At 26.0% G+C, this 242,876-nt stretch overlaps 19 protein-coding genes and 1 long non-coding RNA gene across 35 annotated transcripts; 13 read left to right on the forward strand and 7 right to left on the reverse strand.

Moving 5' to 3' along the window:
• The first annotated feature begins 3,001 nt into the window (after positions 1 to 3,001).
• LOC132930593 (uncharacterized) lies at positions 3,002 to 19,074 on the forward strand. Its single transcript, XR_009662254.1, has 3 exons — positions 3,002 to 3,016; positions 13,504 to 13,840; positions 18,662 to 19,074. It is a non-coding gene; the product is annotated as an uncharacterized LOC132930593 (long non-coding RNA).
• Positions 19,075 to 26,289: 7,215 nt separating this feature from the next.
• On the forward strand, positions 26,290 to 50,428 carry LOC132930194 (putative phosphatidate phosphatase). Of its 2 annotated transcripts, none has more exons than XM_060995920.1 (6): positions 26,290 to 26,642; positions 46,664 to 46,821; positions 46,944 to 47,158; positions 47,347 to 47,467; positions 48,739 to 48,912; positions 49,450 to 50,428. In XM_060995920.1, exons 1-6 carry the CDS (start codon positions 26,588 to 26,590, stop codon positions 49,597 to 49,599), a joined length of 873 nt encoding a protein of 290 aa, XP_060851903.1. In that variant the 5' UTR covers positions 26,290 to 26,587; the 3' UTR covers positions 49,600 to 50,428. The 2 variants fall into 2 exon arrangements, with proteins under 2 accessions (XP_060851903.1, XP_060851902.1); XM_060995919.1 differs by lacking the exon at positions 26,290 to 26,642 and adding an exon at positions 39,228 to 39,456.
• Positions 50,429 to 53,176: 2,748 nt separating this feature from the next.
• Positions 53,177 to 55,388, reverse strand: LOC132928806 (large ribosomal subunit protein eL29). Its single transcript, XM_060993701.1, has 4 exons — positions 55,233 to 55,388; positions 53,624 to 53,686; positions 53,495 to 53,559; positions 53,177 to 53,411 (listed from the first exon to the last, which is right to left on the reverse strand). Exons 2-4 carry the CDS (start codon positions 53,658 to 53,660, stop codon positions 53,250 to 53,252), a joined length of 264 nt encoding a protein of 87 aa, XP_060849684.1. The 5' UTR covers positions 53,661 to 53,686; positions 55,233 to 55,388; the 3' UTR covers positions 53,177 to 53,249.
• A 282-nt stretch (positions 55,389 to 55,670) lies between these two features.
• LOC132928805 (epidermal growth factor receptor substrate 15-like 1) lies at positions 55,671 to 67,302 on the forward strand. Of its 3 annotated transcripts, none has more exons than XM_060993698.1 (20): positions 55,671 to 55,911; positions 56,219 to 56,263; positions 56,994 to 57,083; positions 57,177 to 57,320; positions 57,383 to 57,544; positions 57,612 to 57,722; positions 57,791 to 57,964; positions 59,124 to 59,314; positions 59,381 to 59,546; positions 62,601 to 62,756; positions 63,029 to 63,118; positions 63,370 to 63,432; positions 64,290 to 64,487; positions 64,548 to 64,718; positions 64,799 to 64,889; positions 64,957 to 65,000; positions 65,063 to 65,114; positions 65,194 to 65,246; positions 65,341 to 65,586; positions 66,620 to 67,302. In XM_060993698.1, exons 1-20 carry the CDS (start codon positions 55,885 to 55,887, stop codon positions 66,959 to 66,961), a joined length of 2,616 nt encoding a protein of 871 aa, XP_060849681.1. In that variant the 5' UTR covers positions 55,671 to 55,884; the 3' UTR covers positions 66,962 to 67,302. The 3 variants fall into 3 exon arrangements, with proteins under 3 accessions (XP_060849681.1, XP_060849683.1, XP_060849682.1); XM_060993700.1 differs by having other exon boundaries at positions 66,538 to 66,676; XM_060993699.1 differs by lacking the exon at positions 63,370 to 63,432 and having other exon boundaries at positions 55,672 to 55,911.
• Positions 67,303 to 74,312: 7,010 nt separating this feature from the next.
• Positions 74,313 to 99,483, forward strand: LOC132928917 (voltage-dependent calcium channel subunit alpha-2/delta-3). 3 transcript variants are annotated; one of them, XM_060993865.1, is made up of 30 exons: positions 74,313 to 74,825; positions 77,375 to 77,456; positions 81,701 to 81,808; positions 81,945 to 82,158; positions 82,335 to 82,466; positions 83,256 to 83,524; positions 84,570 to 84,683; positions 84,763 to 84,967; positions 85,086 to 85,222; positions 85,281 to 85,421; positions 85,473 to 85,565; positions 87,503 to 87,559; positions 88,296 to 88,376; positions 88,448 to 88,522; positions 89,566 to 89,670; positions 91,335 to 91,406; positions 91,902 to 92,043; positions 92,110 to 92,164; positions 92,456 to 92,607; positions 92,811 to 92,858; positions 94,430 to 94,523; positions 96,004 to 96,036; positions 96,104 to 96,235; positions 96,308 to 96,420; positions 96,822 to 96,967; positions 97,043 to 97,309; positions 97,997 to 98,111; positions 98,187 to 98,382; positions 98,811 to 99,021; positions 99,231 to 99,483. In XM_060993865.1, exons 1-30 carry the CDS (start codon positions 74,725 to 74,727, stop codon positions 99,339 to 99,341), a joined length of 3,801 nt encoding a protein of 1,266 aa, XP_060849848.1. In that variant the 5' UTR covers positions 74,313 to 74,724; the 3' UTR covers positions 99,342 to 99,483. The 3 variants fall into 3 exon arrangements, with proteins under 3 accessions (XP_060849848.1, XP_060849849.1, XP_060849850.1); XM_060993866.1 differs by lacking the exon at positions 87,503 to 87,559; XM_060993867.1 differs by lacking the exons at positions 87,503 to 87,559; positions 96,004 to 96,036.
• On the reverse strand, positions 89,494 to 91,220 carry LOC132928920 (uncharacterized). The gene is made up of 2 exons (XM_060993869.1): positions 91,021 to 91,220; positions 89,494 to 90,280 (listed from the first exon to the last, which is right to left on the reverse strand). The coding sequence occupies exons 1-2, from the start codon at positions 91,033 to 91,035 to the stop codon at positions 89,810 to 89,812; spliced, it is 486 nt and encodes a 161-aa protein (XP_060849852.1). The 5' UTR covers positions 91,036 to 91,220; the 3' UTR covers positions 89,494 to 89,809.
• Positions 99,484 to 100,458: 975 nt separating the features above from the next.
• Positions 100,459 to 102,876, reverse strand: LOC132928919 (peptide chain release factor 1-like, mitochondrial). Its single transcript, XM_060993868.1, has 7 exons — positions 102,389 to 102,876; positions 102,212 to 102,297; positions 101,945 to 102,128; positions 101,693 to 101,856; positions 101,085 to 101,202; positions 100,869 to 101,005; positions 100,459 to 100,773 (listed from the first exon to the last, which is right to left on the reverse strand). Exons 1-7 carry the CDS (start codon positions 102,690 to 102,692, stop codon positions 100,564 to 100,566), a joined length of 1,203 nt encoding a protein of 400 aa, XP_060849851.1. The 5' UTR covers positions 102,693 to 102,876; the 3' UTR covers positions 100,459 to 100,563.
• A 4,041-nt stretch (positions 102,877 to 106,917) lies between these two features.
• LOC132930710 (neuroglian-like) lies at positions 106,918 to 118,204 on the forward strand. Of its 3 annotated transcripts, XM_060996725.1 has the most exons (21): positions 106,918 to 107,185; positions 108,614 to 108,729; positions 111,123 to 111,252; positions 111,322 to 111,437; positions 112,746 to 112,939; positions 113,022 to 113,155; positions 113,223 to 113,384; positions 113,474 to 113,664; positions 113,783 to 114,058; positions 114,129 to 114,309; positions 114,379 to 114,470; positions 114,534 to 114,814; positions 114,894 to 115,140; positions 115,210 to 115,262; positions 115,329 to 115,563; positions 115,628 to 115,746; positions 115,857 to 116,043; positions 116,225 to 116,492; positions 116,564 to 116,734; positions 117,219 to 117,391; positions 117,812 to 118,204. In XM_060996725.1, the coding sequence occupies exons 2-21, from the start codon at positions 108,654 to 108,656 to the stop codon at positions 117,841 to 117,843; spliced, it is 3,318 nt and encodes a 1,105-aa protein (XP_060852708.1). In that variant the 5' UTR covers positions 106,918 to 107,185; positions 108,614 to 108,653; the 3' UTR covers positions 117,844 to 118,204. The 3 variants fall into 3 exon arrangements, with proteins under 3 accessions (XP_060852708.1, XP_060852707.1, XP_060852710.1); XM_060996724.1 differs by having other exon boundaries at positions 114,894 to 115,262; XM_060996727.1 differs by lacking the exons at positions 106,918 to 107,185; positions 108,614 to 108,729; positions 111,123 to 111,252; positions 111,322 to 111,437 and adding an exon at positions 111,979 to 112,060 and having other exon boundaries at positions 114,894 to 115,262; positions 117,812 to 118,203.
• A 4,325-nt stretch (positions 118,205 to 122,529) lies between these two features.
• Positions 122,530 to 125,289, reverse strand: LOC132930252 (protein FAM98A). The gene is made up of 2 exons (XM_060996017.1): positions 125,010 to 125,289; positions 122,530 to 124,170 (listed from the first exon to the last, which is right to left on the reverse strand). The coding sequence occupies exon 2, from the start codon at positions 124,158 to 124,160 to the stop codon at positions 122,670 to 122,672; it is 1,491 nt and encodes a 496-aa protein (XP_060852000.1). The 5' UTR covers positions 124,161 to 124,170; positions 125,010 to 125,289; the 3' UTR covers positions 122,530 to 122,669.
• A 382-nt stretch (positions 125,290 to 125,671) lies between these two features.
• On the forward strand, positions 125,672 to 129,173 carry LOC132930697 (uncharacterized). The gene has a single exon (XM_060996710.1). The coding sequence runs from the start codon at positions 125,953 to 125,955 to the stop codon at positions 128,830 to 128,832; it is 2,880 nt and encodes a 959-aa protein (XP_060852693.1). The 5' UTR covers positions 125,672 to 125,952; the 3' UTR covers positions 128,833 to 129,173.
• A 1,181-nt stretch (positions 129,174 to 130,354) lies between these two features.
• Positions 130,355 to 149,371, reverse strand: LOC132930698 (protein fem-1 homolog A). Its single transcript, XM_060996711.1, has 7 exons — positions 148,841 to 149,371; positions 137,896 to 138,055; positions 133,136 to 133,336; positions 132,069 to 132,287; positions 131,566 to 131,894; positions 131,049 to 131,455; positions 130,355 to 130,962 (listed from the first exon to the last, which is right to left on the reverse strand). The coding sequence occupies exons 1-7, from the start codon at positions 148,910 to 148,912 to the stop codon at positions 130,482 to 130,484; spliced, it is 1,869 nt and encodes a 622-aa protein (XP_060852694.1). The 5' UTR covers positions 148,913 to 149,371; the 3' UTR covers positions 130,355 to 130,481.
• Positions 149,372 to 149,606: 235 nt separating this feature from the next.
• On the forward strand, positions 149,607 to 158,057 carry LOC132930699 (DDB1- and CUL4-associated factor 6-like). The gene is made up of 11 exons (XM_060996712.1): positions 149,607 to 150,304; positions 152,169 to 152,438; positions 152,501 to 152,679; positions 152,761 to 152,890; positions 153,186 to 153,464; positions 153,721 to 153,828; positions 153,904 to 154,033; positions 154,295 to 154,453; positions 154,542 to 154,794; positions 156,858 to 156,963; positions 157,060 to 158,057. The coding sequence occupies exons 1-11, from the start codon at positions 150,217 to 150,219 to the stop codon at positions 157,101 to 157,103; spliced, it is 1,746 nt and encodes a 581-aa protein (XP_060852695.1). The 5' UTR covers positions 149,607 to 150,216; the 3' UTR covers positions 157,104 to 158,057.
• A 1,150-nt stretch (positions 158,058 to 159,207) lies between these two features.
• LOC132930555 (rRNA-processing protein UTP23 homolog) lies at positions 159,208 to 163,224 on the forward strand. The gene is made up of 6 exons (XM_060996489.1): positions 159,208 to 159,361; positions 159,462 to 159,632; positions 159,715 to 159,811; positions 159,876 to 160,002; positions 162,329 to 162,478; positions 162,538 to 163,224. The coding sequence occupies exons 2-6, from the start codon at positions 159,513 to 159,515 to the stop codon at positions 162,818 to 162,820; spliced, it is 777 nt and encodes a 258-aa protein (XP_060852472.1). The 5' UTR covers positions 159,208 to 159,361; positions 159,462 to 159,512; the 3' UTR covers positions 162,821 to 163,224.
• Positions 163,225 to 165,243: 2,019 nt separating this feature from the next.
• Positions 165,244 to 167,713, forward strand: LOC132930179 (large ribosomal subunit protein uL5). Its single transcript, XM_060995898.1, has 6 exons — positions 165,244 to 165,391; positions 165,746 to 165,865; positions 165,937 to 166,086; positions 166,151 to 166,298; positions 167,448 to 167,542; positions 167,614 to 167,713. Exons 1-6 carry the CDS (start codon positions 165,371 to 165,373, stop codon positions 167,647 to 167,649), a joined length of 570 nt encoding a protein of 189 aa, XP_060851881.1. The 5' UTR covers positions 165,244 to 165,370; the 3' UTR covers positions 167,650 to 167,713.
• A 2,341-nt stretch (positions 167,714 to 170,054) lies between these two features.
• On the forward strand, positions 170,055 to 172,862 carry LOC132930264 (glyoxylate reductase/hydroxypyruvate reductase-like). Of its 3 annotated transcripts, XR_009662204.1 has the most exons (9): positions 170,055 to 170,303; positions 170,689 to 170,807; positions 170,895 to 171,022; positions 171,099 to 171,288; positions 171,356 to 171,522; positions 171,597 to 171,761; positions 171,828 to 171,953; positions 172,044 to 172,227; positions 172,504 to 172,862. XR_009662204.1 is itself a non-coding variant. In XM_060996030.1 (8 exons), exons 2-8 carry the CDS (start codon positions 170,737 to 170,739, stop codon positions 172,163 to 172,165), a joined length of 969 nt encoding a protein of 322 aa, XP_060852013.1. In that variant the 5' UTR covers positions 170,055 to 170,303; positions 170,689 to 170,736; the 3' UTR covers positions 172,166 to 172,330. The 3 variants fall into 3 exon arrangements, 2 of the variants coding, with proteins under 2 accessions (XP_060852013.1, XP_060852014.1); XM_060996030.1 differs by lacking the exon at positions 172,504 to 172,862 and having other exon boundaries at positions 172,044 to 172,330; XM_060996031.1 differs by lacking the exons at positions 170,055 to 170,303; positions 172,504 to 172,862 and adding an exon at positions 170,323 to 170,547 and having other exon boundaries at positions 172,044 to 172,330.
• Positions 172,863 to 178,156: 5,294 nt separating this feature from the next.
• Positions 178,157 to 186,548, forward strand: LOC132928532 (glyoxylate reductase/hydroxypyruvate reductase-like). Of its 2 annotated transcripts, none has more exons than XM_060993282.1 (8): positions 178,157 to 178,459; positions 181,104 to 181,230; positions 181,945 to 182,087; positions 182,646 to 182,835; positions 184,409 to 184,575; positions 184,738 to 184,902; positions 185,507 to 185,632; positions 186,071 to 186,548. In XM_060993282.1, the coding sequence occupies exons 2-8, from the start codon at positions 181,157 to 181,159 to the stop codon at positions 186,190 to 186,192; spliced, it is 987 nt and encodes a 328-aa protein (XP_060849265.1). In that variant the 5' UTR covers positions 178,157 to 178,459; positions 181,104 to 181,156; the 3' UTR covers positions 186,193 to 186,548. The 2 variants fall into 2 exon arrangements, with proteins under 2 accessions (XP_060849265.1, XP_060849266.1); XM_060993283.1 differs by lacking the exon at positions 178,157 to 178,459 and adding an exon at positions 179,241 to 179,440.
• Positions 186,549 to 188,569: 2,021 nt separating this feature from the next.
• Positions 188,570 to 194,704, reverse strand: LOC132928533 (alpha-tubulin N-acetyltransferase 1-like). Its single transcript, XM_060993285.1, has 8 exons — positions 193,307 to 194,704; positions 191,777 to 191,923; positions 190,752 to 190,923; positions 189,352 to 189,496; positions 189,201 to 189,234; positions 189,034 to 189,112; positions 188,915 to 188,970; positions 188,570 to 188,840 (listed from the first exon to the last, which is right to left on the reverse strand). Exons 1-8 carry the CDS (start codon positions 193,387 to 193,389, stop codon positions 188,738 to 188,740), a joined length of 819 nt encoding a protein of 272 aa, XP_060849268.1. The 5' UTR covers positions 193,390 to 194,704; the 3' UTR covers positions 188,570 to 188,737.
• Positions 194,705 to 194,836: 132 nt separating this feature from the next.
• On the reverse strand, positions 194,837 to 203,264 carry LOC132928531 (uncharacterized protein DDB_G0287625-like). 4 transcript variants are annotated; one of them, XM_060993280.1, is made up of 3 exons: positions 203,078 to 203,264; positions 198,377 to 198,449; positions 194,837 to 198,312 (listed from the first exon to the last, which is right to left on the reverse strand). In XM_060993280.1, exon 3 carries the CDS (start codon positions 198,288 to 198,290, stop codon positions 195,819 to 195,821), a length of 2,472 nt encoding a protein of 823 aa, XP_060849263.1. In that variant the 5' UTR covers positions 198,291 to 198,312; positions 198,377 to 198,449; positions 203,078 to 203,264; the 3' UTR covers positions 194,837 to 195,818. The 4 variants fall into 4 exon arrangements, with proteins under 4 accessions (XP_060849263.1, XP_060849262.1, XP_060849260.1 ...); XM_060993279.1 differs by having other exon boundaries at positions 203,057 to 203,264; XM_060993277.1 differs by lacking the exon at positions 203,078 to 203,264 and adding an exon at positions 199,963 to 200,210.
• Positions 203,265 to 226,083: 22,819 nt separating this feature from the next.
• LOC132929212 (S-adenosylmethionine decarboxylase proenzyme 2) lies at positions 226,084 to 236,597 on the forward strand. 3 transcript variants are annotated; one of them, XM_060994394.1, is made up of 8 exons: positions 226,084 to 226,211; positions 226,723 to 226,837; positions 231,890 to 231,976; positions 233,066 to 233,298; positions 233,364 to 233,569; positions 233,645 to 233,737; positions 235,625 to 235,780; positions 235,870 to 236,597. In XM_060994394.1, exons 2-8 carry the CDS (start codon positions 226,734 to 226,736, stop codon positions 236,005 to 236,007), a joined length of 1,017 nt encoding a protein of 338 aa, XP_060850377.1. In that variant the 5' UTR covers positions 226,084 to 226,211; positions 226,723 to 226,733; the 3' UTR covers positions 236,008 to 236,597. The 3 variants fall into 3 exon arrangements, with proteins under 3 accessions (XP_060850377.1, XP_060850378.1, XP_060850380.1); XM_060994395.1 differs by lacking the exon at positions 226,084 to 226,211 and having other exon boundaries at positions 226,487 to 226,837; positions 233,373 to 233,569; XM_060994397.1 differs by lacking the exons at positions 226,084 to 226,211; positions 226,723 to 226,837 and having other exon boundaries at positions 233,050 to 233,298.
• A 978-nt stretch (positions 236,598 to 237,575) lies between these two features.
• LOC132929764 (pre-mRNA-processing factor 17) lies at positions 237,576 to 241,980 on the forward strand. The gene is made up of 10 exons (XM_060995323.1): positions 237,576 to 237,917; positions 239,502 to 239,718; positions 239,835 to 240,046; positions 240,169 to 240,265; positions 240,330 to 240,544; positions 240,614 to 240,722; positions 240,809 to 240,963; positions 241,078 to 241,211; positions 241,379 to 241,600; positions 241,667 to 241,980. The coding sequence occupies exons 1-10, from the start codon at positions 237,768 to 237,770 to the stop codon at positions 241,842 to 241,844; spliced, it is 1,689 nt and encodes a 562-aa protein (XP_060851306.1). The 5' UTR covers positions 237,576 to 237,767; the 3' UTR covers positions 241,845 to 241,980.
• The last annotated feature ends 896 nt before the right edge of the window (positions 241,981 to 242,876 follow it).

Genomic DNA, 242,876 nt, shown 5'->3' on the forward strand with positions numbered 1-242,876 from the left:
ATATTAGAAAAAAAAATTAGAAAAATTATAACTATTGAGTTTCAAAGGTAGATGGTACTAGAAAAGAAGATCCCGTATCGACATTGGTGCGAGACATTAACTGCTTAACGGTTTCGTTGCACAAGTAGTCGGTAGTGGAAAGAGAAATAGAAAATAGAACAGCTGTTCTAAATAAACGCCAAGGAACATTAAAAAAAAAAGACGAAAAGAGGAGGACGGATATATTTACTTTATAAATTAAAAAAAACTCATTCGAGAAGGATATTCCCGCGGGACGCTTATACTCCACCAAAGGTGTCAAATCACAAACACATTAGCAACCGAGGAACAGTCTCGAGGCTCATAAAGATTGCGTAACAGACGATTGGCAAACCGCAAGAACCGTCGCTGTATACCGCCCTTTCGAGCTTACAAGAATCACCCAGAGTGTGGGGATCCCAGACAACCACATCATGCTAAACTGCTCAAGGACTGTTATTATTATTATTGTTACTTGGTGTTTTTATTTCAACAATCGTTTTACTTACCTTTCACCTAAATCACTATAGGTGTCGGTGTACATTATTATTGCACAACCTATCAAATGATTCTATGGTTCAACTAATCGTATATTATTCAAAGTCAAACATGCGTTAATCAGTACCACAATTAAAGATTTATCTAAAGCCTAAAGGTATATCTTTAATCGTAATCAATACATCACTCGAACGTGTATAAATATTTATATGATTGTCTCTATCTTACAAACGTACATGATGTAAAGGTACAAGTGTACAACATACCAAATTAACGTTCGTCAAAACCGTTCTATGTTACTAGTTTTGACGTTAAATGTTAGAGTGAATTTACCTATATTTTAAAATTTTAATGCATGGATATTAGGTAGGACACCTTGTAAGCTATTATTTAATTTTAATTTTGAAACGAGTTATGAGAATTTTAAAGTTGTAAATGTTGTATATTATTTTACATAGTTAAAATTCGCTTTAAAGTAAATACATGCTCGCATTATATATATTATAATTTATAGTAATTCCTCGTGTAGTTGTGTTTTACTAGTATGATTTAATACAAAATCACTTTTAAAAGTCATTTGAACTAGGCAATATATAATAATAATATATCTGTATACATTTTTAATAAATATTGAGCGATTACAATTACAAATAAGACACTCACACTTAAATTTTTTACTTTGAACACACTGACAAGTCACTAATAACATTATGACATTAAGTTAAATTGCTTGTGGTATTTTCACAATCCATTATACTATTATAGTCCCTTTAAGCAGAAAATAAAGTGAGAATTGATTGAAATTATTTTAAGGCACTGTTTTACTACATTCACGTTTTATGTGTATACTTTGTTATCTATCTATTAAAAAACACGGGTGTCCGATAACATTGAAAAACTTTAATATATTGTACCTGTATACAATTTAGTATATCATCATTGATTATACTATTATTTTCATATTCTTCATATTTGTGAAATCAATGGGGTACAGAGGAATTTTAAGCACGGATATAGATACTAGTATCTATATCCGTGATTTTAAGGTACGATGTATTTATGTTGTATTAATATATATTAATACAGTGTGACCAGGATTTCAGACAGGTAACACTAAATATTTCAACTGGATTATCTTGTATTGAAATTAAGTTTTCGGGGAATAAAAGGGAGTACTAAAATACATATTTTCAGATAAATTTCAAATCATCATCCCTTTCGATATACGCTACGTAATACAATTTTTTTTTAAATAGCAACATCAATTTTTTCCTGCCAAAATTTATCAAGTTGAAGTAAGTCAAAATTCGAATTTATGTATATGTTTTTAATGAATTTATAAGTTATAATCACTATAAATAATATAATAAGTATCAAATAAGTGTTTAATTATGTGCTATTTGCTTGTGGTGAACCTAACGAAAACAGATACTTGTATTTTGAGTAAGTGATAATTTTTATTCAGTTAACAGTAATAATATGATTAAAATCAAGGACGTACCTAGAGAGTAAGGGTTCAACTCCGGTCCCAAATTGTTTTCAGAGTATGGCGTTGATTACAACTTGAACTATTTTTATAGTGGAATTTTATTTTAATCTATAATAGTTCTAATAACGACAAAATAATCAGATAATGTAATAATGAAAGTATTTAATTTGACGAAAAAGATTATTTTACTTAAAATCACTCAATCAGTTCACTAACTAAAACAAATCAATTTAAAAAAAAAAACATACAATTTATTTTAAAGAACCCAAATTTGGTTTGTATTATTTTTGTGGCATCCTCTTAATATAAAAATAGAAAAAAAACAAAATGTGTAATTTTAAACTATTACATTATTTATCTAAAATTAAAATAATGTGACAAAAATATAATAAATTAAATGAATTGACTTGAAATATTATAAAATTTAGTCATTTTAACAAACAACGATTTAATATCAATTCAAAATGTAAAAGACTAAAATTTTTATAAGAGTTTTTCTGAATTGTTAATTTTAAAACAATTAAACAAACATGAAACTTATCAACAACAATTAATATATAAATATATCGTCCCTTACATAATGATTACATAATTTAGTTTTATATAATTTGCCACTTTTTTACATAGTTTAGATTTAAAGTTGCATCATTTATATATAATTTTATTTTTTATTTTAATTTCATTGATTAAGTTATTTTTGTGATAAATTTTATATTTAATCTTTTTCTTTGTACTTACTTTTATTCGCCCAACAATTTAACAACGTAGATTATATCATAAGAAAAAAGAAGGCACAATTTAATATAACATATATGCCACATGGGTACATTATAGAATATAGTTTACATCCAAAGAATAGGCGAGAATAATTGCGATATATAGACTATACCTTCACTTTTGAATGTGAAGCATAAATAAAACAAGTTTTATTTTTATCCCTTATTTATTAAAAGTTGTTTGACTAATAAAGTAATAACTAATAATAGAAGAGTCTCATTTATTTTATTATCGGTAAGTATAATTTATTTAATTATATAAAATAAATTAATAATAGTTATATTATTACTATATTATATTAATATTTATATACAAACACAATGTTATGTACTATATATTAGATACTTGAAATCATTTTATAAAATGTAAAATACCTTTTAATTGTCAATATAATAATACATTTTATAATTTACAACTAGTGGGTGTTGCACGTGTACTTTATGCACAATGCACATTGCACATAATACATATGAGTAGAATATTATATATAGTTTCGTGCTATTAAAATTATGATTAACAGTAAACATTCTTTGTACTAAAACCTAATCTAAATTCAAAACTAGATTTTGTGAATAATATGTATAGTTATGTAGTACAACGAGACTAGTTTATTCATGCCAAGCTGATAAAAACACTATTTTGTACATCATAATAATATCATATTATGCATAATACAATACAAGTCATTGTCAAATAACATATTCAATATTGAAAATGCATAGTATACGAATATATACTATAGAATTACTTAATCACACCATATTTTAAAAATATATAATAGAAAGATGATTTACATATATCACTTTTTTAGACTTAAATTATTACATTTTTTTTTTAAATTTTATTACTTACTAATATTATAATAACTTTTGCCATACTCTACCAGTAGCATAGGTAATTGTAGAAGGGTGAGGGTCACTCGCATTTAGCGAAAAGGTAAATAAAGTATCTTTTCCCTTCCCTTTGATATTCCAACAATAGAAATCTTTAAATTTTCTAAAATAAAGAAAGAATACAATACATTTGAGCATATATTTATGCTGTTCATGCATCACTATTTTTTAAAAATAATTTTAAAAAATAATTAAAATAAATGGGAATTTTTCCAAATGTAAATGCTATAACCAAATCAATTACCGGAAATCCTTCTAAAATGAAAATGGTGTGGTAACCATCTCTATATGTCTAATGTAACTCTATAATAACATCCCAGGAGTTTTATCAGTAAGCGGCTTTTTACCTTTATAACATCAATAAACTTGTTTATTGAATCACATCATATATTGTCTCCCATAATCCCATCGATGGAGGTGGTTGAGCTATTGACATATATTAAAATTATTTATTACCTACTTGCATAAATAATGATAAATGTGTTCAAAATATGCATATTATTTTAATATAATATAATAGGGCGTTCTATAATATTATATTATAAAGTCATTTATGTAATAATTAACTATACGTCATAAAGATCTATATCGCATAAAAAATAGACCATTGAAAGTTAAATCAATAAGCATCAATGAATCAAAACATTCAAAACCCATTTATGCAGGGTATTACCACATTACATAATAAAAATACACTATAAAAATCAAATTTTTATACTCGTTTCTTGTAAAGCCATTATATTATTGTAATGAATAATGATTTAATTACACCTAACTACATATACTTAATAATTTGTACATATTTGGTAGCTTTATATAAGGTAAGACTACGACGACCTAATAGTTATCATTGACTTTTGTACAAATATCAGAGGTACATATATATTTTAAGGTTGCATCAGATATAAAAATATTCATAGGTAAGTTTGTGTATATTTTATAATTATATGATTACATGTCTACATATGTACATAAAACATATAAATATGTACGAGATTGACTATCTAGATATTATTAATAATACAAAAATTAGATTTTTACTAATATATTATACCATATCTCAAAAATACCCGATATTATAAACACATTGCATGGTGCACATTTCGACACTTGTAAGTGCATTTAAGGAGTTTTATTAGGGACACAAATGCTTGTTAGACACATACACGAAGAGAAATATTGTAAAGGAGATTAATGAATTTATGACTAGACTTAACATTAAACATGATGTAATTAAAGATGGGTATGTAGGAGATCTTATATAATATACTTTTAAACAACAGGTAAATATTAATTTTTAAAAGTACTTATCATAATTAGTTAAAAAATAATATCAATATATTTTCAAGTACCTATAATGTAACTACCTACAAATTTAAGATTTACTAACATTAATGCAATATATATTTTTATATTATTTGTAGTCTATTATAAGTAGTCTTGAAAATATACTATTTTTAAAATCTGTACCACATAGGTATAAAAAAAATTGACTTTTATAGATCCTCGATGATTTGATAATTTTTAATTATATTCTTTATATTTTTTTTGTAATTTAAACGTATTTTTCAATATTATTATAATTAGGTAGGTAGTATGAATTTAACAATTTCAATTAATAAATGTGTATATTGTTGTTTAATGTTGATTAGAAAATTAATCTGATGAAATGTAAAAGCTATTTAGAAATTAAATGTATACATTTATCGAATCAGTATATTTTTCATTCTCAAAAATGATTGCTTCACACATTATTGAACATGAATAATTTTTATTTGAGCAATATGAATGAGTACCTCTTACAGATACTGCAATATATTTTATTTGAACTACTATAGTAATTTTAGCAGTTTTAATTTAAACATAATATTATGTAATATAATATATAGGTAATCTACTGTAATCTATTCACTATTGTGTAACAATTTGGCATGATGTTTTTTTTTGTATTCATAAAAAATAACATCTTAATAATAATTAATGACATACACTATTTTTGGTGTTTGTTTCGTAACAAATGTAAAGTAATAGATGTGTACCTATCAATTGATCGTTTACTTTGTCGTCATTTTTTCACTAAAATTTTAAAAATGTTGTTTATACTAGGGACGTAACTTAGGGGCTATATACAGTGGCGTGCTCTGGAATTTTTAATGGGGGGGAGGAGAATATATGTTATAAGAGAAGACCGGATTTAATTGCATTAAAAGCACACAAAATTGTATAATTATACCAAAAAATGCATAAAAATTGCATAATAAACTGCACTGTAAAAATGTAAAAATAATAAAAAAAACTTTAAGCTCTTAATGATAATTAAATAAATTAAAAAATTATAAATAAATACATGAATGTATTACTTTTTTGAATTAAAATTGATAATTAAATATGTTTCCAAATTTTAAATTATGTTCATTAAAATTAAACCTCTTATCATTTAAAATATGTTTGTACAACGAAAAAATACGTCTACAAAAAATACTTCTACACTATAGTTATTGACGTATTTTTAAAAAAATTCAAAAATTTAGGCGTTAAATCTAAAGCCTATAACCACATTTGATTGCATTATTTTGTACAAGCTGTTTCTGCAGCTTTTTCACAATGATAGGGATTAAAATCGTCTTCTAAACTTTTAATCACATTTAAAACATTTTCAAAATTATTTACATGGAAAAATGCAGCTTTTAACCATGTTCCCCGCCTTGTAATAATAGGTTCGGAAGGTAAAGGTATAGCCGGCATTTCTTTTCTGTATTTATTTATTCTCAATGGTAATTTTAGGAAAGCTTATTTTCTTAAAATAAACGAAAAAATATTTAGATTTTATACATTAAATTAATTTCTATTATTAAATAATCTATTTAGGTAATAATAAAATAATACATTTAGTTTAGTTAAATATTTTGTTTATTAAAACATATAAACTTAAAAAAAAAATATTTAAAAACGTCGGAAATTGCAAAAAATTGCATTATAAAATTAAATAGGCATTTAGAGTGAAAGAACATTAAGTATACAAGGTGTAACTCGTCTATTTGACATTATTGCATTAGCACTATTATTGCATTTGTCAAATAGACGAGTTACACGACCCTATTTATAGACTATATATTTGATCAGATTTGGTTTATCTTAACTGCAAAAAAATGTTATGATTATGGTGATCTAAAGACACAAAGAAAGAACTTTATGGCTTATTTTTATATAATTTATAAAGAATAACTTATTACTATTAATCAAAAGTAATGACTTTATAACAACTCTAATATCTAATAATTTGTTTTCTGAAAGTCGGCAAAAAAAGTCTCTGAGCGGAAAGATTTAACCCTACCCCTAGGGTAGGTTATTATTTTAAATTAAATATTGGTGTATTTATTTGTTTATATATATTAACTAATACCAATGATGATATATTATGTTATTTTATGCTCCCTTAATACAATATTATTAGACAATGGCCTGCATGATGCTGTTATAGGTAGATACTCGTACTAGTCGTGCTACACTAATACGAGTATATATAAAATACTATCTGATCCTGCACAGCGTAGTCCGTGATAAATTAAATGCCCATGGACTTATTCCTTCTTAAACTCCGTAAAATAAAATATTAAAAAAATATTCGTTTGTCGTGAGCAAACAAATCACTGTGTAAAATTAAATATGTACTTAAAAAATTATTTTAAAATTATTTTTACCCTCGAGGGTACTTATGATTATAACCTATCAACGCAAGTACCAAATTTCAGAATCACGAGTGCAATAGACTTGACAGTTGACACACGCACATACATCTATACGACTATACCTACATATTGCCTTATTATATTAATATAGATAAATAATAATATGAGTTACGATATTATTGTCTTATTGATTGTCTTAATATTGATAATTAAATAAAAATAACTAAAAATTAGTTCTTAATGGGATTGGGAGCGGGTATCACAATCTGAAATGTAAGTTGTCAGATCACCAAGATTTTTTAATTGAATATGGTTGATTTGGTTGAGACAAAATTTGTTTTATTTAAGTGATTAAAAGACTTAATGGCCAATAAATCTTGAAAATTGTTATTGTTATTTTTATGAATGTATACCTAAGTGGCTAAGTATGTTAGATAAATGGAACATAATACCACTAGGCACTATTACCTATTAATTTATTAAAGTACCTATATTATTCAGTATATTGAATATTGATGATAATAAATTAGTTATTTTTTATTAGGATATTTTTAGTATACTTTTAAGTTTCAATGACCAACATCACATTCCAAATTTCTTGTAGTTTATTATTTTGGTTTCTGTTTTATTAATGTTTGGTTTAGTGTATACCTCAAATTTCATTCAAATTTGCTAAAATATCTTAAACTGTACATAGTTAAATATAACCATTTATAATAATAAGGATTAAGGAGTAAGGACAATTAAATTGTGTTTGATGTAACTTTTTAGGATACAGTTCAGCCACGTGTTTACGTTGTCACCATATCCATATAACATTATAACTTGAACTTGAATGACCGCGCGTATTCTGGTGTCAAGGACGTATGATTGAAAATATATTAACTATAATGGACAGTGGTACCTACCTTTATTTGTTCGAAATCATAAACAGTTTGATTAACCACTTTCACCGTCAATGTTCTTTATACTAATTATATTAACACGTCGGCGGTAAAAATTATCTTTACGCCAAATATAACACAATAGCGACTATAGACGTGGTTTTTATAATCATCAATACATCTATAACATTATATATATTTATTTTTTAATATTGAATACACAAATATCTGTTAATGTTTTTTACATTAAGCGTGTGAACGAAAAGTATACGTTTAGTATGTATGTATTGGCTGATAAAAATTAGTAAAAAGGTGACACTTTTTATGTTTGATGTTTATTTTTATACATAATATAAAAAATGATTCGCTAAGCGCGCTCATTCCCATTATTTAATTTAATAATAAATTTATTCAAATTTATTCTAATTTTTAGAATTTTTAAATTCTTAAAGACCATATTTTAAAATTTTTGTAATACTACATAAGGGGTGTCCCGTAGGAATAAAAGCTGTTTTTCAGACAGCAATTTTTTTTTTATTGTAAATTATTATTTAATGGATAATCTTTATATTTCTTATTCAAAATTTGAACGAGTTGTTTTATAGTTACTAACATCTTTATACTAAGGATAAAAGTTCCTAAAAATAATTTTACAAAATAATAAAATAGATGTAATATTGGATCTAGTATTCAATATACTTAAACCATTTTTAAAATTATTTTCAGATTAATATTAATTACTATACCTCATGTTCTAATTACTATAATCACCATATATTCTGAATTCATTAACACGGGTCTATTATCTATAGTACACAAAGTTAAATTACTTAAAAACTGTCCAAATTTTTATTTTGATACATAAGATATAATTCACATTAGAAGAGAGACTTCTCATTTGAAAAATAGAAGTTTATATTTCCATTAAGTACCTAGTATAAAAAAAAATTCAAGAATTTGAAAATATGATCTTAAAATTTAAAAGTATCAAAAATCAGATTTTGAATAACTGCAATGAAGATAAAAAGGAGTGTGAGCATACTTTATGAATCATCCCTCATAGAGCATAATATTATAATATTAAACAGCTGTCAGTTAGCCGTTAGGTACCAACTATCGACTCCGCTGATACAATACATACCAATCTTCCCCATGAACAACTATTTTTATTTTTAAGTTTAAAGTTGTAACAAACGTTGATTTGTATATTATATAAGTATGTCAAGTACAACAAGTAAATTATAAATAAATGCAAACATTTTTATTTTTTACACAATTATTACATAACAACAACAAACTAAAGGAATAAAGATGTAACAATGTATTATATCGTAGATGTATATTTGAAAACCGAGAAAATCTCACTGTTGTATAATAGATTTTTAGTATTAGTAGTATAGTTATTCATTGAGTAGATCGCTGTAATGTATGCGCTAAATTTGAATTTCATGATACCCACTGCATATAAAAAAGATTCTGGACGGAAACGGCGTGTTTGCTCTAAATGAGTAAATTATATCTATCTGATATTTCTATTGATATTTTATAATTTATTTAATTTATATAACTATTATAAATTAATTTTTGCAAAAAAACCTCGCTAATATTATATCATATATTGTAATTTATTATACATGTACCTATTATTATTATTATTATTATTTACGTTTAGCCATTTAGGTCTATAAACAGTGTAAACCAACATGTCAATGAACCTTAGAAATGTATATTATGAAGTATGTACCTACATTATTAGAAAATAACAAATAACAAACATTTTCACGGTTTTATAATTTATAATTTTATAATTATAAAAAAAATGAGTAAAAATCTTTTCCATAATAATATCGACATTATAATCCAAGTTATTTTAATTCTAGTTTTATCGATATAAGTGATGAATGAACCAGTGGTTAGAAACTTAAGACAAATGAACGTATAACATTTTATGATTTAAATAATCAACAATGTTATTTCAATAATTTTTTTCCCTAAATATTTATTGATTTTTTTAATAAGGATATTAAGTAGTAAGCACTATTAGCAATACCTACCTTATAGTTATGTGCCTATATATTACTCCTTTCTACATTCCTCACTCTATTATCATACTCATATAGGTATGCATGTAACAATCAATCCTTATAAATTTAAATAGTCCATCGTGCAATATTTTTAAATCAGTTACAAACATTTTAAAGTTTTAATGTTTATTATTATAACTTACTTAAAATTTGAAATTTCAACAAAAGCCTACGAGATGCTCTAGATAATATCATTACCTTAAAGTTTGATAATAGGGAAATTGATTCTATTATTAAAGCTAACAGCATAAAATTGATTCCATTGAACGCAAATTTGTTATGTTTTACGTTCGTAAGATGAAGACAACACATGCGGGTATAACGTCATAGGCGAAATATGAGTTTTAAATTGGAGGAACTAATATAATTTGCATGTATGTACTGTGTGCATGCTCTCTGAGATATATTAAGATGGAAGGGTATAAAAAAACCATTTTGGAGGGCTATGATTGATTTTGAGGGGGATTAGCCCCCCAAGAACCCCTTAAATTACGCGTATGTATAAAGTCCTCTTAATGTTGAGCTGATCTGTAATTCTATTATTCTACATTTAAAAAATACTGTAAAGCAAATATTCATGTATTAAAAAAATCAATACTTAATTAATAACACTTATTCTATAAGCTAAAACTGCCTAATACAAAATATTAATATTAAATATTATTTGATAAAAATAAGTACCTATAGAACTTCCCTATTATATTAATATTTTCTACTATGAGGTTTACAGTTTTACAATAAAACAATAATTACAATTTAAAAAGGTACATGTACTTACAAACATCATTTTCAAAACTGATACTAGATGAAACTTACAGATCACAAAATATGAATGTACCTACCTACTAATTAATTTTTTGAAAGTTTGATATTAAATTTATTTATAATATTATAAATAATGTTGTTTTGATTTAAAAAACGGTTAATGTACTTGTATATTTATATGGAATTAAAATAATTAATAAAATTATAATTAAAATAAATACCTACTAAGTACTAACAGTACTAACCTAGTAAATATTAACAGATATATGAAGAATATTGATACAAATTTAAGTCTTTTAATTTAGAAGAGTAGTATTAAAACATTTTTTTTTTTTTTTTTTTTTATTAAAAGAAACTTTGTAAACAATTAGCTTCGACAATTATGATTATAAATATTACATAGAAAACAATATTAACAACAAAAATAATATTACAAATAAATTAAATTTTTAAACCAGTCTGGTTGATGAAGGATATAAGTGAGGTAATAATTGGTACATTTGGTGAAGAGAGAATGGATTGAGTGTCGAGTTTGACATTAAAGGAGTGGATTAGGGTGAAGAGGGTATTGCGTTGGGGAACCAGAGAGGGACAGTGAAAAAGTATATGTGAGATATCGCAAATCATGGGATCGTGAACGTGGAACATACATAAAGGAGAGTCATTGAGAGAAAGTTTATAAGAGTGAGAAGGTAGTAAGGTGTGTCCAAATCTTAGACGTGAAAAAGAGGTAATTATTTTACGATTTAATTTGAGGTTGTGAAACCAAGGGTGAGAGGGGATAATTAAAACATTTAAATTTAATATTTTTATAGTTCTAATATCCAGTGTCCAGATTAAAATAAATATCTAAGTGACTGATAATAATAATTTCAACAGTGTAGTGTTTTTAGACAGGTATTACTGATTTGTATACTATATATAATATATATAGATATTATATTTATGTTTAAACTTTTAAAGATAACGATATCATTTGATTGTTTTAAGACTAAGAACACTGTAATAATATAAAAATTTAATTCTCTTAACTTATCTGTAAATTATTAATTAACACTTTTGAAATTATAATTATTATTTATAGAAATGACTAATAAGATAAAAAAAAAAATATACCTAGTTAATTATTTTGTTTTTATTATGCATGGACAATTTGAAAGTTGTTTGAATTTTTTATTTAATTTTGGTATAGTTCCTAATTTAAAAGCTAAAATTCTGTGCTATTAGTCAAATATATAGTAGGCATGTTAATTTAAAATAAATAAGTCTATTATAGGTCTTGTTTTGTAATCATTATACTTAACTAAATAATGGGTTTGTCAAGTTCATAAAATTAGTTTGGTACCACTAATCTTATTAAAACCTCAATTTTTCAATATTTTGATTATTTATAAATGTATAATACATACAAAATAATCAATAATAAAATAATGATATTTCGCGGACGAGTATACTATAAGCAATCAAGTCTTAGATAGCACTCAGAAATAGATAATATTTGGATATGTTAAAATGTAAATATTACCTATAGTTAGTAGCTGCTATAATAATGTTTAACTCATAGCACCTGTTTTAAAAGTTAATAAGTCTAATAAAAAAATATTTAGATAAGCACTAGATTAATTTCTTGAATTTTAACCAGTTTCCATCATAATATAATAAAGAACTAAATATATCAAAAATCAACATTTCACAAACGTGTTTGGACTCAAAATCACTCTAATAGGCTTATGTATACGACAACCTCGAAACTCAAAGAAACCAACTGCGAAGAAAAATATGTATTTGATTTGTTAAAAAAAAATGTCGTTTCATCTCCCATCTGAAATTTCAAGTATTACACTGAACATACGAAACACGTGATCATTAGTGATTACGATAACGTGTTTAGAATAATATAATATTTAACAAATCATGGTGTCCACGACTTATGTACATTTTTTTCTCATCAAGTTTACATAACGCCGGATGCTTATTATCATTTATCAATATTTAAATTCTATAACTCATAGACGTTAGACCATACATTTAATTTAAAAAATAAATAAATTTTGTCTTATTTAATAACAGTGAGCTTATATTTTATTACTGTAATTTAGTTAGTTTGAGATTAAATTTACTACCTAGTTTACCTACTAATTTCAATTTTATTCCATTATTTTTCAACTATAAAAACATTCAAATTTGTTCTCAATACCTATATTACCAAATACATACTTAAACATATATATTTTATAAATACATATATATTATAAATGTAAATTTTTATTAGATTATTGACTAAATACTTATAGTATAAACTAATTTCATAAATATTATCTTTAATATATTACTACAGTATATTATCATAGACTTGAGGTTCTCTTAGAAAATTTACTGTGCTAATTAAATTTCTTTTACTTGCAGCTGATACTAATGAATTAACAAACTGCGGTGCAAACATGAAATGTGTAATAAAGAAAAAGGAGAGATGAAAGATCTTTAGAATTTACCAGATAGTTAAAAACAGCAAGGTCATCTTGTTGCTAGTGGTAATATATTTGTATATATAAGTAATGTATATGTTATATATATATATATCGCATATGAGTATGTTGAGAACCTATATAAGCAGTGGTAGTAATTTCATCGTAACTTCTTTCTTCACCAGACATCAAACTGAAGAGAGGTAAGAGGTAGAGAGTTTTATTTCTTCCAAAAAACGAATAATTGATCACTGTCCGCCATGTTATACAAAACAATAGTAAGTATGATGCATTATTTATCTATAGTCCATATTGAAAAAATTAAATTATTAAATACTTCAGTTTATATCTAGTATTCATATCTATTTAGTATTAAGTATTTGTTTATTTATTTTATTAATATCAAAAGTTATTAGTAAGTATTAAATCAAATTTCCGATATTTCAATATACTTGTATCTTGTATGGTATTCTTGTTTATTGATAATTAGATTCATTTTATTAAGCATTTTTATAATTAATATATAGATTAATATGCTATCGTTTTGAAATGAACAATATAATTATCTAAAAAAATATGACATCAAGCTCAATCCATTTGTTTTCATTTGGAAACTATTTTATTTATAAATTTAAATATATTTGTATTAGTATTATTATCATACTGTTTTCTGTTTAAGATGTATTTGGTATAAAATTTCCAAACGTTTTTATTAATAAGTAATAACTGAATACTATAAGGTGTACATGTGTTATGTGTATATAGGAAACCTAAACCGTATTAAATATAAATATTCATAACTTAATTATGTATTTTAGAATTTAGATAATCTTGTTCACGCCTAAAGTAGGTAGTTTATCTTAGACGTATAAATATTTAGATTATATTGATCTATATTTCAGATAGATTTTTATTTTGATTACTAACCTATAAACAGTATAAACGTTATAGCCGTTAGGTCTTAGGTATTGTATAAATTAATTATTTTTTTACAAACCGTGAAAAATAATAGAAATATTCAATTATATAGTAATAGTATAACGCTTATTTGAATTTTATTTTAAAAAAGGAGGAAGTCCGAAGTAGAAAACCACTCTGCTGTACAGTAGACATTCAAGTGTACCTCGACATTAATTAGTAACTGCAGTGGATGCTTAAAATTTTGAATTCAATGATAAAACATTGAATACGTTAAAAACAATTCTGCTCGAAGATAATATGGTTTAATTATTTGGTAGTACATTATTTGTATTTTTCGTCGGTTTTTCCTGATGATAATTTTAAAAAATACTAAGAATTTTCAATTTTACCAAATAGATCAAATTTTCTCCGAGAAACATTCCTAATCAGAGAATTTTTATGCCAGAAAAAGTGTTTTCAAGCCAAAAACTAAAAAATAAAAGTGCATATCAATCATATCATTATAAAATAAATACATTCATCGCTACGCAAAAAATATAAAATACATATGTATGTTTAATTATTTAAATAAAATAAACTATAATATGAGTATAGAATATAGAACATTAATAAGTATGTAAAATTAACTAACATAACCATATGTACTGTATCTACTCTACATGTACTTTGTAGTGTTTATTATAGTTCCAAACTTACAATTCATTAGAGCCGTAAAAATAAATAATTTCTATTTCTTCTAAACATATTAATTATGATATGAATAATTAATACTATTTCACTATAACCAAATTTTACATTAAAATTATACAATATAAATGTATACATATTAGATGTAAAAAAATTAAATTACATAATATCTATATACATCTCTCCACTATATAAAATAAATAATATATAGGGTGTTCCACGAGGATTTACCAATTCTGATATATCCTAAAATTATAGAGATATCATAATTTTTTTTTTTTTTATGAGGTTCACAGGAACAAGGACTACAAGTATTTCATATTTTAATTTAATTAAATGTTTTATTAAAAAGTAAAAATAATAATTTTTCATTTAATTATTTATAAAAAAAATTGAAAATAAACTCTATAAAATGGCGGCTATCTTCGATTTTTTTGAAAATAATTGAATAAAAATTATTTTTTTAACTTTTTTACCAAAACATTAGATTAAATTAAGATGTGAAATACTTGTCCCTATGAGTATTTTAAAAAAACATAATTTTGATACCTCCATTATTTCAGGAGATATCAAAATGGCAAATCCTCACGGGTGTACCTACCTAATAAGATATTATTAAATTAATAATAATGCACATTAGACATTAGATAAAATATAAATAGATTTTTCTTTTGTTCTTATTTATTTATGAAATGAGTGTTTATTATATTAATATTTGTTTAGCCAGAAATAAGATAAAATAAAAAACAAATGTAGGTTTTCAAAATAAATAATAAAGTATGGACTTATTTCACTTGATATTGATTTACCCATATTTGATTAATCTTTTTACTACCTAAATAATACTTGTACTGATTATTTTTTTTTGCGTAAGTGATGTATATAGGTACTACAATAAGTACTTTTGACTCGCCAATTTATTATTATTCGAATATGTACTCAATTTTAATCAAACAATAAACTATTAAACTCGTAACTGAATTATTATGAAACATATATTTATCATCCAAGACGTATATATAACTAAAACGTTTACAGTACATTACATTAGGTATCATAAAACTTAAACCAACACATACATAATATGTATTATTATTTATTGATGGCAAAATGTGTCATAAAATTTCCAATCATTGCAAAGTTACAATATTTCATTATTGTTTATTTTGAACGTTATATACTATTGAAAATTGTAGGTATTGAAAAAGCGTTAATATTTTAACACTATAGTAAACATTTTACGCATGTTTAATTAATGAATAATATATTGGAATATTAACAAATAGCATTATTATTTGGAAATAATAAAATTGATAGGGGCCTTCAAAATATATTCAATATCACTAAGATTATTCATTAAACAATACTTGTAGAGTTATAGCTAATTGAATACAATATAATAATATCATAAATCTATACCTAAGTGTCGTAGTCCAGAAAAATCGTAGGTATTACGCAGCATTATAATACAATTATTGTTTATTTGATTTATTAATAGTTACTTTACAAATTATTTATGATCATTAATCATGTATTTAATATAATATATAGGTCATCCCATGTCAATAAAATTACTTCTGAAGAAATTCAAAAATCGTTAAAACGGTTGTATGGCAACTGAAAGTATTGTAATATTAATGTTTTATTGCTTTTGTGCATGAATGTATTATTTGTATCTAAGTATTGCATTACATGTCATTGTCAACAACTTTTGAAATAGTTGAAAAGCTTGTTCACTTAACAGATCACGAAAAATATCAATAAGACAGTTGCAGAGAGAGTAGTTATCGCGAAAACGAGTTAATTCAGTAATATTTACGTTGCTTAATTTTTACTCATTGGCCCTGGGTAAATAGTTCAAGATAATGAACGAACAAAACTAGATTTAAAAAAATGTACATTATTTATAACTGCATTGTAAGCTAATAGTGAATCAAATATTTTTCATTTTCAATCAAAAATGTAGACGGTTTATGAAAAACAACTAAACATTTCTACAGCGACGTATACAGTAATAAAAAACGAGTAGGTATATATAGGTTTCTGAATGTTAATTGTATTATTATCAATTATTAGTTTTTTAGTTTTATTAATATATTAGGTAACTACTATAGTTTAACTATAATATAGCAGCTAATAAAATAATAATTTTTTAAAATAAATAGTCATAAGCGAATTATCTGGAAAATATTTTGAACAAATAAAACCTATCTATTAAATGGATACCACTCGTTGTATAATATAATATCTATAGATTTTTTTTAAACTATATTATACAATTGAAGATAAAATTGAAGATTATACAATATTTTATGTATATATAGGTACAGATTATGACATATGAGCACGCGTGTTATAGTTTAAAACTATAAACGATCAAATCATAAGTACAAGGTACAAGTGGACATAAAAATTATTTTACCATTTAAACATGTATTATAGTTTACAAGTACATAGTATAAGTACCTTATACCGTTGTGCATAATAGATTAAGTCCTCTCATGACGGATAACTTTTAACCATTAAACCAGTAACATAAACTATCTTATACACAATTCCAATGTTACCTATATGGAGAGATATAGAAATGAATTGTTAAATTTGACATTTCACAACGCTATTTATAAATTATATTTAAACGTCTTTACTTTTACTTAAATCTACTTCAATATAATGGCATTTTTTTCAAATAACTAAATCAGCCTTGAGCCTAGGCACCTTCTCAAAACAACTTTGTTGTTTAGTTATAGGGGTGATTTCTTTCTATATTAATTTACTAATTATTTATTTCGCTCAATTTATTGTAAGATTTATATTTTATACATCACTACTCGCTAAGTAAATATAATTTGACTTACGAGTGATGAGAAGTGACTGTGGCAATAGTGGCATAATCAAGGGTTGAAGATGGTTTGAGTGTTGAAAAACCCCCTCCTCCCATAAATCGTATTTATCCAAAAAATATACTTGTTAAATGATTCAAATATGTACAAAATATGTTGTCATATGATTTTATCTCAAACTTCATATTTTATATGACTAGGCACAAATGTACAATAGATTTAGTAAAGCTCCCCACAAGTTATATTAAGGGCACTAAAATTACATTTTTAATTACCAAATTAGTATACTATATGGACATTTTTATTTATTTATTTAAACAAGAAGCAATAAAGTTTGTAGAAAACCCGAATCTGCACTGACTGCACTTCACTACACTATATCAACTTCTTCCTATTTTAGAAATTGCAGCTATATATAATATATATTATAATATAAGTACAGGATATTTAAAAACACTATTTAAAAAATAAATGTATTATTATTATTTATGTATTTAAATTTTTTATTTTATATTTTACATCTATAAAGATTTAAACATTTTGTAAAAGTTTAAATATTATTGTTTAAATTTTGTATCACAAGTTTAAATTATGCATGCGATGTAACGATCGTAATATTATTAAATGTAATAAATTGCTTTTCTTTAGTTGCAGATTTTGTGTTGTTTGTTACTTGCGATGGTATTTGTTGCATCGGTACCAATTGATTCGGATCCAACAGACACAAGAAAGAGAGAAGACATTCCATCCATTGGTGATCCAGATAACTTGTTGATGTTAAAACTGTTAAAAATTAAACTTCTCAAAGCAGCACTTTTAGGTTAAAAAATGTATAATGTTTTAATTTAAACATAGACTGAGATAATCTTTAGTTATTTTAATTTTAATTTTTAATAATTCATTAAAACATTTTTTATCATCACATCTATATTATATTATTATCATGTTCTTTTAATATTTTATTTTTGTAACTGATTTTTTTTTCTGCACTTTTATTTAATAATAAATAATAATGATTAATGAAATTGAAATTACCTATGATTAAATTCATATAAAAATCACGAGTATTTCTTTTTTTTTATCACTTATTTCGTAGTAAAACTATAGTACTTACTTAAATAATGTACTATTTTGGTTGTAGACTATTTGATTAAAAATAAAATATTGAATTGATAACCCATTGAACTAAAATACTAAATATTGACCTCGTATGACAAACACAAACATAAACGGATAGGTATACAAAAGTACTGCGATATTGATTTTTGATTAACCCTTTTAACCCATCATATGCCATCATTAACCATTTTATTTATAATTATTAAAATGTCACATAATTTTTTTCCTATTATTTATATCAAATATAATAAATTGAACAATGAATTATTAATTGTAGCTTCTTATAGTGAAGCGATTACCTTGTTTTTTTTGTGTAACTGTCATCACGTTTTGAAGCAGAAAATTCGCTCCAATCTTCTGAGTTGTAAATGGTTTTTGAAAGAAAATTTTATCTAGTTGGAAAATCAAAGTAGAAAATGTATAATATTTTCAATTTTGATAATTAAGGTTTTAACATTTAATTCAAGATTCCTTGTACCTCGTAAATTCTTTATCTCAATAAACCAGGACCCATAACATCCATATGTTTCTTAAAAAACTAAAATTAACTAAAACTTGCATGTGTAGTTTTTTACAATACAACCGCTTGTGTAAAAATTTTTGTATGTTCTTTTGTATTTAATTAAATTTTGTAGGTACTAAGAACAGTTGATTATGATAAGAATAGAGGACGTTGTATATTTTTACTTTTTATTGAAATACAATAACTGTTTTTTATTTATTTAAAAATACTATTTAAATGGACATTTCATAAGTTGTGATAATTGTAGAGTTTAGTCTTATAGATTTATCATATCCAGTGCTGAGCAAAATGTTATCGTGATAGTTATTCAAATAAATGTGTAATCGAATAAAATTTTATCTAAATACCTAATAATTTAAATACAATTTTATTCAAATAACGCCCTACCTAGGTGGCTATAGGTATGATTTATATTTAGTATAATAAGTGATAACAATAATAATTAGGTACATTATTGCACTTTATTAACACAAATACATTTGTAATCATTTTAATATTATTATCGATTATTTGAGTATAAATGGGTACTTAAGTAGTTAAGTGACTATATATACTAGCTGCGCACCAGTAGTACTCTACTAGATATACTGATAACCCTGCTTCGCCTAGCTCAGAGCTCTGATCATCAGGATATCCTATAAAAAAAATATAAGCCATTATATATATCTCAAAAGTTCGAACTCAACTAAAGTTATCAGTTAAGACTAGCATTAAAATATAAAAATAAATCTATTAGGTTTTAATTTATAAATAACCACATAAATGTATCGTTTCCTCTTATCATCTCTACGAGTTACGACTATACAACCTTACATCAATTTGCTACGCTCCATTACACATTATAAACACATTCTATTCGATTGTTCATCAATATTTTAACCAATGCAAACGATATTATTCGTCACTTAAATTCCCCTATTGTTCCTTTCAAATTTCAATTCTATCTTCCAATTACACCCTGTCGTACTCGCAATATTATCTATATTTGAGCATACGGGCCTTATAATTAAACCATGTTATAGACTTATAGTACACATTTTATAATCTCTAATATAGTAAATTATAGCTTATATAATTTATAAAATAAATATTATTGATTAATTAACTTACTATCTAAAAAAAAATGTAATTGTTATTTGTTAGGTATAGGTATTATTTTGACAAATGAAAATGAACACATAATTCATTTTTGAGGAAGTTTATAATTTATTTTTAAGTTTCCTGTCCCATAGTATAATATATTATCATATCTTTGGAAAAATTCTAGTGCCGGTATTCATATTTATGATACTTACTGTGTGCAAACAATATTGTCGTTTTACTAATTCGATAACGTGATTTATTCATAGTAAATTGCGAATACCAAATATCAAATATAATACTTGGACTCGAATATTTACGGGATTTGCGGGAAAAAATAAACAAAAAAAATAGATTACAATAATGAGTACGAACACGAATAAATAAATTAAAATCTTTGGTGATCTTACGATCGTAAGATTTTGATCCGTTGAGTATAAAAAATGAATAATTATATTAATCATTTTTAATTTTTTGCACAGACACAAGCATAAATGTTACATACAAAGGCTTATATTTTTTAGCCATAGGTATGTAATATTTTCAAGGTTAAGTTAGAGGGTGCCAAGTGAAAATATTTTGAAATAATAATAATTATCTCTATAGACTATACTTATATAATATCTATGATATTAAAAGATAATCAGGAGATCAAAGATTAGGTCTCAAAAGATAATCATCAATCAAAATACGTATATACGGTTTTTGATTTATGAGATTGGACGGGTTAGCTACAACATATACTATGATATAAATATATTGTATAATATATATATTTAAAAAATCGATTTTATTGTTTGCATTCATTCGATATTATTACAAAAATAAAAAATTCAATTAAAATTAAAAATGTGTGATTTTTAGTTAAATGTGCTAGTCAAATCTTTTGCCCCCCTTCAAAAACTAAAATGACTACTGTGACACCTCCTAAGAATAACCAAAGAAATAAAAATAATAAAATATTTTATAGACCCCACCCTCCAATGAATATTCCTGAATCTTGAACACACTTCTGCTCCAACTCATAATCATAACTTAGAAATTAGAATACCTGTAATCTGCAATATATATTAGTTAATTTTTTTATAGAATATTATTATACTATAATATAGTAATTATTGCATACTAATATGTTTGGTTATACATATTAATATAAATATAAATTATCGTTATACTTCAACTATAGAGTGACTCCAGATTTTTAAAAAATAAACTTAGGCCTTAACCCGTAGTAAATACCTATTTGCATTTTAATTTTTTGTTCTCAAAATACTATTATAAAAATATATCTTGTGCAAAACTCATGAACTTTTAACTCCGTAGTTATGTTATAGATGTCGCGGTCCATTTTAAAATGTTTTCCGTTAAAAAGTAAGTCCTAGAGTACAGAAAGTTAAATTTAAAAAATCGGACAATTAGCTCTTTCAGTATATAGTATATGGGTATCAAATTAGCCTTTTCATTGAGTAAGTTTGTGTATAATAATAATTTAGATTATTTTATTACGAGGCATATATTAAATTAAATGCTTAAGCTATTTGACCATGAAAAATTATTTATCGACGTTAATTATAGAAAAACAAAACTATGCAAATCTTAAAACATCAAATAACATTTAATGGCTAAAAGAAACTTCAAATTTGTCTTAATATTTCATAATAATTCATGACTGTGTATAGAAAACCATAGAAGATAAACCATCCTAATTTTAGTAATATAGGTAGTATAGAATTATTAAAATGTATCAAATTTCTACAATTTATATTTTTTTAATTATAACATAATAATAAGTAATGACTAAAGTTTTAGAGGAATATAGGTATTAAATTCTGTGTGAATAAATATATATAACGTATACAATTTTTAATAACGGTTTTTATTATTTTAATATTATTCAAAAATAGAGTTTTTGAATATCTCACTAATCACTATTAGATGATTAACATTTTATTATGCTACACAATTTAAAAAATATTTAGACTAATTTTAAGATATTTTTACCACGATCCAATTCACGCCATCATTCTAAGATGCGTTGATATATTGATTTGTACCTTTACAAATTATTAATACTCGTAATACCTATAATGTATAATATAAATGATATAATATAGTACATTTTTTTATATAACATCATAATAACTTATGATGTTTTATTAAAAATAAATTAGTCATAGTAATATAAATAAATTATAATTTATCCTTAGAAATATATAGAAAATCATACGTTTCCGATAAAAACCGTTTTACGTAGAAAATTCATCATTGAATACAAAATAAATATTTCCATTAGAATGATTTTCTCAATGACCTACACTTGAAACACACTATAAAGTAGATCGACTTCCCCAGTTTTTATCATAATTTTTACAATACAAAATAAAATGTTAAGTTGATATAAATGGATACAACGAACATCAATAACATTAATAGTTACCTAGATATATTTACCTATTGTATACATATCTATCTGTCATGGATTTTTTTTTTTTGATTGAAGACTTTGGAATAGTAAATATTTTCTATTGAAGAAATAAAATATAACACTTATATTAATTTATACCAGGCATCGATATGTACATGTAATAAATAGTTTTTGCGGTTAATAAACTTATAAGACGAAATTAATCAAATTACATGTTCTTTGACCTTTTATATTTCAAATTCTGTAATATTTTAAATACCTATAGTAATTTTAAATACTTGGTTTTTTTTCATTATTGAGCTTTATTATAATGTACCTATTCATTAAATTTGTTTTAATAATAATTAATTATTTTTGTAAAAATGTATTTATTTAGAACCTTATAGTTATAAGTTTTAAAGTACATTAATGTACAATAATTGTGAAATTATTTGAATTATTTGAACAATAATTGAATTACAGGTCGTGACTCTTACCTTATTATTATTCAAATAATACCATTATAATATTATATAATTCATGTATTTTGATTATCATATTTTTTTAATTCTTCGCAGCTTTAAATGGAAAATGTTCAATCCTTTATATACATATATATATATTATTTTAACCCATTTCATCATTAATCATTGTAGTATACCAACTAGTATACCAATATAAAGTGTATTACTAAACAAGAAATTACAATTGTGAAAAATTAATAATGCACATAATGTATGATGTGTATGCTATATATAATATGTACATTATTATATGTGTTATCATACTATCATAATTGTACAAATATTTACTCTACAGTTCATTGTAGTTTTAAAATAATTTAATATAGGAAATAATTTCCAGATTTATTCTACAAAGTGATTCATCGACCATATATGCACATAGTAAACTATATTCTAGTAAATAATAAAAATATAAAATAAACTGTAAACAGGAATACAGGATACAGGATGTAATAAGCCATACATTTCGCTTCGTTTACACAAGACGGTAAGTGTATTCTTATTAAATATTTCAAAACAATAATAATTCATCATGTATTCAATAAACGCTTTTAAATCTGAATGATGGAGATGCTTGAAAACATCTTACTATTCCGTTCAATTTTAAGATATTTGAAATTTTGAACAATTTTGAACTACCATTATTAGTGTACTACGAATGCTACGATGATACGATTGATTTCTATTTTGATTTAGAAATAAGAACATTTTTATATTACAGTATAATACATGTTATAGGTAATTTATATATTTTATGAATATCAATATAACATATATTGTAATTTTCAGGAAATGTATAAATATAAAGTGTTATCTTTATACTAAAATAATAATAAGACGAATTATAATTTTTTCATGATTAATTAGTAGGAACTACTCCCTGCTCACTTCGTTAATACGTATGTAATTTGCATCAAAAACACCCCCTTCCCCCCTAAAAAAATTAATGTAATTTGCGCCACATCTAAAAATTAATTTTGGTAATTTGTGCCACATAAAACTAAATAAAATGGCATTATGTAGTTTGTACCATCTTATACCTTTAAAAATTGTAATTTACGTCATTATTCACCTTTTATTCAAATTGTAATTTGCGTAACTTTAAAATAACTAAACAGTTTTTTTTACAGATAACATATTGTATTTTTAATCATTAATCAATCAAGTTCATTTTAATAGTTGTTTCTAGAAAATTATTAAAAATTATTAAAAAAGTGCTAAAAAAGTATTAAATAAATACAATTTGGGTTATTAAAAAAATATATAAAATAAGTCATATATGATGTATGTTATAATTTTATAAATACATTTATATTAGTATTCCAACAATTTATGAGTTAAAAGTGTAGCACAAATTACATATTCCGTTTCTTTTATGACGAAAAATTACCAAAATTCATTTTTATATATGACGGAAGATCTTATACTTTTATATTTTGCACAAAATAACATTTCCCCTTCGCTCACCACCCCTCTGGGGAGAAGAGGTCAAGACCCATCTTCGGTCAACACCGACCTACTTGTGATCTTCGCCTACGAATCTTAAAATTTAAGGTTGCGTCCGAATTGGTTCCTATACCTGAAAATTGACATCCGAAATGATTTCTGATATTTAAAAAAATTGGAAATTGTAAAATATGTGACGTATAGCTATAATTTAGAAAATTCAAAAACAATTAGTTGATATTTGAAAAAAGGTTTATGCTGAAACATACATTTAACTACTTTGACCAAAATAAAAGTCAAAAAAATAAAATTATAGAAGAAATGGTAAATTTCTAGATTATATAGTAATCATGACAAATATTTGTTTTACATTTTTACCTTGTTGTTATTATTATTATTAATTATTGTACTATAATATAAATACTAACAGGTGATTTATAATGACTTAATATAATATAATATTGTATATCCTGTATTTTAAATAGTAATTAATAATAATTATAGGTAATATTAAAATGGCAACGGCGTTTAAAATTGAAAATTAAACTAGTATGATGGGAATCAATTCAGATATTCTCTTCATAAAACTCGGGAACCAATTTGGATTTATGGAAATTTAATGACCGATATTTAAAATATAATAAATAAATGAAAGATAAAATATATAAAACTTTTTTTAAATAATAGTAAGTTTTAAGTATATTTAATCATTAACAATTATTATTTATTTATTTTTCGGTTGCCATGACACTTATATTATATATGAAAGATGTAAATATTCAACACAATTTTTTTTATTAACAATAATAGTGATACCTACCTGAAAAGATTTTTCTTTTTTGATAAAATTATTTTGTCATAACAGTTAGGTATATTACAAAATATGTAATTAAATATTATAATGTTAATGTTTACTATAAAGATAAATAGTTATTAATTATTAGAGTCTTCAATCTTAATAACAACATAGTTATATATTAATTAATTGTTATTATTTTTTATTGCTAGCTGTTATTCGTAATTAACAGTTAGACATGTTCATAATAATAATTGTCGTACTTGATCGAAACACATGTTTGCTGAAAAAAAAAGTGCTACAATAAATACAAACCATGATAACGCAACGCACAATACGTTTAGTCAAATACTCAAATATCATAATATTCTATAATGACGTGTACTCGCGTCGCGGTCGGTTGTTAGTATGGTATTACTCCAGTATAGTAAGTAGTAACGTAACATCATCGCGTGTGCCATTCTCTGGGGAACCATTGAATCGAACTGTCGTCAGACCAGCGGTTTCGTACCTTTTGAATTCACGCTATCACGTGGTGCTAAAATTTAAATTGTAAAATACAATAATCAGACGGTGAATTATTTTATATTTAAAATACTTCTTGAGTGTTTGTTTAATACGTTTTCACAGTAATAATTTTCACTAAATTTGAAGTTTTCAATTACTTCAATAAATTATCAAAATGTTCAGTCAAAAGCATTGGATATTGTTTCTCGATTTCGTACTACTGGTTCTAGGTAAGTAAAACGTATTAGTTGTGTATTGTCATATTTTATTACAAAAGAGATACCTATATTGTATTCTCTGCAGCCTTTAAATGTAACAATAATAGTGTTTTTTATATATTATAGATTTAGATCATAGATATATTTTTTATTTTTATATACAGTTTAAATGTGTATTTATCTTGAATATAAGTCAATAGAAAGATAATTTGTTAAAAAGTACATAAGTAAACGTTATAAGAATTGACAAAAAATTTTTAATTTTTAAAATATGCTTTTTAGAATATTCTACGCTGGCATATTCATTTTAAAAACTACAAAAAAAACTTTTAAGCCAAAATAATTTAAAAATTTTCTCTATAAATTTTATACAAAACTAGGCTTTAATTAAGTCTATTAGGAAGTTTAAAAGTAAATTCTAATCATATTGATTATTCATATTATTTTTGGCACTTAAGTCAATTTAAATTGTTATGTTTTATGTTAAAAGTATAAACAATTGATTAGATTTTATTTTTCAAGGTTGTTATGGCCGTGAAAAACATGCTAAGCTTTACGACCTTTCAAATTTAAACTTTTATATTGTGCACTTTATATTCATATTTACATAAATGTTCAATATTCAGTAATTATTATGAACTATGTTTATATTATACTATGTTTGATATAACACTTGGACGAAGGATTTATTTTTATGTTTTACTATGATATTTAATAAATTAAATAGGAATACCTAATACTTATTAGTAATTAGTATTTACCAATTAGAGGTGTATAATATACAGCCGTACGAGTGTTGTTAAGAAGATCGGCTTATATTTTAGCCATACTTAAATCTAAGTTGATAAGTTTAAAAAATAAAAACTTATACAAAAGTTTTGTAGAACACGCGTGTCTAGATAATTTTACCTGAATAGAGCGTGACTATTAACAATATATCCTCCTCTCCCCCAGAAAATAAAATTATGGTAATACCTATACCTATCATAATTATTAGTGTTTTTAAAGGGCTAAAACGGGCATGACTTGAGTAGTTGAATGTTACACATTTAAAATTAATTGTTTTGAAATAATTAAATTTATTTAGAACAAAAGCCGTTGTTTACAGTTTAATCATTTAATAAAAGTATTGAAATAAATATGATAAATATGACAAATATCCACACCAATAAACAATATATTCCAAAGTAAACTAAAATATAAGCTACAAGAATACAATAAATACCTACTTACTAAATGTTCCTAATTATCCCTCTAATTGTGCGTAATACATTAATACTCTGAAGTCTAGAGTGTAGAAAAGTATAATAGATACGGACTAGGTAGATAATTTAAAATGTAATTATGTATCTACATTCGACACTATCAATCATAGTTCATAAATTAAACTCATTTTCCATATCAAAAAATTTAATATCTATTACATGTATTATTTTTATTAGCTTAAATTTTAAAAATAAAACAAAAATGTATAAATCATTTTGCACTGTTCAAATATTATTAAATAAATAATTGCTTCACTATGATTTATCCAACTAATATCCACAAAATTCTTTGTTTCAAACATAATATAAAATATATAATATTTATTGAATAATAAAATAATTTTCATTATTAAATGTACCTATAAGCTTTTTGTTTCGAATTCGTTCATAAGTTTATAGGCCAAAGACAAAAGGGCAACAACCCTTGAAGTGTTGGAAGACGATGTGCGATTGTATTGATTTCGTTTGCAAAATAAAAAAAAGAAGAAAAAGAAAAGATGTAATTTATTTATTTATTTCTATTGGCAATGTTCCAACAATAAAATTATTTTTGGTAATATTATTCAGGTTCAGTTAACTTGTTTTTTTTTCATTCATGTTACAATTTCAATTGGTAAGGTATTAGCTTACAAAAATAAATATTTATTTATGTTTCATAAGATAATACGTAAACATTGGAGTAACATCTAAATTGTGTTGTCCCTGCATATTGACTGTTTTTACTAAGGAAAGAATTTTTATACTTGTTTTTTTTTTTTTATCTTAATATATTGCAATCATTTTTTATTTTTTCTATTTATTGAGAGATTTATTTTTAAAAAGTTCAATAAAGATTAATTGATTTTAATCAAGAAATCATTTCTATTAACGATTTTCTACACCAATTCAAATAGTGCAACATTCTAACAGTGACGTTGATAATGCATTACGTCAACAATAAACTTCCTGCATTTTAAATGATTTTAATAGGTATGGATATTCATGACGTATTGCATATGACGTAGAGAGATAGCTTATGCATATGAGAAGGAAGTAAGGTAAAACCCATCCAGGAAGAGTAAAGGGTCATGCGAGTAAACCAACATAATATGTGTAATTGGTAGTAACGGATTGAAATAATAATTACTGTTATAGCGCTTTATTATTATTTATGTATTTATTGGCCGGATATCATTGTCTATTGTACAGGAAAAACAATATATTTGTACAGTATTTACATTGATATGATTTCGAGGGCTGAAATTAATATAACTAATCATCAATAATTTCAGTGTATAATATGTAATAACCAATAGAATAGTTAATTGTATTTGTTACAATAATATATGTACATAATAAAATACAAATGAATTTGATTGTTATTTAATAACATATATTATATAGGTATAGGTACTAGTATACATACATAACTTTATGGATATAAGTGTGAATTAAATTTACGTAGATGAATGATGACAACAATTCCTGATTAAAAACAAAATGTAGGTATTACTGTAATCAAGTATAATTTAATAAGTAAATAAATTATAATTACTAATATTAGTTGGTAGGTATACCTATTGCCTGACAGTTTCAATTCGTACTTCACAGTGATTAAACAAAAGATCAATGTATTTATAAGTAGGTGCATTTACTAATTATATGTTGGGAGTATTTTTTTCATTATAATATTTCAACTTTCAAATAGTTATTAAGTATAAGTAAATTATCAAATTAATGTACAACTATTTAATATCAAAGTCATTGTTGTAGTTGTTCTACGTATTTAAGCCTAACCTGTTACCATTCGATGCCTCTATGGACCAGTTATTCGGCTTGCCTACATATATGATAATATTACATATAGGTATTATCATGATATGCGTATAATAAATATCTAAAAACGACAACAAGGTCCATGCAAGAAATGAAATCATTAACACACCTGCACGTCAATTGAGACTTAATTAACTGGCTTTTAACAATATTATATAGGTATACGTATAAGTAATTATCACACAAAAAAATAAGCTTGATGTATGTTTATTTTTATATATATTACAGGTGAGTACCTATATTGTTGGTTAATTATTAATGAGCATCGAATAGTGAATACATGTCGTGGGGACGAGGAGTAAAATATACATGGACTATAGAATGGACATTTCGATGTATTATAATACATTATTGTCTGTGCGTGTATTGTTAAACTGAAGATCTAATTCGATGATAAACTGTTTTTTAAGTCCCTTACAATAATAGTAAAAAATGAAAATTATTTTATTTTCATTCACATACAAATATTATATACGATTATATAATATTTATTTTGTATTCTATTGTAATATTTTTTTAATACGTATAAACAGCTCTCAAAATAACCATAACAATAGAAATGAGATTTTCGTCTAGTTTAGCTTCATTTTTCTCGTTATGTCGCACACAAGTTATAAACATATATAATATAGATGTATGTAGAGTGTAGACGTCGTTTGACAATACGATTACAATACAATATATAATGACAACAATGGTGACTAAAAAACTGGAATACGGCTATGGCCATAAATATCAAAATTCAGCCACAATAGGAGTAATATTGTCCATGGACCATAATATTATGTAAATTTGAATTATCTACCCTACCTGCCCGTAGGTCATACAACTGCACAAATCTAGAGGAGAATAATTACGTTTAGATAGACGTATACCATGATAAAAATATCTTTGTTAGAATATATATTATTTGACTATAATGCAACGATTTCTTAAATTGTATTGCATTTGAAAAATAATTAGAAGCAATAAATATACTAGCTAGTGTTATTTTCTGATCCATTACAGAATTTATAGATTCAAAATAAATAAAAGTTTATAAAACTTAAATAAAAATATTAAAAGTAAAATAATAAAAATAATAATACTGATTAACGGAATACAGTGCACTTATATTTAAATTGATGAGTATTTTTTTTACAATAATTATTATAATATATTAAAAATCAAATAATGCTGTTAAAAATTTGAAATCCGGTTATTCTCTACAATTCACTTTACTGTAATATCCTCAGTGGAAATATTAGTTAATTAATAATTAAAAGTCCTTCGCATAAATTACATAACTATACATATAGTGTATAGCTAATAGCTATATATAGCTAGATAGTGTCGTACCGCCGCTCCGTTGTGTTTGCAAAGTGGTAAATAATTATTATTTTAATTATTCATTAAATTTAAACATTTGAGATCTATATTTTCCAAATAATTTGTTTGTAATGGTCAATAAAAGTTTTTTTTTATACAAACTAGTTTGATTTATAGTGATATGATTTATTTATAACAAAAATATATATGACCTTTTTATAGCTCCTGGTCTCTTCCATTGTATTTAAGGTTGGTGATGGTAACTGCCAAGTTTTTTTAACAAACAGTTCAATTTTAGTTTCCTAAAATGTTGAAAAAACTGCCAATAATATACGAAAAATAGATTTCTAAGACATCGCAGTAATCATAGATTTATTTTCGAAACTTCTAAAAATTATTTTTCGAATTCGATGTTTTATCATTGTATCCACTTTGTTTATTCAGTTTCTAATTTTATCTTAATGCTTTCTATACACATGATGGCGTTTAAAAATGAGTCTTAAATAATACTGTTAATGATTCAATACATTTAAATGGAATCTTAGTATAAATAAACAAAAGGATTAATAAGTAAAGTATTTTAAGAATAGACTTGTAAATATTACCGTTAATTTGACAGATCGTGAAATATACGTAGGCATTAATTCCATAGTAATCTTTTATTTACATTGGCATTTAGCCAAAGTTTTAAAGATTGCTGTTTTTAGCTTCTTTTCAAATCTATTATGCAGATGAGGAACAGTGTAAAAAAAAAAATAATTGCCATACCATTTAAATAATAATAATAAGTAATAACCAATTGTATACTCGAAACAATTAATTAGAAACATTTGCGAATTTTCAGATGTTTATAGAACAACTGAACATCATTCCCATGCATAAATATAATATCAAAAACAATTGTTACTATAACTATTTCATATTTACATAAAAAATAAAACTAGGTACCCATACTACCACAACAGCTATTGAAACCTGCCGTCTTTTGCTTCATTAGTGATCCGTTATAAAAAATTATTTTACTTTTTATAGAATTATTAGATACATCGATACATCATATTTAAGTATAATTTGTTAAAAATTAACAAGATTGTTCATATACCAGTAATAAGGTGTGCCAAGTCATTATAGTTGTAGGTATGATATAATTATAATCATAGCATTATTCATATGCTATTAAAGAATAAAAATCAATAGACTAAACTATAGATATTAGATACTAATATAGTAATATACTATAATATATCTAATGATTCTATTCTAGATAGGTACTAAAAAATGTTGGTAGCCAGTAGATAATATTATGTATTAGTCAAGAAAAAACTTGGATTTTGATGCCATTTTTTCACACCTGGATTGGAAATTTAGTATTTACGATGAATTACTAATGATTATATTTTTAATATTTATATAATTATTAAAGTAGTAGAAAGGTGTATACGAAACTAGATGTAACAATGTTAATACAAATTAAATCTACACGTGGTTTATATTTTGTTATTTTGCAGTTTTACATTATGTTCATGTAGTGGTAACCTATCTTCGTATACCTAGTATTTGAAATATCTACTTAAATACAAATAAAAATATATTTTTTATCTTGGTATTTTAAGTATTGACAATTTTTATTATTATATTTTATAGTTTGTTTGTATGATTATTAAATTTAGTATTCATAAACTTCGTTTTCTAATTTCTTTAATGATATACCTATTATCATTATGATTTTTAACTATGAATAATTTACTATAAAATGCTTATTGTTTACAGCAGTAATAAAATCTAATTTGTAATTACTTTCAATTTAATCTAATTTTTGAACATTTGCTTTTTGTATTGAAATATGTAATATTATACATAATTTTTAAATTACATTTTCAATTCAAAATAGTGTATTCAATACTTTTTGAATAGGTATTTAAGTATGTTTAAAGTCGTTTTATTATAGTAATCAAACTTTTATCATTTTTTCAACATTCACTTTAGTGGCGGTGGGTGTTGCTCGTTTGTGGTTATTCGATTTGGGAATATTGAAATAATAATAAAATTAAAATACCCTCTTGTCATTGGCGGAATTTATCACTTTAACACATATAGCGGCTATAGTAGCAGTTTACCACTATACGTATAGTTGAGTTAAAATAATACGCGAACATCGTATATATATAACATGTGACATTACTCGCGGGTGTTGAACTTGGAGGACACGAGGCGTCATGGCATTGACATTGACTCGAGGTAAAGTCAATGTTGGTCCATGAACATGATCGAGTTCATAAATCCCTGCGTGTAGGATGATCATTGCACATATTAATAAATAAAAAAAATTGTGGATAATCGTATATAATGTATATACGTAATATTTCATATACAGTGATTTTTTTAAACACATTTCATTCATTATTTTATTCATTTACTTTTATTCTAAAAAAACGATTATTATATATTCTTTATTATTATTATAATTTCTAATACTTTATTTTTTTCATAACACCTAATAAGCAAAATAATTTTGATGATTTTCATAATTAAGATAGGTACCATTTTTTCGATTTTTTATTTAATTATGAAACATTCCGTTATTATAAACAAAGCAATACAAACCAAAAAGGTATACATTATTAGGTATATTAAAAATATGTTAAATATAAATAAATATTAAAAATATTCACGACTTACATACATACAGATAATTTGGAAAAAATTTAAATATTTTATGTATAGCTCCTATACATAGATAATATTATGATATTCATTAGTGGATATTCCGTTTTGATCAATTTCTTATTTTATCGTATATAATAATTAATAACAAACGTAATGTGGTGGCGCAATCGATATAATATTATACATATCTCATAATATAATTCGGCGCAATTGATGTAAATTGACCTTTTTGAATCTTTATTTTATTTTATTTTAATCTCTAATTTTTTTTTATTCGCAATTTTTGGTGCCTGTCTAAACTAATGATTATACAATACTACTACTACAACTATTAAAATATGTATTTATAAGTACACATTTTCATATTTAAATATTTTTGATAACATTAGATTATCATTTACAACTATATATTTATTATACATTGTCTCCCGATAAATGTATAGCGAATAAAATTGTATGTGTTTGACCCAGAACATGTACGAATGCAATTACGTGAAATACGTATATGTTTTATAAACCAACCGAAACTGTTTTTATAATCTATAAATTTGCAAATTATATTTTTATGAAAGCTATATACGCACTGATCAAAACCATAAAGAAATTATTTTAAAAAGATTATAAAATCATTTATTATTTATTATGTAGTTTATTAAACTACTTGTAATTGATTTCCAAGATGGATATATATTCACCTTGTTGATGTCTTATTAAGTATACAGTATACGCAAATTTAAACCAATATAATATTATTCCAATTAAAAATTAAAAATCAATTATTTACCTCACCAAAAATTAAATTTCAAAATTAATATTATGGATTATATTTGTAAAATATTAGTTTTAATAATGTGTATATTTATACATATACCTATATTTGAGTAGATAACAGATAAATATTATACATGAAAAAAGTTGAAAACTGTATCTTAATTATTAAGATACGAATAACAATTATTAAGAAAGTAATTTAAATTTTAAAAAATCAAATTATTTACCTATCATTTTATTATAGTTATAAGAATATGTATATCATACAAATATACAATATTATAATTTCGTGATTTGTATAAACATTTTTAATAAACTACTAATACTTATTGTCAATAATAATAAATGATTTATGTTATTGACTCGCTTTTTTTTCAATTCGTATTATATTATACGATTTGATTAAAATTATTCAGTATTTTTGTAATACGCAACCTACTGTGTTCTGTGTCAAAATGAATTCTATTATTTAATTTAGTTTAATAATAAAAAAAAATGTTACTGAAACAATGACTTGTTATTTTGGTAGTAGTAATAACGATGATTTCATTGTATTTAAATATAATTTAATTTAATAATATTTAGTTTTGGACGCATTACTTAAATTTTAAAACATTAAAAAGCCAAAATTAAACACATTTAAAATCAGTTTTTAATTTTCTACGTATATTTTGTTATTGTAGTATTAAATTTATTATTATTTATATCATTGATTTTATAATTTTCTTTCGGTAATGTTAAGTTCTTTAAAGAAATTATTTATACCTTAATTATAGTCAGTGGCGTACGCAGGAGGGCTAACAGGCAGAAGTTCCCCCCCCACCCCATAGACGGTATTTTAATTTTTGTTTTTAAATCTACCCACGGTTTAATATAGTATATCTTAAAATGTGTATTTCCCCAATTATTAAAACCACGGACTAAGATTATATACCTATAAATGTCTTAGTCTATGATTACAACCATAGTCCATTAGTCCATAGATAGGTTTATATAGTCTATGATTACAACTGAATTGATGTTACCAACAATCCAAACATTGTTAAGCCAGTCAACATTCCGATAGTTTTATTTTTAGCCTTATACAAATATATTTTTTTTTCATATAATATTTTTTGGTTTATTGTATGCTTAATTTAAATAAGAAATAAAAAAAACAACTATTTTATTTTTCAAGCCAAAAAGTCCGTGACAACTGAGTAATTATTTACTTTCAAGTTCCCCCTACCCATTGTAAAATCCTACGTACGCCATTGATTATAGTCAAAAAACAAAAAAAAATATGCTAAAAAATTTAACTAATTTTTCAACGTATATCTTTATAGTTTATGAGCTTTATCATATGATATTAAACATTTATTATAGTAAATATTCCCTAATACCTATTTAATGAAGTACATAATTATACCTTTGAACAATAATAATAATAATAAGAAAAATAATATTTCTTATGTTCACATAACACATAATGAACTTACCTTATTATTTAGTTTATTTGAATATTATAGTTTTATTGAAAGTATCTATTTTCAATTGCTAATTGCTATAAGAACATTTTCTATATTTATTCGTTTAATTAATTTTAATCGTATGTTGAACGTTGAACTAGAATTTTGTGTTATTGAATTTCGTACTTGACGTATAAAGCATAACAAATATTTACTCTTATTGCTGTTTTATGAATTTATGATTTGACTAATCTAAAATGTTCATTACACCATTTTTTTTTAAATTTTTCATAAGAAAGTTGTAAATATAATAAAATTATGTATTGAGTATATAATATTATATGCTATATTATACATTATAAAATTCGTAAATAATATATAAATTAACAAAACAGGCTGTGATAAATAACTAATAAGTATAAAGAATAAAGGAAAGAAAATAAGAACTATGTTAATTTATATCAATTTTTACATTGATTGTCTTATTTAAAAAAAAATGTAAATAATATTAATACATAACTTATTATTAAGTCATAATGAAAATCATTTGTTTACTGGTCGAAAGAAAAATAAACATGCATTATAATATAGATATATAAGTTATGTACCAAAGGGCAAAGGCATATTGGTCGACACTACATTATCGATTTCTTTCGCTGTTTTCGAACTTCTGTATACATATTTAATAGTGTATGAATAGAAATAAAATATTTGTTTTGTTTATAATAGTAAGATAATTAAAGAAGCCCTTTTTAAAAAAAATTGGTTATAACCTTAAATAATAGAAAGCAGATATATATATATATATATTATGAGCAATATATTTAAATGTTAAATATTTTTTTCGCACTGCATTTAACAATTACCAGCGAAAATAAGTTACAAAATCAACACACAATTTTTATGTAAGCCGATGTTTATATAGTATTGACATTTTACGGTCGTGTACTCGTGTGAGTACGTACTATGCAGTGTATGCGTATTATAATATATTATTATGGTGTTAAAGACGTTAAGTTATATCTATTGACTATTTATATCTATATAGCTGAAAACTTATAATTAATTTTCTATGTATTTAAATATTATTTCTTCACTTAAAGAAGTTTTTATTGCATATTTTTGGATACTTATGGATTCTTTTTAATTAAAAGGCTTATTTGTCGATTTTGAATTACTTCAATACATATTTGATGACAAAATAAAACTTCATTGGTTATTAGTAGAGCGCGGATTTTTATGCACTTAAAACTATCGAAATATGCCATATAATATGCAGTAAAAATCATGAAAATATGCAAACAATATGCAGTCTAAATCATGAAAATATGTAAAAAAATATGCAGTCAAAATTATGGAAATATGTAAGAATTTTTTATTTATTTAAATTTTACAATAAAACTTATAATAATTAATTATTTAAATAATTAATAAAAAAAAATTTAGGGAATTTTCTGAACTTAATTTATTTTTAAAATGAATAATCATATGCATTTCAAGTTTTTCTTTTGTGAAGCTGTGTCGTTTATCGGTTTACGTATTTTTAAAGACTGAGAACGAACGATTGACGTCAACCGAAGTTATTGGGGCATATTTGAAGCAACTTAGTATTGTCGGGTCTTGACAAAGATCTTCGAGCTGAATGTTTTCGAAATTTACTTTTAATTTTTCTACTTGAAAAAATAATATTTTATATATTTTTTTTAATTTTCGCTTCAATATGCAATAAATTTTGAATTTTGCCAAAATATGCAAAAATATGCAATAACATTTAAATATGTAGAAATATGCAAAAAAAAACTTCACCATTAGCTTAAAATTATGATGATTCGTGAAGATAACTGACAAAAAACCAAAAATATTAAAAGGAAAAAAATATGCAATTGCATAGAAATCCGCGCACTAGTTATTACTTATTAAAAACGTTGAAAACATTTTAATCTTGTGATGGTCGTATCACGTGTATCATGAACAATTAATGAACGTTGACCGATTGACCGACAATAGTCAAAATAAAATAAATAGTTAGAATAATAATAGATTTATTTTATAATAGGTAGGTAGTAGATATATCTATTACTTAGTACTTATTAAACGACAAATGTACCTTAAGTACTTATCTTCATTGTAAATTTATGATAGATTTGAAGCGGAGTTTAAGATTGAAAACATTTTAAAATTAATATTTTTATACTTTAATTTTAAAATATTGAGTTACATTTTAAACTTTCTGTGATTTTTAATATAAAATCATTCAAACCTAAGATTTAAAATATCTATAATTAGTACATATTCCTTTGTTTATTAAACACATATTGTTGTTACCTCAAGTGCATATTTAATTGCGTCTTAGTACATTTTTCGAGCATTAAATTAGAGCCATATATGTATAACAATTGGAAAATCACAGATTGGCAGATATCATGCGATGAGAATACATTTAATTCAATTTTCTACTACCTAGCAGATTTTATATCCATAAACACAAAATGTAATTTATCATCCGTATACATATTATATTATATATTAAGATTAGATTATAGTCAGTGCGGTTTCGCGGGGTTTTATATTCAATAATATATGCAAGCAAAATAATTTATAACGATATAACAGCTATATTTTGATGTAACTATGTTAATGAGTAATGACTAATGACATTTTAGTGAAATAGTTTGAACGTTATTATTTGGTTCATAAACCGCTATACCGGGATTTAATAAAATAATAAAATCACATCGCATTGTGATTTGCGATAAGTGCGGACGTATACCGGTAGCGTATTATGTACCTTCATTTTAATATACAATATACATCCACACGTAAACTGTCTAATGACCTTGATTAAGCTGTTGTACAATACCTAGATAATACATTATACACACATCATACATATATATCTTATATTGTTTTCAATTTTAGACACGAATACGTTAATTTATGTCTCCCTGTCTCTCCCGACCAGATAAACGTATACATATATATAATATACGTTTGTGCAGTGTCTACCTCTACTTGTATAATATTATGACGTTCCGTTCACAACGTAATGTGCATACCTAGCGTAAATTATTTTTTTTTTTTTAGTCACGTTATATTCCGTGTTAGTCGGAGAGATCAACGACGGCTGCATTCGACATGTATTAACAGTTAGTCTCGGGTGTGTGACTATATACTGTGACTTGTTTGAAACTGTGCCGGCATTATAATAATATAGGTTGTATCGATATCTACCTACTTATTACTCTAAATAACTAACCTGGACAATCGCGATCAGGTTATCGATCCTTCGTACTTCGTTTTATCTATCCTTTTTCCATTTATACGTTTGTTTTCAATCATAATTACTAAAACAAAACAAAAACCCGTGTATTTTTAAGCGAGTGTATTTTAAATTAAACCATATATTTGTTGTTTTCGTTTTCGTTTTTTTCTCATATTATTATATTAATCAACTTTGTACTTACCACATGGAACGTAAAAGCCAATTAGTGTGGCTGCAGTGCAAAGAACTCTTTCAATATTTGATTTCCGTAAAAATCAAAACGTATGTATGTAAGTAATCATGACAATCTTATTAAGTATAATAAAAGTAGGTATTTATTAGAAGTCGAAAATAATTCATACATTTTATTGACTGTATAAATTTAACTATTATAATTTATAATATTATACAATTTACATAATAATATTATTAATACAATAATATATATTATAATAATGTCTTAATTTTTTTATAATTAAATGTAGTAACAGTAAGATAGATAGTGAGCCAAGTGAGATACCTATGGTAAATTGGTAAATATTTCATAATATCTACTTAATACTTTCGCATTACTTTCTATCTTAGAACACCGGAACCTATAACTAAATATAGTGCTACCAACTAACCGATCGTCTACATACAGTGTCGTAGTGATACGTCTGATACACACATTTATTATCTCTTGGTTACAATGTAGATATTAAAATATAGTATAATAGGTAGATTACTGAGTACTGACTCATTAAATTGATTTCTGGAAGTAATAGATTTAACGTAACTTTTAAATAAACGGGGATCATTAAATATCCACTTAGACGTCTTAATTAACTATTTTCTAATATTTTTCAATTAACTTTAAACTTTTAAAAAATATAAAAGATGATATACGTTATTGTTATGTAATATATATTTTACATTATGAAATTCAATCCAAATAGTATTTGAACCCCGCAATGATAACAATTATTTCACATAGGTTAATACTTAATAGTCCTACCAGCCACTTAATTATAAATTATAAGGTTAAAATAAATGAAATTGATGTTTTAAACTTAATAGAAGATATAAACATACAACATTTATGGACAGTGGTGAACATTGAAAATAGCTTGGGAGACTATCCAAATCTTAATAAGTTCTTCGAATAATATACTACTTCACAAGTGATATCTATTTATTTATGCCTTATGATTAATACAATGTCATAGGAAACTGTTTAATACATTTCTCCTGACTTTCTCCTAAAAGGCTGTACTAAAATTTTAACAAATTACAAATATCAGGGAGCTAAAAATTCTCCACTAATAAATGTTTAATAAAAATACAGAAATACTATACTTTTTATCATTAGTTTTCATAAAAAGCTATAATATACTCGATATACCTATACTCTAGTATCATTAGTTTTCATACAAATTAAGTAACTATGCGCCGAGTCATATATAAACAATCGCTATAAACACTAAATAAATCAATAGGTAGCTAATGGCTCCCTTAAACATGATTTAGTGGCCTATGATTGGTCCATTAAATTTAAGTGAACCATTAAATTAATCAATTTTTATGCGACTCGATAATAATCCATATAATGTAATCAATCAAATTAGGTAGGTACCTAACTATAATATTAAGAAATAGGTAAGCAATTGATTTGATATGCAGACACGTGAATACGTGATTTACAATATTATGTATTTACTTATTCTATGAGTCATATTCTATGATATAATATAAAATAAATAAGTGTTCATTTTATTATTGAGAATTAAATTATGACATTATTATAATCATAATAATTTGTATTAGTTGTTAAAATTAAAAATTTAAGTATACTTCAATGATAAACTATTAAAACCTCACTATATATTTTTTTGTATATGTTTATTGTTTATGTAAATGTTATTAATTATTAATCAACTAATATAATTCGTATAAAATATATAAGTAGGTACTTCTACAGTTCTATAAATTCAAAACATATAACGTGTATATTTTGTCGAAATTTAGATTAGTGTATAGGTACTGTATATTGCTGTATAATTACTACATTAAATAAACCGTAAATATTAAACTATGATATACAAACACATGAAAATGCGTAATTTTATTACTATAATAATTATTATTTTTAATTTTATAAAAGTTTCAAGATTAACTAGACTTTTTTACATGCTTTGAATTCATATTCATATTTTTTTGTAGGTAGTATATATCAGCATTTAGCATAATTAATTAGGATTTACATACAAATTTCTATACATTTTATTCAATTATGAAAACATCACAAATTTCCATGAAAAAAATTTCATAAAGCTCCTTCTATATTAGTGTGAATTTAAACATCACTGGTTAAAATTTAGCATTTAGTTTCATAATGTATTCACTGGTAATTTGATCAACTTGAAGAGTAGATAGACATTTTTATATTTATTATTTATTTCAAGTTAAATCAGTTTCTTCAGTATGTAATATTTGTATTATAATACATAGGCTAGGGAGTAGGAGGGATATATTATATACAAATTATTAATACAATCCCCGTGGTGAGCATTAAAAGGAGAGAAGGCGTTTACGGACATTTTTTCGGAAAACCACATTTTTAGAGGCTTTAAGTAGTATATTAAAATTAAATTAAAATTTTTTTTCACATAAATAGTTATAGAAAGTATAACAAATAGCAATAAGACACAATTCATATAGTATATTATATTGATTATACAAAATTATATTGTCTTACAATATATTTATATCATCATAGAAATAAATAATAACAATGTACCTTATCGAAAGACTGTTGGGGGATTGAAATATTGTATTGCAATATACATATACGGGCACCGGTTTAAGGAAAAAATAGGCTTTATTTGTAATAAGTTATGACGCATTGGCTATACGTTTCGTTAATTATTAATTATGATTTATGACTAAACTAGTTATTGAGTTGGTGATTCAGTGAGTGGTATTTTGTATTGCTGTGTTCAGTGCTGTCATGGTGAATTACAGGATAAGCGAATCATTTAAAGTTAAAAAGTTAAAATTTCAAAGAAATTCAAATACCTCCATGTTAAAAATGGACAATGTTAAAAAAAAAATAAAAATAGTGTACTCTGGCTTGTAAATAAACACCATTGTGAATGCTTGTATTATATTTTAATTATAAATTAAAAAGGTCAAAGTATTGATATTATATATTATATTTGTATTGTATATCAATCTATATAATATTTCTATATAAAGAAACTTTAAAAATAGGTTCATATTTTCTTTTATATAAAAAAATAGTTAACAATTAATATAACAATATTATAAAACCTATATGTAGGTTAAGTGTATATATATAAGGTTATATATTTATAAATGTATAATAGGTATTCGTAGTTACTTCACTATATATTCATATTATAGATAAATTTCCTAATACGCATCTACTAGGTAGTTACTACCTACATAATATTATTATGAGTGTGATAATTCATAGATGTATTTTTTTATTAATTTCAAACACTTTTATTTTTAATTAAAAACTTAATATAAAGATGATAATTGATAATCCATACTTAATAATATAAATATTTCATTATAACATGTTAATTATAATAGTATAATAATGAATCACCATTTATTTGTTAAAACAGTAAAATTATTTTCCCCCATCCTCCGACTGTTTTGGGTGTAGTAGGACATTTTCCTCTCAATATATTTTTAATGCAGACATCTTCCCCCCATTTTTTTAAAAAGTTAACTATTTAATAATATTGTTAATACATATATTTTTTTTTTTTTTTAATAAAATATAAATATGTTCATTTTTTTCAAAAATATAATAAATTATAATTATAAATACAATTTTTAATTTTTAATAAATATAATAGGTAGCTAAAAGATTGACTACATAAAATATGATTAATAATTAATAACAAATGGCTAAAAAATAAAAATTACGACATAAAATGATCCATTTTGTAAAAAACATTTGATCTTGGATTAAAATTAATAATTAATAAATAAATGATACCTATATTTTTAGTAGTTAGTTTGATAGTCAAGATGGGTTTTAATAATATACTAGGTACATATCAAAAACTTGGTATTAATATTTATTTTTATTAAATAATAAGTGACAGTTTTAAATACTGATTAAATACAGTTATTTTTAAATGGATTTGAGTAGTCCATGTAAATTGTTTATCTATCCTTGATTATGAAGTTAAGAAATTTTGTTTTGAGATCTTTATTGGAATTTCAGAATTGTTTATTTTGACTTGAAAATGATTTTTTATAACCCAATAAGGGACTAATGTGAAGATAACGTAGATAGATTTACTCTCATTTCTTCTAACTTGCCATTTTGCATACTATACTATATAATCTACATATACATTTTGTGTATGTGAGTTTGCATATTTTTTGATGCGATATCTGAATGTTAGGGAATGAATAAACGATTGCTTTGTAGTCCGTATAATCAGCTACTTTAGTATTGGTAATAAATTGTTGAACTAAAATAAATATATTGAAGAACAGCGAGAAGGAAATATAGTTGTTTGAAGGATAACATATATTGTGTTTTACATAAATGAATTATGAACAATATTGTTGCCTAATCTGATTGTAAAATTACGATCATAGAAATTTAAACAATAAAATATAAGAAGAGGCTGTAGTAAAGTTTGGGTAATAGACCCGTGGACTGGGACAATAATAATTTGTATAATTATTGTAGTCTGCAAATAAGAATATATAATATAGTACGACTAGTGTGACGATCTCAGAAATTAAAGTTATCTATAATATTTTTGTTTTATAATAGATTTAAAAGTTAATTTGTGTAAAATAGATGGGTTAGTTGCAAATAACTGTTTTATTTCTAATACCATAATAACATCAACAGAGTATAATATACCTATCTATAGTAAATATAATATAATATATATTATAGTTATATCGTTATATCTATTATTATTTTGTGGTTTAATTTTGAGTTAATTTGCATTTCGCTTGGTTTATAGTGTTTATTCTTATAATTTGATTATTTATATTCTTGATTGGTGATAAACATAAATTGATAAGTTTTTGTCAGCTTATGGCAAATTAATCATCGATGACGACATGGTGTTATCTTATTTATGACCTAAAGATCACTGTATACTAATGGTTTGGTAAATGTTTAACGATATTATTTTGAGAAAATATAACATTTACTAATATGTATCGAAAACCAGAATAATTTTACATGAATATTTTAAAATGCTTGAAATATTTTTTATATATTATTTTACCATCTCAATCCATAAAAAAATTATTTGTATAGTATAATACTATTTAAACAAAACAAAATTGCATAATAAATAAGAATTCATTATACTCGTGTGCACCATCACTGTGTATGATAATATAAACTGCAAATTATTGTTTTACCAAGTAAAAATGATAAGACGTATAAAGTTCATTAATTTATTGCAATACTATTAATATACAAACTAACAATATTTTAGACGTATTTACTATACATACGTCATATATTATAAACGTATAGAACGTGTCATTCACTTATTCTACAAATGTGTCCAAAATCCAAAAAAAAACTACCAGTTAAAACTGTAAAAATTGGATAATTAGTTCAGAAAGTAAACCTTTTATTCAGTTCCGTAACCAATGAGGAAGATAAAGTGGCTTAAAGATAAAATGAGACTTAAGTCTCCTCTCTCATAAAAATAAAGTCAGATGATTATATTTTGAAAGTGAATTTAACTTTATATAATATTTTTTTTTGTCATTAAATATTCTAGCGCCTCCCAAAAAAACCCTACTTACAGCACTGGATTTATTGAATACTACAACAAATAAATAAGAGTTATGACTTACTTAAGTGCTTCTTATTGTTATGTTATTTATATTATATAACCGTTATTTCATTAACCCACAGTAAAAAATTATAAAAACCAAGTAAGTCAATTTACTACATATTATGTGTCGAGTGTACCTCGTCATTGAGAAGGTCAGTGCAATGGGGATATATTAAACAATTTAACTGAATTTCAATTATAAATAATTGTATTCAAAAACAATTAAGAATAGCCAATATTTCATAACTTTATTTTATTTTTCGATTATTTTGAAAATAATGGATAATTTTTTACTATTGACTTCCCCATCTTTTAGTACTACGGAGTAAAATATAATATTTCTATTCTTTGATTTATCATTTTTGTAAACGTTTCTTAAACAATAATAGTACCTACATAACATAACAGTGATAACAGTATTCATGTACTTTAATAGGTAGGTACATTACATAATATTCTAATATGTACCCGTTATAGAATAATAATATATTATATCTTATGCTGATAAAAAACATCATATCGTAAACATTGCGTAAATACTTCGCGTTTATTAATAGTATTATTAATTACTGAAATTCAAGCCACCTAACCTGTGACTCGTGAGTGCTATTGATAAAGGTATATGAGTAAAGTCATAAACTCATAACATACAAGTGCTTTTTATAGGTCTTCCTTAGAGCTTATGTTTCATAAAACATCCTAAATAAAATGTACAATTATACATAATTAGTAGGTTGTGTGTGTACAATATTGTCAATATTCATCATTACATTTCATTCAATGACACCTTTAACAAATGTATTGCGGACTCCACAAATCATCGAGTCTTTACAAGCCAATAAGTGCATTCAAATTATATACGTTATAGTACTTATACGTGTAGTATACCAAAATTCTTTCGTCAACATTTAAATATACGTTACGAGTATATACGCATTACATATCATGATACGTTAACCCTCCTTTATATAAGATATTTTGAGCTAAAATCTAAATTTTTCCACTTTCACATCTCTTTAGATCGACATACCGACAATATATTACTATCAAATGGAATAAAATCTAAGTCGTGTTAATTTTATACTGATATTTTATTTATATTATTTGTAGCTAGTATACCTACTTACAGATAAACTATAATTTATAAAAGATAAAATACAATTTGAAAAACAATAAAGGCTTAATAATGAAAAATTTCTAAATGTTTAGAAATATTTATTTTTACTATGTATAACATAGCAATTATTTATACACTAATTAATATCTATATATATATATATATATATATATATATAACAGTAAACATAGCCTGTAAGGTGTCGGGTGTACACGTTAATGAGTTATCATCGCACATGTTAAATAGAAACCTTTTATACGTAATTGGAACTATGGAACTCACCAAATTTAGTCTATCATCGTGATTCGTTATAGACTATAAAGAAGCAATTATTAAATCAAAAGTCAGTTTAGATTTTAAAATCATTTAATGTATTATAAATTGTAATATTCGCTTTTTTCTTAAAATAAAAATATAGACAGGTTAATCTAAATTGATAAGTCTATTTTTTTAATTATAGATATAATTTCATACTGATACACTGTACCTACGTTGTTGACAACACATCTAATACGGTATTTTATTTGTTTTCAGTTTTGATCGCAATGGGTTTAGTAGAATTCGGAACTATTCCACACTTGCAAAGCATCGGCTTTTCTTGTGGCGATCCTAAAATAAGCTACAAATACAAGGGCGATACGGTGGAGTCTCATGTGCTTATACTGGTTACACTCATAGTTCCATACTTGGCCGTAAGTCAAAATAACTTAACATTTATGTGTGGTATCACAAAATATTAAAACATACATAAAGTCATATAGGTAATAATATATATATTATAGAGATTAATAAATACGATAAAATATGCACACAGGCAATGACGACCGAATACTTTGCTAAAGAAAAAAACAAATTTAATTCCGGACGGTATGAATGGTTTAAGGAATCATTGCGGTGGTATCGGCAATATATCTTAGGACTGATATTCGTATTTTTTATAACAGACGTCGGTAAACTCCTGATTGGTGAACCTAGGCCACATTTTTTAGACACTTGTCATCCTAAAGAAGCCGATAACTGCACTAATAAGTAATTATCTATATATTATTATAATACACTACTGTCACTATTAATGTATTAACCGAATTAATATATTATATACATAAATACCAAACATTTTATCGATCCAAACAAACCTAAAATCAATAATACTTTTCCATTGTTTAATATCGATGTTATATTTAACATTTTAAAACAAAATTTACATATTAATTTAGGTATATTGATCGTTATACATGTATGAATCCAAATGAAAGCACTTATATCATAAGAGATGCTAGCAAGTCATTTCCATCGGGCCACGCTTCAATTTCAGTGTACGGATCAATATCTTTGGCCGTAAGTATAAAACTTGATATGAATAGATTTTCATTATGTTTCTACTCATAAAATGTTAATTAATTAAAATTTCATGATCTCAAATTGTAATTATATATAAGTGCAGGGCAAATTAATACTACTTTTCTGTACAGAATGACATAAGTGTCAAAAGTCATCTGTAATGGATGTATTATTAAATTTGAATTCAATGATAAATCATTATATACGAAAAACGATACTGAACGAAAACGGTCTAGGATATTAGTAATTATATTTATTGCATTCATCACGCTACAAATTTACTTTTACAAATTTACCACTGAAAACATCGATTATTTTATAAAATTAATTAATTAATATCATATATAATATATATATTTATATTATTAACTATGATATAGTCTCGTTAAATTCGATTTTGTGTGCAATGATTTAATGAATTTAAATTTATTGTATACGTAATGACAAGTGCACTTGATAGTTGATACATACAACTGTGCAGATTACAGTATGTATAACATAACAGAGCTGCAGTTACCTATACTTTCTCCCTTTTTTCATTTGGTTATGATTCATTTTTTTTTAAGTTGGTTAACGCATTTTGTTTGTTTATTCAGTATCTTGTATTTATGTACATTATTGTACTAAATAATATTTTTGAATAGATATATCATTCTTTATTGCATAATAGGTATAATAAAATAATATGTGTTTCCTTCATATTATAAACGTACAAGGTATATAATACAGCAAATTTGCGTTCAACAGAATCGTTAGGTAGGTGTTATTAACCTATATTAACCTATATTAGAATCAATTGATCTTTTCAATTGAAATTTATCAAACTTAAAGGTAAAATATTGTTTGTTTGTACGTCAGTTTTCTATGTTATTTAAAATTTTAAGCAAGTAACGAGTAAGTAAAATTACAATTTAAAAATGCTCATAACTCACTCAAGAATTTAAGTATATCATAAAAACCCGACGTATAAATAGCACGCAGATAATTTTCTTGCCTTTAATTTTGATAATAAGTCAAATATTCAAATCACTTTAATATAATGCTCACAGCACAAAATTGGTTCTGCTGAACGTAAATTTACTATGTTGTACGTTTGTAAGATGGAGACAATACATGCATGAGTGTGACCTACGATTTACCTTGAGCCCACGCCTTGCCCTCAGCTTATTCGTATTTATTTAATAATATTTTAATTGTTGTATTGTTCCAAGTTTTTAACGATCTCTAGTCTCTACACAATATATTATATCATGTTGTTGCTTTTACAGTGGTATCTACACAACAAATGCAAATCGCGTTCGATGCTGTTAATGCCAGTTTTACAGGCGTTGTGCATACTCTGGGCCATGTTCTGTTCTTTGACACGAATCACAGATCATAGACATCATTGGTGGGACGTATTGGCTGGTTCGATCATTGGAATCGTGATCACCACTTACATTGTGAGTATGAAAAACACTGCAATTATTATAGGGCCCTGCAGGGAAAGAGGCTTAGGAGATTTAACCCCCCAGATAGCCCAATAGCCCGCCAAAATTAAAATTGTATTAGATATTTTAATACTGTTTTTGTGTTTTGATTATTTATAACAATCCCCCTTAAAATTCAACCAATTGCCCGACTATGTAGGTATATAGAATAGGACCTAAAGTTAGGTAGCTTATTACTATTATTTTTATTTAGTTTTACATTTTAATTTTATTAATCATATTAGAATTGTTGATACCTACTCGGTAAAGGTAACAAAATAATAATGTTTGCATGAATGACATTTTACCACATGCCCATGTGTAGGAACCTATATTGACATTACCTGAAAATAATAGCAGTTAACCTTTAAACGCTCACCTTGAAAAAATAGACAATTAATATACACATTTTATATCTATATAATATGATCTTGCTAGAAATGTTTCCAAAAAAAAAAAAAATATTTAATTCATAATTTATCGATTTTTTTTTTTGTGTGTGTTCACCAGAACGGATTATTCGATAGACAAAAAAACGATAACAAATCACATTCAACAACAGAAACTTGGTCCAACGAGACTACGGACAACGGATATTTTACTGCAGGAAGACTCTTAAACGTCGTCCCCGATGGTAAAAATCCATCTCTGAATTTGTAATTTTCGCCAAACTGCAACTATGTACACATAAAATACTCACTTTATATATTTTTACACTGTACAGCATTATTGTTATTGAAACGAAAAATAATTTGTTAATGTTTAAACATCAGTATTCTTGCTATTTAACTGTATATATTTATATTAAAATACATATTATTACTATGTAAATTACATTAGATATAGAAATGCGTGACAAATTGAAATTTTTAGAAGATGCGTAGTTCGCGCGTTTGATCCCATTATTTTATACATTTATCTAAACCTATAATTTTTAACTATTTTTTAATGTTTGTTGACATGTACATATCACTATTATAATAATGTAGTTTTAATTTACTAATTTTTTTTTTTCATTAAACCATAAAGCGTAATATGCATATATTCATAGTACATATTATAATATATTAGACGTGTATAATATATATATATATTTTTAAATTTTAAAAATGTTTAATAAAACAAAACCTATTTGTATTATTATACAAATAAAAAAAATAATAATTGAATAATAATTAGGCGCACTTTTATTAATATCCGTCGTTTACTCGTGTAACATTTACCCAGTATATTTATTTACATTATGTTAATTTTTATATAATATCATTTGTTACTATTAAATAGTAGTCAATGGATTATTTTTATATTTTATCATTTCACCTACAAAATTAAATTACCTACTACATAGACATAGCCGCGTGTCACGTGGTTATATTTGAATAGGTATACTTCACACACGTAGTTATTCTATAGGTACGTGGAAATTTTATTAAACAATTTCTTAATTTAACGTCATGCTCAAATAATAAAAGTTCTTTAGTAAACTGTATCTATTGTATATTGCATACAAATCCTTTTTATACCTATACGGTTTAATAATGATTACAGATCACGAACAAAAAACTATAGAAAGACATTTAATTCTATTTTCACTCATTAAAAAACGGACAATTTGTTTTCAATAGCCTCAGTTCTGGTCTATACTCTGTAGCCATAAATGAATACTTAATGAAAGGAAAACTTAAAATAATTAAAATGATGAATTTTTAATTAAATAATAGGTTTTAAATGCATACAATCATAGCTAGTGGTATAATACTATAGAACAGAATACTTTTTAAAGTTAATAGGCCATTATTTAATATCATTAAATTGAAAATGGAGGTAGGTATAAAAACATTTTTATTTATTTATAATATTCAATGGCAATAGAGTATATTATGAAGATCTGACAGTTATTGTACCTATTAGTATTTAATATTTAAATTATATAAAAATGTCAGATCTTCGTGTTTCACTCTGTGGCATGTACGAATAAATACCTACCTACATACATAAATAGGTATTTGTATGAAAATATATCTGCACTTATTAGGTACCTACAAGATGTACCTATATGGTCTATATTATGTATTATTATTATTAATATTATTATACAGTAGGTAAATGGTAAATATAATTTTTACCTACTTATTTTCAGTCATCTTACATCCTTGGGTGATTTCCATAATTATTTGGCGATATAAGCTTACACAGATTGTGGGTTGTCTTGGGAGGTAAAGGAATTTAAAAATCATTCAAGACGAGTTCACTTTGTTGGGCTTAAGAGCTTAGTGCTACAGTAAGATATCCCAAGGGCCAAGACACTATATTGTATTATACCCGCATCATGAGTTGTCTCAGTCTTTAAAACGTATACGCTATAGCTCTGTAACATGGTAAATTTTCGATTCCTCCGTAATGACACAAAACGACAGACAACAGATGCCTATCTAGTAGCGGCGTATTTAAGGGAGGGGCCCATGGGGCTCATGCCTCCCCCCATTCTCCTATTTTATACTTTTTTTTATTATATGAGATATTTTACAACTCTATGCCCTATGTACGCAAATTTGAACTTTTTGTTTGTGCCACTCCCCCCATAAGACATTTCTGAATACGCCCCTTCTATCTAGATAGTATAATGTTATAACAGAGACAAACAAATCGATGTGTCGAGCATCCGCTTCTTAGTCTTATTGCGTAGGTAGTGTCGTATAGTGGCCATAGTGCGTAACAGCAATGATTAGGTATAAAACAATCGCACGTCATTCGCATACCCACTCACTAACATCACTACTCGACTACAAATATTGAAATATGCATTAAATATCCGTGACGCAAAAAGATTATGTATAATTGAGTGTCAAGTGTACTAGTGTCGACCAAAAATAAATATAATATAAATTTATCATAAGAGTGCTATCGATGAAATTACACTTTTTTTTATTTCGATACAGATGAATTATTATTATACCTATCAGCTATCATAAATGTTTAACTAACTTTTTGAATATGGAGGTTTTTTATTTTTATTAGATTTAAAGACACCAATCCAAACTTTTTGTAAAATAAATAATAAATAATAATTTATTATTTGAAAATTTAATTCTTGAAATATTTTAGTACTTATAAATTATATCATAATATATGCATATAATAATTAATAATATGTAGTTTATTTACATTATTTTTGATTTTAAAATTGATTATATTTTGTTAAATAGATTCTACTTCTAACATAAAATCAATAATTAATAAGAGAGAATTGATTAATGTAAATTATCTTTCAACGAAGATGGTATGTTGTATTGTTGCTGTTATTACAAAAATTATGCCAGTGTTAATGTACATCATGAATGACCTAAATAATTTCTTAGTTATTATGATGAGATATCTGGAAGAATCATCACTTTATAATATAAATTAAATGTTAAATTATATAAGATAATTAATTGAAAAATAATGATTTAAATTATAATGTACAATTGATATTACCTTTGATGACATAATGTTAAATTGAAACAGATAAGCCTATTTTTTTTAAATAATAAGCAATTGTTTATCTTTGACTAATATTGCCTCTTACTTTTAATGATAGTAAAACCAAATCATAAAATGCTTGACCAAATATGCTCATAGAAAGCTTACATGTATGTATAAAATCCTGTTGTGAAATTATTGTTGACAGGTTGCATTATTAACTCACTATTAATTTATTATGTTTAGTGGTTGTTTAGGTGACTTAACATAAGTGTTCTAAATAATATAGTAATTAATAATTCAACGTCTAGTAGTTAATTTTAGAAATACAAAATTTAAATTAATTCGCTTGGTTGAAATTTATAATTAAGTTAAGAATTATTTTTATAACATAATAAAATAGTATATATAAAGTACTTGCAATAGAATTTACCAAACGAGATTTACTCTAATATTTGCAATGCTTACTATTTAAATGTTAATTTCTGTTAAAATTTTGAATTTAAGAAATTTTATTACTCAACTCTTTAAATCTTAAAAGTTAATATATTTGTAAATGGAAATTTTCAAATTATTTTTATACCTTAAATACAATATATTAATTTATAAAAAATAATAATGATAGATAATTGATATATTTAATTGTTTTAATTATCCATTTTCTAAATTATAACGTCTCAATTAAGATCATACAATTTTGTATTCTTGTTTTATGTAGTTTATTGTATTAATGATTTTAATACAGGAAGAATTAAATAAAAAATAAGACACTAAATTGTATTAATGATCGTTTAAATTAAACGATAAGGAAATATATTGATGTCAAACAATTTTTTTAACAGTCAGAATTATGGTTTTTTTGTTGCAGCTTTCTTCTTTCTGAATTCAGCAAATTTGGTCCTCAAAGCTAACCTCTTTTCACTTCTTTCGTTAGCTCTGGCCACTTGATCTGCGGTAGACAAATTTCCTTTTAAAGCATGTTTCTGGTTCCTTAAAAACTTTTGACAAACCTATAAAAATATATATTATATAGAAGTAATAATATAATTATAAATATATAATGATGTTAAACAAATTTGAATTTGCCACTTACACCACGACGTGATTCATGTCTGTATTTCTTTGGCCTGTAGATACCATTACGATGGTCCTTGCGATCTAAATAAATAAACAGAAAAAGTTAATAAATAATTATAATAATAATTTATATTTAAAATTTTACTTTGATTGTGATTGGTATGATTCTTTGACTTGGCCATTTTGCAAGTTTATATGAATATAATTCCTGAAAGAAAATTATCAAGTATGGTTTTATTCTGTTTTAAAATTGAATAGATACTACTAATTACTAGTTATTACTTATTACATAGTAATTAAAAATATTTTAATTTATATTATAAGTAACTCTTACAAATTTGTTAAGTGTAGGAGCCCAGCTAACTTAAACATACATAAATAAAACATTTCAATCAATGCAATAAATTTCAATTTCAATGTCTGTTATGATATTATGAGTAAATGTTCATTAATTTATAATTTTTTATTATAGAAACAAAGATTTAAAAGTTTTAATAAAACTGATTAACTTATCCATCTCAACTTATTTCACAGATAATTGAATGTCTATTCGTAGTGGTTCATTAAGTTTATTTGACAGTTACAAAAATGTTTTCTTTTAGGTTAATATTTTTAGACTGGGAATTTATGTAAATACAACAATAATTAATATTAAGTTTTGTTCTTAAGATGTAAAATATCTAATGTATACTTTTTTCAGATAATTGATATTTAAGTTTGTTCGTTATTACTCCTTCAAATATATGATTATATCAACATGTAATTTTTAGTTTTTAATAAATATCTCAACTAAATCTATTATACGTTCATTTCAATGAATTAAAAAAAAAAAGAAGTTGAGTAGATAATAACTATTTTGTTAAAAAGTGTTAAGTAGTATATAGTTTTATGCTTTTTATATTTCCTATTTATATATATTTTATATAAACAATTAATATTTTTATAAGATATACCTAGAGATGTTAAGTTATTGAAAAATGTTAAAATGTTAGATTAATTTATATCAAAATAAACGAAAATTAATTTAAAACATTAGTTTTGAAATTAATGTGTATTTTCAAGGGTACTTATCAGTTATTGCGACTACTTAACCAAATAACTGTTGGGAAATGACTGAATGTTTTTTAGTTGTAGATAGGACTGCACCTACACTTATACAAGCAATAAAAGACAATATTAACCTAAGTACAACTATTTATTCTAACTGTTGGCGTTGTTATAAAATATATGAACTACAGAATGCTGGTTTTAATCAATTAACCGTTGGCCACATAATTTTGTCGATCCCCAAACTGGTGTTCACACACAGAATTTCGAAAGGTTATGGGGGATTCCTCAAAATGATGTTACAAAAAAATACTGGTCGTTTAACAGTTTTAAATTTATGTGGCGTCAAAAGCACAATAATCCATGTATAGGCATTTTAAATTGTAAGGCTGAATATTTTCCTCCTCTAGTTAATTATTTTTATGAATAGTTTTAATAACTTTCAATTCATTTCTTTAAATTACACCGTGTAAAGAAAGGTAGTCGCGATAACCGATGAGTACATTTTCAAGTTTTTAAGATACCTAACCTAATATAAGGACCATGTGACACGAGTAATTTGAAATGCGTAAGTATTATGTTTATGCTGATTATTTTCAATGTAATATTAATATTGTAACGGTTTACGGTCAAGCAAATACTAATAATTTATTAAAACAACAATATACACAATATAATTAGGAAATAAAATCATATTTTAAATTTACCTTAAACACGAAGACGAACGAGATTGCCGATTACACGACGACGACGACGACGACGAAAACTAGAGAATGTACATATATACTATGATACCAGTCACCAGTGTGTAATTCTGCGATCTGCACCTAAACAAAACACGACGCCATTCCTATATAAAATTTGATAAGAGATTCTAGAAATTGTAGATAATAATGTGTCAAGGAGGATAAACATAGTTTTTTCAATCCAACATGAAAATATAAAATTTCAAAAATAATTTGAATAAATGTATTTCTTTAAAAATTAGCGTTGACATTGAAAAACAAAATATAGAAATTAATGGTTTAGTTAGTGGAGAAACATGTACCCAATACCAGTGTAAAATTTAAAACCCTATTTTGAATTTCACACTATGGCCATTGCAACACTGCAATAAAACGTCATTTATTTTCTGATAAAGATTCTTAAAAAATCAATTTTATTTGTGTTTTGTTATTACGTCCAATTATTAATTCTCTCGACAGTTATAAATTATTATAATTTTTACGTGCACACACCGAGAATAGTGAACCAACGGGTTGGTCGTATACTGTTGCCGTCATTATTTTAGTAATATTCGAACCAATTGGTATAACATTGTTTTAAGTGTATTGCAGCGGTTACACAAAAGCGTTCAGGATGGCTACTTTGCCTTCCCCAAATGAAGTGAGAAAAATAATGAATTTTAAATTGAAACAGGATAATCTGTTTGAAAATAATAAAATAACTGTTTACTTAATCAATTTTAAAATAAGGATATATTGTTTTAGCTTAATTATCTTGAGATTCTATAATGCATTATAGTTATTAAATGGGGTGAATTGTTTACTACTTACTTGACTCCACCCTAAAATCAATTTATTAATAATATATATTTATAATTTATATCTTATGATTGTCAAACATCAAGGTTATTTTGAACCATTTTTATTAATGTTCAATGTTAAATATATTTAATGTATAATAATTGTAGGTAGCTGGAAGTCACTTCCCAATATATGAAGCACTTTATAATATGGTAAGTAACTATTTTAATTTAAAATTTTAAACTTTTTATCATTTGTTATTTTGAATATGAAGAGGCAAGCGTAACTACTATAGAATTTCATTTTTTAAAACTGTAGTACAAGCACAATATGACTTATTTTTAATTCTGTTTATATGTTATTAAATACCATTATTTGAATCAAAAATTAGTAGTGACATTCTTTATTTAAGTTTAAAGTTTATTAAAGTTTACTTAATTAAAAATATGTTGTATTCTTTTCCCGACTAGACTTAAAAGGAAAATTAACTGGTTGTTGCAATTAACTCTTCATGATTATATTGTATATATTTTTAAAATAATCAAAAGCATGTGAATTGTATAGGATTAAGTAACTATACCTATTTTGTATTTTTAAACCTTAATTTCTTAAACAAATTAAAATGTCCAATAATATAAAATAATACTAAATAAAAATTAATTAATTGTCTAACATATTTACAATATTAGTCTAACCTTAATCCAAATCATAGTTCATAAAATCGAGTTTTAAAATCAAAATTATTATTATTCATTCTATGTTTAAGAAATTAAAATAGAATACATTCATTTGATAATAGATCACAAATATATATGCAACATAAATATTTAATGCTATTCTCCTTCCTATTTATGTATTCATTAGTTAAATATTAGTATTATTTAGCTGTTTTTCATGATTATCTGAATTTTGAATTATTCTAATTATATTTTTGGTTTTTAGGTGGATCCTACAAATAAAGGAAATATTGGAGCGATGGATGCAGCAAATTTCCTTAAAAAGTCTGGTCTATCACAAGTTATACTTAGCCAAGTAAGTTTATTTGGTTTTATGTTCATTACTTATTAGTTAAAATTTACTAAAGTAAAAAGTATATTACAACCATTTTTTATTACTGTTTTGAAGATTTGGGATTTATCAGATCCAACTGCTAAAGGTTTCTTAACCAAACAAGGATTTTTTGTGGCCCTTAAATTGATAGCATTAGCACAAACTGGACGAGAAATATCAATGTTAAACATCACTCAACAAACCACACCACCTAACATGGTAAAAGTCAAATTATTAACTAATTGTATAAAAATAATATTGGATAATTATTTATATTATAGGGCGAAGCATCAAAACATATAGCAAGCAAAGTTACAACGGCAGGATTAGTTACTGCTGTTACTAATATGAATGACTGGTCAATGAAGCCTTCAGAGAGAATGAACTATGATAAAATGTTTGAATCATTGAGGCCAGTCAACGGAACAGTTGCTGGAGATAAAGTAAATAGCATAAAGTATTCTATTAATTACATATTTTTAAATATGTATATATATATTTTTTTTTTAGGTTAAAGGACTACTAATTGACTCTAAACTATCAGTCGATACTTTGGGAAAAATTTGGGATTTGGCTGATATGGATAAAGATGGAAAGTTAGATCAACATGAATTTGCTGTTGTATGTATATTTAATTATTCAATATTCATATGTTTTAAAAACTGAATAAAAACAAAATGTTTTTTTAGGCAATGCATTTAGTTTATAAAGCATTAGAAAAATATGCTATTCCTAGTGTTTTACCTACAGAGTTATTACCCCCCGCAAAGAGAAAAGGTACTAACATGGGTATTTCACCTGTACCTGTTTTACCAGTGCTTTCTTCTGGTGTTACTTCAAATCTAGTCAAACAACCACCCAAAGTAAGTTTTTGGATTAACTTCAACAATAAATAACTATTTGTCTGAAATATATTATACTTATAATTACTTACACAAATTAAGATATATTTTAATTAAATAGATATAAAAAAATATTTGTATATAATTTTGAATTGGGAGCTTGTTTGGTATCAATAAGAAAGTACAGATCAATTTTTATAAATTTCAAGAATTAATATTAAATTCAAAAATATTTAAAATATTAATTTAAAAAAGTATTTAAGATTGTTAATTTTTAGATTAATTAAATTAATTTTTTTATACTTATATTATCATGATGCTATTTTTTTTTAAATAGGTGATATGTTTTACTTCTATCATAACCATTCCTTTAATAAGAAAAAGTGACAATATTCTTTACTTAACTTAGCAAACATTAAATATTTCAATTAACTAGTGTTAGATCCTTTATTTTTTTACCTTTATTGTTTACTATTCTTGAATTAGACCTTCCACAAGTATTCACTTACATAAAGTTAGCAAAAAATTATTTAATTTAAATTATACATTTGAAATGTGCACACCTTTGGTGTGTGAACATAACCTAAAATACCAGATTTTAATTTGTCGTCGGAGTCACCAACCGCACATATGTTGGTTGCTATTATAGAATTAATTGCCAGTTATCTAACAGGAGTCTTGCGAATAAACAGCCAATAACTTACTGATATCAATATTGTGTTGTACTTTATGATCAAAGATACTTAACAATATTTTGGAATAGTTGATGGGGGATAAAAGAACGTGCAATAAACATGCTAAAAATGATCAGTGTTCATTGAATTGATAAGTGGATTGCAATAACTTTTTCAGTAATTCATAGTAAAATTAACCTTAGGTGAAATAGGTGGTAGGTATTTTCTATAAATTATCTAACATAAATGCTTAAAATTATAAATTAGCAACAAAATAAGAAAATATATAACATATGCAATTAAGTCTTATCATATTTTGAACTACATTTAATAATATTGATATATAATAAGGCTGGTAATACAGATTCTGTTATTAATGAAACAATAAACATCTTAACTTGAACTATCATATACTATACCAATAAATATTATTTTAAAATTTGAACTATTATCTGAGTTTTATATTATAATTGATAGATTTTAATTAGTGTTTTAACTAATTTTAGAGGCCAATTACTCCATCTATTGGTTTAGTGCCATTACCAGCTACATGGGTAGTTACTGTAGAAGAAAAATCTCGTTATGATTCTATGTTTTTGGAGTCTGATGTTGATATGGATGGTTTTGTCTCTGGACCAGAAATTAAAGATAGGTTTCTTAAAACTGGTATTCATCAATCTATATTAGCGCATATATGGTAAATTTTAGAAATTGAGTTATATATTATTATTGAAAATTATTTTCTTAATTATAAATATTCTAGGAGTCTCTGTGATATTAATCAACATGGCAAGTTGGATATGGAGCAGTTTAGTCTTGCAATGTGGTTAGTTGAACGTAAACTCAAAGGGGTTGATCCACCCAATACACTTTCCCCTGAAATGGTACCTCCAAGCAATAGAACTGTTACTCCGTCAAATGCTGTTCAAGTAAGAATTTTAATAATTATTAATTTTATAAAAATGTGTTATTTTATTATTACTTAGAATATGCTGCTTCTCTATCAAAAAACATTTTAAACCCAACCCATACAAAAATCCCTAAGACAACAAAAACCGCATAAAAATATATATCTTTTTGATTTGAAATATTAAATTCTTTAATAAATTTTATCTTTACTATTCCAGCTAGGTCATCAATTTGCCAACATCTAAAAATTGAAAGGTTTTATAATTCATAAATCACATGTGTATCATAATAATTAATGTTAGGAATATTATGTTTACGTAAATATTTTTTCATCTTCTTCAGTTATATTTTTTATAGTTAGTCTATTTAATATATCTACTGTTATTCGCTCATTAGATAATAAAATAATCTGGTCTTTTACTTTCCATTCATATGGGGCATCTGAATTTAAATTCCTATTTATACATTAAAAATTTAACAAACTAATACTGTTGTATTTTAAATATAACTAATAAGCTAATTTTATTCCTTACCCAGGGCATGTAATATTTAGTTGTTCGTTTAAAAAAGTAATTATCACTGAAGTTTCTACTTTAGGTGGCATTTCAGGTATTCTTTGCAGTGGTGAATATATACCAGCAGAGTTATTAACTTTTTCTTTAATTTTCCCCTGTATATCTTTTATCTCAAATAAATTATCTTTATTACATTTTACCTTAAATAAATAAATGAATACAAATTAAAAATAATTGTTATACCTATCACATTTTAAAATTATATAATTATATTACTTGGCAATGTTCAATCATTACTCTTATTGCTTTATTCATTATTGTAATACCATAATAACCGAATAAATCTAGTAGACTACTCTCACATGGTAAACCAGTATCAAAAGCAACCATTAATCTTTCTAAGACTTGTATTTCTTTCCTGTATTTTTTATGTTTAAAATTTATTTCATGAATGATATTGTCTACAATTTAAAAAAAATATTAGTTATTTATAATAATTGTTTTTGTATTATGTATAGGCAAATACAATGTATGTTTGTTTTTTAACTAGGAAGTCATATCTATCTTAAATTATTCTAACGCTTTTTAAGTAAAACAATAAAAATTTAGATTTTTATTTACCTTTTAATGATACTGTACATAGACCAAATTTATTTCTTTTGCCCATCACTTCACATTTGCTACATAAAGACCATTTAGTCCATTGACTCCAAATTTTTAAATTTATATCCTCTAAAATTATTTTTCCACTTGTTGTATAATTTAAAATATTAGTGTTGTTCGTCTAAATTCACTTTGTATATTAATATTTAGGTATATTATTCAATAATAAATTTATTTTTTATCTACATCAATGATCAGCTCTTTAGTATCATTAATAAGTTCAATAAAGTAAGGTCCTGCTTCACTATTAGACAATTTACATTGATAGAAACCACTTTTAGATTCATCCATATTTATTATAGTTAAAGACAGGTCCAACGATGAAACATGAAAATAATCATTTTCTTCTATTAAGCTTAAATTATTAGAGTTTCCTATCCATGAGTAGTACCATACATTTTTGTGATGTAAATCATTAGGAGAAATACACAGTTCGCATTCTAAGCTATTAGTTATAAAGAAATTTTTTATAGTTCTATACAAGTGTATGTTATAGGCATAAATCAAAATCAGACAAACCTCAGAATTTTCAGCCAAAACGCGAACTGCCTATGGTACTTGAGAATAACATATTCTAACTTTTTCCCAGACAAACTTAGTTGGGCAAATATAATTTAAGCAAAACTTTAGCAATTAAACATTTGAATATTTCACATTAAGGCAACATGTTTACTTTAAAAGTAATAATATAAATAAATAACATTATAAAAATAATGTAGAAGTAAAATTATTAATTATATTATGCTATCTATAGTGTCTTGGTAGTATTATAATATTAATTTTAAAAGAAATTCACTAACTAAAAATTATTATTGAATAAATTATTCATACATTAAATATTAAATAGTGCATAGCAGTATATTTAATAATATTTTTTTGAGGTGGTATTTATATCTTATATAGATATTTGATTTATTCGTTTTATACTAATTTAATTTAGTTTTAAAATTTTTTTAGTTTTGCTCAAGCATTTCTGAGGTTTACCTGATTTAGACCTTAACAATTAAATTATTATTATTATTATTATACTATGAATTATAAGAACAATTTAAATAACCTTAAGGATGAACTTCTAAATGTAGTTATTACTTTTGCTGGGAAAATATTATTTTTGTTAATACTTTTAAGAACCTCTTCTAAACATTTATAGTATAAACCCCATAGTTGTTTATTCTTATTTATTTTTTCAATATCTTTTCCAGGATAGTCAAAATAAGAACCTGGTTTCGGTCCTACTTGAGAAATTCCACGAGTTTTTTTCCAATTTTCTTCTAAAATATTTTTTGTTTTTTTTCGCAAATTCCTCCATTTTGATTTTATATCAATAGATGTTATATTTTCTGAAAATATTAAAAGAAGTATTGCTAAAGAAATAACCTGTATATTTATCATTTTAAGCTAACATTTTTCTAGATTTTTAGTTATATTAAAATCAAAGTAATTTAATCTGTTAAATTAAACAATTTGAAATTAGTTCTAGTAACCAAAGCTAGTAAATAACATTGTTTATTTAATAATTTTATTACTAATGGCTGTTATGAAAAAATTCAAAGTTTACAGTTTCAGCCACAGTACCACTGAACTATCTTTTTTATTCAAGGTAGACTAGTGGTCCTTAATCTTATTGACAGAGTTTTTTAATGGATCACATTGCATAATTCAAATATTATTTCAGTATGATTTTTTATAAATATTATAAATAATTGCAGATATACTTAATAATACTTAATTTTTTTATTATTATTAATTTAAGGGTTTCAAAAAATTTAATTTAAAACTAGTTATGCTTGTTAAAAGTTAAGAATCTCAGAGATAGAGAATAGTGGATCTTCAAAATATTATTATATTATATAAATAAAATTAGGTGTATTTAAATAATATTTCTGTTTTCTTAAGATTCAAGAAAAGCCTCCAATGTATACAAATCCTGAGTTGGATATGATTCAAAAAGATATTGATGAACTAGTCAAAGAAAGACTTATTCTGGAAACAGAAATTGCTCAAAAAGAAGCTGATTTGAAAATACGTTCTGGCGAAGTCAAAAGTTTACAAGTAAATGATTTATAAAATTTAACGTAATATTATTGATGAAGATTTTTAAAACCGAGTTATAAACAAGTAAAAAAAAAAATCATTCTAAATTCTATACAATATAAATAACATTATACTTTCATTAATGTTTATTCAGTTATATATAAAAGTTATGCATTAAACTATTTTGAGTATTCTTTCAAACAGAAATATTTCTGTTTATTATGTTATACAGTATCAAATTATGTTTTTCTTTGTTTTGATAATATTATTCAATACAAATTTATTTTTAGGGAGAACTAGACACCTTATCTGCTACTCTAAAACAGTTAGAAAATCAAAAAGGCGAAGCTCAAAAAAGACTGAATGATCTCAGAAATCAGGTAACTTAGATTTTAATCAAATAAAACAAAAATTTAACAAGTGTAAACTAGATTACCAATTAGTTTTTTTTATTATTTTTTATTATTTATTATTTAATTAACACAAAGAATAATTTTACTAATTCAATTTTAACATTTTGAATTTGTTTTGCATTCTAGTCATGTAACACTGAATTTATTGATTGTCTGCTTATTAATTTATTATTTTATTCCTCCTTTTAACTTGCATGTGCATATTTTCACAATTTTAGACTCTGTTGGTAGAAAATGAAATAATCAACATCAATCAGAAAATTAAGGCTGAACAAGTACAGGTATTTTATCCTAAACCTAAGCTTTATTGTCCAGCTTATTTGTTTACTTAACGGCATGTTTAATATATTTTTAACAATTAAACAAACAAATAGATTACTTTGAAATTATATTAAACAAGAAAAATGATGTATTATATTTTTGATGTCTGATTTTTGATTGTGGTTTCCTGTTTTTGTATGGTAACACTGAAAAATAAAAATCATGCTGGCTGATATTGTGTTTTCGTTTTTAATTATTATATTATTATAGTTATGACTTACATGGTATGAATTTTATCTATATTAATTATTATAAATAGAAATACAAAATTATGTTGCAACTATTGACCTATTTCAGTATTGTCTAATTTGACCAATTTTTTTAATTATTAGTTTTTTTTTTCATAGTTCTTGTATTTTAAGACGTAAGATCAGTATGTGCAAATTGGCTGTTCATTATTATTATTTTTTTTTTTTTTTATTATTAAATATTGGATAAAACAAGCAAAATTATTTAAAAATATATTTTTAGATTTTTAAACACTTATTTGTATGTTAAAAAAGCATCTACAATATCATTTTATGGGGATTTCTTCCATTATAATATCTGTACAACAATTAATTTGTTTAGTGAATCTACACTAAATTATGCGCTAAGAGGATTTCAAAATATCTCATCTTGGTTGTAACACATACCAATTGTAACAGACCTATTCTGAATTTTTTGATCTATAGCCCATTTAAATAAGTTCAACATAATTATTACAAATTGTATTATTATTACCTAATTTCATTTTTATGTACACACTTTCTACTTTTATTAATCATTTTATAGAGTAAATTAATAAAATATTATGTTATTTAATGTTATTCAATAGGTAGATAATCTTCGCAAGCAAGCTGATGAACAAGAACTTACATTAAAAGTGCAAGAAGCCGATCTTTCTACTAAAAAGCAAGAGCTCGAAGAACTAAAAACTTTGGAACATAAACTTGAAAAAGATCAGGCTGAAATGGGCAAAAGATTAGATGAGCTGAATAACGTGTTGCAAAATTCACAATTACAAATAAGTCAGGTAATATTAATTATAGAAAATATTTTAAATACTTTTTTTTAATGCCATAAGTTTCATTAGTTTAAGAATAAAGTAAATCAACTGGAGGAGAACAAGCGCCAGATGGAAGATACAATTGAGTCAACAGAAAAAGCGTTAGCCGAAGGAAATGTTTATGCTATCCCAGATTCTTTATTAACATTTAATTTAGAATTCCGTGATCTTGAATGTAGTAGACTTCTAGGCAAAATTGTAAGCTAAAATTTATAAACAACATTGTCAAATTGTTAGTATTTTTTTAAATATAAGTTTATTCCTTACATTTTTTTTAGGTTGATAATAAAAATTCTTTTGAAAATGTAAATGGTTTTACTCCAACAAGTGGAGCCAGTGGATCACGTGATGAAAACTCATTTAAGACGGGTAATTAATACAATTTTGTTTTGCTTTTTGGATCAAAGTTATTTAATTGCTTAACATTTTTTCATAGATTTCTTCGGAAATAATGATGCGTTTTCCACAAACAATAAAACGGTACATACAGTTATATAATTATAATAGAATACAATTATTGATCTATTTTTATTATATTATAGGAAACTTTTTCAAATGATCCATTCACTTCATTTGATGATTCCAGAACTAGAAGTAAGTTGTAGATTTTTACAAAATACCACTTTGAAACTAGAATATTGTAAAATATAATACATAACACATTTATTTTTAGGTCAAAGTACAGATCCATTTGGTGGTGAGACAAATGTATCTAAATTGTCTGATGTAAGTAATTTACTTCTTGTAATATAATTTAACAAATTAATTCATGTAATAAATATATATTGATGAAATTAATACTAGTTTTAAATTTTTAAAGAGACACGAAGATAAAGATGAGTTTGGTTGTGATCCTTTTGCCATACTACATGCCCCAACAAGACCAAGTTCAGCACCTCCTCCACAACGACCTGAAAGCCCCACCCCAGCCCTTCCACCTAAAAAAGGAAAACAACCACCACCAAGACCTGCTCCACCAAGGCCTGCACCATATCATGCTCCAACATCTCATAACAGTTCTTCAACAAGTTCAGAGTTTGCTGATTTTGCTAATTTTAGCAACAAGGTAATTTATCATAAAAATGTATACAAGGTATACATATTTTATATTCCTTTCTTAATTTTTCAGTCACTAGTTTATTATTGCTCCAATGGTATACATGAAAATGTTAAAAATATTATATAAATCATCTATTAATTTGATGATTCTCAGGAAAAACATCATATTATTATAGTTAATACATACTATATAGATATTTATCATATAAGTTGTTTAAAATTTCTTAATTAAATTGAAACATTAAATTATTACAGTAGGCATAACAATAACTAACTTGGATTTTAGAACATTTATGTGTATCGTTATTCAAATTTTGGCATTCTTAATGTTAATTTTGTTTCTTTAATTATTATACTATACATCAGTATTTCCCAACCGGTATATGACTCTTCCTTCTACTAAAAAAAAATTGCCTAGGTTTATATTATTATCGAGATAGTTGCCTAATTATTTTTACGAACACTGTGATTTACGACCCATCAAAAATATTTTGCAACCGATAGGTCACACTGCTATACATTTTAATTGAAAATAACATAAAATTTCATATTTGGAGGTCCCTGGTGCTTAAAACAAATGTATAGCTCACTCTGCTATTTTTATCTATATCCTATAATAATTAGCAAATGCTATAAAATCAGAGCCCTGTTATTATGCTCTACTTTTTTAATAATTCCCAAATTAATATATTTTAACTTACATTTTTATATTATTCTATGCTGAAATTTTTCTTCTTATTTTAAAAATTCGATACAACAATTGCTATAGTACTAACTATATAGAAAATTGAAAAACTTAATAGTTTAATGTTATATTATATCACTTATATGTGACAATTCTTTTAAATATTTAATGAATTTACCCCGTCCCAATTTATATTAAAACTATTTATAACTATCAGTTACTAATAATATATATTTTTATTTTTTTTTTTATTTTTTTTTTTTATTTTTTTAGAAATAGATATGATTTTATTTATTTTTATTTTTATTTTTTTTTTTATTATTATTTTTTTTTTTTTTTTTCGTTCCATTATTAGTTTTCACAGAATATCAGGACAGAGCCTAAAGCAGTTTCTCAATCACACAGTTTTGAATTTACTGAAGACCCATTCAAAGACTATAGATATGAAGATCCATTTAAAATAGATCCTTTCTCGGATACAGGATTTGAAACAGATCCTTTTGGCGATGGTGCATTTTCTTCAGACGAATCCCAAAAAGTTAATTTTAGTGATGAACAACTTGCATGGGAAGCCCAAAAAAAATTTAGAATGGAAGAAGAGAAAGCTCGTTTAGAGCAAGAAAAAGCAGATTTTGAATTGGCCCTTAGGCTGAGTAAAGCCACTTCTTCCGATAATAGGTCAAAAATTTTACTATAACAATAGAAGTGTGTATAATGCAACTACCAAAAATTAAATTTTGTATTAAAATAATATATTAATTTATTAGTTATTTGAAATTGTAATAGGTACTTTATGCATAATATGTACCAATTTTATTTTTATTTATTATTTAACATTGAAAACCTAACATCATTCTACTCAGTAAATTGTAGTATTATATTTTGTTACATATATTTTTATCAAATTGTAATTATTTTACCCTCATAAAAGCCATGTGCTTTTTCATGGTGATGTACAAATGATCATTGGATAGATAAATCTACAGTTCTGTACTACTTTCCAATATAGAAACAAGCATATTGTTACATTTAATTTCATATGGGTTTTTCCTATTTTTTCAAATGAAAGTGAAATTAATAACCTGAAGTTAACTAATGTCTAAAGTTAAAAAATTAAATAATTATAATAATATTTATATACTAGCACAATATGGAAGTTAAGTTGTTAACATTTAGTCCAATTAGATTGACTATGAGTCCACATATAATGTACTTAATGTTGAGCACACTGCATATAAATACATAATTTAGAGTATTTCTTATATTTATAAAATTATTGAATTATATTGTTACCACTAACAAATATTAATTTATTTGTGATTCTAGATGGAATGACATTAAATTAAATTAAAAAAAAAATCTTTTAAAATACTAAGTGAAAAGCTATATATGATATTATTAAAAATCATAATAAATATTTACAGAATTGTAGTTTAAAAACCACTGCCCAAATCCTTATTAACACATATTATGATGTTACTATAATAAGTATCAGTATAATATTATGATTATTACTGTTTACTATTAACTTATTAATTATCATTATCCTATTATTTATTTGTATCTATAATAATATTACCTATGTGGAAATTGTAGCCCATATTGTTACCATGTTAATTGATATTTTATCTCTCTTAATTTGTTATGTATACTGTAATAATATTATTACATCATAAAATTCTTAACATTTTTCTTAAAATCTATAATCGTAATAAATAATGTATTTGTCACAAAAAAAACGAGTTTTAATCACAAGTATATTTACTTGCATATTTTAAATCAATGGCCATAAATTTTATGTTTTGTTATATTTTATACACTGTTGTTATTTTTAATTGTTGTTATGGAACATTTTTAGGGGCAAATTATGTAAAAGAATAATTTATTTATTCTAAATACGAGCTTTTGAATGTATTTGTACATTTTTTTTTTTATATATAGTAGGGAATAGTAATAACAAATTATATATATCAAACGTCTTCTATATTCTTCCAATAATTCTTTATTTAAAACATAAGTAAATAATATATGATATAACTAATAACAAATGAATTTAAAACGGCCAAGCTTACCTCACATTTTCACGTTGATATTAAATCCTAAATAAAATTAATTAATTTTATTTTTTTCTGTTGTCCTTTAGTTTATATAGAATCGTACTATGTGACAATTATACAATAACGTTTAGCTGCTGTTTCTATACATTCTGTTATTATCCTTGTCCTATATAATATTAACTTTTATTTTTAAGATTTAGCTGATAATTAATTATTATTGGCTATAGTAGAAATTTTTTTAGCATCATGACAATACGTTAATTGTTGGAAACTAATACTACTTTTCTGCATTCCATTTGTTGATAAATGTGTATAAAATCTAACAATAAAAATTATTGATATTATTAATAATTGTTTTTTGTTATTGTGATAATAGCCTTTTTCTAGAACTATTTATTTTTATTTATTAAAAAGTAATATTAAAAAATATAATCTGTTATGAGTTTAAATTAATGTATGAAAATTATTTCTCAATCTCATATTGCAGCAAAATGTAATCCGAGTTATGTATAATTTAATTTAAGTTTTTAGAGAAAAAACAATAGGTACCTACTTGTAGTCATTAGATTATATTGTTTGTTATTTCTTTATGTTAGTAGTTCATATTATAATATAATTGGTACTCATGTTTAATATCAAATTAAAATCATTGTGTCTACTGACTACTGTATGCGCTCATTGCGTACTGCAGTGCGTAAGCTAAAAAATAAACACTCCAGGAATGTCATCACATCGTTTTCAACCCCCACAGGGTGACTTATTCTAATATTTCGTTTCTGCTCACGAAAATCGAATATTTATTTATTTATATTTTAGGTTGCCACTGATTATAGAAATAAAGAAACATTTATATGATACATATCAATCATACTTGATACCTAGGTATGCATATAAATTAATTTGTGTATGTCTGTAGCGACTGTAGCTTATACAGGTACTTAAATACTACTCGATCGAATTAAAAAAAAAAATGAACTATAGACAATCAACTTCTTTCTAATAATAAATTAAGTCAAAAAGTTATACAAAATTGAGAGTTTTTTCTGAAAGGTGTGTTTTGAACAAAAAATCTCACATTTTATTTTTGGTTAGCGGTGCCGTTGACTTATGCGGCTGTGCACGATTATGTATAACTTGATACCCAGAAAGCCTTCATATAAAGGCCCATCAAAACTTTCTACCGATATCCATATAAAACCACTCTTAGAGGCGTAGCCAGGATTTTTTTTATGGAGGAGGGGCTAAGTACTTTTAACTTGAGTTATTGAAAATCAAAAACAACAAAATAAAAATACTGATAATATATTTACGTTGATTTTCTGTTAACGGTTAACGGTTAACGTACCTATATACTATTTTAAATACCTATTTCAAAACCATAAAAATTATGGCCAATGGGCGGGGGAGCTATAGCCCCACTCCCCTTGGCTTCGCCACTGACCACTCTCACACTAATTATCACATGTATACCTACAACTAATGCAAAAGCCACAGATTAAGAGATTACATATTATACTATTGCCTAAATAACACAAATTAAGTATCTTAATTCGTACTAAATAATAAATATTATATGTACAAGCAGGCCCATTAAAAATAAGAATCGTATATAAAATTGCCATATAGTGTTTGAATTAAATGTTAGACACCACCGGTGTTGCTCTTGTTTATAGCCTTATAAGTCTGACAATATTTCGCGACCACGTTGAAAATATCAAAATGACATAGTACAGCGGTTCTCAACCTTTTTAGTAGTGCAGACCACCAATTTTGTGAAAAAATCTTTGAGGCCCACCCGCGACCCGCCCACCTATATACATAAGCACACACACATTTATATGTATATAGTTATTAGAAACAAAAGAATTAAATTTTAAAATATTATTAGGTGTATCATATTATATAATAAAAATATTTAATATTATATGATTCACGGCCCAGTACCACGCTGGCTCGCGGTCCATGGGTTGGGAACCGCTGACATAGGTAGTAGTATAGATAGCGTTGCAATTATTATCTATAGACACGTAAACCAAGTACACGCAAAGTCACACATCGCTATTAACAGACAGCAATATATTATAGGGTTTACTAATAAGTTACTATTAGTATTCACACTATTCAGTATACAAGACGCATATCAACGACTACGTGCGAGAGTACCAAAAGTACAAGATGAAGTTCAAAGTTGTGTAAAGATCTGTTAAGCACCGAGAATTCCAAAATAGTATAGGTACCTTATACCTATTACCTATGATAATATTATCTTAAATAATTTGGTTTGTTTTCGTATATTTTTAGATCATGTCAGAAAGTATTAATTTGCAGTTTGTAGTTTTGCACCTTTATAACATTATACACGAGATAATTGATAATATGACAAGAACACTAACCTTTTCAAAAATTTTAATTTACTTACCTTAATTCTAATCAGTGGCGTACAAATTAATTTCGAGAGCACAAGCAATTGCCAAAAGTATTACTATTATCCATTCCTTTTTTTTATATATAAAATAATGTTCTCGCTAGGTACTCTCGACAACATTTATTTTATTCACTTAAAAATTAATTATTTTATTACTTTAGGTATACACAAGAAGATTTCATGTGAAATCAGTTGCTTAGACTCATCCCTCGAGGGGATTCCCCTCACATGAGCAAGCGCGTAATTTAGGGGGGTCGGTATAGTCATTGATACATCTTAAAAAACTCATAACTCGCTTTAAAATAAAAATATAATAAAACGCTTATGAGATTCCCTAGATAATGTTCTTAACTTAAAATTCTATAATAGGTATTTTCACTCTAATTTGAGAAATTAATATGGTTATACTGTTATAGTCATTTTCGTGAACGTAAAATTTGCTATGTTGCGCGTGGGTTAGAGAGAGATAACAAATACTACGCTGGCATTTTCTTAATAAAAAAAAAAAAATTAAGTAATTAAATATACAGGTATACTCATATTTTGTTGAAAACAGATATATGTATTTAAATCTTAAAGTATATGATCTTTTATAATAGAACTATTTTATAAACCAGTTAATTATTTCATTAATAAACGTCGACTTCTTACTGTCGCTTCTGAGCCAAATATATCAATAATGTTTTGGAAGTCAATTGGATATTCTTTATGTATGTACAGCATTGCTAAATTGCTTAAGCGTTCTTGATCCATAGTTAGTAGTTACTCTTAAGTCTTCACAATGGATATCTACTTAATATATTATATTATACGATTTACATCTATCCTACGCGGTAACAGCGTAGGTATTTACCGGAATATTACCCCCTCCTCCCATCGGTGCTGGGGTTTCCCCCGGAGATTGATGATTTAACAAATAAGAACAGAAAGCTTGATTTAATTTTATAATTTGACTATATTCACCTATACATACAATAACAAATATATAATTTAATAAATTTTTCACTCCCCCCCCCCAAAAAAAAAAAAGTTGTAAATACGCCACTGCTACGCGGTATATTTTATTTGAATAAACAATATAATTTTTAAGTTAAAGATGTTTGCACACATTTGCACGAGTAGGTTGTATTCGGTTTTTAATTAAGACTTAGGCTACCTACATGCTATATGCATTGATTATTATTTATTATAGATAGTTTTTTGTTAATACTAGTTCACTTATACCTACTATCATTTATCTTTCTTTAATTTTAATGCTATTAGTTTTCATTTAAATTTTAAGCCATCATTATAATGAAATTTGTAAGATTTTTGTAAAATTGGCGAAGAAAGTTTATGAATAAGTAATTAGTATAGGTGTAATTTTGATGGCTTGGGGGTGGGGGGGGTGGAGTGATTAACATCTACAGTTTTGAAACAAACATATTCATGATTTATACCATCTGTGGATCTCGGTGTACTGTCATTTGGTCGCGGTCATTTGGACGCATACTACATTTTGTCGCACGTCAATTTGTCGCTCATCGATGTTGGTGATATATAATTATTTGGCTATATAGTTGTATAAGGTTAGTTAATATATTAACAATTTCATATAAAATTCATTATTTAATAATTAGATATAATTGGTTTTTTTTAATTGAATAATGAATATACATGAGTTCATTATATGTATTACAACTAAAATATTAATTATTTATAAAATTTAAAGTAAAATTAAAATTAAATATAGAAAAAAACGAAACTTATTATTTACAAAAATTAAAATTATGGTATTTATTGTATTATCAATACAATTTAATTTATTGGATGATTATCAACATTTGAACATACTTCCAAGAGTCTACTTGATAAATCCTTATACTTTTTTGGGGAGACATATCTCCAGCAGCAAGTAGGTAATTTTTCTGATAAAATTGTATTCAAACTCTTCTTTTTTTCAGACAATCTATAAATTTCCAGATGATTGGTCTAGTAGAACTTAACATTGCTGGAAATCCATTGTACCAGCCCTCTATTTTCAATTTTGTAATTTGTTCTAGGAAGATTTTCTTTAATATGATCAAAACAGTTTTAGATTTCAATTGGAAACAATGTAGGTACTCATAAATGATGTATATTCAATTATAATAATTTCAATTTAAAAAAAAACCCAATTATTACTAATTATTAAATATTAAATTTTGTATTAAATTATTAATACATTACCTAAACCTAATCTTATACAACTAAATATAGCCAAATAATCATTGCTAAAATCGATAAGCGACGAATTGACGTGCGACCAAATGTAGTATGCGTCAAAATGACGTGTGGCGAAATGTCGTACGCGTCCAACTGTCGTGCGACCAAAAGACCGCAACGAATTGACGCACGACTAAATTACCGCGACCAAATGACGTATATCCGTATTAGGATTTATAATTTATAGAATTTAACAAACAATATTCTATGAATGTATATTAAAATTATACGTAAGTATGTATTTTCCATACTGTCTAATAACAGTTTTTAAATGTTCTATAATATAGTCATGAATGAAATATAAAATATTAAAAAATAATTTTTGATAAATACATCTGGTAAATTTATGTGATTACGTTCACGTCCTGTATTATTACATAAACATTATATACAGCATTTGTTGATGTGTTACCGGAAGTAGAGCATAATTAAAATACATAATATTCCATAAACAGAAATTCTGGTGTTAATATATAGCTTTAGGTTACCTACATATATATGGCTACATCGATACATATTAACATTAACTTAATTTCAACAAATATATAAATATCATCACATTATTTTTAATTCAAAGTTTCTCCAACGGGAAGAATTTTCATTCTGTGAATAGTCGTTTTTTACATTTTTTTTAATATTTATATTTAAGCATACTTAATATAAAATTTAAATTTAAAAGTAAAAAGAAAATATTATTTTTAATACATTTTATCGTATGACTTTTTGAGATTATAATAGTTTTATAAAATTATAAATAGACCGAAATAAATTATTTATATACGAGTAGTGAGTACCTAACTATATTATACATAGCCACATAGATAACTATAAATAACTTACTGACTACTGTTGTCTGTTAGCGTGTCTAATGTCCATGTTAAAGGTGGGTAAACATTTAACATTTCTCTTAACTTTTTTATCGTAGTGGCCAATACATTTGTTTTTGTTTTAGTAAACTTGGATTTTGATTATAACGTATAGATATTAAAAATTAAGTATATATACTACACATGGTGAGATTCCGAGAACGACTCAATGATGTGTTAAAAAATGAAACATTTTTATACCTATCGTTTTGAATTATTATATTATTAATTAATAATTACCTATTAGAAATTCGTCACTACCATCATAAAATAATAACATAATAAACGTATAGGTACACGACGATAAAAAAAAAGCCAAACACAATCGATCATCATTCATCGTACCCGGACAGACGTCGCGGCGGTGGACGCAGTAGCGTAAGCGACGTTGTCCGAATTCGAGTCGTATGCGACGCGGCAGCCGTGCGTTGTACCCATGCGCCACGCATTTCAGTCACCTCGGGGTCTCTGTATCGATCGGTCCGCGGCTGGTCGTCCAACAGTGCGATGCACAGTGTCATTAGTGTTCCAGTGGCAGCGGCCGGAGACGGATATCACGGTTTAATAAAAACAAACCCGATAACATATAATAATAATAATAATATACAATATCATATTATATAATTATTGCCATTTATATTATATGTATGTAACGCTCGCGATCGTCCGGTACAACAATATCATCGTTACTTTAATATCTACTTAAAATCTTCGTTCCTCTCAACAACTGGCAGTATAATTTAACATTTTTATCACTAATACTATTGTGATTTTATAAAGTAAAATTATATTATATACAACGTTGTACAGATTTCCGTGTTGTATATATCATTGTACCTATATCGTCATTATAAAGAGAGACGATAACATGAAATCCGCCAAAGTCTTGGTCGCCCTATTCCTATACGGGTGTTTCATGGTTCGAGAATGCGCTCAACACGACAATAACGAACCCGTCAAAACGGCTCTGTAAGTACCTTTATACCTAGGTAACGTATATATATATATATATATACATATCACAGGGAAATAAATAGATGATATATTTACATTATATTATGATACATTGTGATCGTTCGAAATCGGAAATAGATAATATATTAACTTACCCATCGTACACAGGCACAGAAATAAAAATATAAATATAAATAGAACCCTTATAATTTGAATATGTGATAGTATTTAATCGGAGGGGGTGACATTTTTCTCATCGTGGTGTAATCCAAATAATCATAATTCATAAGACTATCCGATAAAAAGGGGGCGATGTGTTGATTATAATATAAACTGTTCCTAGTAACTATACTTACATATTGTGCAATATATACTTATGGTGTTGACAAAATTGTTAGATGAGGGTAAATAATTGTGCCATAGCACAAATAAATATTTTAAAAAAAGTGTTCGTACTTTTACCTCTGTCCATGAGTATTAACGTTTTATTATTTTTATATTTTAAAACTTATAATATTTACTGTTCAAAATGTCAATACATTTTTTTAAATTTACGTTTGAAAAGGAATTAGTCAAGTCCCGAAGAGGAGAAGAAGACCATTGCCCCCTTCAATATTATTACCATCATTATTATTTCCATAGAGAAAAATGTTTGAAATAAGAATATTTTATTGTATATTTAATTTTATTTACGTGATGTTTGATCCAAGTATATAAAATCCCAATCAGAATTCTTTTAATACACAGTTATACTTATAAATAACATAATAATATATACTTCGCAAAATAATAAAATCAACAATAAGTACTTATAACCAATGTACTTATAAAACAATTTTAAGAATAAAGCGCTGTTAAAAATGTTGAGTTCTATTATTACTACAGTGCACGAATTGAAAAAAAATAAAGACGGGCGTTGGTTTTAATTTGTAAAACACCATTTCGTAACAGATAAATTTTAAGGTAAACAGCTAAGACAGCAGAAGATTTCGTCCACCATACCACCTACACACATAGTAAATTAACTAATTAATACAAAAACAGCAACGTTATAATATTTGAAACTAATTTTATTATTTATGAGTGGTATTACTGGAATTTACTTAACAGATATAAAATTATTAAAAAATAAATAAATATTGTTCTTTAATTTAAATTACACGAAGTCTTGTTTACATAATCTTCTTTAATCTACATCTTTTTAGGGCAATTTTCTTTCTCTGCTGTTCGTTTGGCTTCTTAACCCACGATTTAATCCATTTTGATATGTTTATTTTGTCAATTGGTAAACACTAGCAATGAAATATGTACGGATCCCGAAGAATTTCATTTAGGGGATATAATTTCATTTATTAAGCTAAAAGGACGTTAGCATTCCAAGGATGAAATTGCTATACACTTAATCGTAGTGGTTAATTATTTAAGATCTTCAACGTTTTCTTCTTTTGTGTCTTTGAATTAACGGAAACACCTTATAGAATTGGACTCATTAATTTTAAATTGTTAAAACAAGCGACGTATATAATATCATCCCCGTATTGTATATTGAAGTTTTTGGGTAAATTTTTAGGAACAAAATGTATTATCTTAATCAAACAACTTTGGTCATACTCTTCTTTAAACTTAGATGAAACATTAGAAGAATTTTACGACTGTGTAAAAAGATATAAATAATAAATATTCTGGTTTTAAGATTATTTAAAATACATCTAAAAAAATTGGCCAAATTTTTTTTTTGAATACTTAATGAACTGTTTTATTCTTTCAAAATACATTTCCTGAGAGGCTGAGACTAAAGTTATTTTCTTAAGTTTTAGTCTCTAAATTACAATCATACTATCAATAGCACGAATGATTTATTACATTATAGTATGAATTGAAGACAATACCTGTGGGAGGGGGGGGTTTGAACACCCCCCCATCATACGAATTTTTTTCATATTATATTATGTGATTGTAAAATAACATATAATATAATAAAATTAGAACACACTTTTTTAGCTTAAAACCCCTCCTGAATTTAATTTCCAGTTACGGCCTTGATTGATGACAAATTTAAATCTCTATGTTATAGCTGCAATAATAAATCAGACAACACATGTAACGCGTATCATGTAATATTCCTCGATTTAATATAAACTCATTGGACGCTAAAATTTTATATTAACCTGAATAATTTGATCTTCTTCTGTGTTTCTAGTATTATCCAAAAAAGATTCTAGCTTCTATCTTCTAAAGAATGTTTATGTAATAATAATTATTACTTTGTTAAAAATAAACTGAAACAAAATCAAATTACACTCTTCAAAAGTAAACATAACCAGGGGGGCGCTTACTTAATTAAATGACGGTAAACGCTGAAATCTACGAAAAAACAAAAGCGGACACCATCCACTTGACCCCCTCCAAAATCGAGCACTATTTTTTAGCTAAAGTTAAAATTATGATGACAATATATATATATACATATTTTATAAAGATAATGTATGTTAATTGTATAATGTATTTGTACCTCTTATTGTGTTCAAAACTCATTATTTTGTTTAAAAATAATTTATCCTCAGGCTGCAAACGTGGGCTGAAAAATTATATTTTGAATTGTGGAACTGCGGGGAATATATAACTAATCGAAAATCACTGCAAAGCGTAAGTATATTTATAATTACGAAACACATTATTATACACATTCCACATAAAATGCCAACTTTTATTTAATTGTTTTGATTGAATAGTGATCGTTTTAATGAGAAATAAATCTTATATAAATCTCTTTTTGGACCAAAAAATGGATCGAATTCGACGAAGTAATGAATACTTGACCTACGTATAAAAATAAATACCTAAAATACCTATCTAACTCAAATTATATTTAATCAAGGTTTATTTGACATTAATATGATCATTTCTTAATCAATATATTTTGATATTCATTGAACTTCATATATTTTTTTAAATATAATGTTAATTAAACCTTAATACTTATTAAATTTTAGCTTTACATCACAAATTCACAACTATGATAGATATATAGGTATTTATAATAATTGTCTGGTACAGCCAAAATATAAAAATTATAATGTGTAATATTATAATATTTTATAATATTTATGTTTGATAGTTTGATGTACCTATACATAAATCGTAATTTAACTAGAATAAAAATTTTAAATGTTTGTAATTAAATGTGAAATATATATGCCGAATGTGTAGTATTTGGAATTAGGTAAATAATTCGATTTTTGTTAGGTAAATTATAATCACTGTATTTATAATCATATATAATCCATATTATTTTATATTATACAAATGGTTTTGTAATTAAATAAATAAAAAAAAGGATTAAGGATTATGATTAGTAGTTAACTATATCTACATAAATTAGATTTTTGATAAATTATTTATTTCCTTTATTATCATCATTTTACAATAAAAAATATTTAAATATATTTTTACAATCTATTATAAAATTACTCAGAATATGTTGTTTCAGTAAACTTACTAAATTTAAAACTGCAGGTTTATTATTACCATATTTTAAAAATTCTAAAACTCTTGAATCCATGATATGAATATATTACAAGATTTCGTAATTAACTAAATTAAAAATTAGTAATTAAAAATATATCATTATATAGATAAAAACACATATTGTGCCTATACTTAATTCATATCACGCATTTCACATAACATTTTTAATATTATAAAATGGTTATATGAATAATTTAACTAAACTCATAATAAATTAAACTCAATAATGTATAAACATAAAATATTTTAATGTACAACATGCTTTAAATAGTTTAAACATCAGTCATCTTCACATACAAGGATTATTATTGAAAAAAATATAATTGTACACCACTTATATTATACTCAGACTAAATATTCCGGAAAGTATTTACATTAATCTGTAGCTGTGATTAAATTAATCACTAGATACGTATCATTGGTGGACATTTGGTTGAATATATAGGGGGCTTGACGCTTGATATTTTCACCCATTATCGAAATTAAGCAACCTTCAACCTTAAACTTACTGGCTATAAATGTTAACTTCGGACATGTATAGGTAATAATGGTAATATAATGATATTATAATGTAAATGTAAATAAATAAATTCAATAATATGTGAAATGGACAATAAATCATAATATTGATAATTGTCAAATATCAAATCCATATCAATATTCGTCTACAACAGTGGCGTATTTACGGGGGAGGGGGGATTTGGGGGATAAATCCCCCCATTTTTCTTTTTTTTACTTGATAGGTTTAATAATATCGTACATATATTACAGAAATACAGAATAAAATTCTTGAAAGCTACATTTTATTATAATATTAAAATTTTAAGAATTTGGAAATATTATGGTTGATACTTGATGGCCGTAGTCAATACACGACTTACTGCAAAATATGTATATGACTGAAAACAATTCATATTGTAAATTGTAAAATTTCGTCAATCGTCATTATTGTCAATAACGAGCCGGCTATTATTATGCTTTTAAGCGTTTGGTTGCTATTACAAAACATATTGCAAGGCAAAGGTATATATATATATATAAATAGACATTCTAAACAATAAGTTCTAATAATTAAATGATATATACAAATAATAAATAAACTTTAAACACTAAATACGAGTTATTATTTATTTTTATAATATTTAGCATTAGTTCATTTTTAATCCAGCATAATAATTCACTATTCATTATAATCACTGGCGTTAGTGCCAGTGCCGAAATTCTACTTAGGCAAACTAAGCAACTGCCTAGCGGTCTTTAGTCTTTACCTTCCTAGGGTCTAGGCCCCCGGCCAAGTAGCAAAAAAAGGGCCCTTTCTTAGTAGCTGTATTGAGACCCTGAGACCCTTAAGTTCGGAGCACTTGCTGGTGCATTATTTTTTACTGTTTTAATTTTTCGTCCTATACATATATGTATATTTGTATATTTATCAATAAGCACTAGATAATATTATTGTATTCTTATGACTTTCTCCATTTTATTAAAAAAATGACAATGAATAATAAATCTTCAAAACAAAAAAATACAATCTTATATATTTATGTGTAGGTACTTATTGATAATAAGTATATAAATTTTCAACATTTTTGAGAAACTGTAGTAATGGTAAGTGTACCCCCCCCCCGGTAGAGGAAATTATATGTTTGCTAACGTATATCCCCCCTTAGACAAAATCCTAAATACGCCACTGGTCTACAGCATTATTATATATTGATAATGCTGTAGATGAATTAAGTATTCTGAAGGGAAAGATAGAGGAAGCTTGAAGCTTTGACTTAAATTTTCCAATTATACCAATTTCCAATTATGTAACGAACATAAGTCACTTAAACTGACATATCGCTAAAATAAATAAATGACAACTTTAAATTATGTTAATTTTTTTATATTTTGGCAATGAAAGCTCCCCATAAAACACTTTTATAATAGATATGTAAAATTAATATCTACAAGAGAAATCATAAATGTTTTATAGACGGATATTATACAGTAGTACTTTGCAATAAAAATTATTATTAGTAGTTCATAAAAAACTTAATTTGAAAACATGTACCTGCCTAGCTTAGGTATTTAATTTATAGGATATTTCTTAAAATAGTATTTCTAGCCATAAAATATTATTTATTTATTTGATTAAACTTTATAACATTGCCACAATACATGTATTTTATGTTTTGGATACACGTTAATACCTACTTCCCGTAAAAAAAATCTTGTGGTAGGAGTAGGGAGTTTATCACAATTTATTCATTATATTTAAATCAAATATTTTTACACAAGTAGGTACACTTATAATTATACAGGTAATAATAATAATAATAAAACCACAGAAAAAATAAACCCAATGATACAATTACAATCATGATTATTTTTAATAGGTATCGGAATTTAGATAGCTAGACAAAAACCGTGTTTTTAATTTAAAAGTTAAAACGTATTCTCAACCTGTTAACAATGTTAATAATTATTAAAAAAAATTAACATATTACAAAATCGAATTCCCCACAAAAAAATATCTACAAAAATACATATCATATATATATTTTTAATATAATTAATTTTATTCCGGTGTTCTGGATAAATATCATTTGATTCATGAATCTACTTAATTCAAGTGCAAAGCTCTATAATTTAACAAACACCAGACAGATACAGTTTTTATATTACAAATTAAAATAATTATTTTTTAAATGATTTAAATACCTATTTAATATATTTTAAAATTATTAATATTACTCAAAAAATCCAACGTGTGTGCACATATGTGTATTCAAAGTATAAACAACATCTCACTAAACTTAATCAATAGACCCATAAAAAACTGGCCCACAGGTGGACAAGAGCAGCAGTGTTTCTTTTTTATTCCTAATCTATTAAGAAACTATCAGTATAATTGGTTAAAACTGTTAAACTATACATTACTTAATAATAAATAATAGGTAGGTACATAATTAAAACTAGTTGCGGAACTAAAGTTACATGCTTTAAAATAATAAGAAGGTACCTAGAGTACCTACGCCATTTTATTTAAATGGTACTGTTTCATAAATATAGATTAAATCAAATATATAATTCAACCAATATAGGTACCTAATATATGTAACTAATATATTATGTATAAATAAACTATAACCTATACATTATAGATACTCATTAGATTATGTTGGATAATAAAAAAGCATTATAACATATTTTAAAAATTAACCTTTTTGCCTAGAATTATTAGAACAATTTAATTTCTCAGCCAATTTGGTATTTTTTAAGAAAAATTATTTATTTATTTAAATAGTATATATACTATTTTATAATAAATTATTATTTAAATATCTTGTTGATTCATTTGTGATTATTTTTGTTTATAGAAATATAACAAAGAATCAAAGTTAGAAGCAAGGAATGGACAAATTTTGGTAGCAAACATTTCGAGTGTTATTAAATCAATGATGGATAAAAAACAACAATCCTTAAAAGTTAGTAAAAATTTATATTTTTTTGGTAACCAAGTTTTGTACATTAATTTTGTATGTATATACAATATACATTATACATACATAATATTATTAGCTATTTCGTATAAATAAATATGTATATAATATCATTTTATAGAGAATTTTAGAAAGCGTTGAACAAGTTGCAGTTTCAGCACACGACGATGAACCTCCTGGCAATGATTATAAGATTCGAAATGCAAAACCACAAAAAGCTACACCAAATACAAATATATTATTAGATGATCTAAAGGAAAATTCTCATTTTTACCATACGCCTGTAAATACTACATATAGTTCTGTACACATACCAACTTATGTTTATGACCGGGGTAAGACCATTAGACCAATGTGTATAAATACTAAACTATACTTTTAAATTATTTCTATACCTATACAATACATATTATGCATAACCGTGTTTGTGATTTACTATCCTATTATTTAAATATATTTTCGAGTAATTGATAATTAATAATTTGTAAATATTTAATACATTACAATTTAGCAACTGATGTAATTAAGGCTATCAAATGGTCAGAAAACCTGGATGCGACATTTAAAAAAAACTACGAAACTGATCCGAGATTATCATGGCAATATTTTGGTAGTACAACTGGGTTTATGCGACAATTTCCAGGTAAATATTCCAATATTGATAGTATTTACCAATATATTTGTATATTGGTATATCATTTTTTATTAAATATATATATCAATAATTTTAATTGTCAAAAATGTATACCGACTTTGCAAAAACTTTCGATCTGGCGAATTATGAAAGCATGGTGCTTTATTGAGTGTACTTGTTCGATCTGACTTTAGTGAGCTCTTTTCACCAATGTTTGGTTAATTAATTTCGAATAGAATAAAATGGGTAAACAAATCATAGTGTAGTATCTTTTCCTAGAAATTCGTTCGAAAATTGTATATGATCATCATAATCATGAATCATGATTCATGATAGTTCTTGTATTACACTATTTAAATTTTAGCTGTTAACCACTCACTAGTATGTAAAATAAAATTTGGATATACGAGATAATACAAAAAAATTAATACTATTTAGGCAACGTTAAATTTAGGAAATAGGCTGTTTGGAAGTTTTGATTCGTATTTCCAAAAATACTAGTACACATTTATTTGATTCAAACTATAGGTACATATCATAAAGTACCTAATGTGAAAATAAATACATTATCGAGGCGTCTTTAAATAAATTAAATGTATCAATAAAATTACATTATCTTTAAAAAATCTTAAAGCACCAATCAAGTATTTTGTATTTATTTTAATATTATCAAATCAGATACTTATAACAGTTTTAATAAATTTGTAACTAATAAATTAATCCTAGTTAAATAAATACTCAAATTTTTAAATTTCTTTTGTATTTATTACTAATGTATAGTTCGTTTATTATTTATAGCAATGGAATGGCCAGATAAACCAGATAAACCAGAAGATCTGTACGACTGTCGAATGCGACCTTGGTACGTAGAAGCAGCAGCCAGTCCAAAAGATATTCTTATATTAGTCGATAATTCTGGGTCAATGATGGGACAAAGTAAAATCATTGCCAGGCATGTGATAAATACATTATTGGATACATTATCAGTGAACGATTTCGTCAATGTTCTTGTATTTAGTAATGTAACGAATGAAGTGGTGCCGTGCTTCAAAGGTTTACTCGTACAAGTATGCATTAATTATTTAACTTTAAAAATAAAAAGAGTTTAAAGGATTTTATTTTCAACCAAAATTTTAAAGCTAAAATTAATTATTATTATTAAATATTGATTTTTTTAATAAATTATTAATTATTCTTATCCTATTTTTAATTTAAATTTTTTTTGAGAATACATTACTTTTTTTTCTTAAGAAGACGCCATACTCGCATGTGTTGTCTCTGTATTACTAACGTACATCATAACAAATTTGCATTCAGCTGAACACATTTTGTGATATTAACTTTAATATTAGAGTAAATTTACCTGTTATAAAATTTAAAGGTAAGAATATTATCTAAAAAATGACATAGGCTTTTATCAGTGGCGTATAAAGGAATTATTTTCACTATGGGCCAATTTATCACCAGCATGGCTGCAATGCTGCATATATAACTGGAACATTTTTTAGGTGGCCGGATGGTTTTAATTATGACATAAATAATACAAACAGAGGAATTTTAATTTATAAATACATATTTATTATTACATTATACATATAGTACATATAGTAAATTAAGCAAAATGAATAATAAAATATTTTGATTGAATCTGAAATTTCACTATGGGCCTAACCCTAGGGGGGCCCCCTCTATATACGCCACTGGCTTTTATTAATATTATAGTTTTAAAGTGATTTATGAGCATTTTAAAGTTGTAATATTTTACATAGCCATAATTCACTTAAAATAATAATATCAATAAAAGCTTATGCGGTGATCTAAATGATATTCTTACATTTAAATTTGATAATAGGTAAAGTTGCTCCAATATTAAAGTTAACTATGTAAAATGGATTCTGCTGAACGAAAATTTGTTGACGACAACACATGCGGGTGTAACGTTCTCTAAATGTTTAGTATTATAAAAAAAATTATTGCGAGATATTATAATATAAAGATAATTAGGCCTAATTAAATGTTGGCTAATTTATAATATAATTATTTAAAATTTGATTAAAAAAAAATTGTTAAATATTAAGAAATCTTAATTAGGATATTTTATTTCTTATTCAGGCCACACTTGCAAATATCAGAGAACTAAAATTGGGCGTTGAAAATATTGCCGATCCAAATAATATTTCAGATTTCAGCGAAGCATTAACCAAGGCGTTTGACACACTTGAAACGGTACTTAATATTCACAATAAATAAATACTTTAGTTTAGTTATTATTTTTATAAAATTAAAAATATAATTTAATTATCAGTACCGCGAACGAAATATGGGTGCTATGTGTAATCAAGCCATTATGTTGGTCACTGATGGTGTACCAGAAAACTTCTATGAATTATTTAAATCACATAATTGGAAGAATGGTACTATGGGTATGCCAGTAAGAGTATTTACATATCTAATTAGTCGAGAACTGCCTGAAATAAGAGATATGCAATGGATGGCTTGTGCAAATCATGGTAAATATTTTATAATCAAAAATATTGAATTTAATTAATACAAATTTGTGTTAGGTAGATATTACATTTAAAACCTTAAACAAATAGATAATAAGAACGACAAAATTTTTTAATTTAGGTTATTTTGTTCATTTAAGTACGGTAGAAGAAGTTCGAGAGCAAGTGGTACATTATTTACCGGTAATGGCTAGGCCCTTGGTGTTGCACCAATCCCATCATCCGGTTATTTGGACGCCGTTATACGCTGATGTTACTGTAATCATAGTTTATCATTAAGTAGTTCGAAAATAAATTAATTGATAATTTTTTTTAGGATCCAAAAATGACTGATTATTTGTGGGAACAAGAAGAATGTCAACAACAGTATGACGATACGATGAGTTATAAAAAAACAAAAGACCAATTTTTCTATCCAATAAATATAGCAAAACGAGAACAAGATCGAAAAAGAAAAGTACATACTTAAATACATTTTTAAACTAAATTATATTTAATATTTTTTTAGGAATTAGATCAAAATGTAAACGTGAATAGACAAAAAAAACACAATTTAATAACGTCCCTTGCGATGCCAGCATTCGACAAAAAAACTGAAATGGTAAGTTTATGAAAAATAATTTTTGAAGTCACATTAACATGCAACAATCATCAATTTATTTCATTTTGTTTATAAATTCATTTTAGAAGGATTAAAGCTGTACATTGTTTTGGAATACTTTCAAAATAATATTTTGTATTTCAATGCAACGTTGAATTATTGATCTTACACAATTTAAATTATTTGAATACATATCACATTAAAATATTAAATACATTATACATCATATACATAAATATATGCATATTCACCATGCCGTAGTCAGACGGAGACTGAAAGTGTGTGTTCCCTTCTCTTCTGAACTTTTTTCGTAGGTAATTGTAGACATATAATGTTCCATATCAATAAAATCAACTATAATTTTTTTAATAATTACCAATATATTATGAAAGAAATCTGGTTTACATCGTCAAATAAATTATTTAAAACAATTTTATTAAATCTTTGTTTTATTTTTAACTATCAATACATTCTAGAAATATAACAATTTTGGTCTCGTTTCAATGAATTGTTAGGAATAAGTGTGTTAATTTCGAATTGTTTTTTCCTAATAATTTATATAGAATTTTAATTTATTTTTACAAAGAAATCTTTAGGGTTTAAGTTTAAAATTGCAATTTTAAAAAATTAGTTATAATTAGCTCTTTATTATAATAACTTAGAAAGTAAGTATGGTAAGAAAAATATTATTTTTATGAAATGCAGTTTCTCTTAAAAAAAGTTCTGACTACGGCACATCATAAAGTGTCACATTGTCATAGTAAACTGCATTACTTAAGTAATTAACTAGATTAAAATTGCATAGTCTTTGGATACTATCTATAACACAATATTTTTAGATTCTATAGTTTATAAGCACCATAAACAGTAAGCACTGAGGTCTGAGAAAAATAATTTGTATAAATATTAAATTTTTTTTTAACATATAGATAAAATATTAATACCTAAAAAACAAAATATATATCTATTCTGTGCCTAAAATACTTAATTAGGGTGTATATTTTATGTTTTCTAAGAATTTATGGGACAAGCACTTTATGAGATCTTGACTATTTTTCACTGTTTAATATTATTTTTATCCACGAAATGTTAAATATTATTTATAGGTTGGTATATAATCCATGGCTTTTGAATGACGAGAGTATTATATTCCTCACCACTCATCACTATGGATATTATTATACCTATTTCTACGTTCTAACTCTATTTTTATATTTTATAAAAGTGTTTGTCGTTCTCTCTTTTTAATTATAAAAATCGACATTTTTATTAAATTATTAAATTATTAGGTATCATATTTAGAACGCTAATGTCTAATGATAATTGTCAATTATCGCCTATCGATAATTAATCAAATGACTTACCTGCAACGGCTGCAACGCTTTATCGATTGCCGGCTGTTGGTAGAACACGTCATACTGTATTGGTGTCGAGTCTTAATATAATTGTTGATTAACAAATGTGCCAGGCTTTTGATGTTAACATTACAAATAAATAAAAATATATAAGTACTTGTATTAAGTTAAATACAAATATTAGGTTTTTACTATTATAATTTTTTTATCTACCATTAATTTAATTATTATTCTCAATTTTTCAATTATTAAGTATAATAATTTTAATTTTAATACCTATATAATATTAAATGTAATATACCTATACATCATTTTTTATACAATATTAATTTAATAGAATATGACCTTGAATTTTAGTAAAATGTATGAGTTTCAAAGTCTACAAGTTATGTGACACTTACTCTCCCCCCTCCCCCCCCCCCCAAAAAAAATAAATAAATAAAAAACTATAAATATATTATTGTATGCAATATGCGTATTTTTGACAAATACTATAAAACCGATAGATTGTTAAACAAATATTTAATATATATTTTTTTAAATAGCTCATACTAAACATGTTTAATAATTATTTCCCAACAGAATATCACAATAAGAAGGCTAATAAATGATAACTACTGGGTTTGGGAAACAAAAGAGGTATTTAAAAATTCAGCAGGTAGTCTTCCATAATTTTTTTGGTCATCCTTAGAAAAATCTTAATATTTTTATAGTATTCATATTTTATTATAATAGTACTTTAATATCTTTTTATTGTGAAACTTATATTCTTCTACCAGTCAATTCTGTATACTATCAACTATATTATATATTGTATTATTAGTAATTAAAATTAAGTGTCAAACATTGGTGCCTAACGCATTGGATAGATTAAATGTAACAATTTAGAAAGCCTAGAAACCTAAGTTTAGAATTAATATTTTCTTAGATAGAATTTCTAAATAATGGTGATCGATAGGGACCTAATACGTTTTAATTATATTTATTTAGGTTCCTAGTTAGAAATAATAGTTAGAACTAATATTTGGTTTCAAATAGATACTTGGCCTGATTGAAACCCAATTCAATTTTGAAAGGGCGTTTTATATATTTTAGTCAAAGACTAGCGCGTAGAGAATCAATAGTAATTAGAATTTTAAGTACATTGTAGATATAAATAAGAACGTTAAATTGATTTAATTTAAACAAAATAGAGTAGACAAATCTAATTTTATGTCGTTACTTGTTAGTATTATTTAATTTGTTTTGTTGAAAACTATAACTAGCTGGTGTGCGGTTTTTAAAAGGGTTACTTTGAATGTCGCACATTTTTATTTAAAAAAATTATTTTTATTAACATGTTTACATGTCATAAGTAAAAAGTTTATGTTTGCAGACAAAAGTGGCCCATTTACTTGGTGTTGTTGGAACTGATGTTCCCGAAGCTGATTTACGAGAAGCAATGTCACCTCACATAGTTAGTAAAATATGTCTTATTGGTTTTATAATATTAATAATATCTATATTGTATTTAACCGTGGTTTTCAGTTGGGTGTCAATAACTATGCATTTATCGTTACTAACAACGGTTTTATTGTCACACATCCAGATCTCAGACCAGTTGTAAGTAAATCATAATCTCTTGAAGAAAATATAAAATGTTTCTCTTTATATGTATATATTATTAGATATATATTAAATTATTAAAGCACATAATATGTAGTTATTAAAAATAGGAATTTGTGTTAACAAAAAGAAAAAGAAAAAGATAGAGTAAAAGAAAAAATATAATGATTCCATTCAGATGTTAAATGAACGATGGCGATATAATATGACAATGGAAAAGCAGACTACTTCTCTAACAATTCTAAACACATCTTTATTTTAAAACACATGCATAATGAAATAATATATAAAAAAATATTTACCACTTGACACTTATTTTATTAATTATATTTCTCCGTAATCATTTTTCATTAGATTAATTGTTTAATTGTATAAATTTGTTACCGTTAAAAAAATGTCCTGACTGAGTTAATATTAAAGTTTACTGTTGAAATTTTACAGTGAAATTATATCAATTCTGTTGATTATTTATCGACTTCGTTGGTTATAGACATAAACTACGCATAGCACACTAATTAGCTATCGATTTCTAATATGATATATTCCCTGCGATAGCACCAAAAAAAGCAATACAATTTTTCGTTAAAAGTTGAATTTTGATTATCTTATTTAATTACGTAGTGGAAAATTATAATTACGTATTTTCAATTTTAATTTTAATACAAAAATCGCCAATAAGCCTTTAAATTATTCTAAATCCTTATTAACTTTTTGATGATGGGTTTTTCTTTACTTATAAATACGTGTTTTAATAAATAAAAACTAACACATCAAAAAACCTTACTGTCTAAAACTTTATATTATATAGATTGTGTAATATCTCTAAAAGATTCTTATGAAATCTCGATTATTTTTATAACACAATCTTTTATTCACTATATTTACCAAATATCTGATATGAGTTATTAATTTTGATATATAAATGTATAGTTTATTGTATAACTATTATAAAATATAAATACATTAAGTTAATTAAATAAAATATATTTATAAGATAAGATATAAACCAAATTCGTTTTTACAAAAATGAATATTTTTAGTTTGGTGATATTTTGAAGCCAAATTACAATAGCATCGATGTAACTGAAGTGGAACTTGTTGAATCTGACAATAACGCAAGGGATTTTGATCGAAGTATACTCACGGTTAGTACACAAATTGAAAAATAAACATTACATAATAATAAATTAATGATTAATAATTATACGATTTTATAACCATAATTTATTTATTTTTTTTTTTTTTAATGTATACCACTAATCACTATAATATAATTATTAATTACTATCCAAAGAAAGGATAGCCCTGGTATCCTGGGTATGTATACGGAAAGTATCTGGGGTAATATGTGTTCATCATTGGAAACGGATATACCATTAAGGGACTTTGGTAGTATGATTGGTCGGCATTCATGCTGTTCGTCACGTCGGAACTAGCCGTCATTAAAACATCTACAGGCACTTGACGAGTCTTGGGTTTCCGATCAGTTCTTAAATTATCTTGTTCGACCACAGTTTCATTTTGCTGGACGGCGGAGGAAGTGATGTTTTTTTCAAATTTCGTTGTTTTATTCTGTGGTGAAATAACTTTGCGTTCATCGGTAATCGCTGGATTGCCTGTCTCGAGAAGAGCTGTTGTTTCATTCTGTGGTAAAAGAATTTTTTCGATGATACTATCTGAACTCCCGGACTTATGGGTGACATTTATGATTTTGCAATCGAAAAGAGAAAAAGTAGCTACAGCTATAAAAACCACCTAAACATTTACAAAAAAAAAATAATAATAATAATTAGTATACCTAAGAATATAAAAGTTGTTATTAATAAATAATAATAGTCTTTATTTATAATTGATTAGGTTTTAACTCAAATTAGTTATTACAAATAACTGTTTTCAGTGTTTTCACCCAGTTTATAATATTGCTTTAGTAGTACCCTAAGATGTTTCAAATAAAATCATAATCATAAGCAATTAAATGTCACTAATTAATAAACAACATGAAATTTTAAAAATATATGGCTGTATATTAACATATTAAATATCTAAATTGTACTTGTAAGCCTTACTAATCGTTGAAATTTAATCTTTTAACCAATATTTTTTATAAACTAAAATTTAAGTATTATATAATTAAATTCCAAACAAGGCCAGGATACTTTAATTATTATACTAAACTCTTTTCTGTAATTGTTTGTCGAATTTTTCTGAAATATGTTGCGTATAATCGTTAGATTTTTATTATAACGAAATATAATTTGTAAATTTATATTTATTTTTTTTAAATAAAAGATTTATGTGGCTATTTTCAGTGCCACATGTACACCATGTACGACCCATGCAGTGTTAAACAATTTAAAAAAAGTGTTAATAATATATCGTATTAAAAAATTAAAATAGTTTAGATGATTTTTTTCAACATTTTGTTGTGTATAAAATATATTATATATATCTTCTATTATTTAAAAAAAATATATTTATCAATAATATTTACTTACAAAGCCCCGCATCATTGTTAAATTCTTAGTGGTTATTTCGAATAGGTGCGTAAAATAATATAAATGACGAATCAAACATAAATGGAGTCTTCTGAAATTATTACCGCCTTATATAATATTAGGATGTCGGAAATATTTCCAGTTCATCAAAATCACGGTCATTGGGATTATAAACGAATGCCCATTGAACTATAGCTTAACTAATCAATTTGATATTTTCCGCTAAGATAAATATTTTATTTAAAACCATATAAATCGCTTTGTGTTCTGCATGCACCCAAAACTAAATGTTTTGTCTTTTGTATATTTTACAGCTTCGTGATTATATCATCAATCAAACAACTGGCGATCGAGAAATTACTGTGAAATATCATTACGACAATATAGTAAATTATTTATATTTATTAAAAAAATAAATAATAAATCAAATTTTATATTAAAATTGCTTATTCATATAACTTTTTGTTAAGAAAATATAATTTATTTTTATGTTAACAATTTGGTTCTCTAATTTACATATTAAATGTATGTATCATATGAGTTTTATTTAAAGTTTAATTGAGATTAAATTTAAAATAACATAATAATATAAACATGGCATATTCATAACTAATAATACTTATAGATACTAATGGATAATTAAAAAATAATAATAATGAAAAATTATATATTTATTTTTATTATTATATTTTTTTCTTAACATGATAAACAATTGTTATCATAAAAACAAAAGTTTTTATAAAAGTTCATAACAAAGTTATGAAACAATTAATACATCTAATGCATATAAAAATAAGCAAATAAATAAACTAAATGTAATCTGTAGAATTAATAATTAACTGATTTAAACTAATAATACATGTATTATTTATGTTTAAAAGAGACGTGCAACAACAGCAGAGAGACATTATTATTATTCGATTGTTGAAGGAACTCCGTTTACAGTTGTGGTTGCTTTACAAGAAAAGCACTTCGGATACAGAGTAAAAATACCAGAAAGATTTCAAAATCTTAATACAACAAGTAATTTTAAATAAAAATAAACTAGTTTATGAAATTTAATTTAATAATGTATTACATACCATATAGGAACATCCCTTTTGGACTTTTTCAAAGATGACGAGTGGAGAATTCATCCAGATTGGTAAATACTAAATTGTATCAGTTTAAAAATGACTTTATACATTATTTTAATAAATTCTATTCAATAATTATTTGCTAAGAAAAATTAACAGCGTATTTAAGCTATTTTTTTTTTTATTAAATTATTTAAATTAATAATTTATTTTTTCTATTATTTTATTGTTAATTTTTTTTACTATACATATTAATTTAAAATTTTCTAATTAAAAATTATTAAACTAAAAATATTTATTTATTGATACAATGATACAATTAGTTCATACGCGAAATGCGTATTATTATTTGTTTTCAGGCTTTATTGTCGATATGCATACGATGATGGTGACAATACATCATTTAAAACCCCAGAAGATGAACTTAAGCATTTTTTAAAGAGAATCAGTAAAACTGATAATACTTGGAATAAATGGCCTCCTCCAAGATTTTACAGTGAATCATACGATTGTAAGTATATCAACATCTTGCTTCTAATAACCTGCTTCCTATAGCTACCTATAGCTACCTATAGCTACCTTATATCTTTAAAAAGTAACATAACATCTGTACACACTAATAAAAATACCTTTAAATATAATATGTATTAGCTTTATAAATAATGATATATATTCTTATCGAGCTGTAGGATTAGTAATTATTTGTTTTCACAGCAAACGGGTCAATATTGCCCGAAGAAAAATTCGATTGCAAATGTTATTGTGAGTTTAGTGTTAATATTTTTGCATGATCAAGCTTGATCGCAGTGTTTTGTGCAAGTTACAAATTGTGGAATATAACATTTATTTTATTTTTTCATCAGTTTATTTGATTGTGATAACTCTGAACACGCAAACCAAAAAAATGTTTCACCGCTGGTCCTATATATTCGTAAATTCAAAGATAAATTAAAAAAAAAACAAATATTTTAATATTTTCAATAAATATTTAGTAGGTATAATTTATTTTTTGAGTAATATTATGAAATACTGAAATGTTTTTACGAGATAGTTAGGCAATATTAAAAACAATGTTATATTTCTTAAATTCTGAGCGGAGCAATAAAAGTGTTTGTTTTATATTAACTCATGTTTTTTTATACTAATTTTTATTTTCTGTTTCTGTCTTTCATCACTTTGTTAAGCTGTTTCACTGCTTCAAATTTTAATAACGAATTGGATTTAATTGGTATTTTTGGGAATTAAAAGTTAATTTAAAGTACTTTTAGAAATAATAAAAAAAAAAAATTATAGATAGTTGTATTAGATAAGTATACCTAATAGCTAATAACTAATAGGCATCTAATATGTTTTACTTATGTCAATTATTAGTTGTAGTTAACAAAATATCCATAATCATTATAATTCTAGTAATCAAAAAATAATAATAAAAAACAATTCAGTTAATTACTTTATTTTCAAATATTTAGTAACTCATAGCAAAATATATGAACTATTATTTTTTTGTTATTATATCACTAGATTATAATATCTTCTGTTTTATTCCTTTTTTTTTATTTAGTATTGAATATATATTAATAAAAAATGTAAGTATTTTTAATGACTATATAGCGAATATATTTATGTATTATATTCTTAATTTCCATTTGGACATGAAGTCACAAGATTGATAATTTTAATAGTAGGTATAGCGTATATACTTTATAATACATATATATTTAGGTACCACTTAATTTACGAAAAAAATCAATTTTTACAATTAATAACAACCAGATAATAAAAAAAATATTTATAAATAATATAAAATATATCGTCTATATAAAGTAATTATTATCATACATACTTATTTTTTTTATTTACCGTGCTTAAATCATATTATTTCATGATTATATTTTGTTCATGAATAGTATAACTTCAATTTGTTTAGTTACTTTATTCTATAACTTTATCTATATCATGTTTGCATCCAATAAAATTGCACTCCGGCAACCTTTTTCCAAATGTTAATAAATTATAATTTTTTTCCTCGATTTTTTATGAATTATACAAACGTGTACATGTTGGTTATGATACATCGCACCTTGATTTGAAAAATTTACACGATTTTTTTATTGAGTTAGTATTTGTGCTCCACTATACTTTAGCTTTAAAATTGTTCGCTTGCAATATAATAACAAACATAAACCAAATATAAAGGTTTAAAACTCGTAAATGAAGTATAAAAATTAAAGAATTTAAAAATTAAAATTATCCAAGCATGGCTTACAATAAATAACAACAAATTATGATATATAAACTTGTAGTAACAATTACTTAAGGTTTATTGTTTTCAGGTGACAAAGAACTTATGCTTAGTTTGATATACGACGCTAACATGACTAAAGGTATTTTTACAGAAGCTAAAAATGACACAGAAAAGAAAAAAAAGTAAGTTGTTTTATAGGCTTGATTAGTTTTTTTTTGATTTTAAAATTCACTAATTAAACTGCACAATATATATAGTTAATACAATTCAAAATTATAAACAATTTTTCAATTTTTGTGCAATAACATTTTTTTTTTTAATTTCTTATTTTAGAATAGACAATTAATTAAAACTTGCTATTTAATGAATAATGTTTATTTATACGCATATTTTGATATTTATCCATATTATTATATGTCACATCCCCTTGATGAAATTATCCATTTCATGAAAATGTATCTAGTTCATAAAATGGAAACCTTTTTTTCCACTTGGTGAAATAATTAAAAATTTTATGAAGTGGATAACTTTTCATGAAATGGATACTAAAATATCATATTGTGTAATTTTTTTCATCAAATGGCCATCCACTTGAAAAAAAAAATAAAATAAAATAATTATACTGCTTTGATGAATAAATATGCAATTCCTAGATCAGATGTGGAAACTTACATAACAATATGCGACACCTAGCTGTAACTGTAAAAAATGTGCTCATCGTAAGTTGGGGTGGTTCAACATCAACCCATTGTAACAAAAGATTTTAATTGACTTGATTGATTTTCAGTCAGTTCGAGTCAGTTCGAGTTCCTGATGGGACATTTAAATTAATATTAAATTATCAGGACCATAATACTTAATTCGTTTGTTTACGCCAAAGTAAACACGCTACTGAATTAGCATATCTATTAGTTATTACTTTCAATTTTTCTAATATTTGGAGGTTAGAGCCCCTAAAATTAACCTACAATACAATTATAAATGTCTGGTCGTAAAGCAGTTTTAATATATCAGATTAAATAAGATAACGACTGTCGTAAAGTAGTAGTAAGAACAAATAAAATTACAATGAATAATGATTGTGTATTATATTTTGTCTCACCAAATCTTAAAATTTTTTTAAACAAATTCATATATTTAATATAATATAATTAAAATATGATATTAATAATAATAATATAATAACATAAATATTGTGATATATGGTATATATATTATTACAACCAATGGCACATGACAGTATAATATTATATTTTGTTTCACCTAGCGGATGACCATTTGTGAAAACAATTATACGATATTAAATTTTAGTATCCCTTTCGTGAAAAGATATCCACTTCATGAAATTTTTAATTTGTTTTTTTTTTTAAAAAAAAACTGTTTCCATTTCATGAACTAGATAACTTTTCTTGAAATTAACAATTCCATCAAGTAGATGCGATATATACATATAATATCTATATTTTTCATTGATTTGATTTTATCAAAACATATGAAACTAACCAAAGATTTAATATCTAAAAAAAATGTTATAATATTATGAGCTTATTTATTAGTTTGAGTAAAATTAAAATCACATTACATGCACTATCCACGCGCTTTTATATATATTCACTTTGATATTTTTCACGTTACACATCGCACTATTTTGTCTTAATGAAGTCCAGCAGCGGTCTTGATGAGTTTGTTACCGAGGTAAAGTACCTGTATAAGTCAGTTGAACTTATTTAACTAAAATCTATTGTTATTGATGTGTTTTTAGAACCGAATTTGAAAAGAGATTTGGAGTGACATTGGCTTTTGTTGCTACCCATAGTGGTCTCACCCGATGGATGGATTATGAAGATAAACCCAAGACTCCATACAATCCAGATAACCACGAAAACCAACAACCGTAAAATTAAAAAAGCTTACTTTCATACAATAAATTGTCATTTATTATAAATACGTTTTACATCATTTATAGGCATTTCATTGAAGAAAACGTTTACTCTATCGAAGAAGTTTGGTACAGAAGGGCGGTCGAGTATAACATGGTAAACGATGAAAGCTATGTATATTCTGTACCGTTTGAAAATGGTAAGCAATTCATTTTTATAGTTGCATATTAAACATTTTAATTAATAAATTGGTACCTAGTGTTCTTTAACAAACTTTATAGTAGAAGTAGAAATCTATGTTTGCGTCTTTACTCTTTAATACAAATATGCGTTTTCACATAACCGTAATAAACTACAAAAAGTATCCCATCAAAATATTTATGATTTGTTTAATAATTGTTTTCAAATATTTTGCTTACGATGAATTAAAATTACATATAGTTATGCCTTCTGTGTTTATTAACTACTAGAAATCAATTAAATTTACTTGTTTGAAATTTGAATAAACAAAAATAAAATACATTAAACAAATAATAAGTTAAATGTTTTAGTCGTTTTTACCAGTTATTTTTTTTTTTTAAATAATGTTGTATTTTTTAGAAAACATTAAATCAACATTGGTAACAGCAAGTCAAGCGGTTTTCGTTACGAGTAAAGAAAATAAAAAGAAAGGTGCTGCTGCAGTTGTCGGTTATCAATTCAGACACTCAGCTCTTCAAGAATTGTTTTTAAACATTACAAGACAGGTGGATTTTATATTTTATATATTTTAACTATTATAGATAATTTGAATAAAGACTATTTTTTTATAACAATTATAGTGTTACTCAGAAACTGGTTGTACATCGTCAAAGGATACTTGTCAGTCCTTAGAACGAGATTGTTACATACTTGATAACAATGGTTATATTATTGCATCAGAAAATCCAATGGATACTGGAAAATTTTTTGGAAAAGTCAAAGGTCCAATTATGAATATGATGGTAGAAGAAAAAATTTACAAAAAAATCACAATTTTTGACTATCAAGGAGTATGTTTTAAGCGAGAAAATGAAGATGATTCAAATAGTTCGTCATTCTTGTATACTGTAAGTATTAAGTATTTAATTAATTGTCAAATTTCGAAAATCATCCACTTTTCCAAGATTGCTTAATTATTTTTCTTTGCCTATTTGTTTTTGGCTAAACTTTCTGTCGATAAAAGAATTTCTTAGTTTTTTTTCACCTCTCCTTTGAAATGATAAGGATGTCTTGGACATCATGCATTTTAACATTAACATCGTGTCATCGTTAACGATAGTTTCTCTATCTAAATTTCTTCTAATATTTTTTGCTTAATTTAGTCATTTATATATTCTGTATATACTTGTGTAATTATTTAACTACAATACATAACGATAAATAACACATAAAAATCAAAATATTATTAATTAAATATTCATCAATATGTTTTTACATCGAGGCATTTCAGATAGACTATTTAGCTACACCGCTGTTGTGTGTCCATTTCCCGGTGTATCAGACTATGTGGACAATAAACGCATTTTTTAAAATATTTATTTATCTATTTGTGATTTAGTGATTTAGATTTTCAAATATACTCGTACTAAATTCTAATTTTCAACTCTCGAATGCTTCCCCGACTACTACTATATATTAATATTGTAAACCAACTACCAATTATTCTTAATACTACCACTTCTTTTTCTTGTATAATATATTATACTAATATTCGACTTATAATAAATTTAATGAATACATTTTTTTTCCAATAGCCGATACATCATTTAAAACAATTAATTGGATGGCTAATAGGGCGTGTATTATGGTTGGCTGCTCATTCAAATTTTCAATGGATGGTATCTCAGGCTCAAGCCATTTTCGAAGACAGTTAGTATAGTTATTTTTATGTATTAATAATTTTTATTTTCATTCACCTAATGATAATGTAATTATTGTATTTAGTCCCAGACTACCAAGAAGATGAAGAAAGTAACTACAGTACAGATACTTTCTCCAGTTTTAAGATTGAAGGCGAAAAAGCATTAAAATATGTTAAAATTAATCGAACTCGACCGAAATCTTGTGATCGTGTCGTCGATTTATTTACGTTAACTTCGAAAATTCCAGAAAAGATTGAACGTAAATCTATGTGTGCCAGGTAATATACCAAATACATTATTTATCTACAGTTGAAAATATCTTATATTTGCTTTGAAGTTTTTATCAACATTTTTCCTCATTTCCCCTCTCTTATTAGCACGCCACTGATTTATCTAATGCGTGTATTGCACGTATACATTAAACACGACGTATTAACTTCGCAACAAATGTATTATACCGTAGCCGTTCAGTTTAAAGGCACTAATATAATATGTAACATTTTTTACTGTATAAAAGATAATATTTTTAAATTGTTTTTTTTATACCTGTATACTATGAGAGAGTAACGTTACCATAATACCATTTATATAAAAACACTTATGTTTAAACACATGTCTTAACTCTTAAATATCTACTCCTGCATGATAGGGTACGCCTATATAATACCTACCTATATAGACGTATTATATAATATATTCTTAACAGGCCTTATGAATTGCGAAAAATAATGAACACCAACCTTATCTTACTGGTCGTCAATGGACGTTGTCCAGAAACATCTAAATCCGAAAATTTTGATACCTTGCCACAAGAAGTTATGTATGACGAGTTCAATAATTCGTTGGGCTGTCACAAAGCGTTTTATAGTTTACCACGGCGTAGACCTAAAACAGCTTGCATTAGGACACATCCAGACGTAAGTATATACCTACGGGCTACGACTGTCATCACAAGTCATATTAAACAAAAATATGTACTTATTTAAGATTCACCCTTTTATGTATTAGTAATATTAGTAAAAACTGAGTTTTTAAAATAAATAACACGAATAAAAGTTTTTATTTAACTGTTTAAAAAACTGTAATGAAACAGTTCAACTTAATTTTAAATGTATTTTTTTTTTAGGAGCATGAAATTTATGACAAAATGTGTGGCAGCAGTACAATGATTACAATTACACCAATAACTTTGTCAATAATTTTTTTTTCTACGTTTAATTTGATAAGGTTTTTATAATTTTTTAATTCTAAATCAAAAATTTAAATTCTCTTACTTATGTATTTATCAAAAATATTGTTCATGAAGTTATCTTCAATGTTAAATATTTTGTCTATTGCGTCTATTACAGTATAATATACGTTAAATCTTGATATTACAATTGCATGATATTATTACTTACATTAATTAATGCAATATTTTAATGATGTAAGTAGGTATTGAATGTTGTATTTTCTACTTATGATAATGATAAACATAATAATATTATCTACCCAATACTCCATTAGTCTCCGATTCTCCATGTTGATTGGTAAATGTAGATTTAATAAATTTTATATCTACGTAGGTAGCATAATAATATTGTGATCACAATTTGTCATAATAATATGCAAACAACCAAACCTATATATGAACTAATTCATGGAACAATCATTGATAAAAGTAATTATAAATATGTACTACTATTATTGACTATAGTAACGATACAATTTAGCACCTATCAAGAAGAAAAGCCTTTAAGATAATAGAAAAAAAATCTTATATCCTGTCTAGCTAGAGAACACGCGGTGGTCTGATGAAAATCTGTTCTACAAATTCCCATGTCTCGATGGTAGAATGTTATGTGAGGATGATCAGAATTGGTATGTTCTCTCACTGGACAGGATATAAATCCAGCCTTGGTAAAAAGTAAATAAAATTAATTATTACTTACTACTTTAATTTATACAAACATAAGTGAGAAGAAAAATAATAATACAACAAATAATTATATAGTTATTCTTCACTGACCTTGGATTGTATTAGCAAGATAATGGAAATTGTACTTATCATTTTACTAAAATTAAAATATTATTTTTATGTTAAAAAACACATCGTTGTAAAACCAATACATTTCTGAATCTGCGTAAAATCTATAGTATAAATTTTAATGAAAAAATAAGTATTAATTAATTTAATATACAGTTGATAATTATATCTATAAATCTTAATAAATATAGAATCATTGACATGTATAGCATATACATCTCGATGTATAAAATAAATAATTTATTAATGTTGTAACATGGTATATAGAATGGTTATCTTCTGTACCATTACAATAATATAAAGAGAAAAAATATAATAATACTAAGTATTATATAATAGGTTATTATTGTTTTTATTATACCAAAAATATTATTTACCATTATACTTCAAATGTAACAAAATAATTTTCAGCTCTACGTAAATTAAAGAACATTTAACTTTTTTCAGAAATACTTTCAATAAATTCATTAAAGAGTATTTGATTTGCTCTTTCTTGTAATTCAATGACTACTTTATCCAAATATTCTCTGCCTTCTAAAAACCCAACTAGGTTATGAAAACTTTTAGAAAGACGATGATCGGTGATTCGATCCTGATTAAAATTATATGTTCTAATTTTTTCTGATCTTGCACTAGAACCAACCTGATAACAATAATATAATATTAAATGGTTATAATAATTAAGAATAATTATTATTATTGGTCGTTTAATCTATAATGTTCTTTTTAAGAATTTACTTGTTGTTTTCTAGCAGATCTAGTTAATGATTGTTGTTGTTCGAGTTGTTTTTTATAAATTATCGCTCTTAATTTTTGTAATGCTATTTTTCTATTTTTAATTTGTGATCTGTCTGTTTGACACTCAACTGTAACACCTGATAATGAGAAATATAATTATAAGACAAAATTGTCATGTAACAAGAACTCCAAAATTAATTTGGAAATTTGTTTTACCTGTTGGCTTGTGGTGCATTCTAATAGCACTGTCAGTTTTGTTGACATGTTGGCCCCCTGCACCAGATGCTCGCTTAGTTTCTATAATTAAATCTTTATCATTAATCACCACATCTAACTAAAATAAAAAAAATTAAAGACATCAAATTAGTTGAATAACAAAAAACTAATTTCTCAGTTATATATTTATATATAAACTAGTATTTGTTCATTGTTCGCATTAAAAATTTGAACTCTCATTATTTTGTTTGAATTGTTTTAATTATTCCGTTGTTTTTTTATTTTAAATTTGTTTTATTTAATGTATTTAAATTTTTTACCAAAAACTAAAATAATGATTTCATAATATTTAAGTATTTTGTTAACTACAATTTTTGATATAAAAAAAAACAGTTATTTTTTTTTTCAATTATAATAAAAATGATTAAAACAAAAATTATCAATTTTTTTTAATAGTGTAAATTTATGAACATATTAAAGCATATTTTATAATTATTTGTTCATATTGGTGCATATATATAATGACCCATTTTCTTTTCATATTTGCATCATATTTACCACATTTTTAATGCATATAATCCCTTGTCTAATTATAAATAATTAATTACTTCAGTTGGTTGAGGTAATATGGCTACTGTCACAGTACTAGTATGAATTCGTCCTGACTTTTCTGTTTTTGGAACTCGTTGAACTCGGTGTACACCACCTTCATGTTGCAGCAAACTGAAACAATCACTGCCTGAGAGCATCAGACATGCATGACGTATTCCTCCTATCAAACCAGACATATATACAACATTGGATATACCATTAGTAAAATAATATACAATATATGTTTCTGCGTTTATCTAAATATTTACCCATCTCAGTATGACAATAATCAGCTATTTCGCTTTTCCATCCTTTATAGTATGCAAATGAATTGTACATTTCAAAAAGTTCTTGTGTGAATATCATTGCTTCTTGACCTCCAACTCCAGCCGTTATTTCTAACATGATGTCTTCACAATCAAATTTCTCATTTGGAACTAATGAATTAAGAAGCTGATACATATTTCATGATTATAAATATTGTATATTTTCAATGATTTAAGTATTGAATTTTATAAGTACTATATAACACATACTTCCAATTCTAGTTTTCTCAATTGATCTTCATGAGACTTTATTTCTTTTTGTAATTGTTCACCAAATTCTTTATCTTTTTCTTTTTCTTGATTAACAAATACAATACTATAAGTCATAAATATTTAATATTTAAATAAATGATACATTTTGTATAAAAAAATATACATGATACTGACCTATATCAAATTCATTAAGTGATTGTAAATCAACTTTTAATAAACGTATAGCAGATATTAATGCAAACACGTTAGGTTTGGACATTGTGTCCGAGTAATCTTCTGATATAAGTTTGTTTAAATATGACCGTACTCCTGAATTCCTTAACAGCTCACTAGAAATTCTATTTGTTGTCGTAGTGAAAGAAGAATATGAATGGCATACTAAGAACTGATGACTTGAAAGTGTTGACTGAACACTTTTAATAGGCCACAAAGTTTTATTATACAACCGGAATATATATCTGCTATTGAAGAACTTCATACTTGACAAAGATAACAAAATACAAATAACATGCACAATTTAAAACTAACTATTAAATGTCAAAGTATGTATTAAATTTACGGAATAAAATATCATTGCTGAAATTTAACTCAATTTTTTATTATTTATAGTCAATGAAAAAAATCAACAGTGAACTGAGTGAACAGACTATATTCGTTATCAAAATATATTTCAAATTGAAATAATTTTATGATAACATGATACTGACTGCTACTGTAGATAATAATAATTATTATCCACAAGACTACAATACTGACTAAGTAGTACTTAGTAATATAGTATATAGTCAGCACGAATTAAAATATACTATAATAATAATATAATATACATTTTAATTCGTGCAGACTATATAGGTACTGTAGTGGCGGCAACAAGATTTTTTTCTGGGTAGGGCCAATGGGAGGCCAACAATTATAAGGAAGAGCCACAAAAGATTAAAAATGAGTTTATATTTATTATAATTTATAATTATAACCGTCTAAAGTGGTAGGAACAGGCATTTTTAAGTAGGGCCATGACCCTACCTTGCCCGTTCCTGGCGCGATCACTGATATACTGCCGTGATCATGATACCGGAGCACCAACACTCGACAGTCAGCACAGAATAGTGTAACCTAATTGTAGTACTGTTCTGTTGTGCAGGATACAACTGTAATTATTGTTTAATTCTATATTGTGCAATGTACCTAGATTAATCCACATTGATTCTGTAGTGATATCCAAAGTGGATATATCTATCTCATTGATATCGGTTTAATAGTTTAATGGATATTATCACAGAATATAACAACATTAATGTGCTATTGCCTATTATTATGCACGCCTTTATTGAAAACGTAGGTATAGCAAAATAAATGTTAGGTACCTAAGGCTATATTAATATAATATTATAGTATTATACTTTGGAAAGTCTAAACAACATTTTCTTCGGTGTTTCCGAATTGCGGACAAAGTGACAAAAACCATGTGAGTTGCGGACGAAATCTAAAAAGGTAACATACGAATTGCGGTCACAAATATAAGATACGAATTGCGGACAAATGTCCAATTATTATATTTGATATTAACGATTGTGGACGTTGGGAACTGTTCGATATTAACGATTTATATATATATATATATATATATTATTTATCACCATTAAGATTGTGCAGGTGCTTTTGAAACGACTGTCAAAAAATATGTTTAATCAGTTTATCGACACCTTACTCGCTTGCTTAATATCTGTCGTAGTGTCGTCTTTCTGTTCGTTTATTTTCTATTTTTCTGTATAAAAATGTATAGTGAAAAACTTAAAGAGTTACGTGTGATTGACGGAAAACTCACGTGGTTTTTATTAAAAATAATCTCTGTACGCAATTAGTATTATGACAACGAAACGCGTGTCCGCAATTGTTATGTTATAATATTGACCTGAAATAATTTGTCCGCAACTAGTATGTGTCCATTTTCTTAGATCGTATTTTAAAATAAACATAATTTTTCACTTATAAAATAAAAGTAAGTAATAACATAAAACAATTAGGACATTAGGTATTTTACAAGTCAAATTAAAAGCAAATTATTGTTGGGCAAAGAATTTTAGTGGCTACAAAAAAGTTACTATATACCTAGACACCTAGTTAGTAGGTACTAAGTTAGTTTAGCCCAAGTTATTTCACATTTCACATGCTATATAATGACTAATATTAATCACTGGCCTCTGTTTAAAATTAAAAAATTATGTATTAATATTCAATAGATAATTTATTTAAAATTAATTAGGTATAATGCATAAAGACATTAAGTACCTATTAACAATAACATCTATGATAAAAAAAAAAAAAATAATAGCAATATAATATATAAGTGTTGATGTGATATACAATATACGATGTTTTATACTTTTATTTGTAATATGCTGTAAAAACAAGAAAATGCAAAATAACGATCCAAAAAGCGCACACGACTCACGACTCACGAGTCAAAATATTTAACCTACATTGTTGTTGCACATCAATACTATACTGTTTATTAAAATTCGACAATTAGTTCGTACAGTTGCCAGTCGGTGAATACAAGTATATAACCACCACTCTCCAGTCAAGTTACTCAATGACAATATGACAGTGTTACTTGTGTTATATTAAATATTTAAATTAAAGTAAGAACGTCATCAGGGACGTACACAGAGGGGTGTTTTGGGTGTTCAAACACTTCCAGAAATATACTTGGGTTTTTGCATGGTGATTTACTTATTTAATTTTAATGTTAATTTTGTTTTATTAATGTTTGTATTTTAAGTATACCTTATTTTCGTAAAGTTGTTTGTATATTTAAAAAAGTTCTATACTTTTTAATAACTAATTTTCAAAAACACCCCCCCCCCAAACATTTTTCGGCATACATCCCTGAACGTCATTTAAAGGTGGAGGCGTGGGGTATGAATATTCATAAGAATAAATGGTTTTTTTTAAGTTACCTATTTGGACACCGGACGAGTCAAAACTTTTGCCCCCTCCCCCTCAATTGAAAACTGAAATCATACCACTAGATTAAAGGATAACCTAATAACCTATATCAACCAAACAACAAGTATGGGTAACCACCGTAAAAAATACGAAATGTTCACTTTTATTATGTAAGGAATTGAAATTATTATGAAATTGAAGATTGAATTTTATTCATCTTGATCTTGATAGCAATGAGCTTTGTCAAAGTTAAATGATCAACGGTTTGGTCGTAACACAGATTTGTACCGATTAAAGAAACGCTCGACTTAAACAAAGGTAATGTGTACAAATTTTATATTTGCAATGTCCAAAGGAGTGAGCTCAGCTAATATTACCCAATTCGTTCCGCAATGTATACTTCTAATTAATTTTAGGCAGTTTAAACCAGGTTTTGTATTTAAAATATTGTAAATATAAAGGAAAAAAATGGAATTATTGATAAATAATATGTAAAAACATGTATTTATGGCAAAATATGTAAAAATATGTAAAATAAAATATAGTTCATTTCATTGGAAATCGCTTGAAACGAATTTATTATTTACTTAACTTAATTTATCAAGTCACAGTAAAAATATGCATTAATCTGAGCCCTACTCATAACATTTAATTATTTAAAAATGTATGTTTCAAATTTTAGAATTGCATAATACTGAATGTAGTAATATGTAGGTAGTAAGAAAATAATTGTTGCCGGCAAACATTATATGGTAATGGAAAAATATGATGGGACCAGAAAAAAAGAAATTAGAGAATTTATGTTACTTATTTACGTATTTACGTATATATACTACGTTATTTACTGTTTAGCAGTTTATTTTTGAATTATTTTTTGCTAATCTTTAGAATGGCAACCTAGAAGGTTAAAATTAAACATTTTAAATTTTACAATCTATTTTTTAGAAATTATTTCTTTGAAAGTTCAGACTCGTGATGGCGTTAAAAATTAATTTTTTGGTACCAGGGCCTCACAAAATAAGGAAACCAGTATCCAGAATAATATTTTCCATATGGTTGCCTATCTAAAACGCCTTGTGATCAATTTTTGTATTATAATTATTTAATTAAATTAATTTTTCCATATTAATTTTATTTAGTAAATATACCATTAGTATAAACACTATAAACACTCAAGATTAAACAATCATATTTTATTACTAAACACTAGATGTCCATAATCATGCAAAAAAGTGTTACCGCTCCCCTTCCATTTGAATAAAAAATTCTAATTACGCCACTGAAATAGCACATAATAGCGTTCTGGTTTCTATAGTAATACCTATAAGTTATAAAGATTTTTGTGCACTTACGCGCTCAAAAAAAAAAAAAAATAAATCACGTACTTAACAGTTAACATGACGTATACAAAATGCAATCATTTATTTAAAAGCAGTAATTTAATACAGTGGGTCATTTCAGATATTAGATTGTAGAAAATGACCCCTCCTTAAATGACATCACTGATTACCTACTTATAAGTTATTATTTAATGTGTAGACAGTAGGAGTGTATCACATTTTTAGTTTAATTCAAAATTTAAGTACAGAAAAAATAATGCTTTAATGCATAATATAATATTATGTAGACTGCAGTACGTAAAACTCTGTTACGCTGCAGTAAAGAATTCACATATTTATAAAACAATACTGATTATGAAAATAACGAAAACATTTACTTCCTATATTATATTATCAATTATATTATAATATGACAGTCTAAAGAAATTCTAAAAAATTTTTTTTTTTATAATATCTTATTTATTGTCGTTCGGTTGATATGTGTGCACACGATTTTCTTTCGCTCTTCGCTCCGTTATCTCGTGTAATAATAAAATCGCACTCTTGTACGTTATATCGTTTAATTGACGTTCACCAATTTATGATCGATTAATAACAATTTTCGATGTCATAACAATTAGGGGTTCGGGCCTTTGTGAAACGTCAGAGAAACCAAAACACATATAATATATCATATTGTTCGGTAAGAAAAAAAAATGTTATTACTTTTATTTTGTACTTTACATTATTGGATAAGTGGTGTACTTTCGGAGTGGAAGGGTCCACGGAGTCTGGACCTTCTTCATCTCAAATATATAATATCCAATAGGATTGTGTTAAATTTTATATTTTTACGCGATTGTCAAAATATATGTATATTTTTAAATTATACTATTATTATGCTTTATCGCATTGTTGCCACAGTCAATAAATTTATAATGTTTAAAAGCTGCTAGTTGCGTGCATTATATATACCAATTTTATTTATTATACCAATAATAAGATACCTGGTCAAGAAGCGAAAAAGGTGTAGTGATGAATGACTGCGGTAAGATTCCTATACCTGTCTTGGCGGCGCTCCGTAGTAATAGCAAATACCACAGTTATCACTTATCTATAAGTAGATAACCACTAGATGACTATGGTAATTAGTAATTTATTACAGATTTATATAAACTGCATTTGCGTCGGCGTGCGTGGGTCTAATAAAAATAATGAATGTAATGAATATCGTAATCCTTTTTCGGATCTCTCTTAAACCGTGGTTTATTCGCAGTCGACAAGACCACTGTTATTACGGACTAAGATCAAATATCATCTTTGTCCGTGACCGTTGTTATCGGAAGAAAAAAATTGTTATCTGAAATATAATAATATTACATTTATGGTATAAATGTTTAATAACTATTATTATTATAATAATAATATATATATATATATATAATTATTTATAGTTATAACATAATTTATTATTTTATATTATAATTCTGTTTAATCAAAAATGGTCAGTCCAAAAATTTAATTGAACAAAAAAGGATTGTCTTTGCTTGAATGAATATCTTCTTACAATTTTGTCAATTTTTGTATACCCACAACACTTTTGTGCTGTGTACGCCGTAGGTACAGTGCTTACACGACTGTCACGTTGCTCAGTTTTCTGCCGAATTAACAAAAATCCGCAGTTCATGCAAGAGTTTAAGAGTTCACAAGAGTTCACATAGGTTAAGTTAGGTTGGGACTATAACCTTAGCATATTTTCCTTATTAATCTGTTTAATTTCCCATAAACAGCTAACCTATAATTATATATGCTAAATGCTTACAATTTTAAGTGACTTATAATAAATATAAATTTACATTAATTAATATTTAAAAAAAAAACAAATTTAAATTGAACTGCATGTAATACATGTTCTATTTTTAAGTAACTACTATTTTATCGTTTTTATTTTTTAGTTTCAAATTTTTTACAATTTCTGTTATTATTTTACCAGTTAATGTTCAAAATGTAAAGTGTAAGTCTTTTGTAGGTATTCATTTTTAAATCATTGTATAACATTATTATATGATAAGTGATTAAGTATATTTAATTAATAATATATAAATCAAAACAATTTTTTTATAATTTTTAGCTTATTCAATATAATATTTTTGAAATTTAAATATATCAAAATGTTCAGAAATTCTCAATATTTGCTGTATTCGACTACATTACTGATCTCGTTTCTCGTAACTACTACATCTATAAGTAAGTACATTTTATCTTTACATTATTAGTATAATATTTAAAATCGGCACCATATTTGTGGTTTCCCATCGCGATCGCGGGGGGGGGGGGGTGTTTAATGACCTACAAATGAATAGTATGATATTTATAAACATTTTTTTAAACCCAAAAATAATTTTTCTCTACATAATATTACATTATTACACCAAGCTTTATCCAACATAAAGTTGTCAATTCTTCTAATTATATCACTTCCAGTGAAATATACCAAGGCTTTGCACAGGAATCATTTATTCTGGTTTTAGCCTTTTAGGTGTTAAAAGAAAATTTGGGTTATTGAATTCGGCATTATTCAGGTGTTTCAGATTAACAAACTTTTCTGGTTACGGTTAAATATAAATTTATTTGTGTTAATTAGGGTTAGTTCTGGTGTTAAAAGGACCTATGTTTTATATAAATTAACATGAAATTTTCTATGCGATTTTAAAGCAAATATAATAAAAAAAATATATACTTACCATTAATTAATCATTTTTCACTTTAATACGAGTTAAGGTTTTGCAATTTATTCGGGTTAATTCAGATTTCCGGTTTTGGGTGCAAAGTTAAAATAATATTACTATTCTGGCTTATTCATAAACTCCATCGAATAGTTAATAAAATAACAAACATTGTTTTACTTATAAGTATTATAGTGCTTATCTATATACCAAAATAGTGTATACCTGTATATCTTGTTAGTTGTTGGTGCTGTGAAACTAAGTCCGTACGAAAACTGAATCGTAGGTACATTATCAAAGATCAAATATAATATAATATGGCAATATGCTGATATTATGATCTATATTAATTATGCATTTTTTAAAATACAATCTTTTAATTATTATCATTATTAAAAATATAATAAATTAGGACCTAGAAATTTTTACACGTATAGAAAAAATACGCCTAATCACCGAAACCCTATTTAGGCCAATATTACGCAAATTTAAATTAAGTTACTATAAATATGGACCGAAAGTAATTTAAAAAATTAATTTTTTGGCCTTTCAAAATTCCTAGTGGTAATCACTAATCCATACCTATTACTAAGATCTTTACAATTTCAAGTTTTTGAAATTCAATAGGAAGTTGTCATAATAATATAATATTGTATATTTGTATGACGTATGTTCAAACAAATAATGCATTCTATAATTTTGATTAATTTTTTTTTTAATAATTTGTAATAATAAATCATATGTTAAGGTATTGTAATATTTTTATGTTTATTTTTACTTTTCAGAAATTTTTTTGACATTTCTTAATTATTTTATAATTAATATTTATTTACTTAATAATTTACTAAAATGTATAATTGCCAGTTTTAACTGAATTTTATAAACATTTTTAATGAGTTTTTATTTTTTTAAATTTAATACATATCATTATTCGTTATTATTTCACTATGCGGATTGTTGATGAACAGATTACGGAACAAGTTTCGTACTAGATACTAGATTTCCATATCTATTAAGTAAAAAGTTATCTATAATACATATAGGTAATTATTCAATTTGCGAACCCGTGAAGGGTGAAAAATTAAGTTTTGCATCGTGAAATGAATAGCATTTTCAGTGGCGAAGCTTAAGTTTTTAGTTGGGAAGACATTAAATAAAATGACACTAATACGCTTGGATTCCTGCCTTTTTATTTTACCTATTCGATAATACATTTTTTTTTTCGTATGAGTAATTAGTAATTCCATCGTTCAAAATGACATAAATTATATCATCAGCCATGAGGACAAACTACAATATAAAAACAACAATATTAAGAAACACGTAGGTACCTATCGGCTATCGCAGTAATAGCGATTTTCAGGGGACGATGGCGTGACAACGCGATGGTGATGTCGATAATTGAGGAAATCCGAATAGCGAGACATGTCTCATAGCGAAGATAGTAAACCCCACTTACATTAAAATCCCCCCTGTACCCGCGTGCCCATAATTGGGGGACATTGCGATGCAATGTCTCTTTGATATAATATAATATTTGGAGTGACCCGCATGGCCGTATCGCGCGCATCTAATCTATTATAATAATTCTTAAAGACTATAACTGTGCAACGAAAAACCAATTTTAACAAATATTAAAACATATATCATTTTTATAATATAAATGGCGTTAAAATTTGTAAATAAGTATTTTATAAAACAAAATTATTTTTCCTGTGTTCTAATTTCTTAGTGAGTACCTAGACGTTGTCTCATTGTCTCCTATGACGCTTTGTCACTGAGCATTTTTATAGGTACATTTTACGTTAAATTTATATGACATATTATTGTATACTATATGATATTATGATGTATAGGCATATAAATATAAATATCATATATAGTATATACTATTATTAAATAATATAATTCTAGTTCAATCGCCACCAAATATCGTTAAAGAACCATCTGTTGATGAATTACTATTTCAAGTAGCTACTGATCAATATGAAAATGATAAACCATTTATTATCGATTGCGAAGCAGAAGGAGAGCCTGCTCCAAAGTATTATAAATTATTAAGTTAAGTCTTGTAAAATAAGTTTTTGAAAAATAACCGATTTTTTTGTTAAAGATATCGTTGGATGAAAAATGGCAAGAACTTTGATTGGCAAGCATATGATGACAGAATAGCTCAACAGCCTGGTAGTGGTTCACTCATTGTTACCAGACCTAGAGATGAAGATCTTGGTAAGTCTTAGCTTATTTTTAAAATAATAAAAAGTTTAATATTTAAGTGGTATTTATTAAGTAATGTATGAAGTAGTTTTATTAATTAAAAATTTTTGGAATATAAATTTATATAATATTCTAAACTTCAATCTTCTTCCCAGACTAAGGAATTTCCCTAACATCAATTTTATACTAGTAGGTTAAAAATGTTGTTTTTTTTTAATTTAATAATATAGTAAAAACTAATGTGATAATTTTTTAGATTAAAAATATAGTAGTCTAATATAATCTGTCTGTTATGTCTATTATGGTCTGTCTGTTTAATGTTTCATTGCTATCTTTTTTGTGATTATGATTTATAACGTGTTCAATAATTATTAATTACATTATTTGTATTTAATTGAATACATGCTTTACAAGCCTTTTTAGTACAGCAATATTGATTATTTAATTAACATTATTTTTTAAACATTTATATGGAAACGAAATTTATATCTATCTATTACATATAAACTACGATTTTTCTCATTACAGAGTTTTCATTTCATTAGCCATTAAAAAAAAAGTAAAACACAAACAAAATTAGAATTGAAATCCGTTGGTGGTGAAGGGTTCTCAGCGGTAGAAAAGTGACGGCTAAGGTATATAACTGTATACTGGTATACTGTATTTGGTATTTTGGTATCTACTACTATCTACATTGTACTATTATTATTAAACAGTCAACAATTCATCAACTAAGATAGAAAATCATTTTGATATAATTTATATTGATATATTGTATATTATGACTGCTAAAGTTTTGAATAATATTAGGATGTGAAAAATATGAAAAATATTAAAAATTAATAGGGCTGCAACTCGAAAATTACGCAAAAAAACTAGGGCCACAATTTGGATAAAATGTTTTTTCTTAGATATCTTAGATAGTTAGATATCTTTGAGACGCAACTAATATGCAGCCGTATGGTTGCACGCACAATTCTGCGTAATGTAGATATTTCAGACGACGTTTGATCGGCAGTCGGCAGGCTGTTAAAAATTAAAATAGATCATCAATTGATTATAATCCAATGTTCTAAACAATTTTTAAAAAATTCTAAACGAAAATTCAATGAAAACGTCTCTAAATATTATTACTATTATTATATTTATGGGTATTATCATTGGTTATAAATATTATAGACTATAGTAGTATAGTTATAGTTATAGATTATAAATTATATAATTTATTATATTTAAGACTATAGATATATGTAGTTATATATTAAAATTTCTTAAGAGGATTTTGCACATCCATTTAGTAAAAACTATTTTTTTTTTCAGGACAATATCAGTGTTTTGCTGAAAATACATGGGGTATAGCTACTACTAAATCTGTGATGGTTGTGAAGGCTGAACTAAATTCGTTTAACAATGAACCGAACATCTATATTAATGCTCAAGAAGGTGAGCCATTTAAACTGACTTGTCATCCTCCGACTGGATGGCCTAAACCAATTGTAAATTGGTTAAAAAAGGTAGATGCTAACAGTAGTGTTATTTATTATAAAAGGGCATATTAAAACATATAGTTAATGACTATATTTCATATAAATTCAGGTAAAAGATGACAGTATAAAAATTGCTGATAACCATAGAATGACGACAGACCCAGAGGGTAATCTTTGGTTTTCAAATGTAACGCAAAATGACGCTAGCTTTACGTATTATTGTTCTGCCAAGTCGTTGATAATGTATAAACATTTGTAATTTTAATAAAAAAAAATATATTATAATAGTCTAACTTAATTGTATTATTAGGAATGAATATAAATTAAGTAATCCTGTAAATGTGAATGTTATTCAAAATGCTGAAATATTTTTACAAAATAAATATCCACCTATTCGACAATATGTATCCAGGAGGAATGAAGTAGCATTGTTGAATAAAAAAGTTGAATTGTTTTGTATTTATGGCGGAACGTATGTAATACGACTAATATCCCATACTCTTATTAATTAATACCTAGGTATATAAATTATAAATGTAATGTCTTATTTTTTACTTACAGCCCATTGCCTCAAACTATTTGGTTTAAAGATGGAATAGTTATACGATTCAATGAACGGATTATTTTAGAAAATTATGGCAAAAGTTTGACTATTTGGAAAGTAAATTTTGAAGATGGAGGAAATTATACGTGTGAAGTTAGCAATGGTGTGGGGTTACCCAAGTCGTATAATATTTTACTTGATGTCATGGGTAGATACTGCAATAATAATAATATGATATAGCAGTTATAATAATATGCTATTATAAGAACAATTATTGTTAATTGTTATAAATAAGTACAAATGTACTAAATAGTTTTAATTAACAGCTGTACCGATTCTCACTGTTATTCCACAAATTGTGGAAGGAGGCGAAGGAGAAACTGCAGTTATTAAATGTGAAGCAAGTGGAAGTCCACAACCATCAATCAAATGGATTCATAATGGTCGTCCACTGAGTGAAGCATCACCAAATCCAAGACGTTTTGTCACTTCTAATTCTATTACAATTACACCATTGACTAAGTATGATACTGGAAATTATGGTTGTAATGCTACTAACAGTATTGGATATGTTTACAAGGATGTTTATATTAATGTATTAGGTGTGTTCTAATGAATTATTATTATATATATGTACCTATTATGATATTAACAATTATTATATAATAATAGCTTTGGCTCCTGAAATCACTGAACTTCCACTTAATGTAAAAACTTTTGATGGTAGTACTACTACGATAATTAAATGTAAGCCATATGGAGTACCTAAACCACATGTAAAGTGGATAAAAAACGATATAGAATTAACTGGTGGACGATATTCAACATTAGATAATGGTGATTTACAATTAAGGTCAGTTAAAAAATATATAGGATTTAAATTTGAGAATATAAAACCTAATCTTTATTTTTTTATTTTCAGTAAAGTTAGTTTTATTGATGCTGGGATTTATACTTGCATTGCTACTAATAATTATGGAACTGCAAGTGCATCTGGAATACTTACTGTTAAAGGTGTACAATTTATAGTGTACATTTTAGTACTATAAAATTAAAATAACCACAATTTGTTTGTAGAACGTACAGAAATTATCACTGAACCTGAAGACAATGTGGTTATTGCTGGATCAGTGGCAACATTTCATTGTGTAGCAACTGCAGATCATTCTTTCAATCTTAACATTGACTGGTTAATTAACGGTGAACTTATAGATTATGACACCCAAACTCGTTTCGTCAAAACTAATGACTATTCTTTGATTATAACTAAAACTATTGAATTGGACTCTGGAATTTATACATGCTTAGCTAAAACTGAGTTGGACCAAGTTACAGCTAATGCCACCCTTATTGTTCAAGTAAAAAATCATTATTTACAGATAAGCTCATTATGATGTGTATTCATACATATACTTTATGTCATACATAATTTATTAGGACAAACCTAATCCGCCAACATTATTGGAAATTATTTGTAATAAAATAAATGCAGTTGTAAAATGGCGACCTAACGGAGATAATCGTGCACCTATATTACGTTATACTGTTGAGTACAATACCAGTTTTGAACCTGGCACTTGGTTAGTTGCATCAGATGATGTATCTGCAGCTGATCTCATGTTTATTGTACCAATGACGCCATGGGCAAATTTTACATTTCGAGTGATTGCAGTGAACAAAATTGGTAAGTCAAATCCATCTTTACATTCAAGTGTTTGTATCACTCAGCCAGATGTACCTTTTAAAAATCCAGAAAATATTGAAGTATATGGTACTGAAACGTCTAACCTTGTTGTTCATTGGACAGTAAGTAATTATTTAATTTAAAAAAATAATGATGAAATTTAATACAACTAATTTAATAATGTTAAGCCAATGCCAAAAATTGCTCATAACGCTCCTGACTTAAGATATAAAGTTTATTGGAAACAAGATATGCCTGGCAAAGTCTGGAATATAAATGAAACATCAAATTATACTATAAATGAATTAGTTATCCCAAATCAACCAACATACAGACGTTATAAAGTAAAAATAGTTGCATTTAATAAAAAAGGTGAATCTAATGGATTTCAAAAAGAAGTCATTGGATATTCAGGCGAAGATAGTAAATTTACTTATATTTGTTTACTGATGCTATTTTTATAGTAACTAACCAAGTTATTTTACAGTTCCAGATGATATACCTAAAAATCTAACTGTTTTAAATGTTACTGGAAGTAAAAGTGCTATATTAAGTTGGGAACCTGTGTCACCTGAATCTGTAAAAGGATATTTTAAAGGCTACAAAGTAAATTTGTATTATATTCTTTTTACATTAAAATATTTGTATTTATGTGTATTATGTTAATATATATTTGAATATTGAATCATCAAAATAATGTGATATTTATAATATAGATCCAATTTTGGGCTGATAGAGATGGAGAAGATAATAAGATTGAAGAGAAAGTTAGTTTTGATAAAACAACAATGGAAATTAAAAATTTTTTTCCAAATGCTAAAAATTATGTATGTATTTTTGCATACAATAGTCGTTTTAATGGACAACATAGTTCGTCAATATTTTTTAATACACCTGAAGGAGGTACTTAATTCATTTTGTAATATTTGTATATTTTATTTTAGTCATTATTGTAATGTTATGTAATGTTAATTTTATTGACTTATATGTAATAATTTGTTTACCTATATATATCAAGGTGGATTTATACATTATTTTGTTATATATAAAAATTACTAACTAGGGTAATATTGTATGTTTTAAGTCCCTGAGCCTGTTAATGGAGTAGAGGCTAAACAATGGGGTTCTTCTGCGATTCTTTTAAGTTGGCAACCACCAGACGAAGCTAATGGGGTATTGACCGGCTACGAGATTTCATATGAATCAATGACTCAACAAGGGGTTGGCGAAAGGGTACAACGTCCATCTATTACCAATCCTAAACAGACTATTGCCAAATTGACTTCATTAAAACCATCAACTAATTATCGAATTTACATCAAAGCAACTACAAAAGCTGGTGTTAGTGAACCGTACGTAAATAATTTATGTAGGTATTTTATATTATATTTGAAATACTTAAATCATTTTTTTCTCTCAATAGATTTTTTATTGAACAACAAACCAAATCTCCTTTACCAGTAGACTCTAAACTAGATAAGCCAGTGTTCAGTTATGTACATAAAGCATACAATAAAGTTTTTGATACAGTTTGTATTTTGTGGACACCAAACCTTGAAGGAAACCCGGGATCTCACTTCTTTGTGAAATACAAGTAAAAATATAAATATTAAATTTATAATTTATATTATATAAATTTCAGGCAGTTATATCAATAGTAAATGTGAAATAAAGGATTTAATTAGTATACTAAAAATATTGACACTTCTTGGAACATTCTTTTTGTAATTGACGTTTATACATTATACATGAACATTTTTATAAAAAATATTCTGCATCAGATTATTTAATTAAGTGTATTTTGGTGTTTGATAATGATATCGTCTTTCATAGATAAACAAGAGTAAAAAGAGTAAAACTAAGAGAGTAAAAATGGATAGTTTAAATTATTAAAGTTACGTGTACTATACATATTTTTCCTAATTCTTAAGTTTTCCAAAAGAATGTTAATATAATAGATATTTTTAGAAATAGTAGGTGTTCATTGTACCTATATATCTATACTATATAATATGAAACCAATTTGAACAAAGGTAAAAAAGTATTTAAATAATGTTAATTAATAAATTGTTTCATAGACTTAAATCTGACTATTTGTATGAAGAAACTAAACATGAATTCTACAAGAATTTTATTAATGTAAAAGGTTTGAAACCAGGAAAATTGTATGAATTAATTGTAGTTGTTGTTGATGGAGATATCACACAAGAATCTGATATTGTTGAAATTGAAGCTTCAAGCAATACAGCAGGTAAATTGTTATAAATTCATCGTAATAAGGCTTTTGAAGTATCTTACATATTATGTTTCTTTATACACCATGTGTTTTGCACACACACACACACACACACACACACACACAAACATACACATATATATATATATATATATTATAGTATTATTACTATTTTTTATAGTATATTCTTCCACTTATGTAAAAAATCATACTGAAATACTAAATCATACTTAGCTAAAATCTTCATTACATTTAGAGCACTTTCAGCAAGTCATATCCAATATTGCTTCTAAATTTTAAAATAACAAATATTAATATTACTATATACTATATACATTTTTAGTACTTTTTTTTTAAATTTGGTAAGGATTTTAGTAATATGTTGAAAAATAGCCAACTTTATTATTCATCTAATAGTTTCATTATTTTATCTAGGTATCATAGAAGCAGAAGAAACAACTGCATAGTTCTAAATCCATTCAAACAAGAAGAAATTAATTAAAAAACACATAAACATATCAATTATTGGGAAATCTAAATGATTTAATCACCATATTTTTACCTATAAGCTATCATTGATTAAGTATTTATTTTATTAATTATTCTACTTACCTAACTTACTTATTTACCTTTGTAATTAAATTAAATATATTCAAACATATCCAGGTGTAATTATTAAACATTCCAGCTTGAAAATTAACATTTTTTATTTTTTGTAGAGGTCTGAGGTTTTAATGCACTTTATTTGACATACTATTTGACACTTTATTTATTGTACCTTCCTATAAAATTCAATATCAAAATTGTAACTGAATATTTTTTTTTATTCAAAATATTTATATTGAAATAGAGCTTTTAGAAAACAATTGCAAATATTGAATGATGTATAAAAATAAATAAATACTACTTGACTGAAAAGCTTCTCTTTGCTTCTATTCTTATTGTAAAATATCCATAATTTGTAATATTTACAATAATAGACGATATATATAATATATATATATATATGTTCTATGGTCTATTAAAAATAAATTTAATTTGCGTTCATAGATAATCAATATTTACAGAGGAGTAGTCAAGATGGTTTGAAAAGTTTAAAAATTGAATACAAGGTTTTTCATAATTAATCCATATTGTAATATATAACACAATTTTTTTTAAACATTTTAAGTTCAAACTTGGACAAAATTAAATAGGTTTTTAGACCAGCGGTTTCCAACCTTTTTAAATGTGCGTACCACAAATTTTGTAAAAAAATCTTTGAGACCAATCAATGACTAAAGGCACACTTATACATTATAGGTATATTTATAACAATATTATTTTAAATATATACGTTAATAATGCGGCCCATGGATTGGGAACCGTTTATTTAGACGAAGAATAATGCATTTTGTTAATTTGTTGTAATTTCAAAGTATTCGTGGGTACTTGTAACTTTTAACTTCAGTATAATGGATATTAATCTATTATTAATTATTATTTATTATACCTATTAAATATTTATTTCATGCAGTGATATTTTAAAATGTAATGTTCTTACAAAAATTATTTCTACCAATTGTTACTGTCTATTACTAAATATTAAATAAATTTTATTACTTTAATATATATTTCAAAAAATAGGCTGACCAGACGTCTTCACTCAGAATTGTTTTTCTTATATCAATATGGAATGATTTATGTCATTGAATTCAAATTTAAGACAGACATTTATACATAGTAGTAAATTATTTCTCAATGATAAGGGTACCTACATACCAGTGTCATCAGTCCGGGCACAGTACACTCAATAATCCCTTTAATACATAATTTATATATATTTTTTATTTATTTCCCTTTAATAATAGTATCTATTTTTGAAAATGTTAACAATGTACAAAGTTTACGTTCACTAAGTTTACTTGATTAATTATTAATACATTACATAATATACTTATTTAATACGTTAAATAATAATGTGGTATTTTCAATTAAACGCAATACGACATACTTTAAGGCTATACGAGTTATACGACAGAATGAAGTTTATGAATACTAATTATCGTGTTTCTATCTGAACCTAAAATAAAATTCCTGAAACCCATATAACACAAATAATTTTTTCCCAAAACACCCAAACAAAAAATTCCAATTAATCCGAAAATTAAATAATTTTTTCATTTATCATATTATAATTATTTTTAAGAGGAATAATTTTATTAAATAGATATTAATCTTTAACGTTAATAACATAGGTACAATTATGATCAATATTTTATGGGGGGGTTCCTGGTTAGATTATTTTTATGATATATTTTTCTTGTTACGTCATGTATCCGATCACTCTAATTTTTTCTAAAGTTTCAACCCTACTATTTAATATCCGTATCAACCCATTTTGACCCAAATAATAACAATTTATAACAACAAAACGTTTATTCAAGTACATACAGCACTCGAAATCTGAATAAATAGTTTGGGTTCAAAGTATTGATTTTTAAAAATTAAACGTGCAATATTTTCTATTAAATGTTGAGACGAGTTGCCATGTTTTCATTATTTTTTTTTTTTTATTGAAATATATTTTCTTACATTATTTAAATTAATGAAATCCGATTTCTACCTATTATTTAAAAAAAGTAAATACTAAGAAGTTAGAACAAACTTACAAAACTGATGATAAAAAAAATTGTATTATTTGTGATAAAATTATATATATTTTTTTGAAAATAAAAGGAATATTTTACCTTTTTTTTTTTCATTATTTAAATCCTAAACCTAATTTTAATAATAAAATCATTTTTTTGTTTATAGCAGTATTTTTATCATATTACTAGCAGACCCGGCGAACTCCGTTTCGCCACCAGATTCGTTTTATGTAACATTTCGTTTGGTGATTAAAAGATAAAGAAAAAAAATTTTTTTTGTTATATATTTGAAAAGGAAAATATTTATTTCATTTCACAACAGTAATAAATTCATTTCAATTACCTACTAAAATGAAGTGTTATTTAATTGTTTCATTGTAGTGCTCTTTGGTAAACCACATTTTTTGTTTTTTGGTCTGACGTTAACACAAACAAAGCGGATGGTTTCCCAACTCGTGAACACGCAACGTATAACTGTCCATGTGAAAAACAATGATTTTCCAAATTTATCCCGCAAACACTAAGCGATTGGCCTTGCGACTTATTAATTGTCATTGCGAATTTTTTTTTTCATTATTTAAATCCTAAACCTAATTTTAATAATAAAATCATTTTTTTGTTTATAGCAGTATTTTTATCATATTATTATAATTTGTAATTTGTTCTAAATTATGTATACATGGATAGTGAGTAAGACATCATATATCATCCTCGATGCAGGATTCAATGAAATACAATTTGAAAAAAAATAATGAAATATTTCATAAATTTGTCACATGCCAATTATAGCACATTATTTTAAAAGGGTATAATATCTTATATTTATTGTTTAGTACCAATTATTTATTATGTATCTAGGGACAGGATCTTTGCTCACCAACTCCTTGAGAGTCAAGACTTGTAAAAGACTCACACTTACACTCCTAAGGGGTTATGCCTACGCAACCTAAAGGTTAGTTTTTGCATCTTAAAATTTGATATAATATGTTATTTAAATTATTAAAATAACATAAGTATGTAGAAAAAAAAAATATACAACAATTTTTAAATAATAGAGAGTTATGACTTTATGAGTATTCAATTAATAATAATTATTACATTTTTTTTTTTTTTTGTTTCTATAAAAATTATATTACGTGAAAGATAAAATATACTAAACTTTTTTTATAGAACAGAGGGATCAATCTCCTATATAGTCAAAAAAATATAACTGTCAAATACATTACTAAAAAAACATAACAAATATTAAGCATATATAAAAGTTTATTTAATTTTGGTAAAAATTAGTTATTTCATCATGAAATATTTGTATCCAATATTTATATTAATTGTTACTCCATTACCTATATATATATATAAACTAATTTAGAATAATACAATAAATAGCAACCATCATAGTAATTAATAAATTGAAATAACATTGACCAATAAATCGTAACTTTTTAAGATACATTTATAAATATAGTAATTAACACTTTCGACTTAAATATAGTCTTTACTTTAATAAATGTTATTCTAAAAGTTATTTTATATCCCATGGTTGCAGACGATACAAAAATATTTAGTGAAATTAGAAGCATAAAGTTGATGTTTTTTAACTACATTTTGGTTAATATGATATTTATAAATGTTGTCAAAGTAATGGTTTTTACTTAAACTTTAAAAAATGTTTCATGATTATCTTTTTTTTGAAAATAACACTTATTAAGTTTGATTATTCTTTAGAAAATAATAATTTATTGAGAGTAATCGAGTACATGGCCTAGGAGTAAGGTTAATATGACACTTTTTTATAATGGTCTTATTAAAAAAATTAGGTTTCCTGTTCATGTGCACATTTTAATGATAAATCTGCATTAAAATCATTATATCAGCCAACTGTCGTTCTTATTTTGATTATACACTCCATGCGTAATGAAATGAATATAAATGTTGTATTATCTAAATATTTTAGTTAATTTTTAATTTTTTTACTTTAATTTTAATAAGCTCATTACCATTTTTTTTTTAAATTTTTTATTCGTTTAAAAAATACATTTAAGTTAATGCTGTGGCATCTGCTGCCTCTTTAAACATCTGACATCAATATCAAAAATTACCAGTACCTACTTAAATAATAATTTTTTTTTATCTCTTTAAGATAATTAAAGCTGTATTCCTAATAACACTTCATAAAAAATAAATGTATCACAATGTCAAGATTTTTGAGCTTTCACTAATTTTATAATCAAATGATTAATTAAACGCATAATAATAATAATAATAAAAAATTAATCAGACAAAAAAAAGGTATAGCTACTTTAGATCTCGATAAAAATGTGTTTATTCAAATTCTACAATATGCATAATGTATGAATTTCAATTATTTATTATATTATTAGCTTTATGTTCAAATAACAATGTGTGATTTTTTTTTTTTTATATTATATTAAACATAATTGATACTCTAGAAATACACATTTATTTATTATATAATCATTATTTAGTTAGACTAAATAGAACAAATGTATCAAGAAAAAAAAATTCAAGGAAACTCATGTTTTGATTGTACAAATATACAAAATCTTATACAAACTTTGAATTAATAGTTTAGTTTTGTTAAAAACAATAGGGTAAGTTTGTAATAATATAAATTACTTAGTAATAAATGTTAATCAATCAATTCAATAATTTCTTTGTTGATTGTAATATGTTTGTCCATTATGACCTCTACCTCTTTTGGAGTAACCACGTTTATTCGTGTCGTTATACTGTCTATTATTGCCATCATACTGATCTTGACTATTTCCATAATGATTCTGAGGTTCTTGACTCCATTGTCTTTCATTCGATGTACCTTGATATCTATTATTATCATATCCGGTATTTTGATGGGCTCCTTGACTATAATTATCGTACGCCCTATTCTGCCCATCATGAAAATTCCCACTGTGGAAATCCCTAGACTGATTATTGTTCCAACCACCTTGCACTCGTCCTCGTCTATTATTTTGATGGAAATTTCTGTTTTCATTGCCAACACTGATTGACTGAAATCCATCAGTCATCTGGTAAACATTAGATCCACCTTGAAAACCACCAGTATTAGAGTTTCTATATGATGGATTATCTCTAGTTTGTGGACCTCCACCTCGACCTCCTCTATTGTTGAACTGTACACCTCTATTTGATTGACTACCTCTACCACCTTGTGACTGTGTTCTTTGCTGCCAACTAGGCATCTCAGGAGGTGGTGCTTGTTGCTCATTTGGTCTTCCACCTCTATCAGGCACCTGACCAATCATAACTTTGTTAACAGATGAATTTGTATTTTGAACAGCTAATGTACTAGAAGTTTTTTCAACAATTGCCAAATCATCTCTAGCCGACAGAAAATCAGATACACAAAAATTAGGTAATTTATTTATTATATTTAATCTAGTTTGGTAAATTTCATCCAATTTTTGTTTTTTATTTTTTAGTCTGTCGGGCCATTTAAATGATTGTACTGTTACATCAAGTCTTGTTAACAACATTGAACTTCGTATGTTAAACTCTTCATTAAGAAGTTCTATACTATTATTAATATATTTCCATTGTTCACTACTATATGAATTACTAACTAATGACTTTCCAATTAATGCAGATGGAACAGTTTTTAGAAGATCTTGCAATTTTGTATTAATTTTGTTAAATAAAGAAGACGTGCTAATATCTTGCGGTGGCTTAGGACATTTTAATGTCATTAAAATCTCTTTAACATATTTAGATGTACTGCTTTCAATTAATGTCACTTGCATATTACATTTTGTGGTGCTAGCATTTATTATTCGAGATGCTTTTAATTCACCAATTAAATAATCTAATAAAAGTAACTTGTTTTCATCTGAATTTAAACGATCTTCAAAGTTGCCTGCAATAAGAGTGTTATAAGAACAACCAGATTCTTTTAAGAAGCTACTAACTTCCAATAAAAATGAACTAGAATCTGCTTCAGAGCTTATAGAATTTACATGTTCTTCTAGTCCCAATAATATCTGAATTTCCTTGGTTATCCATTCAACTAATTGAGTATACTTAATGGATTTTGGTCCACCATTAATTACTTTTTTAAATTCTTTAGCTGAAATAGATTTTCCTAAATTTCTCAAATCTTCCAAAATGAATGTTTCCATTATTATTTACCTAAAAATAAGAAACATATTAATGTACAATCAATAGTTAGCTATATCTATTACATTTAATGGCAACTATAATTCCTACTTAAAATTACAGTTAATTATAAGCCTTGATAAACGTAAATAGATAAATCATGGTTATTTTTTTATGTATTTACTTCTAAATGATTATTGACTGAAACAAGTTATATACTATAGGAAAAAAAATTAAAAAAGTATGCTATATTATATGCTGCTAATAATTCATTAGTAGTCATATAAATAAACAAGAAATATTAAATTTTCATAAGTCACTCTATAGCAGCATAAAGAGGTGAATGAATAAGTTAAAAACAACCTATAAGTCTAAAGTAATCTATTGGGATAAAATAGTTTCTGAGATTAGGTATTAGTAACCTGCATTTGTTATAGTAACTCGTTTTTGTTTGTGTGGACAATATTACTAAGACCATATTTTTTTTGAGAGGGATGCATAAAGATTTTTTTCCTTTAAACAAATTATGTCTTATAAAATTCTACAGTTATGATTTCATATTTTGGAGTGTGGTTTTCTTAAATTTTTTTTTATATAATTTGAGTATTTTTTTTTATACTAACAGAAAAATATAAATTAATTGGATTGTTTTGAAACATTGACTATAATTGTATATTTTATATCAATAAAAATAAAAATTTGATTATGGTATCGAGTGTATTAGAAAATAACTGTGTATCTAATAAATAACAATTGAATAGGTTAGTTGGTTAGTAAAAAAAACAATTATCAAAAATCAACATTTCGAAAACAAAAATAAAACAAAATAATATTAGCTTAGAATAATATAATTGACAAGATTAATATCTTACAACTTTTGAACCGGAACACGTTTGTACTTGAAATATTGAAAAGTATTAAAAGTAATCACTTATCACCGGGGTTTGTGAGTGAAATAATAAACATGAGACTAATTATTAGTTATTATTTATTATTAGTAGAAAGTTCTAAGTTAATAATTTATCAAAAGCCGGTGAGTGGTGACTACTGAACTCGATAGTCGATTATAGAATATATACTAAATAATATGTATATAAATATATTATAACATTATATTATAGTTTAAAATATTTATTTATTTTAATATATTACTATATTTACTATCAAATTATCAAAAATCAGACGGTATAAAAAGTGTTAACATTGATGTCGTGGAATAGAAATATACGTAATCAATATCAAGATGTCAGTCTTAGATCATAATTATATTATACAACATAATAATAAACTATATTTATAAAAAATAAAATGTTTATTGTTTATATATATATACATATTATTATTATATATACTATGTTGTTTAATGTGTCCAAATCGTATAAATACTTAATATCTATCTCATCACAGTTTCATTCCATGATATTGTTTTTATTTATGATATTTACTTGATTGTAAAATTTGAATAGAATTGATTGTTGATTAATATTGTGGTCACGATAGTATATACCGTGATAACAGTTAATAGTTATTACTTATTAGTTATATACTTTGTCAGTTATGTGATAATTTTAAATTTATTATTTTTTATTGTCTGTCGAAGTGTATTTTTTTAAATAAGTTAATGCATATTAGTGAGTACCAACTACAGAGTAAAATAATAGAATATTTCTAGTTTTGATTAGGTATATATTTTATAAAACAATATTTAAATGTAAATATTCTGTTTTGTGTAATCGCATAAGTATAATGCTATAGTGTACATATTATATTGAACAGGTCAGTGCGTGCATAGTGTTAAATTTTGAAAATCAAAACATGACCATGAAGAAATCTATTGTTAAATTGTTTGAGAAGTCTGGCGAAGTTGGTCCACAACCAAATTTGCTGAAAATGCTTAAAGACAAATTTATCGAAATGAATTTTAAGGAATTTGTTAAATTGTTTATGGACTCAATTATGTCTATTATAATTTCACAAACAACCATCCATTGTGTAACTGTCAACAACATGATTAAGTTTGCTGCTAATGGTGTATCTATGTTATGTGAATACACTACCAAGGACGGTCGCAGTGGCTTGTATTTGATATCTGATATTTTCCAATTGTGTCGTAAGTATGGAAATGCCAATGATAAAGTTATCAGATGGAGGTTTTGTCTATTTCTTAACCACTTGTTGAATCACATGACTGAAGGAACAGTATTGTCTGTAGAACTGTGTGACGTTGCAACATTGTTGTTGTTAGACCGCTTGCAAGACAAAAAACCAGAAGTTCGAGCACAAGCTGCACATGCTCTACATCTGTTGCAAACTTCAGATAATCCCAAATGTAAAATTGTTAAACAATTCATGTTCCATATGACTTGTGATTCTAGCGCTGAAGTTAGAGCAGCTATTGTTAAAGAAATTGCAATGTTTAGCAATGTTGTTGAAGAAATGTTGAATAACACATTATTTGATGTTAATGATAATGTCAGAAAAGAAGCTTACAATCGTTTCTTGGAATATCCATTTTTAAGGTTATCATCGAAGCAAAGACAAACAATATTAGAAAATGGATTTGAAGATAAAAATGAATCTATTAAATTATTAGTGAAAAAACGATTTTTGGATAGCTGGCTAGATGAGTGTAATAATGATTTTATATTGTTTTTAAGTAATTTAGGAGTAGAAAATGAAGTTGTATGTGAAAAAGCTTTAAATATAATATTTGAGACCTATTATGATAGTCAAGTTTTGGATTTAATAAACAAATATCTAAATTCGGATACACGAATGATTGCTTTTGATAAATTAACCGTAGAAAAAATTTTTCTCTGGAAATGTGTAGCCAAATACTTAACTACTGAAAAGAAAATTGAATTAGCTCGCAACCAAGGACATGTTGATGACTATTACATTGATGTTTTATTACCAGATTTGGTAAAATTTTCTGATTATATACGTGAATATTATTTTAATTCTACAAATAGTAAAGAATTTATACTGACACAATTGTTAGATATGAGTAGTGCATTTGCTATAGATGATGTTGGGGCAGAAAGTTTAAATAAACTTTGCTTAGATTTAATATTACATGAACAAATATCTGTAAAACCAATAAAATCTGTGGCAGTATTGTTCGATTTGACTTTTAAAAACAGTCAAGATCTTTTAAATTATGTTAAAGAAATCTTAAATAAAATTCAAACACGAATAATTGATGTATACCCTTTAATTGATCAAGTAGGCAAAAAAGAATTATTTAAATGTGAATTAGAATCAAAAACTAATAAAGTTAATGAAATTATAAAAAATGAAACCTCAAATACAGATGAATTAGAGATGTTAGTATATAATATGAAGAAAATAAAAAAACAGTATAAAGAAATAAATGTATCGCCAGAAGAACAGATATTAGTAGATATAGCCGTGAAAAATTTACTTAAAGTTTTTGAACTGATTTTTCAAGTACAACAATTACCAAAAGTTGGTACTGAACTTTCTTTATTAACAGATATTACTCAGAACATTGTTGTTGGATACTTGGATTGTTATATGGTAAATGTACGAATGGAAGCTATTCGTTCTCTTTCACCATATTTGTTGGTAAATAATGTTCATGCAGCCAAAGAACACATGACTACTTTATGCGCTGAAATAGCAAAACCTATGACTGATAGGGACTTGTTATTCAAAATAATGTTTGAAGTGTTCATGCGTTATGATCTCAAAACGTTTGATATGAATGATGACTTGGATACAGATGAAGAATATGAAAGTGACTTTAGCGTTGACAATATTTTACCATTATTAGTTAACTGTATTGATTATGATCTAGATGATAGTAGCTTTAAGTCAGTACTTGTAAAAGGTTTTTGTGACTTATTGATATTTAAAAAAGTCAAGTCTATCAATTTACTATCTAAACTTTTGATATTATGGTTTAAACGTTTAACACGTAAAGCATTCAATACATACAATCATTTGGTAAAATTTTTTACATCTTATGTGTTTTACATTGATTCAAGTAGTATTGCATTGGCCATGTGCTATGTTCCAGTATTAAAAGAGATCGACGAATACAATTTAGCTGAAAAGTTGGATATTAAAATGGATGAAGTAAATTCAACTTTAATTAATCTAACCCGAGGACTCATGTACAAGAATGAAAAAAAAGCTATTAATGCTCATGGTGAACTGGCATGTTATATACTTGATTATTTATTAGACGAAAACCAACCCTATACAGCTATGTTAGTAGATACTCTGTATAAGTTAGAAATTGATTTTGACAACAATAATGAATTGGTAAACACAATTGGTCCAAAATTGACGCGTGTGATCAAATATTTAAAAACTTTGGATGACAAAAACAGTTCAAAGTACTTGAAAAAGATTAAGAATAAATTTGATCCAGTCCTACAGAAAAAACAATCTTGTACAATAAAAAACAATAAAAAGGAAGTTGATGCTACTGAAATGGATAAAGAGCAAAGTCAAGTACCATCGACCATCAACTCAGAATTAGACTTGACAGAAGCTCATGATGATTTGTTTGCACAAGAAAATATAGATATAGCCCAAAGTAGCGACGATGATGAAAGCATAGATGGGTTCACGACTACAAAATTGGATGCGATGAAACGTATGTCAGAAGTTTTCAAAAGAAGTTTCAACGCAAATGCATGCGAATTAACTTCAGATAGTGATTAAAATAATTTCATTTTAAATATTAATTGTAAAAATTGATCAAAATGTATTTTGCACTATTTGTAAAATAAATATAAAACTGTAGATTTACTTTTTGTATCAGTTATAACACAAGACTTCCAAATATTAATCATAATTTCGTTGGATTATATAATAATATCTATCTTGTAATTTGATTTTTAAATATTTTATTAATAAGATGATTTCTTTATGTACAACAAATATATAATCAAATAATTATTCACCATAGGACATAATTAATGTCTTGGTTTTTCATTAATTTTATGGTATAAGTTCTATGTTGAAGTAATGTGTTTGAATAAATAAAGTTCTTTTGTATATTATTCTTGGGTATTAACTATTTTTAATGAACGTTTGAATGTTTTTAAGTTTTAGAATTTTATATATATACATTAGGGCGGTGGTTTCTAAACTGTGCATCATTTGCCCGTTCATACAAAAATAAAAAATAATTAAGACATTCAGTAACCTATTGTTTTTGTTAACTTCAAATAGAATTTTATAAAAACTATTTCTCTATTAATTATCAATAATTTTTATGATATTATTAGAAATCATTTTATATGATATACTATTTTATTAATAAAATTATACATGCATTTCTTGCCCAACTATTTTTAGCATTTTACCTCTGTACATACATTCAAGTTTTAAGATCTTAGAACAAACCACATAAATGTTTATAGATAATATGTGCGTACAAATTTCTAGGATCAGGTTTGTCAACATCATATTTTTACCAATCTGAATTAGATCTAAATTGATTATCAATGAGAACTAGCTTTCAATTTTATTCATGTTCCTTAAAGAACTCGCAGTAGAGCACGGCGCCAAAATTTTAGTTCCAGCATAAAAAAAAATCTTTAGGAAAAGTAAAACGTATTAAATTTTATGTTATGAAAATAGAATATTTTTTATAACCAGTTTTTTCTATCTAAGAATGTGGCAGTAAGTATTAATTACAATTTATTTCAATTAAATTATAATTAACAGTAGTTAATTCACCAGATTACTCTTCAAGTTAAGTAATTTTTTTAATACAAATATTCATAGTTAATAGATCATTTATTGCATGTCACTTGTCCTAAGAGTAGGAGTTTAATCTGTATTTATGAAACAACACAAAGATAATTTTTTTTTTAAATATATTTATTATAAAATAGAATTATTAAACTTCATCTATGTAAACAAAGTTTATAGATACTATAATGTACATAAATAAAAATAGCATTAAAACGTCTATTCTCTCTATATAAAATAAAGAAGAAAATATAATATCTTGTACAGAAAATGTTATATTGTTATTTTGGTATTTGACAGCATAGTGACAGCTGGCAGGGTGGGTAAATGCTTGTTTACTTTATATTTATAATATATAATAACAGTAAATTGTAACACAGAGAACAAATAAAAAGGGTATACACACAACTGCACACATGAAAACCACACAGTTTCCAGTTGATGAGTTTTTTCTTATTAATGATTATATAGTAGTAGTCTGTACTATAAGTTTATAAACGATTTATTAGATAAAATAATAATTATTTTTTTTCTTTTTACGTGCATACAATAAATTACAGAAACATCAAACCATCATTATACATGTATGTCTTCTTCTAATGTCTATTTAACTAGTGTTTTTCCACAAATTCGTACAACGTGACTGGTATATTTCCCTCGAATGGTATACGGTTTTTGCGTATGGCGCGAGCAGCATGGCAAGCCAAAGATGTGTGGCACAGCGGATTATGTGGAGTGGCTTTGCGCATGTCACAGAACGTGCGACCGGCCTTGTTGACAGCATCGTAATGAGCCCCACCACCCAAAAGCAGTTTGATAGTTGTCATATCTTTGGGAGAGACTAAATGAAGTGGTGTATTGCCCTCATCATCGCGGGCATTGGGATCGGCGCCAATTTTGAGCAATGCTCTCAGTAACATAGACGCATCTTCAGGACTGATAGATTGGGGATGTCGTGATGTTGCCAGAGCAGTTTTACGCGCACTTGCCAAATGAAGAGCAGTCTGACTGAGATGTCCGACAACTTTGCACTTGTTCAAACGATACAGTAGGCGATGAGTCAGGTGAGAATGTTCATCATTCCTGATTAATCTAAATATCAACCATATGAAAGAATTTAAATACATTATGTTGTATACAAGCAAACTTGCTTTACTTTAGATAAAGCATAAACATACTTGAGTGCCATATTAAAGAGATCCAATGAAATGAGCAATAATCTAGGAGATAAATCTAATGACGATGGCAGCACTTTAGGTTCACATAATTCGTTAACAGCTTTGATCAGGACTTGAATGATGTCCTCGAAAGTCAATAGAGCTGGCACTTGTCTGTACCCGTTGTTTTCGTTGGTAGCGCATGCATCAGACATGAAAGAGAAGAGTTCAGCAAAGGAGAAGAATGAAGAGACAGTCATCTGGTGGCAAGACTCAAGAGAACCTCTTTGGATATCTAAGGCATGGTTCCACAGAGATATGCACCGAGTAAATTTGCCGGCATCAGCATACACAGCGCCTCGATAGCGCACATAGTAACTGGTATCCGGATGAGTAGGACCAAGAATCCGTTCTCTCACTAACAAAGCCTGGAAAAATAAAAACATTAAAAAATGTTTAAATTTAAATAAAGAGAAAAATTTTTAAAGCCCCAGATCAATGAAGGCGGTAGCCGGTGGGTTAAATAAAAACGACGAACCTGCATCCTCATCTCGTCAGGTTCAGACAATAGTTCATTAAGTTCCTCGTGGTTTTTCACTTCTTGCGCCCATTCATACGCTTCAATCGGCAGTGCGTTGTCCGGTTTCGGTATGTCTTGTTCGTCGTCCACATTGAACCTCAGATCCATGGCTTGTTTCCACAGGTCGAAACCACCGATCAAGTCTCTCCTTTTGTCAATGTATGTGGCGCCAAGCAATTCTAAGGCTTCGATCTTCTCTTTGCGCGATACCAAGTTGTTACTTTTAACTAGGTAGTCAACGATGTCAGCGTGACCGGTGACGCACGCGGCCAACAGAGGTGTCATCCCTATAAATTTTAACAGAAAACACAATATAAATTATTACCTACTGTCGAACGATGCGGCTGATTTTTTTTTGGCACTGTTATCGTCTACTAAATTGCGTAGTACTATTTTTACTGTTATAATAATATATTACAACTTTTGGTAATAACATAATAATTCAATCGAGGAGCACTAACCGTAAGAGTCTACTTCCATTTTGGCCCCGTTGAGAATGAGCATTTTGAATATGTCTAGGCTACCTGACTCAGCACAATCGTGCAACGCAGTGTTACCTTTGACGCTCTTTTTGTTGATATCAGCTTTTAGAGCCAACAGGAAGTTGGCGATTTTGTAGTGACCTTTATAGCAAGCGATCATCAGGCACGTGTGACCGTGGCGATTGGATACTTCGATATCTGTGGTTATGGAAAAATAAAATCTCAATTAAAAGTGGTGAAAATACCTTCGTCAAGAGAAAAATTTAACTATCTATAATTTGCGTGAAATACATAAATTGAACAACATACATCATAAAACTCATAGTGTTCAAGACGTTACTATTAGTTATTATTTAGCTACTATAATAATTAAAAAGAAATAATTTGTCCAGGTAATAGAATACGCTTTTTTCTCGACACACAGGCGATTATCTACTATTGAATGGGTGCCACCGAAGAAATAATAATTAGACGACGAAGAATAACAACAGTTTGTTATTCCCGTAGTTAATAAATTTCACCTTCACGATGACGATTAAACAGGAGTATGGCGAGCGTCGCACGTACGCGAGAAATTCCATAGCAACTTTTTTTTGTATATAATATTTGACCACTCGAAATTATAGGTATATAAATATATAATACGCATTATAACTGGTAAAAATTTCAGATTTGTTTTTATTTTTTACTAATTTGATAAGCGTACAGTTTAAACTATAACATTTAAAGTTTTAAACAGACATTTATTTGAATAAAAATCGAAGTGGGAATAATTTTCATTAATGACTACCACGGTTTCTGGCTCGAGTACAATTGCACCACATTTCGACTCTCGTTTCCCAGAGGTATGATGCGCAGTCACTTACACATACATCTAGTCACTAGTGTATAACCTAACGGTATTCGTGCCACCCCAAAAATAGGTCATTTTCCACCCACTAGCAGAATATTAAAAAAAACACTTGGAAGGTACTGTGAATAGGACATTTTTGAGGGAGGTCGACAAATTATTAATAATCATTTATAGAAATGAACAGCAAACACACCTGCACCATGTTCGACTAAATATTTGACGATTTCGTAGTGTCCGTCGAAACATGCAGCACGTAACGGCGTCGAATTCGTTTTGGTAGTTGAATTCACTACGGCGTCTTCTCGGATCAACAGTTTTACTATGTCCAGGTGTCCAGCAGCGGCCGCACACCATAGCGGTGGCGCTCCTTCTATTGTTTCACCGTCAAACATAACTGTGAACAAAAATTAGGGTTTTACAAAAAATTAAAAATAAATACTGCTTAAGCTGTGATAACTTATTATTAAGTGTTTTCCTTAAAAATGTAATTTATTGAATGATTTGTTCACTGATTTATAATAACATTATGAAAAAAATTAAATCATACTTAGGTTTGATATTTATTTGATAATAAAGTATAAATTATAATTAGGGCACATATAATATGGAAATATACAATATATGAAGAAAAATATATAACGCAAATCTGGGGTGACTGTACGTTAATTATTATAGCGTCTTGTGAAATAAAATTATCATGACTTTTCTTCACATTCTCCCTTAAACATTAAAACAATTTTATACGTGATCAATTTTTAAATTATTAATCCTCTATAAGCAACATAACAACTTAGGTAAAAGTTAATAGGGTGGACTCAAGGAATGTTTTGTAGCTTTGTAGGATCTGTTATTAAATTTTATTTGAAGATTTAAATTTATTATAAATTTTTTTGTGCTAAAGTTTATACAAGGCTACGGATTTAATGGTAGTCAGCATTAGGTAGACATACATCTAACGCCAAATAATAATAATAATAATAATAAAAATACAAAATAATTATATAATCGCCGGTTAATTATATAATATGACAACATGTTTGGGAAGTGCTTGAAGAATTGAACCATCTATTTGAGAAATGACATGTCAATATAAGAAAACAAAGAAAACAATAAAAAAATCTGTTTTTACGCTACCAGTTATATTATAATAGCTCAGTGAATAAGCCGAGAGGTCTAATGGAAAGAGATTGGCGATATACCATATCATAATTTAAAAATAAAATAAAATACATTTTAGCCTGGAGGAGGTGCATGTAGAATTTCTGGACTTACATATAGTTTCTACTATACACGATTCTCCGTGGTGTAATGCGTGGCTAAATAAATTACTAAAGGTTCATACTAGATTTATTTTTATTTTCAAATACGCGGAATCAGCTCTAATTACATCTATAAAATAATATTATTTTAATATTTGTTTAATGATAGGACAAAAAGAATTAGTAGATCACTGAAATAAACTAATTTTATTTATTTTTATTTCGTCCCATTATCTTAAAATTAAATATATTATTTTTAAATGTTCACATAATGAATGATGAATGTTAGATTCAAACCATAGAACCATCCCATAGATAACAAATTCATTATATCAACATTTTCAATATTTTGTGACTTACGTTGTTTCTCAGTAGTTTAATCAGAGAAAAGATATAATTCAAATATTATAGTGGCTGTTCAATGTTTTCGAAACTTTTTTTTTTTTTTTTTTAAACGAAAAATATACAATCTATATCATATTATGGACATAATGAGTATATGTGCTAAGAGAAAACAAAGAGCATGAAATACATAATTTGAGGAAAGGAGCCACCCAATGATGACACTTTCAATTTTGGTTTAGTTTTTCATTTTATTGTTAATGCAATAGATCTCTGCACCAATTACGTTTGTTTTCGTAACTTAGGATTATTTTATATTTGTAAAAAAAAAATTATTCATAATATTATTGGACACAAAACCAACGTCCAACACTGTGTCACAGTGATTGTGATCTGAGTGCCTCAGTAGTATAGTTATAGTAGATACAATATTATATTATTATTTATTATGATTGTAAATTGTAATGAATAATAATGACAAGACCAGTCCGAAACTCCGAATTCTATATAGACATAATAGTGGTACTACAACTACAGCATCTGACGTACACTAACACTAACATATTATATAAATACCACACGAAAAACGTTGCATGTCGAAACATGAACAGACCTGCATAAACATGTCGTAGTCTGAACTCTGTAAAACGCGCGCACAAATATACGACGACAATACGAATACGGCATAGCAGTCATAGCACTTGCCACTTACACTTACACATACCACAGAATAGAATGATACCTACTGTTACCTAATACCTACCACACATTTAAACGATTTTTGCTAAAGATTATTCGTTATCGATAATTTTCGTATGCGTTTTTTTAAGTGGTATTATTTTTTTAATCTCTTTTGTGTTTATTTCTGTTTAAATGAAACAACTAAATTGATACATAACTGACATAATATTATATTGTATTTATTTTGTTTTTTTATTTATAACTAACAATTATATTATTTATTTAACAAGGGAAAAAATTGTTACAATAATATTTATGTGTTATTATAGTAATTAAATGTATAATTGTGCACTATTTCTTCGTAAACCTACTGGCCACGAGCCGCTACTGATTAACAATAATATTATTTTAATATAATTTGTACAACTAGTCTACTACAAAACAAAAAAAAACTATTTTTTCAAGTCAATAAAATAAATTAAACAAATATAAAAATGACCAAAAATTCTGTAGAATTATTTGATTTTTTAATTCAATAAAGTATTGAATAATAAATAAAAATTTAAAAATATTTTAACGGTCAATCACTGCATAAAGGAACAGATAACCTTGTTATGACAGATAAATAATAATAACATAAAATCTATTTATGACCTTTTTTGATAGTGAAAAATAAGTAGAAATGTTTAATACAATTATAAATTATGACTAGAGGAACCTGAGGAACACGTTCAAAGTACGATGTTCCGAAATGCTGGCATTAAAATATTTTGTTAGTAAAACTACCAACATATATTTTCATTGATTATTACTTTTTAGTTTTATATTTTAAAATACTTTTTATCACTTGAAATTTTCAAAGTGATCAATACACAGAATACATTTATCTTATTTTCAGAAGTTAAAATAATAATAATTTTATAATTATCAATTTTTAAACAGTAAAAACAATATCTAAATAGCTTTAAATAATAATAACAATAATTATTCAAAACAATTATAGCGGCAAGTTAAGCAACCTACATTTATGTAATTATAACTTATAATAGTACATCATTCAACATTGAATAATAAAAAATATGAAAATCAAAAATATGACATACCAAATTCATTTGTTAAACATTTAGACATAAAAAAATGGTTATTTTATTGAATAATAAGTTGAATTGTTTTATATTTAAGATATAAACATTTGATATATTATATAATATATTTAATATTTTAATATCAATGAGTCAAAATACATACTATTTAAAATTATATATTTTTTGTATACGTTATACAATCTAAAAATATTAGTTTTAAATTTTAATAATTTTTTTTTTTTCTAACCCATGGGTAATATAGATAATTTGAGTTTGACAAAACCAACTTTGTGCATTAGAATAAATTGACTTATCATCATAAATTCATAACTTAGAAAAAAAACATTTAATAGGGTATTTATTATGTACAATATATTAAAATGTTAAAATTAAAATATAAATAAAAGCTTATAAAATGCTAAAAATCAGTGTTTCCCAACCTATGGGTCACAAAATATTTACTGCAACTCGTGGTGTTCATAAATTAATTAGACAACTATTTTTACAATAAATAATAATACATATATTATAAAAAACTTAGGAAATTTTTTTTTTTTTATTCAACAAGCAGTAAATTTGTGGGTGATTATTACAAAAAGGTTGGGAAACACTACTTTAGATAAAGATTGGCCAAATAGTTAATCAAAAAAAAATTTCAAATTTACTATGTTGTGATGAGTCAGAGACAGAAAACCAATAGAATACAATGATATCCTCCTAATAATTTAAGAAATATTGAGTGTTTTAATATGTTAAATTGATCATCCTGTAAAATATTAACAGTATGTAATAAGTAGGTACACAATATAACAAAAAAGGTTTGATAACTTTATAAGTATAGTTATTAGTTTATTCTTTAAACACAGACAAACATAGACCATAGTGTTATCAAAACGTATTTATTAAGGTATTTAATAATTTGCTTTCGCAATGTCAGATTAATGTTCATTTATTTATTTATTATTGTTATCAATCTGCAGCTTTTAGACAAGACAAATTTAAATAAAATTATAAATGAAACTATAAAGTTAAGAAACATAATGATTAATAAACCTGTATAACAATTGATAGAATGTTGACATATTAAACAAAGACATAATAATTATTTCAGTGGTATGAATAAATCCGACAACATAAGCACTAAGACTAAGTCAAAAATTTAAGCTCTATCAATCTACATGATTATTTAAAATAACATTATTTTATCATAGGATGGATTCAAATCACAATCAGCAAAAAATACAATTGTAAGTAAATAAATATAAATTACTAAAAATAAAAACATAAGTTGTAGATATATACAAATTTTTTTAAACTAAATATTATATTTTTAAAACATGGGTTTTATAAATATTAAAAAATATAGACTACATATGATTTTCAACAGATAAGATAATAAGCTAAATGCTAATACTTAAGATGAAATAGAATAATATAAATTATAATTTGACAGATTTAACGTATATTGTTGTTATTTATACTTTTATAATATATTTTTAAATTAGTTTAGAAAGGATAAAATTGGAATCAAAAGATATACCTAATATTGTAAAAGATTATGCATTAGGTAATGATTCATTTATTACCTGATCCTGTTTGTTCAATATCGACTTTGTGTCTTTTGATTAAGTACAAGGCTATATCGTAGTGGCCATGTCTACAGGCCATCAGCAATGGCGTAGCGCCAGTTGTTGTGGTTTTCAACAGTTTGGCATTTTCCATCGCTGATTTGCCTTCCAACAGCAACTGCAAATAAACATATTAAGGTCATTTATGGTGAAACTGAAATATACTCCAAGAACAATTAATAGCAATATTAGATAATCAAGACTTTAAACCCTAAAATTGGTAAACATTTGTCACTACCAGGAAGTAGAGTTCAGTCACGTTTTTAAGTTCCATAAGTATACTATAGTCTATAGCTTATATCTTTATAAGGAAGGGTCAAGGAAACGAGCTACCTGCAACTAGACTTCATCGATAAATAAATACTTCCATACATGGTACAACATTGTGGTAATTTAATACAGTTCAAGGCTGATCCAAATAAATTACTATGATAAATTCGATAAAAAAATCTTATTTATTTGAAAAGAAAAAATACGTTTATGAGGATAATTGATCATGTTTGATGAACCTGACGAGACAAAAGAAGAGAGGCAAGAAAGAAAGGAGACAAAGCAACATATTTATTTTTTCAAAGAAAAATGTAGTGGGATATTGATAACATAGGAACATATGCACTCAATACAGACATTGAACTCAGTTATCCTACTTATATTTATTATAGAAAGATAATTTTCATTCTAATATATTTTATGAAACACTCGCATAATATACTTATTTAATTATATAACATAGGTATGTTGCTAGTTGTAAATAATTATTTTTATACAAGCTAGAAATCACAAATATAAACTTTTTAACTTTTATGAATAATGATATATGCAATTATTTTATAGGTGCCTACTAAAACAATAATTAGATATAATTAAAATATTGATTTTAATTCAATTTGTTAATAATTATTATCTACTATGTGTAACTAGGTTTTAAAAGTATTATTCTATTTATTTTTCAATGTTAAAATCTTGATTTTTATTTGAAAAAGTCTTAGATTTTATGTAAATTTAAAAAATGTGACATTTTAAATCAACTTATATATTTTATTGATTAAATTTATAAATATGAGGGAATATATAAAAAGTAACTTTATGTAACACGTTTAACAAGAATATTATTTTACCTTGAAATAACTGATATTAAAAATTTACCATTAAAATATTAAATTAAAAATATCTAGAAGAAACAAGATAAATTATTTAATTATAGTAAGCTAACTATAAATGAGAACTATTAACATTATTTTAACTAGACAATTTTTAATATAATTAAATTTAGCAAATTGTTAATTAATAGTTATAAAATCCTAAAATGGTTTGATTACAAAATGTAATATTTTGTATACCTATTGGAATGAATAATACCATAGACGTAACTAGTCCTTAAAAGTTAAGGGGCCGGGGTAGATTCCTAAAAATGTTTTATAGCAAATTTTTTTGATTAAATTATTATTTATTGTTTCTATTAATGTTTACAACTAACTTATGATTATTCGTTTATATGAAACATTATATTTTTTTATATTGTAGGCAAAAAATAAGGTAATACTAATATGTTTATAAGCACATCTCACCTCTGGGGGGGGGGGGATGAAGCCCACCAAAGCATCCCCCCCCTAGTAATGCCTACAAATATTACATACAACTACCAGATATTAAACATTGGGTGATAAATTGATAAGCTAACTTGATTTAATTTTAATCAAAACTATTGCACTTAATAGATACCAAAATCTAATATAAAAATATTATACACACAAGTAATAAAATTAAAGTATAATTATAATAGACAAGTAACATTAAATAAATAATAATAATAAAAAAAAAACAATAATATTAATTTTGTTAGTTTTCATTGTTTTATTGCAATACAAAAATATACTAGATCACACATGATTAAACTCTATAAACTGTTGTCCGTATGAAAATTATTGACCTTGGTATTGAACTATTCGCAAACACATGTTGACTGTGAAGCGTGTTATATACCTGCAAAGTTGTGAATCATTTTGTTTAATGTCATTCTACCTTTCACTTCCTAGTCACAGTCATAGAAAGCTTTAATATTATTATTCTGCAAATAGCATTTTATAGAATTAGAATTACCTATTATAATTAATCATTGTAAATAACTTTAATTGTAATGATAATAATACTGAGGTTTTAATGGTTTTAACTAAAAATAATTAAAATATTATTATAATCCATATCCTGTAATCCATAATGACCTTTCTTATCTAATTAATCTATTTTAAGATATAAAATATATTGTGCTAGCTATAATATGAATATAATAATTAATAGTTATGTACTTATGTGAGCACCATAATCGCAAATAGCACAATTTATTTTTGGGGAACAAATTCAGTCAAAATTTGATAAAAATAAAAAATGTGGAATACAAACAAATTATTATTTACATAAATTACTCATCACACGATTTACTTTCAATATTTTATTTTTATATTTCAATGATTTGATTGCCACCAATAAAGAAATATTTTTGGGAATTTTAATCAAATTTATACAATTGTATTTACCTTATAAATCTTAATGTAAAATCTCTATAGAATACAATTTTTTTTTTTTGTTTTCAATGAGACTGTAAATAGAAGTTTCACTGTATTAATATTTATTTATATAAATACATATGGATATAAAGCAATGCAATCCATAAAATTATACATATTGATTAAAGAGAATAACAGGTGTAACTGAGATTACTTCATATAACATAATATATTAATTATTAATGAAATAAATAATTTATTTTGTATATTAATGTTGTAAGAACAGATTATTACATTTATTACGTTAAAATATACTTTATAATTTTAGTTTTATATATTGAAGGACCATTAATTTTTTTTTTGTTTCCTGGTTTGAAATGGTAAGTCAATCATTGAAAGATATTTTATGAATTGATAAATGATTAGTTATATTGTAAATAAAAAATAATTTAAAATGCTTTGTAGAAAAGAATTATAACCTATGAAACTTTAATATAATAATAATTTACAAGTATTTATAAAATATACCCAATTGTCATTTTATATATTTGAAAATACAAGTTTTAGTCAATAAGTGACTGAATTCATAGATACTATAGATAATTATATTTTAGTATGTAAAATTGTTTAACTAGAATGCTATTTTTACATACAGGAACACAATAATTTTTTCTATTATTCAATAAAATTTTTATAAACACAATTATTGTAGTTTTTATTAGATTAAAAACGTACAAGTAAACTTTTATGAAGCACTAAATAACTAGTTGAAACAAATATAGATTATGATTTATAATTATATTTAACATACAAAAGACTTACTGATAGGTTTGATGTAGCCTCTTAAAAGATATTTCATATTAGTATGATGATTATTAATTATTATTATTATTTTTCTAAGTTTGTTGATTATATGCATTCAATTATGCAATATCTACAATTTTTTTGTAGATTAAAAATCTTACACGTAGAGTTTAGTTATTATTAGCATTGAAGATTGATGAGTAGGTATTTCATGTTGAAAATTTAAGATTAACTATAATAAGATTCAAAAATATGAAATTTTTAATTGCGATGAAGAAAAATATGTTGTATCTTTTATCTAATGTTAAAAATTCTACTTTTCAAATTTGTATTACACACTAAGTTATTTAAAAGTAATTATACCAAGTAATTAGTTTAATTAATAAAATATAATTTTAAATATTTTAATTTGTATATAAATAGTAAATAATAATAAATAGAATAGGGACTTAAATTCCAGTGATTTTTTTCTTAGTAACTTTTATAACTATGGAGAGAGACCTCATATATGGAGTGGGCAGGTTAGACATGGAATACAGAAGCTCGTGACATCAGAATGAATTTATAATTTTTTTAATTTATTTATAATATACTATATTAATTTTTACAATATATATATATATATATATATTTAGTTATTTTTATATTTTAATCTTTGAGTAAATATATAAAATTTATCATGTAGTCAATTTGGAGTTTTGTACAAGGGCAAAGAGCCCACAAAAATATTTAGTATAAAGGCAACAGGCAACAATTGACATACTATATTAGTATAATATAGAGAATTGAGATATATTATTTACTTTTACTATATTATTATTATAATGCTGATTTAAAGTAAGCTCATAAAACTATAATTATGTAGATGATGCTTAAATAATAAAAATAATAATAATCTGTTCACAAGCAAATCGTAAAACAAATATATACTAAGGATTTTATACATTTATACAGTATAATATAAAACTAAGTATTTATATTTTAAATGATTGCTGAAATCGAAATAAGCTGTCAACAGTCAACATATTATAATCGGAAGTAGAAATAAGTATTTATAGAAAGACAGAAATTAGCATAGCAAAATTAAAATAAAAAAGGAATTCGAACCAAGACACAACAATATCTTGTTATATTATTTCTTACGGTTTGGTAAAATAGAACAAAATCATATTGCGGACGTTAACACTATTTAAAAAACGTGTCGCGTTCTAAACAGCAATGCATTTGTTTAATTGACGTTGCCGTAATAAAAATCAATCGTGTATAAAGTAGCAGGTATCACGCAACACAATATATTATTGTAATGTGTTTCAAATTGAAAACAAATTTAATTCGTTCAACTACGCACAATTTTTTATTTTCACACAGCGAACAGTCTATTCCTCTCATCCTATTCATGTCTACCTTCATCCGTCATTTACGTTTAATTTTATATCAACGATAGTTTAAATAATATATTTCAATCATGATTCAACAAGTAAAAACGAAACAAGGAAGCAAAACATAATATTACACAGGTATTGTCGTGTAATAACCTTGCCAACGACCAAGCGCAATAATTAACAGACGTATGTGTATAGCAGTGTTTATGCCAAGAAGCCCGGAACACGTGCGAATTCAATACACGTGTGTAGTAGATCTCACTGTAGTAAGTAGTAACACACCCAATACGTATACTAGGGAAATACATTTTTTTCTTTAAACTGAATAATCCCAAGTATTACCAAAAACGGTCAAGTTGTTATCTCTATAGCTTTTCGTTTTATTTATAATATGTGTATTTGGTTTAGGTAGTCAGGTAGATACCCATAAATAATATTAAAATAATATACTTATATTATTGTAACATTACTTATGTCTCAGTTAACCAGAACAAATAAAGGACGCACGTAAAAATATTTAAAATTCTCGAAATCATTAAAAACTCATTACATTTTAGTAAAAGCTACAAAGTAGTTAAAATATTAATTGTATTTAATATTGGAACATCGGTATATCCATATTATACAGATGTTGAATATTGTCATATTCAACTAAAATGCATGAACTAAAATATAATCAATACATTGTAATATATACAATTTGTCAATTTGTAATTAAGATAAACCAGTTGAACTGTTTTATACATAGTATTCATAGTAATTTTTTATCTAATGCTTTATACATTGTTTTGGTTAATTTATTGAATAAAGGCATGTAGGTCATAGACTCATAATGTTAAACTATAATTTATAATACTTTCGTGTTAATTTGTTAAAGAAATGAACCAATACATAACATAAAATTATTATTATTATATTTTTTAAATATTAATAATAATAGGTAAATAACTACTATAAGTTGAACCCATTTCAATTCATAACGAGCGGGAAAAACTTAAAAATATATTCAATTTAAAACTGAGTTTTTGGGTTTATTATGTTAGTTGACTAAAAACGCAAAGTAAAAACAACAATGAAAGTAAAATGGAAATATAGAGGATCAGGTCAATTTGGCAGAAAATTACGAAAGAAATCGTGTTTCAAGTATATTTTATATGTAAGAAACGTGCATTAAAAAAGTTGTCTTAAACTTGGTTTATATATACATAGCTTGCCAAATTGCAATTAATATAATATGGTATATTACACCTATTAAAAGTCATCAAATCATGTAATTGCTAAATCGATATTAGTGAATCAAATAGAAAACATTTGGGTATGTTTTTAGTGTACATAAAGAATTAGTCTTGTTTCAGAATACACACCAATTTAGTGGGAAAGGGCGATTTAAGTAGAAAATGGAACAGCTATCACGGAAACCGTTATAAAGAATTTTAAGAATTCGTAACGAAACGATCAACCTTAGTCGGTGCTTGGTTGTAGTCGTGATTGTGGAAAGCAAAGTAATGTATAATGATAATACGTAAATAACACTTAACTAGTGGGAATACAATTTTGGGGCCATTATTTTTTTACTAGATAGACATACAACAAACCGTAATTTTTAATTTAATAGTTAATTATACAATACAAAATATCATAATACTACTTATTGCTGAACAAATAGTATCTAATATTTGAATCTACAAGTTTTCAAACAAATAAGTTCATTATTTTATTAGGTGTGATTGGATTATTTCTTGATGACATATTCAACTTGTACCGTATATGAAAAATGGCACGAATAAACATTATCATTATAATATTATTTTTTAAAAAAAATGTCGAGCATTATGAAGAAATAAAGGTCAAGGGGCCCGATTACCCAAACCTTGTAAATACGACTTTGGCGACAACAATATTAAATATAATATTATTATTCGTCGAGATAGAAAGCGTCAGACGATGGTCGACAAGTGGGTAGGCTATTGCTATATATACATTATATACACACGTATGACGCGTATAATATTTGGGAGATTACGACGGCCAACGATTATTATTATTTACATATTATTATATTATTCCGTATCATTTACACCGACGGAGATCTCGTTGAAAAACGAGCGGTCGCCAACCAATTGCGTCGTTGACGACGGTCGACGGCATCCGGCACGATATGAATATGAAAATAACTCGCGACCACACAAAGAAACCCGTTTTTAGAGCTGGACACGACGACGAAGGCGCCGACGTTGCCTATTGGCAACCGCAACAAAACTCGTGGCGGAAAGAAGTAAGAACTGGACGACGGACAACAAACGAACAAACCGTTCATTGTTGCCGTGCAACAACATCAGAAATCAGAATAATAATAATAATTTACACTCGAAGCACAAAACATGCACACTTAGTTAATGATAAGAATTAAGAATAATAAACTATATCAGATAACTACAAATTATATTATTTTCATAATCTCATCCAACTCAGTGGATACATATTTCGGTAACAATGGTTAATAATGTTAATGGAACATCGAACACGTCTTATTTCATATTGGTATCCTCATATTTTTTTGTCTTTTAATCAGATATATTTCATGGCCAAGGTGTATCCTAGTTTTATTTTAAATTAAAAATATATATATATATCTTTTGTGTAATATTAATACCATAATCACCACATATAAAAAGTAAAACAAGGATAGATAATATTTACAAATATCAGACGAATGAGCATAATATATAATAATAATTAGATAATATTATAGCTGCCACTGACGTAGGTATTAATCCAACCTATATTGACGGATCAGAATAAAATATTAAAGCCGTAGCCGTTACAGGATATTGAACCTGAATAATATGTTCAATAATTATTAGTTTATTCAAGTATGCAGATAAGAGAAGTAGCGACGCGTGGAACTGTGGAAGTCGATAACTGGCAGCAGCTGTTAAACGTAATTAAACAACGTTGATAAGTGACTATTAACGTAAATACGAAATTGTACTGGTTCGATAGGCTTTTAATTTTTTATTTTATATAAAATATATATATTGTTATGAAAAATATCAAATCGGCTCCAGACACGGTGATAAAAATAATAGGAGATAGAACTTCTGCTGTGCGCTAAGTGTAGTGTTACGAATCGTTAAAAATTATACCAATAGACACCGACGGAGAAAACGGGCAAGTCTTAAAAAAATCACTTCAATTTAATGGGTCATCGTCATTGGGTTATCGGCCGATGTTTAAGTATTATTATAAAATATCGTTGTAGTAAAATATGGAACAACGCAATGTTGTATTGTTGTAATAAACAAACAAGAGCCAAACAGCGAGGAGCCAGGAGAACGCCAACGATAGAGGTTTTGTTTACGATGTAATTGCGTAAATGCACGCGCGGTCAACATTTGCCGTTTCGAGAGACTATAGTTACACACTGGCGTTTCTATTATTTTTTTTAAAAATAATATTATGATTGTTTTTGTTTTGAAAACTGGGCTACGATAGCCATTTAGCCATAGACCGTAGTTTTTTTGTTTTGTTTTGAATAATGATAAAAATACGATATAAATCGACGGCTGCTGTCTCAGTCACGTGGCGACCATGAGAAAAACGTCCGATTTATATTTTGACGGTGCGCAATAATATATACCATCAATGCGTCCGTTCGCGTATTTTTTCCTCATGTCGACGCGCAATATTTTTATTATTATTTGGACGCGGACGCGTGTGCGTACGAACTACGATAATAATATTATTAACAATTTTTCATCATATTTATAAAACGATGATGATAAATTGATAATCACCGTCACACCGTTAACCACTCAAAAAAAGTATATATATATATATTTCTTATTGCGAACGAGAAAAACAAAAAAAACACAGAATCACTCTTTTTGTTTTTTTCGCTGCGTAATTATGTTATTTGATTATATTATTACAAAGTTAACATTATAATTTATAATTATCGTTTCAAGCGATCCGACTGTTTTTGATTGTTTAATTAATAACCGAGGTGTTTGCATATTTTACCAATACTATATTAAAACCTAACCTACATATTATTGTATGATACACTGCTATAAGAGCGGGTTTGAATACGCATATTATAAAACTTAAACTTGTTCTTTTTCTTTTTCCATAAGGTATTTTTTGAGGGTTAATATTATGTTATTAATTTATTATCTTTGATATCGTTATTTAATATACACACCGCATACATAGGCATGTAGGTTTTATTTGCTTGAAAAAAAAAATGTAAGACAATGTTCGACAAATTGTTTTTGTTTGGACTCCAATCAATAATATATTATAACATAATATTATTTTTTATATATGTATTAATTATTTTGTATACATACAATAAGAAACCTACCTAAATTAATTATGAAATTATTTGAACTTTTATTTTATCAAATTTCTAATTGATCTATTAAAATAGCCCTTAACAAAGCTCTAAGACAGTATAAATAACAAATAACAAAATAACATTGGTTGAAAATTAAAATATTATTTTAACATAATTATTATATTAAAAATTAAACTGTCAATGGGCTAGTTTTTATAGTATACTAGTATATTTAAATTGTATAACTTTAATCTAGAAAACCAAATTCTAGTTGAAATATTAGTTTAATCCATTTGAATAACTAGATTTCTGAGAAAATAACATGTGTTTTCACTATATTATAACAGTAGGTATTATCATAATCCCTATCATAATTCATAACATTATTTAGATTCCTAAATTTAAGCATAAATACATAATTAATATTAATGATGTATTAATATTGATAATACAATTCATATGCGACTTTTAATATACTTAGTATACCTACTGTATACTGTATACATACTTGCATTATATAGGTAATATAAATATATTATGAAAGTATCAAGTTAAACAAAAGGTAGCTACTTAAATAAATCTGGAAATAAACATAAAAGTATTTCATTTTTATTAGTATACTTATAAAATAATTGTATGTACACAGTGTCATGTAAAAAGAAACATTAAGGACATAATATTACGTACAATATAATTATACTTGAACAGATGTTAAAGTTAACTTCAAATATCAATATTAACAAAAGGATTATGATAGAAAAATATGTTAAGTAAATATAATTAGGCACATATAACAAGGTAAAATATCTGGTGTGTATCTACCTAACTCATTTTGATATTATGTTATAAAACAATGTATGTATAATTAGGTACAGACAATAACACTTAGTTTTAAGTAATAAATTATACTATGCTATTTAATCAATCAATTTGAACATTTCAAAATAAGATAACTAATATACAAGAGGACATACATTTTGTCTTTAACAGAACTATAAAATATATTTTATTTCTATGATGAAAATAACTATTATTTAAAACTTAATAGAAAAATACCTTGATAAATGAGCATATTATATGGGTAATGGGCTACCTACTTATTTAATTAAAAATTTTAATAATTATAAAACTAACGTTGAAATTGCTATTTTGTTAGGTATTTGTAAAAAGTTTTTAAAATATTTTATTTTAAACTGATGATGGGTATATACTTAAAATCAGTGAAATAAATATATTAAACATTTTGTAGAACTGTTAAGTAAGGAATGTAGTTTGTAGATAACCTATGGCAAATATAGTGGTCTTATGTAATTAAAGAATGACATTTAAATGTCATAGCCAAAGATGAATTTAAATATCTAATCAAACTGCTTATTCAGTTAAAAAAAAACTTTCTAATCTGGTAGATATCTATATTTAAATAAAACAAATTAATAACTATTAACATATTAGTCAACAAAATGAGAGAACATTTTACATTAGGTTACTATTCTGACGTCTAAGAATTACAATTTTAAAATATACACTTCTATGACTAGATATTTTTACTAAAATTTGTATCAAGGGTAATATGATTTGGGAAAAGAAAAGCTATCTAAGTAAGAAGTGCAAGGATAGAATTCAGGGGTAGAGTACACTGTATCCTTTGACAATCGATACGATCGGTTGGCAAGTGCAGAGGCCCAGGCGACGAAATGTTCCAAAATAATTCCATCAGTGTGCGAACAGTGACAGCATCAATAGAACCGACAGTAGTTAGTCTTTGTCTACAGTGCCCATAATATGTATCTACTATAGCTAATACGGGTCACATAGCACCGAAAATTATCACCACCCCCCCGTAATATAAGTAACTATGCATCGGCTCCACTCACCTGCAATCGTTTTAACCGTCCGTCCCTAGCGGAGTAGAACACCGAGGCCGCGATCGTTTCAATGTCGTTCATGTTACATCCGCTGTCGTCGGGCCTAACACGATGGCATGTCGTCAACAGCCGCGAGGCGCGCGTTCGGAGAGCCGTGTTTGCAAGTGTTGGCGTACTACGAAATATGACACAACAGAGGGCCACGCACTGACCCTGACAACGGCGATCGACAGGGATGGCGGGATTCTATGACGAGAAACCCGATGGGATGTGACACCAAAGATATGTGTACCTAACAGTCGCTAAGTCACGGCAAACACGCAATAGACTTACTCGCAGTGAAACACACAGGGCGCGCGCGCACACTCACGGACAGAGTCTACCGCTTACAAATTTAGGTGATTTGCGGAAATACTCTCGGCAGTGCGCGGTAATATCGTGTGGATAACGCGACGTTGGCGACGACGGATGCCGCTCAACAGAACCGAAAACCAAACTGACGTGTAGCAGTGCGACGACCGACGACTAACACTGACGGCGGTCGAGTCGACGAACCGATGGACGTGTGTAGAACGCGAAAAACGTCGGTGGCGGTGGCAACGGGATAACTACGATAGCCGAGACCGTTCGCTTTTGTCAGTTGACCTTGAGCAGTGTCCGCAGTGTCCGCGGTGCAACAACGGCAGTGGCAGCGTCAGTCGCCACAGCTGATCGCACGAAGAACGCAACACACGGGCGCAAACGCACTATAGGAACCACCTCCACGTCCGGTTAATCACTATTTTATGGTCCAGTTACCTGGTTCGACCACGATCATAGTGTCTAATATCACCACATTATTATTATTATTTATTTTACTAATAATAATAATATTTTTGTTTTGGCCGTTCAAATACTTCAAATGATTGGATTTGGTTAATGGTTGTTATTACTTATTAGTTAGGTATTATGTATTTTTGTATGTCATTTCGTTATCCCGGCCAACCTTACGGACCTTAATAAATTTTAACCAAGAAACTAAAATATTGTTGTATTCGGTGGTAACGTTCGCACATCGCAATATAATTATTGCGGTATAGCGACAATTACGCGCTGAAAAGAGACGGCAAAAATAAAAAACAATTTTATCGTTATTTTTTTCCCCCTCGCCGTTTATATGACGTATATAAATATAATCTATTATTTGGTTGCACGAGAGTTATTTAAGGCGGCCGACGTCAGCGCAACTAGCTCTATGCAGAATATGCGTTCGACGTTGGCACCGGGCCACCGGCTTTCCGTCTGTTGTCGCAGGACGCTGCGACTAACGGTCGCCACAAGAACGGTTGAAAACTACGGCGCGGACTATTGTTCAGAGAACTGTTGTCCGACGTGAGCACGTGACCATGTTCCCGTCCAAGGGATTGTTCCGGAACGTCTTCTTCCAGCCTTATAACGACCAGGGTTCAGCGAGATTGAGGAACTCTTCCAAGAGTAAGTCGTACGCACCCGCCCTTTGGGCTTTGACCCAGTGAATCGTGGGGCTGTGTCCGTGTATAACATTTTATAACCCCATAGGCCATAGTTATCTTTCAATAGCTCACTTGGCATGTCTTATATGGTTGCATGTGTTGATAGGTATATTACTTTAATAAAATTGTATTGTTTGTTGTAAAGTGTAAATTCGCTGTATAGTATGTAGTGTATAGCATCGATCTAAAATAGTTTCCATAAGGTGTTTCTTCTATTAAATACTGATACCGATCAATTAATAATTTACCATCTATCAAGTATCTGTCACTAATATAAATAAAATACCTTTACAATTCAAAATCATTCCAATATTTTCATACATGAATATTATATTGTGTTCTGTAATATTATATACTTATGAATATTGTAACATAATGTTTTCTTTGGCTTTATTAGTTACCATTTTTAATGCATAGATAATAGTGATACAAGTAAATTGCCTTTGTTTTAGTGACTTATATCCCATATATTCCTATGGACAGGTTTATAGTTGTTAGTCGTCTTATTATTGTCGATACTTTTAAAACTATGTAAGACCTCTTTAAATAATTATTTTAATTATTTTTAACTTAATAAAGCAATACAGACTATTAATTGATATTTGGAATAAAAACCTAAGATTTTCAAACTTTTTTTTTAAAAATACTCTACGGCAATAACTAGATAAACATAATAATATTCATACAGAATTTCTAAAATATTCTTTATAGTTAATAGGTAACTCCTAGGTAGGTATTTCCTAATTGTTAAAAATGGATAAAAATCTTAATTTGTAATTTTTTTTTTTTAATTTTAACTAAAATAAATCTCTTTTGCCAGTTACATTGTATGCATTGTTGAACAATAACAGGAAGTGAAAAGGAAGACATTACAGTGGGTTTTTTTTAATTTAACTTGGATATTGTGTTTCTTTTTTGTTTTAACAAATTATTTACAAATATACAGGTACATTTAAAATCATATAATTATTTAAAATACATCAAAGTACAACCTTTTCTTTAGCACTCAATTATATTGCACTACTGTACCACAAAACTATCAGTTTATTGTTTTGATCATATATTTATTATTCATTTCAATTTTATCCTTTTTTGCCTATTTTATATTAATTTTTAAATGTATACAGTAGTATAATGCATAGGTATTGAAAACTTATTTTATTAACACCTATCAAATGTTCTTACGAAGAAACGTTTTCTTAAAGAATTTATAATTAATTATTATTACTCATAAAAAAAATAATATTTTATGTATATAACGTGCCTACTTTTATCTGTCCGAGTTGCGGATTTTAAGTAAATGTTAAGTCTATTTGTTATTAAAAATAGTTTGTTAAATTAATTAACTTCAGTATAACAAGAAAATGTATAAGCCGGAGACTTGAAGTTGCTGTGGACTCAATGGTTTTGGTATAGTTTAATGTACCTATGTTTGCTAAAGACTTTCTTATATATAGTATCCTCTTCTCTTAGACCTAAGTTCCATGACTTGACTGTTTCATCCTTATGAAAGTTATTTGTAATTTAATCAATTTTCTATGTTTGTGATTCATATTAACAAGTCTAAGGATTAGTTGTTATTGATAAACATATTTTCTGACAGTTCTTAGAATTGGTAGTAATTGGATATGTATTAAATGGTATCCTATTACATTTATATTAACATTAATTATAATTTATTTAAAACCAATGGTATTGTGTCGGTAAAACAGTAGAACAGCAATTAAATTATTATATTATTTAAAATTAACATTATTTTTAAATTGAGGTAGTTAAAAAAACTGCAGTTAATAGTATATTATTAAATACTCCATTTTTATTTATAGATAGTAAGCATTTTGTACAACGACTTGGCTTGGAAAAAATTTTGGAAAATCATCATGGATGTGTTAATTCTGTGAATTGGAACGATGCTGGATCATTATTACTTACAGCTGGTGATGATAAACATATAGTGATTACTAATCCATTTTCATACAAAGTTCTTGTTGATTATAAAACACAACATAAAACTAATATTTTCTGTGCAAAGTTCTTACCTACTTCAGACAACCGTATCATTTCATGTGGTGCAGATGGTTCTGTTCTTAATCTTGGTAAATATTCATGCATATTTACTATTTATTAATTTACATATTTTTAATTTTATTTGTTTTAGATTTGGAAAGACCAGAGGAGACAGAGTGGAATTTTTTTACTTGCCATTGTAGCCAATGCTATAAACTAGAAACAATACCCAATGAACCCAATATATTTCTAAGCTGTAGTGAAGATGGTACAGTTCGTGAATATGATCTCAGAACGAGTGTTAAATGTTCAAAACAACGTTGCGATGACGTAAATCAAATGATTTTTATTTGATTATATATAAAATATATATTATTATACTAACATTTTTTTTTTATCCAAATCAAATAGCATGAATTGATTGATTGCGGTAAACCTGTTTCCACTATTGCGATAAACCCTGTTAAACCTTATCAACTTGCTATTGCCACAATAGATAGTATAGTTAGAATAGTCGACAGGAGAAAAATTATAAAAAAAGGTAAGTGATATGTTAAATTTACTCAATTTATCATTAAATTATATTTTTATATCATTCAAAAATATTTATTTATTCCTTTTTATTAATCAACTTTAATATTGTATTATCCTATTATGTAAACTTTTTACTTACTTTTACTTCTTACTAATCAGTATAGTTTGCTCTGACAAATATTTATTAATTTACAAATAATTTTAGTAATAATCTTAGTTTGTAAAATGTAATGTAGGTAATTATCTATATCTAAAATTCTTTGTTTTACTTTCTATAATTGTTATTTTACATTTATTTTCAGGATTATTTCAAAAAATTGTTCCTGAATTTTCCTTTACTGTTCCTCATCTAAATCATCGTGCTTACCGTATAACATCTTTGTCATATTCACCTGATGGCAGAGACATGCTTGCCAGCTATTCCTATGAAGAAATATATTTGTTTAGCCTTAATAAAGATTCTTGTACGACAGCAGTTGCTAATGACTTTTTAGAAAATGCACCAATTCCACCACCATACAGACGAATAAGATTAAGAGGTGACTGGGGTGACACTGGACCTTTATCTCGACCATCTACTGGTATGAAATTATGAAATAATATATTTTACAAGACAAGTGGTAATTGAACTAATTTTAAAGAAATATGTAATAGCTTAATAAGATTTAAGTGATATAACAGATCAGTAGCGGATCCTGGGGGGAACACCCAATTGCCCATATTGTTGAGATAATAAATAATGATTATTTACTTTGATTCTACGTTAATGTTTTTTAGTTTAAGCTACACCCTAATGTATACTTTTGAATTAAATGTTTTATTATTTTTGTTGTTTAGATAATCTTACAAGATCAAGAATACAGTCTGAAGTTATGGCTCGAATGAGTGACATGTTAATTCATGTATTTAATACACCATCATTACGTTCTGTTGTTATGCAAAATTGTAAGTGAATATATTATATAATTTCTATAGTGTATATTGTTGTATAGAATTAAATATAAGTTGATAATATTTTAGGGAGACCAAACTATTCTCCTCCAGTTTCAGCATCCTTGAGACGTACTATAAGTACAATTGAACCACAAGGTGAATTAGATGAATTTGATGTTCCTATCAATGTAGAAATTGATACTATAGCTAGTGAAAAGTAAGTTTTAAATTTTTATTTTATTTTAGAGCTTATTGATAATTGTTTCACTAATTAAGAAATTGGTACAGAATTTAACAAAAATGGATTACAATTTAAAATTGTGTTTGATGAACAATATTAAAAAATATTTAATGCATCTGTAAATATAAATATATTGAATTTCAAATTTTTCAAATAATTAGTATCATATGGTTTTAATGATATATCTCATTTTTATTAAAAATTATATTTAACAGCAATTTTTGTTTATAATTATAGTGCCAACTCAAATGAAAATAATATTGTACAGTCTACTTCAAATAGCAATAACCAAAGAGTTGAAAATAAATTAAAAACTAATAAAAAAACTCCAGTGTTTGATGATTTTATTGCACTTCAACCAATCAAAGCACAATATAAAGGTCATAGAAATGCTAGGTGAAGTCAAGTATTATAATTTAAATTTAATTCACAACATTTTGATATAGCTAATAACAAAAAAAATGTATTTCTTATTTTTTTTTAGAACTTTAATCAAAGAAGCAACATTCTGGGGCAATGATTTTATTATGTCAGGTAGTGATTGTGGACATGTGTTTATATGGGATCGTTATACATGTGAAATAGTGATGTTGCTAATGGCAGATACACATGTGGTTAATTGTATTCAACCACACCCTAGTAGGCCTTTACTAGCAACTTCTGGTGTTGATCATAATGTTAAACTTTGGAGTCCAATATGTATTGATCGAATGTTCTATCAATCATTTGCAAAAGAGGTATGACTATAATATTAATATAAAATTTATAGTTGAATAATTAATACTAAATTAATAAGTTTTTATTATAATATTATTTGCTGAGTTATCACTAGTAGACTAAAACTAAACTTTATAGAGTTTAATACTAGTGTTTTTGATTACTTATTAGTAGTAACACATATGACCATACTTTATACTATAAAGTTTATAGTATTAAGTTCTTTATATTATGTCTAAGAATCCCGGGAAAAAAAATTAAATTAAACCACAAATATTCATATAATAAAATACAGTGAAACCAAGATAAGTTGAAAATTTTAATTAGTCAAATAAATGCCATTATTTTGTAAACACCTCAATTACTTGATAGAAAAACTATAATTAACTCGAACATTCTGAGTTCTGAATATAGACAGATAATGAGGAATAATTTAATCTAATCGAGTTTATTATGTTTATTGTTGAATTTTTCATTTGGTTTATTTTCACTTCATTTAGTATTGTCAGTTGCGATTAATCGGTTACACATGCATGGTGGTATCAAATGTAAAAATTATTGATTATTTAATCACATATTTTAGTAATAATTTTATATTTATAAATATATATATTTAATCAATGATACAATACAATACACACTGTAATTATATATACAGTGGAACCTCTATAAGTAGAATTTTTGATAACTCAAATTTTATTTTTGTCCCCAACTGATTCGATTTATCGAGGTTCCACTGTATATAGTATATACTACAACTCTATAATAATTAAAAACTAAAATATACGCACATACATTTTAAAAACCCTTTAAATCAAAATTTTTTCCTAAAACCTTGTTACGTCAAAAAAATTGCATTTCCTTTGAATTTTGACTTAACAAGGTTCCACTGTATTATTAAATTATTTATTTAATTTGTCCAATTTTTTATATATGTACTACATAGGTTTTATAGGTACTGTATAGTATACACATAATATAGAAATTATGGATCATCAGAAGTCAGTAGCTGTACAAAATAATATAAATAAATATATTATTAGTTTAATGTATATAATATATTATAATTAACTCCTAAGGCGTCTTGATTTAAACGATCAGAGCTTTTTATAAATACAATACATAATGGATATATACATATATATATTAATATTTTGAAAAATAAAACAAAATTTAAAAGCTTAAATACAATCAAACATTATATTATGTGTTGCCTATCAAAATTAAAGGTTGAAATTTCGAGATCTTGAAAAGGCTTAGATTAAGTAGGTCTACTACCGAGAAAATTTAAGCTGGCTGGTTATGAGTATGGTTGTAATTTAATATTTTGTATGATAATGATAAATTAGTATAAACAGACAGAAAATTTATTTGAATTGAATTATTTAAGGACACAATAGCTGTAGCTGTAACCAAACGTTACAAATCCTAAAACTTGGTTGGGTTATACCTTGCTTATCTGGTGCCGATTGTGATTTGTGAAGAACAGATAAAAATACAAGATCATATTATATTATTAATTATATTTATATTATAATTTTTTTCTTCTAAGGCAATAATATAATGTCATGGCAAACTATTTAAATTATGTAATTACTAATTAATGAATCATTTACTTAATATTATATAGTATGGTTTCAATGATTACTGAAAAATTTGATTTTTTATAATATATTTGTTACTAATTTTAATATTATTATAATATTATATTCAATTTATTATAAAGTACTATCTAAGCAGAATGGTAGTGGTGATAAGGTTTTTCTTAAAAAGTACCAGCCTCATAGTTATTTTCTCAATTAAATAATTTTACAATTAAACAATAAAAATATTGGAAAATATTATTTATTATTATAGGAATCATATTGATGATGTAAGGGAAAGTTATGTTTCCTGCATTTTTCTATAAATAATAAATATTTAAAACAATTGGCTTTTGTTTGGACAAGATACAATCTAGAGTTGAATTAAGTTTATATAATAGATTTTTTATTGAATTCTAAAACCATAGTTCTTGCAATGGCATCTAATTTTGGTTGTAAAGTTGATTTAAATATATATTATTTTAATTGTTTAATTTCAGCTAGTGGAAAGAAATAAATTAATGATGGAACAATCAAAAGATACAGTTACTGTGTCTCCATCATTAATAGTGCGAATGCTTTCTTATTTCAATCAACTTAGACGAGGTTAGTAAATCATGTATATATTTATATGTTTAATTTAAAATATATAATTAGTTAAAATTGGTAACCATGCTTGATAAACAAAAAATAATTTTTCAGGTGGATATTTAGACAGGGCAAATGCCATCCATAATGCAATTTAATTCATATAAATTGGATACCTTTTTTAGTATGTGCTGACATGAAAACCCAGATTTTTAAACATAATAAATTGTATCTAGTTAAGATCAATTGAATAAGGTATATGGTTAAATTGTCTTATCATAATAACTATATTCCATCTTTTAAATATGGGATACTTTAAGTACAGTAATAATTGATTCTATGAGTAAAATTACCAGTAGTATATTAGATTTAATGACATCTAAAAATTCCATACTACTACTATGTTAAATATATACTTATTTAATTAACTTAGCAATCCACTGATTAAAAATATATATCATCCCTTAACTTTCTCAATAACGTTTGATAATCAACCAATGTCACATAAAAGTTTTGGTTGAAATATTTACTTTGATCAAATACTTGCAAAAGATTGCAAGTAAAAATAAGTAGTTTGTGCAAGTCTTTTAAATATTATGTTACTATATTATATTATGTATATTAAATCTTAGTACATATACTATTCTACATATTTAAATGTTTAAATTATATATTTTAGAATTTTTATTTATGTTATGAACCAAGTATTTTTTTAAATGTTAAAAATCATTTTATTTATTTTAATAAGCATATTAAAAGTATGTTAGGATAAGTTAAGTGATAATTTTTAGCAGATGTGAAATATTTTGAAAGACTTATAAAAACCTATTATAACAGCACATCGAAGAGACTGGTAAAAAACACAGTTATCTTTTCTAATGTGCTTTTCTTATCAATATTCTTAGTACATATCTTAGGAAAAAATTGTATGTTTATAAAAATGTTAACTATTTATTAAGAATATTAAAATTGAATGAATGATAATTATATAAAATATGTTGTGATTAGTAAATTTTAATATTATTCTTTATTCTTACAAGAAAAAAATCTTATAATAAAAGATTGGATTGTTTTGATTTTTTTGTTTAAAATAAATGATTTTTTCAAGTTTACATATTGATTTCAATGCTTAATATTATATACTGTATTATATTGTCCAATCATTCCATATCAAAATTCATTGTGAGGTACCTATTGTAATACATACTCCCTGTATCAACCTATTGCATTCCAAGTTCCAACATTCCAAGCCTCCATAAGTTTTTGATACATTTTCTTTACATATTTATCTGTAAATACTATATAACAATTTTTTTTTTTTTTGAAAGGTATTAAATTTGACAAAAATTATTTTTGAGGATTCTTAATACTTTAGTAGTTTTATTTCAATATCTTACAAATATTTATTTTAATATTTAAAATTTTCATACATTTAAACATGTATAAACTATTAACATATACTTTCATATATTTTTGTTAAAATTATAGCTATGTTCAAAAAAAAAAAAAAGGAATTCAATACAATATGATAAGTACACAAAATGGATCTATACTTGCAGCTGAATTCTGTTTTAACACATCAAGTAGTACTAAGGAGTTAGTCAAATCACATATACAAATTTGGTTATGTTATATAGTAACTTACCTTAAATAAATTCAAATTCACTATGTTTAATGGTTAAGATAATTATTGTAACCCTTCTTGGTGCACTATTGTCTATTACATAAGTGACTGTCAAATATGAAGTTACCTATTTTATATGTTTTGTAGCATTCAATATCATTGATTATAAACTATAAACTATAATTTTAAATAAGACGTCAGAAATAAACGATGTCATTCACTGTTTCACTTTTATAAAAATATTTAAACTTGCTAGCGTTAACCAACAAATCTAAAGTAAATATTAAGACGGATGTTTTTTGTACAGTAATATATATATTATTATATATGTATATTATTCAACTGGAAAATTCCACACATAGGAGCTTACTCACAAAAAGTACTACAAAATGCTCACTTTTATCTACTACTATTTCTTTCATTTATATCATTCCAATATGTTGTCCATTAATATCCTTATTAAAATTTTTTTCAATATTTTAACTAAGTTCTTGAAATCATAGAAATCTCCTGTTGATAATTCTTTTACGTCATACTGTTTTTCGTCTGTTTTTTTTTTTTATTATTATTACTCTGAATTTTCGTCATATTTAAAATTGATAACAACGAGACACGTGAGAATGTGAGATAACTGATAACAAGTATAATGTGTTAATGTTTGTTTTTCTTAAATCATGTTCGTGTAACATGATGCTTATAGAACATAGGACTCTATTTTTAATGTTTTGTTATTTGTGTATCGTATTATAACTTATAGCATTATAGTCTGGTGCGAGTACAAGTTTTATCAAGGTAGGTATTAAATATTTTTGATGCAAGTCTTCGTGTGGGGGTATAGTTATGTGTATTTCGTAATAATATTAAAAATAAAAACCCACTATACATTTTTTAGAAAACTTTTAAACAATCAGTCTGTGTTCATAAGACAGAAGCTTAAAATAAAATGCGTCTTAAACGTCACCAAAAAGCCGAACGCAACATCAATTTCTACTGTGTCAGCTTTGGTTTTCGAAAACCGTTTCAAGTACTTGTTGATGGCACGTTTTGTATGGCTTCAGCACAAGTAATTATATTATCTATGTTATGGATAATTTCCTGGCTGTTTGTGGTTCTGCTAAAATGTTATTTGGTAAATAAATTTATAGAACAGAGTACAATTACGTGAAGACATTCCAAAATATTTGGGCGGTGATGTAAAATTTTTAACCACTCAGTGTGTCGTACTTGAGACTGAAGCATTGGGTAATAATATGATACAGTTCAGTATAAAATTTCCATTATAAAATAAAATAATTCTATCTTGTAGGTGTCGGTGTTCGACCGGCCATGCACATTGTGAAGAATTTTGGTATTCATAAATGTGGACATGAAAAGAAACCCATGTCCGGAGCAAGTTGTCTGGCATCAATGGTAAAAGATAATATGAAAACAAGGTAATAAATAGTCATTGACAGGACTTGAACTTTATTCCATTAAAATATAATTTGTATGCACCATTAAATAATGTGACAAGTATTTTAATCAGAGTGACTTTAACCATTAATTATTGGTTTGGATCCATAATTTGTTCTTGAATTTTATTAGTGAAACACGGTTATAGATATGACTATAAATTAAATGGTTCACCAAATATTTTACTAATATAATATTAAAATTTTTTTTTTTTAATTTCTCCAAAAAAAAGTTAAAAAAATTGTAAGTTCTTGAATGATATACCTAATTAATGTTATAAATAGGGCACGGATGTTGTTGCATTTACAACTTTTTTTCTAATTTTTCAATTTATTGCTAAGTACATCATAAATGAATGTCATGTATGTACAAACTAAAATCTAAAAGTTTTAGCACAAATGTTTGCAATTTTATTGAATTTACACATTTAATATACAACTATTTTATTTATAATCAATACTTAACTGTCATAACATCTATGTTATCTTATAAAATAATTATAATTTAAATTTGGTAAGTATTTAATACTACACTAAAAAACTTTGTGAAATGTGACTATTTGAAAATTATGCGTTACATTGCTATAATTTGTTCTTCAACCACTCTGAAAAGAATACTGAATTTTAAACCATTATTAAAATCAATGATATACTGACTGGACAAGGAAAACTGTTTGATGGTTTACCCTAAGACTTGACAATAAGCGATTTACCTTATTTTAAATATGTTCTGCTTACATCAACCAACGTGGGAACAAAGTTTTTCGAGATATAAAATCTTATTAGCTCCAAATCGAAGAGGGTTTGATTTCAAAAATTTTAAACAAACATTTTAGTGCAAAACAATCATATATGATGGTGATGTAATGATTATATGATCTATAATAAAGTTCTAAAATACATATATATATATTTTTGGTAGAATTTTATAGGCTGCATACAAGTTGATTCCCAGGTCATATTATATATATTTTTTAATATTTAGTTAAATACTCAGCCTATTAGGGTAACCTAAGAGTCACCACATCACCTCGAGGAAGTTGGCTGACAAGTTTTTCAAAAATGTACTTTTTAGTTCTTCATATTTTGAAAATCTTTCAATTTTTATTTATTAATTATTTATTGTATTATAATTTATTATTTATTAAAAAAAATGATGTGTGTAGCAATTGAAATCTTTACGGTCAAATAGTTTGATGATGTACAGTAATAAAGAATCAACTTTTACATAATATCTCTTAATGACCCGGGAATCAACTAATACATAAAATAGGTCTCGGGAATCAACTCACTTCCTGCCATTTTAGATTATAACAGTAAATTTAAAACATTTATAAGAAAACGCTTTTATTTTTTAGTGCCATTTTCAATATTTTAAGAGCAATTTTTGGTATCTTTTAGTGTAATACTGCAATCAGTTTTACTAGTTTTTTTAGTACTACAACATCCATGCCCTAGTTATAAATTTATTTGTTCTCATTGTTGAATTGCTATGTGAACGTTTGTAAGACAATGACTACACATGTAGATGTAGTGTCTTCTTAAGTTTTACGTTTTTTAGATATTTTAGATTTTATATTATTTATTGGCTTGTTGTGATCATAAAACAATTAGTATTTTTTAGGGCATTTCTTTTGTTTTTTAGAGTATTTAAATCCGTTCTCTAATTATTTCGTATCATTGACCTATAAACTTAATGAAATAATTGATTTTGTTCCATTACAATTTTGTTTATGAACATCAATAACGTTCTTTAATCGATTTCTTTTGGTAACCCTGATTTTATATATAGTATAATATTATTACCTTAAATTATAAGTAATAGCAAACACAAGAAATGTATTAATTTATTTCAAATAATTAATATTTATTAAGTTCTAGACAAAATAAAAATAACAACTGTCAAGCTGTTTAATAACAGAATAGTACTTCTAATTATGGTAAATTTGTAATTTATTAATTTTTTTTTCTTCCTAATATTAATAATTAATCTTCAAATAAAAAAAATATATATAATACATTTGGATTTTAATAAATGCAAAAAATGGGAATTAGCCTTAAAATCCCTCCTCCACCAATTTACATACAATTTAAATACACTCAAAACACATACATTTATTTAATTCTAGTATCTACAATCTACTTATCATAAATAAATAAAATTATAATTATTAGTTTATTAATAGAGTTTTCTGTTTTATAAATAAGTACTTATTTAACATTTTATTTATCCAAACTAAAAATTGTTTAAGATTGCGTAGATTATAAGTGTACCATAAATTAATTAGTTATATAATTAAATTTTCAGATATATTATTGCCACTCAGGACAAGTCACTTCAAAATGCCCTTTATGTACTTCCTGCTGTTCCTGTCATGTATTTTAATGGTTTAAGTGTCATTCTAAAAGCACCTTCACCGACCTCTATTGATCATGCCAAACAAAAGCAACTATCTAGGTATGATGTTGTACATCAAAATAATGTAACTTTATTTCTATGGTTTTTATTTTTTTTAGATTTAATTTAACTGAACATGAAACCAATGTTTTGACAAGTATGAAAAGTTCAATAACAACAGAATTAAGCAGTAGTGAAGAATTAAAAGATTACCCTGGGGTATTCAAAAGAGCTAAAGGACCTAATCCACTTTCATGCAAACCCAAAAAGAAGAAAATTGTTGAAGATAACAATATACCCAAAGTAGAAAATAAAACAAAACGTAAAAGAAATAGAGTAAAAATACCAAAACATGTTAAAGAAGAATTAAGCAAAATGAATAAGCCAATTTCAATCTCATAAAAGATTTAGGAACATCTCATAAAATGAACATTTCAACAACTAATTGTATAATTACATTACATTCTATAAATTTAAGTTTTTTAATATTAATTTGTATTAATCAATTAATTATTATACTTAACTAAATTGTATTATAAATATAATACTAAATAATAATGATTTATATTCAAAAGTTAAAAATTATAATTTTAAATTTAATATGAGGGATTATATTATGGTGGTAGTGGCTCCAATCATTTTGACACTATGTATACGTATCACAGTGCCTAATTTAGGTGTGGTATGATAGTAGCCAATGATTGTCCGTAAAATATAGGTTTACAAGTTATTGATATTGGATATAATTATATACAGCTTACCCCGTATTTAAGTGTGAAAAATAAATTCTGGATCTATGTACAATATTCATACGTTTTTGGTCATAATTTGCATAGTATTAATTTTACAACATTCCTAGAACATAAAATATAATCAAAATTGTAACTATTGCCTGTCTAGTGAGAGAACACGCCGATTCTGCGCAACCCCCCTTGTTACCATGCTATCAAAACTGGTTCGCTTATGGCTGGGTATCATTGGAGAATACACAGAAAAACTAATTTTGATCAGTATGAGGCGCGTTCTCTTGCTGGATAGAGTTGAGAGTATAGATATAAATAATATAATTATTAAAAATACACTATTAATAAATTAATACAAAAAAAAAGGTAAAAATATGTATTACAATTATATTTCTGATATGTGTGTGGACAGTGTGGTCATGATTTAATTTTTAGTGTGATATAATTATCTACTCAGGTAATAAATTGATTTCCGAAATAAATCAACCGAGGTTATGTACAGTGAATCTGATTACACACTATAATTCACTGGAGTACTGGACCTTAAAAATTAAAATATAGTAGGTACACCTAATAAATACATTTTTTAACAATTAATTAAAAGTAATTAATCTTGGACTTTCAATGAATTAATTGTAAAATGATAATGATTAATGTTATGGATTACAATTATAACTATAATATGACACATACAAAACTTCAAAACGTACAAAGAAATAAGAAGTTGAAGCCTAACAAATAATTTCTTGATGCATATTCATGTAACTATCACTGAGAGTAAACACTGTTCGTAGTACATTGTCGTTATATCTCATAAAATAAACTTTCAGTTAATAAATAAAAAAATATATACTTTATAGAAACACAAAACTTACTTCGGTTGTGTTTGTAGCAATAATTATAGCCACCTAAATAAATAAAATTAAACTTTATAGTGTACAAGACTGGATAACTGTAAACTAATACACAAATGAGAAGAGCTCTGGATTTGTAGTTCAGTATAAGTCATTAATTGTAGGCAGATATAAATCAGTCCAGCCAAAGAATCCACCCCCCCACCCACAAAAAAAAAAAAACTACATGATTCATGGTTAATGAAATTTCTATTTCTGATAAACATTAATTTCGAGTTAAGTTAGGCAATATGAAATGACCAAGCAAAACCCTATTTACTCCAAGTAACAGAATTAATGTTGACATATTGTAATTCAAGTCAAGTTAAAGATCAGCTATATCACTACTTACATGTGCACTTTTGATATATTTAGAAATAGAAGTAATTTTAAATATCATAAAGATATATATAAACTTTTAAAAGGATCATCCATTTTAATCTTTTACAGTGATAGCCGCATGTGTTGTCTCTGTCTTACTAACGCACATCATAGCAAATTTGCGTTCAGCAGAAAACATTTTGTAATGTTAGCTTTAATATTAAAGTAAATCTACCTATCATAAAATTTAATATTTAAAGGTAAGCATATTATCTAGACAATGTTGACATACGATCATATGCTTTAATTGATATTATCGTTTTAAAGTGAATTATAGCTATGTACAATTTTACAACTTTAAAATGTTCATAATTCACTTTAAAACAATAATAATATCAATAAAAGCATATGACATTGTCTAGATAATATTCTTACCTTTAAATTTGATAATAGGTAGATTTACTCTAATATTAAAGCTAACATCACAAAATGTGTTCTGCTGAACGCAAATTTGCTGTGATGTATGTTACTATGTTATTAAAACAGAGACAACACATGCGGGTATAACGTCCTCAAAATAGTAAATAGTGTTAGTTTGATTTAAAATCAACAAAAATGGCAAACTGACAACAACCTACTATGTTCAAATGTAAGCCGATCTATTTCCCATTGCTCCAGAGCCTTAGCATGGCTATTATCTAGCACACTGCTATGACAGTAAAATTCGAACACAAGGAACACTAATTGCCAATCCACTCGTCATAAGAGGTATGATAGAAAATTAAAAAACTTTCGAATTTACCGCGTGAATTTACCGATGATAACAGCGATTTCACAATCGTATTTTACGTTCCATGATATTTTTTAGGTTACATCGACCAAAACAAAAATACTACCACTACACCTCCACTTCATGACAGCGGTCCGTTCGGTAACGTTCCGTTCTTTCGCGTCGTGACTATCTTATAAACAACTTCAGCACAGCCGAATCCATCATGGTCCTCGTCGACTTAAAGGTGAGTGAATATTTTTCATCCGATCCAATCGTCCAAACGCCAGGCCGTTCGCGTTCCGACGACCGATCATCGTCGGCAACCTGACCTCCTCGTAAAATATTTATACTGATATATCCTAAAATTTTTATTATCGCACCGGATTAGTATTCGATTGAATACTCAGACTCGGCAGCCACAAATTGGTTCTGGGGCTCTAAAAAACCGGTGCCACATCATCTACGTTCTTATATTGCAATATACCCTCACGCGTTACTGAGGTGTAATACTCATTAAGAATACATAAGTCCCAAATCTAGAGAAAAATAGTCGATTTTAACCAACCCCCATTTACAATAATTTTGTTTCGTGTTACAGAAGGGAGGCAACAAGTCTTCAGAGAAGACCAAAAATCGTATGCGTGAATTAAGAATTCGCAAATTATGTTTGAACATTTGTGTCGGTGAATCTGGTGACAAGCTTACTCGTGCAGCCAAGGTGAATTATTATTATTGTATTTATCTCTATTATACTGGACGACTAATGTATAATATGTCCTTGTCTTCTAGGTATTGGAACAATTGACTGGCCAACAGCCAGTGTTCTCCAAGGCTCGTTATACAGTAAGATCTTTCAGTATCAGAAGGAATGAAAAAATTGCAGTTCACTGCACAGTTCGTGGTGCCAAGGCTGAAGAAATCTTGGAACGTGGATTAAAGGTGAGTTCAGTGATATTTATTTTTATCAATTAATTTATTAGTTAACTGAATTTAATGTTAAAAGGTTCGTGAATACGAATTGAGGCGAGAGAACTTCTCAGACACTGGTAACTTCGGTTTTGGTATTCAAGAACACATTGATTTGGGTATCAAATACGATCCCAGTATTGGTATCTATGGTTTAGATTTCTTCGTTGTCTTGGGACGTCAAGGTTAGATGATTTTATTAAATTCAATTAAATTACAAATGTTAGATGTGTATCCACTTATTTTTTTCATCAACTAAATTAAAGAATTATGAAAAGGTAATATAAATATAGTAGAATCGTGTGATAACTCAATGTTGTAGGATAATAGAAATTTCCTTCGAGATATTTTACTCGAATTTATGTATAATTTATATTTCTAGAAGAATAAAAAAAATTTGAGTTATCGCGACTACTGTATTTATATTTATCAAATATTTTATGTTAATATCTTCAAAGTAATTGTGCTTAAGTCTAGATGTAATGTTAATTACATAACTCTTAACCCTCACATCAGAAACACTTGGTAGTTTGGGTAATACTTGTCTTTCCTGGTCTATATACAGTAATATACTGTCTGATAATTGTATACTTTCATTCATTACTACAAATTTTTGAATTATCTTAAATTCTATTTATATATTGATTCAAAGAAGCCTAAACATCTGATGTATTTCTACTATAATTTATTCTGTACACCTGTTACGCTTGCCCTTAAATACTGATATAATGTAGATTGAACTGGCTAATTACTTTATTTGATAAAATTTAAAAAAACAACAATAGGCATATATGGTATATCTTAAATACTTTTATTTTTTAATTCGAGGATTGGTTATTAACAAATGCCTTCTCCGTGTTTCATATATGACTTAGACCATACAGGCCATATGCTTGAGTTTTATGTAATACTTCATTGATTTAAATCAAATTTTAATAATTATTTTTTCGCATTTACTTCTTTTTTTCTGGTTTGTATTGTTACAAGGTTGTTTAAAAAGGTAGATATTGAAATAAGTCTGATTTCAAAATCCTTGTTCTAATTTACTTCAAATCTTTGTAAGCTTGTTATAAAACAACTTAAAAAATAGTATACTCCTCTTTTTAAATACTTAACTAACACATTTTACTGTAGGTATGACTTAGTTAGAAATATAATAATCTTCAGTGGGTCCTGTAAATTCAGACTTTCTATATATTTTGTTGTACAAATGTCAATTTAATTTATTTAAAATTTAAAAAGGTTAACATACTAGGTGGATAAACAAATATACATATTTCTATGAAACTATGTAATATATTATAGTATCTTTTATTTTTTAATTATTTTATTAGGTTTCAACGTAGCTCACAGAAGAAGAAAGCAAGGCAAAGTTGGTTACCAACATAGACTAAACAAAGAAGACGCAATGAAGTGGTTCCAAACTAAAGTAAATGTCAAATTTATTGCTATTTATTTTACAATTAAAATTAAACTAATAATATTTTATTTTATTTTTAGTATGACGGAATCATTTTAGCAGGGAAGAAAAACTAATATTAATTGTGTTGTTTATCAATACAAATCCCAAAAATATACATACATGTTGTTTTTCCAAACAGACAGTCTTGTTTTATTTCACACCACAGCTAATTTTTACCTATAGTTATATTTCCTCTCATATAATAAAATATGATATTCCTTTTCTTGTAATGGAGATAAGTAATATCAACTTAGAAAGTTCTAATTTTATTGATTAACTGATTTTAAATGACAATTACTTGTATTGTGAATTATGAAGAAAAATAGACGACTATAAATTCTTCAAATGCATTGAAAGTGCCTGGTCAATTTAGTGATTTTAAATTCTTTTCGTATATTTTTATTATAAAATTATATTTTCCTCAGATTTGTGTGGAGCTATAGGCAACATATGTCACTCCTTAGATATTGAAATACAGGTCTCGATACAATTTGTTTTCATAAATTATATACATTGTGCATTATAGTCAAGACGATTTTAGTGTATTTTTCAAATAATTTGTAAAAACAATTCTACAGCTCCTGCCTCAACTAAATGTTGAACTTTTATGAGTTTTTTTTCTCCCAAAATTGTTAAAAAACTTAGTTTTGTATTTCCTCTTTGCCTCAATACAACTAGTATATATTTTTTGATTGATTTTAAAATAGGCCTGATAAATTTTCTACCATCCCTGGAATTTAAAGTATACTTATAAATATTTATGGTAGGCTGCTATTATATTGCTGACAAATTGAAATTAACATTTTTTACCAATTGTCTTAAGAACAATAATTTTTGCTTCCATTTATTATAAATTGTCCTCTTAAATATTTTCAATTTGTCGAATAAAATATGAAAACTGAACGCTGTCATGAATTGGATATTTTAAATTTTTGAAACCATACGGTCTATTGTAAATTTGGTATTTATTACATTATCAAAAAATGAAAAATCATATGTATAAATTCAATTTTAATTTTAGTTCATAAGTGTTTTTTGTTTTGGTCGAGTAGAGGGTTAATAGTAGTTAATTACCAATACTTTTTTTAAATAATTTTGAACAACAAAAACCACTGCAAGTTAAGGAAATGTATACGCATTGACTTCATAAGCAACACATTCATAATTACTGCAGAGCGCACTTTTTTTAGTATTCAAAATAAATTATCAATATACAATACTTAAATTGAACGTCCTAGTTGATTCATTTCTTAAATGTATTTATATTGACTTAACTTTTTTTATTAAATAAATCAAAAACGTTAAAAATAATGATAATTGAGAAGAATTCAAGCAATGGTATAGACCCGTGTTCCGTGGAATCTAAGGGTTCCATGAGAAATTCGGGATAATATTAATTAATAATATTTTTGATTTGAATTATGATTCTAACATAGAATAGCTCCAAAAATAATTTTGGGGGTTCCACAAAACGTTCAAGCTCCTGCAAAGATTCCACGAGTAAAAGAAGTTAGGAAATACTGATATAGACTATAGAAAATATATAAACAAATAGTATATTCCCTACATCGTGATTGTGAATCATGCTAATGTTTGAAAATATCATGACGGCTTTTATTTAACACGACCATGTTATCATACAATAATTTTTAAATTGGTAAGTTCATAAACTTAATAATTTAATAAATAAATTTTAACTTTCTAATGTCCAAATCCCAAATATAGTTATAACATAGCTAAGTCTATTTTATTAATTTTTATTAAATTAATATAACAAGTTTGTATTACATTTATTTTATTATAATATACCTATAATATTCGTAAATATTAAAACAGAGAATACAACATTTTTCAGGTGTTCCCCCCAAGAATTCTTACTCAGTTACTCTTAATTTTGTCAAATATTTTCATTGATTTAATTATTTACCAGTATGAAACTATGAAAAATAGAAATTTAGATTTTATATTATAAATTTATAAGTAATAACAATTAAGGTAAATTAAATGAGTTTATGATGACAATCAAAACTACAAAATTAATATTACAATTCTTAATAACTCTCCAAAAATATATGGTCAATTCATATTTTATAAAGGGTTATATATACCTATTTTTTATTTCATTAATATTAATATTTATTTATACGACTTTTTTTATTTATTATATAAATAGTAAATACACTGTTAATTTTTGTTATATTAAATAAACACTTTCAGACTAATTTTATTATAGTTTAAATATATACATACAAAAAATATTGCCCCCCACGCAAAAAACTAAAACTGCCCCTGACATTTACAAGGAAAAATTTCTACAAAAACACTGTTCAGGCGTACAGGACGTAAGGCACTAAGCATAAACCGGTAGCATCGATCTGTACATTACGTCATGTGATATCAGTAAGTGAAGAAACGAGATAACTCAACTTTCATTAATTATTATATCAAGGTGGATATATATATATCTTGTATTATACATTATAATAAAAAAGATAAATCATAGTTATCATATCTAAATATCTAATTAGTTATTACTATTTATAGTTATTTGTTACTGCTTAGACTTATGTAACTATATATATATATAGTATAAGTCATGAATAACACTAGTATGAGTAGTATGAAATAACCTATTTACTGTTTTCTATAATTTATATAAACCCGTCACTAATTGTTCCCAAGTTACTACGCGTCAATCAGTTCAACAGACAACAACGTTTTTAATACGGTTAGTCGACAACTAGTTTAGTAGCTTCTGTTTCTGTTTTAATATACTCAGTCCAGTGGCGGCACCAGGATTTTTTTCTAGGTAGGGCCAATGGGAGGCCAATAATTATATCGTAGGGCCAAAAAAATTTAAAACAGTATATTATTATGTCAAAGGTTAGGCCACTGGTAGGACCAGTCATTTTCAAGTAGGGCCATGGCCGTGGTGCTGCCACTGACTTAATCCATCCACTGGACTGCTTCTAGTAATTGATTTTAATTTATACTATAATAGATAAGAAAAATATAAGTAATGCATATGCATTAAACATAATTATTTTTTAAATACAATTTTCACAATAGATAAATTATAACAATGTTAATCTGTAAAAACATTTGTTTTTTAGTGTGAAGAGTTACTACTCCGGTTACTACATAGAATTTAAGTTATCGCCATGTCAAAACCCAAAGTGTTTGTTGCAATGAGACATGTTCCAGAACTTGCAATTGATTTACTTCGTAAAAGGTTTGAATCTATTATCTATACCTCAAAGTATAGTTACACACTACACTTAAACATTTTCCCCATATATTTACTGTTTTTATATTTCAGGTTTGATGTCGAAATATGTGATTCCTTGCTAGCCACTCGGGCAGAAATTATGCAAAAAATACCTGGAAAATTTGCAATATTTTGTAGTCCATCAAACAAAATTGACGAAGAATTAATTAAAACTGCAGGTTAAAATACTCATTATAACCAGATACAATAATAATAATACTGTGTAGATAATTGATGTATTTTTTTATATTATAGGCACGAGTCTAAAGGTTGTTGGAACCATATCTGTGGGATATGATCACGTTGACTTAACTGCACTGAAAAAATATGGCATACGTTTGGGATACACGCCAGATATTTTAACTGAAACAGTAGCAGAAACAACAATTGGATTGTTGATATCAACAACAAGACGATTTTTTGAAGCAAATCATGCATTAAAAACGTAATTTTTAATGAAAATATAAGTAGTTAGGTGTAATTAAAAGCATAAATAATTTTTTTTTTTTTAGAGGTGAATGGAAAAATTCAACACCTGTTTGGATGTGCGGTAGGGGCATTAGAAACTCAGTTGTTGGTATTGTTGGATGTGGCAACATTGGGACATCAATTGCAAAAAAGTTGAATACATTTGAAATTTCTCAATTACTGTATACCAGTAGAACTGAAAAACCTGCTGGTAAAATGTTATTTAATAAATTTTTAGGTACTGCATAAGAATAATAAAAACTTTGAATTCATAATAAATTATAGTTAAAGCTCTTGGTGGAAAATTGGTTACAATCGATGAACTTGTAGAACAGAGTGACTTTATAATTCTTTCTGTCGCACTGAATGAGGACACAAAATTTATCATTAACAAAGAACGCATTGCCAAAATGAAGTCACATGCTGTTTTGGTGAATATTGGTCGTGGAGGTAAGGCACATTTTAAACTTTCATTATTACTATAAAACAATCTTATTTTAATAATTGAGTTTATAGCACTTATTGATCAAGATGAACTCATCAAAGCATTACAAGAAAATAGAATTGGAGGTGCTGGCTTAGACGTTATGACACCAGAACCATTACCACTTGATAACCCTCTAATTAAGATGAATAATGTTGGTATGTACAAATAAATATGACTTGACCTCATGAATGTTTATAAACATTATTAAATTAAATTAATATCTTATAATATTATTTGATTTTAAGTGTTGTTGCCACACATTGGGAGTGCTTCTATTGAAACACGGACAGAAATGGCTATTACCACTGCCAAAAATATAATTGCTGCTTTGGACAATACTCCAATGCCAAACGAAGTGCAATTTTAGGTTAATGGTTATATCCTAATCAAAATTGCATAAAAATAATCTACATTGTTAAATGTTACAAGGTATACAATTTTAATCATTATAAAATGTATTCATTTAAAATTGGTGAATAATATAATATATTATTTTTTTAATATTTTAAATAAATGTCTTTTATTTCATTAACCAATAGTATTGTGAACTTCAAATGATCAATTTATGCATTTTATTTGTGTATAATTCTATTTGATGAAACTACTTAAATGACATAAAATATCTTCTACTACTGTTTGAATAAATTATCAGTATCATTGATAATGTCAATTTCTTATAAATAACTAAACTTGTATACATTTTAGATGTACAAACATACTCATAAGTGTATGCTGACATTATGGACAAAATAGGTAAAAAAAAACTATTCATATTCAAATCTCAGTTCTGTTTCAACTACTGTTCTGCTGTTACTGATGAGGTAACATTTATTAAGAGTAACTAATTTATGTACATTAATCATTTGACGGAAGTAGCCATCCAATGATGATACTACTTATTCTATTATTTAAGTTTGGATCAAACATTTTTATTTGTAAGAGGGGGAGCTTAGTCAATTATCTAATGACTAATATGTCACAATTGTTACAACATAATTTGCGTTTAATTCCTCAAATACCTGTGATCTGCCTAAATTAAAAAATACATAGATATAATTTGTTTATATGTATTTTAAATTTTTACAAAATCACAAAAATGTATAAGCCCAGTGCCGTAACTAGAGTTTCAAAGACCCAGGTTCAAACAAATGTATATAGGCCCCTCTTTGTTGAGATACATAAAAAAGTCGGACTGACTTCACACTGTGGGAATTATTTACTCCTTCAATAGGATAGTATTTGTGGATGTAAAATAATCGTTGCGATTACTTTTAATCTCTTAAATTTATTTTTATAATAATTAACAAATCTATTTATGTCACTCTAGACTTAATATTTTTCCCAATATTTAGATAAACAATTCCAAGTAAAACGGACCAGACTTTTACATTTTGTTATATGAACTTAAATACAAGATAATAATTAGGGCTAGGGACTTCATGCCCTAAAAAACCTTAAAATATGCATTTAAAAAAAGTATATTTGTAATAAATAATAATAATGTTTGTAGATATGATCCATAAATAGATAAATTTGATTAATTATCTGACATAATTATTTTCATTTTACATTGAGTTTTAGTCTAAAATAAAAACAACTTAAATTTAATACATTTGCATATTTTTAATATAGTACTAATTACCTTGAAAATTGAGCTATAAATATTTTATTAAGCTGGGAATTAAAAACTTATTCATTTAAATAATTGTGAAATATGCACTTATAAAATGAAAAATGGTCAAATATGTTCACTTACAAATGAAAAATGGTCGAATATGTAAAATATGCAACTTTAAATTTTAAATATAAACTCGTATTGTTATGTAACAAATTTCTATATGACTTAGCTAAGTTTTTAATGATTATTTAAAAACATGCAGACTCCTAGAAATCCAGACCCCTAATAATAATACAATAGTTATGAATAGAATTAAATCAAACTAAAAAAAAAAAATTGACGGCTATCTGCTAGGGCCCTTCGACCCTGCAGGCCCCAATGGCCAATGCCATGCACCGCCTGCTCCTATGATTTTTTTGGCACTGAATAAGGTACAAGTATTTTGTAGTAACAAACATATAAAGCTAAGATATAAAAATGGTATAGAATGTTCTTCATAAGTAATTCATATTTAAACTAAAAAAAATATACAAACAATCATTTTATTTATTTATTATATTATATAGACTATAGTTTATAGTACAAATTTGGACAAAATTATGTTTTTCGTTTAGAATGATAAATCATTGACTAATGACTTCAAATATTAAACACAAACACTTATATTAGTCTCATTACAGTGACCTACACCTACTCGACACCTAATTTTCAATACCTCACAGTACCTACCAGTGGCGTGTCATACATGTGTGCGATGTGTGCAAATGCCACGGGCCAACGGACCCTCAGCTTGGGGGGCCCATTATTGCTCAACGTTCCACAAAAAAATAAAAGTTTAAATAAATACAGTTATGTACGAAAAAGTAAAAAAATTATTTTTAATTTCAAATGGTTCTCATTTTCTCAATCTGATATTAGTATATCATTGTTAATTGTTATAAAATATAAATTTATGTATATTTATGTTATTTAAAATAAAAATATGTAGATGGGGCCTTTTTTAGTTTTGCACACAGGCCCATTTTTGAGATAAACTGCCACTGGTACCTACCCATTGGCTGCATACGAACTGAGTCCCAGTATAACCTTTTTTGACGAATTGAGTCCTGGGTTGTTTAAGGGTATATACCAATTGAGTCCAGTGAAATTTTAGGTATAATACTAATTGAGTCCATGTTTTAATACTAGCTGAGTCCCGTCAAACTAAAAAAAAAAACCATTTTCCTTCCCATTATTATAGACTTAGGACTATCTGTAGCAAAAAATTCTACAGGTATGGTTAAAAATGTTTTTTTTTTTTTTTAAATATTTTATAATATAAATATATAATAATGTAGGGGTATAATACAGTATGAATAATTAATTGTGTATAATTTAATAAATATAGATAATGATAATAATTTATAATTCTTTATATTGGTAAAAATTTATGGAATAAACATTGTACATATTCAAATCTATTTATTTTGTATGATTGCAATAGCTGTATTTGATGTTGAATTTCTTTTTCTTTATCTTTTATAGAATTTCTTGTACTCAAAATAATCCTCGGACTCAATTCGTATACTATTAGTTTCCTAACCCCGGACTCAATTAGTATATATCTCGTTAGTACCCAGGACTCAATTAGTATATAATTTTTTTTCCCTTCAGGTATAGGGACTCAATTGGTATACAGCGAACCCATTAGTCCGATTTATTTCATCCATGCAAATGGTAGAGAGATGGTTATAAATCATTTACAATGGTTACAGTATATTAATTTCCCCCTGTATTTATACCTACCTGATAACTACATTCTTGGTTTAGTGTTATAAAATGATTTAATCAAATTTTTACTTAAAATATTACGTCGACAATACTAATAATCCAGTACTTTTAAATTATTTATAGTTTTTTAGGTATAAAGTATAGGTTAGGTTACCTCATACCAGTCATACCTATTTAGGTTGCCGGTTGTCGTTTGCGCATCAATATTATTATTTAACAATAGAACTAAAACAGAGTATACATTTTCGTAGGTATTTAAAATCTAATATTGTAGGTAGTAATTTGGCCCACTATAAATTGATTGGCCTGAATAATTGATAGTGGCTTGCACTTAAGTGACCTGCTCTATAGGATATGCGTATTAAAAAAAAAATTGAAATGACGCCACTGGTGGTGTATACACAAAAGAGTTAGTTGTTTTCTAACTTTAATCTTAAAATTCCCAAATTTACTTTCGTAACATTCAATTTTCAATTATTGTGCAGATATTTCTGTTTTAAAATATATAATAATATTATGACAAATAATTATAGGCAATCGGTTAGCAATAACATGACTAAGGTGTACGTTTGACCATTGATTAAATCAATTTAAAATGAATTAATTTTAAAACTAATTCATCAATTTTTATCGCATAAATATATCAAACAAGATAATAGATTGCTGGATAGTAAAATGCGTGAGAGGACACTGTCGAAATGTACGGCCTTACGAGACGTGGACATTATGATATTATAATAATAATATTATTATTATACTGTAATTTTGACTTTTGAGTACATTTAAAAATGAGTCAATTCAAATTGTGGAAAAACTGGAATTATTTTTTATACAATTCTATTGTTCAGCATGCTGATGCGCATATTTTGATATAATATGATAATTCGGTGCAGGTAAAACGGACAATGCGCAAACGATATACGGCCATATTTGGTACCAACTACCAGCACGATTAAAGATATCCAGGTACCGGTAATCGGCAAAAAACGACTAAGGGAAAACGTTAATTTTGGTTAAAAGTTATTAAAATAATTGTCGTCATAAATAATATTATTTTTAAATTACATAGAAATTCGAAAGCACGCTTATTGAAATAAACTTTACATTTAGGTATATTAATTTTTTTAATATGTTATCATATATTTATTTATTTTTTTTTTATTAGAAGTAAGGCTTCAACGTAACAGGTCATTATCCTAAAGTTATATTTGTATATCTATACAATGATATACATGGGTTTCGATAAACCAAATTTTATCGTTAAAAATGTAATCGTATTTTATACCTAGGTATCTACGTAGTTTTGATGAAGGAAGTCGCAATGATAATAATAATAATATAGAGATGGATATAAACTATAGGTTCTAAATATATTTTGTAAAACATTAGGCGTCAGTTACGTCTTGATCGTTCGATGTGAATACGCGATACTTAACGGAAATTTAATAATTAACTAAAAATAATTGACTTTTTATAATATATTTATACTTAGTTAATATTTATTTGATATTTTAAAGTTAACTGCATTTAGCGTTTTTTATCGTGTCGTATAGGTACTATTCAATATAATATCTGTATGTTATTTTTATTATTATTTATTTATAAAATAAACTTTTCTAGATTCCCAGGTACCTATATTATTAACCATTGCTGTATAGATAATAGGTATGATTAATATAAAAAAGTTAAATAATTATTAATGACTGATAATATTATATTATTCGAAAACACGATTGGTTTTGACACGAATGTGAACACGTGGTACCGACCCGGACTCCCGGGACTTTCGCGTACCTACTTAGATTATGAAAGTAATTAAAAATAATCTATAGGAACAATAGGAATCTACGTGTTTAATAGTACCACAGACTATATGAAAATATATTTATATTATACTTCTATCAACTTACTGTAGTAATATACTAATATCTACACTGGTACAGTAGTACCAAATACTGTGTACGACGTATATGGTATTTGGTAGTACCCACTACCTCGTGAGCTAGTAGTCATGAATCATTATAATATACTATTAAAAAAAAAAAAAAAAACATAGTACTACAATAGTAGTTCATAGCTGTTTTGTAACTTAATTGCTTAAGAGTTAAGAGCAATGGTTATATAAGTATTAACTATTAAGTACCATAATAATTAACAACCTATATTTTTTTATTTTAATTATATAAGTGTATCTAGTCTACAAGTCTTGCATTTTATATTATACTATAATAATATACCCACAATCCATATGATATGAGCGTAAATAGGCTATAACCTAAAGGCTCAGACGGTTCAGTAGTATACTGTATTAATGTATTATAGGCTTTAGTAAGTGGTAAATTGAGTAATTTTTTTAACTGTATTTAAATGTATCATTCCTATCGATAGATCATAGATCATAGTCCATATAATATACAACCATTTTTGTTAGACTTTAAAATGCTTCAATCAGGGGTAGCTAACTATAATAATGAAATAGTGAATTGTGATCGACGGCTGAGTTTGTCAAAGTTATGACGATTGAATTATATAACAGTTAACTCCAATCCCACGGTCACCATTTTTTTTCTTTACCCTTGCAAATGTAAATTACACTGTATCCAAATTCTAAGATGAAATTTCAAATAAGTTGAGTCGTGTAATCGTAATATTTTTAGATTTTTTTGTATAAACAACAAATACAAATACTCAATGGAGGAACTTAGCATATAAATTTGATTTTGTGAAAAATGTTCAACTAAAGACTTAAGGTATTTCCAAACGACTCGACATTATTTTGCGATCAGTCATTTAATCTGAACTCACTTGCTCACTAAGTCACTAGATTACTAGAAACTAGAGCAGTTGAACTTAGACTTTACTACTTACTACTTTAGAATATCAAATTATAATGATAATACTTGAACTGATCACGTGATATTGTGATAGTAATATTACGATTAGAAGTGACAGAGGGGAAGTAGGTTTTTGATCCTTTATACATTTTATATTTTTGTCAGTGTCGGTAGTCGGTAGTACGTGAATACTGAATACTAGAATAGTGATTTAAATGGTATTGATTTGTTTATATTATATTACTATAAATAGTGTATTGTTTTTTAGGTGTTTAAAAATTAAAACTATTCAAAGAAGACTCTAGATGTTTTTTGCTTTACCAATTCTGCACCTACCAATAATTATCTAATCATTTTTACCAACGGTGTGATAACCTAAACACGGACAACAACCTGTACACGGTTTTATATTATTGCGTTACAAATAATAACTAATAAAGTAAGTAATAACTAGTAAAATAGGAGGTACGCACTATTCTTTTTAGAACTTTTTTCAGAATGAAAAATAGTTAATTGATAGGAGTGTATACTTAGTACCTACCTACTAATCAGTTATCATAACACTATAGTTTCTTAAGATACCTAAAGATTAGATTTGAAAGTATTTACATTAAAAAAAAAAATTAATTACAAAATGGTGTGATGAGTAATGTTTAAGTTTAAAAATGTTTTAAATGTTAGTAGTAAGTGCCTACTAACGTAGATACTAGTTACTTACAAAGAATACGGTATAACTTGAATTCATACTTAAATTTAGATTATAATAGTGATACATTAGTATCTATATTGTTATAAAATTTCACACAACAGTTGACATTTGAAAAATAATTTCGTTTATATGCAATACTTTACAATTTTTATTTTTATCAATATATCTTATATATCTTATATTATAATATGTTTTGTTTTTATAATTAAAAAAATCTTATCATTATAACTAAATACTGATATTAGTGATATTATCACTTTTAAGTCTACGCCCTAATCGAAAAATTAACAATAACTTATGAAACTTAATTATTTTTTACTAAATACTTCATAATTCCTATTGAATATAGAAATATAGAATATATAGATACACCGCTTAATTATTGTTATATTTTTTAAGTCATAAAGCTTATTCATGAATTAAGCTATAGTTAATTATGATAACATATTATTTTAATATATTATATTGTGCTTATAGTATGCGGCCTTTGATTAAACTTATTTAAACTGGTTAAAATGGTAACAAATTGATAACATAGTAATCGTGAGAACAAAAAGTAAGAATAAATCAATAAAATCGCTTTTCACGGAAGTCGGTATGTGTCGAGACTTCGGGATTAGTCCTGGTCGAGCTGATCCAATGTCCGTCTGCGTGACCGATATTTCGTTGCATACGTCGATTAGTGTATTGATTCATGAATATGAATACCAAGTATAAATAATTAATATTTACAAAATCATTTTTTATAATATAAAATACAAAATATCTATTTACTTATTAATATATAATTAAACCTATCACCTATGATAGATCTAAAATAGTTAAATGTTTACCTACCATTTTTTGATTTTTCATTACACTTAAGGGATCTTCTCTAAGTTTTAGTGGTGGACTTTCCAAAACATAAATTTATCAATCAATAAAACACTATACTACTATAATAAACTTCGTGTAAGCACAAATAACCTAGATTTTTGTTTTGAATGTGGATGGTAAGAGGAACAGTAGTTGTAAGTTACAACTTGTAACTTAAATTTTTATAAACTTTTTTAATACAATTAATCTTGGCAGATATTTGGAACAAATATAATCTACAAAGCCAATTTCTATTTATGAAACTGGTGAAGTCAATTTTTAACTTATAGCAAATTAAACTTTATTATGATTTATAATATAGGTAGCTAATATACCTACATTGCTCACCATGCTCGAAATTTAAAATGTAATATATATGCATAGGACTTAGAATAGAGATAGTAATAGTCTACTATACTGTTATTGTTTTATAAGTCATGAAAAAAAATGTAACGTACCATGTACCTTGTACCTACCTAACTAGTAACTACACATGTCCTATATTCTATATAGACTAAACGTCTAAACGTAATATGGTTTACAATGATAATCGGTCAAAAAGTCCGTTTTAAAAAAAGTTGGACTAAAAGTCCATATTCAGTTTTTATAGTCGGATAAAAAGTCCGAAAATACAATATATTTTATATAGTATTTATTTTAAAAATTTTAAAGTGTTTTTAGACATTATATATTATACACATTATATTATTATATTTTTTTTCTATTTTATTATTTTTATTTATAATTATATATTTTATTATTAATTAAATTAATTTTTATAAGTACAATCGATAATCAGAATAAAAATCCCCGAAATAAAATATCGCGTTTCTTAATATTTTAACAATATAGTTTAAAAGATAAAAATTTCAAATTAATAAATTTTAATTTTTAGAATATGTATTGTTACATTATGTTTATAAATGATATATTTAGTTATATTAAAATCTATATGTTTTTATAAATAATTATAAATAATTTTGTAATTAGCGTTTAAAAAATTGAATTTTTTTTCCTAGGGTCGGGCATTTTTTTCCCGGTTTTCCAATGATTCTATTTCTATACAATCACACGATATCTTAGGAACAACAATATTAAAATTTATTTGCAACTAAATATATTTCAACAAAAAATGAATTTTATTTTATTTATAAACACGTCAACTAAACTAAAACTAAAAAAAAAAAATAGTATATATAATAAAAAAATATAAATTTTTCATTACTATATAGAATATAAATACCTAACTATAATGGATTTCCATTATTTTTGTTAGTTATACGAAAATATAATAATATAATATGTATACAAACATTTTTAAATTTTCAAATATTTAAAATAAATATTAATTATATAAAATATTTTTTATTTTCGGACTTTTTTTGTTATGTATTCGTATATTGTTTTAACTTTTAAGTCTAATATCTAATCACAAGTTGTCCATCTTTAATGGCTAATACAGTAATACATACTTTTTTGTTTTATTTATTAACGTAAAAATGATAATGTTATTTTACAGTACCTAATTAAATCATTGGAAGTATAAAAACACGTTTTAGTACTTATGCAGAAATGTCATCAAAACCAACGGTGTTGTTATTACGTAATGATTATCCTCAAAAAGCTGTCGATTTATTACGTACAAGGTACCTACTATTTCGATTACCTAATTATTTATTTTAATTTTTGCTATAAAATCTAATTGTATTATTGTAATTACTTAATCTGTATTCATAACATATATTAATTACTAAGGTTGTGCACTTTTAGCACTTATACTAGTTATACTAGTATTATACTAAATACTAATTCAATAACAATTGAACTTCAAGCTTGTACAATATTCTGATTTTTGATAATTAGTCTTTTGGGTGAAATAACTAAATTGTATTAGTGTAATAGAAATTTAGATTATAGATATATAGTCAGTTTTTATTTGAAACGTATTACACAAAACTCAATTTTAACATAGGAAAATAAAGAACAATGTTTTGCTTCTATCTGGAAAAAGTACATTTTTTATTTTATGGTTTATAATGGTCATAATGGTCATATAATGTGCATTTTGATGTGATTTAAAAAAAAAAACAATAGTTCTTTTGACATGATTTCGTCAAGGAAATAATAAATTTTGTGTTATCAGTAATATCAGAACTAATATTATATACTCGATTTTGATGTTTTTGGAAAAAATAATTTTCAAATTGTGACCCTTAATTTTAACAATTACAATTTTTGTGACCTATCTCTACGTTGTACATTTGTATTAGTTTATAAATTAAATATGCAATTTCATAAAAATTAATAACCAGATGAAAACAGACATTTCAAACCATTATTAAAATATAAATTAATTACAGGTGTAATGTAGAAATGTGCAAATCTAGTAAAAAGGATGGAAGTATCATCGCAGAAGATGTTCTCGAATGTGTACAGGGCAAGTTTTCAATTTTCTGTCATAACAACAGAATTCTGATAAATGAACAGGTCCTGAAAGCAGCGGGTTAGTGTTGGTTGATGATATGCTATTAATGTTTCTTTAGGTATTTAAATATTTAATTAATTATATATATAACCCATGTATATCACAAATACGTAAAAAGATCGACATTTAAAAAATAAATAAAATATTGGTGGCCCAGGCTTTAACTGAAACAAATTCGGGGTTCAACATTTTTTTTTTAATATTTATATTAGATACTTATCAGTAATCCGAACCCATGGACCCTCCCCCTAGTTACTTCATATGATTGTACCTAAAAAATGTAATTTTTTTGCCGAGACCTTTTGCAAAAATTTAAGATCTAGCGCCTCTAAAATAAAAAATTAATCAATTAGCCATGGCTAAGACTCTTGCAAGAGTCACTAATGGGTAGCTATTTAATCATACCTTTCATTCTATATATTACTTTATTATATAAACTTATTGTCTCATCTGTATAGATTGTTTTTGTCCAATAAAAAAAAATATAAAATACATAAACTTTGTAGTATTTTATGTCTTCGTATACCTCAAGTCCACAACATAAATATTAAACAAAATAAATTATTATGTATATAGGACCCAGTCTTAAGGTGATCGGTACCATGTCTGTGGGATATGATCACGTTGACTTGACATCAATGAAAAAATACGGTGTACGTTTGGGAAATACGCCAGGCATTCTGACGGAATCGGTTGCGGAAATTGCTGTAGGTCTCATTATAGCCACTACCAGAAGGTTTTTCGAAGCGAACCGTGAATTGAAAACGTAAGTGACTGAATCGTGTTATAACTTATAATGAAGACACTATATGACCTATGTTAGTGGTATGATACATCGTGTACATTATTTCGATTAGTGTTCATACCCGCGAATCTGGACTTGGGACCCATCGCTTGTCTGCTTGTATAAAATGTATGTATATTATTATACTCATATGATAAAATTTCGAGGGGGGGGGTTGTCTAACATTTTTTTTAATATAGATACTACAATTTTCGGCGCATACTAGTTGGGTCCCACTGGTCCCAGGTTCCAATTGTTTACTATTTTATTTTCGTGATTTACAATCCTCGTCTAGTTATAATAGTTAATAACTAATAAGTAATAATTGGGTTGAAATTTATAAGATTCAGATTTAACATTCGTAGCAATTATTTTTTCCAAATATTTTTTCTGTCATTTTTTCCTTTACAAAATCTTTCTTAGATATTATACAGTTTCTAAACGTCGATTTGAATATTTTTTAAAAGTGTATAAATTGAAATATATTTGGGTGAGCAGAATAAAACATAGAACTGATTCGTGTGAATAAAAGGAGTCACATGCGTTTGTTGTTCTTATTATAGTATTGTACTAGGCTTAAATTCACTCATTACTACGATAAAATATTACTATTATTATACCTATAATCAGTGTATTTCAATTTTCAACGGGAAGTACGTGATCCATATTATATTTGTTCATTATGTTATTACTACGAATCGTAAATTTTTAATACAAAATATATACAAAATACAATGTGTATATAGTGTATACTGTAAGGATATTATTCTTTTTATATTATTATAATTTTTAATAAATATATGGGTACAAAAACTGCCGCTCTTATAAATTTGCCGTCGGGGGCAATTGCCCCCTTCCCCCCTAAATGTGCCCCTGACTACAATTCGAAAAATAATTATAAACGGACCAAATTCAAACACATCATTTTAAATGCCCGGACCCGATTCGTACAAAATGTAAAACTTATATTATTTTTGTACCCCACTTATTGGATGCACCCGAAATTTTATAGTCAATAAACTATATTTACCAGTGAAATGTGGCTACTTTTAAAAATTTCGGGGAGGGTGTCCGTACCCCTGGACCCTCCCCCAGTTACAACCTTGCTCAAATACTTACTAAATACTTTTTTGGCCTTTCATGTAGCTGCGCAGTAACATAATATTACTATATTAGTATATAAAACAAAAATCATAATATAGATATAATTATACAATTTAATATATTTAAATTTTTAAAAACAAATATTATTGTTTAAAAAAGAATAAGCACACTAAAAACTATTGTATAATTTATATATTTATGAATTTATGAGCAATTATAATACTATAATAGTATACAAAGATTGTCTATTTTTTTTAAAACAATAATTATGATCAATTATAATTTATAATGAATTGAATATCAATTTTTTATAGCGTTATGATACAATTCTATAGATAATAAATCAAATTTATAACATGATAAGAGAAATTTGGGATTTTAATTAAAATATTAGATGATAGATATGTTAAAAGCTATTGGTAATTTTATTTTTTTATATGCGTGTATATAGTGGTGGATGGAAGGAATGGATTCCCGGGTGGGTGTGTGGTAGAAGCATAAAAGGATCGGTCGTGGGCATCTTAGGTTGCGGCAGAATCGGCACGTCGATCGCTGAGAAATTGGTCAATTTCAAAGTGTCCCAACTTTTGTACACCAGTAGAAATGAAAAACCGGACGGTAAGTATTTACCTCTACCGTTTATACGGACGTTCTATGTGCGTGCCGCGTGGAGTAATAATCTATTATTGGTGGTGAAATAAAAGTATGCAAATAAACCAAAAATATAAAAATATTAAATTAAATTTAAAACTGTGATTAGTTATGGTGTCTTTTTTCTAGTAAAAGCCCTTGGTGGACAGTTGGTCACGGTGGACGAATTGATGGAGCGTAGCGATTTTGTCGTAGTCGCTGCGGCTTTGAACGATGAGACAAAATTCATCGTGAACAGAGAACGGATCGCCACTATGAAGTCCAATGCAATACTTGTAAACATTGGTCGCGGACGTTAGTATATAAGTAGTTGTATTTTAACTATATAAAATATATTATGTATTTAATCTATAGTTCTGTATAGATTTATGTTTCTCTTGATCATTTTTGATATAATAATAACTTGAAACCAACCTTAGTATTCTGAGTATTCAGCACAGTGACCCCAATTTTTTTTTATTCAAGTAATTATTGTTTTAAAAAAATATCATTAAAATTTCAGAAAAAAAGAATTATTTGTAATTTAATATAATGCTTATCTATTGAAAAAAATATATTCCGTTTAATTTTAATTTTTAAAACGGATTTGGTGAGCCAAATTTAAAATCATTGAGGAGAACTCTTTTAATTATTTAGATGGCAAATCATGTGTAAAAATATTATATAATATCTAGTTTATTTGTGCTCACGACATATAAAATAAAAATATAAACAATTAATAGAATAGATATTATATTATTTTAATTGAATCATAGTCGAGAACTTAAAATTATTCACCACAACCATGTTGAATACGTGTGATCACATCTAATCGGCAATCACAGTCAATTTATAAAATATAATATTTATTTATAGCCACCCCCATGACTTATATTTTATTGGTCTCTAAATTTCGTAGAGCTGATTGACCAAGACGCTTTGGTCGAAGCTCTCAAGGAGAAAAGAATCCGAGGCGCTGGACTGGACGTGATGACACCCGAACCACTGCCATTGGATCATCCACTTATGGGACTGGACAACGTTTGTACGTGTTTCTATCATAATAGTTTTGAATATTTTGTTTTAATCAAGGTGGATCGTGGATATATATCCACCTCGGTTTTAATATTAGTTGTAGATCAATATAATATATGATAAGTATAAAGTATTAAGAATAGTGTGTAAAACGTAAAACACACCACTGTTATATATTATATTGTTCTCCAGAAGTATCGAGTTAAAACTATATTATATAGTCTATATATAATGTACGTAATACATATCTATATGTCATCTTTATTATTAGTTTTTATTTGAAAATAATATCTATTTATTTTTCAGAGTAGGCATTTCGCATTTACTATTTTTCTCATTTCCCCTGTAATTTTTTTAATAAATACGCCGCGTATTATACGCGTGTCTATTAAAATAGAGGTTTCACTGATTTCAGTATAAATAATAATTTTTTTCACGTTATTTATAGTGCTCCTGCCACACATTGGTACGTCCACTTTGGAGTTGGAGGAAGAGATGGCTGTGATGACCGCACAGAACATATTGGCTGTATTGGACGGTTGTCCTATGCCAAACGAAGTGGTTTTTTAACGTTTCGGTAATCACTGCTGCAACTCCCCAGTCCCCACACAATCATAATAATTTTCAATCATTGCATTTTAAAACTTATAATAATATGTTTAATAATATATGTTACTATCTGTACATTACCAAAATACCGATTTTAAAGCACTACTTAAACGTAATGATATGGTTAATTTTGTTGTGTAATTAATAACTATACTAAACTACTTATACTTGTGTGTGTGACGAATAAGAAAAAATGACTACAGAGTAGTATATCTGTAGTACCTACAGATCACTAATATCTGTATTTTTTTATCTCGAGTATGTAGATTGATTTTTTTTTTTTAATTATTAATAAAAATACCCCCGGCAGCATGTCATTGGGAATTGATTGATTTTTCTCTCTAATAATTTTTAATATAAATATATAATATATCACATTAATATATATCTACTATCTAGTAAAATAACAGGTATCTATGAATATTTATATTATATTTGTACATAACACATATATAATATATCTATATACCTATCTATTTTTGGGAACCGGATATTTGAGTGCACATTATAATATATTGTTTAGGTATAATTAGTACAATGTGTAATAACTCATAAATAAATAATAAGTTAAATTCAAATAATTGGAAAGTTAAGTAGTCATTAACTTAAGTTACTGGCATTATTGGCATAAAGTAATCATATAATTCATATTAAGTACAACTTAAATAGTTAAATGAGTTACACAATATACTAAAAATTTTACCTAAAAATATAAACTTACCTATTATATGTGAATATATTTTTTATAATACACAAAAAAACTAAAAATTACAGTATTTATTATACTTATCAATTTATAAATCTAAAGGTTTTTGAATTTTGTTGAATGTTGTTACATATTACAAAACTATAGTTACATACTTATATAGTTATTACTATCTGAATTTTCATTGTGGTCGGGTATTAGTATAAAAAATGTGGTGTACAAATTGATGCCACTGATTTATACTAAGATAAAGCCCGTGCAACCGAGTCACAACAAATAAGAAATTGGTCAAATATCACTGCTATGTGATCAATCGACCGTATGGTTCTCAATGATTTATATACAGGGTTTAAAATGGAAAAAAATTCAAGGAGGGACTAATGTCTGCTTATAGTTTTAACCATTCCATATATAATTTTATGTATAATGTCTAATGCATATAGTATAATATGTAATATATAAAAATTAAACAGTGATTATGTAACATACTCATTCCACTTTTATTCTCGAATGATGTTCAAATTTGTAATTTATTTCATGAAAAATTTAAATCACAAATATTACTACCTTTTTAAAAATAATTAATGTTTTACACAAATTTAATATTTTTAAAGAGAATATTTTTTCTTATAATACTAAGTTGTTAGTATTGGTTGTCTTTTAAGAACACCCAGACAAAAAATATTTAAATTCTACGCATGATGGCGTGAGCATGCTTAAAAAATCACATTTTACTTATGTATGAATATATAAAGCTCAATTTTACATTATTTAATAAAGAGCTATATAAAATAAACAAACATTAATATTTAATAGGAAAATAATTTGTATTTTTGTTAATAAATATTTTCTTTAATATTAAATAACATTAATTCATAAAAAATGAAAACCAAGATTTAATCTCAACGGAATTCTGAGTTATATTGACTGTTTGGTTATAGTTGGAACGTTCTGATGTACCATACAAATAATTTGTTAAAGGGACACTTTTTAACTACTTTTAGAAGTAGGGCTTTAACCTAACCCCAGTGTATATACCAATATACCAAATAAATGCATACTTACATACAGAAAATTAAATATATCAAAGAATTTATAACTCTAAACTCTAGTAGCGACATAGTGCAGGAGAAATTTCCATACATATACGTATGATAACAACGTTTAAAAAAAACATAATTCCTAGCAGATTTTAAAAATTCAACAACATTTTTTTTTAAAGTTTAACCCCTTTAGAAACGAAATAATGGAAAATAATATAATAAATGTTTCATTATTTGTGCTACAATGTATGTATGCTGTTTCCAAAAAATAACGTTTTTAATTTTCACAAAACTCGTATCAGTAGTGAAAATCTCCTACCTTTATACCACCACTCTTTATATATATATATAGAGAGAGAGATAAATAAGAATAAATAAAATTATATTCAACATATAATCTATAACTACAAACTACAATGCTAAGTAATTCAATAGTTAAAATGTATAAACAAATAAATTAAAATGAAAGTCAGAGAACAATAATAATACATATGTATGTATTGTAACATTTATATTTTATTGTTTAATAACTTTATTATGAAAAAAAATGTATAATATTAAAAATAAATACATTAGGTGAATAATTTGCCGTTTGAAAAATTAGTATACCATGATTTATACTTTATATTTATTATTTATAAACATTAACATAAGATAGTAATAATTGTATAATGTTAAATTTTAATATTTTATTTTATTGAGGAAAAAAATATATACCTAGCAAATATTATTACGTTGAATTATCATTTAGCATATTCTATATTGGATAATTCTGGTGGAATATATGATCTTGTTTCGCAGAATTTCTATCTTGCTGTGCCTTTTGAAATGCATTTACTTCTTTAAACTGATTTTCAACACTAATATAATTGAAAAAAAAAATTAATGAATAAATAAATAACAATTTTAAATTCATACATCTCAATATACTAACAAATTGATCCCTGGGTTGTAATTTGACCCCAAAAATACAGCATTTTCTTGTACAGTCTATAAAATAATAATTATATAATACTTTTTTAGTAAATAGTTAAATCATTGAGTAGTATTTACTTCGCCCATTGTTTCATGATATGTTGGTGTTTCATGTTGTCCTAGCATCGATTGACACGTACAAGCGGATGTTGATATTCTATATAAAATCAAAAATATAATTTAAATTGTTTAAAAAATACACGTAAATATGTTATATAAAAATACATAATATTATAGTATTTTACCTATTTACACTATTGTTATAACTCCTTTCGTTGACTAAGAACACAATTTATTATTTTATTAATACTTTTTTCTATTTGGTAAATTCAAAATATTTGTAAGTGAAATGTATATTATTATATAATAGTAGGTATATATAAGTTGGATTCTCACATGCATCGTCAAAAAACTCTTCATAGATTATGAAATTGTTTCCCTGGTTTACAAGTTTAGATAATTGAAAATGTTTCCACATAAACTGCAATAGGTTTTTAGTCGGTTTTTCAATAGCCAAATTTTTGGCACATAAATGCATATCCTTTACAAATAAATATAAAACAACAATTATAGTTTTTTTTTTAAATAAAAACAATTTTATAATAATAGAAATATGATAATTGTTTCACCTCATTATCTCGTAATACATTTATTGCTCTAAGTTAGATCTATAATTTTATTTATAATTTTTAGATTGTAGAATAGTCAACAACGATTTACAACATGCTGGATCCCAACATTACATAATACAGTTAACAATACTTATTATTTTGTTGATCCGGACAAGTATTGCATTTAAAACATTCTAGAGCAGGGATAGCGAACCTATGTCACACACTCACACGTCTCACAGAGTGACATGCGCGCATTATTTCAGTGACACGCCAATTTAAATATAATTCATATTTTCATAATTTTTACTTCACTTTCCAAAAAAATTACTAATAATTAGAAATTATTTTAAACTTATTATTGTTATTTGTAATATATTGTAAGATATTATTAACGTAATGTCTTAAATTCGTAATCGACGTAATCTGTACTTTGCATTTTCTAATCTCGTAAAATTAAATACGTACAACAAATAAAATCATGTTTATATTATGTTTAATTAATTATTTTTTAAGCAAAAAAAGGTCTGAAAAGTTTCTGACACGCGAGGCAAATAAAATCAAACCAAACATTTTGATTTGACACGCAGTTATTAAAAAGTTCGCCATTCCTGGTCTAGAGGCTATGAAGTTCAACCTAACCTAACCGAAGCAATAGAAAGCGAAGTGTAATCGCAATGCAATTAATGTAGTGTAGTCGTATTAGGCAGAATCCACGTGATGAATTTCATTATGAAGGATAATAAGAAAACTCGATAGAAAAGATGTATTTGTAAGTTGTAACATTGTAACTATTCTAAGATATTCCGAGCTTTGACCTCCATCATAATTAAATACTTCTATATTTATTAAATTATTTCTATTATAATTATGATTTTTTTCATTTATATATTTTATCTAATTATTGTATATATCTTTACTATTATAATATAATATATAAATATCGAAACTATATTAACCTTAATAAATTAATGAATAATGTAATATAAACACACATTTATTATTAATTTTTGTTTTTAACTAAATAAGTAATACCATTGATTATATAAATATATAATATTTTATAAAATCAATAGTAATAGCGAGCGGCTATATCATCAGACTAGTCATTTCTTTAACAAACAAATACTAAAAATAATTAATATGAAATAATTTACTAAAATATGTCTACGTCATCATAGTTACCTTCAGCATGTAATCGATAAGGTATTTTCCATAACCTTTGAACTGTCTGGATTCGTGGATGTAGAAATCCATCAAACAGTAAACCATGGTTTCTTTACAGGATCCTACAGCTTTGTTGTAGAGACATAATTTTTTCCATCCCGTCATTAAAATTCCAACAACAACAAAATGCCTTGACAACAAATACAATTCTTATAATCAACTATATTCTATTCTGATTGTCAACTTTATTGTTTTATGTATATAAAAATCACTGATAATAAATAAATAAGTTCAAAAATATAAACTTGTGGTAGAAAATGAAAACAGAAAATTAATTAATACCTATATGAATTATTGCCACTATATAATATTTTAATGTACAATATTAACTCCTTTATTTAATTAATTTTCTTATTATACAAAATTGATTAAGTTCACAAAATATATACCTACGGGCTACGAGCTTAATGTACATAAAGGCCGACGGATAATCTACCCGACAATGTTTATAGAGCAAGAACGAGGACATTTATATTTTATAGGAGAACGGAATATAAGTGGTAATCAGAAAAAAAGCCCCATTATAGGAAAAAACCGCTCCGTATCAACTATATACATTATTCGTTATTTTATTATGATTTACATAATTAAATATAATCATTACTATGTAACATTTCTTTGACATATCTAAAAGTATAACTGCAATCTGCATTTAACATTGTAATTTGTACCTACATAATTTAAAAAATGTTTAGGGTAAAAATTTAAAATAATTAAAAAAAATTAATTAATATTGTCATTTGTATACAATTTAAATAATAAATTATAGTCTAATTTTAATAATCTATTATACTATTATGTACCTATAAGGCTATAATCAGTGTCACACTAACATTCTTATTGAGTGGATATAATTATATAAGTTCTAAAGGTTTAATATGCATAGGTTGCATCCTCTGCAAAAAAGGTGTCTAGACCTAATAGATGCTATGACTAAGATGTATTTAATTAGTTATAATATATTAATAGAGATTATATCTTACGCAGAAGTATTGTGTTCGATCATCATATAGAGGACGTGATCAGAATTGATGAGCATTTCTGCGCTGGTAATCGGCGACCTTAAGTCTTGTGCCATTGCTGATACTTTGCCCATCTCGTCAATCATCCATCCCATTTTGTTTCTTAAACTTGACAAAAACACAATAAATAATACAATATTGCTTATATTACACACCCACTGCAGTATAAGTAAAGTAATTTACTATAATACCATTAATATCTAGTAATTTAAATAAATTATTTCTTAGGAATAGGGGCTAACACAGTAACACATCGTCATAGTTTATCGAGTGTTGACTGTATCGTACGCAAAGATATATTATTGAATTGAAGTTTAACAAATCCATTGAAGTAACCTACTCAATTATGAGATAAATTAAAAACCTAATGTTCAAAATATCAACTTATTTTTTATATTGTCTAGCTTATGTAGCCAACATATGATACGTAAAAACCATCAGCTCATTCAGCTCTCTATAAGTTACCTACATAATTTTAGCGCTCCTTAGATTAGAATTTTAACTGCGCCAATACGTTACCTAATAATAGTAATATTAATTTAATTCCTACTTATGATAAATTAATACACAATAGTACAATACATAATGCCGTAAATAAATATGGATATTTTACGTATTGATGTGCCGCATAATACATATATTAATATCAGGGTCGGCCTGGGTACCCGAGGGTCCAGGCAGGAATTATTTTCTGGAGCCCAGCAATAATTTTAAACTGTATTTTGGGGTAACACAGTACAGGGGTCCAGGAACTATAATACGGCAAGGGCCCAGGCAGGAATCCCAGCCCTCCGCTCTGGCCAGGCCGATCCTGATTAATATATGTAATAATAAGGACTCAGAAGTTAGTTATAATAAAAAAAAAATGTAGCGCTATAATAATATGCACTTAAAAACACCAATACGTGCAATTAAATACCTTTTAAATATTGGTAAATAAGTAAAAATAGTAGTAACTAGTAGGATACTTGGAAACTGCACGGTTAGCTCTGGAATTTAAATACCTATAACAAATCTGATAATTGCAGTACAGCGCGTCTGACAAAAGATTTAAAAATAGGTAACCAAATTATTGAAAATAAAAAGATTGAATTATCCGATGTCATAACTCATAAGTTTAACAACTAATAATGTAGGTACCTTAAGTACCTACTTATTATTTCAAAATCAATACATATATATCTTTACATTCGCGTATTTGCATACCTACTTTATTGGAGTTGCATGTATATTGTTTATTTTATAAAAATATTCCTATAAATAGTACTTAAAATTCTAAAATTAATAAAATAGCATTAGAAACCGTAAACACTGGCTTTGATCACCCAACTTCACACCCGCGCTTTAATCACAAAAATACAATTTCTTACATCAGGAAAGTGTGAAACAAATTTGTATCTTACTTTCGATGTTTTATAATTTCCCCACAAAAAAAAAATGTATTTATTATATAGAATTTCGGAGTCCTGAATCAATATATATTGCACTTACTCAACGTTATTCTCATATCCCATAGCCGTCAGCGTATTGTCGATCTTCAGCACCTCAATATTGGTCAAGCTATTGAACTCCATGGTACCACACGTATCTAAATAAAATAAGGTACTTTTCCGTGTCCGCGAAAATTGTTTGGTTCAACAATATTATAGTACAGCTACTTAGTACTTACATCAGCCGCGTGTTTACTGTTGTATAATATAATAGTTGCTATGTTATAAGTGTTATAACGTTTCAACGAGTGTGTCAGGGCTCGTTATGTAATCATGTGTAGGGTAATGTGAAATGGCGTTTACGACGGGAACGACTAGTGACTATGGTAGTAAGATTTCAGGTCTACAGCACTGATTTGTAACAGGACATCGGGCTACAGCGTACAGCGTTCCTGCGGGAGATGCGCAACACGGCCGGACAGGCTGTTATAAAGCGAGAACAGAAAACAATTCGGTTGTAAACGAACGGGTTGCCTGAAAATTAGGAATTCACTTGCCTCTCTTTCTATAGAAAGATTTAAAAACCTATTAAAACAGAGTGTTGATGATGAAATGTCTGATGACTTTAGGAGTGATGGTTCGAAATGATCGAGTAGTCTAGAGGGTGATTACCCTGTGTCATCACATTTCGAATCTGGTCCGATCTTCAAAATATTTTTTAGTAGCAAATTTGAAGTTGTCAGTGGTTTTAAGAATGAGGAGTCAATAATAGGAAAATATTGTACTTTTAAGTTTTTTTAATAGTTGAGAAAATAAGAAAAGAAATTGGTATTAAGATAATACCACCAGTTTTCGGTAGAATCACATTAGGTACAAATATACAATTTTTTGTATTTTTAAAGGAATAATCGTCGAATACATTTTTAAATTACTATTTGATCACTATAATCATTCATTTGAAATTTTCAAAAATGTCTGACGTTTGACCCTTATGAGCTACCTAGGTATTTAAAGACAATTGATTTTTTCAATTTATATTGATAAAATTTTGTTTTTTTAGTCATAAAGCTTGAGAATGCATTACAATAATTTGTTCTTTTAGTAATTAAAAATATTTAAAACAGTCAAAATGTAATAAAATTAGAAATTAATAAAAAAAACTATTTTAGTTATTTTGCTGTAGGTACTTACCTAATTCAAAAAATATTTATTTTACACTTTTTGTATTACTACACAATATCATTTTTTACATACCTAGGTAATTATTATCTATACCAGCGGTTCTCAAACTGCGGTACGTGAAAGACTACATGGTAGTACACGGATGGTCATTTTTGGATAATAAACCCATTCAATTATTTAATTAATATCTTATTTTAAAAAACTAATACATAAAAAATAATTATACTGTAGTTGTAGTATTTTACTGCCTTATTATTTAAAAAAAATGTATCTAACTGTACAATTTGGATTTTGAATCATTCAATGTATAGTCATTAGTAGTACACGTCTGATTGATAATACACCTAAGTGGTACGTAAAAAAAGTTTGAGAACCGATGATCTATACATTTATAAATTATACAAGAAAAAAAATACTAATATTATTTAATAATGAAATAATATGCCAAAATATCAATGTAAACTCACTAACATAATAAATGTATCATATTAATTTAGAAACAAAAAATTAAGGAATGATAAATGAATTATACAATGATGGCCACTAATTTTTACTTTATAACTAATTAAAAAATAATACACATAAATGCAATAAGTTGTACACTTCAAGTAAACTAAGAGTATAGAGCTGGAGTGACGAACCAAAAAGGGTCAAGTGCCAAATTTTTCCAATCAAGAATTTTTGATGTTCCCAAAGGAAACTATATTGTCTAAGGATAAAAATAAAGTTACAGATTTATTATTTTACTTTATTAAGTAGGTACACATATTTTTGTAATTATAATTTTTTAAATTTGTTTCTTTCAATTTCTTATAACTAAAATTTTTAATAATTTCAAATTTTTTGCGTGACATTAAAATTTGACCAACGTCAACTTCATCTTTGGCACACATATCATAGGATCGCCACCCCTGAAATCTCTACTAACTTTATAATATATTTAATTAGTTTGTTATATTGATTATATAATATAGTTTTAATAAAAAAAAAAAATAATAAATAGATATATTAAATACATTTAATCATAAAAATTACAAATTATACAATTATAGCATTAACATATTACTAATAAAAATAACAAATCAACCTAATCAACACTTTTGATGAAAAGTGAAAACAAAAATTATAATTATGTCTTACCATTCTAATTGATTAAAAAGAAATATACTTATGTATGTTTAAAAATTATTTATCAATTTAAATAATGATCAATGAGTATATACAATATAACAAAATAACATTGATTATGTGTTCCTTTACAAATGTTTATAATTTATGTACATACAAATTTGATGGTTTGAACTCAATTGGAATCATAAAACAAAATAAAAATAATTTATTCTTTACCATGAGAGTAATATACAAATATCAATATGTATAAAAAATATTCATCACATTGAATTTAACTCTTTAATAAGATTGACAATTTCAGTTGCTGTTGTGTAACGTTTACTAAGTTTATGTTCCAATGATTGATTGATGTAGACTGAAGCTCTGAACATTCTGTCCAGTACAATACACTTGTTTGCATTGGGGACACCATATTTGCCAATAGACATTTGCGAAATTATATATCTTGATGGATTGGTGACAATGCTCAAGCTCCACGATGGCATAGTTTTTGAAAGTTCTAACATCAAGTCTTTTAAATTATTTTTTTCATAAGCCACACCCTCTCTAATAGGTTCTAATTTGTACTCTACATCTATATTTCCACTTACATAATTTAAGTTTAATCCTGACTTGGAATCAGCGTCTTTAACTATGGGCGATATAGTTACCATTGATGGTGTCACTGATTTGGAGTACTTTTTTTGGAATACAGAAAGGGGCTCATCTACAACTGTTCTCCTAAGAGTGTTGATAGGGATGTCAAAACGTTTAGAAAGGAGTTGAATTTCAAGTTCACTATGAGATTCTAATTCATTTTCAACGGATTGCAAACACAATCCTGGAGAGTACTTAAGTACTTTTTTTGACATGTTTTTAATAACTCTTTGAGGTGATACCATGGCACTAGGGACTTGCGGTCGTGGTGTACTGTTTGCTTTCTTAGGACAAGACTGTACCTCAATAGTCTCAGGTTCTGGTGTTTTTTTCTTTAAATTTTGGTTAGCTGATTCTCTACATTGTCGGCTGATAGCTTCAGATAGTATAGCCATGCCATAACTCATTTCAGTATTTTCAGGGCTTATCGTTGAAACTGATAAATAATCAGAATCGGATATTGGTTCTAGTGTACTTAAATGTGATTGTTGAACATTTTTATTGGAAAATGAACTCTCAATACCTGTTGTAGGTATTATAGAAATATTAGATAAAGTTCCACTAGATAGTGTATTATAAACAATGGGTTCAGACACAGCTTCATTACAAACAGCTGGTATTGAATCATTGAGAGGAATATTGAACGTAATTGATATACCATCATTTTGCACAACGGGAACATTTATTGATGACCTATCTATATTATCACAATCAGTACTTGAGGTATAAATCAAAGGTGAATTTGTAGGATCTAATTGTTCAAACACCTTAGTTTTAACTTTTTTACAGTTAGAATTTTTTGATTTTTGAGTTTTTGGTATTCTTTTAACTGTCTTACAGTTATTAACATCTAATGTTGAATCATTAGAAAATTCTTCATTGCTAGATTTTGGTAAAATTTTAAACAATTTGTCTCCACTCCACTCATCACTCCATATTTTTTTAATCTTAGGCGGTTTATTACCTCTAAGCATCATGGTATCATCATCAAAGTTTTGAGATAACTTTAATGCTTCATCAGTGTACAAAGTCTCACAAATGTTGCCCGAATTTTGAGATTGCTCTAAATTGACTTCATTATTACATATATTATCAAAATCAGATTTTTGACATTTTTCTTTTTTTATTGAAGTACGGCTACGTTTTCTAGGAATTTCAATTTTGTTGCTTGTTTCATGTTCATCAGTTGCACCATTTATATTTATGCTATTTACAGCAGGTTTTTTCCTATTGGAAACAATAAGTTTAGATGTTTTACTATTGGAAGCTTGTGGTTTAACACAATTATCATTTACTTGAAGTTCATCAAGTTGATCAACATTGTTTACATTATTTGTCATGGATTTTTTTTTATTAGAAGTATTAGATTTTGGTGTTTTAATCTTAGGAGCTTTTGTTGAATTATCATTGTTGCTTTCTTCAAGTTCATAAGATGTGTTATTTTTGCTAACATTGCTCAGTATAGGTTTTTTTTTGTTTGATGTAATAGATTTAAGTGTTTTAGTTTTTGGAGATTTAAATGTACCAACAGAGTTTTCAGTTTTTGCAACTTCATTAATTGGATTATCTTTATTTACATCATGTATTACAGGCTTTTTTTTAACAGCAATGATAGATTTAGATATTTTAAATTTAAGAGGTTTTGATGAACTCTGTATGGAAGTTGTTTCTTCATCATCTATAAAATTGTTTGAACAAGGTGTAGCATTAGATATTACACTAAGATCATCATTAATTAAATAGCTTTCATTAGACTTTACAGAAGAAGAATCTTGGATTTTGTTTTTATTTTGTTCTTTATGAGGAGTATCAGTTGTTTTTCCCGATTCAATCTTAATCATCAATTGGGGTTTTTTGGTCATGCATTTTTTTTTTTTTACATTTTCTGATTGATTACTATCTTCTATATTAGGTTTAGTACGTTTTCTAGATATCCTTACAGATCTTTTTACATCAGCACTAGATTGATTGCCTGTATCAGCATTGTTTGATAACACCGAAACAACAGCTTCATTATTAGATGTTGGCAGGTCATCATAACGCAGCAGCTTCACAGCACAATTTAAATTCATGTTGTCAATTAACTTGGTAGTCATTGAGAATATTTATCAATAATAACTAAATTAAAAATTATATAATTAATCATATTAATTATATTGATATAACAATATAATATACATACTTAAATTTCAAGATAAAATACATAACCATTGGTTAAATCTTGATTATTCTGCAATCGTCTTTAACTGAATCACCTAAAACAAATTTCAAATAAATATATTAAAATTATGTTTATCTAATGAAGTGTTTATATTTAATTTCCAAATGAATTGACTTAATAAACTTAACAATACACAAACATCTCTATTTTATCTATTGGAAATAATCATAGGAACAATAATATATTTTTTTTTTTTAAATTTTGTACAGCTTATAAAAATAAAGGCAAATATTTAATAGTTCATAAGTAGAGATGCCATTTGTCTCGATTTCACTGGGATACTGCCAGTTTCAAGCAATAAGTCTCGATTGGGACAAAAAATAATATCAGTTTCATGAAATTTCCTGTGTTTTAAAATGATAAGTGTGGTTATACGACGGTTATTTGGAACAAAAGTTTGATATACATATTATTATCAGTAATTAGGCCGAATTGTATACATCATCCAAACGTCATATGGCTGATTTTAGAAATTCTGTCGTTTACTTCAATTGACCTTTTATCCATCATAATGATGGTTGGAATAATTTTGTTCTATTCATAAATATGTTATCGATTAACTACTTTGTTTTGATCATAGAGTAATATTAAAAAAATAACTCAAATAAAAGAACTATAATCTTATTATTATCTTAATAATTATAAATCTTATTATATTATAATCTTTGTTATATTTAAAATGATGAGTAAACAAGGAGCTGGGGCGGTTTATTTTTCTCAGGTAAAGGTAATGTATACAAATAATAATGAATATCAAAGTAGCTAATGGGTACATACAAAGTTCAAATGTTTGGAGGTGTCAGAAACTTACACTCTTAAATTAAAAAACTCAAGATTACTATATAAAAACTAGGAGAAAATCTATATATAGTTTACTACTCAAACTGACAAGTTAGTGTTTGTGTATAGAAGAGTAAATACTAAATACTTTCACAACACTAAAAATGTTGTTGTCCGTAATGTTATATATATACATACATATATAAATCCTTATTGATAAATAAATAAAAATCAAATTTTTGTGATACCCAGACGCCCAGTGTAAATGAAAAATAGTTATTTTAAAACCAATTGATAACGAATACAAAATATATTTTGAATTTAGTAAATGTATAAAAAATATTTAAAACAAGTGTTTTATTGAAAAGCATAACAAAATCAAACGATCAAGTTTGTTAATTCACTTCATTAACAAAAAACATGTTCTTGATGCCAATGCCTAAATAATAATAGATACACAAAACAGAACTTAAGAATGCAAAATGAAGAAATGATATATGGGATTTTCATGAAGATATGGGTTGATGATTGAAACATTAGAGCACCTAACTGTTTTAGTCCTGAATGGTGTAACATTTTTCGAGATGCATAATTGTAGGTCCAAATCACTTACTACAGTAAACTAGGACTTTATATGCCTCTCAAGGCTGTGCATTATTTATACATCTGGAGCAGACAATTTATAGATAAGACGAGGTATGGATATAAGACAACAGACATAATAATATTACAATAGTATCGAGGGTAGCGCTAGAAGTCGTACTTACATTCAATTTAAAAAATTAAAATAGCGATCGTTGTCGGCTGGTTGAAACCTAGTCGGCAGGAGCCACAAGTCTCATCAACATGTATTGTGGATTATGATTCGCAAAAAGGTTCGTAGGTAGCTGCTGCATGGTCGTCGCGCGTGCCAAAATAGTATTTAGAGCGCTGTGTACAGTGGACCGAAATTTGTGTATTGTGTATAAATATATATTATTATTATTAAACATTTATACGTGAATGAAGATAAACAGTGATTTTGGATGGCTTGATAACAAGGCACGCATGCGCAGAACCAAGTACCCGGTAACGCGGGAAAAAAAAAAAGACTGGCCGTGCCCGAGACAAAATCTGACGAGACTAGACACACCACCGACAGAGCGCACCACCTAAGTCAATCGAACTAATGTTGATCAAAACAAATGTCTACGATTAAGACGGTTAAAACACGTTCAATATCAACGTTGGATCTTCTCCGATTGTAGATTCAAAATATGCACCAGGCCGATGTCGGCGGATATTTGAACGAATTTTATACATATTTTCAGTTCTCTGAAATACTCAGCCGATAGAAAATTACCGTAATATTTGGATTGATTACTCTGAATACATTTTTAAATAATTTGGTACAATTGGTTTTTAGTTTTCGACACTTGTGACTGGAAGTTTTTCAAATATTGCGGTGGCGTGTAGCCAGATAGTAAAATTAACGTCGGCATTAAACGTGTTTCTGATGATTAAAATATAAAAGAATTGTATCTACAACAAAAAAAAATTTAAACATAAATACTTATTTGAATTATTCATTGTATTGAGTATCATGATAATGTAATTAATGAAATACTAAAATTAAAATAAATAGCATATCGCCATTGAATTTTAACCAAAAATTATAGTAAATTTATAAAATTTTAAGTTTATTTTATACAATCATTATCTATAAATAATTTTAATAATTCACTGTTTTCAATAGGTACCAAATTTAAAATTTCATATATTTTTATATCAATATTATTATCGACTTAATTTTTAAAGAATACTATGTTTAATAATTCATGATTTTTGATTATTTATATTGAAATTAGTGTAATCTTTTTTTGTCCAACAATGAGTCAAATATAGAAATATTATCTTTTATTTAAGTAGAGTAGTCAATGTCGTACTAACGGATGGTGGGGATAAATCCCCCCCTTTCACCACAAATTTTTAAGAAGAATTAGTTCGTTAAGAAAATTTTAGACTAATAACCTACTAAAGTATATATGTATACACGATATTCTTATTTTTGTTCGGGACGTTCAGGTCAATCAATTGGTTAATGGTTTATTTATTATTTAAAAATAAAAACCCCCAAAATTTAGGTCAAATATGCCACTGAACAAAGTTAAATCATTTTATTAATATTAATCAATATGATAACAATATAATTTTAATTTTAAACAAATTAAGTTTTGGATAAACATTGTTGTTGGATGCGTTTAAGACAGTCGTCAAACAATTATATTTTTAGTAATAAAAGTCAAACGTCAAACGATTATAATATTATGTTCTAATAACATAAGTAATTTTAAAGACTAAATGGTTCACCTAGTCTTTAAGGTACAATAGTATTAAAAGCGTGCGTAATCTATCCATCTACGGAAATATTAGAATACAATGTATTGATGCAAAAATATCGATTTTCGTTTTTACTTGAAAATTCTACCAAAAAAACGTTTTATTATAAAATGTTAATCATAATTCATAGTATGATTCTAAGATGGCGCAAAATTAAAAACCGTTGATCTTAATTCTTATTGTACATAGTTGCAGAAGAGAAGAGTATAAATCGAGCATAAAAACATTATAAATTAATAACATCAAAATATTCAAACCTGGTGTTCAATATTTGTGTTTTAACTATAAAAATAGATATATTATATACCTGTACAAGTATATTTTGCGATTTACAATTACATTGTCGACAAATCTTTATTTAAAAATAATTAACGCGATAGAATTAGACAAGTATTGATGATATCAAGTATAATATTAAATAACTATAAATAAGTAGGTACAATAATTTATTTATAAACGAAATATTAATTATAACTTAATATATTTTAATTTTTTTTTTCTGCTTTAACGTTAAATAAGTACTTAATAATACCTTGATTAATTTTACTTACTACTTACAACACCTAATATACATAATACATATTTTTTGTGCCACAATTAAATCAATTGATTTTACAATATTGTGAATTGCAATTAGCAATAAAATAAACTTATTAATTAGTTATTATAGTTAAAATTAGTTTTTTTAAAGAACCTAATAAACGAATTAAAATTAATAAAATAATAATTTAATATTTATTAAAATAAATGAAAAATAGACAATAGTTGAAAAAAAACCGTATAACGCAGATAGATTACACTATAATATAAGTATAATAAGTTATGTATCCGTGAGTAAAATAATAATACATTATTTTATATATATTAATGAAATAAAATAAATATCAATATAATAAGTAAGCGTCCAATAAGATCAATAATAACAATATAATATAATATTATGACGTTACCTAAAGAGTAATGCACAACCATAATACCGATCCAAATGATTAGTTCTTGTTTATATGGTTTATTTTTAAACCGTTTCTAAACAATTATATAAATAATTTAATAACTAATGGTAAGTTTCAATTTTTCGACCGATTTAATATTTCAATTTTCAAATACGTTTTTATTAAAAGTAGGTGATATGATTACGTTTTAAGATCAGGTTTAATAAACGACGATAAAGAGCTAAATAAGTAATATCTCATACATTTTATCAAAATCGTAATAAAATATTTTCGAAACTTATTATATCTTATATACAAATAACAAGTATAATATATATATATATATATTATATTATGCAATATGTACCTATATTGTTGTTGTCGTTCGTAACGATCACTAAAAACCCGTTCATCGCGACAAAACACGCGCACGTGTATAAATCGCGTACGATATTAAAAACGGTATTTCAATTGAAATCCTTCAATAAAATACTTAAATAGCAGGGTATCGCGTACACAGTAATGTCATGTCTACTGTAGTTTTACTTACTTTAAAGTATTTAGTAGTCACCTGTCGCAATCCACGCCCGCGGTCCGAACTCCGAGCAGCCCGAGTGTCCGACGACCGGCAAAACAACAGAACCGTCAACCGCGTACGACAACAACGTGTGTAACGACTATGAATAGTATGAATATACACGACAATAACAATGAACAACGATAACGTGTGTACAAGACGCGAGAGAGCGTGGTCGCGACCGGGCCCGGCGCGTCGCGGTGTTTCTACGACGCGGTGTCGTCGTCGTCGCCGCGGTGCAAACGTTATGGTACCCTGTTATCGCGGTATCAAACTTAACCCTCGGCGCTCGGTTTAATCCGTGGTTTAATACTCGGAAAACTACTCCGTCGGCGGTCAGCCATAATCTGCGGGCCGGCAGGACGGGTCGGGATTATCACGGGCGGGCCCGATTGCCAGCTGGTGCAGCTCGCATTGCGCCGGGCCGACGGCGACGGACCAGGGTACGATGAACGCAACCGACCGACCGATAGTCGCCGCGCGCCACGATTATAATATTATAATGATAATAGTATTACATAGGTGATAAACGTAATATGTTTGTTGCTGTTTATTGGCCGGCATCCGGATTTCTACGCGAAGTGTATTATTATGATTTTAGGTTCTCTGTGACAGACAAAAAATTGCCAAGTACATAATTCGTTTCGTGTAACAGATACGATCAAAGGCGGAACTTTTAATTTGTATTTTTTAGCATTTTCAAGTGATGTTATTATTTTTTTTCCAATTTTTTAGTGCAATTATTAATTAACTCACTACACACGCTTTGAGCGTAAATTAGGAAATTAAAAAAATTGTATTAAAACATCTATGTTTTTAGGTATTTTTCATCAGTATTAAATGTCAATCATTTTGTACACGAATGCCATAACGTTTTTATCTATCTCCCATCTCTATCAATTATCGGGTATGGTAACAAATAACAACTTATTGGTCAGTTGAGATAATATGTCGCGATTCACGATTGCGCAATTGTCCGGTATCCTGTTTATTTATTATGCGTACCGATAAGTTTGGTATTTACTATTTTGTTTTTGTATTGTTATTAATTTAATTGAGATAAAAATTCCGAAAGTGAAGTGAAACTGTCGTTTATCTATTGTTTTTGTAGTCGGGTCGTTGAGTGTCTATAAAAAAAGTTTTGGTAATTTTCTAAGGGCATTTGAAACGTTTCGTTTTTAGCACGGTTACTTCTAGAAAATATGAATTACTGGTTGCATCCAAAAACCGCACAATTTTGATTTTGACCTTAAAAAGGTCGATAGACAAAAACCGCACAGCTTATCGGTCATTTTATAACAAATTACCGTACATTTAGAATTTTAGAATGGGTTAAAACCACACTCTATATTTAGTGAAAATAGTGAAATGATAAGACTATAAGATAAGTACTATACAATAATCAAGTCTTTAGGTGCCTAAGAGCATTTGTTTTAATTTTGGGAAGAATTTTAACGTGATGGAGATCGTATAAAATTTTTAAATGACGTCGGCAGTCGTTTTTAACCTACCAAAATTGTACGGTTTTTGAAGTCAACGGAACTACTGACGGAACCGTAACACAATCTGACCGGGTGATGAGCCGCCGATAGCTAACCTGTATATCTTAAACCGTGGTTTTTAGGGAGTTTTTTGGTTATTTTGTAAAGTATTTTCTCGATAGTAGGTTCCCAATTTTTATCAATTTATCATAAAGAAATGAAAATTGCGGATAAAATAAATTGAAAACAAAAAAAAACAAATGTGAACGCAGCTTGTCCAAAAATTATAACACTGATAACAAAAAAAATGTCATAACAAATACATTGGAAATTTATTGAAAAAGTCCGAAGTCTATATAGCTTACATTCTGTTTTTACTGCAACAGCTTAACGGAGCGTATTTTTAGAACTTATTATTTCGACGTTACTCGAACATAAAACAGTGAGTACCTGTTGGCTATTGAATTTGATGGAAAACGCTGCGCATAGCAAATAGCAATATAATATAATAATGTAAGATATAAACATAATAATATGATAACGCTACTGTCATTGCGGTAGGCAATCGACCGCGGCGACGAAAGACCGAGTGGCGACACGACGGATGGTGCCCTGGTATCGTCCGTCGAATTTAGCGGCGCACGAGCACCGTCACTGAACGGTTCCGTGTCCGTGTCCGTGTCCGATCCGGCGCATTTGGCAACGGCGGCCGCGTAAACGGCCCGTCAGTTATCGTTGTGTTGTCATATTTAATTATCCGAAATGACGCAGTCCCAATGCGGAACCCGACCTAAACTAAGAGTTAGGTTAGGTCCTCGTGTACCGGGATCGCATGTTAGTCGTCGCCGCCGAATCTCCGAGACCGAGTTCACTGACGGTGGCAATCTGCTCATCGTGCCCTGGTCGTTCAACTTGTCACTTTTGCACCATCGACATTCGTTCCGAGCTCCGACCGTATCCGCCCATTGATTATATATATATGTATATATATTTTTCAATGTACAAAAACTCCCGCCAACGTATAATATTTTTATTGTATATTGTTGGCAACAATTGATAATCGATATAGACGCTTTCTTTTACGACGATAGGCATAATAATATGACCGTAATATATATTAAGCAAATCTTAAGTGAAATAAGAAAATCCTCACGATTTAAAACCAAAATTTGGTTACGTTTTATTTCTATACATATAATGAAAACAAAGAGACGTACGTTGTTTTATCGGATTTCTTCTGAAAAAATTATTTTTTGATGTATCATGTATGATGTATGTATTGGTTGTCGATTTGTTAGAATATATTGGGAAAGAATGTGTCATACTGTCATACGTAAACTCTTAAACATTTTTTTCAACGATTTTAGACAATAATATGTAAGTATATTGAATGAATTTAAAATAATAACTCATTATTTTTGGGATCCCAAGTAGAAAGCTGAATTTTACAATGTATCATGTGTGTATGTTTTTTTGTGTATATCTGTAAATACTTATTAGTTATTAAAGCGATAAAAAATGCTTCAACTTCAATAATTTCAATATCTTTAATGGTAGAAAAGTGAACCTACTTGGTAATAGTAGTTATAAATACTTCATTAATTTATTATTAAATGGATGAAATTTGGTAACAGATGTGTGGTTCATTTTGTTGTCAAAAAAAAATTTAAAAATGTATTTAACACATAGTTGAAGCTGTTGTTCGCGATTCATCTCTTGAAACCTTGCTGATTGTCCAATTACAATAATAAAAGGAAACATCATTATGGTTGTCTTGTATTCGGTATTTTAAAAATAATTAAAAACAAAAATCATATATGACAGTGATATCTACCGACGAAAAAACGCGTTAACATTTAAAAAACGAGTGGTTTTAAATGGTGAGTCGTTATTGTATTATTTATTTAAATTTAAATTTTATATTTTCACTGTAGATTAAATAAAAACAAATTGTGCACTCAGTCTATGAACTAATATATCTAAGTTTATCTTTGAAGATATCTTCGAAGACCACGTTTTGGTTTATATTCGGGAAGTTGGGCCCTTAGCCCTTAGGGCCATTTTATTAATCTTCAGTTAAAATAATTTAATCTTCAGTAAACTAGAAAATAGAAACATGGTTTTATCATCACTCAATTAATATTTTAACCGGACTTAAACTGCAAATCAATTAATTTGAGATATTTGACCAGTTAAAGAGTAACTATAGAGATTAGGTACAATATTATCAGATTATTTTGATACATGATTACATTTATTTTTTGATTTTACTTTTAATTTCAAGAAAAAAAATTTATTTAAATCATATTAATATACTAACATATTGTTATATAATATTTTTTCTATTAGTCTTTTCAATAATGAATATTTCACGATAAAAAAATTACTCTTTAATAAAAATTAATACAAAATACAAATAAATCTTTAATAATTGGGTTTGTAGTTAATATTTTAATAATTTTTTGAGAAAATTTATTACAGTCACAGATATGTTAAAAATATTTGCTTCACCACTTGTCAGATTCACAAGTCATCACTGGGTAGTGGGTTAGACAGTAGACACTAGTCTATACACCACACACGTCATGTTCGTAATTATTTACTACAATAATAAATTGATAACAGAAGGGTATACTCACGACAGTGATGTATTCAAATTGCCTAACTAGAACGCCGAGCGGTCCAAATTTTTTTGTTGAAATATCTTAATAGTCTAATGTAACTTGTAAGACCATTGCAGTCAAAAAATTGGAGATAAAAATTGGACATAGAATTAAAATATATGTTTAATATCTGATTTTACTTAAAATGTTTGATTTGTAGTTATAATAAATTAATAATCACAGTATGACTGGTCTTGCAATAATTTTGAATTGAATTATTAAAAAATAATTAATAGATAATAATAAATTATTAAAAGAGAAACATTGCAATACTTTGAGTAATTATAGTTTTCTCGATTTCCCAACGACCCTATTGAATACACCAGTTCTTGTCCGATCACTGAAGTTAAGCAAAGTCGGTCACATACATACATTATTAATTATTATAAAATCAATATATTCATCATTTCGCTCAAAATCTAAAATATTTCAAATGTCTATGTGAATAGTATAAAAAAACCAAAACAATTTCTAAATTTTAAATTGTTTAGAAAATAAATTATTATATATTATGAAAATTTGGTGAACATTTTGACCAGATAATTAAAATCGATTTTAAGTAAATATTTCCATTTAATATTTATGGTTGTGTTTCACATTGAAAATCGTCTTTTGAAAAAGTATAATTTGTATTTTTATTGGCTTATAATACATTATTGCCTTACGAAGACATTTTTAATGAAGTAATATCATACACATGAGAATTTATATTATTTGAACCTTACTCAACAGTTAGTGAATTATTTATTTAGACGTAGGTATAGTTGCAAAATTTTATCCTTGTAAGTTGTAATAAAAACACATTATGTTATTATATAACAAAAAAAAGTGTGTAACTAGTGTGTATACTCATAGTTATTGTAAAATATTAAACAAAATTAGACAACTTTATAAATATAACGTAATACAATTGCTATTTTTTTAATTATTATATTATTTTATACTAACTGGAACTTTACACAAGTTTATTTCAATATTTTTTACGTATTTTTTTTTTTGTATAACTGTATACGCTGTAGTTTATATATATGATATTATGATAGTTGTTAAACCTCTAATACTATAATAATATAATGACATGGTTTTCTTGAATTTATTTTTTAAATATTCACTGATATTAAAATTAATTGTGATAGTTCATACAACTGGTATGTGAATTAGGCCCCAGAAATTAGAATGACTATGAATAAAAATAAATTATCTTAAATTCTGCAGTTTACGATAATATTTTATGTTAACACAAAAACAACAGCCAATTGTTCAATATTTATATATATACAATGCGTTTCACTTGTGACTTGTAATCTTAAACACCCGTCCGCGGCCAAATGTATAGATGTATTATTCTTTACTATATTATACACTGATCTATTTCCTGACCATAAACTTTAAAATTATTTGAATAATATTCAAATTCTATTATATACTATATATTATATACGGGGTGATTCTTTATCAAGAACCACTCATTATTTCAAAAAGTATTCATGTTTTTGAAAATATTTTTTTACATACTTTCAAGTTGTTAAAAAATCAACGTTTTTATTCAAAAATTATATTTTTGAATATTTTTTATCTTTATATTTTTTTAAGTTTTTTACTTTTTTGAATGACAACATGGAATTTTAATTTCATATTCCAAAGCAGAATAATTTTTTGAGTATTTTGATACATAAAAATCGAATTTAGGGTGAGTAGTTTATGAGTTATACGTATTTAAAGTTTAGACAAGCGGAGTAATAGTCAATAGACAAACATTTTGAGGGGTAACCCCGTACCACTCCACTCCACGCATCAAAATTTAAAATACTTATAACTCATAAACTACTCACCCTAAACTAGATTTTTATGTATCAAAATACTCAGAAAAAGGTTAGGTTAATCTTTGGAATATGAAATTAAAACTCTATGTTTTCATTTAAAAAATTAAAAAACTTAAAAAAAATTAAGAATAAAAAATATTTAAAAATATTTTTTTTAAAACGTTTATTTTTAACAATTTGAAACAGTGTAAAAAATATTTTCAAAAACATGAATACTTTTTGAAATAATGAGTGGTTCATGATAAAAGAATCACCCTGTATATAGTATATAAATATTACTATTAATGATTAATTACAATTTAAAAATAAATAGACATAATATTACCTAACTGCATAAATTACAGTCCGAATTTCTAATTATATTAATCGTAAGATATGCGAAAACTGCAATAGTTTTGATTTGTTTTTGTTTTGTTTTTGAGTTCGTGCACACTAAGAATATTTTCCATTTTAAATAATTGCGTATAACATATAATCTACTGTAGTACTGTAACTTACCAGCGATTTATATAACATACAATTTTTTTTGATTAGATATGATATCTACCCATAACTAATGCAATTTTAGGTGTCATGTCAAGTTCAGATTCCGATAATTCCTTCTATAGTACCTCAGATAAAGAAAATAATCTAGACTACGAAGACTGTGTGTAAAGGAACCTAGAATTGTTTTCAATTTTTTGTTGTTTAGGAAAGCGGGTTATTATAATGTTAGAAAAAATAGATAAAGTTATTTTAATTTTAATAATTTAAAATATTTTTTATTATTAAACTTTAGAAAACAAGAATTTTTTCATCCATTTTTCCAAATATTATGAGTTATGACAATGGATATTATTCCATAGTGAAATTATTGATTATCAATTTACTATTATATCTGGATCTATAATTATTAAAATGTATAATATTCCTCTGATTTAAAAAACATCATATAAGCTAGTTATTTCAAAATTAATTAACAGACAAAATGTATTAATATGAATTAACACGGAGTAAACCATCTTACATTATATGCAACGGCCAAACTACTGTTCTAATAAATTTAGCACGTTTGTCTTACTTTAAATAATTTCAAAACGTATATTCTCGGGAATGGCATGCGTACACGGACACGTCATCAACGTCGGGCACTATAGGTTATGTACCTATAGATATTTAAACACTAATAATTAATTACATATTATAATATAGGCTATTATAAATTTATAATATACACGTCCTCATGAACTATATATTACTGATAATAACAGTGATAAATGGGATAGATAAACAGAGATAATCAGTCTTACCAAAAACACGCTTTTAAATCTATATATGGTCTAATATGGTCAATATCAATGATAATTTGCGGATATTTGGATTGAATACGATATTATTTCTGATACGTTATATAGACAGTAAAAATAAAGCAAAAGTCGAAAAATCATTAAATACAACCTACCACAATGAGTAACTAAACTTGCTTTAGAAACATTACGTAAATATCGTTGTTGAAATTTGAAAGCAATGAAGGTATGGAAGATTTATTTGAGCCACTCAGTTGGTTTTAGGTAACAAATGTGTGAACTTTTTTCGATTGTCAAAAAAAAAGTATTTAAATAATTATTTAACATATTATTGAAGCCGAGTTATTCATTATACATCTTTAACTCTTAATGTGATTGGACTATCACAATAAAACAAAGAAACATCGTAATAAGTGTTGTAGTTGTTTTGGAGAATCAAAATTTTAAAAATAAATTAAAAGCAAGTATCGTACATGATGGCGTCTTCCATAACGACGAGAGGAAACTCGTTAAAATGTATAAAGGACCCAACTGTATATATTTTCACCACGGAATAAATAAAACCAGATTGTGACAGTACATGGATTAATAGTTATCTAAGTTTATCTTAGTTTATGTTCAGAAAATTGAATCTAAAACGTTAATTCGCGAAAAAGATGGTTTTTTATTGGTGGCACCTTAAAAATAGTGTGTTCTGATACAGTAACGTTGTTCAGTATTTTTGTGTTTGCCACAAAAATTAGAATTAATTTAAAATATTCTTGATACTAACATGGTTAAATGTGAAACACTCAAACACATTTACCTATACTTTACAGTAAGACAATAAGTAGAAATAATAAAACGAAATACATTGCGTTTTAATAAGACGTGAGGAGAAAAAAATTGTATGTAAAATAAATGAACAGAACTTAGCTGTCAGTCTGTAACTTTCTTGTTCGAGGACGCAATTAAAATTTAATAAATTATATTATAATATGTTATTTATTATATTATATATAAACAAAATTTTTATATAATAAAAATATTTAAAATTAGTTTTTAAAACTCCAATGTCTAACCAATTTGTCCTTCTACACGAATAAGTATCTATATTGCCTAAATGTAACGCCGTCTTCTAAGATCAAAATAAGTTTTGTATAATATACAATAAAGCGTCTATTATCCACATTAATTGGAATCAAGCGGAGTGCAGATAATCAAAATTTTTTTTTTATTTTTTTATTTTTAGAACATTTACTTAATAACTATTACAGTTCAACAATTACAGATAGTGAAAGATATAATAATAAAGCTTTACAGTTATATAACGATTTTCATACTATGAATAATAATACGAAAATGAAAATAATGTTTAGAGGATAATGAGAATCGCCTCCTCGTGGTGTCCTCTGGGTAGTGCTAAATGGTTCTTAAAAATATAATAAGAAAATTATATAAAAACATTTTTAACCGGGCCGAGTTTACACCTAAATAATTTTTACCTGAAAAAAACATGGGCCGAGTTTACAATGGACCTTTTAAACATTTTTTTTCCTCGGGCCGAATTTACAATCGCTCAGCATAATATAATAATATAATAATATGAATTGAAAACCTGTAAGGTACAATAGTTATATTATATATTCGGCGATTAAAATTATTTTAATTTAATTTAATTATGAGATAAGAATGGTAATCGGACTATGGAACAAACTGTTTGTTTAGAATAGCTGTAAGGAGCGTAATGAGGGGAGTAATTAATGAGGAAAATTCTGATATAAATTTAGTTAATGGCTTATCAATAGCGTGGATATTTGGTAGTGGGATGTTTTTGGAATCAGTAACGGAGGCATACGAAGCTTTGGGAAGGAAAGGGGGAGTTTGGGGATGAAGAGGAGTGAGTACTGGATTTGGATTCTGTAATTTTGAATGATTAGTTTTCCGACGTTTGAGAAGAGCTTTAAACATTTGATATCCCTTGTAGTTGAAAGTATGATTGCCCATGCAGAGGGCGCACTTGGCTGGACTGGATTTATTTTTGGTGCGAATTTCGGTGTGGTGGTCACCCCCACATTTAACAAACCGTGAAGGATGGTGACAATAGTTTGCGGAGTGACCGTAGTTCTGGCAGTTTCGGCACTGAAGCGGACAGTGCTTGGTCCTATATGGTAGTTCGACTTTGATATTGGTGTGAAAAATTGAAGACAAGTTTAGAATTTCTTAATTGTTAGTGTTGGGCTTTAGCTCCACGAGAAACAGTGGACATGGGTGACCATTTTTGATGACGTTTGTGACTCGTCTGGTGGAGTGACCTAATTCCGAGAGTGCGTCAGATATTTCGGAGATGAGTGTTGTGTTGTGCAAGTTTCTGATAATGACCTTGTAAGGTCGAAGTGTTGGTGGCATGAAGGTATGAAAAAAGCACTGATGGTGTTCATTAGATGAGATAATCATAATACAAGTATAAAAAATATACAATGAACATGCATTATTGTACTGTTTTACATTAATTATTACAAAATGCAAATAAAACTAATAAAGCAATAAATGTATAAGGTATAAGTATAATATGACAAAATAAAAAGGTATTATTAAAAGTAATAGTAACATATTATAGTATATGTATTTAAAATAAACTCAAATAGTCAAATTTCGTAATTCGAAAAATGAAACTGAGATTTATAAATACATTTCTACAAAAATTTTGTAGTGGGGGAGCAGATTTTATTGTAATAAAAAAATCAATATATGTACCATTTTTTTCTTAAAATATGAAATAAAAAATTCACAATATATAAATATTGAAAAAATGTATTAATATTGAAAGTTACAAAAAAATAAATATAAATATTAAATAAGAGTAATACAAATGATGTAGAAAGCTCTTTTAAATAATAATTCGCTTTCGATTTCGATTTCACAACTTTCAGCATTTAAAAAACTAGAAATTAGATGTACCTACATGTGACTACGTTGTAAATGTGACTACGAATACTACCAAAAACGATTGTTGAGTACCACTTTCTTATTTTATATTTTTATCGTCCGGTAATACCAATATCAACAATAGAATAGTGTATACAGTATGCCTACATACTATTGCGAATTGCGATAACTGAACTAGTCATATAGCGGCATGCTGGAAATAAGTACGCATATAGAACGTATATTAGAAACGTAGAATATTAAATATGGTGGTCGTCAAAAATTACTTATCTTGTTATTTTAGACGAAGCAAATGATGTTAAATGTCGTCGAAAATCAATGAAAAATCAAAAACCACTAAAATATGTACAAAATATATACTTATTTACCAATGTAAAAATGTATAAAATAAATTTGGGTTTATTTTACTTAAAATGATCTAAATCGTACACATTTTTATCAGATTTAAAATATCTCATTCCAATAAAATATGTATTTACAATAAAATCCGTCTATAATATATCACTAAGAGAATGCCATACCTACATTGTATCCGTCTTAAATACGTACGAGTATAATACAGTGTACAACAGAAAATGTACTTTACAACTCATTCATTTAATTTATTATTTTTAAAAATTGAACTTAAAAAAATGTAAAAGTAAGTTTATTATCATCATCATTTGTTAATTATTTAATCAAAATAACATGTAGAATGAACAATAACTTTTTTTTCATTATAAAAACACATTAATGGATAATTAATAAAATATTTTTTTGTTCAGTGAGGTAAATTAAAAAGATAATCATTGTTAAGCCATCTTATACAATGACTATAGGTAAAGCTTGTATAGTTGTATACTATATAGTTCATCGTAAATGTATTTGGTCTTGGCAGAAATTTTGCCTCCTCCCTTTATTGTTGATTTACTTTAATGTCACATATTTGATCACTACACTCTTATGAATTATAGCTATATTGTAACTACATTCTTTCTTGTAACATTGTAACAAGCACCTATGTTTATAATTGACAATTTTTACCGAAATCTTCCATCAAATCTATATATTGAATTATTACTATAAACATAATAAATAATAACATTATATTATTATGTAATCCAATGAACGACGATAATCAACTAGGTTGATAATTTTTTATGTAAACACAGTGAGAACAGCGTTATAAATACTTATTATAAACAAAGACAAGACCGAGTTGACAATAATGAGTAACTTTAGATTTTCTAAACGGCAGGTGTGACGGCAATCGTGTTGTTACGACAATAAATTGCAGTAATATATTATGTGTAATGAATAAATGTATTACCAAATAGCTAGGAATACCTACTATATACACTAACACTATACATTATATATTATTAAACTTTACAAGGTACCTAATTTTTTTGAAAATTAAAAAAATTTTATTTCCGTACGATAACAATACAATAGTTTATAGGTCAATACATAAAATCTTAGATTTATCTTAGATGCATATACTGTATGTTTTAAAGTAAAATGATTTGTTATATGAACATTTTCTTAATTGTTAAATAGCAAAATATTGTTAATTATACCAATATTTATTAATGCATAATAGCAATATTTATTTATCTTATTGTATCTATGTATGTATCTATAAAACTATAACTATAGCTATATTTTAATTTGACCGAAAAATGTTAAATAATAAATACTTAAATCGAATTTATAGTGTTTATTTTAAATAATAACTAATGCTAGTATTTGATTGAAAATCATAATGATGGGCATTTTAGATGCAAGTCTAGCTATTTGAATTTTTTATTATATCGTGGTAGATGCCAGATGGTATCATGATCGGCAATTCAGTATCGTTTTTATTTATCAATAATCTCTTCTTGTTTGTCATATATAATTCTATAGAATTTCGTACCTACTTCGGCGCAAGTACCTATCTATAATGATATCAATGAATAAATGATAATAATGATATAATTCCAGTATAATTTTGTCGAAAACACACGACCAGTAAGTACATTTTAAACTAACACTGTTTTAAAATCTCAATTGATGATGATGGAGTGGGGACGGGGCCACGGGGGATTAATGTATAAAATACATTCGGAAGTGTAACTGAATATAGGAACATGAAGCGGTGCTCACTACTAGTGCCACTTATACAACTATTATATACGTGACTACCTTGAAATAATAGACATAATAATAAATAATAACGATTATTATTCTATTGGGTATATAATATCACAGTGAATGTTGCATTATTATAACATCTAAAACAAATTTTAATTTTTAGAACAGAAATATTCATCGGTCGACAAATTATATTATATAAGGTAGGTAGTATATCTGTATATATAGATACAGTCGGCACAGACATAAGCGTAAACAGTCAGTTTGGAGAAGGGGGCAACTCAATATATAAATTAAACAAAGAATGCTCCCTCTCTTGATATTTCGTAATTAATAAGAAAAAAACTATCGAAAATGCATTTTAAATTTGTAGGAATTTTTCATTCAGAAAAGTTTAATATTTTAAGTGATTATATTTACAAAAATTAAGATTTTTTATATAATAAGAAAGTATACCTAAACTATTTAATTAATATTTTATGTTTATTAACTAAATTTTTTGAACAGACTCTGTCTTATCTATATTATTGAACATTTGAACATACTTTAAAAATATATAATATATCCAGAAATTCGAACGAGTAGTTAAGTTAATAAGTTATATAACAATATAACATTGTGTTCTATAAGGTTATAGGTCCATGATATTAAGTTTGGAAGATATAGAGGCTATGATGATTTGAAAATTAATTAATATCTAATTAATATTAATCTACTTATATATTATACAATTTGTAAAATTATCTAAATATGATAAGACATAGTACTGACATATTGTAGTAGACTAAATACGTACTACATATACATATTTACCTTTTTGTAAATCCACTTTTAAGGATTATATTTTCTTTAGACCTTATTAAATAAATTTTATACCTCAGAAACTAATTATTCTAATTTTGATTTAGGGTTGATATATGCACATTTTAAAAACATTACTCGTTTAGTTTTATTATTTTATTCAATGTTATAATACTTATACTAATATTTTATTATTATTATATAACTATATGTAATATGTATGAATATGTTATTGAGATATTGAATATATTTATTGTTATATTATAATATTATTAATAATCTTAAGTTTTAATTTTTAATAATTATCACTAACTATTGTTGTTGTTTCTCTGTTATGCATACTATAAATATGTAATTTTAAATTAGCCATCACGTGCATGTCTCACAGGATTTTAATAATCTGAGTTTAAACTGTTTAAAGACACAACAATTATTGTAAGCGATAAAAATATAAATCTTTAGCAGTTTGTATTTTTTAGAAGATAATTTTAAATGATATACATTTAATACGCATGAGTTACGAACTTCCCAAATGGCAAATTCACACAATTTATACGTAGCATTTTTAAATACTTATGAATAAATGTTGAAAATATTAAGTTTATATTATATTTTTCATTTTTGCAATAGTAGATGGCTTGTAATGAGAATATTATTAAATGTTTTTTATTTTATCATAATTTAAAAACCTTTGCTATATAATAAAAGTTGAGTATAGGTCAGTGTAATGGATGTGTTAAATTTGAATTCAGTTATTAATCATTGACTTAATTTTATTCATACGATGAAAAACAATTCTAAGTGGAAACCGCCGAGGCGCCGACAGCCTGCATATTATGCCAACAAAATAACTCGTAATTTCAAAGTTTAAAATTGAAATGTAAAAATATTATGCATATGGCTTTATATTTTCAAAAATTAACTTGTGACTAATTTTGTATTAAATGTTCAAGCTTATTTACTTGTTAGCAAAATATATTTATACAGCATTTTAACAATAACTAAAAACAGTTGACAAACAGATCTATGTTTGTTTACTATGTAAATATATCCATTTTCGTTTTTTTTTTGTTTTTGTTTTTTCGTATTATTTAGGGGGATACTATACGGATACTAGGATATGAAAAATATACATTTTTTTTTATTTCTTAATATACAAACTAGATCCTATTTTCTACTGGAAAAATGTTCTCCCTTAGAGTTGGAAGAAAATAACTTTTTCCAATTGTAAAAATTATACAGATTTCAGATTTTTATCTTTCAACATAAAAAAGATTCATCATTGTAAAACCATTAAAACCAATAGGTAACAATTATCACTCTGCTCTGAATTTAATATCCAATTATATTTATTCCAAGTGTTTTCAATTGAACAATAAAATAAACAACATTGTTCTTTATGATAGACACTTATCATTTATTATAATTAAGTGAACTTATATGCCTTAATGCCTATTTAATACCTTATTGATATTAAAATTAAATATAATGATTTAATTATTAATAATGGTCACATGTTACTATATTGCCGTCCAATCATTTAATAATTTATATAATTTTAAATTTTAATGATAATAAATAAGGTATTACATTAAACAAATACCTATATTTATATATATCAATTAGTTAGAGATTTGAGTTGACAATTTAAAACACAGAATGTTTTATAGAAATAGATTGGGGATATCATTTTTATTCTTCAATGACTTTTTATTCGAAACAATAAATTATTGATCATTATTCATTATACATTTATTTATTATTGTTATTTCAACTATTACTGGTAAATATCTAAAATATCCAATAAAGGGTAAGCTATAGCTTATAATTACTTATTGAACTTTAAACCATTAATTGTATATCCAACCATAAAATTAATCAATGAATTGAACCATATTTTTTTGTAAAGTTTTTCTGTTGTTATATCATATTAAAATTATTTTAATACAGTGGTATAACAAATTAATGAAATTTTCTGTTTGACAAAATATTTTTAAGACTTTTTACTAGACTAAAGTCAATTCTTTGAAATTATATTTAAAAATGATTCTGTTACGAGATTTTTGTTTTTTGACTATAAGACTTCGAATTTTTAAATTTAAATGTACCACCTATATCTTGTATAAAACTATCTTGATGGCAAGGTCATCGAAATTATGTTTATCTAATTTTTAAAACACAAAAACCATTAAAAATTATATCTAACCATTTTAACCAAAATGAACCTGAATAATTGGATTAAAAACCTATAAATAGTTTAAACTAATTATATACTATGGTAAATAATACATAGGTAGTAAATATTATATTTATTATTTATTATAACTGCAATGACAGCAATTGTTTTTTAAATGTATACCTACATAACTACGTGTTTTACTGTTTTATTCAAGTATTCCGTCTAACTCCTAATAAAACTTATAGTATATAGGTAATATATTTATTTTGATAACCTTGATTATATTTCTATATACTACAAACACGATTCTATATTTTGTGTTTCTGTATAATCGTATATGGTTTGTTTTGTTTGGAAAGTAAAGTAATCTTTAATATTCTAACAAACAAGTTTGTATTTTACTTATTTTAATGCACGTGTGTTAGCTCTGGATAATAGTAAAAAAATATATGTGTCAGCGAACTCGGCGATGTTAACATAGGTAGATAATACTCTAAATTATCAGTCATAAATGTTAATAATAGTTAATACATTCAGCTCACTTAAACGTATTAAATCAAGATTTGTGATATAAATGCAATAATAGCTGACCTAACTTTTAATTAACGAACAAGGTATATATAAATTATAATTTATAATACATCGTATTTTTTATAAAAATTAAACCAACTACTATGCAATCCAAAACGTATACAATTTTATACATATATAGAATAAATGACATTTTGTTTTTTCAATTTACGTTAGTACATTTTTATCAGCTTCAATCGTATCTTAATATTATATAAATCCTAAATTTAAAACTTATAGAGCTTAATAAATATTGATACGTTGGCTTTTACCAAATTAATTTTTAGTGAATAGAATATAATGATTAGAAATATATATTTTGAAATGTAGCCATGTAGGTATCATTCGAATAATCGAATAGGTAACCAAGGTAGGTATGTCATACGTCATAACTATATGTAGGCACAGTGAATCTACATTATTTAATGAGATACTTAATGAGATACTATCAGTTTTTGATTCTTTAGATAGACGATAATAATTTTACTTTATATAGGTACTAAGGTACTAAGGTACTAAGGTACCTACTAATAACTAATAAGTGCTTATAAGTTTAAATATTTAAATTTAAACATTTTTCGTATAAATTAAGTTATAATGAAATTATTCTATATTATATAAATTTTTAATTTTACTACATTATACCTGCGGTTATTTTATTACTAAGATTTTTTTAGATTTATTATCTAAATATAGTCGTTGAAATAAAAATGTTGTTATGTTCTTCAACTCTTCAATCTTCTATGATGGATTGTTTAAATATACATAATACTTCTAATAGTGTTAATAGTAGATAAGTATTAACATCAATGACACTGCGTAATTATATAAAAGATATTTTATACGCTGTTGAAGACATATTTGGATAAGCCACTTTGGATGGAGTAATAGAGTAGTTATCATGTTTTTTCTTAAAAAAATCAATTTTATGTGTATACATAAACATATTTGACATTTTCTAAAACTATTACGTCACTTAATCGTTATAGTACGAGTATGATTTTCGAAAATTAATATTTTAATCATAGCTCACAACAGTCATATTGAATATTCGAATGTATATGTTTGATTATATTTAATTAATCGTGGTTATGAATACCTACACAAATCCAGTGCGTGATTTTTCATCTTATTAGTCGCCATTGTAAGTTTATATCTAACATTCTAAAATTAACACAGAATTTTAATTTTCGAATCATTTAGAATAATACCGTCATAGTATACTATATACCTGCATTATATACACATTTATAACTAACGTTTTGTTTTAAAAAAATTATTAATTTACCTATTATATGCCAATTGATTTTCGATAACTATAAAAAACTCAAATAAATTGTTTTTATAACGTGTTTTAAATTTATTTTCAATCCTTAGAAGATATTAGTAATTTTTAAGCATATATATTTTCAGTTGTTTGTTGTACACACTACACATGTCCAATTACACTAGCAATGCATTTTATACATTAAATACATTCCTATAATCTTATTTAAACCAAAATATTCATGAATTTGAAAACAAAAATAATGAGCTTATTCAATTCTTTAACATAGGTACAAACGCAATCGTAATCCACTACTAGATCAATGTATAATTTATTGTTGAGTTTTATCAAACAGTAAAACTTCACAATAAATCGCTGAAATGTGCATCAGAATATTCAATAGGAACTGAGATAGCGTTATAATATCGACGGAATAGAACAACAAAATTGTAGATAATTACAGCTAATCTTAACATACTGTTTGTTGAGTAGTCCAATATTATAAGTACCTACTTGAAGGTACTTTGCTTTACGTATTAAATTTATGCAATTGTATAATATCCTAAAGGATTATTAAAAGAAACTGTAAAATTCAAATAAAATCGATTTGTGAAAAAAAAATTAAATAGTTATTAATTAAAAATAATTTGACATATTATCTATATATTATTGTTATGTATGTATATGGTATATGTCTATACATTCTAAACATTAAAATTGTTTGTTTATGATTCTTATTAGTTATTACTATTAATTATAAATTTATAATCAATGGTACCTGCTGGCTGCAGCTATTACAAACAAACACATAAATATTATCATTATTCTAAAAAATTGTATTTAATATAATAATATGTTTGTAATTAAAGAATTATAATTTAAAGAACACCGTAATTTATTATATTATATAAGTAATAAGTAGGTTAGTAAACTTAAATACATATATTATAATTAAAATGAAATATTTTGAACTTTTTTAAATATCCATTTTTGAATAAGTTATAAGATACGTAATAAAATTATGGAGGTAATATATTATATATTTATAAAAAAAAAAATGATTTTGGCCGTTTATAATGGAATATCTACCGCGTCAATTTACGCGTATATGACTTGCAGCTTTAAAATTGTCGAATATTAAAAAAATTTTCATAGGTTTAGTTTTATAAAACTCGAGTAAGGTCAAATTAATTATATTATTGGGGCCCCCTCTTGAAATGTTAACATCGGTCCCAATTAGATTATTTATTGCCACAACATTGAACAAACTAAACTTTGGCTACAGTTTTATTTATTTAATATATTTTTAGGTTTATACTTTTGTATATAATTTAAAATACTAATTATTAACATTATTTTACAGATATAATAAACTACCTACGTACTTTTTACTTCTTTGACTAGGCTAACTTAAAAATATATTAAAATTAATCTATTAAAGTAAGTATATTAAATATAACCCCATATAACCTCACCCACTATATATGGTTTCCGTGTACTGAAGTATGTAAATATAGAGTTGTAAATTGTAATCATGCATTCAATTATCTGTTCGTTTATCAACTATGTATACTATTACCTATATATATAATGTAAAATAAAAATTACTATTTTGAAAGGCTTTAATTAATTTGTTCGCGTTAGTTATTACCATAAACATTAACAGTGATTAGTAAGTGAGAAAAAGTAATAATATAGGTAATAAAATATGCATATTATATAAACTTGATATAATGTGTACACTAATTTAAAGTGCCACTAAGACATAAGATCAGGGCATTTATCGTAGGTAACTATAAATAATAAAATAACTGTACCTACATGGCTACATAATTATATAGTTATAAATTATATTTTGGTACTATTATTTATTAATATAATATGTTATGAAATAGTGATATTTATATAATTAATACAAAGATACATTATCAAAGATTTTAAATAGTTTATTGAAAAATAAAATTATATCATTTCATTTTGTTTCGCAAATAAATAAAAAAATAATATTGAAAACATAAAAAAAAATTATTTAATTACAGTAACTACTTACCTGATTAATAATAATAATAAAAAAAATTAAACCTTGTATTTTGATACAAACAAAATTAAAATTTGAATGCTGCAAATGTATATCTTGGTGGTAATATTGCAGCATGAAAAGAAATCATAATTGTGAATTGCGATTGATTATAGGTACACATACATTCACAGCGTTATTTAATGATGTAATAAATTGCAGTTATTGAGTATACCAAAAATAATTTCTTGTTCTGAATAAAATCTTGTAATTTATTTTACTAGAGTTAAATTAAAAAAATATAAGTAGGTTTATAATATAATAGTAATATTTCAAACGAACATATTTAAAATAATAACTAATATATTTATGTGTATACATGTGTCTTTAATATTATATATTATGTACAATATGTACCTACCAAAATTAATGTTTTCACTATTCAATATTGTAAATGTATTGCATAGTATTATTAAATAGCATATATAATTAGTCTATAAAAATATAGGTATCTAATACCTAGCTATGTAGATCATTTTTTTTACCACGATACATACTGGGATTAGGTAGTTATTATCACAATATTTAATATTCATATAAATGATTTTAATAGATATGAATATATTCATTGAAACATGCACATTGCACATATTACATATTTATTATATAATAAATAGTTTAAGCATAGACAAATAAACATGTGATACCGAATTTAATATGACGTACACAATATATTTCCTATTATGGGCTACCTATAGCGAATTATGTTAGTATTATAATTTATAAATCATAATAATAATGCAAGTTACAGTAAAAATGATAAAAATACAATTCGTATCTACCACAATTATTATTACAGTAAGTTGGTACTATAGATATACTATAATAATATTATATTATATTACCTATATAATTAAATAAATACTGTTTCTTATGTATTCTTATGATTTTGTAGACTATTTTTACATAAAATCTCAATACAATATACAAAAATAATCTTTGAAATTAATTTACTAAACGCATAATAATTTATCATTCAATTTGTCAGACTTTGTTGATGCTAATTACTTTTCGTTTAAATCATTTTTAACAGTTATCAGTAGTCAGTAGGTATCTTGGCTATCGCTATAGAGTTATTGAGAACATCTAAAAACGGCCGAAACTTTTCGTTGTTGTAAAAGCTCTGATAAAATAAATTTATTATTATTACATATTTTTTGCTACAACTTGTAAATTATACATGAATATTGTAAATACATAATAAAGTACCTATACGAGACAATAATACAATAGAATCAAGTTGTGTGTGAGTTAAATATATTTTATTTGAAAAATAAATACCTTAACCATATGGTATGATTTATTATTGAAATACCTGGTTTTATCGAAAGTTAAGATACCTATATTTATTTTAACGTAGGCAGTTAAATAGTTATATTATATATCGTAATTAATAGGACGCATAAAAAATAACACAAAAATAAATAAATAACAATTTAAGTTTTGCTCGTAATATTGTACTAATTGTAAATATTTTAAATGAAACACAACAAAATTAAAACCAAATCAATAATTTAATATATAACTTTGTATAACCTAGGTGTGCGAGAATTTATAAATTTATTAAATTTTTTGACTTACTGATAATTTACGTGGTAATTGTGTGGCATAATAATTTATTTTCTCCATTACTTTCGCTTAATGACAATCCTAATACCTACTATACTATAATTATATATTTCTGATTATATACCTATATCTACTTATCTGATACATAGCGGTACCTATAATACTTGTACGTAGAACTATAGAAGGTGTATTTAAAATATTTGTCCTATTTTATTTTATAGCTTTCATATTTTATACTTGTTAACGTCATATAAAAACCAAAATATATAGTACCTATCTAAGTCATGACGTGTGATATTCGTCAGATAAAATCCGCTATTTCTGCGAAGGTATACTTATGTATTAAGTTTAAAATGTTTAAATTGTTATGTTTTAAATCTCACATATAGCTATAAAACCAAACATTTAGTTATTAGGATATTTTCTATAATGTAGGTATAACTTCAGGTTCTAGATACAACATTAATACAAAACTTTTTTTTATTTTTTTTATTTTTACAAGTAATATACAATCTGTATCATTAATACAATAAGAATATATGCTAAGAGTATAATATGACAGGAAAATAATTTGATGAAAGGAGCCACCCATTGATGACACTTTCTGTAATACAAAACTGCATACATTATAATAAATGTTCAATGAGAGCTTTAATATATTTCCCCAATTATAACCTTCTTTGAGCAAGCTTTCATATTACTATATTAGTCTATACTAACAAAATTGACATTAACTAGATTACCTATATTATTTGCTAATAAAATGTCAATGTATGATTTGATTAAATAGTTTCAAAATGTAATACAATGTTTCTTATATTGTTATAAATTTGAAACATAGCCACAATATTATAAAAATATAAAAAATACATACACAATTTTGTATAAACTTTTAAAGTTTGTACCCCCTCCCCATTTCGTCTATGAGGTATTTCAATAATCGGCCGAACTAAAAATATAAATAAAACAAAAATATGTATGCATAATATGAATATAAGATGATAGATATGCCTTATTCCTGCAGAATGAATATGTGTGCTTTTGTTGGTTTAAATATATGATAATTAGCTAAGGAGGTACTAGGTACTACGGATCTAGATAAATGGATTATGGATATTAAGTATGGTAGATACTTACAACTTGAGATGTTTAAAATATTAAAACAGGGAATTATACTATTTCAAATTTTACATTTTAAATTCTGTGTGAAGTGATGAAAATACATTTTACAATGACGTGTGTTTTTTTTATTTTGTCTATCATAATTTTTTAAAGATGTAAAAATGTTTCGATTATCAACTTTGTGATGATGGTATCGAACAGAAAAAATCCATTTGATACTTTATAGGGCAAAAGTAAAAAATTTTCTGAACTTTTCTCAATAATTGGAAATAACTGAAATTTTTACACAAAACAAATTTTTAACAAAGATTTTGTTTTTTTGGTACCTATACTGGCTATACTTAATTCAAAATCAAATAACCGTAGCTCGTATGAATCTTAAATGTTCACCAAATGCTTTTATTACTTTATTAGTATAATTATATGAATATAATATAATTTTCAAAATGTTTTGAGTATCCTATAAGTTATTTATAGATATTTGAAATTTTTACATTTTTTCTATAAATATCGATAAAAAAATATTTTATGAAGATAACAGCTTAGAAATCTAATAAAAGGGTTCTCATTACCCTTTCCACACCTTTTGGATTATTTTTAGTAAATATACAAATGTGAACAATTATCAATAATATTTTATTATTATTTAATTTGAAAGCTGTATTATATCCTTACATTTGAGTATTTGATAATAAAAATGACATATGCAATGGTAGTATTTAAATTTTTATCACGAATTGTGATCTGTGAAAATGTGTCCTCTCTTTCAAAAAAAATTTAACATGCCACTACTTACTAAATAGAAGAATGATCATCTATTTTACAGCTTTTTAATTTTAAGATGTATAAAATTAATAGCCGAACGGGCCGAATGAGTTTACGGCTTATAAAATGGTAACTTAAGGTCACTTTAGTCTTTAAAGATTATTAATTGTGAGTAATGTGACTAAATGTGACAAAAATTTACAAAATCAAATCAAATCTAAGTCAAACGATTTATAAAACAGTAATAACACGAATTTGTTATCAGTATATTGTTATCACACGTCGGTGTGAGGTTATGTTGTTACGTCCGTTGTCCGTGTAAGAGGTATTACTGTATTACCTTTTCTTTTTTCACAATTTTCCTCGAAAATCGATAATAATATTGCATTACCGTCTGCGGTTTGCTGAATGCCGATAACTAGTACAGGCCACTACGTGTGAGAGTAAGTCGTGGACGTACGTGCATACTGTCTGTCGTGTCGGTAAATAACAATGTAGTAATAATTATTATTAATTAATGTGATAGGTACGAAGATCTTTTTATCGGAGACTGTTTGGCGTTCACCGTTGTATTGCGGAACGCACCAAAATTTATCATTTTATCATCGAAACAGCACTCGAAAATAATTATATTTTAAAAGGCCCGTTTTTGTTCGCACAGTAGATAGCTACCATAATACATACTCACACACTATATATTAATTATTATACTTCTTGCAGTCAAGAGGTGAGTTTATCTTTTCCCCCTCTGTGTTCGCATGCGCGCATCCAGGGTCACAAGGTGCCTGCAAGTCTTGTTTTCGACGTTATAATGGAGAACCGGAGAGGTTGCAGATTTCATTTGCTCGGCGGTTATCCGCTGATTAACAACAGGCTAAATGTAGCCGGTTGTTTTTTATTTATTTATTTATTTATTAATTTTTTCAAAATTTTAAAATAGTCAAACAGTATTCGAATTTTGAAAATTCGTTAATTTATTTTTATCTCTCAAAGGGTAAGAGAATATGGCAACAGAAGATTTCTTTGAAGGGGCCGAAAAGCTGTTGGAAATATGGTTTGGACGTCAAGATGGTAAAGTTGAAAATGGAGACTTGAGAAAAATACCAAGGTAAAATTTTTAAGTTTCTCAATTCATCTAATTTTTTTAGTTGATTAAAAAAAAATAATTTTTCAGTAAAGAGCTTAATGATTGCAGTCCTTGGCTATAGGTTTTGTTCTGTTTTAGAATATTTAATTTATAATTACACATTAACCTTGAATCAAACCTTTTATTTTTTGGTCAAATCATTTAGATCATTTATATCTAAAGGAAAATTATATTAATGAAACAAAATTATAAATCTGGACAATCTGGTTATAATTAAGTGTATTACATATATTGTCATAAAATAATGCATTATATTCTTAGATGAATTATTATTATTTTTTTTTTAATTTTTAAATTAGATAGTGAGTACCTGCCTACTTAATATTTTAAATACCTATTAATTTATTAAAGACAGTAATTTGATTTATTTTAGTACTTAGTAGTTAGTACCTACCTGTATTATTTTGGTCAACATTTTAATTTCACAAATCAAATTAAGGATAGTAATTTTTGACTGAATTTTCTGTATAAACTGGTTTATTTTAATAATGAACAAAACACCCTTATTTGACCAAAACTACAATTTATATAATATAGAACATTAATAATTGTTCAAGTTACAAATATTATCATAGATCAGATCAGTTTCCATAAATGCATTTAAAAGAAATATATATTATTAAAAATGTTCGTTTCTTTTAATTTTGATTATGTTGTTTATGCTTAATAATAAGTAACATATTTGAATTTAAATCTCTATAAATTGTTAAATCATATTTAAATAACCCAGAACAAATTAAATGATTAGACAATGGTTTAACAATTTTTAGATATAAATAATTGTTTTTGAGAAATTTGTTTGTTAATACAGAGTTCTGTGGTGATATGTTTTACAACATGATGCTTTTTTACTTTTGAATTTATTTTATTTTATTTATACATATTGTATTTACATGGCCCTATTTATTATCTATTATAATAAGTATAAATTAAAATTCATTTCATAATAATAGCATAGAACAAATAAATATTTTATGAGTTTATTATAATATTTTTAATTTCAAGTGTAAGTGTATAACTGTTTATACTTCAGAATGGTTTTTTTAATGTACTTATACATTTAATTTTTAGTCCTTCATTGCCTTTTAAACTTGGCAATTCCAATTATACTAATAATATTTAATATTAAACTTAAAAGTTAAATAAACTATGAAGATACTAAATTACTAAAGAACTAAGATACTAAATTATTATTTGTAATATGTCACTTAGTATATAAAATAGTATTTAATTTATTTAAAAATAATGTTCACTTTTTAGAGGGAGGAAGGGTTAATACAAATATTTTACACTCTCAAACTGCAGTTATAATTTGTATAGAGTATAAATCGAAATATTTTAAATTAGGCTAATAATCGTAATTATTATCAAGATTAAGTTAGGTATACAGTGAAAAGAACTAAGAAATCTAACGTACATTTCAACCGAGTTAGGTTCTATTCAAAATCATTTATAAAATTTAAAAACCACTGAGAATTTGCTCAATTTTAAGTATAACTTATTTATACTATAATATTGTATTTTCTATACCTAATTATAATTAATTTAATTTTTGTTATTAAGACTTCTGAAAAAAACTATTTTTATTAATGTTTTCTTTTATTTGTGAACTTTGAATTCAAAAATGTTACTTAAAAACAACAATATTACTTTATAGCTTATTTTAGTGCACTTCTTGGAAACAGTCCATTTATTTTCGGCGCCAAAAATATGAAAAAAAAAACCATAATAATATGTATGTGAAGGTTAATAATAATATAAATTAATATATAGTTTAGTCCATGTCTTTATGTTTAACTTATTATATAATTTTTTTTATTTCATGATAAAATTTTACAATATTTTAAGAACCATAATTTATCTTATCCTCGTCTAGGTTTGATAAGTTGGTTCTAAAGTGCCTCATGTGTATATAATTAATAAAACGATAAGCCTATTTTATGGATTCAACCATTGAAATTGATTTATCAATATAATTTTTTATATATATAATATTAGCTACTAGTAACTCGCTACCTATTACTACTATATTGAATATGATACTTGAATTTAAGTGATAAAAAAAAATATGCAAAAAAAACTAATAAAACGTGTCTATAATAAGTAGTATCTATAAATTGTGTCTCGGTAAACAAAAAAAAAAGAATGCAATTTTAAATTTTAATCTTAACTTCTCACAATGTATGTGTATATAAATTTAAATCGTAAATAGCTATGATATTGTACTAATTTTAAGTATTCAAAATAAAATTCTTGATAAGTATAAATATTAACATATTGCAAGAATTTAATTTAATTTACAATTACTATCGTGACAATTTTGACTCTGATCATAGTCATTTCAATTTATTTTAAAACTTTATTAGGGCAGTAAGAAAATATATAAAATTATATTCATAATTAAATTTAATTGTATTAAACAAACTAAAATAATATTTACAGTTAGTATATTATGTACAAGTAGCATTATCATAAGTTATAGTTTCTGTTACTAAATTAAATTAAATTAAGACAACTATTTATCTATACAAATTAATCTCGATATTAAGAACATCAAAAAAAAAAAAAAAAAAAACTAAGAAATGCATGTTTTAAAATAAAATATAAAAAGTGAGTATAGCTAATAACCATTATAATTAAAATTCTAAGATAAAATAATAATAATAATAATAAAATACATCTATTATTATTTTTTATTACATATCAAGTTTTTAAATAAATGATAATATATTATACAAATGAACAAGAATGTTGTTAATATGTATTAACAAACTATTATGAAAGCAACCATTCATTTTTGATACAAGTATATTGTATAATAGTTATTTTTAGTTTTAAAATTAAAAAACTAATTACAATTAAAATTTAACTTAAATTTAACTTCTTATAATTACTTTATATTTCTTAGTGTTTACAATATAATAATATTGCTGACATATATCTAATCAATGAAATTATAATCTGAATATTTTTATCTTTAGATTTATTTTTATAATTATATTTTGATATGATTAAAAATAATTAAACCATATTATGTCCATATTTATTTGATATTAAGCTTTAATTTAAATTGAATAGTAATTAGTAATTACTAATTAGGATTTATTTAAAGCTCTTATTAGATTAAACTTAACTTAACACAATTGTATTGTAAATTATCAAATTATAATACTTTAATCTGAAGTATTTTACATATTCTAATATTCAAACATATAAGCTAAACTACTCATTCAAAATTAAATTTTTATACATCGAAATATTTCAAAAAATATTCTGATGCAGAACATAATATAAAACATTTATAAATTTATACAGTTAAAAGAAAAATAGTAAACCATAAATTTAATATTAACTTATATTAAATAAACTACAATAAGTGTAATGTAAGCTTAAACGTATTAGTAATTTAAATTTATAATATAATGATTTTTTAAAGTAATGAGTTTTTTATGTTAAAAGAATTATTTTTTATTTAAACTAATAATCACATATTATAAGTAGTTAACATAGTTAATTAAAAACTAGCTATAATTTTATTTTGAGCAATTTAAGTGTGTGTAGTGATATACCTTTAGGATGGTAATCAACAAGCATATGTGTGAATACAGGAGGAGCTATATACAATTTAAATTATAAATAAAATTGTTAATGCTGTTATTACATTTTACTTATAGTCTGTTATGTACTAAAATTTTAATTATATTTTTTCTTAAAATGATTTAGTCTTGCAAGACCTTTTTATGCTATACTTAATTATACCTTCAAAAATTAGTTATCTATTATATATTTTTAGATTCTAACTGGTAAATTAATTTTATTTATAGATTTTACATTGATGTGTGTTTTTTTTTTGTATTTCATCAAATGTTACTGAAAAATAATTCAATTTTTAATTTTGAGGGTGGTTTTTTTAGGGAATTAAATTTATATTTTAGTTTTTAAAACTAAAGCTATTATGAAAATGCTTTTATCACTTAAATAAATTAAATTATTATTTTAGTATTATTATGAATGTATATATAGTATAAATACAAAAAAACCATTGATGTATGATTAATTAATATATAAAAACTAACAAATAATGTACTATATAGTATCTTTTTCTTGTTTATAATATTATATTTAATATTTATCCCAGTAAATATTTACCAGTTACTGTGTAGTAGTACAAATCTGTATTTAGAAATATGTATAAGAAAAATGTAAGCTTTTAATTTGATTTTAATAATATTGCTTATATAATTTTCTTTTATCAGTGTAATTTTATACTTGCTTTTGATCTATTTTTAATGGAATTTCATAACTAATCTTTCTAATCAGTAATCACATCAAATGGCAATTGTATCCCTTTGGTTTACAATGTTTCCTATGATAAAATATTTTATTTAATACAGAACTGATAATTTTGTTTGAGTAAGCAATATGCATGTAACCTGATTTACCTTTAGTACTCTTTTATGTTGTATAATATAATATATTATAATATACAATGTATATCATTATCGAAACTATAATAAAATTTAATGACAATGTATGTATTATTCTTGTTGCATATCATATTACACATTGAAAAAGATTTTAATAAAACAATCAATAATCTATATAATGCATAATAGTTGTAAATTAATTATTAAATAATTGAATGATTTTTCAAATTTATACTGTTAGAACAATTTAAATGATCCATTTGTTTTCTTAAATTTTGTTTTTTATATGATAATAATTTATTTTCAGTTCTCATAGTAGCAGGTATTTCTTAATAGTATGTATATATACATGCTATATGGGTATTTAAGCCCAAGAGAATTATATGAACCCAGATAAATTATTAGAGGAATAAAATATGACTGGGACTGACATATTATGCATAATACTGTAAATATCTAAATGTAATGACCTCTTCAAAAACATAGATAAATATATTTAGATAAAGTTTTTTATGAGCTATAATACCACTAAATAATCTTGTGTTAAACTTAATCACTTTAATTAATGCATTATTGTTTGCTTTAGAGAAAAGTACGAAGACCTCTTAAAAGCTGCTTGTTGTGAAGTAATTAGTTATACCAGCAATGACGAGATTGATGCTTATGTTCTAAGGTAAGATACTAAAAAAAAAAGCATTTTGATTAAATCTAAAATTTAAACTAGAAACATCTATTGTTTAGTTTTTGAATTATTTTAATGGATAGTTTATGTATTAAATAAAATTAAAATAAAAAAGATTAGGCGCTTAAAATTTAACTTGCTTAGCTTACCCCTAAAGGCTGGTCTACATGTTGTGTTATCATTGCTTTCAAATTAGTTTTATCATAATTTGATTTATGTACTTTGAGTTTATCTACAATCTTTTATTGAATATCCTATATATAGTCCAAATATTATCAAAATGTATTGGAAATTGTATCATTATACCTATCATATCTATAAAATACTAATAATAATTAATTGGTCAGAATTCTTAACTATAATTTCCCAAGTACTATATAACACGCTTACTAAAATAATTTTTGTTCAAACCATCTTACCGTGGATGATTACATAATTTCACAATGTTGCCCTTCTTCAAAGATTAATCCCCTTTATGTGACTGTAGGCAAATACAAATTGTCAGGCACATAGTAAATGAATACCTAATAACAAAATACGCGGGAGGTTTTGAGGAAATCCACTTAGCCAATGATGATGCCATTAAGTGGATGAAAAATTTAGATATGCGTTTGTGACTCAGTTCAAGCCTAATCGGAGAGAGAAAGAGAATGAGCCATACGTTACCAATTCTGTTACCAAATTTATTATTTTTTATTCTGCTGTAATCTTTTAATTTTAATTTTAATCTTTTACATTAATATTAGCCTCAGCTAATTCACTAGTTTTATTAGTCCTTATTACCTATTGTTAAATTGTGTCTTTATTATTTATGCCCTGGAGCACCCGGAGCCATATGCTAATATAAATAATATTCAAAGATTCAGATCAGTTAATTTCTTGAGGTGAACATCTTGATCTTACTGTAAATGTTAGTAAATATGTTAGTTATATTGTATTAATTATGTTACATCAAACTCAATACCTCAATGCTACTGGCATAATTTCTTTTATATATATAATGATTGTTTTTATAATTAAAATCATTTTATATTTAATAATAAATAAAATAATTAAATCTATAGAATTTGATATTTACAGTGAAAGTAGCATGTTTGTTACAAAACGCCGGTTCATATTGAAGACTTGTGGCACAACAACTCCAATAGAATGCATTAAACCATTACTGCTCAACGTGCACGAATTCACTGGATTTGATGAAGTAGAAGATGTGTTTTATTCTCGTAAAAACTTTGAACGTCCTGAACTTCAAAAAGATACATATCGCAACTTTAAATTAGAAATTGAATCTTTAAACATCATATTTAAAGGAAGTATGTAAATATTACTCTTTAGAAGCTAATACAATACAATCAATACAATTTGTTATTAAAAACATGTTCTACAGCTGGAGTGGCTAGGTGTATGCGTTCATCAAAAACAGATGACTCTTGGTATTTATATGCTTTACATCCAGTTGAATGTTTTGGAAAAGAAAAACAAAATCCTGATCAAACATTGGAGATACTCATGACCAACTTGGATCCGCACGTCATGCAAATATTCACAAAAGAACAGTCAGCTAATGCAAGTCAAGCTACTCAGGTACTATAAGTATAATAGTTTAAAAAAAAATTAATTTACTCAAATAACCATTTTTGTTTTTGAACACAATTTTAGGATTCTGGAATATCGGAATTGTTGCCTAATATGAAAATTGATGATTTCTTGTTTGAACCCTGTGGTTATTCTATGAATGGTATTGCAAAAGAGGTAAGAATTAGCTGTAATTATTCATTTGATTTAAAATTATTTCTTTTTCTTGTTCTAAGGCTTATAACTGTCAATTTATTTCTATCAGCATTTCTATTACGCTCTTCCACCTCTCTCTATTGAACGCCACTCTTTTATCTATAGCACATTGGATTCTTCAGATCTTTTTTCACTGTATCTTATCATCTCTGCAGAACTTGCCTCTTAGTCTTTTTCCTACTAACTTGTTTTAATGCCATATACTGTCTTGTCTTATCATAAAGCTGACATAGGTTTTCATTAGGTCTTTTTTTAAAACAGTAATATGTTACTGTTACAGTACTAGTTACACTAATGTATTAGGTTTGCCAAAGTTTTTTAGAGTTATCTACAATTCAACAATTGTATGAGATTTAATGCTGTCATATTATGCTTGTTTGAAGTCTACAAACACATAATATGAAAGTCTATTGTACTCAGTGGCGGACTGGACGACCGGGATACCGGAAAATTTCCCGGAGGGCCGCCGCTAAAATATATATTTTTTAATATTATTATTCTGAAATTATAAATTGAAATATTACCTAATAAGTATGTAATATTATTAAATATAAAACCCCAGATTTCTGATTATTTTAAAATGAGGGACCAGCTTGTGTTATCTAGAATCTCAAATAGTTATTTATTTTATTTTGTTTTATATCAATTAATTAAAATATTTAAAAATTTAAAATTTAAAAGCTAAATTGTGTTTACAAAAGTATATAATAATTATATATATATATATAATCATTGAGTATAGTTAATATCTATACTCAATGATATAATATATAAAGGGCCGATAGTGTACTGAGAGCTGCAAAAATTATGATTTTCCCGGGCTGTGTTTTTCTCCCAGTCCGCCATTGATTTGTACTCATAATATTTCTACATTAGTTGTCTTAATGTGTGAACACTGTGAACTGTGAGTGTGATATGTCATTTAAAGCCACCTTGGTACTATCCAACTATATCCCTAGAACATTTTCAGTTAGTCATGCCACTGAGTTCATTATTTCACACTTCTTTTACTAGGAGTTAAATTTCTGTTAGATCTTTCCTCACCTATTTGAGCAGTTCTGGATTCATTTCATCTTCTCCTGGGACTTAAGAGGACGTCTCACCCGCATGTGCTGTCTCCTTCTTACACACATACGACATAGTAAATTTTCGTTCACCAGTTTCAATAGTGTACTTTTAGTTTTAATATTAGAGTGCATTGACCTATTATCAAACTTTTAGGTAAGAACATTATCTGTATTCTTTTGTTGGCTTTTTACGATATTTCAATTTTTAAGTGAATTATGATCATTTTCAAATATTTAATAATTGCATACTCATAACACACCTAAAAATTAAAATATAGTAAAAAGCCAACGAGAGAACACAGATTATGTTCTTATCTAAAAGTTTGATGAAAGGTCAATTCACTCTAATATTAAAACTAAAAGTACACTATTGAAACTGGTGAACAAAAATTTACTATGTCGTACGTGTGTAAGACAGAGATAATACATGCAGGTAAGATGTCTTCTTAACGTTATTAAGATTTTTAAAAATAAGCTCTATTTTTTTCAACTCTGGACCAGTCGACTTTGATTCTGCTGTTTGCTAAATGACTCTCATATTTTACAGTGTTTCCATTAGTACTACTGTTATTTAACAACTTATCAATATGTTTCAGCTTTTTGGTTGTCAACAAGTCGTTATTATTTTTATGATCTAAGTGTAGGGTTAATTAAACATTATTTAATAGTTCTTAAATATTATTAACATTGTTTATTTTATTATTAGTAGAAATATTACGTATAATATCATGAATAGTAAATATGTAATGTTTTCTAATTAGTGTATGTTTTTGTTTTTCAGGGACATTATATGACTATTCATATAACTCCACAACAAGAATTTTCTTATGTTAGTTTTGAGACAAATGTTCCTCAAAGCTCTTACAAGGAACTCATTTTAAAAGTGCTAAAAACATTCCAACCAGAAAAATGCGTGCTCACCATGTTTACAAATGAGGTATATAAAAATTATAAAGTTACTTAACATCAATCTTTAAACGATGTCAAATATTTTAAATTAAATAACTTGTTGTTTTTTTTAAACAGAAATCGCCAGGTAAATCAAATCACAAGGAATTTAAATATTTAACGCAACTAGGTGAATGGCAACAAGATTCAAACAAGACATGTTCGCTGAAGAACCATGACTTAACTGTATCGTTTTACTCCAAATACCCAAGCTGAGATAAACCGGTGTGGGACACGCCTCTCAACAAAACCCAAATGCTGCTATTGCCACATTACACAGCTGTCCTAGTTGTTCTAGTCTGCATAAAAACTCTATGTGTCACCAAACCTATTTATCACTTTGCATGGCGTCGTTTTAAAATAGTGTAAAATGTATTACTTATAACATTCTGGTGTATACTAGAATTCTGTAACATAGTTGTTTTTATTTGTTCATGTAATTTGAAAAAAATATTCATGAACATTATATGTTCCTGTTACGGACACTAAATACGCTTGGTTTAATTGTGATTATGTGGCAAGCATTTTGATTTGAGGCATATACAAAATTGATGCGCCATAAATAAATTTCCATTTATAAATATTTGTTATTACATTTTTATATATATTTTTTTTTCGAAACATTACATTCTTTTAGACTGTTTAGACACCTACTACTTTTAAGTGTATGACATTGTTTTTACATTTTAATTATGCATTTTATTATGTTATTTATTTAAAATATTAATTTATGAAAATAAATTGTTTCAAAATAGAATGTTATATATAAAGTTTAAAGTTAGTTATTAAAAGCTTTAGTTTGTATATTTTCTTCCTTTTTAATTTAAATTATTATCTCTTAAGATCAGAGATACGTTGAATAAATTACATTATTTATTAATAATAATGGAAAAAACTGTACAGCGGACATTCAATTATTTGTTTTTAAATTTCCTAAGTAAGCATTATGGTTATTAACTCAAAAGTTAACACATTGAAAAACATGAGTATCGATTAAAATTACTTATTGTTTAATTCAAATACATCATATTATACATATTTAATGTGTATAGTTACTCAGGCTACTCTATTTAAATAGAACTTTTACTTTTAAAATTATTTTTCCTTTTAATTTTGTAAAATAGTTGTTTAGTACAATTATATTATCTGGTTATATTATACGAACAAATAAATCATTATTTAAGTACCAATTACAAAAAAAAAAAAAAAAAATGATTTGGTCAATTTTTAACAAAATTCATCAATTTTCAAACAAATAAAAATAATTTTATCATTAAAAATTGATGAAATAATCAATATAAATACTTCATACTTATTGCTTACTAAAAAATAATTTTTTTAATGAGCATTTGAAGTTCAAATTTAAACAATTTGTAAACAAATTTACAAAAAGGTATTGAATAAGTTTAGAGAAATATCTATTTCTACATGTATAAGGGTATTGATAGAATAAAATTACACTGGCTTCTGGTATGTACAAAACAATCTAAATTTTGAACAAATCATATTTCTGAGGTAGGTACACTACTGTTCTAATCAAGGTAATCTATAATACTGGTTTAGTGAGTTGTAGCATTAATTATAAATACTATTTACAATCAATGGTTGAAGTGGTATGGAAGAATGGGACATAAATAGAAAGGTTACAAATATTTCAATATCTATGCCGTCTATGGAATATGGAACATTGCTTACTGAAGTAAATTACTAGATCGCGCTAGTGAGCATATTGTGTATCCACTTAGCTCTAGAGCGCCGCGCTCAACGTGTTTTGATAGTTGATACCAAATACCAATGATATCAACAATAAATTGTACATCATAATAGTAAAATGTACTAAATACAATTACTTGTAACGTTTAACGATAGTTACATCTATTATATGTTTGTCTATATAGTTTGTTACTACTTACTATAGTATCAGAAATCATTAAGTTACATATTTTGTCCTTTATTAAGCAAAATAGGCGTACAAAATGTTGAATCTAAAAGATTATGGTAGCAGTAGTGATGAAGAAGATCCATCAACAAATACATCTCAAGAAACCCCTTTTAATAATTCAATAAGTGTTGTTGAATTGAATGAAAAGTTTGCAGTAAATGCAGCTCCCAATGTTTTGCCACCAGTAAGTTTTTAAAATGTCTATTAATTATGTTTAGCTTGATTCGATTATTCCTATTTAAAATTAAATATAGCTTCAGTTGTAAAATTTATTGTACAGTACAAGTAAAGTTACATTATTTAGTTTAAAAATATTTCTGTTTTAGTAAAATTGTTTTATATTTTTTGGGTCATAACGACTACTTTAATTTCTATTACTCATTTCAGTTACACTACTACCGTAATATCAGCAATTTGCTTTTACTTTTTTATGATTATTATAATATTATTGTTAGGTATATAATTTATGGTTTTAATTTAACTTTATCAATATATATATATTATATATACAGTAGTATTATGTCTGATCATCTTTTAATGTAATACTCAAATTCTTAGTTGGATATCATACAATTTAATGAAGATTTTTGATTAAGCTAAGGTCTTAATCATTTTTAATATTGTAGCAGTTGAGAATAAACCAGCTTACAGATAAATAAAACTACCAACTTTATATTTCTCAGTTCTCATCAAATAATTTTAATTTATAAAAATTTGAAATATTGTTTTCTTCTTAAAAAAAACTTGAGTAATAAAGTTCTTTTGATTATTTTTGGACTTAATAATTTCATACTTACTATAATATCATTAATTTGTTCTTCAAGTATTGTGTACTGTCCAAGTATACCATCACAATATCGTTGAAGATAAAAATTGATTTTTATTTTTGTGGTTAACAGGTTCTTAGTAAAAGGTGATATTGTAATTTTTAATCACTAAGTTGCTAAGTTGGAACCAATTTTTGCTATTTGTTTTTAGTACAACATTATCAATATCAATGTTTGTACTTTTTTTAAGAACAAATATTTTTTGAAGGTCTTCTGTTACACTCAGTATTGTTTCATAATTCATAACTTACTATGCATAAAGACAAAAGAGATAAATATGGATATTACCATTATATCTAAAAGTATTAGAAAATATTCTATGCAGCTCCATTTAATGACATTGTTGAGATAATGTTTTTCAATAACAAACAGTTTTCCATACAGTTTCTTGTTTTTCACTTGACTCAATTTTCAAAAAAATTGATGTCAGATCTTTATTGTATACATTATAAAATAGTTTTCACAAGTTTATTTATTGTTTCTTCACTTAGGTTATTTACCTGCGTATGTTTTTGTTCACTAAAATCAGTAACATGTAGTTCTTTGTCTTAATCTACCTAATCTTTTGATTGTTACTTTAGTTACAGTCCTTAAAGCTGGGGCCAAAATAAGTCTACATTAACTTATCCTTCAAATAATTGAAAATCATATATGCTTGTCTGTTACTTGATTAAGTGCAAAAAATGCATAAAAAGATCTTTTAAAAATGTACAAAACTTACTAGATATTCTGGGAATGTAAACACATTCAAATATTTCTATAAATATGCAATTCCTTAAAAACAAGTCCTGATTCAATCCAATGTAAACCGGAAGAGAAATTAATTATTACTAAAAATATTATCACTTAGAATACCTATTTAAGTATATATTTGTATGTATATTCTCAATGGTCTTGATTTTTATTGGCTCTATATTTAATATATTATATTTATTTATTAGGGGCCAGATACATCAGTTCAGTATCTTGATGTTGGAACAAAAGAAATCACTCGGAATATGAAATATGAAGAGCTTTTCACACCAGTTGCAGGACCAGAAAATCCTTTTTTGACACAACAGCAAAAAGCCCCTAAAAACATGATGACTGGATTTGTTGAAAAAGCACATATTAATGATTTCATGTTTGAAACTCAAAGAAGAACATTTCATAGTTATGGTATGTTAAAAATAAATTAAAGAATACAATTACTATAATTTTTGTTTTTAAATATTAATGAATTATTTAAGTAGCAAAATATTTATAATATATTTTTCTATTAATTGTTCAATTAGGTTATGCTCTGGATCCTACAGTTGATTCTAATGAAATTATTGGTCGTAAGCCTGATGATTCTGATGAATTTAAAACAGTTTTTGAATCTGTGCCGAAAAGGCCAGCTGATAAAAGAAAACGTCATAAAAATGACAATCCAGAAGATATTGATGGATATCTAGGACCTTGGGGATGTTATGTTGATGAAGAGAAAATATCAAAACCAGAAGGAGTAAGAAAATGTTTGATATGATTATAGGGTTTTTGAAATTCTTTTTATGTTTTAATGCTTAATTTTTTTTTTGTAGTTAATCATAATTAATTGATAATTTACTGATAATTGATTGTTTATAGGAAGATGCAATTGCTATTGAAGAATTCCTTGCAAAAAAACATAAACGTGGCAAAAAAGTTGAAGATAAAAGCTTTAAAGAAAAATCAATTCTGCATAGTAATTTTATTTAAAATTTAAAATAATGAATTTCAGATTAAAATGTGAACAATTATTTTTATAGTTAAAGATCCTGTTGATTATCAAGGACGTTCATTTTTACATATTCCACAAGATGTAGGTGTTAATCTTAAATCAAATGCACCTCCTGATAGATGTTTCCTTCCTAAAGCACATATACATACATGGCAGGGTCATACTAAAGGTATATCAGCTATTAGATGGTTCCCGAGGTCTGCTCATTTACTTATGTCTTGCAGCATGGATTGTAGAGTTAAGGTATCTATTTAATTTATTATTTTTTTTAACTAATTATGTAGTGTTTTAAAAATGTGATGTATTTTTTAGTTGTGGGATGTCTATAGAGATAGAAAATGTATTCGTACTTATATAGGCCATACACAAGCCGTTAGAGATACATGTTTCAACAATAAAGGCACAAAATTTTTATCAGCAGGTATCCTATTATATTTAATTTTAAATTATACTAATCTTAAAGATATTTTAATTACAAATCAATAATAAATGTTATTATTTACTTAGCGTATGATCGGTATGTTAAGCTATGGGACACGGAAACTGGAGATTGCATAAAAAGTTTTACAAATCATAAAGTATTATATTGTGTAAAATTCAATCCAGAAGAAGAAAAACAACATTTATTTGTTGCTGGTACAGCTGATAAAAAAATTGTTTGTGTAAGTGAAAAATATATATTTTTTTTATCATTTTTGTTATAAAAAAAATAATTGAGTTAATTTGATGATATTAGTAATTTATTAATTTATATTTTTAAATAAACATGATTTTAGTGGGACACTAGATCAGGAAATATTGTTCAAGAATATGAAAGACATTTAGGAGCAGTTAACAGTATCACCTTTGTTGATGAAAATAGACGATTTGTCACAACATCTGATGATAAAAGTTTACGCGTTTGGGAATGGTAATACATAATATAAAATTATACTATATTTTAATTATCACAGCTTTACAAACATTTGAACACTTTAAAATTAAAATATTATTGATTTTTAATTTAAACTTAAGAAAAAGTATTTTAGTTGAACCAAAAAATAATAAAATAAATAATAATTTGAAAATTTTACTTAGGGACATACCAGTAGATATGAAGTATATAGCCGATCCAACTATGCATTCAATGCCAAGTGTAACAATCGCACCAAATAAAAAGTGGCTAGCTTGTCAGAGTATGGATAATAAAATAGTTATATTCTCAGCAATGAATCGTTTTAAAGTGAATAGAAAAAAGAGTTTTTCTGGTCATATGGTTGCTGGATATGCCTGTTCATTAGACTTTTCACCTGATATGAGGTACAAATTACACATGTTTCTTATATTGGATATTATTTAATTTTTATGATTTATTTATTGGTTTAGTTACCTAGTCTCAGGAGATGCTGATGGAAAAGTATTTATTTGGGATTGGAAAACAAGTCGTTTGTATACAAAATGGAAAGCACACGATAATGTGTGTATTGCTGCTTTATGGCATCCACACGAACCTAGCAAAGTAGCAACTGCTGGATGGGATGGACTTATCAAATATTGGGATTAATTAAGATATACATCAAATATATTTTGGGTATCTTTAATGTTAGCCTCTCATGATTTGTGCTGTAAGATTCTCAAACATGTAATGTATATATATATAAATACCCTTTGACAATTATTATAATAACATTTTATAAAAATTAACTTGTATATTATTTCACATTAGATCCTAAAAATATTGGGTAAAATTAATTTGAAGTAGTTTGATATAAACATGAATTAACCTTTTTTTTAAATGTCTCAATTATCGATTTAAAAATGGTTTTGAAGATAATATTTTGTGTATTATTAACTTAGATTGAAACATTAAAAGAAATGGTCAGTGGCATACTAGAGATTTAAAAAGTTACCTTGAAATTTGATATGTGTAAACATATTCAATGCTAAATTCATGGACGTAAAAGATAAGCAACAGTGACACTACTAATAGTTTTTAGTTATTATAAAATTTAAAAACAATGGATCTATACAATTTACTCAACATTTATTTTTCTATTGTGTAATGTAACTGTTAATTTTTTCATATTTTAAGAATGCAATCAGGACCAGGCACGGATCTAGAATTCAATAGGGGGAGGGGGCTAGATGAACAATTTTTCTTCAAGAACATAAAAGCTAGGTATTACGTTTGAATTTTAATAGCGAATAAAATATTCAACATTTATTCATATTAAACTCAAGTAAACTCAAGACTCAATTAATGATGCAATTATAACATAGTATCACAGATATGTAAATATATGTTATGTTTAAAGTTAATTTGTACGTAAGTTTGTATATCTGTGTATAGAACATAATGATTTTCAACAAAACTGATAGTAGCATAAATCAACCAAAGGCTTTCTATAGAATCAGATGCAGTTACTGCCTTATTAGTTGCACATGTTGATATGTACATCTAGCTTATGTCTAATCTTTGAAGTGTTTTAAGTAGGTACCTAAGGACCAAGAGAGGTGCTTCAGCCCCCATAGCCTCCCCTTGTATCTGTGCCTGATCAACACCATATTGCACATTTATTTTGAATTATTGCAAAAG

The sequence above is a fragment of the Rhopalosiphum padi genome, chromosome 4 (assembly GCF_020882245.1).
Source record: "Rhopalosiphum padi isolate XX-2018 chromosome 4, ASM2088224v1, whole genome shotgun sequence".
NCBI classification, from domain to species: domain Eukaryota; kingdom Metazoa; phylum Arthropoda; class Insecta; order Hemiptera; family Aphididae; genus Rhopalosiphum; species Rhopalosiphum padi.

Excerpts from the sequence above, each read along its gene's own strand:
- LOC132930194 (XM_060995919.1), top strand. The coding sequence starts at position 39,372 with ATGGAACGTAAAAGCCAATTAGTGTGGCTGCAGTGCAAAGAACTCTTT. Across the intron at positions 46,822-46,943 it reads TCATAGTTCCATACTTGGCC|GCAATGACGACCGAATACTT; the intron begins GTAAGTCAAAAT and ends ATATGCACACAG. Across the intron at positions 48,913-49,449 it reads TCGTGATCACCACTTACATT|AACGGATTATTCGATAGACA; the intron begins GTGAGTATGAAA and ends TGTGTTCACCAG.
- LOC132928806 (XM_060993701.1), bottom strand. The coding sequence starts at position 53,660 with ATGGCCAAGTCAAAGAATCATACCAATCACAATCAAA. Across the intron at positions 53,560-53,623 it reads TCATACCAATCACAATCAAA|ATCGCAAGGACCATCGTAAT; the intron begins GTAAAATTTTAA and ends TTATTTATTTAG. Across the intron at positions 53,412-53,494 it reads GACATGAATCACGTCGTGGT|GTTTGTCAAAAGTTTTTAAG; the intron begins GTAAGTGGCAAA and ends ATATTTTTATAG.
- LOC132928805 (XM_060993698.1), top strand. The coding sequence starts at position 55,885 with ATGGCTACTTTGCCTTCCCCAAATGAA. Across the intron at positions 57,723-57,790 it reads ATCAACATGAATTTGCTGTT|GCAATGCATTTAGTTTATAA; the intron begins GTATGTATATTT and ends ATGTTTTTTTAG. Across the intron at positions 63,119-63,369 it reads TGAATGATCTCAGAAATCAG|ACTCTGTTGGTAGAAAATGA; the intron begins GTAACTTAGATT and ends TCACAATTTTAG.
- LOC132928917 (XM_060993865.1), top strand. The coding sequence starts at position 74,725 with ATGAAATCCGCCAAAGTCTTGGTCGCCCTATTCCTATACGGGTGTTTC. Across the intron at positions 96,421-96,821 it reads TTCTGTACCGTTTGAAAATG|AAAACATTAAATCAACATTG; the intron begins GTAAGCAATTCA and ends TGTATTTTTTAG. Across the intron at positions 98,383-98,810 it reads CGTAAATCTATGTGTGCCAG|GCCTTATGAATTGCGAAAAA; the intron begins GTAATATACCAA and ends TATTCTTAACAG.
- LOC132928919 (XM_060993868.1), bottom strand. The coding sequence starts at position 102,692 with ATGAAGTTCTTCAATAGCAGATATATATTCCGGTTGTATAATAAAACT. Across the intron at positions 102,129-102,211 it reads TGAGAAAACTAGAATTGGAA|CTTCTTAATTCATTAGTTCC; the intron begins GTATGTGTTATA and ends AATATGTATCAG. Across the intron at positions 101,006-101,084 it reads AATGCACCACAAGCCAACAG|GTGTTACAGTTGAGTGTCAA; the intron begins GTAAAACAAATT and ends TCTCATTATCAG.
- LOC132930710 (XM_060996724.1), top strand. The coding sequence starts at position 108,654 with ATGTTCAGAAATTCTCAATATTTGCTGTATTCGACTACATTACTGATC. Across the intron at positions 113,156-113,222 it reads TCTGCCAAGTCGTTGATAAT|GAATGAATATAAATTAAGTA; the intron begins GTATAAACATTT and ends TTGTATTATTAG. Across the intron at positions 114,059-114,128 it reads TGTTTATATTAATGTATTAG|CTTTGGCTCCTGAAATCACT; the intron begins GTGTGTTCTAAT and ends ATATAATAATAG.
- LOC132930252 (XM_060996017.1), bottom strand. The coding sequence starts at position 124,160 with ATGGAAACATTCATTTTGGAAGATTTGAGAAATTTAGGAAAATCTATT.
- LOC132930697 (XM_060996710.1), top strand. The coding sequence starts at position 125,953 with ATGACCATGAAGAAATCTATTGTTAAATTGTTTGAGAAGTCTGGCGAA.
- LOC132930698 (XM_060996711.1), bottom strand. The coding sequence starts at position 148,912 with ATGAACGACATTGAAACGATCGCGGCCTCGGTGTTCTACTCCGCTAGG. Across the intron at positions 131,456-131,565 it reads CTGACGAGATGAGGATGCAG|GCTTTGTTAGTGAGAGAACG; the intron begins GTTCGTCGTTTT and ends TTATTTTTCCAG. Across the intron at positions 130,963-131,048 it reads CTCTTTAATATGGCACTCAA|ATTAATCAGGAATGATGAAC; the intron begins GTATGTTTATGC and ends GTTGATATTTAG.
- LOC132930699 (XM_060996712.1), top strand. The coding sequence starts at position 150,217 with ATGTTCCCGTCCAAGGGATTGTTCCGGAACGTCTTCTTCCAGCCTTAT. Across the intron at positions 152,891-153,185 it reads GAGAAAAATTATAAAAAAAG|GATTATTTCAAAAAATTGTT; the intron begins GTAAGTGATATG and ends ATTTATTTTCAG. Across the intron at positions 154,454-154,541 it reads AAAGGTCATAGAAATGCTAG|AACTTTAATCAAAGAAGCAA; the intron begins GTGAAGTCAAGT and ends ATTTTTTTTTAG.
- LOC132930555 (XM_060996489.1), top strand. The coding sequence starts at position 159,513 with ATGCGTCTTAAACGTCACCAAAAAGCCGAACGCAACATCAATTTCTAC. Across the intron at positions 159,633-159,714 it reads TTTGTATGGCTTCAGCACAA|AACAGAGTACAATTACGTGA; the intron begins GTAATTATATTA and ends ATAAATTTATAG. Across the intron at positions 160,003-162,328 it reads AAAGATAATATGAAAACAAG|ATATATTATTGCCACTCAGG; the intron begins GTAATAAATAGT and ends TTAAATTTTCAG.
- LOC132930179 (XM_060995898.1), top strand. The coding sequence starts at position 165,371 with ATGGTCCTCGTCGACTTAAAG. Across the intron at positions 166,087-166,150 it reads TCTTGGAACGTGGATTAAAG|GTTCGTGAATACGAATTGAG; the intron begins GTGAGTTCAGTG and ends TAATGTTAAAAG. Across the intron at positions 167,543-167,613 it reads TGAAGTGGTTCCAAACTAAA|TATGACGGAATCATTTTAGC; the intron begins GTAAATGTCAAA and ends TTTTATTTTTAG.
- LOC132930264 (XM_060996030.1), top strand. The coding sequence starts at position 170,737 with ATGTCAAAACCCAAAGTGTTTGTTGCAATGAGACATGTTCCAGAACTT. Across the intron at positions 171,762-171,827 it reads GGTGAATATTGGTCGTGGAG|CACTTATTGATCAAGATGAA; the intron begins GTAAGGCACATT and ends TTGAGTTTATAG. Across the intron at positions 171,954-172,043 it reads AATTAAGATGAATAATGTTG|TGTTGTTGCCACACATTGGG; the intron begins GTATGTACAAAT and ends TTTGATTTTAAG.
- LOC132928532 (XM_060993282.1), top strand. The coding sequence starts at position 181,157 with ATGTCATCAAAACCAACGGTGTTGTTATTACGTAATGATTATCCTCAA. Across the intron at positions 182,836-184,408 it reads GCGAACCGTGAATTGAAAAC|TGGTGGATGGAAGGAATGGA; the intron begins GTAAGTGACTGA and ends GCGTGTATATAG. Across the intron at positions 184,576-184,737 it reads TAGAAATGAAAAACCGGACG|TAAAAGCCCTTGGTGGACAG; the intron begins GTAAGTATTTAC and ends TCTTTTTTCTAG.
- LOC132928533 (XM_060993285.1), bottom strand. The coding sequence starts at position 193,389 with ATGGAGTTCAATAGCTTGACCAATATTGAGGTGCTGAAGATCGACAAT. Across the intron at positions 191,924-193,306 it reads GGATATGAGAATAACGTTGA|TTTAAGAAACAAAATGGGAT; the intron begins GTAAGTGCAATA and ends GTTTTTGTCAAG. Across the intron at positions 189,497-190,751 it reads TTATCGATTACATGCTGAAG|GATATGCATTTATGTGCCAA; the intron begins GTAACTATGATG and ends TTATTTGTAAAG.
- LOC132928531 (XM_060993280.1), bottom strand. The coding sequence starts at position 198,290 with ATGACTACCAAGTTAATTGACAACATGAATTTAAATTGTGCTGTGAAG.
- LOC132929212 (XM_060994394.1), top strand. The coding sequence starts at position 226,734 with ATGGCAACAGAAGATTTCTTTGAAGGGGCCGAAAAGCTGTTGGAAATA. Across the intron at positions 233,570-233,644 it reads ATGCAAGTCAAGCTACTCAG|GATTCTGGAATATCGGAATT; the intron begins GTACTATAAGTA and ends ACACAATTTTAG. Across the intron at positions 233,738-235,624 it reads TGAATGGTATTGCAAAAGAG|GGACATTATATGACTATTCA; the intron begins GTAAGAATTAGC and ends TTTGTTTTTCAG.
- LOC132929764 (XM_060995323.1), top strand. The coding sequence starts at position 237,768 with ATGTTGAATCTAAAAGATTATGGTAGCAGTAGTGATGAAGAAGATCCA. Across the intron at positions 237,918-239,501 it reads CTCCCAATGTTTTGCCACCA|GGGCCAGATACATCAGTTCA; the intron begins GTAAGTTTTTAA and ends TTTATTTATTAG. Across the intron at positions 240,964-241,077 it reads CTGATAAAAAAATTGTTTGT|TGGGACACTAGATCAGGAAA; the intron begins GTAAGTGAAAAA and ends ACATGATTTTAG.